This window comes from Rana temporaria, chromosome 3 (genome assembly GCF_905171775.1).
Source record: "Rana temporaria chromosome 3, aRanTem1.1, whole genome shotgun sequence".
Classification (NCBI taxonomy): Eukaryota; Metazoa; Chordata; class Amphibia; order Anura; family Ranidae; genus Rana; species Rana temporaria.
The window spans coordinates 71,365,751-71,617,000 of NC_053491.1; the positions used below are offsets into that span (position 1 = coordinate 71,365,751).

Consider the following 251,250-nt stretch of genomic DNA (forward strand, 5'->3'; position numbering starts at 1 on the left):
TTCTTCACAGTAAGAGCTGTGAAAATGTGGAACAGACTCCCACCAGAGGTGGCTCTGGTCAGCTCAGTCGATTGCTTTAAGAAAGGCCTGGATTATTTCCTTTATTTATTTTTATGGTTGAACTAGATGGACTTGTCTCTTTTTTCATTTTTTTTATTTAAGCATCATCAAAATCACTGTTCCAGGAAAAACGACAGTTTTTAAAACTTTTTTTCCATTGATACATGTTCCCTGGGGCAAGACCCGGGTTCTCAAAGACGTTTTCACAGGCGTACTATAGACACCCAGCAAGTACGATATTTAAAGGAATTTTTCATTTTTTTATTTTATTATTTAAGCATCATTAAAATCACTGCTCCAGAAAAAACGACCGTTTTTAAAACTTTTTTTTCCATTGATACATGTTCCCTGGGGCAAGACCCGGGTTCTCAAAGACGTTTTACGACAATAACTTGCATATTAGGCTTTAAAATGAGCACTTTTGAATTCGAACGTTCGAGTCCCATAGACGTCAATGGGGTTCTAAATGTTTGCGCGGTCGGTCCGTTCGAAGGTTCTGGTGCGAACCAAACGGGGGGGGTGTTCGGCTCATCCCTAATGTACAGTAAAAGCAAACATAAAAACACATTGCCATGCATTGATTACAAAATATTGAATTTATTTTTAAATATTGCTTGCGCAAGCAGAACAAATCTGTCTTTAAATGAGCTTTCCACATTGCCCTGACAGCAGGCCTAGCAAAAGAACAGCCAGCAATGTGAGAAAATCAGCCACTACAGCAATGCACACTGCTGACAATCTAACAATAGCAACTTGTTTCCAAGAATAGGAGAGCACAGGGTGGACCTGTTGTAACAGGAAGGGACGTAATGTGGGGTGTTCTGCTTTGAATGAATGAATGAATGAATGACTTGTATAGCGCAACTCATGCGAACTGAATCGCCTCTGGGCGCTTTTTCCAGCCAGAGTCTGCTTGGCTGGTGCAGTCATTTTACCCCGTAGGATCGTGACACGCATTAAACAAGATGTGAAAAAAATATATATACATAATGGCCCAGATTCACGTAGCACTTACGCCGATGTATCTACAGATACGCCGCGTAAGTGTAAATGTGCGCCGTCGTATCTATGCGCCGTGCCCATAGAACTAGATATGCCTGAAAATAGGCTTCCTCCGACCGATGTAACTTTCCTACGCCGGCGTATCTTGGGCTCATATTTACGCTGGCCGACCTCATTGCAAATATGCAAATGAGTGAGATACGCCGATTAACGAACGTACTTGCGCCCGGCGTATTAATATACGTGGTTTACGTAAGGCTTATGTCCGGCGTAAAGTTAAGCCTCATAAAGCAGGGGTAAGTCATGTTAAGGTATGGACCAGGAAACAGCCATCGTATTTTACGTCGTTTACGTAGTAGTACGTGAATAGGGCTGGGCGTAGGTTACTTTCACGTCGTAGGCAGTGATTCGACGTATCTTAGGGAGTATTTCCAACGTGATTCTGAGCATACGCACTGGGATGCGTCCACGGCCCATCATTTGCATGGGGTCACGCTTCATTTAAATGGATCACGCCCACTTCCACCTACTTTGAATTAGGCCGGCTTACGCCGAAGAAGTTATGTTATGCTGGCGCAACGTTGGGAGCAAGTGCTTTGTGAATACTGTGCTCGCCGCGCTGCGCTATGTCGGCAATGTGTATATTCGATACACTACGCCGGCATAACTATGCGCAGAGGTACGAGAATCCGGGCCATTATACACACACACACACAAATTACACATTTAGTGGAAGCTCCCTATTGTGTAGATTTCCATAAATTAGGTATATAAGTACCCAACTAGCAAAAATAAAGTATATAGTTCCTTTTAAAGCATAACATCTCTGATATAGCACAGTCATGTAATATATGAAGAAGCAAGTAGCACATGCAGTTGGCTAACTGTAAGAATGACCTGTGTTTTTTTTTGCCTTCCTCTGGATCAACTGTGGGTATGGAGCTGGGTGTATGGGATTGTATTGTGTTTTTTTTTTTTTTTTTGTGGTTGAACTAGATGGACTTGTGTCTTTTTTCAACCTGACTAACTATGTAACTATGAAGTAATAATAATAACGCAAACAGCAAAAACACACATGTACAATCTGGTCAGAGTGTAATATTTTGTGTGTAACCAGCAGGTGCATGGAGCACAGTCAAATCTCTAGAACAAAAATATACAGATATTCTGCTTTGTGCTATCCTTCCAGGGTAAACCACTTGTACCTTGTAGCAACTATTGATTTTGTTTTCATTAGGCATATCGGATTATAATAACTGCTACAACTATAGGCAAAACTTTTTTTTCCATTTTTTTAAAAAAATAAACACATTTTTTCCCCATTTTGGATAGAGTAAGGGAGGGTTATAACCCCTGTAAGTTTAATTTTTTACCATCTTTGTCCCATTGGGGACATTTCCCTTCACTTCCTGTCCCATAGCCAAAACCGAAAGAGAAGAGGAAATTCCTGTTAATTAATGGAATTTCTTGTGGACCCTCATCCACTCCACGCTGTAAGAACAGCAAAATCCGGGACACCACGTATGTACGGGGGTGCCATTTCATCTCTTCACACATAGAGATGTAGGCCTTCCACGTACGATGGTAAATCCTTTGTGAAGTAGACTTCCGTGCACGCAGCATGGTAGAGACCACCGAGCCTGACAGGCCCCGATCCTTCAGTACCTGGCTCTCAACAGCCACGCCGTTAAAGCCAGCGACTGTAAAGCAAGATGGAAGATCGGACTCTGCGACAGAAGAACTTCTCTCAGGGGTAGACGCCAAGGGGCGTCTGCCACCAGACGCACCAGGTCTGCGTACCAGGAGTGGCGCGGCCAATCTGGGGCGATCAGGATTGTTGGAATCCCTTCGGCTTCCACTCTGCGCAGCAGGCGAGGAAGAAGCTTCAGAGGAGGGAAGGCGTAAATTAGGCGATAGTGACCCCAAGGTGCCAGCAGCGCGTCTGACGCGTCGGCCCACGGGTCCTTCGACCTTCCAATTGAGAAGGGACGCTAGAAGGTCCACGTCTGGAGTGCCCCACTTTTGGCACAGATCTCTGAAACACCTCCGAGTGGAGTGACCACTCTCCTTGGTCCAGTGTTTGGCAACTTAGGTAGTCGGCTTTCCAGTTCAGTACCCCCGGAATGTACACGGCCGACAGAGCCGGAACGGTCCTTTCGGCCCACCGAAGGATATACGCGACCTCTATCGATGCAGCTGAGCTCCGTGTGCCTCCCTGATGATTGATGTACGCCATGGCCATGGCGTTGTCGGACTGAATCCTGACCGGTCAGTCCTGCAGCTCCAGGGACCACCTGGCAAGGCACAACTTGATTGCTCTGAGCTCCAGTACATTGATTGGAAGGTGGGACTCCTCCTGAGTCCAGCGCCCCTGGGCCGAGTTCCCCAAACGCCCCCCAACCAGAGAGGCTGGCATCCGTCGTGACCACTGTCCAATGGCACGGCAGAAACGACTTCCCGGTCCGAAGCACCGGAGACATCAGCCACCACACCAGGGAGGACTTGACCAGTTGACTCAACTGAATCTGGTAATCCAGAGATGAAGGGAGCTTGTCCCAACATGACAGAATTTCCTTCTGCAGCACCTGGGTGTGGAATTGGGCATACGGAACTGCCTCGAAAGAGGCCACCATCAGACCCAGAACCCTCATGCAGAATCAAAGAGATGACTTCTGGGTCGACAACTGCTGCACCACAGATTGCAGTGTCTGAAGTTTCTCTTTTGGGAGAAAAACTCTCACCTCCGCGGAATCCAGGACTAACCCCAGGTATTCCAGTCGCTGAGACGGAACCAACACTGACTTCTGGATATTCAGAAGCCAGCCGAACTCTCGCAGAGTCTGACACGTGATAGACACTTCCTCTTCTAATTCTGAGCTTGAGGAAGCTCTCAGGAGAAGGTCGTCCAGATATCCTACGATAGCGATACCGCGCTGCCTCAGCGGGGCTAGGATCAGGGCGAGCACCTTGGTGAAAACCTGTGGTGCCGAGGCCAGGCCGAACGGGAGGGCCACAAATTGAAAATGGTCCTCTCCGATCGCAAAGCGCAGAAACCTCTGGTGCTTTGTGCATATGGGAACATGTAGGTATGCGTCCATGATATCCAAGGACGCCATAAAGTCCCCCTGATGCCACTACCGAGTGAATTGACTCCATCCTGAATTTTTGCACTTTGACAAAACAATTGAGGGCTTTGAGGTCCAGGATTGGACGGACCCCTTCCTTCTTGGGAACTACAAACAGATTGGAGTAAAACCCCTGAAACCGTTCCATCGAGGGAACCGGCACAATCCCTCCCCTGACCAGAAGATCCTGGACAGCCCCTGACAGATCCTTCCGGCGATCTGGAGGAAGCTGGAGGTTGGAAGGAAAAAATCAGTTTGAGAGAGAAACTCTATCTTGCACCCGAGGAAACTACTTCGTAAACCCAACGGTCGGAAAGAAGAGACCTCCACCAAGCCGCAAATTCGCGAAGCCGGCCCCCCACTCGAGACACGGGCGGAGCAGACCTTCATGCAGAAGCAGGTTTGTCTGCAGGCTTGTTAGGCTTGCGGTACCAGGGGCGCTTTTGCCCTGCAGCAGGGTCTTAGCACCTTGAAAACTTTTTCCTGCCGCACTGGGCGGGCGAAAAAAACGCTTGGGGGTAGTAAAGGAGGGCCCTTGCTTATGGCGAGGCTCTTCCCAGACTGTGGGAGCAGTGTGCTCTTACCACCTGTGGCATCCTTTATGATGTCATCCAGGGACGCCCCAAAAAGCCGTTTACCCTTAAAGGGTAAATCCACCAAGGCCTTCTTTGAGGACTGGTCCGCAGACCAAAACTTCAGCCACACAAGGCGACATAGTACCACCGCGTAGGCGGAGGCCCTGGAGAGCAAAGGGAGCGTATCCAGGGCCGACTCACAGAAAAACTTCAGACCCTGAACTAACTGTTCAGCCAGGTCCACACAGGTCTTGGAAGCACTCTGCGCCTCCAGCTTATGTAGCAAGAACTTTGCCCATTCGGTAAGTGTCTGCGACACCAGAGTCCCGGCCAAAACCGGTCTAACTGCCGAACCCACAACTGTGAACATGGAGCGGGCCACAGCCTCCACTCTCCTGTCTGCGGGGTCCTTAAAGGCGGGAGCCTCTTCCACAGGCAACGTGGTGGCTTTGCTCAATCTGGACACGGGAGGGTCCACTGACGGAAGAGAGACGCACTTTTTTTAAAAAGTCCTCCTCAAAGGGATAACGGGTCGCAAAGTATTTAGGAACAGCAAAAACTTTCTGCGGCGTATCCCATTCCTTGTATAACAATTTGTCCAAATATGGAACACACGGAAACACTCTTGCGGTGCGGGGTGGCTTGTGGAACCCAAAAGGGACCGGCACATCCGATGCCTCCGCCGAATCGAGGCAAACGACTCCAGAGTAGGGGTGCCATGCTGTGGAATGCCCTCTCCTTGGAACTTAAGATGACACCTAACCTGCTCCTCTTCAGAAAAAAACTAAAGACGGAGCTGTTCGTCCAGGCCTATGGATAAATGTATATTCTTTTCTCTCTCACAGTCCGCCCCCTCATTGAAGGGGCCACTTGCCTCTCTAATAACTATGATGTCTTCTACCCCATCCTCTAGTGTCCCCACTGTTCCTTTTTTCTTTTATATTTTTTCTCATACACTTCACGGCTCTTTCCTCTTGCTCCCCTAAGGGCTGGATACCCTTTCCTTTCACTGCCCTCTCTTCCCTTTTCTCTCTCTTCCTCACCACGGATTGATTGAAAGTTACATCTAACCAGCGACGCTCACTTCACAGTGGGCATTTGGCGCCTAATTAAGCTCAAAAATCAATCAATCAATCAAATCCTCAAGTTTCTGAGTATCCCGCACCGCAGAGATAAGAGCTCCAACAAATTCCTTATCATGCACCGACCCTGAAGCAGAGTCATCCTCACTGTCCGTGTGGGATAAGCCTGCATCATCTGACATGACAGAACCAGAGCCAGACGCAATAGCAGGGCCTGATTCTGTGTCAGAGACATCCCCAGAAGCAGGCTCAGGGAGGGGGCGCTTTTTTCACCCCCTACTGGCCACTTGTCGCTTCAATCCTGGCGAGAAACGCCTCAAGGACTGCCGTCATAGCCTGTACAGAGGTGGCAGGGGCATTAAGGGTTAACTCAGGCATTGCTGGGGTAGAAGCTCCTGGTTCAGGCTCCATGTTGCCCCCACCGCTATGCCTCCCTAGCACTGCAAGGCAGAAAAACCCACCAGTCACCTCCCGGCTGCAAAACAGAAGGCAGGGGACCCCCAGGGAACTCACCACCCACCCGGATGCAGTGTGAGCTGCGCTGTCCCTCAGGAAGTGATTTGCGGGCTTTTGCTGCGCTATTTCAGGCACTAGAGGCCAAGACTTTTCCAAGATGGCCGTCGTCTGAGGTAAAAAAAAACACCATGTGGGCTACAAGAAAATGTCTGCCGAACTATGCAAGCCACGTCCGTGGCAAAATGGCGGCCATGCGCAGTTTAAAAACACAGTGACACTGAAAAAACACACGGCCAGCACACACAGCAACTCCTCAAACACAAAAAAATCACAGCACCCCACAGCACACGGTCCCCGGGAAGCGATAGAACCCCAGGAGAGCTCCCCCCCTTACAGCCGCCACCCAGTATGGGGAAGGAGGGAGAGGAAGGGAGAGAGGAAAGCAGGGTGGACCCTCATTCGACCTCCCCACCAGCCATACCACCTTGCCAGGGCAAGGGGCCTACTTACCCGTCCTGTGACCACCGGCTGAAGGCATTCCGGACAGAACCAACGTCCGCTAAACGGCATGGCTGTCGGCCAGACACACTGTGACAAGGTCATAGAGACCGGTCATGTGTGCCCTGGAACACGTAGTTCCCCGGCCACCCCTGGAGCAATGGGGCATGTCATGGATGACCCAGAGCTGAGGGCCGGCACACACTCGATGGCCAAACATGGGGGGACTACAAGAGTCAAGACCAAGCCTGTCACCCAGTCGGCAGTTGATAGAATCTCAGGATTCAAAAATGCAGGAACAAAACAAACAAAAATAAAAGCGAAAAAAATCTCAAAAAAAATCCAGAGTACAGGGACTCTAGAAGGCCATGTCTCTCCTGACGTTAGGCAGAAAAAAACTGGAGCTGCTGAGGCAGAGTGTGGGTTATACCCAGGGGACCACGACCCCTGGGAGGAGCTGTACTGAGGAAAATGTTTTAACACTTAAAAGTGCTGTTTTCTGCCTAATCTCTCATGGAAGGAAAGGAATATATACCCTAAGGTCAAAGGCTGCTGTGTCCGTCCATGAACGGAAGAGAAAATAAGATTTTTTAACTCACTGTAAAATTGTTTGCTTGGAGTCCATTGGGGGATGCTTAAAGCTAGCATCAGTTGAGACTGAAAGCTCCACCGGTTAGGAAAAATTTAAGAACAGGGGACTGTGTGGCATGATCTATTTGAAAAACCAAGGCTTAATGTGGAAAGATCAAGAAACACTCACATAATCAGTGAATTAGGTCTTGAGGGGGAAGCTGGCTTACCTGAGGCACCCCAAAATGAAGAAAAAGTGATAAAATAGATTAGTCTTTTTTTCAGTAGAGGTAAAAAAAAGATGACCATCATCCTAGGACACCTTCCTAGAACACTAGGTTTTCTTTGGCTGGCCTAGAGTTTTTGTTCATCAGTGTCCAATACTCTTGTAGGCAGCAGTACAACTGAAGGTGAACAACTTTCTATGTCCCTCAATGAACAATAACATTTAAATCTTGTTTTTGGGTTAAGAGGCACTTTATTAAAAAAAATAAAAAATTACAAGGATGCATCTATCATGGAATCATTTACCCAGCACGATATAAGAAGTGTCCATACCAAGAGGGGACTATCTGTGGAAGTCTGCTGGAAAGAGATCTGATCCAACTCCAACTAAATGCTGGAATGGGGATTCCTCTGAGGTGTGAGATAGTTCTGAAGAACATGAGATCCAGAAATATGTGCAGTTTGTGTAGGCAGTATACAGCACATAAGCAGAGACAGCTATCCTGACACCCAATGTCATCATTACTTCAGTATTGAAGAACAAAGTCATTTTCTACGCACGCTTACTAAACCCAGCAGCTGAGCAGGCAGGAATTACAGCAATGCTGTGGGATGCTGACATACATATCAAATTACCACCTCGTAAGGGCTCTTTTTATATCTAAGGATGATGGACAGCATAGATATGAATGCAACAAGTCTACAGTATATAAGCATGTATTCAATAGCATTGGTATCAAAGCGCAATTGTACCCCAAACATATACTACACGTTTGTATGTTTGCTGGCAAGTTGAATTACATGCTGGCTTCTTATTATCATGGCCAAAAGTATGTTAACATCCCCCTAAACAAGTTCAGATGTTTGCAGTGAATGATACTTTTAATGCTGCAGTCAGGGCCGCTGATGGAGAGTACCACCGGCCCCTATTAGGGGGCCCGGGTTGCAGAGGGATCGGTGCTGTGGGACGGGAGAACAATAACAGAAAACATGCACTGTCTCTCTCCCTCCAACAGCTGAAAGCTGGTTCCCACCCCCACCCCTCCCTGACACTGGCTTTCAGCTGATGGAGGGAGAGATACAGACACCGTGCATTGTCCTCCCGTCCTGTCGCATCGATCCCTCTCCATGTGGCCAGGACCCCACTCGTCCCCTCACAGCGCTGCCTGCTACCCTCTCCCACTGGCTGCTGCGCGCACCCAGACAGATGAAGAGTGAGGGGAGGGGCCAGTAAATATGTAATTTACCAACCCCTTCCTTTTCTGAATTGGACAGAGTAAGTGATCGCTACGGTGTCCATTCATAACTGAGCATAGTAAACGGTGTTGTAACGGTCACCACCGTTTACGACCTTCCATCCCATCCACGACAGCTCATCGACACTCCACAATCAGGCAAACGAACACGACCCATAAGAATTCCCCCCAGACACGAGACACACAGCTCTGTGCTTATGGTTTCAAATGTAATGACACTTTAATGGTTTCTTCTCAGCTTTTTTATGCAGTTACAATCATGTGACAGTATTCAAAGGGACAATGAGATCTCCACCCCCCTAATCACACACCAAGGCTAATTACTAACCATTCTAGACGTGTCGGCGCCAGCCTATAATTATCATGATCTCATCACTGCACATTCCTTCATTAACAGCATAACAAACAAAACACCATCACACACTGAGTTCCCTAGGCAGACGTTCCGTCTCCGCATACAGCTTGACACCTATTCACACCTCTGAGCATCAATAGGCTTTAGACAGTGTTATCACACATTTAAAGGCCTTTCCAGAGCCAGCCTTATTTAACATGTTAACAGTCTTCACAGAGAGATGAGTCACTATTGACTGGTTGGGTCACAATTAACCAACTTGCAATCGCTCAAGATCCTGCAATATGAACTATTATTGATGTCCCATCTCATGTAATATATGAATTATGATTAGCCACCCTATGCCCAAAAGGGGCACAGGGTAAACCTAGACCCAAGAGTTCTTAGGGCCGCTGGAACAGGAGTATCCCCCATCCCTCAAAAGTCTCTGGGTGTCACGGGTCATCCTGTTACATCTCTCCACTTTCGGTGGGAGACTGACACAGGAGGAGACCCCAGACGGGTTGACTCCGAAGTCAGTCAGTAGATCCAGTCCCTCAATGCTGGTACCCATACAGTACCCCAAATAAATTGCTCCAAACAGAGCATTACTCACCCTGCCAACCTCTGTCTCTCTCAGAGAACCTGCCTGCCGCTGGGGAGAGGCCTGGACTGGCCCTTCTCCCTGGAGTCCTTTCAGCCGCTGGAGAGAAGACAGGGTGACTGGGCTCAGTCCATCATGTTGTTGGGGATCTGGGCCGACTGTAGTCCCATCCACTGGTAGGTGAAAATCCCCCGATGCTTGCAAAGCCAAGCCGACATCCTCCTGTCTCAGTGACGCACCATTTTCTGGGGTTGTGTCAGCGGAGACCACAGTCCCATCCACTGCCCCAGGAACTCCCTTTCCTGCTAGGTGAGAGCAGAGGCTTGTGGCACTCTGCTCTGTTGCCAGCTCTTCTGCTGGGTCGCTTTGAGTGGAGACCACAGTCCCATCCACTCCCACAGGAACTCCCTCTCCTGCTAGTTGAGAGCAGAGACTTGTGGCACTCTGCTCCATTGCCAGCCCTTCTGCTGGGTCGCTTTGAGGGGAGACCACAGTCCCATCCCCCGATGTCAGCTCAAGCTGCAGTTGTGTGCAGCAGCCAGTAGCATCCTGCCCTGCCGCCAGATTCAGCTGGGAGTAAAAAAATTTTACCACCACAGCTTGTTGCTGGGGAGAGGGGCCAATTGCCCCGGCTCCCTGGAACTCCACTTTCATGGTGACTAGCATCTGTGCCTCTCCCCTCTCTTCAGTTGGTGCTGCTGTGACTTCTGCTGCTGCAGCACCTCTTTGCTGTAGCCAAGTGGCATCCACAGCCGCTATAACCGGGTCTATGATCTCCGGTGGAGGATTAGGTCCATACTGTGCCAGTCCACGTCTAACAGCGCGGTCAAAAAACTCTTCATCGGGTGACCTGTCTGTTATGCTGGGCCTTTTAGCTCTATCCATTTGGACAAGCTCTGTAATAATGTCCCTTCTCTTACGATTGCAGGCCGATCTGCCCGGCTCTCCAGTAAGTCCTTGAGGGAAGAGAGCTTCAGCCGTTCATACAGCGTCTCCATTGTCCTGTGTCCTTGTAGCCGTCCTTCTGCCGATGGAATTATCCCACTGCTGTGCCACCAATTGTAATGGTCACCACCGTTTACAACGTTCCATCCCATCCACGACAGCTCATCTGACACTCCAACAGACATCAGACATCCCATTTGCCCAGAATCAAGACGAGACACAGCTCTGTACTTGTTCCAAATGTAATGATACTTTAATGGTTTCTTCTCAGCTTTTTATGCAGTTACAATCATGTGACAGTATTCAAAGGGACAATGAGATCTCCACCCCCCTAATCACACACCAAGGCTAATTACTAACCATTCTAGATGTGTCGGCGCCGGCCTATAATTATCATGATCTCATCACTGCACATTCCTTCATTAACAGCATAACAAACAAAACACCATCACACACTGAGTTCCCTAGGCAGACGTTCCGTCTCCGCATACAGCTTGACACCTATTCACACCTCTGAGCATCAATAGGCTTTAGACAGTGTTATCACACAATTAAAGGCCTTTCAAGAGCCAGCCTTATTTAACATGTTAACAGTCTTCACAGAGAGATGAGTCACTATTGACTGGTTGGGTCACAATTAACCAACAACTTGCAATCTCTCAAGATCCTGCAATATGAACTATTATTAATGTCCTCTCATGTAATACATGAATTATGATTAGCCACCCTATGCCCAAAAGGGGCACAGGGTGAACTTAGACCCAAGAGTTCTTAGGGCCGCTGGAACAGGAGTATCCCCCATCCCTCAAAAGTCTCTGGGTGTCACGGGTCATCCTGTTACAGGTGTTTACTATGCTTCAGTTTATGAATGAACAGGAGCATCTGTCTCATGTTTATTGTTCTTCAGTGCAACTGAGAAAGCATCTAAAGACTGTGTCCTCAATACCTTACTCTGTCTTTAAAGGTGAGATGTCAGGTATCTGTTCAGACCTCTGATATTTCATGACATTTTTGAAATTCGGTGGGCTGTCAGGTAGGCTGTATGGGGCCCCATGAATAATATACAGAAAAATACCTCGCTGCCCTATAGGTAAGCCGCTAACACTACAAATAGACAAAGAGCAAAAAAACTTGAAAACAAAAAAGTGTAGCGCTAATTAAGTTAGGTTGGCATAAAACTTTAAATTACAAATATGACAATAAAAGTGAAGTGAAAATGTCCACATAAATAAATGTCCATATGTGAAAAACACGAATAGTGTAAAAATACAAATCTGACTATAGAATAGTCCAGCAATAATATTGGTGAATTCCAAAGCCTGGTGATAACTTCAAAGAGGTGCAGGAGCGTTGAAATTAATTAACGTGAAGAGAAACCACCACCGATAGGTAAGGGGCTTACCAGAGAGTTTGAACCTAGGAGAACCTACGTTTAGATGGGTCAAACAGAGCTTTGTGTGGTAAAACCACGATGCAACCTGGGCAATCCTGTATGTGTCTCCAATGGCTGTAGCAAGAGTGACCAAATGGCAGAGGAATGGAGTTTACCACAGACGAAGATCGCTGGTTACCCGATGGTCTCACTGGACATGATGGTCCAAAAAAATCCCGGATGTGGATGGAAGGGTGTGTACCAGATGATGTCCTTGGGACGAAAAGCATCGGGAGGACCCCATTGTTGCTACTACTTTGCACAAAGCGCTTGTACATCCATCTAAATGTAAGTGTTCTTGCTACATTACATTTTCAACATTCAACACAGTTATGCTATGTGGATGTTTTTTTCTTCCTAATCTATGGTACACACCCTTCCATCCACATCCAGATTTTTTTGGACCATCATGTCCTGTGAGACCATCGGGTAACCAGCTATCTTCGTCTGTGGTATGCTCCATTCCTCTGCCATTTGGTCACTCTTGCTACAACCATTGGAGACACATACAGGATTGCCCAGGTTCCATCGTGGTTTAACCACACAAAGCTCTGTTTGACCCATCTGAACGTAGGTTCTCCTGGGTTCAAACTCTTTGGTAAGCCCCTTACCTATCGGTGGTGGTTTCTCTCACGTTAATTCATTTCAACGCTCCTTCAACTCTAGCACCTCTTTGAAGTTATCACCAGGCTTTGGAATTCACCAATATTATTGCTGGACTATTCTAGTCAGATTTGTATTTTTACACCATTCGTGTTTTTCACATATGGACACTTATTTATGTATTTATGTGGACATTTTCACTTCACTTTTATTGTCATATTTGTAATTTGAAGTTTTATGCCAACCTAACTTAATCAGCGCTACACTTTTTTGTTTTCATGTATGGGGCCCCATGATTTCTAACGGCTGCCCTTGATGCAGCATACAAAGACATTTTGAATGATTGTACACTTCCAACCTTGTGGCGACAGTTTGGGGAAGGACATGTTATTATGCACATGAGATAAGAAGCAACAACAAATATTGCAGGAAAACTATCTTGAGAAATACCAAAGTAGTAATTGGTAGCAATCCAATACCATATGTTTTGTGTGGAGGGGTGTGTGAAGCCTAAGGCCGGCCATCAACACATGGTGTGTGAAGCCTGAGGCTGGTCATCAACACACACAATGTTGACAGGGAAATCAGAAAAATTGCCTTCTCCCGGGGGGGAAGGGTGTGTGGGGGAACCCATTCCTGCCAGATGAATATAATGCTATAGCCACTAGCGATAATCGCAAGAGAATCCATCAGACTTGTTGCACCCAAGCTGATTGATCAATCGAGGCTGCCCATTAAGGAACCATTCAGCAGGAACTGTCCAAGAATCGAATCGTGTATGGCCGGCAGCAAGAGCTCTGTTCTCCTATTGCTGCATATGGCCCAGAACTCTCATGACATCAGTTGTGTTCTGGAAAATCTATTTCATCATAAAAGCCACTTTATCTCAGTTATCTTCCATGATAAACAACAAATTGAATCAGTCCATTTACACTTTCCTTTTTCACCAACAGAATATACTGTAATCAACATACATAAATAAAAGCAGACAAGAAAAACTTTAACAATAAATCTATTTATTTACTGTTTAAAGGATTATTACTATGTGTTAGCATTTCAGATTAGAAATTATTAAACAAATATGCCAACATTTGAAATTATACTTTTGCTTCTCTATGTCAATGCCATTGTACAAAATATCTCATCGTTTTGTAAAACAATTATCTTGATACAAATTATTTACAAAGTAACACTTTTAAGGAATAAAGTTGCAGCCATATACATCAACATATTCAATGGGATATTACAAAAATCGTTCAAGAAAAATTCTGTTTTCTGTGCCTTTTATCAGGACATAAGGTGCTTCACCCCCTTGTTGAGCATATGCTCCACTTTGTATTGCTGTAAATATGTTGCAGGCTCCTAGAACAGCAGTGCTGCTAGAAGTAGCAATACAATATACAGTCACCAAACAATAAGCAGCTGGGTTCATCTCACTGGTCATTAGTCAGAAAAGCCATACTGGTGGAAAGTTAGATAGTCAACATCTCCTTTCCATGTTACTGCAGTAGTCCCTATGTACTGATTTTATTTTTGAAAACCAAAGTCCAGTGATCATCACTGCATTGTGTAAATGACAATTGCATATTTTTTTTTTTTTTTTTACTGCATAGTAACATATCAGCCCCAATTCAAGATTGCATAAATACATCAGGACACAATATACAATCACAAGCACAAGCTTGTATATAGGATATCAAAAGGTAAAGTGTCTTAAGCTCCTGAAGTGTTACGTTGGACCTGCCACCTGCACTTAAGAGAGAAAGCCAGTTTGTAGTTTGTAAATATTTAATCTGCAAGACATGCAAAGGAGATATCAGAATAGAGATATTTTGAATCTGTCACATGCTAAGAAATCGATCCGCTGGAATCCAGTCCAACGGATTGATCCGCTGGTCTGTACAGACTCACCGGATCAATCCGTCCGAATCCATCCCCCGCATGCGTCGTAATGATTCGACGCATGCGTGGAAGTCCTTATATCACAGCGTCGTGCACGTCGCCGCGTCATCATCGCGGCGACACGTCACCGCGGACGGAATTCCGCGGGGATTTTGATCTCATGGTTAGTACAACCATGAGATCAAAATCCGCCAGAGGATTTATCCGCGGAAACTGACCTCCGGACCGTTTCCGCGGATCGATCCTCTTGTGTGTACTAGGCCTTAGTCTTACACATTGGGGTTGATTTACTAAAGCTGGAGAGGGTAAAATCTGGAGCAGCTCCGCATAATAGCCAAGCCGCTTTAAACTTCAGCTTGTTCGATTAAAGCGGACCTTCAGTAATGTTTTCAACTTTCCATCTATTAAATCTTCTGCCCTTGTTGTTTTAACTTTGGATAGTAAAACTTTTTTTTTTCTGCCAGTAAATACCTTATACAGCCCACTTCCTGTTTCTTGTCTGGTAAAAAGCCTAGGCTTATGACATCATGCACAGCTCTCTTTCTATCACTCTCGTGAGAGTTTGCCAGGAAGGGAGGTCTGCCTCTGTGTGTCTGTGTAAATCCAGGAAGTTAACAGGCAGCAGCTTCAGCTGCCCACAGTTAAAATGGTTTCAGCCAGACTCAGTATAGGGAGATTTGCAGATCTGTAGCATATTTGGAAAGTACAGAATCTCAGTGTATATATATATATATTTTAAATATGCAAAGTGGTTGGAGGAAAGCGGCAGAATGGCAAAGCTGTTTTTATTACAAATCATGTGAGCAGACTGCAGTTCCTCTTTAAGGTTTGACGACAACATGCAAGCTGATTGGTTTCTATGCAGAGCTGCACCAGGATTTTGCACTCTCCAGTTTTAGAAAATAAACCCCACTGTCTTGGGTGTTAGTGAGCGAGACCGGGTAGTCCACAAGCACTGTTCTGACAGTCCAGGTATGACGTCTGACCCAGCAAAGGCATTTGAAGCTAAAAAATGTAAATCCTTCATGGGCAAGGCTACATAGTAAGGCTCGATTCACACCTATGTAGTTTGCTTTTGGTCGTCTCTGCAGTGCTTTTTGCTGTGCGTTTTTGCACATCCAATTTTACAGCAATTTTGCTGCAATTTGCGTTTTTATATGCTTTATTGACAATTCGTTGTTGGGCAGATAAAAAACACAAAGCGCAAATCACGGAAAAAAACACACTACATGCCTTTCTGCAGCTTCTGCGTTAAGTCTATTGAACCAAAAAAAGCACAGTTTTGCATTTTAAAAAGTCCCAAACCCTTTCCAAAAAATGCAGTGGCTGAAAAAAGCATAGATGTGAACGTGCCCCATAGGAAACCATGTTAAATGAACTGTGGTGCAATTCTACAAAAAGCACCAAAAAACACATAGGTGTAAACCGAGCCTTACACAAATTAACAATTATTATTTACATTTTAAGGTGCTGTCCCAACTGGGCTAGTCTAAGGCCACTGACCAGGTGGATGACTGGTCTGTGTCTGGTCCGCTCTGCTCTATGGACGCCTGACCATTTACACCCACCTGCCATCCAATCCGATCGACGAAAGGAAAACTGATGCCCGTCCGTCTGTTTTTAGAGGATCAGATCTCATTGGATATCAGCGAATGAAAACAGACACACATCCGTTCACAACTATTGTTCCACAGACTAGAATGGAGGGTCTGATTGGGTCTGCCTTAAAAACTGTCAGGCGTACCTGATCAGTCCACTTGTGTGAAAGGGGCTGAGGACCAAATTTTTGGGTCTAAAGCCTTCTAGAGTGTCACAAGGAAGAACAATTAGGAAGTTTATTCTACATCAGACATGGTATGATTAGCTTATTACAAATTGTTGCAGCAAACACACAGGGCGGTTATTGTGTGAACATGTTAGAACTTTGTTGTACAAAGCTCTCTATCTGTACGGCCAGATTTAATTACAGTAGTAAGTATGATCACACACGAAGCTACTGTCATCTTTCTCGAAAGTACTTGTTGAACTGACAAAATGGCTTTCTCTATAGTATAGGCACAGTCCAAAAAAAATAAAATCAGTGAAGATTTAAAGTTTAACAAAAAAAAAATGGAAATTGTATTGAGGTTAACAAAGGAAAAACAAATTGTAAGGTTCCACAAAGTAAAATAACTTAAGTGTAGAAAAAGAACACCAACACACCGAGCGACAAAGTGAACATAGACTACTCACATTACAAAATTACTTTGGTTACTTGGTATTATAACACATTATTTGGTAACTAGGCTAAAGACTGAGTATGTACATGTATATATAAATATATATACACATATACATACGCGAACTAGATTAACTGTAAACTTATAAAAAGTCTGTAAACAAATCTATACCGTAAAACTGTGCAAGGTTGCAAGATTTCATGTACACGCTAAGTAAGCGGTCTACATACTAACACATCTTGCTCCTCGTTACCTAGAACACAGATTTAATTTACATTTGTGTGAACATATTTTATACAACATAGGAAAAAATATAACAGCTTTCTAGCCTGAGAAAATTTCATTCTAGGTTCCAACAAACACAGGACACAATTCTAACAAAAACAGAAATAGAGAAGAAAATAGGAATAATGTGTTGTGGGGCAGCACTGCTTATGAAATAAAAGAAATGTGACAATAGTAATACTTGGGGAGGGAGACTAAAATTAAAAGGAATATATATGGGATGTTTGTAATAAATGGAAAAAAAATGACAAATTATACACAAGAATGTTAGAGAACTGCATTTAGAGTAATATAAAAATATCCTAAAAATATATATATTTCGTTTCTTTTTTTTTTCTTTAAACACAATCAATGGAGTTTTTGGGGTACCAGTTTTGCACAGCATCTGCTGTTTACATGGATGTTTTACCCCCCTGTGGTTCAAAAGAATGATGTAGTTATGTGTTAAGGAGGGAGATCCCAACTCTAGACTTTTTTAGTTTGTCAATGCAAGGTAGTGCTCCTTGCTGCAAAGACAGCATGAATGTACACACTCTTGGGGTTAAATGTAAACTGGCAATCAGTTGGAAAACAGACTTCAGACATTAATGCAGTAATTTGGTAAAAAAAATAATAAAGCACATTCATTGTATTTCATGGCTACGTGCAAATACAGGACCTCTCCTAAACCATATTCACAAATTTGACACCAAAATAGGTACCAAATCATGGACTGGTCAGATGAGCTTGTGCATTCTTACATGTGAAAGGCTTTTTTAAAAGTGTTAACTTTTTTATTAACTTCAGGACCTCTGGACGTGTGCATATCTTTTGATTTGTTAGCCTAAATGGAGATCTGACTCCCACAACTAATCAGGTTTGGGCTACTTTTGCAGCCACAGTGATCACTATCAACCCTTTTTACAAGTGTGAAATTCAGAAGAAAAGGATGTGTGTCATTTTGACAACATCCCATAAGCACGCCATACCCTTTTCAGACAATTTTAAACACTTTTCGTCTACTGAGAATTGCACATATGATTGCAAGTAATCGCTAAAAGGATAAGTAATCTCGCACTCCCAAGTTTGGGCGATCACCAGATACCAGTCAACTGTTTCAACAACAGTTCACTGAAAGTAACTGGATTTTTTCCCGCAAGGTTAGATTGGAGAAATTGTAATCCCATCTCCACGCTAATGATTAAGGCCACCATTTTATGTCAGATTGGGAGACAAATGTCTCACAATTGTGACTATGCATTCACACCATGCCAGACAGACACCCGGTTGGGACTACTATTGAAATATAATTAAAATGAATGAAAAAAGAAGATTATTATGAAGAAAATACAATGGGATTTGTTACTAGTAGACAGTTCTTTAACTGTTATATTAGTACATCTACTGTAGTAAGTGTATTTATTTTTTCTCTTATGCATTCAATATTACAATAGCTGTTTAAATAATGTACATATTTCAATTGAATGTGAATTTTGGGCAGTTATAACATTTTAAGTGCTAAAAATGTTTTTGGTTTTGTTGATCAGAAAAATAATTTTCGAAATGAATATTTGGCAGGTTTGTTTGGGGTACATACCTTTTACATTAGTTGTGAGGTAATCTGCAAAATTTTAAACTTTACGTTGTGTTAAATAAACATGATAGCTAAGAGATGTTTACATATTATTTCTAACGATCACAAGCCATATGTATACAAAAAACTCAAATTCAAATGATATCCGGCAAAAATGAAAAAAGTTGGCCAAACGATTGCAGCAATTGCATATACCAATGTGGTCCTCAAGTGGCTAAAATATCTCTGGTCAAATAGAATGGATAAAAAGGTTCTCTCTATGGCTGGATCTCATGCAGAAGGGGACAGACACAAATTCATTAACCAATCACATGTTTTAAACACTTTTCACAGCTTTTTACTTCAGTAGTTTTGTGATGGTGTAAGTTGTCTACCCTAAGAGGTAACAGTTAAATTAAACCAATGTCACTATAAGGTGAAACACAGGAGGGGTTCAGTGTGGATCTTGCTGTGTTAAATTACAGCAGTACATTTTTCTGGTTGTATTCTTCAATAAACTGAATTTCCAAACAGAATTGCAAAATAACTCTACAGAGGTTCCCCAGGAAAAAAAACAATATTCTCAGCTGTAAACATAGAAATTTTTAACACTTCTCCTTGCAGGCGCAGTCATCCTCAATCCACCCCATCGAAACCTTGAGTATTTTCAATTGCTATGTGTAACTTATCCCACAAGTCCTCAAAAGTCTCATAAGGAGGTAAATCCAATCGGTTAAAGCTAAGAAAACAAAAAGAAATGATCAGGAAAATGTCTGCTGCTCAAATATTTCAAGACAGCAAAGAAACAGAAAACTTACCATGTGTGTGCTCTGGGAAGCTTTTCTGGGGTGCCCCATTTTTCAACTGTAAACAACTGTGGTCCATTTGAGCCTAAAATCAAACGTAATAGGATTTATTAATGACAGACACATTTTCACTGACTACTCTTTAAACCTTAAATGAAGAGAAATAACTAGTATATATTGCAGTTGTATGCAACACCTAGTTCACAATAAGTACTAGACAGTAGTTACTAAATGACCAAACTGTATTTGCTTTGAGAGTATAAAATAGTATAAAAGTTAAAGTGGTTGTAAACCTCAGTCATGAAATCTGAGCAAAGCACATATATCAGTAGTGTTTACTTATCTCTCCCCAAAGCTCTAAGGCCCCGTACACACGACCGAGTTTCTCGGCAGAATTCAGCCAGAAACTCGGTCGGAGCTGAATTCTGCTGAGAAACCCGGCCGTGTGTACACTTTTCAGCGAGGAAGCCGACGAGGAACTCGTCGGGCCGAAAAGAGAACTCGGCAGCTTCCACACTGAACTCGACGAGGAACTCGATGTGTTTGGCACGTCGAGTTCCTCGGACGTGTGTACGGGGCCTTAGTGTTGTTTCTTTCTGGTGCTTCTTTCCTCTGTTATCAACATGAGTCACTTCTGAGAAGTTTTCCGACACAAGATAACATTTGTGCCAGGGAGGGAGCTCAGCACTTAGCAGGTCTATTCACAACACAGTTTTTCTGCAATCAGCTCTTACACACTTTAACTGCAGCTCTCCCCCCTCCTCTGTGATACGAATAGATGCAGAAGAATTTTAATGCAATTCTTCCCTTTTGAAGGGGTGTAGGGAAGAGAGGCTGAAAATAAACAAGTAAAACCTGAAAGATGGCTGTCTTCCTTGTGTATGGATTAAATTAAACTTTAGAGAGGAACTGAATTCTGAAAGCCGCTCAGTAAAAATGTGCATTTTTTACAACAATAATTTTTGAGTATTTATAAAAGGGTAAAACCAACGGCATTTTAACAACTATGTTTGAGTTAAAAAGAAACCAGAAGCAATCATACAAGAGATCAAGTTTAATACAAGAACGACATTTAGGGCACAATACTTGGTAGGCCAGGCTAAAGGGGATAGGAAGGAACAAGGGATCAAGTCATACATATATAATATATAACATTTGGCAACATAAGGTAGTAGAAATAATTTTGTGTCACAAGGATGACCATTGGACCCAAGGGTTCCATGCTCATTGGAATTTAAATGGGATCCAGTGTGCATATAAAGAGCTTTTTCGTATTCATAGATACGTTTTAGAATAGGTGGTGTAATTTTAGGGGCATTGTGTGCTAAATTATTTCTCCATAATCTGGAAGTGACTCAGCAGCCAAGAGTATAAGGACTACAACAGTGCAAAATTCCTTGGGGAAGTTCTCTATACTCAAATACAATAAGGCAAAAGCTGGATCAGGCCTAGTGAACACATCAAATATTTGAAAAAAAAACTGCTGAAAGGTTTTATCCCAGAAACTGGTTGATCAGAAGATGTGGATGATGGTGCCAGTATGTCCACAACCTCTCCAGCCCACAATGGATGACATATATGCGAATATCATATCGCTAAGATCCACTAATCATCAGTGAATGGGTGCTGAATGTCAGATTCCCATTGGATCATGGGAGTTTTGTGAAAAGTAAAAAAATGTGCATTTGATAAAGATGTGTGCCAACGTGTGACATAAAACATTGCAACCACCACCATTTTATTCTTGGCGCTGCTGTGCTTCTCCTCCTCCTTTATGACAGGAGTAGTGAGTGACGCTGCTGTCACATCTCTTGTCAGTCTATAGTGGCAGAGCCAAATGCAAGTTTATCATGGGGCCCCCATGCACCTGGGGCCCCTGGGCAGTGCCTAAGGGTGTTCATGCATTAAGACAGCCCTGTGGTCAGAGGAACACATAAGACACATATAGCCTACGGCCACTTTAACTCATTATATATTTTCTGGATTTGACCTGTTTACGAGTTCAGAAGATCTAGCTGAACTCTTTTGTATTTATTGATACAAATGTCTCTCTGATTCCACCCTGTAAAAAGCTGTAATTGGGCTGCATAGAAATAGGTCTGAGCATGAGGAACAGCCATTCCCCCCTGATCCTTAGGGTATTGCAGGGTGGTAAGTTTTATCCTGGCCACCCGGTTGTTCCAAATAAGGGACCTAAATTGGGAGTCAATACGCTGAAACCAGTGCTTTGGAATCCACACCGGGGCGTTATGCAAGATATACAGCAGTTGTGGGGCCCAAATCATCTTAATCAAGTTTACTCGTCCCGTAACAAATGTCTCTCTATGAACCTATTTTTACAGGGCGCAATAGGAATGTATTTTTATCTACTCTTGAAATGTACTGTCAAATGTATTAGTCGCTTAAATTTGTGTATTGTAACCAAGGAAGAGCCACTTAAACCAACCTATCGGTAATCTAATAAGCAAAAAAAACCTTTTTTTTTTCAGACATAGTTTACTTAAATGAGTAATGCCGCATACACACGATCAGTCCATCCGATGAGAACGGACCGATGGGCCATTTTCATTGGTTAACCGATGAAGCTGACTGATGGTCCGTCGCACCTACACACCATTGGTTAAAAAAACGATCGTGTCAGAACACGGTGACGTAAAACACAACAACGTGCTGAAAAAACGAAGTTCAATGCTTCCAAGCATGCGTCGACTTGATTCTGAGCATGCGTGGATTTTTAACCGATGGTCGTGCCTACTAACGATCGGTTTTGTCCTATCGGTTAGGAATCCATCGGTTAAATTTAAAACAAGTTGGCTTTTTTTTAACCGATGGTTAAATAACCTATGGGGCCCACACACGATCGGTTTTGACCGATGAAAACGGTCCATCAGACCGTTGTCCTCTGGTTAACCATTCGTGTGTACCATGCCTAACACAATAATGTATGTAAAAAGGATTCATATTAAAACAATATTGATGATTTTTATGTATTTGTGAATACACCAAGGATCAACCCATTTGATCTCTAAATTTGAAATACCTACCATAAAGCTCAGCAAATCCATTCATAGGTACCCTGGAGGTACCAGTGACAAACTGAAGCAATCGAATTCTCTTCTCAGCATCCATCATTAGCACTGCCTGCAAAGAACAACCCCATAAACAATTAGACAGCTGTGACCATGAACGCAAGACAACATTGCAGGAAAACCAATAATCTGCAGCTCATGATGGAATAAATGTATCTAACTTAAAAAAAATTGAAGTCTTCTTGTACAAGCGTTATGAAAAACCACAAGGTTAGAATTATTGGCTCATAGCATGCTGTAACCGGTTCTCCACCCCTGTCAGATCTTTAGGCACAAAATTTTTTATTCTAGGCTAGCATAATTAAAATTTTAGGAGATCAAACGGAGGAGCACAATGGAATCCTCAACAACAATGTGACACAGTAGGAAATTCCAAATAGACTCCTGCCAAGTGCTTATTTTTCTTACGATATCTCATTCCCCTTGATTCTGTTTGGAAATCTTACCCAATCCTTCTCTAAAAAAGAACAGCCCTTTTTCAAGATGAGTCTGTCTGTATTATTCATATCACGTTATGGAAGATCTGTTTCAGCTCTGTTTGTTTCTCAGAAAAGAGTCCCAGCGGGTCATACTTTGTGTCCTCTATTGAACATGATCGTAGGGCATTCTTATGCTGATCATTTTATGATAATACAAATATTTTGGTTTCTATGCCAGACATCTGCACAGCATCAGGCGCTTAGAGGATAGCTATGTATTTGGTCAAAAATTATTACAATGTTTAACAGCAGACTTTTAGCATTATCCTGCAAGGATCAAAGAGTGCTGCATGAACACTCTGTACCCAAGGAAGGTGTAGTACAATATATCTCAGTCATGGCCATTCAAACAAAGCATTTACTCCCTAATTCTTCCTGATCATTTTGAGTGTCAACATTTAAATGTTAGTACACCCTTAAAAGAGAAATTTTGACTTACCTGTAAATGCCATATCTTGCAGTACAGTACAGAACACAAGCAGAGTATTTAAATACCAAGGATTATGGGCATGTATCTTCAAGTGATTGGACATTGGCAAAGCTTTGAAAGATGCACACTAGGGCATCTTCCCATAACTCTACCCCACTCTGAATTCTCAGTTTTGCAGCAAGCAATGGAGAGTAAACCAAGAAATAAAAGGGAGAGTTGCCTCTGTACTGGACCCCAAGATATGCATTTTACAGGTACATTGGGCCAGATTCACAGAGCAAATACGCCGGCGTATCTACTGATACGCCGGCGTACTTTCAAATTTCCTGCGTCGTATCTTTAGTTTGAATCCTCAAACCAAGATACGACGGCTTCTGGGTTCGATCTGACAGGCGTACGGCTTTGTACGCCTTCGGATCGTAGGTGCAATACTTCGGCGCCCGCTGGGTGGAGTTCGCGTCGTTTTCCGCATCGGGTATGCAAATTAGCGATTTACGACGATCCACGAACATACGCGCGGCCGTCGCATTTTCTAACGTCGTCTGTAGTCAGCTTTTTCCGGCGTATAGTTAAAGCTGGTATTTTGTGGCCTATAGATAGACTTGCCATGTTAAAGTATGGCCGTCGTTCCCGCGTCGAAATTTGAATTTTTTTTTTTTGCGTAAGTCGTCCGTGAATAGGGATGGACGTAAGTCACGTCGAAGTTCAAAAAATGACATTGTTGCGACGTCATTTCGCGCAAAGCACGGCGGGAAATTTCGAAACGGAGCATGCGCAGTTCAATCGGCGCGGGGACGCGACTCATTTAAATGAATCACGCCCCCTACCTGCCGATTTGAATTCCGCCGCCAGAAATACACTACGCCGCCGTAACTTACGGCGCAAATTCTTCCTGGATTCGACTTTAAGCCAGGTAAGATACGGCGGCGTAGCGCATCTCTGATACGCTGCGCCTGTCCATTTGTATGTGAATCTGGCCCATTGCTCTTATCTTAATTGTCTAGTACAGGACACAGGTAGAGTATGCATACACAACGGGCCATCCCCAAGAAATGAACAGGAAGGCTTGGCAACAATGAGACAAATGCAACTGTATCAACAGGCCCAACAAGTCAGAAGACCCAACCTCAGAGAGCCTCTGCAGAAGATTAGATGACCACCTGGTAGAACTTTGAATACGTATGAACAGAAGACCAGGTGGTGGCCTTAAACAACTGGGCTACAGAGGCTTGGTGCCGAAATGCCCAGGAAACTTCCACCAAATGGGTGCAGGAGGAGATTTCTCTTTGAGAATGTAAGCACTTGAAATCAGATTTTGTATCCATCCTCCAATGGTGGACTTTGAAGCAGGGAGGTCCAGAGAGAACAGGTCAAACATGTAGATGAGCATCTTGGATGTTCACAGATGCCATGTATTCACCTGGTCTCAGAAAGGCAATTACCGTATTTTTCGCCGTATAAGATGCACCTGACCATAAGACGCACCTAGGTTTTAAAGGAGAAAAACAAGGAAAAAAAATATTCTGAACCAAATGGTGTACTAATATATTTTATATTATACTACTACTACTATAGGTGGGTAGTGGACACACAGCAATACCACTCCACCTATTAAATCAGCTCAGCTACACTATATCTGGTGGTGGTGGTGGTGGACACAGCAACCTCCCCCCCTTCCCAGATCAGCTCAGGGTGGCAGGGCAGACAAAAACACACCATAAGCCTCTATCACATTAGCTCAGGTGATGAGCAATGGATACCATGCCAGCTCATACCTCCCACCCCCATTATCAACAGCTCACCTCAGGCAGTGGAGGACACTGTCATTATAATCCCCTCTGGCTGGCTGCCTGGCTCTCAGATGTACCCAGGATGCAGCTAGAAATTAGTGGTGGGGACATAGTTCACACAGCAGCAGCTGCGGGGGAAGGAGCAGGAAGTCAGACAGGACTAGACCACGGCGCCGAAAGGTGGGGGGGTTTGGCTGAAAAAAAACCCCAGCAAAGGCTCTCACTGCCTTTGGCATGGTGTCATCTCTGGCGGGTGACACCCGATCTGGGTGCGGAGCGCACCCCCATAGCACTGCTACTGACATCCCCCATGTTTTGACACCCGGGTGCAAAACGTCTCCCCCCACTCCCTCATGGTATGCCCCTGCTGGGAATGCATCACATGTCCTGTCTTCTCTCCTATGAGAGAGGGATTCTGACAGGGCGGCGAAGTGACTGGTCAGCATTCACACTATAAGACGCAGGGACATTTCACTCAGTTTTTTGGCGTAGTAAAACTGTGTCTTATACGGCGAAAAATACGGTACTGACCTTTTAGATTCCATGCAAAATTCTGGAATTTCAAGGCACTCGTTGAAAGATTTTAAATCCAGGATAGGACAATACCCCAATTGGCCTTTGGTAACGCGAACATGCTTAAGTAGAATCTTTTGAACCTGTCTTAAGGTGGTATTGGCAAAAAGGATCCCTGGAACAAGAGGTGGTTCAGGGCATTCGGCAAATATATCTGACCTTGAGCAGTTTTGCTTCATTTGAAAGAAAGTGGTGATGTGGCAGTTTTGAACTGTATTTTGTGTCCTTTTAGGCTGGGTTCACATATGTGCGAATTGGATGCGGGTTTCACCACAGCACAGCATGACATGCGAGTGTGCCCGGCTCGCAATGGAGGTGGTTCACCCACGTCCAGGGCGGCCACTGTCTGCATTCCAAAAGGGTCCTGTGCGCCTTTAGGTCCAATTCAGGTATAAATTCAGGCAGAAATTCAGACCCGATTCGCACCAGAACTAGTGAACAGGGATGAACTGGACCTCATGCTGTAAACCACAGGCGCACATATGTCAACCCGGCCTATAATCAGTGATTGAACCCACAAGTCTGGGACATCTGTAACCTAGAAAGAGGCAAACTGCAATAGACTTCTCCCCCACTAATAGGAGTGAGGGTGCCCTATCTTTGTGAAGAGGGCTATGGTTGCTTCGGTTGTCCAAGCCTTTAGCCATAACATTCTGCAAATTTGTCTTGTGACATGTTCTATGGCAGCTACACAGAAAAGCAGAGCATAAAGCAATTTCTGTAATTGCTGTGTAACAGCTAGATTCTGAAATACAGGGTTATGTTGGTTGTTCATTGTGCTAGTCCAGTTAGCTGCAGTTTGATATACTGAAATTGCAGCAAGAGCTGGCTGCAGCGCTGGGCTTGCAAGGTAAGAGAGAGCTTTTAGGAGTGTCTCAAAGTTTTCATCTGCTGAATCTTTGAAGGAAGGAACATCTTCAGTAGGAAAAGCACATTTTTTCTATTCATGAACAGTGAATACTTTGCAAGGTTTTGCAGGTGGGAAGAGGGGAGTCAGGCTGAACAATACCAAGATGATTACCTTATAATGGCTCTAGGTGGAAAGCATGCAGCCAGTGGTGTGATGAAACACCTAGTCATCCACCTGAAAACTGAGTTCCAAGTTTAGCGCTTCATTTTCGAATTTAAGTTTGAAAAGTTTATACTGCGTGGTAAATGCAATTCAATCATAACCCCCGTTATTTACAGTAATGGCCAGAGATACAGGGTGACTCCGTCTTACCTGTTCACAATGCTGGACTGTAGATAAAGTCCAGGCTTTGCCTGTCATAGAAGGCATAGCCCTTGAGACTGGTTTTATAGAGATGGACCAGGGCCCTGGATCTGTATAGCACTCTTTGGCTATCAGAATACACTGCATCAAAAGCCAAGGTGAGTGTCCATGCAGGATCCAGTGCCTGAAGCAACATTACAGGCTGTCCCCACAGCAAGGAGTCTGGGTACAACTCCCAAAGTGGATACATTTCTATGCTGGAATTAGAAGACAGCGAGGGCTTGACAGAAGAATCAAAAGAATAATAATAATAAGGAAAAATGATAAACTACTTAAACTAACAGTGATTTTCTCCGTGAAGGAGAAAAGGTCCATTACCCCAGACACTAGCACAAAAATGCAGACTCATGGAGTGGGGTAGGGTTACAGGAGAGGTGCCAAGGGGCATGCCCTCTAGAGCTTTGCCATTGTGCAATCACCTGAAAGTATACGTCTTTAGTCCATGGTGTATGAATACTCTCCCTGTAACCTGTAACGTACAGATAAGATGTAATATTTCAGTTTCAGTAAACGCTAGAAACCTAAACCACCATATGGTTAATTTAATCTTGAATACTTTGGTGGTAAGGTTTTTAAACTTGGATTTGGAAGACATGCCACAGAAGCAGTGGATTCACCAATCATCCCCGTCAGACTTGATGAATGATTTTACTTGATATATTGGTTCTATGTAATCATGTTTATCCACTTGAAGACCAAGCCTTTTTCTGGCATTTTTTGTATACGAGTTTAAAATCTGTACTATTTGCAAGGAAATTTTACTTATAACCCCCAAACATCATATATATATATATATATTTTTTTTTAAAAGAGACCCTAGGGAATAAAATGGCAATTGTTGAAATTGTTCATGTCACATGGTATTTCAAATACAATTTCTTTGGAAAAAATACACTAACAAATAAAAAAAACAAACAAAAACAAAACACAATAACCAACCCATTTTTTTTGCAAAATATGACAGATGATGTTACACTGAGTAAATAGATACCTAACATATCACGCTTTAAAATTGCACACATTTGTAGAATGGCGACAAACTACTTACTTAATCTCTGTAGGCGACAATTTTTTTTTTTTACAGGTTATCAGTTTAGAGTTTCAGAGGAGGTCTAGTGCTAGCATTATTGTGCTCGCTCTGTTTGCCGCGATACCTCACATGTATGGTGCGGTGCGTGTGACTTTCGTATGCGCTTGCTTCTGCGCGCAAGCATGGAGGGATGGGGGGTGCTTTAAAAAAAAATCTAATTTTATTTTTACACTGTCTCTTTAATATTTTTTTTTAGCACTTTTATTCCAATTACAAGTAATGTAAACATCCCTTGTAATAGAAATAAGGATGACAGGTCCTCTTTATGGAAAGATCTGTATGTAGCACCGTGGCCCTGTGAGATACGACATTTTGTTCTACTGTATGTCCTCACGTGTAGCAGAATGACAATAAAGCTTGACTTGAAAAAGACCCCCAAACCTCTCCTTTACCATTAAAACCAAAAGATAAAAAAAAAAAAAAAAGTTTGATATTTTGCATTACATTTTTTTTTTGCCTTTGACCAGCAGGCCGCACCGTTGGATTGTTTCTCAGACTCGCCTGTGAAAACGGTAAGCCTGTGAAACGCCGGTGAGTGGCAGGGGACGTTCCCTCCCACCACTTTTGAAAACGATCCAATGGCTAATGAGCCGCATAAACAGCTTTCATGAGAAAGCCAGCCGCCAGTTTCATCCATAACCCCAGTAAACCACTTGCAAACCGCAACAGAGTATCTTACAAAAGTGAGTACACCCCTCACATTTTTGCAAATATTTTATTATAGCTTTTCATGTGACAACACTGAAGAAATTACACTTTGCTGCAATGTAAAGTAGTGAGTGTACAGCTTGTATAACAGTGTAAATTTGCTGTCCCCTCAAAATGACTCAACACACAGCCATTAATGTCTAAACCGCTGGAAACAAAAGTGAGTACTCCCCTAATGGCTGTGTGTTGAGTTATGTTGAGGGGACAGCAAATTTACACAGCTATAAAACCTGTACATTCACTACTTTACATTGTAGCAATGTGTTATTTCTTCATACTGTATAAATTCGTATTGTGATTGGCAAGTGGTTATACAATAAAAATGTATGTAATAACTCTATATATTTTTTGCTTTCATGTGGAACCTTGAAAAAGTCCCAACCAATTTTTGAACCCTTTGTATTTGTTTAGGGATGTGGCTGGCACCTTCTTAATCTAGATGTATGGCACTGACGCATGTGTACATCCCTGCGAGAATCACCCCACAAGAAAAAAACACTTGAGGAGGTCAGGAGGAGGCTGAGATGTATTCATCAGTATCTGTTCTGTTCTACTGAACCACCTGCTGATGCTATACCAAATTTATAAAAATGAAAGCTTATTCTCTACAAAACTGTGTTTGCTCTGGAAACTTATTTATCTTACTTATTTTTTATTTTTATAGGGGTGGAGAAGTGCAAGAAAGAAATATCACATCAGTGACATCTGACAAGCTGTGAAGGGAGTATGTAAGTAAAGCTGTACTCCATTTTACATTCTTAAAGTAAGAAACTTTCTGAATTTATAGCTTAGACTTGTGAACTGCATTCCACAGTCCAATGAGCTTGCTTTAATGGCCACTGAGAGCAGTTCTCTTGGAGAAAGTGAAACTATATCAGAGGTTCATAAAAAAAGTTCTTCTGGCCAATAAAGGTTAAATCAGGCAGTGTCTACTCTAAGGAAATATTTTCACTTTTAGAAGTTAAAAATGGGTAATAGACTCACTTTAATTACTTGCCTATCAGGCACTTTCACCCCCTTCCTGCTCAAGCCAATTTTCAGCTTTCAGCACTGTCACACTTTGATTGACAACTGCGCAGTCATGACATATGACATGTTTGTTTATCATTTCACACAAATAGAGCTTTCTAGTGGTATTTAATCACAATTGGATTTTCTGCTAAACAAATGAAAAAATACCACAAAATGTGAAAAAAAAAAAAATATTTTTTTTTCATACTTTCTTAAAAAATTTAGCAAACAGGTAATTTTTCTCCTTCACTGATGTGCCCGGATAAGGCTGCACTGATAGGTGACACTGATGAGGAGACACTAATTGCCAGCACTGGTGGACACTGTTGGGACTGCACTGATAATCAGGACACAAATAATCAGTGCCCTGATTATCAGTGTAGATGTCCCTTTAACACAAGCTGGTTATCGGCTCTCTTCTGCCTTACTCATGCTGCCATTGTGAGGAAAGGAAAGCTGTCTACATCCGTGATCAGCTGCCATTGGACACAGCTGATCATGTGATAAAGGATCATGAAGGACTCAGTGACACCCATCCATGGACACCCTCTCGGCAAAGTAAGACCCGCACTGTAGCCGTCTTTAGGCTATAGTGTGGACAGGAAGGGGTTAAAATTTATTTTCTATGCAAATGCAGAAGATCACACAAAACTGTGAAAAACATGAAGTTAGGTTTTTTTTTAATACTATGCTACCATCTTCTATGTAATCTAAAGAATTGGAGAAGTGGAGACCCCTCAATTCCCTTGCCTGGCTTGCCCTCCATGGACCCATGCAAGTAATTTTAGCTATTTCAGCTTCACTATCCTTCCACTTGTATTTGTCCCCACATCCGCTGTAGAGGAATATTGGCAGTGTTTTAACTCCAGCTGTATGTGGGTCCATTGATATTATTCTCCTGATGAAGCGGTAAAGTCCTGTGAAACATGTTGAGGAATACATGACTTGTGAGGATCCACTATACCTCTATCCTCCTTCATGGAGTACATCAAGTAATAGTGAGACACGTGTATTGTTAGGATGTTAATTTTCTGGCATGTAATTGTTAAGTATATTGTGATACCCAATTGTGTTATATTTTAAATGTTGTATAAATAAAATCTTATTTTTTATAACCACTCTGTGTATTTTGTCCAAACTGGTACCGAGATAGTCCATCCTTTTCTGTGCATGGATGACCTGTTGGGGACTTCTCCAATTCCTTCAATACTTCATGGATGATGGTACCTTTGAAGATTTCTATATAGTACATCAGATGTGAGGCCAACCTGTTTTATTTTTTTATACGTTATCTAATAATACACTATGAGTTTCATGAGCACCAGAACACTTCCTCTGTACTGGTGATGCTAATAAGATGGCATATCCTACAAAAGATATCTTTTTAAAATATGCTGCCTAAACGAACATAACACACCTTCCAAAACCACTGTATAACTTGATGTCCAGCAGAGTAACTATTCTTATACTTTGTATTTTCTCTCCAATTGTTGACATCCACATCTCCCAGTCCACACATGAGGAGCTGAAAAACAGGAAGTTAATTAATCAGACACAATCACTTAAAAAGGAATTATAAATGTATATGTACCAGACAAGTACTATACCTCCAATTCATTCTCATCAAAAATTTTAATGAGATCCTGAGGAATCAGTTCAAAAAAGCCCTTTGGGGAAAAAAGAAAACATTTTATGAATTTAGTTTCTTGAAAGTAACAAAAAAAGAGAAAAACAACATCTTTTAAAATTAGGGGTGCACCGAATGGAATTTTTGGTGCCGAAAGCAAAAATGCAGGATGCACTTAGCCAAAAACCGAAAATCACAGTAAAAAAAAAAAAAAAAAAAAAAAAAATTATTATATATATATATATATATATATATATACACACACACACAATTTAATTATATTCAACTTTTTAATTAATATCATCAATTTAAATTAATATGAACTTATTGTTGCCAATTATTGGCACTTTTAGTGCAAGAAAAGCGAAAGAAAAATGCAGTCTGCAGTCTCTAACCATCTCTTGTATCATGTCTGCAGTCTCTAACCATCTCTTGTATCATGTCTGCAGTCTCTAACCATCTCTTGTATCATTTCTGCAGTCTCTAACCATCTCTTGTATCATGTCTGCAGTCTCTAACCATCTCTTGTATCATGTCTGCAGTCTCCAACCATCTCTTGTATCATGTCTGCAGTCTCTAACCATCTCTTGTATCATGTTTTCAATCTCTTACTTAAACACACTAATAGTATTAGCAAAATTTTAATTCTGTGCCTCTAGCAGACATGATTCAGGAGATGGTCAGAGACTGCAGACATGATACAAGAGATCAATGCAGGCTCACCAGTGCCCGTCAGATGCAGCCTCACCAGTGCCCGCTAGATGCAGCCTCACCAGTACCCGCCAGATGCAGCTTGCCTGTCAGATGCAGCCTCGCCAGTGGCCCGGATAGGAGTGGCGATCTCCTGCTGTGGCATGGAGCTGTATTTGAGTTTCCTGGGCCGGACGGCCACAGTAACAATGTCTTTTTGCACTGATCAACTCTGATGAAGCTACACTGATATGCAGAGCCTTTTTGAATTTTACTGTGAAGACATGGACCCTCTCCCCCCCAACCTGTCTAAAATGTATGCCTTGCTCAGACGATTTTATCATACCAAGTTTTGGCGAAAGGGATCTCGACAGGACCCTGACGGCTGTCCAGCATCAAATCATCCACCTTTGGCTGAAATCATCCATCTGTACGCGTACGCAGGAATCCAACTATAAATTATTGATGCGCTGGTATCTCACTCTGTCAAGACTTGAGTAAATGTTTTCCGGAGCATTGCTGGAGATGTGGAGACGAGAAGGGAACTCTCCTTCACGTCTTCTGGTCCTGTTCAAAGCTTCAACAGTACTGGTTGGAGGTACAGAGGATATCCCAACAATTTACGGACTTCCCTAGCTCGAGAGATCCAGCCTTCTTCCTGCTCCACTGCTCGCAGATGCCGATCCGGACATACAAAAATTAAAAATCAATCCTTCGCCACTTGACCAACGCTGCCAAAGCCTGTGTCACGCTGTGTTGGAAAGACTGCAATACTCCTTCCATCGCCATGTGGCTCAATAAGGTCAGGAGTGTCAATACCCTGGAAGATCTGGCACTTACCGCACAAAACAATAGAGAAATATATACGAAAACATGGGCATACTGGAACATGTCCGTGAATTCGGATGAAGGCGAGTCCCTCCTAGAGAGCTGTTCTGGGGACCTCCTGTCAATTATACTGTAGCATCTATGCATCCTATAACCCTGGTTTTCCCCCCCCCCCACCCCCCTCTTCCTTTTTCTTTTCTCCCTTTTTCCAGCCCTCTTCTCTTCACTTGTTGTCTCGGCACCCTTCTGGCTGACCCTACGGTTAAACCATCTAGCTTCCTTCTATCCTAAAATGTGAAGTGTTCATTCATGCAACTCAACACGAGCAGAATGCATATGGTCACCACCTCCTGAGTTTCTTTTTTTTTACATTGGAGGCACGTCTGTGCGGCCGACTTGCTTCCAAGCATCTCCACATTTGACTGTATTACCCTGGACTGTAACTATGTTTGATGTGCCATGGCACCTTTGGTGCCTTTGTTATATTGTTTTTTGATGGATACTTTATTTTTCCTTCCAAAAAAAGAATTTGAAAAAAAAAGTTGTTGTTAACCACTTAAGGACCAGCCCATGTACATATACGTCCACAATATGGCACGTACAGGCACATGGGCGTATAGGTACGTCCTCGCCTATTAGCGGGTGGGGGGTCCGATCGGGACCCCCCCCCACTACATGCGGAGGTCGGGTCCGCTCGGGGAGCGATCCGGGACCACGGCGCGGCTATTTGTTTATAGCCGCTCCGTCGCGATCGCTCCCCGGAGCTGAAGAACGAGGAGAGCCGTGTGTAAACACGGCTTCCCCGTCCTTCACTATGGCGGCGCATCGATCGCGTCATTCCCTTTATAGGGAAGACACGATCGATGACGTCATTCCTACAGCCACACCCCCAAACAGTTGTAAACACATACTAGGTGCACCCTAACTCCTACAGCGCCACCTGTGGTTAACTCCCAAACTGCAACTGTCATTTTCACAATAAAGAATGCAATTTAAATGCATTTTTTGCTGTGAAAATGACAATGGTCCCAAAAATGTGTCAAAATTGTCCGAAGTGTCCGCCATAATGTCGCAGTCACGAAAAAAATTGCTGATCGCCGCCATTAGTAGTAAAAAAAAAATAAAAAAAAAAAATGCAATAAAACTATCCCCTATTTTGTAAACACTATAAATTTTGCGCAAACCAATCGATAAACGCTTATTGCGATTTTTTTTACTAAAAATAGGTAGAAGAATACGTATCGGCCTAAACTGAGGAAAAAAAATGTTTTTATATATGTTTTTGGGGGATATTTATTACAGCAAAAAGTAAAAAATATTGCTTTTTTTTCAAAATTGTCGCTCTATTTTTGTTTATAGCGCAAAAACTAAAAACCGCAGATGTGATCAAATACCACCAAAAGAAAGCTCTATTTGTGGGGAAAAAAGGACGCCAATTTTGTTTGGGAGCCACGTCGCACGACCGCGCAATTGTCTGTTAAAGCGACGCAGTCCCGAACTGTAAAAACACCTTGGGTCTTTAGGCTGCATATTGGTCCGGGGCTTAAGTGGTTAATATATATTTATTTTTGTAAATTCTGCATAAAACATTTAACAGTGTAATTTCATGAACTAATTTATGAGTGTTTAAGGGCGGAATTAGGGACGGGGCAGGGTAGGGGTTGAGTGGGGCAACTGGTGACAAGTAACTTTTAAGGTTTGGCTAGTAGCTCAGGACTTGAAATTTTGATCCCTGTTTACTTTATTGCAGATTGTCTTCCTACTTCTGCTGGAAATATATTCCAAACATACACTACTTTTTCAGCAAAATAATACTTCATAAAGTTACTCTTGAACTATGTTCTGAATCTCAACCTCATATTGAAAATACCACCCTCCTGAACTTTATTCACAAAATACATTTAAAGGTTTCAGTCCTGGTCCTCCTTTCTTTTCTTTCCTGCTGTACGTATTAAATTCCTTCAAGTTCTCCCAATATATTTTATTTTTAAATAAGGTCTCTCCCTTTATGGTCACCACTGTCTCCTATATAGTACTGTAAATCCAGCGTACAATAATTTTCATTGTCAGTAAGGCAATGTAATTGCCCGAGTGTTCTAATACAGTGTTTCTCCTTAGGGGTTCCAATACTGGCCACTGCTGCAGCAGATTTATATCTGCTCAGCAGTGGCTCATTATTTTCCTTATGCTTTTTACTGAGTAGTGCCAGGCGGACTGATATCTGCCTGACAGTACCCTTACAGTTTTGGGTCCTGGCATCACCACTATGAGTGATGTAGGATGGAAAAAGTGGTTCCCATTGAGCTAGATGAGAAAGAATGCCTCATGTCTACTAGGTACTTACCAGTAGATGCTAGATCTTTTGGTGGTTGGTGTGTTGCTATGGCTATTTTAGTGGTTTTTCACAAGACCATGTATTGTTTAGACGCTAACATTTCCCTTATTCATATGCGAACTGGAATGGTGTTACAAATAGTAGGGAAAGGGGAAAAAGACGACTTGAACAAAGCATGTGCGGAGAAACAAAAACTACTGAGAATGCTGGAGGACTCTGGAAAGAAAAGAAGGAAGAAAGGAACAGTAAGAAGACTCCATCACCAGGAAAACCCAAGTTAAGGAGGAACTATACTCACCTTGGAACCAGTGATGCGATGTCACAGAGCTCCAAGTTGGCCACTGACATCTTTGGGCAGTCGGCTTCCAGCTGCTTTCATTGGCTGGGCGGGGATGCCGTCACTCCCACGCACCAAGCAGGCGCAGGAGAGCAGTCAGGTTCGGCATTGCCGAATTTGTACAGTGAGCCACACATGCACAGCTCACTGCATAGCGGCGAATAGGCAAGTAGGCAACTTAAATGCAGAAAAGACAAAGCATGTCTCTTCTGCAATAAAAATACTGCCTGTTTGCCCCTTTTTAATATGGTAGCCTAGTTTCACTTTAAGAAGCGGTTTAGGATATTTATTACATACACTGTCTGTGCTAATTTAATGGGAAGGAGAGAGAGTTTGGGCATGTATATATTGTACAGATATTTTGTAATACTCTGCAGGTCGTGTAATGATTTCCTAAAATTGGAATAGTTTGTATGGACAGCATTTTGTTTAGTAAAAGCATATTAATACACTACAGAGGTAATTACTTCCTTGCTGATACCACAAAGACCTTTAAAAGATACAAAGCAAAACAGTTAGGAACGAGTTATGTAATCTGCATAAATGGACTTTAAAGCGATTGTATTTCCCCCCACTTGGACATTTTAAACCTACAGGTAAGCCTATAACAAGGCTTACCTGTAGGTAAAAAGAATCCTAAACCTGCACAGTTTAGGGAGATACGGACCCTGCATGCAGCCGCTGACATCAGCGGTGCATGCGCTCTGCTGGTCCGACGTATCCTGCCAGAACTTGCTGGACCCGGGGGCTCCTAAATGCATGCGCGGGAGCGACGCCATCGTGGCTCCGGCCACTCACAGTTCCGGAGCCAGCGATCCCAGAAGAAACGCAGAGGGAACATGTCAGCTCCTACAGCGGTGACCGAGCGCTGCTGCAGGGCTTCGTTCTAAGGTAAGTGTTTCATAATGTATGCGTTACATTATGCTATTGTCTTGCAAGTTTTTTTTTTTGGCGTGGTTTACTACCGTCTTAATGGATATTGGACTTTATATACCTCTCCAGGAACTGCTTAAAGGGCATTTTTTTTAGTGGGCAGATGTTGCAACAGCTAAACACTAATAATAATAGTTCAAAGAGAGCGCCAAATGAAAAAATACTTAGGAGTCCAAGATCTTTATTGTTCCACCGATTACAACAACAAGCAGAACATTGTTATGTATGCTCTGGTCACAGCGTTTTGGAAGGAATTAGGAGCAGTGCAATGCAAAGTTAATGTTGTTAAAATTTGTGTTATCACCGAGAACCAATGGAAAGCAAAACAAAATTATGCTATATTGCCAGTGGTAGAATGTACAGGGTTTTATTAAACAAGAAAAATAACTATTTTGTAATCATATAAGCACACACTTAATGCAATACCTCTTTAAAGGAAGTCATCTGCTTCTGCACCCTGTTCACGAATCTCCACTGGATGACCAGACTGAAAAAAAAAAAAGGAAAAAGAAATGTATGAAACCTTATACTGAGCATATACTAAGCAACACCATTATTGATCACAGTGCTGCAGAACATGACTGTGACCATACATTTTACAAATCGAATTGTCCAATCTCTTTTACATCTATCACCAACTATGTAATGTAAGGGTCTATTGTATGCAATAAATATCATCTGAATGTATACATTTGTCATCATATAACATTTGTTAACATAAAAAAGATTGCACAACTGAATTGTAATGTGTGCAGTACTCTAAGGCCCCTGTCACACAATCGGTCTGATTGGGTCCGCCTGTCCATTTTTTAGGTGGACCCAATCGGACCCCTTCATTTCACTCTATGGGCAGTCAGGTGTAAACAGAATTGTGGCTTTTTACACCTGGCTACCTCCAATCTGAGCTGGCAAAAATAAGTGGTTGGCGAGCCGTTCCCCTCTGCCTGACTGGATCAGAATGGAGGGCAGTTGGATGTAAGCGGACATCCGGTCCATTTACATTCGACTGCCCATAGAATGGAGTGGGCTGTCCCCTGCACCATTTGATTTTCTGCAGATTTTTGTCTTCAGATTTACCAAAACCATGTTGTACAAGGGCCTGCCTGATTGCATACAAATTGAAACTCTTAAGCTTTGACATCATATTATATGGTTTTGGTAAATCTGAAGACAAAACTATAATAGTGTGTATGGGGCTTAACAGTATTCTACAGAGACATTTAGTAGATAAACGACTGGTCTAATTTCATGTAAAACTATGCAGTGATTCTACACTGACTAGGTTCTCTACAATCCTAATCTCAGCACCTGTTAAACAAACACATCTCAGGTTTAGGTCTAAAAAAGGTATGCTGGCCACACACACACACACAGACATTTTAAAAGGATTTTAACCAGCTTCCAGCTGCAAGAACAGCTAACCAAGCCATCCCCCCACTAACACCTTAGATGATTTTAGTGTTTTTGATAAAAACTGCCTGTAAAATGTGTGTAGAAGCAATAATGTTGCTTGGATCACTCAGCTACTCACTGTATATATTCTCTCTTGTTTTTGTTGTTGACTACAATCTCGGATCCACTAGGCTTAAGATCATGTTGACGAGTCTAGAAAAAGATTAAATATCATCACATAAAATGTAAATCACATACATTTTTAAAACATTTAACCATATAAAATACATGGATTCCAGTCTACAAATTTATATTGCATAATAAAAAGTGTTATAATTTATTACCTGTCCAAAAAGTTCCTCATCTACAGTGAACCGTAGGTCTAATTCAGTGGGGTCATTTTCTAGTATCCACTGGAGAGAATTGTAATACTCACTGTCCTATGGAAGTAACAGCCAATTATTAAAGTAGAACTCCATTTAAGTATAAAGAAAAAAAAACAAAAAACGTATTTTAAAATTCTGGCATAGACTTATTTTTTTGCTGAAATGTATCTGTATATTATCTCTCTACAAACCCTTGCATGTCAGAAACCAGACAAAGGGGAGATTATTTACTGTGAGGCCCAAGGGTACAAGCACCTTGGCATGAGGTGTTAAAGCAGTTTTGAGTTAAAGAGATATTGCTAGATTGCAAAAGAAAAAAGAACAAAAAGGAGCTGAAAGTTCATTGCAAGAGAAAGTTATTAGAGAAAAAGAAGAAAGGGCTGCACATCCAAAGTTTACAAAAGTGCCCTTTATTGCAGACGGTCAAAATACACCAGGTGTTAGTCACATAGACGCGTTTCACACATCTGATCTGTGCTTTATCATTACCATGGGCCGGGCCGGGCTAGCACTCCTACTTGGTTCCAATCAAGGTATTGCGCACACACCTCGAGCAGCAGATTACCTCTTCAGTGGCAAGTGTTCTACAATCCCTCTGTTCCAGAAATGCAACCTTTTCCAGTCTCTTCAGCATTTAACACTTCATGGAGAATCAAATACCTGTGTTCCCCTGTTCTGCACTGTGGCTCCATCCTCCTATCTCTATGTCACTGCTGATTCCTGTAGTGACTTGGGGTTTGGAAGAAGTAACCACATCAAGCAGCAGTGGACATAGGCATCTGAAATTCATGGAAGTATACCGTGGGAGATTTACTTAAACTGGAGAACTCAAAATCTGGTGCAGCTGTGCATGGTAGTCAATCAGCTTACAACTTCAGCTTGTTCAAAAAAGCTTTGACAACAAAACCTGGAAGCTGATTGGTTTCTATGCAGAGTTGCGTCAGATTTTGCACTCTCCAGTTTTAGGAAATGCCCCCCCAAATATTTTGGCAGGTAAAATTGTTCACACATGTATTTTCTAAATGTGTACTTAGCTGCTTGATTAAGTTTTGACCTAAAGTAACTGGGGGAAATGTGAATGAACTCAGAATATTAATCCACACAGCATAGGTTGTGTACTAGAGAAGTGGAATGTGTGTGGTGATAAAGCGACATCATGTTTTTTTAAACCTGACTGCTTGTAAGATAAAATAAAACACTGTATAGTCATCATCTGAAATTCTTGTTAAGGAATGATCTTGTACATGTGACTATCAAGAAAGTCAACAGCAGATGCCAAGTGCATGTGCTGTCTTTTCCACTTGACAGTCAACAAGAGGCCATCTGGCTGTATAGAGTTGATGGCCTAGAAATAAGCTAAATATTAAGAGGGACAAGGACCACCTTTAATAAGGCTCCATGCACACCGGCTTAAAAAAAGTTGCTTTTACAGGAGTTTTGTGTTCTGTCTGTAGAAGTAGCTCAATGTTATCCTAAACTCGTCTAAACTTTCTACAAAAAATGCGCTATATGAGCGTTTTTTTTTTTCTCCCGAGAGAACAGACGTTTTTTTTAGCACAGTGTGCATGGAGCCTTATACTGCAATATTAATGCTGTGCGCAAAAACAAAATGTAAAACTGGCAATGTACTGGTCTCATTTACCAACGAGAGCAACAGAAGAACAGAACTATAACTTTCTTCTATTTATCTAGACCTCTGAATGCCTGTAGTTTATTCTTTGTCAATGCTGGAAAAAAGGTGTAGTCTTAAGAGGGCCATACATGGATCAACATTAAGCCGATTGAGCCACATTTTGATCCATGTATGGGCACTGTGGTTGTACAGAAGACAATCTACCGATCAACATCTGTACATCCACCCCGTTGGGTTTTCCCCCACTCGATCAGCGCCACAGGCTGTAGCAAGCAATGCTGATTAAGGATGGGCTCAGGCATGTTCGCAACTCCACGTGCCTGTGCCCGCCAGGAATCCGACACTCCACGGCAGGCACGGGCATGTGGAGTTGCGAACACGCCTGAGCCCATCCTAAGTGCTAAATAGTGTATTCTGATGGTGGGGAGGATTCCCCCCAACCACATTGAGTGTTTGGATGACGGAATTGGATCTGTTTTTTCATTCAACCTTGGGTTGAATAAAAAAAAAACTGGCCCATGCCTTAGGTAAAGCTGTGATTGAGAAAACATCAAGAAAGAATTGACAAATTATTAAAATGCCACCGTTATAATAATTATTGGACAATATGCATTTGGTCCAAAATCTGGTGTAGCTGTGCATGGTAGCCAATTAGCTTCTAACTTCAGCTTGTTCAATTAAGCTTTGACAGAAAAAAATGCAAGCAGATTGGCTACCAACCACAGTTGCACCAGATTTTGCATTCTCCAATTTTAGTAAATCAACCCAAGTGTCTCCCTCTATTATTTTACTACTACTACTACTGTATCTAAGTAATGGTGGCCACACATGCTACAATTTTACAATCTGTTCAATGTGCGATTCAAAAAATCAAGTCATGGAAATCAGGTCATTACGACTTGAATTAGATCTGATTTGATTAAATGGAGTAGCTCGACCAGGACAGAAAGTTATGACATGTAATTGGTGTATGACATGAATACCTAGAAACATCATCATCTGAATTTGTACACTCTTGCCATCAGATTTACATTTAAATACAGAAGCACAGTCCAAACATACAGTATATTGAAAAGATTGTTTATAACTGGTGCTACAAAATGTACATAAAATGATGGAATACAGTATGTTGCTTGAATCTACAAGAATATCAATTAATTGGTGATTAATGTTAAAGTCTTGTTTTTTCCCCTATAAAAATAACAAAAATGCTATACCTACCTGCTCTGTTGCAGTGGATTCGCACAGAGCAGCCCAGATCCTCCTCTTCTCGGGCCCCTCTTCTGTGCTCCTGGCCCCTTCCTCCTGTTCATTGCCCCAACAGCAAGCAGCTTGCTATGGGGGCACCCGAGCCGAGTCACAGCTCCCTGTGTCCATTCAGGACCCCTGACCCAGCCCTTCTCTCTTCTGATTGGCTAGCAGACTTAGATTGACAGCAGCGACAGCCAATGGCGCTGCTGCTGTGTCTTAGCCAATCAGGAGGGAGAATCTCAGACAGCTGAGACTAGGGTTGCCACCTCATCCCTTTAAAAAGGAACACATATTAATTACACAGGTTCTGTGGCTAATTAAGGAGGTAATTAGACTCATTTGGTGCCTTTCCTGCATTAAATTAACCTCAGAACCTGTGTAATTCATATGTGTTCCTTTTTAAAGGGATGAGGTGGCAACTCTAGCTGAGACACTCATGGACATTGCTGGACAGAGAGGGACCTCAGGTAAGCGTTAGGGGGGCTGCTGTACAGAAGGCTTTTTATCTTTTTTATTCCTTGTTATTATTTTATTTAAGATGTTATACAGGAAAAAAAGGGGGTCAGAAATAAACAAAGAAGAAATAAAACAAAGAAATAACTAAATTAGTCACCCTCTTTCGCATTTTATAAAAGACAATATCATTAAGCAGTGAGCAGTATCGATCCTATCTTAGACTAGTAAACCAATAAGGGTCCTCCTTAGTCCTGGATAATCGATCCCAGTGGACACCCCCCTTATCTTGAAATGGAAGTGGCAGGAGGGCCCCTTTAATATCAAACACTAAAAAGGCTTTTTATCTTAATGCATAGAATGCATTAAGATAAAAAAAAACTTCTGACTTTACAAGTCCTTTAAGAAAATAGTATAGAATAAAGAGTTCAAAGGGTCAGGGGGTAATTACAGATAAGGGGGGTAGGGAGAGGTGGAAGCAGGTCTGGTTTGTTCAAAAGTTTTGGGCAGGTGTGAAGAAATGCTGTAAACTAGGAATATTTTCAAAAATACATATTTTAATAGTTTTTTGGTAACAATTTACAAAAAGCAAAATGAGTAAACAGAAGAAACATCTAAAGCAAATCAATATTTTATGTGACTACCCTTTGGCTTTAAACCAGCATCAGTTTTTACAATTTCACAAGTCGGGGATTTTGTAGGATTAGCCCTGGTTCACATTAATGCTACTTTGAAATTGTGCTACTTCACGTGAAGTAGCACGATTACAAAGTAGCAATGGTCAGCACGATTTAAGGTGCTACTTGATGGACATCTGTGTGGCTTAATGCACAGATGTCTATTGAAGTCGCACCTGAAATCGGAAAAGTAGTGCAGGAACTACTTTTTCAAACCGGTGCGGCCCCCGAAAATCGGTGTCGCACCAATTGGAACAGTGCCATGGCCTCTAATAGGCTGCGACTAGTCATGCGATTTGATGTCTCAAATCGCATGACAAATCACTCCAATGTGAACCCAGGCTTAGAGTCAGATGTATGATTAGCCAATTATAACAATCAGGTGTTAAAGAGGAAGTAAACTTCCTCTGCAAACTTTTACCTATAAGCCTGTAATAAGGCTTACCTATTAGATATTGCAAATATCTCCTAAACCTGTACACTTTAGGAGATATTTCCAGTGCATGCAGCTAGTGACATCACTGGCGCATGCACGCTGAAGGAATGGCCAACGTGTGTCGTTTCTTCCGAGCCTGTGCTGTGAACAGCGACTTATGCGTGCATGCGTGGGAGTGACGTAATTGCGGCTCTGGCCAATCACAGCGATGAAGCCCGGGAACCTGGAAGAAGCTCTGGGATGTCGGCCCTAAAAGACTACTGCAACAGCTTTGTTTTAAGGTAAGCATTTCATAATGAGCTAGTATGTGATGCAAACTAGCTCATTATGCCTTTGTCTTTTTTTGGGGGGGGGGGGGGGGTTACAACCTCTTTAATTATCATCAATTTCATATGTAGGTTGAAAGACAGTCATTAACTGAGACAGAAACATTTGTGTTGGAGGATTAAAACTAGGTGAAGAACAGCCAAACTCTTCTACTAAGGTGAGGTTATGGAAGACCGTTTCATGGCACAGGTCATATACCATGGCAAGACTGAACACAGCAAAAAGAGACAAGGTAATAATTATACTGCATCAGCAAGGTCTCTCCTAGGCAAAGATTTCAAAGCAGACTGGGGTTTCAAGATGTACTGTTGAAGCTATTTTGAAGAAGCACAAAAAATGGGCAACGTCGAGGACCGTAGACGCAGTGATCGGCCAACAAAACCTAATGCAGCAGATGAAAGACACATCATGCTTACTTGCCCCATCAGATGATGTCCAGCAATACCATCAGCATAGAACTGGCGGAAACCAGTGGGACCCAGGTACACTAAAATACAGTTTGGAGAAGTCTGGCCAGAAGTGGTCTTCATGGAAGAATTGTGGGCAAAAAGCCATACCTGGAAACAAGGCTAAGCGACTCAACTATGCATAAAAACATAGGAACTGGGGTGCAGAAAAATAGCAACAGGTGCTCTGGACTGATGAGTTCAAATTTGAAACATGTGGCTGTAGCAGGAGGCAGTTTGTTCCCTGAAGGGCTGGAGAGTGGTACAATAATGAGTGTCTGCAGGCAACAGTGAAGCATGCTAGAGGTTCCTTGCAAGTTTGGGGCTGCATTTCTGAAAATTGAGTTGGAGGTTTTGTCAGGATCAACCTGTCCTCAATGCTGAGAAATACTGTACAGGCAGACACATATCCATCATGCCATACTATCAGGGAGATGTGAATGTATTCTGCAGCAGGACAATGACCCCAAACCTATAGCCAATATAATTTCAGCATAAAGAACAAGGAGTCCTGGAAGTGATGGTTTGGCCCCCACAGAGCCCTGATCTCAACATTATCAAGTCTGTCTGGGTTTACATGATTTGAGGCAGCCTACATCCACAGACGATCTATGGTTAGTTCTGTGCAACTGTGTGCAAATGAACTTAGGATTGAAGCTGTTTAAAGGGTGGTCACACATCCCCTATTTCGTCTTCCACTAAATGGGTTGGTTTAGCCATGGCCACCCCGTGCCTTCTTTTGGTAGGATCCAAATTCTTTGGCCTGCCTGAAGTTATAGTAGATGTATAAACTTACTGTTTTTCTAGCTCTGAGTGGCACCCCTGCACTTATTAGCCTCTCTCCTCGCTTCTTCCTGGCCTTGGGCGCAGCAGGCTCCCAAGGGGGCGCCCAGGTCGGAAGAGGTGCTTGTTAGTGGTTGAACAATGAATAGCAGGGACTCTTGAATAAATGTTCTTGTTACATTTCGAAGTTTGTTTGTACTGAATTTTATGACGTGGAATGTTTCTGCTTAAAATGTTGACAACCGGCCTGCCCGTTGTTGGGTGACCGGCCTATGTTTTCTATTCTTTTACTTCTGTCAAAAAATTCTTAATAAAAATCTTATTGAACCTTAAAGGGTGGTCACACCAAATACTGTTTTGTATTTATCTTCTGTTCATTTACTTTCCATTATATTAATTGATAAAAATAAACTATTAACACTTCTATTTCTGAAATCCTTCTTAATTTATGTGTAATCTGTTTTCATTAAGTTTTATACATTTTCACATGAAGAGAAAAAAAAAAGAGAACAATAAAGCTGCACATATACACGGGCTACCATCATCATAGCAATAGATAGCATAGATATAAAGTTAATAATGATTAATATGGCAAAAAAAAAAAACTGCATTCGTTTGTTGCACAGAACAATCAATCAATATCGGTCACCCATGTGGGTAGGTAAGGCAATACCAGTATACAGAAATATCAAGGGTCAAGGGTGGTATAAGAACATTAACATCTATAAAGCCATCCATTACTATTTAGTGATCATTTAACCATCAAATGGTAGCAACATAGCTACGATATAAAGGTAACCACTGATCAAAAAATATATATGGTAAGGAGAAAAGAGAAGAAATATTAGATAATAAAACAGAGTGTGGAGGGGAGAATAAAAAAGGGGGGGGGGGGGGAAAGGGCCTGAACACCATCACCATCATTCAAGCAAACTGTATTTTCACTTTCACAGAGCTTAAAGCGGTTGTAAACCGCATAAACTTTTTTTTTTTCCCCCAAACCTGCAATGCAAAAGGCATAATAGGCTAGTATGCACCGCATACTAGCCTATTATGAAATACTTACCTCGGAACGAGGTGTGTACCACTTACCTGGTCCACGCCGAGCAGGATGTCATCTTGCTCCGGCGTGTCTTCCGGGTATCGCCGCTCCAGCGCTGTGATTGGCTGGAGCGGCGATGACGTCACTCCCGCGCGTGCGCGCGGGAGATTTAAAATCGGCAGGGTCCGGCGATGCCGGTCCTTCAGCCGTGGATTCCCCCCTGCGCATGCGCCGCCCGCATTGCGGGGGTAATATCTCCTAAACCGTGCAGGTTTAGGAGATATTCCCCTTACCTACAGGTAAGCCTTGTTGTAGGCTTACCTGTAGGTAAAAGTCCAAATAGTGGGTTTACAACCACTTTAAGGTAATGGTCTTCCAAGCTTTTTAAATACTACTACTGCACAGTTGCAGTGAAAATACAGCAGGTAAAATAAGTATGCTTTTAAAGGTGCTATTGACAACAAATTTTCACCACATGTCTGTAACAACCCATGCAATCCATACATACAAAGAAACAAACAAATAAGTTAATTGTTATGTGTAATAAAATGGAATGACACAGGGAAAAAGTATTGAACACGCTAACTTACTACTTCGTACAAAAATCCAAAACACCTCCTCTATGGAGAAACTAGTCGAATGCATTGCTTAAATGTGATTTTGGCCCATTCTTCCACACAGTCTACAAAAATATGGAAGGTTCCATGGGCCTCTTCTATGAGCTCTGATCTTTAGTTCTTTCTATAGATTTGCGATTGGATTCAAGTCAGGTGATTGGCTGGGCCATTCTAGCAGCTTTATTTTCTTTCTTTGAAACCAATTGAGAGTTTCTTTGGCTTTGTGTTCATCTTCATTCCCTTGGTAGATGGCAGGAGATTTTATAAAGAATGTCTTCGTACATTTTTCCATTCATCCTTCCTTCAAAGAAATGAAGTTTGCTAGTGCCGTATGCTGAACACAGCCCCACACCATTATGTTCACACCTCCAAACTTCACTGTTGGTATGAGGGTGTTTTGGGGCGATGTGCAGTGCTATTTGACCTCCAAACATGGTGTGTAATATGGTATCCAAAGATTTCACTTTTGGTCTTATCCGACCAGACTATATTCTCCCAGTATTTCACAGGCTTGTCTAAATGCTGTGCAGCAAACTTTATAAACGAGCTTCAACATACTTTTTCTTCAGCAATGGAGTCTTGCATAGTAATAGTAATAGTAAGTATTGTTTTCTTTGAAAGAATTGTACCTGCTAATTCCAGGTCTTTCTGAAGCTCTCCACAAGTGGTCTTTCGCTCTTGAACAACTCTTCTGATAATTCTTTTCACTCCTCTGTCAGAAATCTTGCGAGGAGAACCTGGCCGTGGCCAGTTTATGGCAAAATTATGTTCTTGCCACTTCCAGGTTATGGCCCCAACAGTGCTCACTGGAACATTCAGAAGTTTGAAATTCTTCTGTAACCAATGCCATCAGTATGTTTTGCAACACTAAGGTTGCAAAGGTCTTGAGAGAGTTTTTTGCTTTTAGCCATCATGAGATGAGATGTTTCTTGTGTAACCCCTTGGTAATGAGATACCTTTTTATAGGCCATCAGTTGAGACTGAACCAGAAGATAATAATTTGCACTGACAAGGGACAGGATTGCTTTCTAATAACTGATAGATCTCAGCTGGTATCCAAAGTTTTCGTCCCTTTTTTGCACCTCTTTTTCTTCATGTGTTTAATACTTTTTCCCTGTGTCATTCCATTTTATTACACATAACTTAATTTCTGAACTTATTTGTTTTGGCTTTGTATGTATGGATTGTTACCAACATGAGGTGGAAATTTCATGCCAATAGCACCTTTAGAAATATATTTACCTAGAAAAATGGCGACGTGTTCAATACTTATTTTACCTGCTGTGTGCATATATATGGAGCTTGGTTATCAAGAGTTAGCCAATATGTCAAACATAAGCCTTAAATAATTATATGAACTGCAGTACGAGACACGCTAATACTTGCATTACAATTATCGATACATACCACAGATTCCATGTCAGTCAGTGTTATTGCCTTCTGAAGCATCATTTTATAAAATGGTCGGATGAAGAATCCTGCAAAAAGAATATAGATTTTTAGAAAAATTCATAAACTAAACTGGCAAAAAACAGAAATGTTGCCTTACCTGTAAATTCCATATCTTGGAGTGCAGTACAGGACACAAAGGGCCAGATCCACAAAGCAGTTACACTGGCGTATCTATTGATACGCCGCGTAATTTAGGTTGCTCCGGCGTATCTTTGTTTTGTATCCACAAAACAAAATGCGCCTGAAGCTGGGCTAGATCCGACTGGCGTACGTCTTAGTACACTGTCGGATCTAAGGTGCATATTTACGATGGCCGCTAGGTGGCGCTTCCGTCAATTTCCACGTCGAGTATGCAAATTAGCTAGATACGCTAATCCACAAACATCCGGCCGGTGCATTTTTTTACGTCGTTTCCGTAAGGCTTTTTCCGGCGTAAAGTTACCCCTGCTATATGAGGCGTAGCCAATGTTAAGTATGGACGTCGGGCAACCGTCAAATTTTCCGTTGTTTGCGTAAAACGTTCGCGAATAGGGCTTTGCGTAGAATTACGTTCACGTCGAAAGCATTGGCTTGTTGCGGGTTAATTTGGAGCATGCGCACTGGGATACCCCCACGGACGCCGCATGCGCCGTTAAAAAAAAACGTCATTTACATGGGGTCAAGACGTATTAACATAAAACATGCCCACAACTTAGTGATTTGAATTGCGCGCCCTTACGTCGACACATTTACACTACGCTGCCGTAACTTACGGCGCAAATTCTTTGTGGATACGGGAAATACGATGTAAGTTACGGCAGCGTAGTGTATCTGAGATACACTATGCCAGACTTACAAATGCGCCGCGCTACGTGGATCTGGGCCAAAGTATTCATAGACCCCTGGGTTATAGGCTCGTACTGATTGGACACTGGCAAACTCTTAAGGACACGTCCCCTTTGAGGCATCTCCCCTATAACCCTGACTCAGTTTTTTTAGTGTATGTGTGTGTATGTTTTTTTGTGGGGGGGGGGGGGGGTGTTTACCTATATCTTGCACTGTACTCCAAGATATGGAATTTACAGGTAAGTCAAAATCTTTCTGATCTTCATCAGACAGTACAGGACACAGGCAAAGTATTCACAGACCATGGGATGTTCCCAAGCAATGAATTGGAGGGTGGAAAAAAACAAGGTAACAGGTGCCCACCAAAAAGGGTTGATCAATTCTGCTTAGTGAAGCTGCAATCAGAGTAAACTGAAGCCACTATTGCCCAAAATTGGGGAAATCTCACCAGGCGCCGTATAGAGCCAACTAGCAGATCTGCATGTTCGGCTTCTTTCGGAAACGCCGTGACTCGGACGCGCCTACGCAATACGGGGGGCGGGGCCTTATCCGCAGGGGGGAACTTTTGCTGAAAAGATGTCAATCATCTGGGCAACCTCCCAGATGACATGCCTCCTCAGCTTGGAAACGCCTACTCCCGCGGGGAGAAGTACCCGGAAGCCGGAATGAAAAGATACCGTAGATTATAAGGTATGTACAGCGTAAAAAAAAGAAAAAATTTGCGGACTGTACATGTTAGAAGTCTAAAGAAGTTGTTCTGCGAAAAATGTTATTTGGGTGAACCTCAGCTTTAATAACCAATTCCATTAAGGCAAATCTAAAATAAAACAGGTTCCAAGTCAGAAAAACCCTGCAAAATGCACACTCACAGTTTGTTAAAAATAAATTATATGTATACAGGACTTGTCCATTCTAAGTTCCTGCCCGCTTTATAACCTGCAAAACAACTTCTGCTCACTGAAGCATATCACGTGTCACCTACTAAGTGAACATACATACATATCAGTCCTTGTCTAAGGAAGAAAGAACGTGTCCCTATGTTACCCAATACTGTGGTTATGGAAAGTTATATAAAGCATAAACCAACCATCTAGCAGCTTTCCATGATAGACTGCCATCCCAGCCACACGACCAATAAATTTGAAATAGGAAAGATGGTCTTCATTGCACAGGCCAGAGTTTGGATTTATCTGCAATGTATAATTATCACTGTAAAGAAAATCAGAAGTCAGTGTCAGCATTCTCCCACATGAAAATTCACTTACGTATTTAAATGCAAATGTTGCTAATGTAATCATTAAGACAGTGCTCATATTGTATGTTATTTCTAAGTACCATTTACATGGAAGATGTACATTACTTGCTGACCTACTTTGAATTGCAAAAAGTGATATAATGGTGCCCACAAAATTGCAGGGTATTAGCATATTTTCCAGAACAATTTGAGCTAATCTTTTAGTTAAAGTTTATCAGGAAAAAACATTTTATTTTGCAGTGAAATGGGCACTTGTTAACAACTACTTTATTGATGGGACATGCTTACGAAGATTATATGGTGTTATGCATCAGAACATGTCTGAGATTAACCACTTGAGCTCCAGGCCTTTTTCTGACACTTTTGTTTATATGTAAATATCAGTATTTTTTGCGCGAAGATTAGTTAGAACCCCCAAACACACACACTATATATATGTATAATTATCACTGTAAAGAAAATCAGAAGTCAAAATATATATATTTTTTTTTTTAAAGCAGAGGCCCTAGAGAATAAAAAAGGTTGGTTTTGCAATTTATGTCACGCGCTACTTGCTACTTTCAAGTGTAATTTGTTTGAGAAAAAAAATACACTTTTTCACATTTTAATGTAAAAAAACAAACAAACATGATGCATAACACAAGATGTTACGCCAAGTAAATAGATACCAAACATGTCATGCTTTAAAAATGCACACACCTGTGCAACAGGCGACAAACGACATTAAGGTACAGGCATACCTTACTTTTAGGTACACAATGGAGTTTATTTACCATCGCTGGAAAGTGCAAAATCAGGCTCACTTCTGCATATAAACCAATGAGCTTCCAGGTTTTATTACCAGGCTTAATTGAACAAGCTGGGGTTAGAAGCGCATTGGTTCCTATGCAGAAGTGAGCCTGGTTTTGCACTCTCTAGCGATAGTAAATAAACCCCATTGTGTACTTAAAAGTGGGGCATGTACTCTTTATGCAGAGATCTGGGGTCTATAAGATCCCGGATCCCTCCGCTAAGCTTAAAACCATTCAAAACACCAAGATCGTGTTTTTGAGTGCTGTAGACTGATTTTTTAAGTTGCGTCTCTGACATCCTGGTAAACCAGAAGCAATGTCAAGTCATTGCTTCCAGGATACTATAGCGGAATGCCGATCAAAGCCGATCCTGGCTTTGTTCGGCAGCATGGCTGTTGTGCCGGCTGGCATCATCCCGGTATAATTGCTTGAAGTCCAGCGGCATACGGCAAGTGGTTAAAGAAAGGTTTGCAAGCACATAAAAACTGAATGTACAATTTTTGTATAGAAAAGGCTATTTTTCACTGCGCCTTTGTACTTCAGAGCTTCCCTGACAACTGAAGACATACTTACGTTGCTGAATACTCAAAGAGGCCATAATAAGGATTGAACATTTCTTTGGAAATAAGGAAGAACCATTCTCTGGCAACTCCTCCATAATCCAAGCCTTTCTCATTGTCAAATTCAATCCAGAGTCGTGCTTTAAGGAACTCAGGTCTTTTCACCGCTATTATCTTTCTGTAGGAGTCTTCAAAAATGGCTGTACGACGCAACTTCATTTCAAACCTATTAGGAATATCAAGCTAAAACAAACATCCTGATCAGTTATCTAGCTCTCACCAGTGTTTAGCTAGTTCATTTTTACATGAATTATAAGCACCCTTGTGGGAGAAATACAGGTGTATCTCGCTTCTACTAGATGCTGGCTGCCTGGCAGTTATGCAGTGCCACTTTTGCAGTTTGAGTTAGGTACTTATGTATATACATTAGGAAAGACAGGAGTCCTTACTTATTCCAGATGAGCAGATCAAAATACTTAAAATGGTTGTAAACCCTCACATACAGCGCATCCAGAAAGTATTCACAGCGATTCACTTTTAACACATTTTGTTATGTTACAGCCTTAATCCAAAATTGATTAAATTCGTTATTTTCTTCATAATTCAACAAACAATACCCCATAATGACAACGTGAAAGAAGTTTTTTTGAAATCTTTGCAAATTTAAAAAAATCTCATGTACATAAGTATTACCAGCCTTTGCCATGACACTCAAAATTGAGCTCAGGTGCATTTTGTTTCCACAACTTGATTGGAGTCCACCTATATAAAATTCAGTTGATTGGACATGATTTGGAAAGGCACACACCTGTCTATATCATGTCCCACAATTAACAGTGCATGTCAGAGCACAAAGCAGGCCATGAAGTCCAATAAATTGTCTGTAGACCTCTAAAACAGGATTTTATCGAGGCACAGATCTAGGGAAGGGTACAGAAAATCTCTGCAGCATTGAAGGTCCCAATGAGCACAGTGGCCTCCATCATCTGTAAATAGAAGAAGTTTGGAACCACTGGGACTCTTCCTAGAGCGGCCGCCTGGCCAAACTGAACAATCCGGGGAGAAGGGCCTTAGTAAGGGAGGTGACCAAGAACCCGATGGTCGCTCTGACAGAGCTCCAGCGTTTCTCTGTGAAGAGAGGAGAACCTTCGAGAAGAACATCCATCTCTGCAGAGCTTCACCAATCAGGCCTGTATGGTAGAGTGGCCAGACAGAAGCCACTCCTCAGGCACCTGAAAGACTCTCAGACCATGAGAAACAAAATTCTCTGGTCTGATGAAACCAAGATTAAACTCCATGGCGTGAATGGCAAGCATCATGTCTGGAGGAAACCAGCCACTGCTCATCACCTGGCTTATACCATTCCTACAGTGAAGCATGGTGGTGGCAGCATCATGCTGTGTGGATGTTATTCAGTGTCAGGAACTGGAAACTAGTCAGGAACGAGGGAATGATAAATGCAGCCATGTACAGAGACATCCTTGATGAAAACCTTCTCCAGAGTGCAAAGGTTCATCTTTCAACAGGACAACGAGCCTAAGCACACAGCAAATATAACAAATGAGGGGCTATGGGACAACTCTGTGAATGTCCTCGAGTGGCCCAGCCAGAGCCCAGACTTAAACCTGATATAACATCTCTGGAGAGATCTGAAAAATGCTGTGCATCCAACCTGATGGAACTTGAGAGGTCCTGCAAAGTAGTATGGGGGAACCTGACCAAAAATAGGTGTGCCAAGCTTGTAGCATCATACTCAAAGACTTTGGGCTGTATTTGGTGCCAAAGGTGTTTCAACAAAAGTATTGAGCAAAGGCTGTGAATACTTATGTATGTGGGATTTTTTTTATTTTTAATACATTTGCAAAGATTTCAAACAAACTTCTTTCACAGTGTCATTAAGGGGTAGTGTTTGTAGAATTTTAAGGAATAAGCAATTTAAAGCGGGAGTTCACCCATTTATTAATTTTTTTACCTTTTCCCCTTAGATTCCTGCTCGTTTTGTCTAGGGGAATCGGCTGGTTGTTTTAAAATATGAGCAGTACTTACCCGTTTTCGAGATGCATCTTCTCCGTCGCTTCCGGGTATGGGTCTTCCGGAGCGAGCGTTCCTTCTTGATTGACAGTCTTCCGAGAGGCTTCCGACGGTCGCATCCATCGCGTCACTCATAGCCGAAAGAAGCCGAACGTCGGTGCGGCTCTATACTGCGCCTGCGCACCGACGTTCGGCTTCTTTCGGAAAATCGTGACGTGATGGATGCGACCGTCGGAAGCCTCTCGGAAGACTGTCAATCAAGAAGGAACGCCCAGTCCCGCAGCCCATACCCGGAAGCGGCGGAGAAGATACTCGTAAACGGTAAGTACAGGTCATATTTTAAAACAACTAGCCGATTCCCCTAGACAAAACGAGCATTCATCTAAGGGGAAAATGTGTTCTCTATGGGTGAACCTCCGCTTTAAATCTATTTTGGAATAAGGCTGTAATGTAACATGTGGAAAAAGTGAAGCGCTGTAAATACTTTTTGGATGAACTGTATACCCAGTGAAGTGACTGGCCTCAGGTGACACACAGATATAAAACAAATCCTCCTACATAAGCTATACCTGTAGTCTTCTTTTCTCTACAGCTGTTCAAAGTCCCACATTTATAAAGCTTGTCTGAGCTATTTGGAAAAAGGGGTGGAGAGCTGACGTTACACTCTGCAGAGCTCAGTGAGGAGAGCTCTGTGGGCTGATTGGAGGGGAGGGAACATATCCCCCTCCACACAGGAACAGAGCCGAGGCTGTCAATCAGCTGGAGATCCCTCCCCCGGCATCTTTTTTCTCTTGGTGTCAGGAAAACTTGTCAGAAGTGATTAATGCTGATAGGAAAATAATGAAACAGTGGGAAGAAATGAAACTCAGTGCTCTTAATTGAGACACTATCAAGGCATATGCTTTGCTCATATTTCATGTCTGAGGTTTACAGCCACTTTAAGCAGAGTGGCAACAGACAGCCAGCATTTTAAAAACTAACCATTAGCAACTGCCTCCTCCATGATGTTAACATGACAGGAGGTTTTGCTGTACAAAATACTACATAATTAATCTGTATACTCTAGAAGTAGAAAATTGACACTTAAAATTAAACTGTCACAGCAAAGTAAATGAGTGAAATAACAGAACTCAATAAATAGAAGTCAGAAGATATGAACACACATTTTTGATTAAATGACTGGTCTAACCATACATGTGCATGCATATCTGTTGAGTAAGCATATTTTTGCACAGTGGTGCCATGCCCTATTTGTGTTGAGTAATAATGATCAAATAGAAAATTCAACCAGGGCAATCGATTTTTGTCACAATACCCAACAGACAAGCAGAACGCTCCCATACACATAATCAGACAGATTAGTACCCACTTTCCTTCTTTAGGGTGCAAACAGAATCAGCTCCTAAACAGACTGTAACTAACGAACAGGCAACAATCAATAAGCAGGAAGAAAGAAATGATAGAGGCTCTCTACTCTCCACACTCTGAGTGATGAACCCAACAATAAACCAATATAAACTATAGTGAAGCTGCCCCTTTAAGAGTAATTATATGCACTTTTAAGTAATGTAACAAACAAAAAGCAGGCGCTTGACTCTAAATCACCTTTTTAAATGACACACAAAAATTCTAATTAAAAATTGTGAAACAATTAAGTCCCAAATAAAAGAAAAATCATATTTGTATTAAGTCCACATATCAAAACATTTATGTCCCCACACCACATATATCTTATTCTTATTTTCACATCCTTGTGCTTCTCAAACACAAACCGTGCAAGCCAATGCAGGAATGAAGTGCAATTCACCACGTGATGGTAAAAATACACACTCACCAAAAGATATTGGCCCGGATTCTCAAACGAGTTACGCTGTTGTATCTCCAGATACGCCGTCGTAACTCTGAGTCCGAGCCGTTGTATCTATGCGCCTGATTCTTAGAATCAGTTACGCATAGATTTGTATTAGATCCGACCGGCGTAAGTCTATTACGCCGTCGAATCTTTACTGCATATTTACGCTGGCCTGGGGGCGTGTACGCTGATTTACGCCTAGAAATATGTAAATCAGCTAGATACGCGAATTCACGAACGTACGCCCGGCTGACGCAGTACAGATACGCCATTTACGTTAGGCTTTTTCCGGCGTAAAGTTACCCCTGCTATATGAAGCGTACATGCGGCGTAGCAATGTTAAGTATGGACGTCATTCCCGCGTTGAATTTTGAATATTTTACGTCGTTTGCGTAAGTTGTCCGTGAATGGGGCTGGACGTAATTTACGTTCACGTCGAAACCAATACGTCCTTGCGGCGTACTTTGGAGCAATGCACACTGGAATATGTCCACGGACGGCGCATGCGCCGTTCGTAAAAGGCATCATTTACATGGGGTCACATAACATTTACATAACACACGCCCACATCTTCCACATTTGAATTAGGCAGGCTTACGCCAGCCTATTTACGCTACGCCGCCGCAACTTACGGAGCAAGTGCTTTGAGAATACTGCACTTGCCCATCTAAGTTGCGGAGGCGTAACGTAAATAGGATACGTTACGCCCGCTCAAAGATACGCCGATCTACGTGAATCTGGGCCATTGTATTTAGTCAAGGTGGTCAATACATGTTTTTGCAGACTCAGGCAATATGTATTCCTCTGTAGCCCAGGCATCCAGTCTCCCAGGAAGCCTCTATGGGAACCACATATTCTGCTCTCTTCCAAAAACATTTTGGATTTTTTGAAAATATGGAACTTGTTTCACAATTTTTTTATTTACATTTTTTGTGAGTATTTAAGAAGGTGATTCAGTGTCATGTGTCTGGTTTTTGTTTAGCAAACGATCAATCTGTGCCAAAGGCCATCTTAAACTGAAAACAGAGTTTAACAGAAAATAACTATTTTAAATGCCATATTTAGAATGAAAATTATACAATAAAATAGTAAAAAGTGTCTAATTTAACCAAGACACTAGTAATTATGTCAGTAAATTTGGAACTTGAGTAGTTTGAGGCTTCTGAGAGTATTCCTGATTAAGTGACAGGTGCATTTTGATCTGCTGTTGACCTCCATCTAGCCTGTTCTTGACTAGCTTTAAGCAGGCTATAATTATGCTAAAATTGCATAGGGATGCAAAACCCACCTGCTGCAAACAAAAACCTTTTAACACAGGCCCTAACTCTACATTTGCCACTTAAAACGAACAAAATCACATCTACCCCAACCGTGTTTAGGTGAAATTTACCTGCTTCTTTAACTTTTTCCGGAAATACTCATATTTTCTTTTGTAATCCCGTGAATAAGGCACAGCCTTCAAAGCAAAAAAGAAAAAGTATTGAAATTTTATTATAACACTTAGGAAACGGAGTGTAATCACTGATGTAAAATATTTTTTTTTAAGTTAACTGCATTTGTGTTTTTAGTGTGAAGCATCCCGTCTGTGCACAAAGGTTAACTTAAAGTGATATTAAAGCTTTGGATTTTTTACATTAAAATAGCAAACATGTTAAGCTTACCTGCTCTGTGCGCAAGGCAGCCCATAGCCTCCTCTTCTCGGGTCCCCTGAGAAGGGATCCACCGGCCCCTCCCTCCTGCCCCCAGAGCAGGCAGGCTCTCTCCTGAACCGCTGCCCTGTGTGTCCATTCACACACAATGACAATGGCTCCCGCGGCTTTCTGAGCCAATCGGGAGGGAGAGTCCCTAGAGAGCCGAGACTCCTGTGCACAGCGCTGGACAGAGAAGGTTTTTTACCGTCATGCATCATAAAATGCATGAAGGTAAAAAACCTTGAGCCTTTAGAACCACTTTAAGTTCCACCTTGTTCAAAAAATAAATAACCCCACATATATATGCTACAATTTTATTTTTATTATTCTCACTTCAAAATATTTTTTTATTGTATTTTTCAAAGGAAACAAAAAAAAAAAAAATTCAGTTTCTCAGTCATACATCGTTATCACATAAGTGCCTGGGTAGGCAGCGAACTATCAACATACTTAACGACAATACTATAGGACATGTGTCAATAATATAGGACATGCTACAATTTTTTTTATTATTGGTTGAACTCAATGAGAAACTATGTTACTATGTGGACTAACCAGCTGTTTTAATTAATAATGCAGGCAAAAAACAAAGCTTGGTTCCAAAAATATATATTACTGGTTATACCATGGTGGCAGTCATAAAGAACAAGGTATAAAAAAAGAAGCAAATTATTCCAGCTATAATATAAAACTGATCACAGTGATTCAAAAAGATCACAAAGACAAAATGCAAAAACTTACTGGCCCAGCTATTGCTGCAGTCTGTAATCGTGGATCTTCCCACTGTGTTTTCTTTGTGTCTGAAATGAACAAGAATGAGCATTAAAACACATTAAAATCATTATTCTAACAATCGGTATATTAACTTTACCCAACATGATGCCTTATGCTAGGGATATACTCTGGTGGCTCTAATTTGTGGCTGCCACTGTGCATGTCAGCTATGACATCATCTGTCTGCTTAATACTGTAATTGTCAGACACATTTATGGTATTAAAAATAATAATAATAAAATAGTTAAAAAACTAATTAGAAAAAAAAATAATGTTTCAGCCTATACAATAAGACAAAAACAGATTGTGGCTTACTGTGGTCAATATAAAAGACTCTGCCATCTGAATGTGTTCGCTCTTCCCAGCCAGGCTGAAAGAGAAATAAAATAACAATATATAGTTGCAAAGACATTATAAATCCTAAATATAAAAGTGTAATGTAACAGTCCTGTGCATGCAGTCTGGGGGCTGAACGTCGATGCCCCGGACTTTCAGGAAATAGGTTGAATGACACTTGGTATCATTCAATCTAAAGGAGCTGCACAATATCACTGAATTACTGAGCCAGAGCTGAGCCAAAAGGGCACAACACTGGTGGTCAAATAAGCATGACAACTGGAGCTGCTTTTTTATTTTTCACTTCTCCCGAGGACTGACATTGGATTTTTTTTTTGCTCAAGCTGGAGTAAGGCTTTTCATATTTGTTGTTGAAAGGGCACTTTGTGGTAACTTTAAATCAGAGATTTGTGGAAAAATACGGGAAGAGATATGCAACAATCATATGAAAATTTGCTTATATAAAAGGTATGGAAAGAAAGTGATAATAATAAACAGAACAAAGGAATTACTTGCATCTCTATTTAGTTTTGCTTTTTTTCACTCACTGATAGTGGTCCCAGGTCTAAGAGATCGATGGGTGGCTTTGGCCTTAGCTGAACTGGATTTCTCAACCTTGGATCTTCCTATAATAAATCATAAATCTTGTTATGGAAGAGATAAGCCGTGATCTATTATATCAGTAGAGCCTAACAAAAACGCAATGAAAAGATAAGAAGAACATAATTCCCCATCTCCTCTTTACTTCCTCGTCAATTTGAAGGGAATCAAAATGCTTGGAACTGAGGGGGATACAGGCTTGCCTGTGAGCAGTAAAAGGAGTTGAGTTCATCTAACAGTTTGCAGTTTGTCAAGAATGTATTATAACTGCTCAGAATAATGTATATCCTGTGACTCTTTCTTCTGTACTGTACTGTATGATAGATACCAACCACCCCAGGTAAATGGTATTGCACCAAACTAGTTGCGTGCAGAATTGGGACGGAGATCGTTTGGGTTTTATCAAGACTGGATCAATTCCATGAGGGTGCAGAGATCCAGGGTTTCATAGATTTAGTAAAATGTATTTAGGAAAGTTTTTTTTTTATGCTGAACCTGCACTCTATTCCATATAAAACTAAATGTGCAAGAGCTGGCAGAACAAGCGATTAGGACTTTTTTCCCCAGAACCCATGCTCTGTACCCTATCTGAGACAGGGTTTAAATAACTGTGGAATCCTTGACTTGTGACCTACAGTCTTTGAGACACTAAAGCTGGCCATACAGGGATCTTCAGATCATCATCTGTTCAACCACCCTGCTAGTATACTCTCGCTCGATCAGTGCCGCAGAAAATAGACTGCAGTGCTGATCTATGTATTCTGATGGCAGGGGAATGTTCCTCTGCCAGAACATGACATAGTGTGAGGATTCCTCTATCCACATCGTGTGTGGATAGGGGAAACAGGTCAGTTTTTTTCATTCAATCCATAGTTGAACGTAAAAAAACTGACCCATGTTTGGCCAGCAAAAGTCACACACCATCAGGTCACCCACATATTCATAATTCCCTTTTAGCTAGCAATATTTATTTAGAAGTCTTTTCTTCTGACTAGATGAACTAGGTTACTGCACTTTCACTTATTGAATAGGACTGTATGTGTAGCTCAGAAAAAGATCTGCGTACACTTAGGAGGACATTTACTATTATGTGAACAAGATAAGAACGCTACCATATACTAATACATCACCAAATAAATCATAAAAACTCATATCAAATGTAAAATAACAATATATAAAGTCCATAAATTCCAGTGAATAAATAAATATATAAAGTTCATGTGAATCCAAGAAGGTTTTTCCAGTGCAACTTCAACTTAATCAGATGTGTAGTATAAAGTGCCAAGACAAACATCAGTGCAAAATTCATGCTCCCCTCTGTGTGCCCTCTCGGATGCGCTTTAAGAGGGTGGCTTGGCTTAGAAGTCCCATTGGCTGTATCACTGCGGCTTGCATTGTCCTCACTGAGCCATCAGAAATCCCGGGACCACAGATCCCAGCAGTCTTCATAACATTTGCAAACTTATAAATGGGATTCCGGGATTTCTAATGGCTCAGTGAGGACAACGCAAGCCACAGTGATACAGCCAGTGGGGCTACTAAGCCCAGCCACCCTCTCAAAGCCCATCTGACTTCTGTTATGGGAGTCCTGGATCTCTGGTTAATGAGAGGGCACACAGAGGGAGCACGAATTTTGCACTGTTTGTCTTGCCACTTGAAGTTGCACTGGAAAAACCTCCTTGGATTCACATGAACTTTATATATTTATTTGTTCACTGGAATTTATATATTGTTATTTTACATTTCATATGAGTTTTTATGATTTATTTGGTGATGTATTAGTATAGTATATAGTAGCGCTCTTGTCTTGTTTACATTTTTTAAAGGCTCATGCACTTTGAGAACAGCAAACTTGAATGTTAGTAATTACTTTATTTTATATAATTTTATTCTTATTACTAATTATTCTTTTTATAATCACCTATAATCACTTGTTTAGCGCAGGAATTCACGGTGTTAGACTATTTACTATTATGTTTTCCATAATTAAAAATAGAGCAGAAACCTATGGGGGCTAATTCACACATAGTGTGGTGACAGACATTTTACTGCAATGTAAAACACACGTCACCGCAATTACACACAACTTTTTTTTCTGTGTGTCCCATTCACACTGCAATACAGCCTGGAACTATGCTACATTTTATCGCAATGCACGGTACAGAACCATATGGCACTGTGAAGCAGTGCAGCAAAATGCGCTCCTGAACAGCACCATAAATGAAGTTTGTACAAAAAATAAATAAAGGAAACTGTGAAGAGCTAAATTGCACACATCAATGCCCCCTACTGCAGTCGGGAATGAACAGTGAGGTAAAAGTGCTCCGGAATGGTGAGGTAAAAGTGCTCCGGAAGCTGTCCTTATAGTGTGAATTCAGCCCAAAAACCATACAACATATTTTTTATATAAATACTTTGTATATGTTGATAATCATCTGTCATATTTAGGTAGTATATTAAAACCATTTATTAATACTACATAATTTGGAGCATCATTTGAATGTAAACAAAATACCCATGTAGTAGTTTTGGTGACATGATTTATGAAGAAAGGCCTTCCATTCGGTGCATGCCGCACTTCCCAGCCTTTGGGGAGGAAGCCCAGATCCCGGTCCACCGACAGTTTTGAAGATTCGTTTGCTGGTATATGAAGCTGATGACTGGTGGGGATGCTCTGTACTGATGGTGGCTGTGCCATTTCCACTGGTGCCTGTTGTAGAGATTCAGTGTTTAAGACCCTTTGAGGGTACCTTTCAACTCTTCAGAGTTTACATTTTTAAAGTTCCCTGGAGGCTTCTTATATCATACTATAAGCAAAGGCAGCAATTACATGCAGGTGATAATAATGAGGGTAGCATATAAGTGCTCTACACTTACCTTATGACTGGTGTTGTTTCTACACAACCATATTTAGCGATCGACTTTCCACTGGTTTGTTGGAAAATTTACAGTCAATCAGTGCATGCAGCCAATGCGGTTGGCTGGCAGAACAAACAAAAATGGAGTAATATATGACCAGGCTAACACAATAGAAAAAGACTGTCTCCAATATTTCTAGGTTTATCTAGAAAGGACAATCTCCACGAGGCAATGATGGCTGCAACCAATTAACAATGAGCTCAATGGTTCTGAGCAACAATAACAACACGACTTAAGAGTTTGCTCTTTGAACTGACTGTCCCTGTTTTACGAATGCACTTATGACGTCTACTTTCTATTACTAGCATATTTGGTCGGGTTATTTTCAGGTTGTAATACCCGAGTAAAGTTTCATTGTATATACAGATGCTAGAGGTTTAGTGAGAAGGATAACAGTACTGCATGTATACTATACTCTGTAACAGAACAGCAGAGCACAAATGTTCCTTTACCCTTAAAATGTATCCAAATTCAGGTTTTACATTTTAAAAGACAGCAAATGTTTTTAATAACAAATGTTCTAACCAGGAAACTACTGCATAATTATCCTTTACTTTACTCCCACATCTCAAAGGTCTAAAGCTGGCAATACTGTAGATGATTTTCTAACTTTTGTATAAACATTTGTAGGAAAATTCTCGGTACATTTAATGTATGTTGTTTTGCCTTTACCATTCGATTTTGGAATGAATGTAATTTCACAAATGAAAACCACACACACTGTTTGAAATTGTTCTGCTTCTTGTAACTGTGGTCAAAAAAGAACGTCAATTTGACCCCACTAATGATTAGAATTTGGAACAAACAGTCTTAAAACAAACATTTCAAAAGGGAAACTCTACTAGTGTATGGCCAGCTTTGTACTTACTGTACCTGTCACACTCTTGAGAGATACAGACTAGGTGGTCCCTGAAGGGGCACACACCCACCACTTTGGCTGGTGTCTCAAATACTGTAATTTCCTATAGAGAGGTTGGATATCATTGGGACACAGTAGATGGCCTCTCTGTTGGAAATAACTGGGATTTTCTGTGCACACACACAAGATTTAAGGGACTAGCTGGAGAATTTGCCATGACAGCTGTGTGTCTCCCTATGGAATGCACAGTGTGGATCTGTCAGAAGCATGGACAGATAAGCATTAGGTGTTTAGAGAGTTATGAGGGGGAAGAGTTAAAGGATAATGATAGAGAAAAAAGTATAGTTAACCTTTAAGTTATGATGATGTTTTACCTCAATGTTTATAAGTAAATTGTAGATAATTTATGTTTATTAGTGTACAAGTAAAGAAAATTATTATGGTAAGAGCCGGTTCACACAGGGGCAACGACTTCAGGGACGACTCGGCAAGGCGTCCTGAAGGCGACTTCAGAGGCGACTTGCAAAATGACTTCTGTATAGAAGTTAATGCAAGTCGCCCGAGTCGCCCCCAAAGTAGTACAAGAACTTGCGTCGCTCCTATTAGAACGGTTCTATTGAATAGAATGGGACACGACTTGTCAGGCGGCTGAGTCGCCTGACGAGTGTGAACCGGCTCTAAAGGTTACATAATCTGCAAAATACAGAAAAGGCAGACAACACATTTTCATAAATAAAAAGTAATTGTTATAATCTGTATTCAAACTGTGTTTTAGTGGAAAAAATATGTTTTTTTAGGTCCCAATTCTGCTTTTCTAAAGACCAAAATGACTGATCAATGAAGGCTTTTGCCATGTTATCAAGTGTTAAAGCAGTATTAAATTCAAAACCAAAGATTTAATATATCCAATTATTAGATGTGGTGGCAGCACATCGTTTTTTTTTTTTAAAGACTCCCCCCCCTCGATTTTCACCTGGCGATCTTACAGTAACACACCTCCTGTATTCCTCTGGTATAGCTTGAATGATAATTGGACAAACAGCCTTTTTCTACTGAGCAGAAACTTGTCACAGTGCCTGTAAAAGAAAGCCACGTCTTCCCAAAGCAGGTGCTGTGTCAAGCTTCCTTTTCAACTGCTGAAGACCAGCAAGAACTAGCCAGACAAGAAAAACTAAAAGTTGTTCTCCGCTGATAAAAGGAAATTCTACTTTAAGTCGGAACGAATAGTATATCTGTAAATATAATCCGTATTTAATAACGTAAGCTTCATTTTAATAAAAGGTAACTTACAACCCAATGCCAAAAACTTTAACTGTAAAATTTACACAGAATGCAGTGATTTGCAAATTTCACAAGCCTGTCATATTTTATTCACAATAGAAAACATTCAAATGGTTATAATGAGAAAATGTACAATTTTAAGAAAAAAAAGATACACACATTCTTAAAAAGATGGCAGCAGCAAAGCTTAAAGTTTTTGGGACAGGGCAACAAAAAGCTGGCAAAGTAAGTGGTACCAACGAGAAAGAGATGGAGGAAGATTTTTGCAACTAATTAGGTTAATTGGCAACAGATCAGTAACATGATTGGGTATAAGAGAGCATCTTAGAGAGTTAGTGTCTCAGGTAAAGATGGGAAGAGGTTCACCAATCTGTGAAAAGCTGCATCTAAAAATTGTCGAACAATTTCAGAATAATGTTCCTCAGCATAAAATTATAAAGACTTTAAATATATCATCATCTACAGTTCATAATATCATCAAAAGGTTCAAAAAGTCTCAACCTTTCTAGTGCCGTGACCCCTTGATAACATTTTCCAAGTTGTGGGGACCCCCAACAGTAAAATTATTTTCGTAGCGTGGGTTGTCAGCACCTAAGACAAGACAAGTAATTTGCACCCCTAACCCACAGATATTTAGCGCTCCCTGAGTCCCTTCCACTCGTACAGTGTTAAACCCTTGTGGTACATTTTAGGATGTACCACTCCCTTTTTTTTCTCCTTTCTTTCCCTTTTATCTCTCTCTATCGTAATTTCTTGTTTTTTCCCCCCCATCCCTCTCTCTAGCTATTTTTTTTTTATTCTCTCTTATTCTTTCTCTCCCCTTTTCTTTGTTCCTCCCCCTTCCATGTATTTTCTATTTTTATTCATTTTCTTACTCCTTGGTGGGGGGAATGAATGACTGGCAGTGCTGGTGGGGAGTTGAGATGAGTGGCAGTGCTGGTGGGGGGGGGGGGATCAGTGGCAATGCTGGGGGGAGTTCTGATCAGTCAACTTAGGTGCTCTTGATCAAGGTCATCTGTTGATCTGAGAACTGTAATGGGGACTTTTAATGGCAACTATAATCACAGGAAGTGTTACTCACTGTGTCTCTGGCTTCACTATGTCTCCAGCTCTGTGGTGTCTCGCAGAAGTGACACCTATGCTGCAATCAGGACATTGGGTCTCCTCCAGCCCCTTCCACTTCACATTCCTCACCAGTCAGCTGACCTCTAGTCTCTGCCCCCCACCCATGCCGTGAACTGAATGGGTGGCTTCAAAAAGGCTGAGTGGGCGGCCATGGGCTCCAGAAACAGCCCAGCTAGGCGGCAACAGGCTCCAGGGACAGCCCTGTTGGGTGGCTACGAAAAGGCTGGGAGAGCAGTGCGGGCTTCAGGAACAGCCCAGGATTTGGTGACCCCTGGCAAATCGTCATTCGACCCCCAGGTTGAGAACCACTGGTCTAGAGAAACCTCTGTGCACAAGGGACAAGGCTGAAACACAAGACTGGAGGCCTGTGATCTTCAGGCCCACAGACGGCACTGCATTAAAAACAGGTATGATTTTGTGATGAACATCACTGCATGGGCTCAGGAATACTTCGCTGACTGTGAACACAATTTGACGCAACATCTAAAAACGCAGCCGTCTTCTCTGGGCCAAAGCTCAGTTAAAATGGTCTGTTGAAAACTATTCTGTGGTCAGGCAAATCAAAATGTGACATTCTTTTTGGCAATTATGGGTGCCACGTCTTCTGGATTAAAGAGGAGAGGGACCGTCTGGCTTGTTATGACACTCAGTTCAAAAGCCTGAATCTCTGACGGTATTTGGGGAAGGGGGGGTATTAGTGCATATGGAAAGGGCAGCTTGCACATCTGGAAAAGCACCATCAATGCTGATGGACATATCCAGGATTTAGAGTAGCAATGCTCAGACAATAGTGGGACAACATTCTTCTCCTAAAGCTCCAGCAACTGGTCTCGGTTCCCAGATATTTACAGAGAAGAGAGGATACTACACCAAAACTTTTTGGGAATTGGGGTTTTAGTTATTTGTCTGTTTTGGAAATATAAGATATGATTATATACAATGGCAGCAAAATTATCAGAAAAAGAAAGTAAAGTACTGGGGAATTTAGCAGTGCTGTATTGTGTCCTGGTACCTGTACTGTGGGCCTCTCCCACGTAGTTGTTCTTGTGTTGTGATCTATGAAATACGATCTTCCTTTGTCATCTTGTTTTTCCTCCCAACCAGGGGGTAATCCAGAAGAGGTAGGCAATAACTGTTGAAAAGAGATTTGATATTTACAAAGTATAGAAACCTTATGCATTTTTAAGAAAATCAAAATCTTGCAAACATGATCTGTTTTCTGAGGGGACACTGCCTAGAAAACTGTGTTTTAAACTTCTACTCAGTAGACATTCTTGGTAGGTATTGGCTGGGAAGCACAAGATCCGGTGTCTATCTACAGCTGAACCCTTGCACTGTCAAATGTGATTGGGTTTTATATGAAAGTAGCAAATTTTAGTTTGTGCTATAAACATGTTACAGCAACAGGAACTAACAATAAATTGAATAACTCATAAGGCCAGGAACTGGAAATTACACTGTTTTTAAGGGTCAATGTTGCAGTTTGGTGGCAGTTTTAGTAAGAAACTAAAACCATAAAGAAAGGTTAAAGTCTGGTACACACTATCATTTTTTTTTTTGTTCAACCCAGCGGGCTGAACTAAAAAATACAGAGGAACTCACTGTACTCTCTGATGTTGGTACAGCGATCTCCCCCCTGAGCTATTGTGTTCTGACAAGGGGAATGCCCCCCTTTCCCGCCAGAACACACCAGTAAGCGCTCACAGCCATTGGATGCTAGTTTTTCAGCATGTGCGTTCATCCAGCATTTGTCGGACAGGCTGATGTACACACAAGCCAAATGTCAGCCGTTTTCTGTTGAACTGCCTGACATTTGGCCCGTGTGTACAAGGCTTACGAAAAAGTATGTGCCTTTGTCTTCAGTGTTTTACAGTTATGAGCATCTTTAGGATTTATTTTTAGCAAAATGTCCTGCTGCTTTTAAATAACATTCTCTGAACTGGATGCATACTCTTAGTTTTCATTGGCCTACTACACAAATTATAAGAGGGGGGGGGTTTGGGACATTAAATGAGGCACATATGTAGTGCACCTCCATCCCTGGTTCAGTATTTGAAAAACAGGGGGAAATATTGGGACTACACAAATTATAAACAAAATGCACAATAACCTGAAGCAAACCAGAAGCACAATGCATGCAAACCTAAAGCACAATGCATGCAAACCAGAAGAAAAATGCAGGTATTATTTAAACACAATTGACTGGCCCAACTCCAGTAAATTCTAAATATTTTATGTTTAAACTGACTGGAACAAGGCTTACTCGTTAAGCAGCTCTAATGTTTACCCTGTTTTGCATCTTTAAAGAGTGTGTACACCCACACATTTCTTTTCCCGATATGTGCCCGCTGTACCATGTACTTGTATGAAAAAGTATCCTGTTCTCTTTGTATTTTGTGTGGAATCCCTGATTTTCCTGCCAGTCCCTCTGCTTAAGGCCCCTTTCACACATGCGGAACGTATGTCGGCTTTTTCATCCATCCGTTTACGAATGAAAAAGGGACATACATTGATCCCTATGAGATTGCGGGTGTCAGCGGATGAACATCCGCTGACACCCAATCTCATCCGGGTGCGCAATCCTCCGATTCTGCAGACGGAGGAAAACCCTATTTTTCTTCCCGTCTGTGGATCAGGTGAACACGGACAGACAGTCCTTGTTCATCCGATCCCCCCATAGGGGAAAGCGGAGATCTGCGGGGACCACCCTGTCATCCGCTAGATCAGCGGAGCGACCCCCGCTGAGCAAGCGGAGGTTCAAGGAGCGGATCATCACGGATCCGTCCCGTGTGAAAAGGCCCTTAAAAACTGACCACACTAAGTAGGCAAGCACACCATCGTCAGTTTTCTAGCAGTGCTGGGAACTCAGTGTGCTGTTCTCCAATGATCAGACTTGTCCTGACATGCCCCACTGCATGGTCTTTCGCTGGAAAGACCAGTGCACTGTTGCTTCTCCTCCCCCACCTCTTATGCAGCTGAAAACAGAGGGAATGTGATCACTTTAAAAAAAATATATATATATATTTATAATGATTTTTTCCTATTTATACACAAATGTTTTGTCTTTTTTTTTTATTTAATACTGAATGGGTTGTTTTTCAACATAATTGTTGACAATCACATTAAGCAGTTTGCTGCCTTGCAAGCTAAATCAAAACTCTAATAATGAATGTGCAAAACATAAAATGGGGGAGATTTACTAAGACGGGAGCACACTAAATCTGGAGCAGCAGTGCACAGTAAACATAAAGCTGATAACCACAGCTTATTCAGTTAAAGTGGTTGCATTAAGATGAAAAACATTGAGGGTTTACAACCCCTTGAAGATAAAAAACCTGTGTGCAGCGGCCCTCCTCAGCCCCCCCAATACTTACCTGAGCCCTCCTCTATCCAGCGATGTTGCACGAAACTCGGCTGCCCGAGACTCTCCTCCTCATTGGCTGAGACAGCAGCAGAACACATTGGCTTCTGCTGCTGTCAAAGTTAATGAGCCAATGAGGAGAGAGAGAGGTGGCAGGGCCTAGCCGGGGGTTTGTGTCTGAATGGACACACAAAGCTGTTGCTCCGTTCGGGTGCCCCCATAGCAAGCTCATAGGGGCACTCGTCAGGAGGGAGGGGCCAGGAGAGCTGAATAGGTACTAAGGACAGGACAAAGATGTAATACTTTTTCCTGATCAAAGCTATTGCTTTGAGGTAAACTCGATTTACTATGTGCAGGCAATGAAAAGAGATTTTCTTTTGATGTTTTGAAAAAGGGCATAAGGATGTCCTCATTGAGGTGGAAAACTGATACCACCTTAGGCGGAAGGGAGGGTCTTGGGCATAAGACTACATTGTCATTGTAAAGTATGAGAAAAGGCTTCTTTGAAAAGAAAGCGGCAAGGTCGCAGACACTTCTAAAAAGACATGATAGCAACCAAAAAAGGTTGCTTTGCAGGAGAGGTCATCAAAAGGGAATGTCCTTGGTGGGTTCAAAAGGTGGATTCTGTGGGGCAGAGAGAATCAAATTAAGATCCCATTGTAGCCTAGGGTGCTGCAAGAGGAAACTGGTGGAAGACAAACCTTGAATAAAGGTTAATTTACAAAGGAGTGTGAAGCTAAAGAATGAACAAGGCCAAAACCTGACTTTTCAGAGTGCATAAGGCCAAATTCTGGTCAAGACCTGGTTGTAGGAATGTCAGAATATAAGGCACAGAGTGCTCTCTGGGATTTAATTTTGTGCGCTTACTCCAGGCAAAAAAATAATAATTCCAGGTACACTGACTGCAAGGCAAGAATAACATACTCTGAGATCTCTCAAGACCTGAGAGATATTTAAAGCCATACCGTTAAAGCCATAGACTAAGAAGCAGGAAGGAATAGAAGGCCCTGAGACAGTATATCTGACCTGTGGGAGGGAAACCAGGTGTCAATTGCCAGAGTATGTCTTTGTCAGGCTTTTTCAGGCCATTTTGGTGCAAGAAAGAAATTTCTTCTCTGGAATAAATCCTTTGTACGGGATGTGTCCAGGATCAGACCCAAGTATTCCAGGCAAACAAAAGGTTGGAGATCAGGTTTTTGGAAATTGTTCACACAACTGGAGGCCTAGAGCATCTCCTCCATTGTCCTGTGGATGTTTGCAGACAGCTATAAGGCCCCTTACACATTAAGCGGACTCCGTCTCAGCGGAGTCTGTCGGCTCAGCGGGAGATCTCTTTGCAGAGCCTGCAGATGACAAGTCCCTCTCTGCTCACTGAGCGGGGAGGGGCTTGCTGCATCGCTGCTGATTCCTAAGGAGAGATCTGATGAAAATGGAAAGCATGTCCGTTTTCATCAGATCTCACCCGATCCGCCATGGACGGATGGGGACATATCGCCATCCGTCTGATTTTGGTGGATCGGATGTCAGCGGACACGTCTCCGCTGACATCCGACGCTTCATAGGCATGCATGGAGCGGCCATTCAGGTCCGCCGTCAAAACTGACAGGGGCCTAAGGGGTGAGGCTTTTAAGAGAAGTTCAGCTAGATAACCTGTGACTTGAATGTTCTGAGAAATACAAAAGTAAAGGTGTTAGAACCTTTGTGAATAGCAAAGCACAGATGAGGTGGATGAATGGGAATATGAAGACAGATCTTGGATGTCTATGGATGCCAGGTTTTCTACTGTCACAGGGAGCAATTACCGACCTTGTGGATTCCATGCCGTGACTGCTGCCCCTTCTCTGACAATCTCTTCACCTACTTTCTCTACCCCACCATTAAAAATACAAAATACGAAGCACAACATACAAGGCCATTCACAACATCGCTCCCAGCTACATCACCAACCTCATCTACAGATATCACCTGAATCTTCCTCTCCACTCCTCCCAAGACCCCCCCTGCTCTCTAGCTCCCTTGTTACCCCCTCCCACACTCGCCTCCAGGATTTCTCCAGAGCCTACCCCATCCTCTGGAACTCCCTGCCCCAGTAGGTCCAGTCAGCTCCTACCCTGTCTGTCTTTAGGTGATCCTTGAAAACTAATTTATTCAGGGAAGCCTACCCCACCGTCACCTAAAAACTGTACTTGAGTCACCTCCATCAGATCACCTCCTGCAGCTATTACCTTTTGCACCATCTCCCCTTTCCATTAGATTATACGCTCCATGAGCAGGGCGCCCTCCTATTACTTTGGGTTTGAACTGTATTGTAATTATACTGTCCCCCTTTACATTGTAAAGTGCTGCCTAAACTATTGGCGCTACACAAATTCTGTATAATAATAATATATTGAAGGAAGTGGTATTTCCATTCGCTTCTGAGAAGCTCATGTTAATTTTTTAGGGATACTGACTGTATTAGAGCATATTTGACCTACCTATAACTTGGAGGTTAGACTTCCGTGCGAGTGTTATTCCCATTGGTGGTGAGTTCACAAGCTATCTCTTCATGGAAGATTTCCAACAGGTCACGTGGCAATTATTGAAAACTTTTTTGACACTTGTTCATGAGCTTTCTTCTAGCATTTCATTTTATTCATAGCTAATTAAGTTTGTAGTGATTTTACAGCTGCCTTTATTTGTGTGTGTTTTTGGAGTTTTCATTTTATTTTGGGTACCTGTTTATTAGTAGTTTGTTTTGGAATATACAGTCTTTGGGATGTGCCCGAATCTGCAGCAACTAATATGATATCTTCTTATATCTACCACATACAGCCTCAATTGAGCATATTAATCTTCATTGTTGGCAATTGTAGAAATATTACTCTCAGGCGCATGAATCAGCAGGTTTTCAAATAGTTTATCTGCACTGTGGACATCGACTGACTAATATTGGTCAGAGTAAGCCTGTTCCATGATACATTAAAATATATGTTTTAAACACAGCATTAAACAGGCCAAACACCATTAAACACAGCCATTTGATCATGCATTGGGAGACAACAGAAAATCTTACAACTGGTAACGTAGGTAGTTCTTCCTGTGTATATGATTGCAAGCTCCCTCTTCTGCTGGAATTCACCTTTACAAAATACATTTAAAATGTGATGAAAATGAAAGATGAAAATCTATGAAAAAAATCTAAGCATGGGTGTAATATTTCTGAAATAAAATTCTGTGTCTAGAAAGTTCTATACTTCCTAAAGAGAAAGTACAATAAATTGTATTTTATATGCAAAATATACTTTAATTTCTGAGGTCCTTCGCCAGAAGTCGCTGGGAAATTTCAGCTCTCAGGTGGTTCACACACTGCCTGCACATGTCCATCCCATGTGCTGTGCCCTGCGTATTTGAAAAACCCCACTAGTCTTCTACTGTCCAACTATATCAAATCATGAAATGAACAGCAGGGTGATGCAAATGCAAGCATGTGGCCAGTAGATGAACAGCATGGATTACTATGGTTTTGGAGCAGCATGTCTAGAAAATAACATATAATCTTAACTACACTAGGTTCCTGGGGTCTCTCTAACTACTTTGCTCTGACATCTGTACACCTCTATGGACCAATGCATTATATACATTCTATTGTTTATTCTGCAATAACTTTGCCATTACTAAGACAACAAAGTTATAAATATACTGTATATTTTTTAAGGACAAGCAAGGATTTGTTTTCATAATTTTTTTTGTAAACCTTAGACAAAAAAACAAAAAAAAACTAAAATCAAAAATGTTTCTATTTTGACCAATGTTAGTTTAAACAAAATAAGATCACTGTTCATAAATAGCGTACATTTTATTCTATAGCTTGTATGTTTTTTTAGGACCGGTTTACACCATACCTGCACATAAATCACACAGGAACGAGCTGAGCGTTTCTGTGTGATTCAGACCACATGCAAAATGCACTCCATTTGTGGTTTGCCACGGGTGTCAATAGAAAGTGAACAACACCCCAAATGCAGTGCGATTGCATGCACTGGATCACATGGTACTTTTGTACCATGCAATCTGGTTATAGTGCATCTTAACAATTAGTGCATGCACTACTTTGGTGCGACGCGGTTTTAGCCCATTCATAATAAATGGGCTGAAACCCCAGCACAAATAACCGCATGGGAATCGCACAGAAACACACAGCGCTTTCCTGTGCGCACATGATATGAATCGGCCCTAGAAGTCAGGTACTGTCAGCGAGGAGGGAGGCAGCAGGACAGAAGGACAGGCTGTGCTACATACATTATGTGTACTTTGATGAAGATTTTTGGGGCATGCTTAGCATGTCCAATGTCCTCAACTGGTTAATTAAGTATTCTTTAAAAGAAAGTCCTGTTAAGTGAGAACTTTTGTAAGAATTTACATTTAACAGACATGCTTCTTAAAGCGGAATTCAACCCAAAAATGAAACTTTCGCTTTTCCGTTTCCTCCCTACCTCCGGTGTCACATTTGGCACCTTTTTGTGGGGGGGGGGGGGGGGGGGGCAGATACCTGTCTAATACAGGCATTTGCTCCCACTTACGGCGATAGATCACAACAGATTCTGCAGCGATCTACACCATGTCTGGCCCCTCCCCTCCCTCGCTGTTTTCTGGGAGACACACAGGTCCTGGAAGACAGCAGGGACCAGTGAGTACGCTCAGAGCAACTCGCGCATGCGCAGTAGGGAACCAGGCTCTGAAGCCTCAAGGCTTCACTTCCTGATGTCTTTACTGAAATTGCCAGGGCCTGCACCCAGGAGCCGAGGGACAGCTCAGCTTCAGGTAATGACATCGTGGGCGCCCTGGACAGGTAAAAGTCCTAATATTAAAAGTCAGCAGCTGCAGTATTTGTAGCTGCTGGCTTTTAATATTTTATTTTTATTTTTTTTAAATAAAAAATTATTCGGCAGAACTCCACTTAAAGAATCATTTTTTTTTACATTCAGTTAAAGTCATTTTCTGCATTGCTATCAGCTATTACCATACCACATAAAAGGGTAAAATTTACAGATGCTTGAAAGATAAATCCACTAATAGCTCTTAGATTTCTTAGGAAATCAATGAGCTCTCAAACTTACAATGATTTGCTTTACCTGCTGCATTTTTAGTTTGGCTTAAACACAGTGCAAGGCTGTGTCATGGAGAACTAACTGGTGAAGTCACCAAGAGATACAGGGAGCCAGCGGGTGATTCAGAATGCCAGGCTTAAACTATAAATACGATATCAAATTTGAGTGAAAAAAAAAAGTGCTAGAAATCGGAAAAACATAACCAGTTTGTGGAGCTTGAAGAAAGGTTTAGGAAATAATAGAAGTTCTGGTGTAATATAGTGAGAGCAACAACCGGAGTGCCGATCATCCTTCCTACAGTAATATAGCGAATAGTAGGATCTTTCCATCATTAAAGCGGAGCTCCACCCTAAAGTGGAAATTCCGCTCATCGGATTCCTCCCCCCTCCGGTGCCACAATTGGCACCTTTCGGGGGGAGGGGGACAGGGTACCTGTCTTTGACAGGTATCCTTTCCCACTTCCGGGAGTCCGGCCGCGGCCATGACGCGGCAGTAACGTCACCGTGGGGCTCCCTCCTCCTCCTCCCCTGGCCGCCGGGCTAATAGGAGAGAGGAGCAGGGCCTCGCACATGCGCAGTAGGGTTCCCGGCGTGAAGCCGAAAAGGCTACCCTTACCAGCAATGGTGGCGGCAGTGTAGCCTTTTGACTTCACGCTGGGAACCTTACTGCCGACATCGAGGGACAGCAGGACAGGTAAGTGTCCATTTAATAAAAGCCAGCAGCTGCAGTATGTGTAGCTGCTGGCTTTTAATGTGTTTTTTTTCCCGGACCTCCTCTTTAAAGCGGAGCTCCACCCTCCACCTCCACTCCCGCTCATCAGAACCCTCCCCCCCTCTGGTGTCACATTTGACAACTTTCAGGGGGGAGGGGGGTGCAGATACCTGTCTAAAGACAGGTATTTGCACCCACTTCCGGCCACACAGTCTGCGGGTAGACTGCAAGCAGGATGTCCGATCACCCCCCCCCCCCCCATTGTGTTCTGGGAAACACTCGGCTCCCAGAACACAGCGGGAACCAGTCAGCACGGCGCAGCGCGACTCGCGCATGCGCCGTAGGGAACTGGGCAGTGAAGCCGGAGCGCTTCACTTCCTGGTTCCCTCACCGAGGATGGCGGTGGGGGCAGCAGAGTGACGAGCGGTCGCTCGTCCTCTGCTGCGGACGGCGCTGGACTCCAGGACAGGTAAGTGTGCTAATATTAAAAGTCAGCAGCTGCAGTATTTGTAACTGCTGGCTTTAAAAAAAAAATTTCAGGGGACATCTGCTTTAAGCTCTTTACTCTTCTCAGCTGATGGCTGTAGCAATATTTTTCTATACATTTTTACAAACGTTGAACATCAAACAAAAAAGTGAATACATATTTACATGATGTGAACAAATCGCATGTTTGTGATGAATACAGGAAGTTTTGAGATTAGGTTTTTGGCTTGGTGGATCCTCACAGAGGTCATAAGGTTTTGTCATGAGGCTTGTTAATGTTTCATTTATAAATGATAATACCAATACAAAAATATCTTACAATGCTTGAGCTGTGCCTGCCACTGGCAGTATTCCCAGATATGTGAAGCCTTGCATTGAGCTCATCAGCAACTTGTATTTGGATGTCACTGCTAGATAATGAGTGTGGTTGAGTACTGTGGTTGCTGTATACAGTGGAATCATCCTCGGTTATAATTTCCCAACTCTGTTAAGAAAGTGACAACATACAATTACTAAATGTATAAGACATCTATTCAATATCATTACAAGATGGAACATTTAGGTGGTCATCATACATTTGAAAGATCTGATTTTCAGTGCGGTTATGTAGTGTGCGCTTTTTTGAGGTTTTTCATGCTTTTTTGCAGAAGGAGACTGGATTTTATACAAGCAAATCTCTGCGAAAAAACACAGTATGAATGCATGTACATGCTTTGTACACGCATGTTTAGTGCATTTCCATTGAAGTCCATGGGGCCAAAATCACGCTGCACCAGTACCAAAATAGCAACTGTACCTTTTCAAAAAACACACTGCAGCCGCACACTATTGATGTAAACAGGCACCATAGAGAATCGTGTGATTTTCTCTGTCATGTGGTGGTGAGCGACAGCAGCTGCATCAGAAATGGCACTAGTGTGAATGGGGGCTTACTGCACATTGAGCGGAACCAGGCAGATCAGATAACTGATAGTTTTCAGGCAGGCGAGAATGATGGGTATCATGAATTCTGTCTGCCGCAGAAGGGACATTTTATGTAGAGATGGTGCAACTTATGAAAGTGAGGCATACTTCAAAAAGGTACCAGACCCGGATTCTGATATCTGGAAGCAAAAATGATAATTAACCATTTAAGGACCTTGCCTGTTTTTCAGATTTGGTGTTTACAAGATAAACATTTTTTTGCTAGAAAATTACTTAAAACCCCCAAACATTATATATATATATATATATATATATATATATTTTCCTAACACCCTAGAGAATAAAATGCCGGTCATTGCAATACTTTTTGTCACACCGTATTTGGGCAGCGGTCTTACAAGCGCACTTTTTTGGGGGTAAAAAAAAACTTTTTTGAATTAAAAAATAAGACAACAGTAAAGTAAGCCCAATTTTTTTTTTATATTGTGAAAGATAATGTTCCGCCAAGTAAAATGATACCCAACATGTCACGCTTCAAAATTGCGCCCGCTCGTGGAATGGCGTCAAACTTTTACCCTTAAAAATCTCCATTGGCGACATTTAAAAAATTCTATAGGTTGCATCTTTTAAGTTAAAGAGGAGGTCTAGTGCTAGAATGATTGCTCTCGCTCTAACGATCGCGGTGATACCTCACTTGTGTGGTTTGAACACCGTTTTCATATGCGGGCGCTGCTCACGTATGCGCTCGCTTCTGCGCGCGAGCTCGTCGGGACGGGGCGCTTTAAAAACATTTTTTTTTTGTTTTCCTATGTATGTTTATTTATTTTATTAATTAAAAAAAAAAAAATGGGTCACTTTTATTCCTATTGCAAGGTATGTAAACATCCCTTGTAATAGAAAAAAGCATGACAGGTCCTCTTAAATATGAGATCTGGGGTCAAAAAGACCTCAGATCTCATATTTAGACTAAAATGCCAAAAAAAAAATTTTAGGGAAAAAATTACAACAATAAAATATGCCTTTAAGAAGCATGGGCGGAAGTGACGTTTCGACGTCGCCATCTTGTCCTCACTCGTATCTCAGCCGAGCAGGAGGAAAGACCCGATTGCCTCCGCCACTGCCAACGGCTCCGGTAAGCGGCAGAGGGCGCGGGAGAGGGGGGCCCGTCTCCTGCCGCCGATAACGGTGATCTTGCGGCGAATCCGCCGCGGAGACCACCGTTATCGTTTAAAGGACCGCTCACTGAAAAAATGGATATCTCGGTTGTGGCAGCGGCCGTTACCGAGATATCCATCTTTAAAAAAATGACGTATATATACAGTGAGCGGTCCTTAAGTGGTTAAATATGTTTACAAGATGGTTTGTAATCTCCATATGACTAACCTAGACGGTATAAAACCTTCATAAATGTTTGACTTTATGGAGAAGGAGATGTAGATATGCAAAACTGAAGATATGTTTGACCTTTCTAGTCCACAAATAGTGTGGATATTGTGCCGTTTTGTGTTCATAATTGTTTTACCTCTGGAGAATCTCTCACTTCTGGACCTTCTGTTTCCTCAGAGATTTGCCTTCTAGTTTTAAATACACGTTGTGCTTCCAACTGCACACTGCCACTTTCTGGACCAGCAGTGCCATCCCTGGAAAGACATTAAACTATAATTATATCTTAAAACAAGTAATCTTATTTACTGCTTATTTTGGAAGTGTGCAACAAAATAAGAAAACTATATTAATGGTTCAAATTGGACACTCAATAAAGTGTAATTAAATCCCCATCAGAAAAACTATCATTACATGCTGTTCACTCAGTAACTATGAGATTCATTTTTTTATTCTGCAAACAACCTGGTTGATCCTGCTGTTCTTCATCTTCCCCTTCTGTCCTTGTCCCCAATGCAGTTGGGGATTTTGCAGAGCAGTATTGGCAGCTTTGCACATGCTCAGTTTTCAGTCAGTTTCTATGCTGAGCATTTCTTCCCCATCACATTTGAGCAGCCCATGTGACTGAAGTATATATAGGAGTATAAAATCTGGTAAATGACAACCCACTCTCTCCCTCCTCCACGCCCACAGCTAAACACAATGGGGGTGGTAGAATATTACATGTAGATTGATGGAGGTGTCACCTCCCTCTTATTCTAAGACACAGGCTGGTGGGGAGTGACACAACCTGTGACTGGCAAAAATCTTTATTATTTTTTAAATAATAAAGATTTGATTTCAAATATATATTTGTGTGCCAATTTAAAACAGTTTATTGATATTAATTTATTTGTACTCTGTATTCCAAAGCCTGTTTTTTTTTTTTTTAAACATGCGATATATATTGTTTGTGTTTATACCACTTAATTGCAGCCTTCTGGGTCATCATTTCCTAGTTCGTTTATATTCTGAGTTAGCGCAGTTTTTCTTGTACCATATTAAATAAATTGTACTTGTACCAGTTTATGGTTAATATTTTTACTAAATATAAAACAGTTTAAAGTGCCCATCAATGCAGCCACACCAGTGCCCATCACTGCAGCCACACCAGTGCCCATTAATGCAACCTGATCAGTGCCCATCAGCGCAGCCACGCCAGTTCCCATTAATGCAGCTAGATCAGTGCCCATTAATGCAGCCACACCATAGCCCGTTAATGTAGCCTGATCAGTGCCCATCAGCGTAGCCACACTAGTGCCCATTAATGCAGCCACACCAGTGGCCATTAAAGCAGCCACACTAGTGCCCATCAATGTTGGTCCCTCCTAGTACCTGGTCTACACAGCTTCTTCTACCTAGGTCCTGGGTGCAGTGTTTTTCCTGCAGGTGGGGTCCTCTGGAGCTGGAAACCAGGATCAGCTGTGCACTGCTGTTACATCTGGTCCTCTCCCTTCCTCCTGGGCACCACAGAGCTGGAAAACTAGGGCTGGAGGAAACTTTAGGGAGGGTCAAGGTGAGCGGGCGAGGACTCCCAAATCCTGTCCACCAATTGGCTAATCTCCCGCATCCCACTGTGTAGCCGTTTAGGAAAAAAACGTCTCCCGGTCTCCCCTGTGTTCAGCGGGGGCCAGGGGACAAAGAGCAGACTATTTCATCACGTTCGGCTTTAAGGGGATTAATCCGCAGCAGCGCTCCCGGCTGGCTCCAGTGTGCTGATATAGCACAGGCCTGCCTCCAACTTTGTAGTGCAGATTAATCAACCCAAAGCCAAAAGTGATGAAATAGTCAGTTTTCTGTCCCCCGACCCCCACTTAACACAGGGTGCACAGGGGAGATCAGCTTATTGGTGGAGAGGGTTTGGAAGTCCCAGCCTGCTCTACCTCCGCTGTCACTGAAACAGGCCCACTGAGCCATCGGCCCACTGGGAAACTCCCGAGATCCCCATCCAAATTTTACTTGAGCCTTTTGATTTATATTTATGTTACTGGGGTTAATACGTTTTTTTGTGATTTGAAAAACACACCTTAATGATTATGAACAGCTACAATGATTTAGGACACCATTGTTCACTGCGATATTGGTTTAAATCACTTACTGAATAGTAGGCCTTTGCCACTGTGTCCTTTTAAATTGATGGCTGATATAATACGTTCTACCAAGGATATCTTGTCTCTCTTCCCAGCCTAGAGGTAGTGGAGAATCCTGCTGTTGTGGTTGGCAAAGAACATCTGGTTGGTCCAAGATAATCCAGCCGGGCTATAAGACAAACAGGCATTGTTACTCGTGGAAAAAGTGGTTCCGTATTTGGTTTTATAATCAAAAGTGAGGGAAATGTTGCAATGTGAGCTGCATAAAACATCGCCATAAACAATACCACATTCATAAAGAGTTTCAGTAAGAAGAACTTTTTGAAGACATTGCAGGAATTAGCCCAGGTTAAGCACAAAATAAACAGGCCAATTAGCAAGCAATTTTAAAGATGAATTCCAGGTACTGTATAATTTAACATAATGTTGTCCAGTTTGGACAATAGCAACTATGCATATACTATACCTGGCCGATGTCCCTGGAAGCTGGAAACATCTTGGGGCAGATTCAGAAAGATCGGCGTAATTTTCGGCGGGCGTAGCACATCTCATATGCGCTACGCCGCCGTAACTTAGAGAGGCGAGTACCGTATTCAGAAAGAACTTGCGCTCTAAGTTACGGCGGCGTAGTGTAAATGGGCCGGCGTAAGCCCGCCTAATTCAAATTATCAAGGCAGTGGGCGTGTTGTATTACAATGAGCCATGACCTCATGTAAATGAGGGGCCGAACGAACGGCGCATGCTCAGAGTCACGTCGCAAATACTCCCTAAGATACGTCGGCTCAATGCTTTGTCGACGTGAACGTAACCTACGCCCATCCCCATTCGACTTACGCAAACAACGTAAAATACGACGCTGTTTTGACGTTCATACCTTAACATGACTTACCCCTGCTTTATGAAGGGTAAACTTACGCCGGACATACGCCTTACGTAAACGGCGTAGCTAAATCCGACGGGCGCAAGTACGTTTCTGAATCAGCGTATCTTGCTCATTTGCATATTCGACGCGTAAATCAACAGAAGCGCCCCTAGCGGCCAGCGTAAATATGCACCTAAGATACGACGCCGTAAGAGACTTACATCAGTCGTATCTTGGACAAATTCTGGCGTATCTGATTCTTTGAATCAGGCGCATAGATACGACGCCTCACATTCGGACTTACGTCGGCGTATCTGGAGATACGCCGTCGTAAATCCTTTGTGAATCCGGGCCCTTAAGTAGATACTGCTACTCCAGGTACATCCATTCTGAATGAATACAAACTGTTCTCCGATTGAATATAAGGTGGAGTGTGTGACATCCCCGCCCACCTGTCCACCTCTTCCAATCAGAGAACGCTTTGCATTCATCCAGGAAGTGCAAAGCATTCTCTGAATGGTGTCCAAACCCAGCGGCCAACCTCCTGTATTTAGATTGCATCATGCCAGCCACTCAGCACCGGACTAGTAAGTGGAGATCACTCAAGTAGCAGTGTCTATTCCAGCGATTTACAGCTTTCAGATGCATCAGCTAGGTATGGTGTGTGTGTGTGTGTGTGTGTGTGTTAGATATATATATATATATATATATATATATATCTATCTATCTATCTATCAGGGGTTGACAAATTTGCTTGGAATCTAGGAGCCAGCTAAAAAAGTTAGGAGCCAGAAAACGCACCCCGTCCCGACGAGCTTGCGCGCAGAAGCGAACACATACGTGAGCAGCGCCCGCATATGTAAACGGTGTTCAAACCACACATGTGAGGTATCGCCGCGATTGGTAGAGCGAGAGCAATAATTCTAGCCCTAGACCTCCTCTGTAACTCAAAACATGCAACCTGTAGATTTTTTTAAACGTTGCCTATGGAGATTTTAAAGGGTAAAAGTTTGTCTGCATTCCACGCAATTTTGAAGCGTGACATGTTGGGTATGAATTTACTCGGCGTAACATTATCTTTCATAATATTAAAAAAAATGGGGATAACTTTACTGTTGTCTTATTTTTTTTATATATATATTTTTTATATATATATATATTTTACACTGTTCAAAGCTTGACCACTGTAACTATGTAAAAATATACCATACCTGTAATTAATCTATAACCCCGCCTTACACTTGCTATGTAGCTATATTTTGTACTGACCTTTTTCAAAAATAAAAAACTGTTATTTGAAAAAAAAAAAAAAGTCTAAATCAGCAATTCTCTTAACAATTCTCTCTGAACTTCTTCCGACACACGATTATAATTGCTGTATGATTTATCTTGAATGATGGCAACAACATATAAACTTCTAGAAGTTACAGTAGAACTCAGTGGTGGTTATGTTGGAATGGTTGATCTCAGGAATCAGGCTCGGTTCACTGACTCTGTTCCAGTGCGGGTTCCCGCATCGCACAGTGGTTCACACTGAGATCTGCGAACTGCTGGGGGTGTCAATGTAAAGTTAACACCCTCAGATTGGTTCGCAGATCCCAGTGTGAACTGTAAAATGGTGCAGGAATCGGATCGCATAGGTGTGAACATCCATGCGATCCGATTCCAGTGTGGACCAAAAAAAGTGTCCTGCAGCATTTGGATGCAATTTCATCCAGTTCGTATGGCTGAAATCACATCGCACAGACATCACATGTGATCTGTACAGCAATGTGGTGCAAATCACATTGCACTAGTGTGAACCAGGTCTTGAGAGATTTACATTTGCACGGCTGAAAATCACTTCAAATGGTTTCCGTTTTTTTTTGTTTTTTTTAAGGCGTATCTATTACACACAAAGACACGCTGTAAGGGCAGCAAAGTGCATGTCTACTTGCTGGGTAAAAATAGATTGTTCCAAATATCAGACCTTTAGGTACTGTCATTAAAAATTGCCAAAAGGAGAATTGCAGGCTACATCATGTTGATTTTAACCACCTCAGGAGCAAAGCCCCCCCCCCCCCCCCCCATATCACAGTAACATTTTGCATTTCATTTTGGCTATATGGGGGTTTATTTACTAAAGCTAGAGAGGGCAAAATTAGACACATTTCTTCAGAGAAACCAATCAGCTTCTAACCTCGTTTAATTAAGTATTTAACCATAAAACATGGAAGCCGATGGGTTTCTCTACAGAATTGTGACTATTTTTGCCTTCTCTAGCTGTAGGGAATGAACTCCATGGTGTTTTTCTAATATAGTCATTATGTTGTAATCTATGCTACCATACAGTGCATAGTATTTTAAAGCTGTATATTAGAGGTGCACCGAATATAAATTTTGGTGCCAAAACCGAAAACCAAAACTGAAAATTACAGTTTTTCAAAAATATTTATATTTTTATATACAATTGTATTATATTCGACTATTTAATTAATATTATCAATTTAAATTAATTTATTGTCGGCCATTATTGGCACCTTAAGCGCAAGAAAAACTCCCCTTTAAATTCTATGTATGTCTGCACACTGGTCTGTTGGGCTTCCATTGTGGAATGCAGAAGGAACGCATCATTAACGCACCTGTGTTACGGTTTTGATGTGGTTTTTGAATCATGGTAAAATGGTTGCAAAATCACGATAAAACCGCTGCAAATTCACAGTAAAATTGCGAATTTGCCACAAAACGCATGCATTTTCGTGCCATTGTCAGCACCTTTTTCTCCCAGGCTCGGTTCACAACAGTGCACTGTGCGAGATCGCATGTGATTTGCACTGTCACATGCAATGTCTGTGAGATACGATTTCAGCCATACAGATAGTATGGCTGAATTTTCATCGCATTTGGACCAAACTCGCACAGGACCCTTTTTTTGGTCAACACCAGAAAGCTAATTTTTAGCCACCTCAATAAAGTTATGATTTATTTTCCAATACCTAGTTATGTTTTAATTAGGGTTGTCCCGATACCAGTATCAGTATCGGGACCGATACCGAGTATTAGCGTGAGTACTAGTACTCCCGCTAATACCGCCGATACTAGAATAGAATACTTCCCCCCCCCCCGCCGCCGCTACAACGTTAATCACCGCGGCGCGGGGAACATTACAGACAACTTTCGTTTGAATAGCTGTTTTCCCCGCCGCGCATAGACACTCCCCCTTGGACGGATCTGTCCAATCGCGAGCAAGGGGGAGTGTCTATGCGCGGCGGGGAAAACAGCTGTTCAAACTAACGCTGTCTGTAATGTTCCCCGCGCCGCGGTGATTAACAGTAGGTACGGGGTACATGGCTGCATATACGGGGGACAGGGCTGTACATACAGGGGACATGGCTGTACATACAGGGGACATGGCTGGACATACAGGGGACATGGCTGGACATACAGGGGACATGGCTGGACATACAGGGGACATGGCTGGACATACAGGGGACATGGCTGGACATACAGGGGACACGGGTGGACATACAGGGGACATGGGTGGACATACAGGGGACATGGGTGGACATACAGGGGACATGGCTGCATATACAGGGGACATGGCTGGACATACAGGGGACATGGCTGGACATACAGGGGACATGGCTGGACATACCGGGGACATGGCTGGACATACAGGGGACATGGCTGGACATACAGGGGACATGGCTGGACATGCAGGGGACATGGCTGGACATGCAGGGGACATGGCTGCATATACAGGGTCACACACTCGACCTAATTTTCAGACAAAATCTGAAAATAAGCATTTTAGAAAATGAACCATTGCCATGGACAGACCACCATGCAATTAATTTCATAATCTCCAAAATTCCCCCAGTGATAAAAGCACCCAAGCCGGTGACAATACACTGGGCTAGATCTCAGAAGAAGCTCCATTCGGAACTCTTCAAATCTACCTTGGGAAACAGAATCAAAACAATCCATCCACATCAAACAGCCGCAGATACACTGGATGCCATAAACGCAGCCCTGCTACAGTCAGCCGATTTAGTAGCACCGAAACGCAAAGCCTGCATCCGAAAAAGAAAGTCCGGCTGGTTCAACAACCAGCTGTCGCTTCTGAAGCAAGAGCGCAGAAGGGCGGAAGCCGCCTGGAAAAGAAGTCCTGCAGAGGATAACCTCATCATCTACAAGGCAATAACAACACGATATCATAAAGAAATCTTCAAAGCCAAGAAACACCATTTTTCTATGGCGATTAACAGCGCCCTAAACCGCCCCCGCGAACTCTTCAAGATGGTCACCCAGACCATGAATCCAGGATGTCTTGAAGTCCCCAACTCAGACACCCAAGAGTTCTGTAATGAACTATCGGATTTCTTCATCAACAAAATTGAAAGAATCCGGGAAAGCATCATGCAAAACAATACCCCCCTCAACCCCACCGTCAATCAACCACAAAACACCCACAGAAACGCTCTACAATCAACAAAGTTCACTCTGGAACCGATCTCCATCGATACCACAAAAAATATCATTGGTGCTTTGCGGAACAGCACATCGCCCAATGATATCATCCCCACCAAACTGCTGAAGGAATGTGCCGACATCCTGGCACCACCCATCACACAGCTTATAAACCAGTCATTTAAGGAAGGCACAGTGCCATCCCTGTTGAAAGAGGGCACAATCCAGCCCATCTTGAAAAAACCTAACCTGGATCCCAAGGACCCAACTCACCGCCGTCCCATAACAGGCCTAAATGTTCTCTCCAAGATAATGGAGAAAGTAGTGGTACAACAGCTGCAACAGCATCTAGATACCCACAATCTACTGGATCCATTACAATCAGGCTTCCGTCCCGGACACGGGACAGAAACGGCCTTACTCAAAATATGGGACGATGCCCTCGAGGCCGCAGACGAAGGAGAATCTTGTCTCCTGGTTCTGCTGGACCTAAGCGCAGCCTTTGACACGGTAGACCACAAACTGTTACTGATGCGACTAGCCAAGGTAGCAGAAGTCGCAGAAGGTGATTTACCATGGTTTTCTTCCTTTCTTGAAAACCGATCACAAACAGTTAAATTGGGTTGTTTCACGTCGGAAAAGCGCACGGTGTCATGTGGAGTCCCCCAAGGATCCCCCCTGTCACCGGTGCTTTTCAACATCTATCTTCGCCCTCTCTTTGATATTATCAGTAGCCAAGAACTACTCTATCACTCTTATGCAGACGATACGCAACTGTATTTTCGCATCTGCAACAAAAAGGATCATCATCTCAGTTTAGAGAAATGTCTCTCTTTGATAGAAAACTGGATGACTAAGAGTTATCTCAAACTCAACAGTTCTAAAACAGAACTCCTTATGTTTCACGCCAGCCGAAAGAGTCAACTGGCAACAACCTGGACACCCCCGCCCATTCTGGGCCAAATCATCACCCCTAGCTCCAAAGTCAAAAGTCTCGGGGTCATCTTCGACACCTTCATGACAATGGACGCACAAATAGGGTCAGTAGTCAGCGGAGCGCACCATCTGTTGCGCCTACTACGCAGACTTATTCCATTTATCCCCAAAGAAGACGTAGCAGTCGTGGTGGGAACAATCGTGAATTCCAGACTGGACTATGCTAACGCCCTGTACCTCGGACTCCCAAAGTACCAAATCTCCCGTCTGCAAGTCGTTCAGAATACGGCCGCCAGACTTGTGACTGGGAAAAAAAAATGGGAATCAATCTCACCTTCGTTGAGAACCCTTCACTGGCTGCCAGTAAAAGACAGAATTGCATTTAAAGCACTCTGCCTGACACATAAGTGCATCCATGGGAAGGCTCCGCAATATCTTTGCGACAAGATAGAACCTCACAATTCAAATCGCGTTCTGCGATCCACCGACCAAAATCTGGTCAGGGTACCAAAAACCAAATACAAGTCCAAAGGAGAAAGAAGGTTTGCTTTTCAGGGTCCTAGACTATGGAACGCTTTACCAACCAGCATTCGGTTGGAGGAAAACCATCTGACTTTCAGAAGACGGATCAAAACTCTGCTCTTTTGATGTCATGAGACACGAACAACTAGCGCCCAGAAGCGATTCAGTTCGCATGCGCCGCGCTTTATAAGTTTTTCATTCATTCATTCATTCATTCATTCACATGGCTGGACATACAGGGGACATGGCTGGACATACAGGGGACATGGCTGGACATACAGGGGACATGGCTGGACATACAGGGGACATGGCTGGACATACAGGGGACATGGCTGCATATACAGGGGACATGGCTGGACATACAGGGGACATGGCTGGACATACAGGGGACATGGCTGGACATACAGGGGACATGGCTGGACATACAGGGGACATGGCTGGACATACAGGGGACATGGCTGGACATACAGGGGACATGGCTGGATATACAGGGGACATGGCTGGATATACAGGGGACATGGCTGTATATACAGGGGACATGGCTGGATATACAGGGGACATGGCTGGATATACAGGGGACATGGCTGGATATACAGGGGACATGGCTGGATATACAGGGGACATGTCTGTATATACAGGGGACATGGCTGTATATACAGGGGACATGGCTGGACATACAGGGGACATGGCTGCATTTGGGGACACATTTAAAAAAAGTATCGGTATTCGGTATCGGCGAGTACATAAAAAAAAGTATCGGTACTTGTACTCAGTCCTAAAAAAGTGGTATCGGGACAACCCTAGTTTTAATAATTTAATACCAAGAATTCTGAGACTGTGTACAGTATTTGAAATCACGTGCATCTTTCTCTGCTGATAACATATGCAAGGCAGGTGGGGAACATCTGTAACCACTGTGTGGAGAAGCCCCTGTGTGTCAGAACAAGGCAGCTACCATCACGCCTTCAGATGGAACCTGGATATAATTTTATATTCACCTTTTTCTCCTCAGGGGGCTGAATCAAGCTATGCAGAAGCATTGTAATTACACTGTCTTACAGAGTGCTCTAATAGTGGTATCAGAAGCCCAGACGCTGATTGATTAATCAATTGGACTGTGCATTAGACCCCGTCTGTCACTGACAGGCACCAGTTCTCAGATGTACACAAGCTGGTACAGCTTAAAAGAGCACTGACTGGAAAACAGTAATTAAAGGTAAATTTAGACAAATATCTAAATAAACAGAATATATACAAGACCCCTTTCACACTGAAGTTGGTTTTCAGGTGTTTTAGCACTAGAAATAGTGCCTATAAAGCACCTGAAAACTGCCTCTCATGCCTCCCCAGTGTGAAAGCCTGAGTGCCTTCACACTGGGGTGGTGCACTTGCAGGCAGAAAAAAATAAATAAAAAAGTACTACAAGCAGCATCTTTGGGGCGGTTTGTATACAGCGCTACTACACCAACCCTGCCCATTGGAACGAATGGGCAGCGCTTGCAAAGCGCCTGAAAAGGGTTTCGGCAGTACCGCAACAGGGGCAACCCTTTTTAAACGACGGTAAATCGGTGCTTTACCGCCACCGCGGCTACAATGTGTAAGTAGCCTAAGGGAACTGTTTTACCTGTGAAATGATTTGCATTTCTTGCCTATTCAGTCAAATCTACACAGGCGTGCCAGACAGCAGTCAGGAAGATGAGAACACTATTAGAAATAAAGAATGCAGTGGTACGGGTGTGTAGCTGAATTCTAGGATTGCGGCAGCTCCCATTCACACATCTGACTGGGCATCTCGTACTGCCTGATCTGTCTACAGTACACTGTGTCCACAATCCTCCCTTGCACATGCCCTGCCGCCATGTTTGTGAAAACTAACCAACTGGCAGACAAGCTGGTGGGGTTTGCCAAGGACCAGAGGCAAGGTGCCAATTCTGCCATTTTCCCAGATGGTTTCCTGCTACAGACACAGTGTCAGAGATATCAATGTTGTCCCAGATAATGCATGCTATTGAGAAATGTCAAACCACACAGACTTAAAAAATTGAGGCAGTAAAAATTAATATCTTCATTTCAGAAATTGGGTTGGGGAGAATAAACAGAGACTAGAGGATTTAGATCAGGGGTAGGCCACATTAAAGAGATGGAGATCTACCTTTGCGATCTACTGCGTGCGATAATACATTGTTAACCCAAAACGTAGATCGTAAGCACAAAGGGGTTGGTTTACCAACGGCAAGTAGACTGTGCATTTCACAAAGTGCAGTTGCTCCACATCTTAGTAAATGAGGTAAACTTCACTTTTGCAAATACCACCCAATCACGTGCAAGAAAAATTTTACGTTTATTAACCACTTAAAGACCCGCCTATTGTAAATGTACGTCCTCTTTTTAAACATGGATATCTCAGTAACGGCAGCAGCTGCTGCCACAACTGAGATATCCATGTTTTCAGCGGGCGGCCGTGTAAACGATAACGGCAGTCTCCGCGGCGGATTTGCCGCGAGATCGCCGTTATCGGTGGCGGGAGAGGGCCCCCCCTCCCGCCGCTTTTCCGCGCCCTCCGCCGCTTACCGGAGCCGTCGGTAGCGGCGGAGGAGATCCGATGCTGCCGCCTGGAGAGTGAGGACTTGAGTGAGGGCAAGATGGCCCCCACCCGTCCTCATAGCTCTGCTGGGCGGAAGTGACGTCAAAACGTCAGTCCCGCCCAGCCTCTTAAAGAGACAATTTTTTTTTTGTCATTTTTTTAAATGACAAATTTTCCTTTTTTTTTTTTTTTTTTGCATTTAAGCCTAAATTTGAGATCTGAGGTCTTTTTGACCCCAGATCTCATATTTAAGAGGACCTGTCATGCTTTTTTCTATTACAAGGGATGTTTACATTCCTTGTAATAGGAATAAAAGTGATCATTTTTTTTTTTATATGTTTTAGTGTAAAAAATAATAAAATCAATAAAATTAAATAAGAAAACAAAAAAAAATTTTTTAAAGCGCCCAGTCCTGACGAGCTCGCGCGCAGAAGCGAACGCATACGCGAGTAGCACCGCCATATGAAAACGGTGTTCAAATCACACAAGTGAGGTATCGCCGCGATCATTAGAGCGAGAGCAATAATTATAGCCCTAGAGCTACTCTGTAGCTCAAAAAAATGCAACTTATAGAATTTTTTAAACGTCGCCTATCTAGATTTTTAAGGGTAAAAGTTTGACGCCATGCCACGAGCGGGCGCAATTTTAAAGCGTGACATGTTGGGTATCATTTTACTCGGCGTAACATTATCTTTCACAATATATAAAAAAATTGGGCCAAATTTATTGTTGTCTTATTTTTTAATTCAAAAAAGTTAATTTTTTCCCAAAAAAGTGCGCTTGTAAGACTGCTGCGCAAATACGGTGTGACAAAAAGTATTGCGATGACCGCCATTTTATTCTCTAGGGTGTTAGAAAAAAAATATATATAATGTTTGGGGGTTTTAAGTAATTTTCTAGCAGAAAAAACTGTTTTAGTCTTGCAAACACCAAATCTGAAAAACACCTAAGGTCTTTAAGTGGTTAAATAAAATTGTTGGGACTTTATATGAGACAACGACTGCTACAGAGTTTGTATGTCTCCATCCCTGAATCATATAGAAAAAAAGAGGGGAAAGTGGAATGGGGGGACTTTATATGAAGCGCAACACCAGAACCAAATGAATCAATTAGTAGATACCATTCAATGGTGCACATGGATGCACGTGGGACAGTAAATAACATAAATACATATATGTTATTTTAGTTACTATGTTACTACTGTATTTGGTATTTATATTTTATTACAGACATACCTATATCGCATTTGCTCCTGACTAGTGGAAGTTATCCACGAAACATGCGTAGAGCTAAATATCGATGTATTGTCACAGCACCATGCGTCTACTATGAGACTACCTTGAAGAAATTTGAATCAATTTACATTATCAGCACACAAATAAAATAAGTATTACAAGAGAGTGCATGGATTAGGAGTGCATCATGCTCAGAAGGCAGGGTCCAGCAGTGCGTCGCGCTCAGAATGCAGGGCTCCGCGGTGCGTCGCGCTCAGAATGCAGGGCTCCGCGGTGCGTCGCGCTCAGAATGCAGGGCTCCGCGGTGCGTCGCGCTCAGAATGCAGGGCTCCGCGGTGCGTCGCGCTCAGAATGCAGGGCTCCGCGGTGCGTCACACCTCAGAATGCAGGGCTCCGCGGTGCGTCGCGCTCAGAATGCAGGGCTCCGCTGTGCGTCACGCTCAGAATGCAGGGCTCCGCGGTGTGTCGCAATCAGAATGCAGGTCTCTGCAGTGCATCGTGCTCAGAATGCAGGGCTCTGCAGTGCATCGCGCTCAGAATGCAGGGCTCCGCAGTGCGTCGCGCTCAGAATGCAGGGCTCCGCAGTGCGTCGCGCTCAGAATGCAGGGCTCCGCAGTGCGTCGCGCTCAGAATGCAGGGCTCCGCAGTGCGTCGCGCTCAGAATGCAGGGCTCCGCAGTGCGTCGCGCTCAGAATGCAGGGCTCTGCAGTGCGTCGCGCTCAGAATGCAGGGCTCCGCAGCGCGTCGCGCTCAGAATGCAGGGCTCCGCAGCGTGTCACGCTCAGAATGCAGGGCTCCACAGTGCGTTGTGCTCACAATGCAGGGCTCCACAGTGCGTTACGCTCAGAATGGAAAAGATCCAAGAGAAGCAAAGGATTGCAGGGTGTATGCACGTTTGATAATGTACATACACCCAGCAATCCTTTGCGGGCAAGAAGACATTTAAGGCCTTGGAATTGATCTTGTTAACACACAGACCAGAGGGTCAGTCAATATTGGTTTAAGATATTGAGGAGAGGCCAACAGTTGGGCTAATGTAAAAAGGGAATCAATGGCAAATAAGCACATTTTTGGTGGTATCCTGCCACTTCAATCCCTTGCAGGTCCCTGTGTTGGTGGATAGTCTAAGTCAGGGGTTCTATTAAATAAGCAAATAGGCTTGGGGACAGGGGGCTTAAAAACCAAAATATCTAATGTGGGCCTGCGGAGAACTAAATAAGACCCTGATCCAGGTAGAAAACTGTTTTATAGCACAAACTGCAGGTAATCACCGTAGAGGGAATCAAATTTTATTTTTGATGTCCAAGTTACATTAGGGGAAGCTAAAGAACAGGAAGTGACCTATTAGTACCCAAAACACAGCAGAGGCATGCCTCCATCCCTAAAAATATGCAAAAAAGAAATGGATGCGGGGCTTTAAATGAAGCATGTATTAAATACGCTATTATTAATTATGGGTTTCTCTATATACCTTATGCATTTTATATTATTCACTATATATCATATGTATTTATCAAAGAATTACTAATCAAATTTAATTAATCATAAGGACTACCCACCGGGGATGTTAATATATCTATTATTACCAACAGAGACATGCCTCATTTAAAGTCCTGCATCCATTCCTTTCTTGTAGGAGCATTAGGGGCTCTCCGTTTAATGCTGTATATGGAGAAGAAAGGAGATCCTTTATGTGATATCGGCTGCCTGTTTGCCTGGAATGAACCTTACCTCGCCTTTTGAAATGCGATCTGTAGCAGAAAATCTACTGTGGCTGCTAGCACCTTGGACAATAGTTTGATGTTTATATTTATGAACTAAAATAGGACAATAACCTAAGAGGTACGGTCTGTACCTGGTTTAGGAATCAGACAGTTGATAGTAGGGAATCAGGGCTAAGAGAAGATCCCTTCCAAAGTTCTATAATAGATACAGCGAGAAGGTTGGTGAATTTTTGGTACTACAATTTTATATACTTAATCTATCTCCCTAGTTTAAATCCTTAAGACTATCAACTTGTATTTCAAACAATCCGAACCCGCTCATAGTATCAATAACTTTAAGACAACAATCAAGCTTCAACCCTTTTGCTGCCACTCACTAAGTTTTTACACACACATACTCCCAGCCCAGACTGTGTTTACATTTGTGAAGCCGACTGTTGGCTTTATGGTGGAAGTGATCTGAGCTGCTGTAAAGCCGAGGATTTTGTAGCTGGTGATGGAAAAGATTTTTCTCTGACTGCTGCAACGTCTTCCTAAGCTAGTGTCACACATGTCAAGTGAGCAGTATTTTAGTCTGTTTTTCAGAGTAAAAGAATACGATTTATTGCTCGGTTATCAGCGCATAGGCGGCAGGGGACAGATGCAGCCCTAGGCAAGTATGATAGTACTTATTTTTTAATCAAAACATATGCATGCTGTAACACCAAATTGGGGTTGGGCAGTTGTGTATGTAGTGTAATGTTAACTAATTTTTCTTTTGTTATTTTGGTTTCAATAAAATAAAAGAATGAAAACTGAGAAAGAATGATATAACCACAGAATTATATCTCAGGTGTACAGCCTAGGTTCTGAAAACCAAAGTGGGAACCATGAATGACATCTTGGGTTCCTAAATAGTTAGACATATTTATTATACTGGGATGAATTACTGAGAAGGTGGGTATGGAACACAGCAAGCTGAGAATAGGTGTTCTCTGAAATTGCATACTATTCTCTGAAGCGCAGCGCAGCTCTTACTTTGACCATTATTATTAGTGTTGAATAAAATTTTTAGTTGCCGCTTTACCATTTATCGAATCAGCGCAGTATACCCCTCTTTTTCATACCTACCATATTAGCAACATATGTAACCTACTTTTCCAATACTAAGACGTTTGAACTACAGTTTGCTGGAACCAGGGCTGGACTGGGACAAAAATTTGGCCCTGGACTTCATCCAGACTGGCCCACTTTGACAGGTCTCTCCCATGGCGGCCGGACAACTCCCACACCCCCCCTGCCACCCAAGCCCCCTCTTCCCCTTCACTAGCCGTTCTAATTTATTAGAGTAGAACGGCTGGTACTGGTTCTCTTATAGGCAGTACCAGTGTGGAAGCTAGACATTATTTCTCCCGGGGCAAAGAATCAGTTTGGTGCCCCCCCCTTATGGGACAAGATTAGGCAGAAGTGAGAAGCTCCCAGACCATAGCTGTTGAGTCAGCTGTCTATCTCCTCCCCCATGCTCCCGTCGTCCCCCATGCTCCTCTGTCATCCCCCCTGCTCCTCTGGTCCTCCCCCTGCTTCTCTGTCACCCCCAGGTGAGCGCTGCGGGGGGGGAGAGGAGGTGAGCACTGCGGGAAGGGAGAGACAGAGGAGCAAAGGGAGGCGGCGGTCCGCTGTCACTGAAGCCGGCCCACTTCTAACATTTTTTGTGTACAATAAAGTGGATTGACATATGCCTTGACTATAAGAAATGTTTGAGAAATGTATGTGATTGTCACCGGCGCAAAAAACAGGTTATATTATATTGACCTGCTGCGGTACTGTGTAAACCTCCAAAAAGGTTTATAAGTGAAAGCAAAGGAATGTGGTTACTGCGCTGGTCTAAATGTGCGATGACACAAAATGGTAAATTAAATCTTACTTTATTGTATTAGATTTAATTTACCATTTTTTGTCATCGCACATTTAGACCAGCGCAGTAACCACATTCCTTTGCGTATAAGAAATGTTTGCATACATACATACTAGAGCTGCACAATTAATCGTTAAAAAATCGTGATCTCAATTCAACCCCCCTGACGATCTCCAATGCAGAGTTTGACAATTGTTTCATATAACAAGTGGAGGGACTTATCTGCTCACTGTCAAAAGAAAATAACCGGGCAGTCTGCCAAGTTCTTAAGAGGAAACATTGTAACTAATGCTTCCTTCTTGAAACAAAGGGATAAACTTATTTGTGTAAAGAAAATAAAAAATCTGGGCAGTCTGCCAAGTTTGTAACAACATGAAACATTGTAACCAACTTCCTTCTTAGAACAAATCTGTGTGTAAATGCAGGAATTTTAACCATTTAAAGTCCAAATCTTTTTCCGATACTTGTTTCTTAAAGCGGAGGTTCTGCCAATTTTTTTTTTAAAAGCCAGCAGCTACAAATACTGCAGCTGCTGACTTTTAAAAAATGGACACTTACCTGTCCAGCACGCCCTTGATGTCGAGCAATCGCTCGTCCCTCGGCAGCACCCGCCGACATCCTCGGTTAGGGAATCGGGAAGTAAAGCGGTGCGGCTTCACTGCCTGGTTCCCTACTGCGCATGCGTGAGTAGCGAGCCGCACCATCACTGGTCCTCGCTCTCTCCTGGGAACAGTGTATTCCCCAGGAGACAGCAAGGGGGGGGGTGCGGGTAGGGGTGTGTCTGTCGCACGCGTTGTTTCCGGAAGTGGGTGCAAATACCTGTCTTAGACAGGTATCTGCACCCCCCTCCCCTGAAAGGTGCCAAATGTGACACCGGAGGGGGGGACAGTTCCGAAAAGCGGAAGCTCCATTTTTGGGTGGAGCTCCACTTTAAGTTAAAATCAATATTTTTTGCTAGAAAATTACTTGGACCCCCAAACATTATATATATTTTATCAGAGACCCTAGGGAATAAAATGGCAATTGCTGCAATATTTTATGTCACACTGTATTTGCCCAGCAGTCTTTCGAATGCAATTTTACGAAACAGTAAAGTTAGCCCAATTGTTTTTATTTTAATGTGAAAGATGATGTTACGCCGTGAAAATCGTGATCTATCCTCTAAGCAAGAGAATCGCGATTCTCATTTTAGCCAGAATCGTGCAGCTCAAATACATACATATAGATTGGAGTCCCTTTCCAGATCTGGTTGAGTCCATAAACTAGTATTGTAGATTTTGGTGTTTTATGTTAAAGGACAATGTTTCAGCCCAATTACTGGGGAGACAATACTGGAGAAAGTCTTCCTCCTGCTTGCAACAGACTTATGACATCTTCTCAGCTTTAGACAAAGTCACTGACTTCAGCTCAAGGACAGGTTTTTAATAATAACAACAGGTGGAGCTTTACTGAAAAATGATTCTGTTGCTGTATATTGCCAAGATTTTATCCATGCACACTTGTAAACTTACTCCACTTTCAGCAACTGCTTTAGAGAATAAATTCATATGTTGTTACATTTTTTTGCTAGTTTCCAAGTACCAAATATTTCTAAGTACTATGCAGTCATGAATCATTCAAAAGGACAAGAATTTATGTGTGCTATAAATAAATTCCAGTTTTACTAAATATATGTGTGTTAAAGTAAAGATTTCATAATATATATTAACAGCCCGCTGCAATCATAACAGAAAAGCCATGATCACAGAAATGTGTTTCAAAAAGCAAGTGAATCTAATTTTAATAGCTCTATATCATAAATGATCAAATATACAGATGCAAATAAAATAATAAAGCTATAAAACCAACCTCAATCTCTTCACCTTGCTCCGCATTTTCTTCTTCTGATCCACTGCTTTTCGGTAAGTAACTCATTTTTAACCTAAGATTTCCCTTGACTTTAGATTTATGACTGTTAAAAAGAAAACAGACATTACTCATTATATAAGACATGTTTATACTAACACCTCTATAATAACAAGTAATAGAAAGCTACAGTGTATAACCATTTTATAAACAAAGTGTCACAAAGACATCATTAAACGTAGTACTAGCCAGTGTGTACTGTGCTTCTCTGTCTGAAAAATGTGGCCAGGCAAAAAGGAGAGTCTTCAGGAAAATCACTTAACAGTTGTGTCATGGTCTGTCATTGCTAATAAGCCATCACAGTAATAAGCATGAAGTATTTCAGGTCACGTTCCCATCTTTAGAATGCAGTATGCAATTAAAGTGATATGGGTTAGTTTTTATTTTTCTAAAATAATTAACTTTTTACTTACTGCATCTAAGAGTTTTGTTTACCTTAATGCAGAGACTGCATCACAGTAAAAAAAAGAAAAAACTTTAGCCCTTAGCACCACTTTCAATTTCACCTTTCAGTTAGCAGTAATCTTGTCAAACAAGAGGGTAAAATTGGTCAAAAACTGATCAAAATTTCAATCCATCTACGAGCTGGCTGGTTGTACTAAAGTCGTATCAATTGATTTCAGTACAACCAGCCTGCTGGGTTTTCTTTTCCTACGATCGCTACCGCTGACTATTGCCGGCGGCAGTGATCAGTGTATCTTGACTGCAGGGAAACCTTACACTGTCAGAATACAATAGCATAGCAGGGGGGAAGGAAAAAAAAATGCATAATGTATGGCCATTCTAAAGAAAATAGATACCTTACTTTCTACCAAAGTGGACATATATATAAAAGTGAAATACTCAGCCTGCAGTCTATGAGGAACCGCAGCCAAAGAAAAAGAAATTGAAAAAAAAACAAAAACCTGCAGCAGCTGGAAATATTGTTGGCGAGACTTAGGGAGTTCATTTTTTAACAAGAAGCTGTATTTGTTATGGAAAGATTCATTAGTACAGCACTCACATGTGCTGTGTTGGCAGCCATTTTAAGTATGGGCAGATGAAGCTAGCACCTGTATCTTACAGGATATGGATGACAGACACACACCCTTGCAAGCAGATGTGCCATTCTAATCCTTCTCACTGTGCCCTGTGGATGCTAATCACTGGATTAAAGTCCAAGCTCACTCTTCCAACCATTTACAGGAGCCTGTGGACACGCCCTTCTGCCCTCCTCCTTCACTCTCTCAATCACACCAGCACAGATCCCCAGCCTCTGGACATGCCTCTCCACATATGCGCCCCCCCCCCCCCAACAGCGCCGATTAAAAAAATGCAGATTTTAGGGCATTTTGAATACTTTGCAGTGCAGAGAAGGGGTTTGGGGTCTTTAAAGTGGTTGTACACCCTGTACAACCACTTTCACCTAGAGGTAAGCCTAGATTAAGGCTTACCTTTAGGTGCTGGAAATATCTCCTAAACCTACACGTTTTAGGAGATATTTACAATTCCCCGTACAATGATTTCTTCCGCGCATGCACACTTTAGAAAGGGCATGCAGTGCCGTTTCTAGATGGGGTCATGCTGTGACTGGCAGCTCCCACGCGCACGTGCCCCCGGCCAGTCACAGAGCCGGAAGTCCGCGGCCCCAGAAGGAAGAGGGCTGAAGATGGACGCTTCCAGCCAGCGGGGACATCCCAGGCTTCGGTTTCAGGTAAGTAAAACATAATGGGCTACTATGCGATGCATAGTAGCCCATTATGCTTTACCTTTGCAGGGAAACAAGAGGAAGTAAAACCCATCAGGGTTTACTTCTTCTTTAAGACCCAAGATTCCTCCATAAAGAGTATGGGCCCTTTCATACGTGCGGACCGTACATTAGATCCGTTCAGTCACGTTTTTTTTATCATCAGTTGTTGTCAGTAAACATCAGTTTTCATCCTTTTTCACTTCCGTTTTTTATCCGTTTTTTTTTTTTTAGAACTTTAATCAGTTTTTCATGAATTTTGATGAAAAACGGATGTCAGCGGATCGGATGTTAACGGATCGTTCGCTAACATCCGTTTTTCGTCCGTTCCGTTTTTTTTACGGAAGAATAGGGTTTTCTTCCGTTCAAAAAAACAGAGCTCAACAGAATCGGATGTTAACGGGCGTTAGCGGATACTCATCCGCTAACGTCCGCTATCCCATAGGAAAGCATTGCAGTCCGTTTTAATCCGTAAACGGACGTATGAAAAAAACGGACGAACGGTCCGCACGTGTGAAAGGGCCCTATCTGTCACTGCATATTATTGTCACAAGGGATGTTTTATTTTAAAAAGGAACAGTGTAAAAATAATAAAAAATAATATGCGAGGTATCACAGCGATCTGTGGAGCGAGAGGAATTATTCTAGCAAAATAACTCCTCTGTAACTCTAAATGTCGCCTATGGAGATTTTTTAAGTATCGTAGTTTGTGCAATTTTAAAGTGTAAGATGTTAGGTATGTATTTACTCGACGCAACATCATCTTTCACAATATACAAAAAAAATCTGGGCTGACTTTTTTTTTTTATTCCGTAAAGTGTACCCAAAAAAATGCGTTTGAAGGATCGCTGGCCAAACAACGTGTGACCAAAAATATGACCGCCATGTTATTCTCTAGGGTCTTTGCTAAAAAAAATTGTATAGAATGTTTGGCGGTTCTAAGTAATTATCCAGCAAAAAATACTGATTTTAAAAAAGCTTGGTCTTGAAGTGGTTAAGGCTTTAGAGTCATGTTTAAAAGCTGCTTGATAACCTTGGCTAAATGCTGTCATAGCACATGCTAGAAAGCTAGGTTCCGGTGATCACAAGGGAGCAAGGACAAAGAATGATTGAAAATACTTTCATCAGTTTTCTTTTTGTGGGTTGAAAGCTTTTCAGCTACCACTGGGCTCCATTGCTGGTTTCACATAACATCTCACAGCTGAATCTCCTAGTTGTAAAAGTAAATCAACCTTTAGTATCACTTTAATGCCATACTAAAAGGTAGACTTTCTAACTGAAGGTGAATGCAACATGCATTCACTTTATAATTTATTTATTTTTAAAACACAACCCATGCATACTTTATATCATCGTCTTGCCCTTCCTCACTTTAAACTCAAATTGTCTGCTGTCAATAATAACTGGTAATATTTTAAAACCTTCACAAATATTTCTAAAGCTTCACTTTTTCTACTGCAAAGGTTAATATCTACAAATTAGAACTCTTCTGTAAGCCAGAAAAAATACACTGGTGCAAAGGAGAATGCCTTTATAGAGTTTACCTGCTGCACATGTCCATTACTTTATATAGCCAATTGTAAAAGAAAAAGCCAAATGCAAACAGAAATTAAATGAAAACAAAATTAAACAGTAAGGGAATTAAGCAAATGTTTTTCAGACTTCTGCAGAATTGGTCAGAAAGTATGCAAAGAAATTCCATCTCTGTGCCCAGTAAAAACCAGAATTATGAAACACTGGAAGCTTTGCCTGAAATAAAGAACACTGTGTTATGGATTTAAACCCTGGCAAAAAGGTCCGCTACATAAAATGAACAGAGGTAAAATCGTTAGGCTGTTTGATTGATAACCGAGAAAGAAACATTTCTCTATTAAAAAAAAAAAAAAACACACCATAACACCATTGCAATTCAATGCAGCTAAATATTAAAGATATTTATATGAAAGTTACAACTACAATTTCTACTATTAAAACAGGGTTAACAGAGGGTATTTGCTTACTCTTGCAAAAACAATGTTGGGAACAGAATGTATTATTTATCATTGCCTGAGATAATAGGAGAATTCAGTGAAGCAGGTGGCACTTTATTGCAGATTCGCATTCTTCTGGACTTTTCTGGAACTGAATCCCTTAACTCTTTAATAGTCTACATAGTTTTGGAAATTGCAAGGTAAACCATGAGAACTAAACCCAGCAAGGCTGCACAGCTGTACTAGGAGCATAAAATATTCCTCTTTAAGCTCAGAATTTGAAGTAAAAATTTAGCATTTTATCAGGCTGGAACCGCTATTGCAAGAAAAATCAGCACATGAGTAATGGTTAGGTTCTTAAAATCCTTAAAAACATTTATTGGGCAGCCAATCGATGCCTTTGCCTAACACAGAATCCATCATTAGCCACACTGAAGTAATAGAAATGTCAGGGAACCAGCAGCGGTTTATAGAAACGAGAAAACCAGTGGTCCAAATGGGGGAGTAAAGCTAGCCATACATTAACCACTTGCTTACTGGGCACATAAACCCCCTTCGTTCCCAGGCGAAATTTCAGCTTCCGGCACTGTGTCGCTTTAACTGACATTTGCGCGGTCGTGCGACGTGGCTCCCAAACAAAATTGACGTCCTTTTTTCCCCACAAATAGAGCTTTATTTTGGTGGTATTTTATCACCTCTGCGGTTTTTATTTTTTGCGCAATAAACAAAAAAAGAGCGACAATTTAAAAAATATATATATTTTTTTTACTTGTTGCTATAATAAATATCCCAATTTTTTTTTTAAAAAACTTTTTTTCTCAGTTAAGGCCGATACATATTTTTCGACGAATTTTTGTAAAAAAAATAAATAAATCGCAATAAGCGACTGGTTTGCGCAAAAGTTATAGCGCCTACAAAATGGGGAACAAAATTATGATTTTTTTTTATTATTTTTTTTTTACTAGTAATGGCGGCGATCTGCAATTTTTATTGGGACTGCGATATTGCGGCGGACGTATCGGACACTTTCAACACAAATTTGGGACCATTCACATTTATACAGCAATCAGTGCTATAAAAATGCACTAATTACTGTATAAATGTGACTGGCAGGGAAGGGGTTAACACTAGGGGGTGAGGAAGGGGTTAACACTAGGGGGTGAGGAAGGGGTTAAATGTGTAACCTGGGTGTGTTCTAACTGTGGGGGGGGAGGGGGGTGACTGGGGGAGGTGACCGATGCTGTGTCCCTATGTACAAGGGACACAGATCGGTCTCCTCTCCTCTAACAGCACGTGGAGCTCTGTGTTTACACACAGAGCTCCACGTCCCTGCTGTTACTGGCTGTGTCACCGACGATCGCGTGTACCCGGCGGACATCGCGGCCACCAGGTACACGCATCGGGTCCCCAGCGATGCGGCGGCACAGTGTTTACCCGCTGCGCGCCTCCCAGAGGCGCGCGCGGGTAATGCTTTTAAAAAGACGTCCAGTTGGCACCTGAGAGCCGCGCTGTTGACGTCTTTTGTCAATAGCGCGGGTCTCAAGTGGTTAAAAGACTTGTGAAACCACTTCAATACCGGTCACTTATCTCCTTCCTGCCCAGGCCAATTTTCAGCTTTCAGCGCGGTCACACTGTGTGGCCATATGAAATTATAATTTTTATTTATTTTTTACAAATAGAGCTTTCTTTTGGTGGTATTTAATCCCCCACTGGCTTTTAAAAATGTTTGCTAAATAAATGGAAAAGACTGAAATTTTTTGAAAAAGAATTAATGTTTTTCTTTTTTGTTATAATATTTTACAAATAATCGTTTTTTATAAATTTAGGCAAAAAGGTATTCTGCTACATTTCTTTGGTGAAAATAACCCAAATCGGTGTTTATTATTTAGTCTGTAGGAAAGTTAGAGTTCACAAACTATGGTGTATATATAAATCTGAAAATCGATCAGTTTTGACGTACTGATGGCCCATCTCATTTCTCGAGGCTCAAAAATGCCAGGACAGCACAAATATGATCAAATTACCCCCTTCTGGAAATCAGACTTTGGTATTAAGATTCATGGTGAGTTTTTTGAAGTTGTAATTTGTCACAATTTTTGTGAAAATTAGTTTACATACTGTTAAATTAAATGTTTTTTTTTTCACATACTGTCACCATTACAGTACAGCATCATCATATAACTGGTGTCAAGGTGATCGGGGACACTGACTGGTGATAGTATGTAAAAAAGAAAAACAAATGTAACAATTAAAAGAAAAAAAGTTAATCAAAGCCTTTCATTGTGTACAACTGTCATGAAATCTGCTGTCATTGGCCACAGCGATCACATGATACAGTGATCTGTCATTGGCCGTGTCCGGTGCACACAGCATGAAGAATGTTTGTTTTGTTTTCTAATTGTTAGTGGGGTCAAATCAATGTTCAACTGCAGTGAATAGAAAATTCAAAAAGAGCAGGCTGGAAATGTTTTGTTTCAAACAGACGAGTTTCTAATAGTAAATGTGTTTTCGTTAAGGAAATTATATTCGTTGCAAAATCAAATGTTAAAAGCACACTGAATTTTCTTACGAATGCTCGTTCATAAAAAAGTTTTCACGTATGGTCAGCTTTAGCCCACAACTAGACCTGCACGATTAATATTTAAAAAAATGTGATTTTGATTCAACTATCCCACATGATCTTAAAGCGGGGGGTTCACCCTTAGAGGGCACTTTTTCCCCTTAGATTCCTGCTCGTTTTCTCTAGGGGAATTGGCTATTTGTTTTAAAATATGTGCAGTACTTACCCGTTTACGAGATGCATCCTCTCCGTCGCTTCCGGGTATGGGCTGCGGGAATGGGCGTTCCTTCTTGATTGACAGTCTTCCGAGAGGCTTCCGACGGTCGCATCCATCGCGTCACGATTTTCCGAAAGAAGCCGAACGTCGGTGCGCAGGCGCAGTATAGAGCCGCACCGACGTTCGGCTTCTTTCGGCTACGAGTGACGCGATGGATGCGACCGTCGGAAGCCTCTCGGAAGACTGTCAATCAAGAAGGAACGCCCGCTCCCGAAGACCCATACCCGGAAGCGACGGAAGAAGATGCAGCTCGAAAACGGGTAAGTACTGCTCATATTTTAATACAAATAGCCGATTCCCCTAGACCGAACGAGCAGGAATCTAAGGGGAGAAAAAAAAATTTAATACATGGGTGAACTCCCGCTTTAATCTAACATTCCCACAATTCATGTAAAGCAATTTCCCTGCTCACAGCCGTCAAAAAACTAAACAAAAAAGAGGTAAAAAGAAACATTGTATCTTTCTGTTCATTTACAGATCAAAGGAATGAACTTGGGTCTGCAAATGAGGTTAGTTAAACCATTTAACGACTAAGGGGCAGATCCACAAAGAAAGTACGCCGGCGTATCTATTGATACGCCGGCGTAATTTCAAAATTCCCGCGTCGTATCTTTGTTTTGAATCCTCAAAACAAGATACGACGGCATCTGGGTTAGATCCGACAGGCGTACGTCTTCGTACGCCTTCGGATCTTAGATGCTATTTTTCGACGTCCGCTAGGTGGCGTTCCCGTCGTAATCCGCGTTGAGTATGCAAATTAGCTATTTCCGACGATCCATGAACGTACGAGCGTCCGTCGCATTTTGTTTTGTCGTTTCCGATCGGCTTTTTCCGGCGTATAGTTAAAGCTGCTATCTGGTAGCGTACTCAATGTTAAGTATGGCCGTCGTTCCCGCGTATAATTTTGAAAATGTTACGTCGTTTGCGCAACTCATCCGTGAATGGGGCTGGACGTCGAAAACAATGACGTCCTTGCGACGTCATTTGAAGCAATGCACCCTGGGAGTTTTGACAGACGGGGCATGCGTAGTTCGTTCGGCGCGGGGACGCGCTTCATTTAAATGAAGCACGCCCCCTACTCGCCACATTTGAATTCCGCGCCCTTACGCCGCGAGAGATACACTACGCCGCCGTAACTTCCGGCGCAAATTCTTTCGGGATTCAAACCCAAGCCAAGTAAGTTACGGCGGCATAGCGTATCTCATATACGCTGCGCCGGTGCAGATCTTTGTGGATCTGCCCCTAAGCCTTTTTCTTACACTTGTTGCCAACAAGTTAAAATCAGTATTTTTTGCTAGAAAATAAAATGGCGGTCTTTGCAATATTTTGTCACACTGCATTTGCGCAGCGGTCTTTCAAACGTAATATCTTGGGAAAAAATACACTTCAATGAATTAAAAACATAAAATAAACAGTAAAGTTAGCCCAATTTTTTTGTATAATGTGAAAGACGATGTTATGCTGAGAATCGTGAGAGAATTGTGATCTTTATTCTAAGCAAAAAAATTGTGATTCTCTTTTTATCCAGAATCATACAGCTCTAGTCAACACCAGTAAGGGGGACCAGTAAAACTAAAGTACATTTTAGACCTTAGGCCTAACTTTAAGGCTGCTTTCACACTGTAGCGGCGCTTTACCGTTGTTTTTTGCAGAGGTATTCGGCCGCTAGCAGGGCGCTTTTAACCCCCACTAGCGGCCTGAAGAGGGTCAAAACCACCCGCAAACCCACGCTGCCCATTCATTTCAATGGGGAGAACCGGTTTACACATGCTCCTTCACCGCTCCAAAGATGCTGCTTGCAGGAGTTTTTTTTAACATCCTGCCAGTGCATCGCTTCAGTGTCAAAGCCCTCGTAAAGGGCAAAAATTTCTGTATTTGTATGTTCAATAGGGATTGAGGCGTGCCACGGGGTACACCAGGTTACACATTATTGTTCTTAGAGTTAGTTTACCCTTTCACAAAAAATGTAAACTAACTCACAACACCCTTCAGTCCCAGCGACATACAACCTTATATGCTCTCCATCGTTCCCTGCCCTCTCCTGATGGTATGGAAATGGAATCTCAGCTTTGTTCTAATATGCCTCACTGGAATGCATACTCAAGGCTCCTTTAGCCTCAAATAGATTCTCACTAGTCAGTGCAGTCATGTAGGCACTTCTGACCAATGAGTGCTCACCAATGCTTGTATTATGCCGTGTGGGGGTGTTTTAATGTGACAGACTGTTATACTAACTGAAGATTGCTAAAATATCAGGGAGCTGTGGTATTTGCCAAAAATAAAGCCATTATCACAATGTACAAGGGTGGTTTTAAACACTAACCAGTAGGCAGAAAAATATACTAGACAGCTGCACAATAACAACAAAACTTAATGGTGAGGCAAGAAGGGTTGCACACAGCTCTGCTGCTTACCTTCGGGGATGAAGAATAAAATCTTTAAATGTATATGGTCGCTCCAACCGGGGATTTTCTGTCTGGATAAAGCAGTAATAACTGGTAAGACCATATAAAACATACATACAAAAAAAGGAAAACATTAGGTACCAGGTAACTAATTTTCTACGTGTCTTCCAGGGCAGCATCTGAGAGATAGGCTCCCTCCTACCTAAAACAAGAAACACATCATCTATAAAAAGAAAGTACCATGTACCTTTGTGCCTCTTTATAACAATATAATATAATCCTGGACCCCTGGGATACACTAACGTTATATAAAAAATATTCTGTCTATGTTAGTGTCAGGTATTTGTGCTGCCTTGGAAGACTCCTAGAAAATTAGTTATAAGGAACGTAACTTTTTTTTCTCAAGTTGTCTTCCAGGTCAGCATCTGAGAGGATTGGCAAAAAAACAGTTGCTTAGGGGAGGTCAACAGCCTTAAGGACCTTTCTACCAAAAGATTGGTCTTGGGTGGACAGTAGTAGAGGCCGGACGATATTTGGCCTTTTTAAGAAATCGGCATTGGACGATTTTTGTGCAAATTCGGCCGATTACCTCCCTTCCCCACACTGCACTGACAGTTTCACAGACTGAGCGGCTCAGTTTTTTTCCCAAACATTCATCTATAGGTTCAAATCGAGTTTTAGGGAATACTTGAAGGACTATAGATAGGTCCCAGGATAGAAAGTTTTTGGATAGGGGAGGTCTTGCTCTGGCTATGAAGCAAAGACATTTTTTGACCAAACAGTCTTGGGCTAGTTTGATGTCCAAGAAGTAAGACAGTGTAAATATCACAATCTTTAGATTGCTGTGTGACCATTGCTTGTCTGCCCCCTCTAGTAGAAATTCCAGTATAGTAGGAATGATTGGTCTCTCTTCTTGGTTGTGTTCTTTGTGCCAGGATTCACATTTCTTTCGGACTTTTTCGTAGATTGCAAATGTGACCTTCCTGCTAGAAAGAAGTGCATTCATAATTCTATCTGACAAGACTTTGCTTCAAAATCACCCTCTCCGTAGCCAAGCTGAAAGCTTTAGGATTCTGATGCGAAAATGCATGGCCGGCTCCTGTGTCAGGTGATTTGTTTTGAGTGGTAGCAGGATGTGTGGCTGTATGCTCATACTTTTCAAGTGAATAAACCATACTGTTTGTGGCCAATAGGGCGATATCAGGATGACTGTTGTTTTCTCTTCCTTGATGTTCTGGATTACTCTTGAGATCAAGTTTGTTGGGGGAAAAGTGTAAGCGAGACCAGCTCTGGGCTAATGTTTTCATCGCATTTCCATTGTTTGGTGTTTGCAAGAAGAACTTTGGAGACTTTGTGTTTGTTCTTACTGTGAAGAGGTCTACTGCTGGGATCCCCATCATTTGTGTGACCCAGTTAAAAGTTGCCTGATCCAGAGACCATTCTGTTTGTTTTAAGGTCTCCCTGCTGAGAAAATCTGCCAATATGTTTTGAACCCGATTCAGATAGATGGTCGACAGAGAAAATAGGTTTAGGTGTTTGCTAGGGTCATCAGCTGGTGAGACTTGGTACCTCCTTGTCTGTTGATATTAACACAACAGCTATGACGTTGTCTGACTGAATTTTAACATGTTTGACCCTGATCTGGAGTTGGGAGGATAAGAAAGCTTGTTGTACTGCCTTCATCTCCCTTAGGTTGGATGATTACTTTGCCCAAGGTTGGTTCCATCTACCCTGTTCTAGTTGGTCCTCTTGGTGTGCACTCCATCCTCCAGTAGGATATAATCCTGATAACCTCTGTTTGAGACAATAGTTCTGTAGGGGACTTGTGTGTAGTTGGGCCCATGTGACCGCGGAAATTGATGCTGTCATTAGGCCCAAAATCCTTATCCCATTCCTTATGGTGGTTGAGGTTGATAGAGGGAAGGTATCTATTTCATAATTTTATGTTCTTTTTCTTTTGAGAGGCAAATTTTTGTCTCCTTAACATTCATGACATAACTTAAGTAATTTACTGTCTGGTTGGAAGTTAGGTGTGGCTTTTCTTTGTTTATTAACCACCCTAGAAGATACTGGATGCTAGTGTGCAGGTTGTGTTCTAACATTTCCTTTGTGTTGGCGAAGAAAAGCAGGTCGCCTAAGTAGGCTAGAACGCCAATGCCATGCAGTTGTAGTTTTGTGAGGGCTTCTGTCAATAATTTCATAAATATTCTAGGAGCCAATGAGAGGTTAAATGACAGGGAGGTGTATTGTATGTGCACAGTGGTGTGTGGTCCCTTGCAAATCTCAACCAATGGTAGTCCTTTCTGATCAGGATATGTGAATAAGTATCCTTGAGATCTAAAATAGCCATGCATGCTTTTGGCGGGAGGATATTCCTAATGGAATATATAGATTCCAACTGGAACATTTTGTATTTTACTGCTTTGTTTAAGGGTTTAGGATTAGTCTGAATTTTCATGAGGGTTTACTCTTGGCAAAGATGTGAAAGTGAAACCCTTTCCCATCCTTGCCAGAGAAGACAAATGCAACATTTTTTTGTGCTAGGAGTTCATTTTTTGATGACAGCAGCCCTGCTGCTTTTTCTTTGTCTCTTGGGAGACATGCGTTTGCCATATGCCTTGAATATGCAGCTAGGTGTGTTAACCCCCCACAGGTAGGCAGTCATTGCTTCTTGGTATTGATAAGCAGGGGGTTTGAGGATGAACTTTTGTTTTGTTTCTCCTTGGGAAGAACCTCTTTTTCCTATCCTCTGACCTGTCCAGTACCGATTCCAGTTCGGGTCTGCATAGCAGCTTTCCTGAGAATGTGACTCCAGTCCAGGCTTTAAGCCATCGTGCCTTACAGATTGAGTTGATGAGGGCCATTGTTTGAGCTGTAGATGGAGAGGTGTCTGACTCAGTCAACTTGAAAATGGCCCTCCACATGATGCACTTAAAGCTTCCTGCCCGCCCTTGCTCTGGCACCACCTTCAGCCACCCCACCGATATGCATAGGTGGAATAGTACATACCGTCTGTGGTGCTTCTCCCCCAAGTGCCACAATGTGGAGTCATGGTCTTTTCTTGTTCCTGGTGTCCCCATGAGGATCAGGGAACCACAGTTGCCAAAACCGGAAATGATGGCCAAGGCCAAAAAGAATGTCCAATGGATGCCTCAACAATGGAAGTGCTCCACCAGAAGTGATACGAGCGCTCATGATACTCTTGAGACCCATGCTGATGTCCTGGAAATGATGCCTGCAAGAAGCGCATCACCTGAAGTGACATAAAAGGTGTCATGAGGGGACTCTCCCCCCCCCCCCACACTTGTTGGCACCATTTTACTGTCCTTGGGGTCCGATGCCAGATCACATTATCACATGAGGTACTATGGGCAGGAAGAGATTATGAGCTACAGTAGAAGCACAGGGGAAGCTGTTCAGAAAAGCCTGTGGCTGAGGAGATGGTTGCATACTCCCCGGTGGAGGTGAAACCTGGGGCTGAAATGGAGATGGTGAGGGAGGAAACCCTGAAAGCCCTGGCTGGGCATGACTTGTCTCTGCTGAGGCCGTAAAAAAAAAAAGTCAAGCAGGCAGCCAGACAGGAAGGCTCCTGCAACAAGCAAGACAGCTTGGGCATTAGAAAATAAGAACTGAGGCATAGAGGTACCAGGCACTTTTTTTATAAGGGTTGATGATGTGTTTCTCGTTTCAGGGGGAAGCAGCTCTATCTTTTAGATGATGGCATGCAAAACGACTCGAGAAAAAAAGAAAAAACTTCTAGTCATTACAAAAAAATAATTAAATTAAGAACTGAGAACAATGATAAATAAGAAAATACTAAAGAGCACAGGAAGTTATTAGCTGACAATATTTCTGGCGTAATCAACACTTTTAATTGTATACTTAAAAGACCAAAAGGGAACAAGGAAATAAACATTATTTGCTATGGTTTACTTACACTATCTGTAGACTGAACTTCTTTCTTAGTTTTGGTTACAACCCCCAATCAAATTGTTGTTTTTTTGTGGCCCATCAGGAACATTTTGAAACCCTTCCTAAATCTAGTCCTGGTGATATTACAGGAAGTGATTGGAAATCTCTCTAAACAGCAAATCCCACCACAGTCATTACTAGAATAGGTATTACATTTCTATTCCTCTATCCCTGTTCCAATGACAACTTTAAAATTTAGAAGGTCATATAATTTTCCTTTAACAAACCTAAACCTCCAAAGACGAACTACAGTACAAACATCATCCACAGTTAAATACATTATATAGCAAACTGCAAAGAAGAAACGTGGAAAGCTTATCGCTCCTGTAAATACCAACACAGCATAGAAGATAACCAAGGCTGCTATCTAATCTTAATTTGTACAAATAATATTGTTTATACTCCAGTAAACCTACTGTATATGCACCAACTCATTGGAGGACATTTCACCTACTTTTCTATGTCGCACCTCTGATATTCTAGAATCAATATATTAGCTCACAACTGGTGTCTTCAAAAAGTGACAAACTTTAGGATAGGCAATATATTTTGGTCTTATCACACCCCTGTAGAGATCTGTGTCACAGAACACAACCTCCATATCCTACACAAACTATGGAGGCTTAACTCCTTCTTCATGGCACAGCCCACATACAGTGCATCCGGAATGTATTCACAGCGCTTCACTTTTCCACATTTTGTTAGGTTACAGCCTTATTCCAAAATTAATTAAATTCATGTTTTTCCTAAAGATTCTACAATACCCCATAATGACAACATGAAAGAAGTTTGTTTAAAATCTTTGCAAATTTATTAAAAACTTACCTAGGTATGTATACATCTTAAAAAAAAAAAAAAGAAGACAAAAAAATACTTCTGTTCCCTTAAAGCATGTTATACAACACAGTGTATAACATGTTTTAAGGCAACAGAAGTCTTTTTTTGTCTTCTTTTTTTTTCTTTTTTTAAGATTTATACTTACCTAGGTAAGTTTTTAATACATTTGCAAAGATTTCAAACAAACTTCTTTTCATGTTGTGCTGTGTAATTTGGCCCTATCACCTGAAATACCTGGCTGATCCTGTCTGCTTCTGCCCTCCCCTCTGTAAACTGACCATAGTTTATCATGGCTGCTGAGTTCTGACACTGTGGTCAGTTTACGAGCATCCATCATCCGCAACTCTATGTCTTCCTCTGTCCTCCTCCCCTCCCTGCCTGACAGCTCTGCCCACTCCACGATTCTTCCATCCTATTGCTTTCATAATACAACAAGTTTGCAACAATGTCTCCAGTGCATTTTTTTTTAAACTGCCACTGTGTACCTGATTTCAGAGCGCCAATCGGTACTCACATGACCTCACGCCTCTCTCCTCCTCCTGGCTGACGTCAGTTGTGGTTTCTGAGCTCCACCCGCTTTGCTGTCAGCTCGAGAGAGGAGAGCGATGTCCAGTCATGTGAGCACCGAAGGGTGCTCTGAAATCAGGTACACTTTGGCAGTTTTAAAAAAACAAACACAAGGCCTTTATTTAACATAACAGAGGGGAGTGTTGCAAGGTTGTTGCATGGCTAGACAACCTCTTTAATGTGTTTACTGCTTGTTTATAACTTTCATACTAACTCTAACATTCCTAAACAGAAAATGACAACACTCTGACCCTTACATAAACCCTGTTAATTGTATTCACACTTTGCAAAATATACACCACAGAATTTAATGTTATGAGGGTTATCTATTGCCATATTAATGCATTCCTTAATAAAATGTATGCAAAGTTTAATTTCTTCTTTAAATTATAAATGAAAAAAAAAATGAAGACTAAGGCCTCATGCACACAGGGCTTTAAAAATGCCTATTTTACAGGCATTTTAGCCTATAAAAGCACCTCTATGTTAACCTTATGTTAACGTACACATTGGCATTTAATTACATTCAGGAGAGGAGCTGAAGAGCAGAAAAAATTATAAATGCACCTAGTATAACGTTTATGCATGCACCTAGACGGGTCTAACGGTTATGCATTCCAATGCCCTGTGTGCATGAGGCTTAAATTAAAGTAGTGACTTACAGTCTTGAAACATTGCTAACAATGGAAAAGTTGGCATTAAACTGTTTTTATATATAGGTCAGTATAATGCAATCTACAAGATTTTGTAAAAAGTTTAATCTAAAAATAAAGTAATGTACTCAAGAAAAAAAGCTTTAGCAAATGTGGTCATTCTATATGGGCATCTTATATTGGTGCTTGCAGTTAAAATGCTCAAAAATGTAACCGCTACAATGGTTACATTAGCCAGCTATGACTAAGCATCTATCCATGTTGTGAAACATGTTGGCTTTTTTGTCCCCTATGTCCACTTTCTACCATTGATTGCAGTGTTGAATGAATTTTTTGGTTGTTATACAGCTTTGGATTTTATCCTTTGTTGATTTTGTTTCAATAAATCGCCTATCAGAGTGCGGCAGTCCAGGAACATTTATTTTTTCCACGGATCATCGCAGAGTCTGCACCTGTCAGTACTACAGGGCGGGAGCACAGCATAGGTCGCAGGGCTTGGAGCGGTACTCTTTTCCACTACAATGGTTGCTCTGATGTAAAGTAAAGAGACATTCAAATTATCCATGAGAGCGATTGGTTTCTAAATGGAAATTACTTTACATTTGCAGCATTTTCTACCATACTAAAGAATTAATTGAAATTAACCCTGTAACTAGAGTCTTAAATAAATGTATTGCATTGCTAGTAAAACTAGGGGGACAGGTAGCCTGCCACATAAACTCAAGAGAATCTGGAATTGCACATGCAAGAATAGTTGTGAAAGTTACTGTTTTCACCAATTAAATTAGAGCATTGTATATTTCAAGTTCCCAAGGCCCTCAATCCTGTCCTAAGTGTTGGACTCTTAAAGGTCTTCACATGAGATGGAGCCCAGAAGCGCTGGGAAATTGAATAAATAGATACGTTGTGGTTAACTACAGAATGTATCTCACTGCCTCTTTAAGGCGGTTTTTCAGTAAATGCCTCCTTAATAAATGTTGCTGACACTTAATTGTACCAACCAACAGTCTAAAAACAAGGACCTGACAACACTAAAATGTAATGCCTTCCGTTTGTTAGAACACAATAATAAATCTCATATATTGTATCAACTCTTACTGTGCCACATTCTGAAAACAATCTGAAAACTGCTGAAACCGTTACAAAATTTTCAAAGTGCTTGATAAGTCACTTAACTGTATAGGCTTATGGGTGAACCAACCTAGGATGCCTGCTATAAAACATAGATTGTAACACAGTCAGAGTCATAAACACTCTGAGAAACGCCTGTCTGGCAGCACATCCAGTCTGCATCTCTTACTGTAAGTTAACCACTTCAACACGTGGAGGAGAGGCAGCCGTCTGCAAAACAATGTAGCGTGTTTGCCATTTTCCAAAATACTAAGCTTAGATAAAGTTCATAATTTTCATATTTACAAACCCTGATATTCTCTTACATCCCAAAGGCTGTGTTGTTGTTCTAGTCTTAAAGGTAAGAGCTTCAGTCCTGACAGGCTAGATTTGTATTTGAACTAGGCACACATATCCGCTTTATTGGTCTTGCATACAGTAAATGAATAAAAACACAAGGTTTTGATCTGCAGATTGTTTACAAAAGGTATAGAGCAAAACATTAGGGTGTTCATACATATCTTTACAGTACATACCGGCAACTGGTAAAGAGGAATATCCACTTGACCAAGAAAGTCATCTCTGGTCTACAAATGAAAAATAACAGTCATTAGAAATCATCAGAACTGGGCTGTATCACATGGCACTACAACATTATTTAACCACTTGTTGCACCCCCTTCCAGTACAGGCCATTTTTCAGTGTGGTCACACCTTGAATGACAATTACTCAGCCAGGCAACAATGTGCCCACATGAATTTTGAGACAGAGCTTTCTTTTGGGTTTTTATTCTATAAGGCTGGATTCACACCTATGCATTGTTAGTGCTTTTTGCATTTTGCAGATTGGCACTACAGAACTTGTTCCATTGGAAACCATGTTTAATGGACTGTGGTGAAAATCTGAAAAATGCAAAAAGCACTAAAACTGCATAGGTTTAAATCCAGCCTAAAGGGGAAAAAAAGACCAAACATTTTGAAGAAAAACATATTTATTTTTTCTTAGTTTCTGTTATAAACCTTTAATAAATAATCTTTCTTCATACATTTAGTCCAGAATCTATTCTGCTAGATTTGTTTGGTTATATAAAAAAAAAAAAAAAAACACAAATCAGTATAGTATTTATTCTGTGTGAAAGAGTTAAAGTTTACAACTATGGTACATATTTAAATATGTATAAATTCTGGTCAGTTCTTGAGGCCCCTAAAATGCCAGGACCGTACAAAATGACCCCTTATTGGAAAGTCCAAGGCATTGCGTAAGAAGCATGGTGATTTATTTTTTTAAGTTATACAAAATTACATTTTAGAAAGCAAACACCCAAAGTTACCTCCTTTTGGAAAATTAAAATGTATTCTCCTAAGTACAGTGTTACCACGTGTGAGACCTTATTACAACCTAGCCACACAGAGGCCCCAAATCTAAGGAGAACCTTCAGGCTTTCTAGGGGCATTAATTAGGCATCTAACTTCCTGACTACCAATCACATTTCTGGCTGCACTACTCAAGCTGGTCAACACATAAGGTTGGAAGGCAGTAAAACCCTGCGTTGAGCTGCAGAGGCAGCAGAGCCATGGCTGTGATGCTTTGCTACGTAGCTGTAGCAAGTATTACACCGCATGACCTTTTCGGCTAGCGCAACGCCAGACGATCAAAACCTATTCAAGTGAATGAGGGTGCTCGTGTGAGGTCCATGGGGTTAAAGCAGGTGGCAAGGAGACTGCACACGAGGTGCATAAGTGTTAAGAAAGTATGGGAAGTATGTCCACCCAAATCAGAGAAGCTCCTGTCTGGCCATGACATATAAATGGCAGGTTAAAGCCTAACTCTAGGTAAACAACTATATACACAAATTAACCACTTCCTGGACCACCCACTGTGGATATAAGTCGCTACTTTGACATTAATTACTGTTATGGCAGCAGCCTTGAGGACTGGAGTTGAAAAACACTGCTCTAGAGGACCAGTTTTGTGCCTTCAGCAACAGTATACAACCAGGTGCATTGTCCATGTCATCTTGACTACAAAGAGTGTGTAAGGAGCCCTGCTGTTTGAGTGTTCATACTCTTTGTTATCTAGGTAATTTTACGGTTTTTATTTACCTAACTTGTACGAAAAAGGTCTACTATTTAGAACATTTAAGCAGATTTCACTTTTTATTCTTTCCTATTTTATGCCCTTTTACAAAACGTGAAAATGTGCACCGCCGAGACTTCAGCTTAATTCATACACCTCAAGAGATTGTTCATACAAGTTCAATGTGAAAACTCCTAAACCAATTATTGCAGTATTTAAACAATACAGGAAATCTGTGTTTCTCAGGCCAGTCCTTTAAGAACAAAATTTTCAGATATGTTTTAAGCGGAGTTCCACTCAAAAGTGGAACTTCCGCTTATCCATCTCCTCCCCCCTCTGGGACACAGTTGGCACCTTTCAGGGGGGAGGGGGGACTGGGCACCTGTTTTTGACAGGTATCCATACCCCACTTCCGGGAAACGGGGTCGGGGCCCCGTCTCTTGGACGTTTGGCCCCCTCCTTCCTCCGCTGCCGGACCAAATTAGAAAGCACAGCGTGCTTTGTCCATGCGCAGTAGGAATACGGCTGTGAAGCCGAAAGGCTTCACTGCCTGGTGCCCTTACTAGGGATGGCGTTGGCAGCACCCAACAGCCGATCCAAAGATCGACTGGGGTGCTGAAATTGCAGGCTCCCTGGACAGGTGAGTGTCCAAAAATTAAAAGTCTGCAGCTGCAGTATTTGTAGCCGCTGACTTTTAATTTTTCGTGGGGGTCTGGACCTCCTCTTTAAGTAATTTGTTAAATGATTAAGATTTTTTTTTAAACTCTTGACTAACACAGCTGTGCAAGTGCCTGGATATCTGGTATGCATTGAGGTCTAGATATGAAACACACTGCAGTGGATCATGCCAAACGCATTGGCTTTATGACTTTTGTATAATTTAACACTGTTGAATTTGCTGGTAGTATTAACTATACAAATCAGCTTAAAGTGGTATAAAACTGTATCACTAACATTTGTAGTCAATGCCACATGGTGAATGCATTAACAATGAATACAAATTCATAGTCTGGTTTATAAAAATATTTCAGCAAAACTCAGATAGATACTACAGCTGTAATAAAATGTAGTGAGGACATTTGTTATTACAGTCATATAAAGGAAAAGCTGCAAGACAATAAAGATTGATTTGACATGAAGCATGAAGCAATTTTTACAGGTTAGATAGGAACATTAGGCAGAGTTTCAAATGTGCAAAAGATGAAGCTGTTGACTTTACCTTATATAGTTTAAAGGCTAGAAAGCATCTCTTGAATGATGTACTCTATGTCTAGTGTTATAAACAGGAAATTTATTATAGAACTATATAGGATATGATCCTGGTATACCCATTAGAAATTAACTATTATAAAGCTCCTAAAAATGTCCTAGTCCTGCGCAAATTTACTATAGTTCATGAAAATGATGGCTGCCGGTGTTCTATCAAATACTGCCTCCCGTTGAAAAATGCATCCGATGAGTCTGCGCGTGCGCAGTACGCAACGTCACTCCAGCTGATATGTTGGTCGTCTGGCATGACGTAAACACAGATCATCAGAGGCAGTATCCGACGATCTAAGCGCCAAAGGAGAATGTAATTGTCAGATTCAGCCTCCCTATTGCGGGGCAGGTTGTGGCTGTTTAACACACTGAACCCGCCGTGCAACAGACAGAAACCATGACGGTCAATACAACCAAAACCCACCCCGCAACAGTGAGGCAGAATTTGACAAGCACGTTCTCCCTCCGCTGTTTGCATAGCTTCGGATAATGCTTCCGACGATCTGCGCATGCACTGTGTTTACGTCACGCCAGCTGATCATCATATCAGGTGGAGTGACTTTTGATACTGCGCATGCGCAGACCCATCTGAGGCATTTTTCGTCAGGAGGCATTTGTCGATAGAACACCGTTAATGACATGTAGAACTAACCTGTAATATCACTACTTCAAAAAGTTTTATATATAATAGTTAGTGTTTGTCGCAAAGAAAGGGCAGAAGTCCTAAAACTTGGGGTTAAAATTTTTTCCATGCCTGAGAAAACAGATATTGCTGGATATAGGCTTTACAAAAAATAAAAACAAGTAAAAAAAGATCGCTTTCTCCACTTCCCTAACCTCCACTATTACAGACATAACCAGAACACTCTAGTGACCACCAGTACCTCACATTATAGCCCCCTTTCTCAAACATAAAAACTGCCCACAAAAGTATATACACCAAATACCTAAAATATAAACATCTATATTTCTTGAAGACAAAACACATCAAGATTGTATCTATGTTCAGCACATAATACTCTCCAGCTGAGAGGCAAATTACACAGTGTTACTGGCCAAAATGGCTTGGTTTCTTTGCGAGTTGGCCTAGATGCTGAAGCTCACAGAAGTAGAAACCATAATAACATAATTATTATCCTATTAGAGGACATGTTACTTTGTGTCTTCTGCATATTCATTCTTTCCAACTGCAAGCCACATGGAAAAGGATCACAACCCACAGGTTTAGAATATATGCCATGAAGGTATGATACTACAATTGAAGTGCTATATCAGAAGATGAGTCTCTAATATGACAAATAGTCTCTCTCCATTCCTATCCAGACCATCTGTAATAGTTTAACAAAAAAGAAAAAGTTGAAGTAAAAAAAGTCCCAGTGACCAAGACTAAACAATCTAGTTTTACTTCAATTAGTTAAGGAAATAGAGAGAAATAAGACAATGATGGTGTAGACCTTTAGTTCCCAGGCCAACACAGCTGCCAAAGCAATTAAAAGGAAAAGAACACAACTGGAAGAGTGGGAATCATGTAGGGTACGAACACCCAAAACCACAAAGAAACAGAGAAAAGATCTCAAGCCCTCTGCTACAGTAACTACTTACAACTGAAATATTACTTTATGTTGCACTGAACCTTTATGCCGCATACACACGACCATTTTTCATGACGAGAAAAATGCCATTTTTTTAATTGGTCATTAAAAACGGTCGTGTGTAGGCTCCAGAGCATTTTTCTTGACGAAAAAAATTGCCTATTAAAAATGTAGAACCTGCTTCATTTTTCTTGTCATCGTTTTTCACGTCGTCATTTTTCTCGTCATGAAAAACGGCTGTGTGTAGGCTTTAACGACGGGGGAAAAAACGTGCATGCTCAAAAGAAAGTTATGAGAAGGGAAATTTGTATAATCAGACCAAAGGGTGGCGCCATTGGAATGGAACTTCCCCTTTATAGTGCCGTCGTACGTGTTGCAAGTCACCGTGCTTTTCTTGAGCATTTTTTATCACAATCGTGTGTATGCAAAGCAGGCTTGAGAGGAATCATGTCGAGAAAAACATAGTTTTTTTCCATAACATGAAAAACGGTCGTGTGTACGTGGCATTAGAGTACTATCTATCAGAGGAAAACTTGTGGGATGCCACTCTTGGGCTCCTTCTCAAAGTGCTAGCTGCAAGACTGGCTTCTAAAATGTCAGAGTCATAGGTCCTGAACATGCATGCAGTAAAAGTCATGTTAAAGTTACAATTCCTTTATTTACATGTCAGTGACTCAAAAGTATTAAAACCAGCTGCATAATAGCCAAGCAACCAGCATCTTCATATACACTGTGTGCACAATTATTAAGCAAGTGAGTATTTTGGCCAAATCATAATTTTTATGCATATTGTCCAACTCCAAGCTGTATAAACTTGAATGCTTATTGGATTTAAGCATATCAGGATATGTGCATTTGTATAATGAGGGAGGGTGTGTCCTAAGGAGATCAACATCTTATATCAAGGTGTGCATAATTATTAGGCAGCTTACTTTCCTCAGGCAAAATGGGCCACAAAAGATATAACGGACTCTGAAAAGTCAAACATTTTAAAAAGTCTTTCAGAGGGATGCAGCACTGTTGAAATTGCTAAGATATTGGAGTGTGATCACAGAACCAAAGTTTTGTTTGAAATAGTCAACAGGGTGGCAAGAAACATGTTGAGAAAAAAAAAAAAGATGCAAATGAACTGCCAAAGGTTTGAGAAGAACAGGAACACATTATTCTCCAGTGCTGTCATATTCCAGAACTTCAACCTACCTGGCGTGCCCAGAAGTAGAAGGCGTTTAGTGCTCAGAGACACGGCCAAGGTAAGGAAGGTTGAAACACAACCATCACTGAACAAGACACATAGGTTGAAATGTCAAGAATGGGCCAAGAAACAGATTGTGCAAAGGTTTTATGGACTGATGAGATGAGAGTGACTTTTGACAGAATAAATGGATGGGCATGTGGCTGGATCAGTATCGGGCACAGAGCTCTACTTCGACTCAGACACCAGCAAGGTGGAGGTGGGGTACTGGTATGGGCTGGTATTATTAAAGATGAGCTAGTTCGACATTTTCAGGTTGAAGATGGACTCAAAATCAACTCCCAAAACAGCAGCGGTACAGGAAAAAGTCTGCATCTTTCAAGAAGACCATGAAATTTATGTAGGACAATGCTCCATCGCATGCATCAAAATACTGCGTGGCTAGCCAGTAAAGGCCTCAAAGATGAAAGAATGATGACATGACCCATTTCCTCAACTGACCTAAACCCTATTGAGAACTTGTGGGACCTTCTTAAACAAGAGAGTTACAGTGAAGGAAAACAATACACCTCTCTGAACAGTGTCTGGGAGGCTGTGGTTGCTGCTGCAAAAATGTTGAACCCCAAGAGATCAAGAAACCGACAGACTTCAAGAATGGAAAACTTAAGACTGTTATTGAAAAAAAGGGGTGCTATATTGGTCACTGATTTTATTTTTTTATTTGTAAATAGATTTTTTTTATTATTCTCACTTTAACAGACAAAAACAAACAAGTGAGATGGGAAAACTTTCGTTTTTCATTTAGTCGCATTATAATTGTGAACACTAATAGTTGCCCAATAATTCTGCACACATAGATTTTCTCCTAAGAAAGCTAAAACCTCACTTTTACTTTCTAAAATATTCAGGTTTGAGGTTTATTAACATTTTGGATTGAATGAGAGCACTGTAGTTGTTCAATAATGAAATGAATCCTCAAAAATACAACTTGCCTAATAATTTTGCACACTGTAGAAAGGTCGACAATTGCGGACTAAATATTTTTCTCCAGATAGATTTCCCAACCACTTAACAACCACCCTATAGCAGATTTACTGCTACATGGTGGCCGCTCTGTGTATATATATATATATATATATATATATATATATATATATATATATATATATATATATATATATACATACATACATACACAGATGTGATAATGCACTTTCATGTAGGGGGCATGCCGCTTCTGCTTTGATTAGTCACAGCAGAAGCTGATGAGTGGGTGCCGGTCAATGGATGTCTGCCAGCACTCGCCAATTATCTGGAAGACACACAGGACGGAGCCCTACCTATGTAAACAGGGCAGAGCTCCATTCTGAAAGGGGGATGTGCAAAGCAGGGAAAGAAAATCCATCACATCCCTTAGTAAAAGTATCTCACACAATACACACAAAAACACTGGCTAGGCACACATTTACAAAAAAAGGTCACTACCCCCACCTAAAACTGGTCTTCACATCAAGCAGCACTGGAAGGGCAAACGCATGTTAAATAAAACCAAGGAATTTTCCAGCTCAATTTACCAACCAGCCTGCGACAAACCAAATTGGCCTGTCTAACAGTATGCATTAAAAACAGGGGTTTAGTTGCACACATTTGCAAAATACAGGCCCCGGCAAGGCACCCTGTATCCTACAAACCTTACCTCTAACCTTTAATAGTCTTCACAGTGGGAGTACATGTATTCTGATGGATAGATGAAGGGCAGATGACTGGAGGGAGCCCACCCCTCAAAGGTGTCAGTGCGTTGTATGTGCATGTGTTTGCAAATGTGTGCAACTAAACCCCTGTTTTTAACGCATACTGTTAGACAGGTCAATTTAGTTGGTCGCAGGCTGGTTGGTAAGTTGAGCTTGGAAATTCCATGCTTTTATTTGATAGGCACACATTTAACCCGTTGATTGCCCTAAATGTTTAACCCCTTCCCGGCCAGTGTCATTAGTACAGTGCATGTTTTTAACACTGATCACTGTATTAGTGTCATTGTTCCCACAAAGTGTCAAAAGTGTCAGTTATTGTCCAATTGTCTGCCGCAATATCACAGTCCCGCTATAAGTCACTGATCGCTGCCATTACTAGTATAAAAAAAAATAAAATAAAATCCAGCATATATACCATAGTTTGTAGACGCTATGGGGCAGATCCACGTACATCGGCGTATATATACACCGGCGTAGCGCATCTCCTTTCCGTTACGCCGGCTCAACTTTGAGAGGCAAGTACCGTATCCTCATAGTATTTGCGCCCAAATTTGCGTCGGCGCGACGTAAATTCCGAGGTGTAAGCCGGCGTAATTGAAAGTGGGAAGGACGTGGGCGTGTTCCATTGAAATGAGCCGTGACCCCATGCAAATGAAGGGCCGGCCGGACTACACATGCGCACAACGCTGACTATGGTCAGCGCCTCTCTGCGCATGCTCAGAACTCAGCCCGGCGTAATCAGTGAGATAGGAACTAGGCCCGGCGTACTTAGTGAGATACGCCCAGGGCATAAATAGGCCCAGACATACGCCCTTCCATTGCAAAAGTACATCCATTTGTTTCCCCCCCTGAAGCAAGGTGCTTTTGTTCTGTTGTCTGTTGCCGTTTGTTGGTTTGTATCGTGTCGGTGTGTTTTTTGTATCGTGTGGTTTTTGGAGAGTGTTTTTTAAAAGATGACAGAGAGGAAGAGGAAGTTGAACTTTTCTCTGCGGGAGAAGATCATCGTGAGCGCCATTACCCAATTTGGTCGTTTTCTGCATGGGCCCGAGAGTGCCAACACCACCCCGGCCAGGAGGAGGCAGATCCTGCAAGACATTGCAGATGATGTCAATGCGTTGGGGGGTGAGACCAGGACCCGCAGTGGGATCCAAAAAAAGATCAATGATCTCAGGCGCGTGGTCTGTGGGAAGCTGGCAAAAATTTCAGCTCATGCCAGGGGCACCGGAGGGGGACCTGCATGCAATATCAGGCTCACTGCTGAGGAGCGTGCAGTGGCCCAGTGCTTCCACAGGCAGCAAGTGGAGGGGCTGTCTGGCTTTGACTCCATTGAGGAGGTCTTGAGGACAGGTAAGTGGTTTTTTTTTCTATCTGGTGTGTAGCATGTGTGTGGGGGTGGGGGGAAAGGGAATATGTGACAAGTGTGTGGATCCTCCAACCTGTGTATGTTTTGTGTCATCCACAGATGTGCAGGAGGGTGCTGGGCCATCTGGCCAGTCCGCAGCCTCCACCAGACATGAGTATGAGGAAGTCCCCCAGGAAAGCCCGGAGTCCTCTGTGCAGGGGAGTGGCCCCAGCTCACCTCATGAGGAGGTTGAGGAGGAATTTTATTTGGGTACAGAGTCACACGACCACGCAACTGTCAGTTAAAATAAAGCAGTGCCGTATGGCAAAATAATTGCCTGGACATTAAAGGGGTAAAACCTTCCGGGGCTGAAGTGGTTAAACGATGATTGTTCGTTCTGTTCCAGTATGAGAAAAATGTTGGGGTTGGTCCCTTTGGTAATTTTTGTACGAAAATTCCTCGGACACATTTTTTTCCCCAATTTTCTTATAGTGTGTACAAGCCTTAACTGCGAACTGTAGAGCACCTTCTTTTCTTTAAAGACTGGAAAGAAAAACAGAAAGCGTACACACCTGGGCCAGCTAATTACCAAAGTGTTATTCCAAGGTGTTACGGGCAAGGTCATTCTGCGCACTGAAATATTTTCATTCCCAACTTTCCTTATTAAAATGAATGACATTTTTTCAATAAATGTGCTATTTCTACGTACCGAAATGAATCTGCCCATATGGTTTGCTTATTTTAAGGCTTTGCTGGTCTTCACACAGAAGTCTATAGTTGCAGAGAAGAACTCCATTTTTATTGGAGGGCATAAAAATAACATCACGCACAGCAAAAAATAAACAAAGATGCGGACTATTGCTCCTGCTTATAAAAATACAGACTCAATAGATGTCTTTTATAGGCCAACATTCTTTCTGCTAAAACATCCCAGACATAACTGTACATTCTGGGCTTCTACGGCATAAATGGCTTCTCAGAAGACACAGTAGGAGTGACCATCAAGCAGTTATTTTAATCAACACAGAATGTTTCTCTGCTCCCTCTAAAAATAAATCTGGCTGTCACAATTTCACACATCGCACTACTTTGAATATATCAATATTTGGCACAGTTGACTTACAGGTGTTGCACAGATTAAAATGTCACTAAAGGAAAACATTTTTTTTTTTTTTTAAATAACAAACATGTTATACTTACCTCCACTGTGCAGTTCGTTTTGCACAGAGTGGCCCCGATACACGTCTTTTGGGGTCCCCCGGCAGCTGTCTCTGGTCTTCACCGCAAGAACTCATTAAATTCATGCAAGAGAGCTCGCATGGTGATGAGTACTTGCGGGCGCGCTCCCGTGATACAGCGAGCTGCCATAGCTGCTCACTATATCACTCGGCCCTGTCCCTCGGCGTGCCGCGTCACTGGATGTGATTGACAGCAGCGCCAGCCAATGGCTCCGCTGCTCTCAATGCATCCGCTTTAGCCAATCAGCGGCCAGGCTGAGCGGCGAAGAGGATCTCAGGACCGAGCGCAGGACTTTCGAGGGGTCAGGTAAGTAAAACGGGGGCTCGGGGGGAGGGGGGCGGCCTCAACAGATTTTTCACCTTAATGCATAGATTGCATTAAGGTGACATTTTTCTTTTCTTTACAACTCCTTTAAGCCTCCCATAGCACACTTAGATACTTGTTTAATTAAACAGTGCATAGAGCACGTACGTAGCAAATCATAGCAATTAGATATCAACTAGAAATGTTGTAGCACAGGGTACACTACGAATTTCCAATACCTGCATACATTTAGGTTAGAATTAGAAAACTATAATCCAGTGAGGGTAAAGCATAAGACTTTTCAAAGCTCAAAATTCTGACCCTATTAAAGTAGAAGTATACGTTAAACTTGTTTTATCACCTTAGATAGAGTAATGCCCCGTAAACACGATTCCGTATATCAGACGACTGATCGTCCGACTATTTTCGCTTAATAGTAGCAAGTAGAAACTGAATAGGTTACTAAAGTCACGAAAATTCTCGTACGACAGAAAAAAAATTAAAATAATTGGAAGCGATGCCATGTGTTGTAATGTATTTTCGGACAACAACTATACTGACTTAATGAAAATCGTACGCTCGAATAATATCAGATGAATTGTTGCGGTCGCCTCTCGAAGGCTCTGCACCAACGATCCAATTATTGTACGATTCTTCCTCCGATTTCCGGATCGTGTGTATGTTATAACCCCCTTAATTTTATTTTTTTGTCATCTGTAGAGGAATTTGTGGGGGAAAACCAAACTGTGGGATTTTCTTTTTCTTTCACTTTCAATGATAATGGTTAACACGGCAAAACTCCCTAACAGGGTCAGTGGTAACAAAAACCTGACAGGTATTTGAATCTATCTCCACTATATCCAAAAAATAAAAAAAGTTTTGCCTTTAATTATACTTTAAGCATTTTCACACACGGCTTATCTAAAAGGGTAGAGAACAATCAGTCATGATGTGCACATTGCAATACTATAAAGCAACCAATATGTTTTCCCTCTACTGTAGGCAGACCATTATATTTGGTTGCTATAATATTGCACATTCTTTGCTCTACAATACAATGGATTTAGTTATGTTTCGCACACACCTTTAGGGCCAGTTCACATCATAGAAACGCAGTCCGAATGCGTTCCAGATGCTTTTCTGCATGTGTGTTTTTGATGCGTTCCAGTGCGTGTTTGATGCAGTCCAGTGAATTTTTTCCCCCTTCTTTTTTCTTAATCTTAAATAAGGACATGTGTGTTCCAGTGTGATTTTGATGTGTTCCAATTTTTTGCGTTTAACAGCGTTCCAGTACAATCCAAGACAGAAAAAATGCAGCATGTTCTACTTTTTCACTGAAACTGGAACGCCCTGGAACGCACTGGTGTGAACTTTGCCATTGAAAACCATATAACCTTTCCATGCGGTTTTGATGCAGGAAAAAAACGTACTGGACTGCATGTAGTGTAAACTGGCCCTTAAAGCGGAGGTTCCGCGGCCAACGTTTGGTGTTTTCAAATGTCCCCTGTCCGTTTTTGTCTAAACCTTGACCTTTTAAAATCCGTGTTTGGCAGTTTCCATTTAACTTGTGGGCATTGTGAAGCCCACAAGCAATGACTTCCTGGAAGCATTGACCCCAGCATTCACCGCTGTTACTTGCGCATTCGTGGTGTTTACGAGTAGCGCCGTCAACTTCCTTGTTGCCATCACAACGGGCAGTGCCATTGATAGTTCACGCCCCATTGTGATGGTATTTCGCTGGACGGCGTAGAGCAATGTCTCCTGGGAAGCATGACGCTGTGCTCCCAGGAGAACTCCCAGATCACATTGCGGCGCCGGGGAAAGGAGTAGCAACGCCTACTCCCGCGGGAGTGAAAACCCGGAAGTCGCAATTCAACCAGCTGTACTACGGTAATTACAACATGAAAAAAATAATTATGTGGCTATTGAACATGTCTGTACAGTAAGGAATGTGAGTTATTATTTTGGGTGAACCTCTGCTTTAAGGAGCTTTTATAGGGTAAACTCCATTTGTCATACTTAAACAAGCATTTCCAGTAAGATGATTTTACAGATATGGATGGGGTTTGTGTACTGATATGGCCACTGACTATTTCTTATTATACCAATCCAATAGTGCACCAGGAGAGTCTTTTTTTTCTTTTTTAATTAGCATGTATAAAAAAAATTAAAAAAATAAGACGCTTAGGCAAGTTTTACAAGGGTGGTCTAATCAGGTCCGCCTGTCAGTTTTTTAGTCGGACCTGATCGGACCAGCTATTGTTCTCTATGGAGTGGCCTGAATGCTGACACACGTTAGCATCTGATACAATCCTGTTTGCCAAAAACAGACGGATGGGGGATCTATTCCCCATTCGTCGAGCGGATTGGGTGAGTCAGATGGAAATGGACAGATGGTCCTTTTCCATCTGACCGCCTCATAGAGAACAGCGGGGCTGTGTCCACTCTCCATAGCAGAGCGGATACAGACCTGTCATCCACCTGCTCAGCAGAGCGATCCCCGCTGAACAGGCAAATGCACATTACAGGGTTCGTCCCGTATAAAAAGGGGCTTAATGGCCATTTAGGTATAAACATATATTGGTGGAGAAAATATTAAGTAATAGAGCTGCTTGGGGATGAATGTTGTCTTGAAAATAATAATACCAAAATAATTGTGTTTTACTGACTGAATGCTTCTGGCCTGGACAGTGTTAGATGTGACGTGGCTGGCTACCAATACCACCAGGGGTCAAAGGTAATCAGTATCCATGTACTTTTATTCACAATGCATACCATTCATTTGCTCACTTTTGAATAAAGGCAAGCATATAGGGAAACAGGAAGCATAGGCATGAGACAAAAGCAAAAGCATAGTAAAGTTGCCCATAAACAAGAAATAAGTCGCCAGATACAACATTTTATTTTGGCTTTCTTCACCCACAACCCTAATTTATGGGTACCCTGTAGATGCAATAAAATTTAAAGTGTAGCGCTGTGAATGTGAATAGATGAATTATAGAATCAACATAGGTGAAAATACGGATAGATATAATGTGATGTGACAAAAAGCGTGTAAAATATTGTATGTCAAAAAGGTGAAATCAACACAGAAAATAGCAATCAAAAATACAGTTGAAATATATTCAAGATGCAAAACAACACCAGAGGCTGTATTGATTTGATTGCTATTTTCTGTGTTGATTTCACTTTTTTGACATACAATATTTTACACGCTTTTTGTCACATCACATTATATCTATCCACTTCCATGGTTATAGGTATTGTCTATATGCGTAATAACCTATAGGATATCACATCCTCACAATTTGTTACTTTCACATATGGAATTGTTTTATTCCATATTTTCACCTATGTTGATTCTATAATTGATGGATTGTTTCATCTATTCACATTCACAGCGCTACACTTTAAATTTTATTGCACTATTACAATTTTTGTCTGACTGTTGTGTTTAGCAGCTATTTCTTCTGTTTGGCGCAATTTTTGATATTTTAATTTTGATTGTTACCCTGTAGATGACCATAGTTGTCATTATTAAAATTTTCAGTGTGGCAAATTTAAACATTACTGACAAGATCAGGCACCTTAAAGGTAACAAATGTGTGGCAATTACTGCTAACAGCAATAGTCAGAAATGGTCCCTAATGCACGTTGATTTCTTGAAAACCTCTAAGAGACCTAGAACTGATCATTACCTTTTCTATGGAAAAAGGTAACAAAGTTTTCACTGTGCGTATGTTATGTTCCGCTGCCAAGCTAGGAAGAAAACTGCAGTAGGTTCCCGTGGCATGTGAGTCATTTGAGGACGGGCAGATGTTTCACTGCCTGTAACCTTCTCTGACAGACATGCACCCATTTGTGACCAAATTAAAAAACATTATTTTTTTGTGTGGAAACTTAGAAAATATAAAGTACACAAATATAGATACACTGAATTTCCATAATGTATAAGTGAAAGGGAATATGTAAAAGTAAATAATATATTTTAACACCCGTGCACAAAGACAGTTTTACATCTTCTATAGTAAATTTTCTCAAATGTTCTGCTAAATGCTTACATTTTTTTCGTTAGTAATTTGGATTAAAAAAACATTTTTGAAAAAAATGGATATACTCACAAACTAAACTGAGTGAAAAACAGTTAAACATGGGGCAGAAACCAACTTCAATAACCACTTCGAACAGTACTCAAGGCGGATGTAGAGGACATCATGACAGAAACAGAAGCTATCGAGGGTTATACCTTCCCCAGACTTGAGCGCGGAAAATGTTTATTAGGTTAATGTTTTTGTTGTTGGGTTTAGTTGTGCTTTAAGCTGGCTGCTCACATTACAATCAGACTGTACATTTCTGACTGCAGCGGTCAGCGTAATACTTTTATCAAGATAACTTAAAGTGGAGCTCCACCCAAAAGGGTTTGCTCCTCCCTCCCTCTGCTGTCATATTTGGCACTTTTCAGGGGGAGTTGATACCTGTTTTTGACAGGTACCGGTCCCCACTTCCAGGAGACATTGCCGCGGCGAGGCACCCTGGAATTTCGGCCCCCCTCCTCCTTCCACTGCCGTCGGGCCATTCAAAAAGCGCAGCGTGCATGCGCAGTAGGGAACAGGCTGTGGCCGCAAGACTTCACTGCTTGTTTCCCTTACAAAGAATGGTGGTGGCAACACCCCAGAGCCGATTGAAAAATTGTCTGGGGTGCCAACATTGCAGGATCCCTGGTGAATCGAGAAAACACATGAGAGATACTCCAGGTTACAATAGCGGAGACATGATTAAAGCCGATGCCGGCTTTCCTCGGGTCTCCGACGTGGGACGGCAGAGCCTGAGCGAGCCACCGACGGTGCGCCACCTCCCGCTGCTTGTAATAACTGCGTGGATGTTTAGCCACTCCTGTTATTACAAGAGAGCAGATAGTCGGCCCAAAAAAACGGTACTGGAGTGATGCCTGCAGCTCACCTCGGTACAACCACTTGAAGTCAAATGACGTACCAGGTATGTGATTTGGGGGCAAGTGATCTGGCCAGTAACACACCTCCTGTATTAGAGGGCCCACACTCTGGATGAAGAAACACAGAGGGCACCTTTGGACAGCAGCATTGTCTGTCTGGGAGGAGGGTAATGACATGTGAAATCCCTAGGAGAGCCGATACTACACATGTCCAGCTGACTTTGGAAAAGGTTTCTGCACTACTTTGGTTCAACTTTGCTACAATGCGCAGAGTGTAAAAAGTCACATCAGTCGTAGCAAAGTTGTGTTAATATCATATTCCAACATTGCACTCAAAGTCACGCGATTTTGGAGTCGGGCTAGTGTGAACCAAGCCTAAAGGTTTTGCATAAATAAAAGCTGATCATTGTAAGCACCCATGTCAGTATTAAATGGTTTGTCTCATCTCTGTAACTGATACATTTGCTGGAGAACTTGTTCTTTTGACAAACAGACTTACTGGCCGAATCATCAGATGAAAATACACAAAGCCTAAAAAAGTAAACTAATGCAGCTATCACATCGATAAGCTGCAATATAATAAATAATTGCTTTTGGGTTTACTACCACTTTAAAGCTCCTATATGAAGAGTAAGCCCCCATTCACACTGAGCGTTTTGTAGCTCAAAGCTCCAAAATGCCCAACAAGCCAAATCACATGCTTCTCAATTGTCCCATTAACTCCTTCAGATCCACGCTATAGCCGAATGACGGCTACAGCCCGGAACTACTTTGCCAGGAGGCCGTGAATAGACATCCTACACTTTGCACGCTCCCCACGCACCCCCTGCAGGGCGTGTGCTGTGATCACAGAGTCAATGAGACTCAGGCAATCACAAATCCGATCCCGGCCCCTTATCATGTGATCAGCTGTCAGCCAATGACAGCTGATCACATGATGGAAACAGAAGCCCGCTAAAGTTTTTATTTTTCACCGGCTTCTGTGCAAGGGACACCGGTCCCGAAGAGGGACAAACACCGCCTGCCGGTGCCACCTACCAGTGCCATGAATCGGTGCCCACCAGTGCATAACAGTGCCACTTATTAATGTCCACGAGGGCCACCTATCAATGCCCACCAGTGGTGCCAATCAGTGCCACTTCTCAGTGCCCACCAGTGCCACCTATCAATGCCCCTGAGTGCCACCCATCAGTGCAATCTCTGTGCCCACCAGTGAAGCCTATCAGAGCCAATCAGTTCCCATCGGTGCAGCCTATCGGTGCCCATCAGTGCAGCTTCATCAGCATACATCAATGAAGGAGAGAAATTACCTGTTTGCAAAATTTTATAACAAAATATAAAACGGTTTATTATTTTATTTTTTTATACAGTCTTTTTTTATTTTTTGAACAAAGAATAAAAACAGCAGAGGTGATCAAATACCACCAAAAGAAGGCTCTATTTGGGGGAAAAATTAGAAATTCATTTGGGTACAGTGTTGTTTGACTGTGCAATTGTCGCTCAAAGAGTGACAGCGCTGAAAGCTGAAAATTGGTCTGGGCAGGAGAGGGGTTTAAGTGCCCAGTAAGCAAGTGGTTAACATTTGAGCATTCAGGCACTTGTAGCTCGAAAATGTGCATGAGCAAAAAGCAGCACTGCATATACCATAATTATTTTTCAACTCAAAATATTTTACCTGAGAAAATTGCTAAAATCATAACCACAATATAAAGCTGTCTTACTACTCCAAAACAGGAAGGATAGACATACAATGGAATGGTACTGGTGCAAGCTTGTGATCACTGATAATGGGCGGACCATCAGTCTATGGGTAGGCAGTTTATGGTAATGGACAGGGGGGAAAAAAATCTGATATAATGATAAGGCAGATGATGATCCTGCAGTGGTGGTGAACAGTTTAGAAATAAGGTTCAAGCCTCTCCGGGGTAGCAGAAGCAAAGTTCAGGAGACAGTAAAACTGTGTAGCATTTATTAAAACAAAGTATAAAAACTCATCATGCTTAAAAAAGGAGCAGGCATGTCACTAACCGTCAGAGTGCATGCTCGGAAATCACGTTGCAGTAATTTCCGGTGTCATCACACGCCTGCCGCTGTGGTCCACGTGCGTTTCAGCCCTCCATCCTGTTTCAGTCTACACACTGAGCCGATCATCGGCATCCATGGGAGACCAGGCAGAACAAAGCACTCACAGCAGTATACCACAGAGCATGGAGACTCACCATCACAGAATTCTTGGATGTGCCTTTCTTCACTTACTAAGATGTAAGTATTTTTATACATTGTTTTGAATGCTACAGTCTTACTTTAAAAACAGGAAGGATAGCCTACTTGGGTTAGCAGTATGTTTGTATAAAATAAGTCACTGGTTAGTATGCACATTAGTAAACTTGAATGTGTTTCTATCATCTTTCCCTTAGGTCCCGTACAGACGAGCGGACAGTCCGATGAAAACGGTCCGCCGGACCGTTTTCATCGGACATGTCCGCTGGGAGATTTCGGTCCGCTGGCTGTACACACCATCAAACCGAAATCCGCGCGGACAGAGAACACGGTGACGTAGACGACACCGACGTTCTCTATCGCGCGAGTTCAATGCTTCCACGCATGCGTCAAATCAATTTGACGCATGCGCGGGATTTCTGTCCGCTGGTTAGACGTACTAACCAGCGGACATGTCCGCCGGACAGCTTCCCAGCGGACATGTTTCTTAGCATGCTAAAAAACATTTGTCCGCTGGAAATCTGTCCGCTAGCCTGTACACACGATCGGATCTGTCCGCTGACACTGGTCGGCGGACCAGTTTCAGCGGACATGTCCGGTCGTGTGTACGAGGCCTAAGACAAATTCAATTCACCCGCTGCCATTATTCATTTAAAATTACATGTTCTTCTAGACTTCTTCATAATGTAACAACCATCTGAGAGGTTCTGTAAGCTTCTGTACAGATAAGAGGTGGATAGCTGTCCCCTCACCAGCCCTCAAAGGGATGGTTCAGACTGGTCTACCTCTGAATTAGCAGGTGGCCAAAGTCATCCAATATTGGAGGCACCAGACTGTCTGCTGCATATTATTGAAGAATGTAAGTTTCATCTCCAACAAAGTCCAAAATATTAGTCACACAGAGATAAAATGCCTTCCAATAGTACATATTATGGGCTATGCACAATATTATATCTTTCCTTCTTAGATCAGGAATAGTAGCCATTTTTTATATTTGTGAATATTTCTGTATAATTGAATTTCCCCCCTTAAATGGTTCGCCAGCGATTATTGGACTAATGCATTTACATCAGGCCAAAAATTGGTAGTATAGATTCCCTCTATTCCAGGATATGTAGCAACTCTTAAGCCTCGTACACACGATCGGATTTTCCGCAGACAAAGCTATTGTCCGATGGGCGTGTGTCTGGATGTTGTCTTTCATACAATCGGCACACAATTGTCGGCCAAACGACACACAATTGTCGGCCAACAAACACGAACGTAGTGATGTACTAGACGTACTATGTGGTTTTTCAGCTCTTGAGCGCCACCCTTTGGGCACCTTCTGCTAATGTCGTGTTTGAGGAGCATTGATTCTGAGCATGCGTATTTGTACTTTTGTACACACAATAGGAACAATCTGACGACAGACCACTGTCCGTGGAAAATTTATAAGCCTGCCATCCAACATTTGTCGGTGAAAAGTCTGACAACAATTGTCTGATGGAGCGTACAAAACGGTCAGATTTAAGGCCAACAGTCTGTCATCACACAATTCCCATCGGAAAATCCAATCGCGTGTACAAGACTTAAAGCGGATGTGTCACAAAAAAAAGTGAGGGAACCAGGAAGTGAAGCGCTCCGGCTTCACTACCCGGTTCCTTAAGGCGCATGCGCGAGTTTCTCTGCGCTGCTGATTGGCTCCCGCTGTGCTCTGGGAGCCGAGTGTTCCCAGAGCACAACGGGAGGTGACGTCATGCCCGGAGAAAACCCGAAGCTCTGTGGCCGGAAGTGGGTGCAAATACCTGTATTTAGACAGGTATCTGCACCCCCTCCCCCCTGAAAGGTGTCAAATGTGACACCGGAGGGGGGGAGGGTTCCGATCAGCGTGAGTTCCACTTTAGGGTGGAGCTCCGCTTTAAGGCTGCATTTACACCTGAGCATTTCAAAGCGCGTTTTTACCACAATTTTGCCGTGATTTTGTTCAGGTCAGCAATGTAAAAGGCAGAAAAATGCCTGTAATCTGCCCCAAAGAAGCTCATGTTCTTTTTTTGAGCTTAGGGCATTTTTCAGGCATTTTGTTTCAGGTGACAAAACGCTCAGATGTGAACAAGTGCGATTGAAATTAATGGGATTTTGCTTGTTGGGCGTTTTTCGGGCGTTTTATGAGCTGAAAACACTCAGGTGTGAATGCAGCCAAAATTAAATATTACTATTATTGTCTTTGATAATTAGAGTTTTTTCGTGTTGTGTACATTTGCAGAGACCTCTGCTGACGTCACGCAGCGGTATCCGGTTTGGCGGATTGTTTTTATTGGATGTCTGATCTATGCTGCAGCATTTTATGTTACTTTTACCAACCAATAATATACTAAACTATATATGGATTCCTGTGGCTCCATTTGGTGAGCTTATTTATTACAGCACATCAGATTGTATGGGGAAGTTACCAATTGGAGTTAGTGGAAATGGGGGTGGTTCTGGTGCAAACTGTAGTCAGAGAACCCGAGTCTGTGTTATTGTAATGGGTGTGGATCAAGGGAGAGCACAAACAATGCAAGATGGTGATATCCAGGGTTGAAGAAGGAACAGTCCGAAAACTCAGGGCAGGCCTCTTCAGGATAGCAGAAGCACGCTCAAAAACATGTAGAAAAAGGGTAAAGAAAAAGGCGCCTTCTAAGTATGAAGTGTAAAAATTTTTAGTACAGTAAGAAAAAAAAACAAGACAAAGAAGTGCGCCTGTCCATTCCACTGACAGTGGTTCAGAAACGGCATTGCCAACACTTCCGGAGACGTCAGACGCCGCTGCAGTCCACGAGCACCTCAGACCTCTCCTCTGTATTACCATCTGAGCCACAGAGTGTACAGAGTCGGCAGGCGGCTTTCTATAGGTTCCTGAGTGACATAGCCTGTCGAACCAGTGTCGAACCATACATTATACTTTAGTGCTGCACTTTCTGTTTATTTTTCAGTACATATTATGGTCTATGCACAGATATGAAACATTATGCCCTAGCTATACAGAACCTCTTAAGAATCAACAAAATGGTTATTTGGGGCCTGCTCACGACAGCCATGTGGTGCTTGGATTTGCGATCGGGCTGATGTCAGAAATCCTAGCCCTGACCTGGCCATCAGAACCTTCTGACCAATTTACAAGACAGAAACTTCCCTACCAGCAGGTGAGGTAACTGCTCCAATGGTGTTTGACAAGTCAGTACCCCATATTTACTCTCTAAATTTAGTAGTCTGAAAAATGAACATTGTATTTGGCCGAGATAGTGTATTCAAAAAGAAGGCATTTAACACATTTTGGCCTTCTCCTGAAAAGAAGGCATTTAACACATTTTGGCCTTCTCCTGCCCACAGTATAAAACAATACTCCCAATACAATACTTTATTGCACGTAGCCACAATTCTGTATGTTCTTTTTTACCTTGTACATATTTGTATGCACTGCCTGTCCTAGAGATATTAAGTTATAAAATAAATAAGGGGCCCTTTTTGGGTTCTTGTGTCAATCTGCCAGTTGATTTCGGAGTACATGTGACGGACAGCAATATCCATCCATCATAAACACCATATATGTCAGCTAACTTGGTCACTTCTTTCAGCTTCCCAAGAACTTCCTACAGAAATGCTGCATGAGACTCCTAAAATCTGGGGGACATCGTAAAATCTGGCCTGAAAAACCTTTCCACGTTGTGTGTCCCTTTTCCCATAAAGCACATGGCAGCATGCAGTTATATAAAAAAAAAAAAGTGCAGCTGCAATGTGTTAAAATAGTTGGTGGCACAGTTTAGCTGAATGTTGCAATATGTCCAGCACAGATCTGTAAACAAAATGGTACATGACTCTGCAAAAACTATTCTTGCACATGAATAATTTCCAGTATGCTAGTGATAGTCTGTGAGTAATTTTCACTACAGATATGTAGCAGAAATTAGTGTTAACCCTGTTCATAAAGTTTAAATGGGTTTTATATCCTTGTGTTTTCACCTTTAAAGGGGTTGTAAAGGTAAAAAAAAAATCCCTAAATAGCTTCCTTCACCTTAGTGCAGTCGTCCTTCACTTACCTCACCCTTCGATTTTGCTTTTAAATGTCCTTATTTCTTCTGAGAAATCCTCACTTCCTGTTCTTCTGTCTGTTACTCACCACCGTAATGCAAGGCTTTCTCCCTGGTGTGGAGAAAGCCGCTTGAGGGGGGAGGGGGCGATAACACACAGCTCCTTTCTCTATCTGCAAAGTAGAGAGTGTCCTGACACTCCTGCTCGCCCCCTCAAGAGGCTTTCTTCACACCAGGGAGAAAGCCTTGAATTATGGTGTGTAGATACAGACAGAAGAACAGGAAGTGAGGATTTCTCAGAAGAAATAAGGACATTTAAAAGCAAAATCGAAGGATGAGGTAAGTGAAGGGGGACTGCACTAAGTTAAAGGAAGCTATTTAGGGAAAACAATGTTTACCTTTACAACCCCTTTAATGCACCCTATGCTGTCTATGTCAACAGACGCAGAAGCAGATCTCGGGAGTATGCCTGCACAGGTGTTTCGAAGAAGAGCACTTCCCTGACAGGGCACTCGAGAAGAGGAGGAGCCACAAGTGCCACTGAGGGACAACAGAAAAGGAGGATTGGGGTCACTCTGTGAAAAACCAACTGTACAGAGGGGGTAAGTATGACATGTTTGTTATTTAAAATAAAATAAGAAAAGAGGGTTTAGTAACCCTTTAATTGTCCAAATAATGACTCATGGTCCTGCTCTTAGACCAAGGCCCCTTTCCCACTTTTTTTTGCCGCAATTTTGACAAGACAGTCATAAGACTGTAGATCCGACTTGAATTATGACTTCAGTGACCAGGGACGCGACTTTGATTCCCCAATAATTAGGGGGAACTCCACCTCAATTTAAAAGAAAACGGCATAGGTTCCCCCTTCATGAGCATACCGGACCTTTCGGCCCCTCAAAATCCATACCAGACCCTTATCTGAGCACGCAGCCCTGTCGGTCAGGGATGGGGAAGAGCGAGCGCCCCCTCCTGAACCATACCAGGCCGCATGCCCTCAACATGGGGGGTTGGTGCTTTGGTGCAGGGGCGCCCTGCGCCCCCCACCTTAAAGCACCTTGTCCCCATATTGATGAGGACAATGGCCCCTTCCCGACAACCCTGGCCGTTGGGGTCTGCGGGCAGGGGACTTATCAGAATCTGGCAGCCCCCTTTTAATAAGGGAACGCCCAGATCCCAGCTCCCCACCCCCACATTGTACCCATTCACCTGGGGGAAAAAAGTGTCAATAAAAAAAAAACACACTACAAAGATTTTCAAAATAATTTATTAGGCAGCTCCGGGGGTCTCTTATGACTTCTTCGATATCTCCGGTTCTTCTCCCGATGTCCAGAGTATTTTCCCGGGCTTCTCCGCTATCTTCTGCTCTTTTGCCTGCTCTTTTGCTAGCGGTTGCCCGGTCGTCTCCGTCGTCTTCTTCCCTCCGTTCTTCTTCCGATGTTGACTCGACGCTCTCTCCTGCTGTAAGGTGTGCGCAACGACTTATATAGGCATGGGGCGGGTTTTACCGGGTGATGTCATCTGGTGACCCTGCCCATTATGACGTCACCATCCTATCATGCCCCGGGTGGTGACAACATAAAGGGCGGGGTCACCGGGTGACACCACCCTGTGCCTATATAAGTCGCTGAGCACCGCTCACACGGCATTACAGCGGGAGAGAGCAGCGAGTCAACATCGGAAGAGCGGAGGGAACAAGACAGAGAAGACTGGGAAACCGCTAGCAAAAGAGCATAAGATAGTGGAGGAGCCCGGCAGAAGACACCGGACAGGGGGAGAAGAACTGGAGAGCGCGGAGAAGAGGCCGGAGAGAGCAGAGATGCCTAATAAATTATTTTAAAAACCTTTTTAGTGTGTTTTTTTTATTCACACTTTTTCCCCAGGTAAATGGGTAGGGGTACAATGTACCCCATACTCATTCACATAGGGTGGGGGGCCGGGATTTGGGGGTCCCCTTAGTAAAGTGGGATCCCAGATTCTGATAGGCCCCCCGCCCACAGACCCCGACGGGGTTGTCGGGAAGGGGCCCTTGTCCTCATCAACATGGGGACAAAGTGCTTTGGGGTGGGGGGGCGCAGGGTGCCCCTGCCCCAAAGCACCAACCTCCCATGTTGAGGGCATGCGGCCCGGTACGGTTCAGGAAGAGCGCTTGCTCATCCCCACCCCCTTTCCTGACCGACCGGGCTGCGTGTTCGGATAAGGGTCTGATATGGATTTTGAGGGGACCCCCATGCCAGACCAAAAGGTACGGTATTGCTCATGAAGGGGGAACCAATGCTGTGTTTTTTTTTTTTTAATTGGTGTGGAGTTCCCCTTCATGCGCAAGTCACATGCCAAAGTCGGATCCGTAAATACAGGATCCGACTTCGAAAAAAAGTAGTGCAGGAACTACTTTGAAGTCGGCATGACTTAAAGTGGTGCCAATATGAATGGTAGTCATTGAAAATCATGGGGAATGACTTGTCATGCGATTTTGCAGTCCAAAATTGTGGCACAAGTTGTAAAAGTGTTAAAGGGGCCTAAAGGTGTTATTTTAACCACTTCCCTACCCGCCTACTGTCAAATGACGTCCACAAGGTGGCTCTGCCAACCTGGGTGGACGTCATATGACGTCCTCGGGCCTCCCGAGGCGCGTCGATGCGCGTGCCTGGCAACTGCAATGTCCGCCAGGTTCCCGCCATCGGCAGTTACAGACAGGGATCCACGTCCTGTCAGGGAGAGGAGACCGATGGTGTGTGCCTTGTACTTAGGGACACTGGTCGGTCACCTCCCCCAGTCAGTCCCCTCCCCCTATAGTTAGAATCACTCCCTAGGGAACACATTTAACCCCTTGATCGCCCCCTAGTGTTAACCCCTTCCCTGCCAGTCACATTTAAACAGTTATCAGTGCATATTTATAGCACTGTTCACTGTATAAATGTGAACGGTCCCAAAATAGTGTCAAAAGTGTCCGATCTGTCCACCGCAATATTGCAGTCCTGACAAAAATTGACAAAAATAACTTTTGCGCAAAAAAAATATATATACGCTTATTGCGATTTTTTTTGACCAAAAATATGTAGAAGAATACGTATCGGCCTAAACTGAGGGGAAAAAACTGGATTTTTATTATAGCAAAAAAGTTAAAAATATATATATTTTTTTTCAAAATTGTCAGTCTTATTTTCTTTATAGCGCAAAAAATAAAAACCGCAGAGATGATCAAATACCACCAAAAGAAAGCTCTATTTATGGGGAAAAAAGGACGTCAATTTTGTTTGGGAGCCATGTCGCACGACCGCGCAATTGTCATTCAAAGCGTGACAGTGCTGAAAGCTGAAAATTGGCCTGGGCAGGAAGGGGGTGAAAACGCCCGGTATTGAAGTGATTAAAAAAGAAAAATTAATGTAATTTTGTAACATGAATCAAGATTGTACTCTGAAATGTTCCATGCTTAGATCAAATAGTCACTTAGGCCTGGTTCACACCTATGTGCTTTTTGGTGAAGAAATGCACTACAGTTCATTTAACTAGGTTTCCTATGGAACACATTCACATCTATGCTTTTTTCAGCCACTGTGTTTTGTTGGCAGGGTTCAGGGACTTTAAAACCTCTAAGTACCTTATTCCTGAAGTGTTGTTGTGTGATCACATGATCTCTCCCTGTTCTTTGGCTCCTGCAGGAAAAGAGGCTTCTAATACTTTGCTGTATACGCTCGCTCTACAGTGTGAGTCTGTGTCTAGCCAGACCTGATTGGTGCTGCACCAGTCACATGACTAAAAAAAACACAATTCAAATAAAATTATAAATATCAAAAAAAGTTTTAAGGCTCCCTATAAATCTTTATTCAACATCAGATGTATATATATTTTTTTTGTGCATCAATATAGTGTAGCAGAGTCAAAGATGATTGATACTAGCTTTCATTTTGGTCAGATTCTGCATTCAAAGTGCTTTTTTTTTTTTTAATTTACAGGTATTAGCAATTCCATTTGATATATTTAATACTGACTTTATGTTAAAAGTAAGCTTTTGCTCTTTTGGGCGTCTCTTCTTGGCTGTATTAAATCATCATATTATATCCTGCCCCCATAGTGTTTTAGTAATAGGACGTAGAGGAGGGAGAAAGGGGAGTGTATTTTATCACTGTATACACCCACATGTGTGACTCTGTAGTCATGAGGGCTGCACAGATAAGAAAAAGGAGGAATTGAAGCGTAGAAGGGAAGTGAAATAGGAGCATGCTCCATAGAGGACACCAGATGTTCTACACAATCTCAACCTGTAATGGGGACCCTCGGTGTGCCCTTTACTGCTCTGAAAAAAGATTGGCAAGGGGTCAAGTCTAAACCCACTTTAGGCAAGAACGGGGGAGGATAAGATCAGGCAAGGTTTTTAAATCTGCCCAATCATTTTTCACCCTGAGGAAAAAGTATCCAGGGTCTGCTGCTACTATAGACAAAATGCACTGGGTGACCATTTCCTCATGTCTACAGCCAGCTTTAGGAATCACTCAGAATGTATCTCTATGTGCTACCGTGTTTTTATGTGAAGGAGGTAAACAGCAGAAGCTTACATGACACTGCGTTTTGTTTGCGGACCATCAATAAATGATCTGCCTTATTAAGTCCATGACATGAGATGACTTCTTGTGAACTATATCTCCAGAGAATGTAGCTGGTAATCCAACAGGGAACCCGTCAGTGAGGCTCTCTTGTGGTTAAAGCGGTTCTCCACCCTAAAGTGGAGTCCCGCTGATCGGAACCCTCCCCCCCTCCGGTGTCACATTTGACACCTTTCAGGGGGAGGGGGGTGCAGATACCTGTCCAAAGACAGGTATTTGCACCCACTTCCGGCCCGGCATTCACGGGCAAAAGACGGGCATTCCGTCACATCCCGTCACCCCCCCCCCCCCCCCCCCCCCCCCCGTTGTGTGCCGGGAACACTCGGCTCCCAGCATACAGCGGGAGCCAATCCGTGGGTGCGGCGCGACTCGCGCATGCGCCGTAGGGAACCGGGCAGTGAAGCCGCAGCGCTTCACTTCCTGGTTCCCTCAGCGTGGATGGCGGGGGGAGCAGCAGAGAGACGAGCGATCGCTCGTCCTCTGCTGCGATCGGCGCTGGACTCCAGGACAGGTAAGTGTCCTAATATTAAAAGTCAGCAGCTGCAGTATTTGTAGCTGCTGGCTTTTAATATTTTTTTCCCATGGCACATCCGCTTTAAGTCAAACTAGTGATCCTGCCATTGGCAACAATGACAAGCCAGGGTGACATGATCAAAAAGATAGCATGGTTCTACAGAAGCACTCCCTTGCTGGCTAAATCAGAGAGGTGGTGTTCTATCACTGCTACCTCACTGGCAAGAACAATTCTGCAGCATTCAGACCAGTGAGGAATAAAAACCATAGAAGTAGGTAAGTGCTCTCCTTAGCAATTGTGTTGCTGGCATGTAGCAGTGAGTGGCAAGATTGTTAATGTGTCAAGGCCCTTAGGCCAACATATCAGCTGTCTCTTAGCTCACAGTGCTCTCTGCTTACAATGAAAACCATGGAAAGTGCAATAAAGTAGATCCCCAATATACACAAATATGTAAGGGGGCTAACAATTAAAAAATGACCCAGAACTATTAATTTCAGTGCACCTAAATAGAACAGGGTACAGAGCTGTATTTTTAGTCACGAAAAAAAAAATAAGTAATCCTCAAAAACAAGAACTTTTAGTAAAAGAGAGTAACTAAAAGTCTTTAAAATAAAAGTACCAAGGTTGAAATACTTTTATAGATATACAAGTTCTGATGTGGTCACAGTACCGATAGCCCCTCAAAGCACATTGATGCTAAGCAATTTATGTATTTGCATGTCTAAACAAGCCTGTCAGTAGACAATCAATCTATGGCCTTACGTAAAACATCCCCAAACCACACGCCCTGTTCTGTTACAGATTACAATTAAGCAATTTTATAACCAGTAAAAACAAATTCCAGTATTGAAGTAACTTTGGTCAAAGGAAAGAATTTCTGTGGTTACAAATATTGCTCGATGATCTTAGGATCAACTACTATTTTCCTATTATTTTTCTTAATTTTGCCATTAAATTGAGGCTTTGTCTCATAAAATTTCAAACAATACTGCAGATCTTTGCTCCAAAATCTGCATTAAAAGATGAACAGTATGAGCTTTCTTTTATAAATATCAACATGATTAGCCGGCTATTAGTAACAGCACATTTTCTTTGTCATTTAAGAAAAACCATGGTTTTCAGTCAATTTTATTATAGTTTTTATTGTAAATTGAGGTTTTAAAACCATTAAATATCAGCTTTTTACCATAAAGCTACAATCTTTTTTTTACAATCAATCAATCACTCCTCGGAAGCTCACTGGTCTTTTTTAACAACTGATCTATCCTTTCAGTGGTATGGGATCTCCGGACTGTAGTAGTTCTAAGCCCCACCACCACAACTCTGCGATAACAACACACTTTTTTGAGCATTTAGGCCCTGTTTACACTTGTGTGGGTTGCATTCTGCAGGTAGGACAGCCCATTAATTTCAATGGCTTGCCGTACCCGCAAAAACACAGGAAAAGACGTCCCAGATATTTTTGAGAAACTGCACCATATGAAACTGCGGCATGGTGGTGTTTCACACGGGCTCAATTATCACTTCAATTATGCTGATGACACTAAGATATACATCCACACTAAACAAGATTCTACTTTGGCTGCTTCTCTCCTAACTGCATTTGTGATATATATATATTGTGATGGCCAATAATTTCCTTCAATTAAAACTGTGACAAGACTGAAGTCATGCTTATTGGCACCCCCCCATAAATGACATAAGGCCAGTCCTAATAACTTATCTATAGATGGCACCGTACTTGAGCTTCAGTCTAAACTGAAAAATCTATGGGTAATATTTGTTTTAAAAAAAAATTGGATTTTCCCGGTACAGTTAAGACATTACAACAGCATACATTTTAAGATAAAGTTTATTTACATAACATCAACATGCCTGTTAATCAAAATTAATATTGAGAGACACTTCCACTCTGAGTGGTCATACCCCTTCTGCTAGGTTTCCACCCAGAATGAAAATGTCCTCAATTCATATTACATATATAAAATTAATCTTCCATCAACCATGTGGGGTCAAGCTCCCAACATGTTTCGATATTACCTGCTTCTTCAGGAGAGTGCAGGTGGAAGAGTAGAGAAACTCTACTATGGCATTTTTATTATTATTTTTACTAGCAATAGCGATCTGCAGACAGATCAGACACTTTTGACACATTTTTGGGACCATTGACAATTATACTATAAAAATACACTGATTACTGTATAAATGTCATTGGCAGGAAAGGGGTTAACGCTAGGGGGCGATCAAGGGGTTAACTGTGGGGGGGATGGGACTGACTAGAGGAGTTGAGAGATCGGTGTTCATACTTAGTATGAACACCGAATCTGTCTCCACTCCACTGCGAGAACCGGGATCTGTGCGTTTACACACACAGATCCCAGTTCTCGCTCTGTCACGAGCGATCGCAGGTGCCCAGCGGTCATCGCGCCCTCCGGGCACTCGGAACAAAGCCCAGGGAAACTGCGGCGGCGGTCAAGTATGTCAGGTGACCTGAAATTGGACAGTTGTGGTCATGCAAACCGCAGGACTTCACACATGGTTTCCAAGCTCCTGATCCACAGTGACATTTTTTTCAAGGGGGAGGTCTACTACAGCTAATTGTAGGAACCCTCGCTAGGGTCCTTGAACCTAATCGGAGTGTGGGTGCATTAGCAAGTGTGACTGCACCATTAAGAGAATGTAAACATCTATTGGGCTATGTAATTTGACATTCCAAATCAAGTAGAGATCAGCAAAGACTCAAGCTGAGGAGCCAGTCTCCGGCTAAGCAGAAAAATAAATACCTTTTACATTTACAGAAGAACTAAAGGCAAAACGTAATAGTTTGGAGATTAGAACACCTGTCAGTCTTTATCCCTGTCTGTGCCCCCATTAGGGAGATTGATCCCTTTTATCTGCCCTGTTTATCATTGTCATCAAAACTGAAAGTAAAAGAAAATCCCAAATGTTGATTGACACCAGAGGGGACACTAGTTCTGGTGACACTCCTGTTTCGGCTATGGTATTAGAATTGCAGGGACACAGATGCCACAAAAAAAAAAACCTGAAAGAGGTTATAACCCTCCCTTACTCCAAAATGAAAAGTTTTGTCGTTAGCTCTACTTTAACCGCTTAAGGACCGCCCACTGCATATATACTGCAGCAGGGTGGCTCTATTGCGCGAAGCAACATACAACGTATCGCACAAAAGTGAGTATACCTCCTCACATTTTTGAAAATATTTTATTATATATCTTTTCATGTGACAAATGGCACCCACTGCATGGAGGAGGAGGAGCCAATGCGTGTTTCAGGCGGACATCGCGATCGCTTCACAGAGATGCAAAACGGGGATCTGTCTATGTAAACAAGGCAGATGTCCGTTCTGACAGGGGAGAACATGGAGGTAATCTGTTCCTAGTAATCAGGAACAGCGATCTCTGTGTTCTTCCTGTCAGTACTTCCCCCACACAGAAACAAAGCAGGAAACACATTTAACCCTTAGATCGCCCCTGATGTTAACCCCTTCCCTGGCAGTGTTATTTATACAGTGACAGACAATTTTTTTTTTTTTTTAGCACTCATCACTGTATTGTGTCACTGGTCCTCAAAAGTGTCACTTAGGGTCAGATTTTTATCCGCTGCAATGTTGCAGTCCCTCTAAAAATCGATGATCGCCGCAATTACCAGTAAAATCAATGAAAAAAAAATAAAAGCCCATTAAGCTATCCCGTAGTTTGTAAACACTATAACTTTTGTGCAAACCAATCATTACACACTCATTGGGCTTTTTTTTTTTTTTTTTAACAAAAATATGTAGCAGAATACATATTTACCTAAATTGAAGAAATTCGTTTTTTACATTTTTTTGGGATATGTATTATAGCAGAAAGTTAAAAATCTGTTTTCTTTTTCAAAATTGTCGGCCTACTTTTGTTTATAGAGCAAAAAATGAAAACCGCAGTGGTGATCAAATACCACCAAAAGAAAGGTCTATTTATGGGGAAAAAAAGGATATCAATTTTATTTGGGTACAGCGTCGCACACCCGCGCAATTGTCAGCTAAAATAAAGCAGTGCTGTATCGCAAAAATTGCCTGGTCATTAAGGGGGAAAATCCTTTTGAAGCTGAAGTGGTTAAAGTGGATGTAAACCCAAACAATGAACTTTATTTAATTATTTTTGGGCTGTTAAAGACACAATTACAGTTTTTTTTTTAATTTTTTATATTTGTTTAATAAATTCAAAAAATACCTGCTCATCTTGCCAGAAATCTTGTGAGCCGATACCTTTTTGTGCTCTGCCCCAACTACAATTAATTACATTGTTATCTATAAGGCCTACAGAACCAAGTTCTCTATGTTAATGAGGAGAACAAGAAAGGGGCGGGGTTCTGTAGTGAGTGAGCAAGCATCATCCTAAGAACCAAAAGTATGCAACTAGCAGATTTACTGGGTGAAAATAAAGGATCACAAGTCTGGAAAGAAAAAAAAACTAAAGCAACCGCATATCTAATGACTGCTAAGCTGCAAATGTATTTTTTTACTTTTAGGTGTACATACACTTTAAGCTAGTTACATGGCTAATGTCCTTGGTACACCACACCTCCCACTTTTCCCCTCCCCCCAGCAAGAAAATCATTTAAAAAAAAAAAGTAGGTTAGCAACATTCTTAGCTATATAAATTTTTAGTATAGTATCTAGTGTGCTTAATAACATTATTTTTTATTCTTCCAGTAGAAACATGTTTAACCGCAAAGGGAAAATCTGCATTAACTAGCTAATATTCAGGACATTACCATGTTTACAAGGAGTAAGTTAGCTGAACTGTAAGCATTGTGGATTTTTAAGATCTTCACTTTATTCTGTTAACTACATTTAAAAAGTATTACTTGTAGTCATGTAAACATTTTATATTTGATTTTCCCTTTACAAATAATGGTGAAGCTACCATATACAGTAACAGGTCACATTTCACGCTGAATTTCAGAAAGCCGCCCTTAACAAGCTGTTGATTATTGAAGCGGGGGAAATTGATATGATGCTACTAGAGGCTTAAACCTGGGCACACAAGTGGAGAACGAACAGACCTTTCAGTAAGAGCAGGCACTGACCAAAGCACTGATTTAATTTCATGACTGCTGGGTACAGATAGCTAGCATTACTAAATGCTGCTCTAATATCAACTTGTTAAATTTGAACCCACCCTCAGAATATCAGTATACATGGCCAGACTAACTGGAGTCAAGAGAAATATTTTGGGAGCTGTTTATTTTTAACTGAGCTACAATGCTGTGCTAGAGCTGGACTGAACAAAATGACAGTCATTATATTATATATATATATATATATATATACATACATATACACCTATATTTAACAGATGTTAAGCAAACTAAAAATAAACTACATAAAGAAAATGTAAAAAAAAGAGCAAAATATGTAATAACTTTGGTACTATGGATTTTAATAAATCCTATGAGATATGGGTAAACAATGATTGGAAAAATCATAGCTATGATCATTTGAAATTAACACAGAAAAGTAGGACTTGCACAAATAAAAAAACAAAATTGAAAAAAAAAATTGCATACGTTTTTTTAAAACGAGGATATATACAATATATCCCTTTTCATTTCATGTTGAAAAAAAAAATGCTAATTTGCTTCCTATTTTTGAAGCAGCTTAACACACATTTTATTAGGTCTATACACGTGTAATAAAAAAATCAAATCACTCATTGTAAGAACAGAAAGTACCTACCTTGTGGCATTTCACAGATGGCTTACCAGGCACATTTGTGGAAGGGTTTTTAATAAACTGTCTTTTAAAGCTACTTATCCTACTTTCACTTCCAGGTGCAAACTGAATGTGCAAATGGGATGAACCCAATTTTGGACAATTATACTTAAGACTAGAAGAAGAATATTTAGGAGGCGGCCCTTCAGATATACTTCTTTGGAAAATGTGATTCGATTTATTGCTGGGTATACTTTTGTGTCTCCGGTCTCCATGCATTTTAATTTGACGTTCTGTTACTTTACTTGAAGGAGAACAAGCAGAACTACTGCGCAACAGGCGTATATGGCGTTGTGAATGGGCTCTTCTGCTGGGCCGGACCGCCTCCTCATGGATGTTCGGTATGGTATGGTCGCTGAGAGATTCATTAGCGGCTGACTGTTTCTGGTGAGAAACATGTACTGAAATAAAAGACAATCCGTCCTCTGAAGTGTCAGTTCTTTGAAGATCATCGGATGGACAGGGATTCTCTTGTAATGAGTCATTCAAGTAAAGTGGTTTAACATCTCTAACTTCACCAATAGTGCAAGTATTTTTGGAAAGTCGAACTCCATTAACTGCTGTTAAAAGAGAACCCTTAGATGATGCCTGTTCCTCATTTTGCGGAAGCTCATTAGAACAAAGCATTAACTGATATGATGTTTGATAAGGGCCTCTATTGGATGGAGGGCACGGACTAGTCGGAGAGGTCGGTGGCGTCTCAGAAGGGCTGCGAGGAAAGATGACCAATGAAGAACAGCGCCTCAGAGGAAGTTTGGTTTTCCTTCTTGATGGAAGGTTTGCCATGTTCACCTCCTTGACCAACTCATCCTGATCAAATGGAAATGTACTTTTGCATCTAGCTAATACCTGTCGAACCCTATTGCTTTTGGTAGGAATTGTTTCTGCATTCATACAGGATGCATTGCTACCAAGCATATTACTAACATAACTGGCATCACTTAAAGAATGTGTGCAGCTACTAGTGTCACTTAGAACACTGTTGGTGCATGAACCAGTGTCACTTGCAGTACTTGTGCACGATCCATAATCACTACTATTGCTACTAAATGATCCATTGTCACTGGTTGCATGGCTACACAAACTGCAGTTCTCAGTGGAGGTGCTGTTTGGCAAACTGCTGTCACTTACGACTGGGTGACAGCTATAATTCTTGCTCGCATTATAACTACAATTAATCCCATCCTGGGAAGCACTGACGAAAGAAATGTCTTCCGTAGAAAGGTCTGTGTTGTCAGATTGATGACATCTACTATTTCTGCTGGGCTGTAAAGATATCTGCAGCGATGTGCTCTTCTTGCTAGGTGGTGAAACAGAATTACCTTGATGTGACTGAACGATTTCTGGTGAAGATGACAGTTGTATCGTTTGTCGTGGAGAAAGTCTCATCTGGATCACACTTGGTGCGGACGAGTGAGAAAATCTTCTAAAGCACATGTGAATATTGCTGTCCAGGCCATTTTCTGAGCTTTCTGGCAGAGGATCGGTGTTGCTTCTTCGGGTGGCAAAGTGAAGTCTTAACCGACGTGCCATTTGTTCTTTCTGAACATATTATTAATTCAGAGGTGCAATTCTTCTTTTCTGCAGCAGCACACAAAAAACAGCAGAAAAACATGTAGAATGTTTGCAATACACGACAGGGAAGCGCAGAAAACTGCCTCATGTGTCCCAGTCAAACGCAGGAAAATGATGAGCCACGGGGTAAAGCAAAGCACGTCATGAAACAAACAAACCATTCCTGACTCCAGGGTTTCCAAATCGTCTTGGATTGCTTGTACTCCAACTGCATTCACTTACCAAGCACTTGATTTCTAACGACCTTTAAGCTCAGCTCTGCTGTTGCAACTGGCTGAAACGCTGCCAAGATTGATTTAATTATACCTTCTCCAATATGCATGAATGAGTCCTTCCCAAAAACAACACCATTCCTGTACTTCAAACCTAACTGTTCCTTCTTGCTCGAGTCTCCCAGGCTGAACACATGTCCTAGCTGAATTGATGTGTCTGAACTTCCCAGTGCAGTGCACAGCCTCTAATATTTTTACCCATACATATAGTGTTACAGGAAGTTGCAGGGAAAGGAGTTCCACATAATTGAGTATCAAAGTTGGGATTAAATTACCAAAAACTATCCATAATAGGAAACTATTGAAGATTCTGCTATGCAAGAAACCACTGGTATTCATTTGAATTTCAGATTCCAGCATAAAGGCTAAAAATCATGCCTGCTGTTTAAGTTTAATACAATGTGCATGTTTAATTACAATGCAATATTCGCAGCAGAGTTGAATGTACTCCTGGAAAGCAGTCATTTACATTTTACAAGTGTGAAGCACAAATAGTAAAGAATTCTTAATTCAGAAATATATCATTCCTTACGTTAACATTCAAATTATTTTAGTTGGTTTGTAGTAATCTTGCCTAATATTTATTACAACACCATATAACAACACCATATAACAAGCATAATGTTCTCCCTAATGTGTTAATTGTTTTATTCTTTTTTATGCTCTAAAATACATTTTTCAGTTTACTAAGGGTGATACTGCATGGATCCGATGAATATACCGCATGCATGTTATATTTATCACACACGTTTTTTTTTTTTTATCATTTTTAAAAGTATTTATTAATTAAAGGTCAATTAACAAAGACTCGCATGTCTCAACTCTGGTCTCTAATAACTGTGGCGTTTTGTGAGTGCAAAATCAGGCTCACTTCTGCATAGAAACCAATCAGCTTCCAGATATTGCTGGTAGGTTATATAGGGTTAGAAGCCGATTGGCTTCTAAGCAGAAGTGAGCCTGAATTTTCCTTCTCCAGCTTTAGTAAACAAACCCCAGTGACTCTTTGGTGGTGAGTTTCAAAGAAGCAGTAATAGGGGCCATTTAAAGCGGGGTTCCACCCGCAATTTTTTTTTTTTAAGTCAGCAGCTACAAACACTGTAGCTGCTGACTTTTATAAGGACACTTACCTGTCCTAGGCGCCCGCGATGTCGGCCCCCCGAGGCCAATCCCTTGATCCTGGCAGGTCCCGGTGCCGCCATCCTCACTAAGGGAAAAAAAAGCAGTGGAGCCTTGTGGCTTCACGGCGCCTTTCCTAATGCCAATGCGCGAGTCCCCCGGCGCTTTGTGAATGGTTGGCTGCTTTCTAGCATACACACAGTTTCCAGAAGGCAGCGCGCCACATTCCCCAGCAGACAACGCTAGGAGGACGAGAAAGAAGACCTGCCGCGGACTAGGAAGAGGCAGATTAGGAAGATCTGCATAGCAACCGCAATTTCTGGTAAGTAAAATTAGATTTTTTTTTCTATTTTTTTGCAGGATTTTGGTGCAATTTATTTTTTTAGGGTGGACCTCCACTTTAAGATAGCGATACAAAAACACTTTGGGACAAAAAGGGGCGTTCGATAGTTAAATACACATTTTTTGTTTTTTAATTAACAAGAGAAAATAATGAAGGATTAAAATAAATAATCTATCCTAATAAACAGAACTATATGTAATACAGCCAAGTGGCATCTACCTTAGGTAGTACAAAATTGCTAAAAACAATATAAAAAAATAATAATTTTCAGCTGATGTGCTTTTTTTTTTTTTTTAACATTGCACCAGTCACAGTATAAAAATAATTGGAGTCAGAATGCACACTTGCTATAAAATGAAACTAGGGAGACATCTAGTGGTAGAACAAGGATACAGTCAGAATCAGCATACATTTCTTACAAAGGAATAAGTCCTTAAAGTGGATCTTCACCCTCAAAGTACATTATCCCTCTTCTACACCCCCTCCTCTGTATGAATAGAAGTTTTTTCTTCTTTATTTACTTTGTTTTCCCCCCTTAAATTGTCCAGCACCAGCCCTCAGTGCACTTCATTCACCTATGAATGATGACGTGCACTGTCCTCCTTTGCCTCCTGGAATATGCATGCTACATATGCCAGGAGGCAAAGCATTTCATTCAGTAGAGGAGGAACAGGGGGGGCCTAGCGGCGCTTCATTGAGAGGTGCACAGGCTGAACCCAGAACAGCCGGCAGCCTCCCGATGACATAACACCAAAACATGGCGGCACGGGACTGCTGGATCTTCTGGTAGAGGAGTCTGAAATGTACAGAACTCACCACCAGGTAGATAGGGGTTAAATTGGGGGGGGGGGGGGGTATCTGCTTTAAAGCGGAGTTCCAGCCACAATTTCACTTTTTAAATATAAATACCCCTGTATTACACAAGCTTAATGTATTCTAGTAAAGTTAGTCTGTAAACTAAGGTCCGTTTTGTTAGGTTGTTACAGCATTTAGACACTTTATAAAATAGAAATTGACTGGGGCCATCTTAAGTGTGGGAATCATGAAGCCAGACTGTATGACTTCCTGGGTTTCAGCCTTGCAGATCTCGCACATGCTCAGTGCTGCACAAGCAATGTAATAGTTTTCAGATCAGGTTTCAGCACCTGTGCTGTCCAAGTCACATGATTCTTCGAGACTGGGGAGTGCACAGACTCCTGGAAAGTTACACCCACTACATTCCCAGGAGTCTGTGCCGTGAAGCTTAAGCACCTAGGTGCAGGAAGAGGGAAGATTAACGATTCTGCCTAGCAACAACACTTTGAAGGCATCTAAAAAAAAAAAAAAAAAAAAAAAAAAATTCTTAAAGGACTAATGACATTTTTTTTAAAACTACTGATGTAATGTTATATTTATGGGTGGAACTCCACTTTAAATTATTAAACTGTACAGTTATTAATAACTGTATTAAGCTGTTAACATTTCTAAAGTTAAATAAATACAACTTTGTGAAAGGGCACCTTAGTCTAGGACTGGATATCAATAGAGCTCTCCCTTATATGCCAGCCTGCTCTATGCATAAAGCTTGATTGGCTTACAATGTTGCCCCTCCTTCCTGTTCTAGCCTGAATCTTGCTGAGCAGGGGAATATAAGCAGAACATAAATATAAACTAAAGGGTAATATAAAGAAATGGCACTTTTTAAAAGAAAAATTCACCTTTTTCAGAAATGTATTTCCTGTAACCACATTAAAGTGGTTCTAATAGCAAAAGGTGTTTTACTTTATTTTTATTTTTTTTGTTATTTTTTTACCACCTCAGCTAGTACCAAGTTCAAGAGACCAGCTCATGATTTGATGCTTCTTACGTCTCTGTTTGTGGGTTGCATCATGTGTGGTATATATTTTCTGGGCTTTTTTTTTTTTTTTTGAACAGTGGTCATGTGCGCTAAAAAGCAAAATATAAGTGTCGCTTTCCCGCTGGGGTTCGCTAGTGACCAGTTACAACTTTTATCCCCCCCCCCTCCCCACTCCCCTCATAGCTCCCATCATGGCTCCCGGGGATCTCACTCTCTTTACCTAAGAGAATATAGTTTTAGGTTTTTGGAAAGAGGTAAATACCACATAAACAGGATCTGGGGATGACGGTCGGAGTGATGGGTGTTATTCCATTCTGCTTGGTTATACGCTAACTCTAGTGCCCCCTGACCTTCTCCGCATAGCTCCATGTTTTTTTATATTCCTTCCATTTTTCCCATTTCTCCCCAAACTCCCTGTGCGTCTCTGAGAGGCTTTCCTTTAACTCTTCTAACCTAAATGTTTCCTCTACTGCGTCTATCCAATTCCAGACCTGAGGGCTTTCAGTCTCCTGCCACTTTTTTGGTATGAGTCTCTTGGCTGCATTTAACAAGTGGGGGAGTAAGGACTGCTTATAATTTCTCACCCCCCCTTGGCAACAGTGAAAGAGCACTACCCAGGGGTCCTTCTTTAGTTCGTCACCAGTGTTTGACTTAATATTACCTCCCAATAAGTTTGAATTTTCGGGCATAGCCACCATAGATGGGCCATCGTACCTCTTTCTCGGCAACCCCGCCAACACTCTGCGGTCTGTTCTGCTTTATATTTGTTTTCTTTATCCGGGGTGATATACCACCCAGAGATACACTTATAATTTGCTTCGGCGGTTCGTATGTCTATTGCTGATGAATGGGTTAATTGCATGATCCTCTGGAAAGTATTTGTCCCTCTCGGAATTCCAAGCTCCCTTTCCCATTTTTCCAGAAAGGGTACTTCTCCCCGTGATCCTATCTTAACCAGTATACCGTATAATTTAGTGATAGTGCCCTTTGAATTTTTATTTATACATATCTTCTCAAGTGGAGTTAACTCCTCCTTCGTCCGTAATGGGTGGTGGAGGTGCCGTGCAAAGTGGTGCAGCTGTGAATAATGCCACCTATCAAGATTCCAGTAATCCGTTCTGGATTTCAAATCATCATAGGACATTATCTCTCCTTCTTTTACAATATCGCCCAAGTGTACAGTGTCACCCCTAATCCATTTTCCCCCAATTTTATATTCCCCTGGTGCAAAAAAGGGATTTTCTTTCAAATTCATTAGAGGGGAGTTAAATTTCCCGTCTAATTGTGACTGCGTCCTGTCCCACATTCGTAAGGTATATCGTGTTATATCGTGTACTTTGTGATCAAGTGCTCTATAGTGTGCAGGGATCCAAATGATATTATTCAAGTGTTTGCTTATTTGAGCTTGTTCAATTTGTACCCATCTTTTGTCAGGCCTGCCCCGGGCCCATTCTACAGCTCGAGACAGAACCGCCGCCTTGTGGTAGCTTTTAATGTCCGGGACTGCCAGGCCGCCGAGTGGCTTTCTTTGTTTAAGGATAGAGAGGGATATTCTATGCTTTTTATTTTTCCAAACGTAATTTAATAGGAGGGAATTCAGAATTCTAAGAAATTGCTGAGGAAGAGCAATTGGGATTAATAAAAATTTGTATAGTATTTTTGGGACTATTACCATCTTCAGCATATTGATGCGCCCTATCCATGATATGGGTTTGTTTACCGTTTTTTTTAGTTCATTTTTAATATCATTTAATAGAGGTACAAAATTTATTTTGTACATCTTCTGCACCGTGTTGGCCAGTTTAATACCTAGATACTTTAGTTCTTTAGTCCAGGGAAACGCACAAATTCCCTTGACCAGACCTACCTCTCTTTTATTTAGGTTGATGTTCAAGATTTCTGATTTAGTTACATTGATTTTGAAGTTTGAAATAGCGCCATATTGTTGCAATACTTTGGAGAGCTTTGGGATGGATTTAGCCGGATTGGTTACGTAAAATAACACATCGTCGGCGAAGGCCGACAATTTGTGTTCCTCCTCTTCTACTCTGACCCCATTGATATCTGGGTCTTTTCGAATAGTAGCCAATAAAGGCTCTAAGGATAGAATAAAAAGAAGGGGGGACAGGGGGCACCCCTGTCTTGTCCCATTTTTCATCTCGAAAGACTCCGATAACATACCGTTGATTTTAATTTTTGCGGTGGGGTGGTGGTAGAGTGTTTTGATCCAGCGGGCCATCCTGTTCCCTATCCCCATGGTGGTAAGGGTCTTCATCATGAGCCCCCAGTCTACCCTGTCGAACGCTTTTTCAGCATCAACCGACAGGAATAGACCTGGGGGCGCATTCTGCCTTATGGTCTGGAGCAGGAGGATTGCCCTTAGGCTATTGTCTTTGCCCTCTCTGTTGGGGACGAAACCTACCTGGTCAGGGTGCACTAAAAGGTGCATAACCCCTTTCAGGCGTTCCGCAAGAATTTTAGCAAAAAGCTTAATGTCAGTATTAAGCAGGGAGATTGGTCTGTATCCCGAGCAGATTGAACGATCCTTCCCCTCTTTCAAAATTATTGCAACCGTGGCGGCTATTGCTTCCTTGCTAGTTTTGAATTCGGACCCAAGCCCGTTGAAATATTTGCACATCCTCGGTATCAGAATGTCGCTAAATCTTTTATAGTACATGACGGAAAAACCGTCCGGGCCGGGGCTCTTCCCGCCCGACGTGTTTTTCAATGAGTTTTTTATTTCTTCTTCAGTTATTGGACGGTCCATGTTAAAACTTTCTATCTCCTCTATTCTGGGTAATCCTGCTTTGTCCAAGAAATCTCGGGTCTTAGCATCTCTTTCCCCTGTCTGCCAGGCTGGGTGTTTTATTGTATATAATTCCTCGTAGTAATTTTTAAATGTATCCGCGATTTCTCTGGTTGAATAAGCAAAATTCCCATCTTTCCTTTTGATTTTTTCAATGTAATTTCTGGTTTTCTTTTTTTGGGCCATTTTAGCTAGGAGCTTGCTGGGTTTATTACCCCAGATATACCTCTCTCTCGTAATACAGTTAAGTTTGTTCCGAGCTTCTTGCTCCATAATCTCCTTGAGTGCATCTCTCTTTAAAATTAGGTTATGGTAAGTCTCTTTGGAGCCCTGAGCTTTATGTTTCCGTTCTAAGGTCTCTATATCTTTTATCAAAGCATTAGTTTTGCATTTTCTCTCTTTTTTTTTTTTTTTGCAGCCTCAGCAATCAGGATTCCTCTTATGTATGCTTTGTGTGTCTCCCAAAGGGTGGCGCTAGAGACTCCCTCTGTATCATTAAAGAGAAAATATTGTTTGAGTTCGGCTTCTACCCTACTTGCCCCTCCTTCGTCCCGAATCAAGTTGTCGTCTAGACGCCACTCAGGCCGTTGACTCTTTTGTATAGATGATTTAATTTTCATAGTTATTGGGGCATGGTCTGAGACGGTCATAATTCCAATGTCCGTCTCTATGATAAAATCCAGCAACCTATGATCGACCAAGATGTAGTCAATTCTGGAGTACGTTCCGTGGGGGGGGAGAGAAAAATGTGTAATTTTGTACATTAGGATGGAAAATCCTCCAAGCATCCACTAGTTGACTGTCGTGGATCTTATGCTTTATTTTTTGTAGGTAGGCATTTATTGTCTCCCTCCCCCGGAACGTACTATCTTCCTTCGGATTCATAGCAAAATTCAAGTCTCCCATCAAGACTATATAACCTTCTGAGAAATTTTTCAACTTCCCCAGGATTTTTCCTAGATATTGGGTTGAGTGTATGTTTGGGGCATAGATGTTTGCTAGCGTATAGACCGTGTTATCTAGTTTTCCTTTTAAAAACAAGAATCTCCCTTCGGGGTCTGTCATCCTTGCCTCCAAAATAAAACCAAGCTCTCTTGTGAACCCAATTGCTACTCCCCTTGACCGTTTAGAGATGGCGTCTCCATAAAACCAAATTGGGTATCTTGGGGAGTACAACTTGATGTTTGAGTCTAAGGTCAGGTGAGTTTCCTGAATATACACTATGTCCGCTCTATATTGTTCAATCTCTGCTAAGATCTTCAGTCTTTTAACGGCTGAGTTTAATCCCTTCACATTGTAAGATAAAAATTTTACTTCTGCCATTTCCTATTCCTGTGACACCTCCTCCATCTTTCTGAGAGATCCCCTGAGAGCCAGATTTCCTATTCCCTCCCTTCCCTCGCCCCTTCCACCTCCCTCCCCACCCCCCCATCTAGGCCTAAGCATCGCCTCTGAACCGTAGAGATCCTCGGTCTCCCCTACTCGTCGGTTCTCGTAAATGAGGTGGGCCTCCCGACACCCCGCCCTCCCATGTTCCCCCCAGGATAGTCTTCTGGGGGTTGATCTTCTATGGGTAGGGTTGCGGATCTGCCTCCTTGCTCCCCTTTCCAGTCCCCCCCCCCTTCCCCCTCCCATCCCCCCCTGACGCCCCAAGTCTAACTTCTCTTAAGCTACTAGAGGAACCCGTTAATGCCATACGACTATTCAACCCAGCCGGGGATCTCCAGCACAGGCATATTTAGTTTGCGACAGAACCCCTCCAAGTCCTCAGGGAATATCAGCTTAGCCGAGACCCCCTCTTTGCGGCCTACCAGGCATGCCGGGATCCCCCATTGATAGTTTATATTGAGCAGGCGCATCTGTTCCAAGAGGGGTTTCAGGGTCCTTCTTCTGGCCAGGGTCTCCCAAGCTAGGTCAGTAAAAATCTGGATTTCAGTTCCGTCGTAGCTTAAAGGGGGCTTTCTTCTCAGTTTTGTCCAGATCTCATCTTTGTCTTCGAAATATCTAAACCTCACGATGATATCCCTGTACCATTTGCCTCCTCCCTCCCTGATCTTCCCTACGCGGTGTACCCGTTCTATTTTGAGGGGGCCCTCCATGCAATTATCTAGAAGGGGGAGAAACAGGTCATTGAGAATTTTTCTCAAATCTTCGCCTTTCTCCTCCTTTATGTTTCGTATTCTTAGATTCTGTCTTCTGTCCCGGTTCTCCTGGTCCTCTAAGCGGTATTGCAACCACCTCTGGTTTTGTTTCATAGTCTGATGTTGTTTTTTTAGATCATTTAATTCTAGATCCTGCTTTTCCATTCTTTTTTCAACTTCCTCAACCCGTTCCAACATATGGAATAAGTCCTTTCTCAACGAGCTAATCTCTTCTCTTATCACATTTTCCAGTCTCTTTAGCATCCCATCTAATTCCCCCTTTGTAGGGATATGAGTGTCCGGTCTGGGGTCATCCGTTTGACTAATTTCATACTCACATTCTATTGATGTGTCCGCAATTGGGGTGACCGCCCCCCCTGCTCCCTTCTTAGTTGTCCCGGTTTTTTCCGCTTTTTTTGACAGACCTGGGCTTTTAGAGCTCCCGTCGGGCGTCATATAGTGTCTGATTGTACTAGTGGGGGGGTAAGTAGAGGGGGAAGTTCACCCACACTCTGTTTTCAGAATGCTATCTGTCTGAGCCTTCTAAGTATGACTCCCGGGGTACCAAGGGAGCTCTGGAACCCAGTCTCCGGAAAACCCACAAGTAAAAGAGTGCCACCCCTTGGGGTTATTTATACTGTCTTCTCACTCTTGGTTTTTGTATCCCCACCAGGAGAAGCACTCTGCTGAAAATAGCCTAGCGGACTTAGTTCCGTTGCCCCTTGGGCTCAGCTCTGGGAGGTCAGCAATGCCCCTTTTGACGTTGGTGATCACCCGGGTAACCGCCCGGGTTAAAGGAACTGAGGGGAGCTTCGGTAACTGTTTACAATGGTTGAAAATAAATCGGTAGTGATTTGTATATAAGTGAGTAGGTGCATATGTTTACGTGTCTTTCCAAGATTTGCACCAGCAGGGACGGCCCAAAGATCACCGCTCTCTCCTCTAACCACATCTCTCACCCCGTCAACCATCCATCCGACTCCGCCACCCCTCGGACTGGATAAGAGGTCTATATGTAGTGACCTAGGGTGGATGAGGTAATCCTCGTGACGTCCAGCCTTGGATGGTCTGACCCTATCCCGCTGTGATTTCTCAGGGAAAAACAAAACATGCGACTCTAGGAATAAATGCCTCGCTGATTTAGACTGCGCATAAGAAACTTGAGGGGGGGTCAGACAACAAATCCCCAGGTATATTTCACCTGGCAATACCACCCTTCACTGTGCAGGACCGTCAAAAATTGTAGCAGGATTCCCTGTAGTCAGCTGTCCATTGATATGACAGAGAAATTCATGTAGAAAAAAGTTGTAACTTAGCTCAAACAGTTATCGACTTAATACTTGAGTAATTAAAGGCTTATTCTATATTCTTACAGTCACATATGGCATTCTGGTATGAGGAACAAAAAAGGGGTGATATGCTGTAATATACTGCAGATCTTACCGATCCCTCGGTTTCAAGGTTGACCTCTTACTCAGTTTGCCTATTTCAGGCTACATCTGCGATGCATTAAATGCTAAAGGAAAGGTATTACCTGAGTGCTGATCAGGGCTTATGGCAGCCGGGAGAAGCGTTGAGGTCAGCAGGGGGGCCAAGGACCAGGAGCGCCCACCTCCATTTACAACTCCTGCTCCCTCCTCCCTACACCGCTCGTTCCGGCGTCTCCCTCGAGGGAACCGAGGGGACAGGAGAGAGGGGGGGGTCTCAGCTGGGCAGCGGGGGAGAGCGGTTCGGACGGTCGGCGGTCTAGCGGCTCAGCAGACTCCCACTCTGCGTCGTGGCCGCCGCCGCTGATGCGTCCTCGGGTCTTCCGGCTTCGTCCATCCCCCGTGAGCGGGACAGGTCAGGTCCGGTCCGTGGCGCGGGCTGCTCCTCCCTCGGCGTGCGTGCCTCACGTGCACCACGTCATCCTAGGGGGTGTTTTACTTTAAAGCGTTTGTTAAACTAAAAAAATAAAAAAATGGATCCTGTCACTTTAAAGCATGTTATTCAGCACAGTGTTTGTGCTGTGTAATTTGGCCCTCTCTATAACCTGGAATACCCAGTTGATCCTGTCTGGCTATACCCTCCCTCCTGTAAACTGACCACGGTATATCATGGCTGCTGTGCCCTGCCAGTTTAAGGGCATCCGTCATACGCAGTTTCTCCTCTACCCCCTCCCCTCTCTGCCTGTCAGCTACTGACAGTGCCCCCCTTCCGCTGCTGGAATAACATCTACATCTTTATACTATCAGTGCCATCTCCTAATCCTGTGTGCCCTTGTGTGTGTGATTTATAATAAAAATGCAGTATATAACCGATTTCTGAGTGCCACTCGGCGCTCACGTGACCGGCCGGCTCTCTCCTTCTTCACTACCGAACAGTGTTAATTTCGTCGACGAAAACATTTTAGTCGACTAAATGTATACTACTTTAGTTGACTAAAATACAACTAAAACAACTGAGATGACTAAAATACGACTAAAACTAAAATGTAATTTTAGCCAAAAGACTAAGATGAAAACTAAATTTAAATTTGACTTCAAAATCAACACTGGTCTGTAGTGCATGTTCATACCTCAATACCATAAATAACATATTTGATTTTTCCCCCCAGCAGTATATAATGAGTTTGGAAACTGTAGAGAAATGTTAAAGCGGGGGTTCACCCTATTAATAAAAACAATATATATTTTTTTTCCTCTAGCATACAATGAGGCATAGTAGCGCGAGCTACAGTATGCCTGTATTTATTTTTTTAGTCCGGTACTCACTGTGCAATCCTAGCGAGACGATTCCGACTCCTGGGCGTTCCTATCCAGAGGCAGCATGATTGACGGCCGGCTATGGCGCATCACGCTTCTCCACAAATAGCCGAAATAGGACTTGGCGCTTCACGGCGCCTGCGCATAGTCTGTGCGCAGGCGCCGTGAAGAGCCGAGACCTACTCCGGCTATCTTCGGGGAGCGTGACGTGCCATAGCCAGCCGTCAATCATGCTCCCTCTGGATAGGAACGCCCATTCCCCGCAGGGAGTCGAAATCGTCTCGCTAGGATTGCACAGTGAGTACCGGACTAAAAAAATAAATACAGGCATACTGTAGCTCGCGCTACTATGCCTAATTTAATGATGGAAAGTTGTCGATAAGGGTGAACCACCGCTTTAACTAATGCATTACAATTTAATTACACCCATTCGATTTTAGACGACTAAAATGTACTGGAGATTTAGTCGACTAAATATGACTAAAACAATTGCAGAAGACTAAAATGGGACTAAAACTAAAATGCCATTTTAGTCCCAAGACTAAAACTAAATCGAAATTTGCTGCCAAAGTTAACACTGCTCCCGAATTACCGGTATGTCAGCGGTCCCGCTCGCTGCAGCCGTCAGATCGAGAGAGGAGAGAGGCCGCCAGTCATGTGAGCGCTGAGTGGTGCTCAGAAATCAGTCACATACCGATATATATTTTTTATAAATCACACACACAAGGGCACACAGGCTTAGGAGAAAGCATGGCTATAAAGATGTAAGAGTGGCTTAACAACCACTTTAATGCATTCTCTGTATTTCTGGATATGACATGGTTCACTGAGAGCAGAGGGAGCCATTAAGGAGGGGCCAAGCCGTGTTTTCTGTGTCTATGGATACACACAGCCCAGTGGGGGAGCACTCAGAGAAGAGGATACATGGACAGCGCAGGAGACTCCAGAAGAGGAAGATCGGGACTTCTCTGTGCAATACGACTGCACAGTGCAGGTAAGTATAGCATAATTTTTATATGAATCTGAAAAAAATATATTGCTTTGGGGATTTCAGTTTATAACCATATCATTTAAAAAAGGTGCATTTTTTTGCACAGGATCCTTCATTGTTAACATTCCAGCCCCAAGTCCACATGGAGGTACAGTCCTTCTGTTATGAGGGATGGAGGAAGTGCAGAATGGACTACATGTGCGGTGGGTGACGTCACCACACTTGTGTTTCATTGCCAGCTCAATTCACTCTGCCACAGTGAAAGATGGGACTTGTAGTCTTTCCATTCACAGATCCCTGTGAATGGGTGTGTGAATGGATGACATGGCTGTGCGGGAACAGTCATGCACAGCTGTGTGTAAAGAAAAAAAAATCAACAAGACACTCCAAGGAGAAGTCTAGTGAGTTGGGGTAGATGTTCACAATTTGAGGGTGGGGGGACAGAGAAATATGAGCGTGTCACACTCTTAAAATTGGTTCAACATAAAACATAGTCCCAATGCTCAGCACTGCTGCATCAGGGAGAGTGCACTGCACATGCACTGCCTTTGAACGCGAAGTGCTCACTCCTGTGATGCTAGGTGGCAGGCGCTCAACATGTGCTGGGTGCTACAGGTATAGTATTACATTAAGCAACATTTTCGCATGCTGCAGTCCATTTTATTCAAAAGGTGAATTTAGCCATTAAAAGTGTTACTAAACCCACAGCAGTAAAATCTGTCTGTATGTGCAGCATAGCATGCTTGTTATACTCACTGTGGAAGTTAAGGGGTTAATCCACTGTGTTGTGTAAAAAGACCCTTTGATCCTATATGCACAGATCATCCCCCTTCTGCAGGGACTCTCTTGGCAAGGCCAGATAAGACAAAGTGATGGTAGTACTGCTGCACACGCTCAGTTTGGTCTCTATTGCTGGAGAGAACATTTCCTTGTTGATCAGAGATAGCCATGTCACATGATATTGACATCACACATGTGGGCATGTATACAGATCCTAAATGACAGCCCAGTCCCTCCCTTCTCCACGCCCAGTAACAAAAAAAAGAACACAGTTGGTGGGATGTCACATCTTGATTGATGGGGAATCTGCCTCCCATAACAGCATGAGGGACACCGGCTATAGTGTAAATCTCCTCCTACCTGAACGCTCAGCACTCAGGCAGACCCTGCAGTTTATCATGTGACCATGGTATACAGAACAGCCAAAAAGATATATAGTGGTAGTATTTTAATGTAAAAAGAGGATTGCTGTGGGCACTGTGGGGGGAGGGGGCAGATTAACTATTTTCATATTACTGAGTTTAGTAACACGAAGTTCACCGCACACATGTTCCAAAATCATTGTACAGGGCGTGGCCGGCGGCGAATCTGCATGGACGCTCATTGCTAGAGCTCCGTGCTAGACTGACTCCCTACAGAGACTAATGGCGACGGATAGAGCGCCCGAGGACAGATTATAAAACCGGAGAGAACGGGGATCACGACCGGCGGTATGGAGAAACGAAACCCCCGCAAGAAACCCCGCAAATTGGGGTTGTTTGTCAGCCCGGCCGAATCCCCTGGGAAACAAAATGGCGCGGGTCCCTCCTCCCTCACACACACACAGGCAAACCGTCAGGCAGCGCTGTGAGGAGAGGGACACAAACACTGAAGCTGCAGCAGCCTGAAGAGGAGAATCAGGATGATTTTGAATCAGATTTCACTAGCCCAGCTAAACAAAAGAGGAGAGTGTCAGCTGTGGATAAAGTGACATTGAGATTGACTGTGATTCTGAGACTGGAATTAACCCCTATGAGGAAAAACTTGATTCTTTCCCCACCTCTGGTAAAGCAATGCTTGACACTGATATGAAAGAGATGCTCAAATCCTTACATGGTGCAATCCAGCATGATATGAGAGCATTTATGCAAAAATCTAAAGTAGAAATAGAAGACCTGGGTGAAAGAGTTGACTATATTAAAAACAAAATGACCGACTTCACTGACGCCCATAATGAGCTGGTTGATGACCACTTTGCGCTTGAGGAAGAAGTCAGGAAACTAAAACTTAAAGTCTCAGATCTCGAAGATAGGTCTAGGAGAAATAATATTAAATTCCGTGGCATCCCTGAAAATGTTAAAAATAATGACCTGAAAACTTTTCTGCAAAAAATGATCGTTGATCTAATCCCCACACTGCAAAATCATTGTACAATCTTCTTTAGATCTATCAACAAGTATGCAGTGCAAGAACCTGCCTGATTGGATAGATTAGGCCAGCCCTCATATATCACTGTTTTGGTATATTGACTGCAAAGATTTTGGGGGCATATTGCAACATGTATGGTGAACTTTAAACCAACCAACCCGCTTGCTATGAGGACACTTGTGTGGGCTTGCTCCTGAGCCGGATTTCTGTGTCCTTAAAGTGATTGTAAACGATCACCTTGTAAAACAACCCATTCAGTTTAAAATTGAATGAAAGGCAAACATTTTAATATAGATATATAAAAAAAAAGACCAAACATTATAAATAACTTTTTTCCCTTTGTTATAAGTGATTACATTCCCTCTGTTCTCAGCTGCATAAGAGCTGGGGGGAGGAGAAACAGCAATACACTGATCTTCTCAGTGAATGGCTGTGCGGTGGGGGCATGTCAGGACAAGTCTGATCATTGGAGAGAGCAGGCCGAGTTCCCAGCACAGCTAGAGAACTGACCACTGTGTGCTCCCCTGCCTAGTGTGGTCAGTTTTTAACAGGAAAGCAGAGGGACTGGAAGGAACACCAGGGATTTCACACAAAAGGAAGCACTACAAAGAGAACAGGATACTTTCTCATACATGGTACAGCAGGGCACATATCAGAAATTTGAAATACAGGGGTAAAACACTTTAAGAGACAGAGAGTATGGCTCAGCCCCGCCCCTACTCAGTGGCTGTGATTGACAGCAGAGTGACACACATCACTGAATCGAGATCAGGCTTAGGTAAGTATTAGAGGGGGCTGAGAGGGAGATGCACGCTGAAGGTTTCAGCCCCACCCCTGCTCCTCACTCACTGGCTGTGACTGACAGCAGCGGGAGCCAATGGCTCCTGCTGCGGCAACTCAGCCAATGAGGATGTAGAGACCCACCCAGGAAAGATGTTACTCTCGTGCACATCTCTAGATCAAGATCGGGCTTAGGTAAATATTAGAGGGGGCTGAGCGGGCACGTTGCACACTGAAGGTTTTTTACCCTAATGCTGAAAATGCATGAAGGTAAAAAACCTTCAGTCTTTACAACCACTTTAAGCTGGCCATACACTAACCAAGTTTTGCTCAGAGGATGGCGCTGCTCCATTTGGCAAAAGTCTATTGTTATATTAATTTTTGTTGAAGGACTCTGCTGCAATACGTTCAGCCCAACAAGGGCTACATCGGTCAGATGCAGCCAAAGTTTGGGTATTCTGCTAGCTACCAGCTAAATGAAAGATATCTAAGTGTTTGGCCAGCTATAGACTTCCCTATGGATAGATCATAAGACAGATATGCAGTGCATAAACTTACATTTTTGCCTGATTGGGGAAAAAAAAACGTCAGCAGTGAATATTAATATATTTTCTTAAATCCGCCACATAAGAGCACACATGATTATGGAAAACACTTGGGGGTTTAAACAGTAAGCACATAGTCAAAACAACTCTATAATAGGAAATCATAAAAAGGCATACCAAACGGTTTTCATCAAATACTTCAAAGAGTAGTCTGTGTTTTTTTGGATACACCTGGAAAAGAAAATAAGGTGTGTGCACAGGATTTATTACACCACAAAATGTTATAAAAACATTCAGAATTATAAAAAGATGCAAAAGATTAGACACACGCACGCCTACAAGTTGAATATATATTTTGTAAAATTTAGTGCAGTTTTTTTTACAGTTAAGCAATTCACTGAAGGTTTCAACAGAGAGAACAGCTTCTAGGTTGAGTGCACTGCCTGCTACAACTTGTTTACTTTTATATTGTTGACTTTTCTTAGCACTATTCACATTAGATAAACTAATCTAAGATCTCTGCCATATCGCCATGTTAGCTGAGATGGAGGACAATAAGTAATGGGTATACAGTGGGTATAGAAAAGAATCACCCCCCTTCAAAATTATCAGATGTTGTTGCTTTTCAGCCTGAAATGAAGACAGACCCAGTTTTAATTTTATCTAGTTGCATTTAACTCGGCACAACTTATAACATCCAAGTGAAAGATATAACAGTAACATGTCGGAAAATAATGCAAAAATAGAAATCACTGAGTTGGAAAAAGGATCACTCCCTTGTGTCAGTATTTTGTTTCACCACTTTTTGCTTTAATTACAGCCTTAAGGCCTCTTTCACAAGGGGCGGATCAGTAATGATCCGCCCCGTGCACCTCCACTTGCTCCGTTGATCCCCGCTGAGCTGTGCAGGGACCGCCCTGTCTTTTCTCCGCTCCCCCCTATGGGGGGGGATCGGATGAACACTGACCGTATGTGTTCCACTGACACTAAAGATGGACATGATTTCTCCCCCTGACACCAGCGATCTGTCACTCTTCCTCCCACAGACACCATCGAAAAGGCCCTATTCCTCTTTTTCTGATCGTGTGTACGGGGATTAGGGGAGGATTATAACCCATCAGAATTTTTTTTTTTTTTTTTTTGCCATCTGTTTCACATTGGGGAGATTTCTCTTCACTTCCTGTCCCATATCCAAAACAGGAAGTGAGAGGAAATGTTTTTAAAGTAAGGGAATCCAGGTGTATCACCAAAACTAGTGTCCCCATTGAAAGATTTCCCCTCTCTTACTCTTCCAGGAACAACCCAAAATTTGGGATTTTCTTTTACTTTCATTTTTGATAAAAAGGGTAAACATGACAAATAGAAAAGGTGAATCTCGCTAAAAGGGGCACAGACAGCAATAAACTCTGACAGGGGCTCTAATCCCTCTCTAAAAAGTTTGGTCCTTAGTTATACTCTTAAAGCGCTACAAACACTGTAGCTGATGACTTTTAATAAATACACTTACCTGTGTCCAGGGTGCCTGCGATGTCGGCAGACGAAGCCGAGCAATCGCTTAGGTCTCGGCTGCCCCGCCGCCATCCTCGTGAGGGAATCAGGAAGTGAAGCGTTGCGGCTTCACTTCCCGGTTCCCTACTGCGCATGCGCGAGTCGCGCAGCACTATGTGAATGGGCGGATGTCATCTGGGAGACACACAAGGTCCCAGAAGACATCGCTCCCCATTTCCCAGGAGGCAGCAAGAGGAGGAGAAGAATGAAGACCACCGTGGATGAGGAAGTTTCAGATTAGGACGATCTGCCTAGTAACAGCCACTTCTGGTAAGTATAACAATTTTTTATTATTTTATTCAAATTTTTTGTAACCTTTTTGGCATTTTTTTTTTTTTTTTTAGGGTGGACCTCCGCTTTAAGTCCAACTCTGGGTAAAAAAAAAAAAAAAAAAATGTTCATATGCAGTGGCGCGGTTTGTCCAGATGTAGAGGAGAAAGCTCTATACTCACACGATCCTCTGCTCCACCAGTAAACAACGCTCCCCCGCGATCCAGCAATAGACTGCTTCTGACGTCCTCATGTCCAGAGTGGATCTATGTGCATACAGGGATGGACTGGCCATTGGGACTACAGGGAGTTTCCCGGTGGGCCGATGGCTCAGTGGGCCGGCTTCAGTGACAGCGGCCTGGGAGTTTCTCACTTCTGCCTAATCTTGTCCCATAAGGGGGGCACCAAACTGATTCTTTGCCCTGGGAGAAATAATGTCTAGCTTCCCCGCTGGTACTGCCTATAAGAGTACCAGTACCAGCCGTTCTACTCTAATAAAGTAAAATTGCTAGTGGCTATTGAAGGGGAGAGGGGGCTTGGGTGGCCGGGGGGGGGGGGGGGTACGGGAGTTGTCCGGCTGCTGTGGGAGAGACCTGTCAAAGTGGGCCAGTCTGGATGAAGTCCAGGGCCAAATTTTTGTCCCAGTCCAGCCCTGTGTGCATATGATGACATACCGACAGACTATGGCAGGGGGGGAGCAGAAGCCACAGGGACCAGTCATATGTGGGAAGGATCAGAGGATTAGGCAAGTGTATCTCTGTTCTCCAATCCTCTAGACAAAAATTAACAGTTCTCATTGCATGGAAAAAAATAATTTTGCCCAGAGTTGGGCTTAAGTATCACAAGCAATACAACCAATTCAGGCATTGCTTACAATAATTAAAATGGGTAGACATTCAAACCAGGCAACTACAATTGATATCAAACATCAGCAGTGCTTCTTAGTGCGCTAACACATTTTGCAACGTGTTGGAAAGTGTCTGTAAACAATCAAGTCAGCAGATTGGAGCATAAACCAGATTTTGAAGTTGCCATGCAAGTCCTGGATGGTGTAATAATCTCTGTTGTTCCTGGACAGGAAAACATTGTTAATAGTTGAGGGACAATACATTTTAATGGATTGAGACATCCTCTATTTCAACCATTTATTTCAGGCTGTTCAGAGATTAAATTAGTTTTTCTCACAATAAAGGAATAAGTGTCTGAAATTCCAGAAGCCAAGTTTGTGATGTGCTGGTGGAATAGAAGCGTGATCATGAATAAAGCAAATAGTTTATCCAGGATTAGTTGATAACTCAATTTATAAAAGTATATACGGTACTTGGAGGATTTCTCATGTATGCTTCAAAAACAAACACTTTTCAACCTCAGCAAAGTCAAGAAGGGGATATTTATTGTCAGCTATAACAACATCCACATGGAGCAATTAATAATAATAAATAGCTAATCGTCTTTGCACCACTCTAGTTTCTAAAACCTGGAGCTTTGTTCTGGAGGTCAAACATACATTTCTCAGATTGTCAGAGAGTGTTTTTTTCTCATACATAAATTAACATAAAAGTGTCCAAGAGTGCCCACAACAGAGGAGTGCATTGTTTTGTTTTTTTTATTGTGAAGCAAACGACAAATAGGACAAAATAACAGAAAAAGTCAATGAGCATAACTATTCACCCCCTTAAAGTCAATACTTTGTAGAGCCACCTTTTGCAGATCACAGCTCCAAGTCGTTTTGGATAAGTCTCTATATGAGCTTGACACATCTTACCATTGGGATTTTTGCCAATTCCTCCTTGCAAAACTGCTCCAGCTCATTCAAGTTCGATGGTTTGCGCTTGTGAACAGCAATCTTTAAGTCTGACCACATATTTTCTATTGGATTGAGGTCTGGACTTTGACTAGGCCATTCCAATACAATTACATGTTTTCCCTTAAACCACTCAAGTGTTGCTTTAGCATTGTGTTTGGGGTCATTGTCCTGCTGGAAGGTGAACCTCTGTCGTGGCCTCAAATCACACACAGAGTTGTACAGGTTTTGCTCAAGAATATCCCTGTATTTAGCACCATCCATCTTTCCCTCAACTCTGACCAGTTTCCCAGTTCTGACTGCTGAAAATGGGTATGGTGTTCTTTGGATGATGTGATGTGTTGGGTTTGTGCCAGACATTTTCTTTGATGGCCAAAAAGTTCAATTTTAGTCTCATCACACCAGAGAACCTTCCTCTATACATTTTGGGAGTCTCCCACATGCCTTTTCGCAAACTCAAAATGTGCCATTTAGTTTTTTTGGCTTTCTTTTGGCCACTTTGCCATAAAGCCCAACTTTATGGAGCGTACGGCTTATTGCCGTTCTATGTACAGATACTCCAGTCTCTGCTGTGGAACTCTGCAGCTCCTCCAGGGTTACCTTGGGTCTCTGTGCTTCCTCTCTGATTAATGCCCTCCTCGCACGGTCCATGAGCTTTGGTATCCCCCCATCTCTTGGAAGGTTGGCTGTTGTGCCATATTCTTTCAATTTGGTTATGATAGATTGATGGTGCTACTAGGGATCATCAAAGATTTTGATTTTGATAACCCAGACTTGATCTTCTCAACAAAATTGTCCCTTACTTGTTTGGAGAGTTCCTTGGTCTTCATGGCAGTGTTTGGTTAGTGGTGCCTCTTGCTTAGGCGTTGCAGCCTCTGGGGCCTTTCAAAAAGGTGTGTATATGTAATGACAGATCATCTGACACTTAGATTGCACACAGGTGGACATCATTTCACTAATTATGTGACTTCTGAAGGTAATTGGTTGCACCAGAGCTTTTTATGGGCTTCATACATACGCACATGGCAATTATCAGTTTTTTTATTTCTGAAAAATTGTTTTATGTATATATTTTTATAATTTTACTTCACCAACTTAGACTATTGTGTTCTGATCCATCACATATAATTCAGATTAAAAAAACATTGAATTAATGTAAGGTAAAAGGCCAAGGGGGGTGAATACTTTTGCAAGGCATGGTAGATGTAGCAATGTTCGCTTTAAATGGAAAGGGTGGAACCTTATCCTTAAGCCTGTAAAATTGAACAAGGATTTGCCTGAGATACCAAACAATTGTAAAACAGGAAGCAGGCCAAACCTTGCAGGGACCTTTTGGAATGACAAGAGTATATCAGTTTGAGAGAAGACACAGTTAAGAGGAAGGCATGAACAGCTCTAACCACATTATTATTATTATACAGGATTTATATAGCGCCAACAGTTACGCAGCGCTTTACATCAGGGAAGACAGTACAGTCACAATACAATTCAATACAGGAGGTATCAGAGGGCCCTGCTCGTTAGAGCTTACAATCTAGAATTCATCCAAGCAATGTCTACTTAGGATGAACTGGAACATAACAGAGATGGCAGAACAATGTCCTGGTTAAAGTAAGGTAAAGACCACAGGCAGAAGAAATTGAAGCTCTGGGCCTTGAGACAATTCCACAACAAGGCTTGGACACTCACCTAGCAGAAGTGGTGGCAATGAAGAAAGATACTTTATGATGAAGAGTGAACAATGGAATATCTCTGATAGAGTTTTTTGAAAAGTGGGGAGAACTAGGTTAACATCCCTCAGCTGATATACAGTATCTCACAAAAGTGAGTACCCCCCTCACATTTTTGTAAATATTTTATTATATCTTTTCATGTTACAACACTGAAGAAATTAGTAGTGAGTATACAGCTTGTATAACAGTGTAAATTTGCTGTCCCCGCAAAATGTCATGAATGTCTAAGCCATTCGCAACAAAAATGAGTACACCCCAAGTGAAAAATGCCATGAATGTCTAAGCCATTCGCAACAAAAATGAGTACACCCCTAAGTGAAAATTTCCAAATTGGGCCCAATTTGCCATTTTCCCTCTCCCCGGTGTCATGCGATTTGTTAGTGTTACAAGGTCTCAGGTGGGAAAGGGGAGCAGGTGTTAAATTTTGTTTTATCACTCTCACTCTATCATACTGGCCACTGGAAGTTCAACATGGCACCTCATGACAAAGAACTCTCTGAAGATCTGAAAAACATAATTGTTGCTCTACATAAGGATGGCCTAGGCTACATGAAGATCATAAAGGCCCTGATCAGTGCTAAAAAAAAAAAATACTATGTCACTGTATAAATGACACTGGCAGGGAAGGGGTTAACATTAGGGGCGATCCAAGGGCTAAAATGTGTTCCCTGTTTGTGCTTGCCGCACACTGCATCAAATTGGTCAGCATGGCTGTCGTCTCAGAAGGAATCCTCTTCTAAAGATGAGGCACAAGAAAGCCCTGAAGACAAGCAGAGTAAGGACATTGCTGGAACCATGTCCTGTGGCCTGATGAGACCAAGATAAACGTATTTGGTTCAGATCATGTCAAGCATGTGTGGCAGCAACCATGTGAGGCATACAAAGACAAGTGTGTCTTGCCTACAGTCAAACATGGTGGTGGGAGTGTCATTGTCTATGGCTGCATGAGTGCTGCCGACACTGGAGAGCTACAGTTCATTGAGGGAACCATGAATGCCAACATGCACTGTGACATACTGAAGCAGAGCATGATCCCCTCCTTTTGGAGACTGCGCCACAGGGCAGTATTCCAACATAACAACCCCAAACAGACCTCCAAGGTGACCACCGTCTTGCTAAAGAAGCTGGGGTAAAGGTGATGGACTGGCCAAGTATGTCTCCAGACCTAAACCCTATTGAGCATCTGTGGGGCATCCTCAAAAGAAAGGTGAATGAGCGCAAGGTCGGTAACATCCACCAGCTCCATGTTGTCATAAAGGAGTGGAAGAGGACGAGGACTCCAGTGGCAACCTGTGAAGCTCTGGTGAACTCCATGCCCAAGAGGGTTAAGGCAGCACTGAAAAATGATGGTGACCACACAAAATATTGACACTTTGGGCCCAATTTGGTAATTTTCTATTTGGAAAATACTACCTTTTTTGCCAGTTGTTTAGACATTAATGGGTGTGTGGTAAGTTATTTTGAAGGGACAGCAAATTTACACCGTTATACAAGCTGTATACCCATTTTTTCAGTGTTGTCACATAAAAAGATGTAATAAAATATTTACAAAAATGTGAGGGGTGTACTCAGATTTGTATGTGTACGTACATTCATGGGAAAAATTACAAAAAAAACTGTGAAACTTGCCAGCTTCTCTTTCGTAGCTCTATACCCTTTCTCCTTCTCAATGATCTCCATCAGGAGCCTAAAACCCATTGCAACCTTTTGTGGTTTGGAAAGGTAAATAAGCCTTAAGATTAACATCCTTCCATGCCTTTTGTATGTTATGCAAGGCATCCCAATAAAACTACCATCTGCTTTTTTTTGCCCCGATAAAAAAAATGTGTTTAGCTCCTTCCTTTGGAAAAATGCCACCCAAGAATGAGCCTTTCCCACCTAACCTTACTTGGGCATAGATCTAAGCCTCAACTCATCATCTGACGAGTGGGATCATTCTACAATCCATAAGGGCTCCCTGAATGTCAAAATGCAATACCATGGCTACAACGTATATAAAAGGACTCTCTCTCCTTATTGAATACACATTTCCCCACATACAACTGATCGTTACTGGAGATGTACAAACAAGAAAGAGACTATGCTTCACATCTGGTGGTAGTGCCTGAGATACAATCATATTGGTTCAATGTATAATTGAACAAGTCTGTTATCTGTATTTTAGCTGATGGGTCCCCTATTCTCCATAGGATCACCCTCACAACAGCTTCTATGCTTCCGCTGTTTGTAACGTGCTCCATGTCTGGACAAAAACGAAAGCATCATGGGAATGGGGAGTGTTAAACTTAGTTGATCAATGGCTTTTTTGATTGCAAGTGTCCAAATCCTTCTAGGCAGCAGTACAACCCAATGTTCCTAAATTCTACTGGTCCTGTGTCTCTTGATGAACGATTAAGAATATAAAAATGTTCTTCTTAGATATAGATGAGTGTTTTTCAACCTTTTTTTCAGTCAGGGCGCTCTTGAAAATGATTTTCAGTCTCGAAGCACCCCAGTCTAAGGCTTGTTTCACATTACTGCGTGTCGGGAACGTGCATAAAATCACACACATTCCTGACATGCAGACAAACGTGCTGATATTTAGTAGACGTGCTAGGCTCTCGATAATGCTTAACGCTAGTCTCAAGCATTGGCAAACGTGTCATGTGCCAAATCAGTGCGCCTTTTTAAAAAAAAAAAGGGTCTGGGACTTCTTTTCCTGCATTTCTGCGGATAGGACAGCCCTTGGAAATTAATGGCCTGACCTACACGCAACCGCACAGATGTGAACTAAGGCACGTTCACACATGAGGCTGGGAGATGGTAAAGCCATGATGCAAATCTGCATTTTTACAACCCCAACTGCTCCCGCTTTAGCTGCAGCGGTAGCAGCCAGGGTCATATACATATTGTGTCAGTGGCAGGAAGTATACCCCCAGATGAATGGGGCCGCTTTGCAACCATGTGCATTGCACGTGGTTGAGGCATTGTGGTGCTGCATTTAAGGGATTAAAACAGGAATTGAGGAGGCGACATATTGCCTCTTCACACTGTCAAATGCATGGATCGCTTTTCAGAGGAGCGGCAGTTCTGATTGTATGGGATTAGGGAACGAGATTAAAATCAACATGCATGTTAATATACATAGACACACACCTAATCTCATAGAAGATCACATACATAATGTACATACATACGCGGCCAATTAAAAAAAATTGCAGTACTGTACCTTTACTGCACTTCACAGTACTGAACTGTAGGAGGAGGCGGAGAGCTTAGGATTTGGTAAAACACTTTAGTGTCTTTATTGAGCTTGGTCTGATCTTTAAATGTCCTTCTAAAACAAAACGCCATTGGAACCCCTGGCAACCTCTGATGGCACCCGGTTGGAAAAGGGTGGTTTAGATACACTTTAATGTTCAGTACTGTGGTCCTTTTTTTTTTTTTTTTAGCTAAAAGGATATAAGCAGATGATCACTAAATGCACAACAGATAAAGGACGTGCATGTTGGTGAAGGGAGGATCACTAAAGGATTCTACAGTTCATTTCTATTCAGATTCTAAACAGATCTCTTCTTGTATAGCCAAATAAGAGAATATCCAAAAGATGACAAAAGTGAAAAAAGGACTACAGAAGCAGCGTTTTAAAAATAAACAATAAATACACTACTTACTCTGAGTAATATTTCCTCATTCCATTTTGGATGCAAGCTCTATAATAAAAAATAAAAAAAATAAAGTAAAAAAAAAAAGTCTTTTTTTTTTTTATTCAAAAATTATATTTAAACCATGTGATGCAATCATTATATAACCCTCAGGGAGAACTACATATGCCCAATTATTGGGTAAAAAGAAAACTAGCTGTTTGAGCTGCAGTACAGTAAAGAATGTAACGTTAAAAATTAACATCATTCTTCAATAGTGACATAAAGGATTCTGGTTATATAAGCCTTTAGACTAAGGCTCAACTCACACTTGTATTACTCCAAAAGCTGGTGACTTTGGAGTGCAACTTTGATGCAACTTTGGATAGGTGCGACTTGTATGTGATATGTTGTCCCACTGTTGCATGTAACAACACATTCAGGTACAACTTTCATGCCACTTTTGGGAGTTAACATTGAAGTCTACGGCGATCAAGTTGCATGAAAGGCGGACTACTTTGACGTCATGAACTACTTTGAAGTCACTATGACTAAGTCACACATATATGAATGGTTATCAGTGGAAAACATGGGGTACAACTTGTCATGCGACCTTGATGTCCAAAGCCGTATAAAAAGTCGTACAAGTGTGAATGGGATGTAAACCTTTTTTAGATGTTGTTATTCTCTGAATTAGTTATGATATACAGTGAGAAAAAAAAGTATTTTATCTCCTGCTGATTTTGCACGTTTGCCCACTGACAAAGAAAAGATCAGTCTATAATTTTGATGGGAGGTTTCTTTTAACAGTGAGAGACAGAATTACAACAAAAATATCCAGAAAAACGCATTTCAAAAATGTTATACATTGATTTGCATTATGAAATAAGTATTTGATCCCCTACCAATCAGCGAGATTTCTGTCTCCCATGTGTCTTCTATACTGGTAATGAGCTGAGATTATAGCAGCACTCTCTTAGGCCTGGTTCACGCCTATGCATTTTTTTTTGTGCGTTTTCAGTTTCGCAAAAACACACTACAGTCCATTTAACATGGTTTCCTATGGATGTAGTTCACATCTGTGAATTTTATGGAAAGGGTCAGGGACTTGTTTCTGGTTTTTGGTTCCATAGACTTCAATGGATCAAAAGCGTGTATTGAAAAACAGAAAATTCTCCTGCAATATGTAAACTGCAACCTGTATAGGTGTGAATTAGGCCTTAAAGTGAGTGCTGCTAATCTCAGCTTGTTACCTGTATAAAAGACACCTGTCCACAGAAGCAATCAATCAATCAGATTCCAATCTCTCCACGATTGCCAAGACCAAAGAGCTGTCCAAGGATGTCGGGGACAAGATTGTAGACCTACACAAAGCTGGAATGGGCTACAAGACCATCGCCAAGCAGCTTGGTGAGAGGGTGACAACAGTTGGGTTGGATTATTCGCAAATGGAAGAAACACAAATAACTGACAATCTCCCTTGGTGTGGGGCTCTGTGCAAGATCTCGCCTCGTGGAGTTTCAATGATCATGAGAACGGTGAGGAATCAGCCCAGAATTACACAGGAGAATCTTGTCAATGATCTCAAGGCATATATAGGTCAGTGTTATGAGAGCAGGGGGAGGGGCGGCTCACACAGAGAGGGGAGGGGGGCAAAGAAGGGGAGGGGGACAAAGGAGCAGAGAGGAGAGCAGATAGCAGGCTGATGATGACAGAGATGTGTAAACTGACCACAATGTCTGGTCTCAGCAGTAATGATACACCGTGGTCAGTTTACAGAGGGGTGCGCTTCCTCTGGAGAGTAGCTCATTGCGCAGGGATGTTTGGCCAGAATTATCATCAGTGGCTGCAAAGATTCTGGAGAAGAGCAGCAGCATTCACATATAAAGAAAATAACAACTTACTGACCGCCCCACAACAGATTTACTGCTACAGGGCGACCCTCCTGTGCTGAATCATGTATGTATATATATATATATATATATATATATATATATATATGTATATATATATATATATATATATGTATATATATATATATATATATATATATATATATATATATATATATATACACACACACACACACATATATACACACATATACACACGTGGTTCTGCACTTCCGCCTACAGGGGATGCACGGGCCGCTTCTGCTAGGATTCTTTACAGCAGAAGCTGATCTGCGGGTTTTGGGCCCTGGATGTCCGCTGACACACGCCAATCATTGGACAGAGACACAGAATGGAGCTCTGCCTATGTAAACAAGGCAGAGCTCTGTTCTGACAGGGGATAAGGGATGGGTGTTTGTGTACCTGCAAAAGCAAGTAATAAATCCATCACTTCCCTGAGTAAAATCAGCACATACAGTACACCAAAACACTGGTTAGGAACACAGTTAACCCTTTGATCGCCCTAGATGTTTAACCCCTTCCCAACCACTGTCATTAGTACAGTGACAGTGCATATTTTTAATTGTATTATATTTAATCACAAAATTCCCTCTCTACATTAGAGTCCACAGAGTTTCGCTTTACATCTGAATACGCAGTTTCCCTTACACTGTAAAAGGGGGGGGGGGGTGCAGACTGTGATATAAAGGAGAACTCTGGGGACTTTGATTTAACCACTTGCCTACAGGGCATTTACACCCCCTTCCTGTCCAGGTAATTTTTCAGCTTTTAGCGCTGTCGCACTTTGAATAACAATTGCGCGGTCGTGCTACACTGTACCCCAATTTTTTTATCATTTTCTTCACACAAATAGAGCTTTATTTTTGTTGCCATTTAATCACTGCTGTTTTTTTTAAAAAAAAAAAAAAAAAAAAAAGAACAAAAAATGTGAAAGATAATTTTTGTCAGTAAATTTTGTAACCAAATAATTTTTCACCTTCACTGATGTGCACTGATGAGGCGGCACTTATGGGCACTGATAGGCTGAACTGGTGGGCATTGATGAGGTGGCACTGATAAAACGGCACTTATGGGCACTGATTAGGTGGCACTTATAAGCACTGATAGGCAGCACTGATGGGCACTAATAGGCAGCACTGGTGGGCATTGATCGACAGCAGTGATGGGCATTGATGAACTGCACTGACACTGGGCACTGATTGGTGGCACTTGTGGGCACTGATTGCTGGCACTATATTGCTATACTGTAATCAGGGCACTGATGATCACCACTCATTATTTTGTATTGGGGGCAGGTGGAAACAGACGTGTCCATTTACACCTGCCTGCATCCAATCCAATGAAAACAGACGGATGGGGATCCATTCACCATCCGTCTAGCGGATTGGATGACAGTCAGACCGGCCCATAGAGAACAATGAGCTGTGTCTGATCTGCAAAAGTGGTACAGACACAGACCTGTAATCAGCCTGCTCAGTGAGGATCAGCGGAGAGATCCCCTGTTGAGCAGGTGGATCCACTTGGCAGAGTCTGCCCTGTGTAAAGGGGCCCTAAGGGGAAGCTCTGTGGATTGTATTGTAAAGGGGAACTCTGATGTAAGGGGTGCTCTGGGAATCCTGATGTAAGGGGGTCTCTGCACATCAAAGCCCCCACTTATATCAAAATCCTCCTATTACATTACAGCCCACAGAGCTCTGCCTTAGTGTGCTCAGAGGCTGGCAAGAAAAGAGAGGAAGGGAGGGAAGCTTTACTCAACATAGATGGAGGCTTGGGCCCTAGCCTGTGCTGTACATGCACATGAGCAGGTAGAGCATGCTGGGGCTTGTAGTGCACCACACCTGGGAAACCCAAGCGTGTTGGTGTGTTAGTAGAGGGGCTCTGGAGGTGACAACACACTCTCACTTCAGTCACCTCAATGACTGTCTGACACACTTGTGTGTTGCTTTGTTTTCAATCACTGAGATGTTTAATTAGGAAGGAAAGCTGTCCTGAAAGCGGACAAGGGGTTAGAAAAGCATTCATGGAGGGGGACAGTAAAACACAGGAGGCCCCAACCAATCAAGCCGGTGTATCTAGCAAAAGGAAGAACTTACACATCTAGTTCATGCTCCCAGAAAATATACACAATCTAATATCAGGTCTGGAAAATAGTTAAAAGCAAAGGATAGAACGCTTCTGTGGATGTCATTTATGATACTGATCGTGTGTGTCGGGTGGGCGGGGTGCATCCACATGGGGACCCCCCTATGACAGGATGCGGAGGACCAGGGGGCTGCAGCTAATCTGCCCTAATTAGGGATATATTTAGGGAGATCCAGCTGCCTCAGTCCTCAGAGACTGGTGAGGCAGACTGGATCCATGGCAAAGTATTATTAATAAGGTATGTGAAGAGACTTTATACCCCTAGGTTTCTATAGCCTTTTAGCATTTGATTTATTACAATATGCTGCTGTGAGATCTCTACACTTTGTTTTACTGTGATAGAATATGCTTGTTTTTTTGTTATTTCCTCATTTGATTGGCACATTTAAAGCCCCTTTTTCGTGTGGTCTTAGAAGTTTCCATTCCTTAATATTGGATGTGCTCCTCTTCTCCACTGGATGAATTATATGGTTATAATAGGCTTATAATAAAGCTTGCCTGTAGGTTAAATGAATCGCTCCTAAACGTGCACCGTTTAATCACTTAAGACCCGGACCTTTAGGCAGCTAAAGGACCCGGCCAGGTTTTGCGATTCGGCACTGTGTCGCTTTAACAGACAATTGCGCGGTCGTGCGACGTGGCTCCCAAACAAAATTGGCGCCTTTTTTTCCCACAAATAGAGCTTTCTTTTGGTGGTATTTGATCACCTCTGCGGTTTTTATTTTTTGCGCTATAAACAAAAATAGAGCGACAATTTTGAATTTTTTTTTATATTTTTTAATTTTTGCTCTAATAAATACCCCCAAAATATATAAAAAACATATTTTTTCCTCAGTTTAGGCCGATATGTATTCTTCTACCTATTTTTGGTAAAAAAAAAAAAATCGCAATAAGCATTTATCGGTTGGTTTGCGCTAAATTTATAGTGTTTACAAAATAGGGGATAGTTTTATTGCATTTTTATAAAAAACATTTTTTTACTACTAATGGCGGCGATCAGCGATTTTTTTCGTGACTGCGACATTATGGCGGACACTTCGGACAATTTTGACACATTTTTGGGACCATTGTCATTTTCACAGCAAAACATGCATTTAAAATGCATTGTGTACTGTGAAAATTACAATTGCAGTTTGGGAGTTAACCACAGGGGGCGCTGATGGGGTTATGTGTGACCTCATGTGTGTTTACAACTGTAGGGGGGTGTGGCGTCATCGATTGTGTATCCCCATAAAAGGGATCACACGATCGATGACGCCACCACAGTGAAGAACGGGGAAGCTGTGTTTAAACACAGCTCTCCCCGTTCTTCAGCTCCGGGGACCGATCGCGGGACTCCAGCGGCGATCGGGTCCACGGGTCCCGGAGCTTCGGACAAGGTCGCGGGCGCCATGGCTGGGTACTAGCAGAGGACGTACCTGTACGTGCATGTGCCCAGCCGTGCCATTCTGCCGACGTAAATGTGGATGGGGGGGTTCTTAAATAGTTAAAAGATCTAGTGAGCAGCAGCCGGTAACGTCACCGGCGCATGCGCTCTGAAGGAACAGCATACCCATGCCATTCTTCAGGGCCCTGTGCCTTGGCTCCCGCGTACATGCGTGAGAGTGACGTCGGCCATTCACGCGAACCCGGAAGGGTGAAGATGGAAGCCTCTTCAGCGGGGATAGGGCACTGCTGAAGGGCTTAGTTTTAAGGTAAGAATTTCATAATGTGCCAGTATGCAATGCATACTAGCATATTATGCCTTTGCCTTGCAGGAAAAAAAAATTTTACTTTAACATTTACTACAGCTATAAGCCTGGGTTCACACTTGTGCGAACACAGACATCGCATGTGATGTCTGTGCAATGCGAGTTCAGCCATACAGTTGTATAGCTGAACTTGCATTAGATTCGGAGGAAAATAGTACAGGGACTTTTTTTCCCCCCGCACCGGAATCTGATCACATGGGTGTTCTCACCCATGCAATCCGATTCCTGTGCGAGTTCACAGTTCGCACTGCGATCTGTAAACCGATCTTGGAGTGTCATTAACATTGAATTGACACACGGAGCGGTTCGCAGAGGGCATTGTGTGAACCTCCGCTAAAACTTGAAATTTCAAATACTGGTTGGTATCTGCTGATGATAATTTTAAGAATTGTAAAGTGATCATGTAAAAAAGTGGTCGGCACCCAGGATTACCTCTCCAACTGCCTTCTACTGTATGCAAAGTCTTACTCAATCTTTATTTTTGACAGGAATTCTGATAGAAAGAGCTCTTCAGGGAATCTGGATAATAAAATAACACGTGTGCTTACCTTCTTTACAGTTTTTGTTTGAACACTGGTCAATATTCCATTTTCTGGATCATAAAGTGTCAATTTCACATATGGGTCACTGGAAGACAATTTTATAAATGGATTATTAAAAACAAAAAACACAAATAAAAAAAGATTCTTTCACTTTGAGTATTTAAAGTTTTAATCCTCTATTAGCCAAGATCTTTCTTCTCAAGTTATCCTGTCTTTACAGCTTTGTATACAAAAAAGTCCAGTCCTGAAAAAAAAAAAAAACCTTTACTTACCTTTCTGGTGTCCATGAAGTCATTTCAGTGTTGCCCGCCTACTGCAGGTATCCCACCCTTCCAGTTGTGTGACTACCTTCATATATATATATATATATATATATATATATATATATATATATATATATATATATATATATATATATATAATGTAAAGTGCTTACCTTGTATAACAAATTACTGTATTTATTGGCATATAACACTCACTTTTTCACCATGCAAATCGGTTGCAAATAGTGTGTGCGTGTTATACGCCGATACTGCAATTTGGGCTGCCTCGGAGAGAAAAGGGGAGGGGGGGGCGGGACGAGCACCGTCAGATTATATACAGTGAGAATCTCCTGTTTACTAGCGGCCTCTGTAATAGGAAGTCCCATCTCCTGGGCCGGCATTGGACCAGTGTTCTGTCTATCATAGAAGCCGGTCCAGGAGGCAGGACTTTGTATTAAAGAGGCTGCTGAGTAAACAGGAGATTCTTGCTGTATGTAATCTGACGGTGCTCATCTCACCCCCCTCCCTGAGATGGGCATTGATCAGGCTGCATTCATGGCAATGGGGAGTCTGCAGATGGTCATTAATCAAGCTACATTGATGGGCAATTGTGAGGCTACAAATAGGCATTGGTGAGGCTGCAGATGGGCATTGGTGAGGCTGCAGATGGGCATTGATCTAGATGCACTGATGGGCAATTGTGAGGCTGCGGATGGGCACTGACCCTTATTTTGTTTCAAAGTTCTTTTTTTTTATTTTATTTTTTTTCCTGAAACACCCCTCTTAAAATGAAGGTGCATGTTATACACCTGCACGTGTTATATGCCGATAAATATGGTAAATAGTAAATTGTATCCCCACTATGTAGCTTTGTACGAATGCTAGATAAATAATGATTGGGCAAACAATATATATGCTCAAAAAATAAACTGTGTAAAGCTGCCCATAGACGGAGCACTATCCTTTGCTGCAACCACAGTCAGTGTTAATGGGGGAACTCCTCCCGCAGAGCCATCCCCGACGAGAGAACACAGTAATTATTGTTAGTGCCTTGTGACGGTATTAAAATAATATCCCCGTCAAGCATTCCCTTCTCCCCATACAAGAACATCCTCTCCTGGAATCGCCATAATAAGCCACACATGCCAAGGCTTAATGCTGGAACAAGAGACTTTAATGACACAAAAACTCAGCTTATATGTGGTAACAACCTGTTCGGAACGCCCCCCCTCACACAGTGGGGTTTCCCATACAGATTATAGGAGACAAGTCGGAGCCGACCATGCAGACACATTTCTTTAGATAAAGACATCAGTGGAGTTAATTACCACACTGAAGCAATCAGAATAATTAACATACCACTTCTCTAATCATTTAGCCTGATGATACAATACACATCTTTTAAGGGTAAACACAGATCTTCTTCACACAACACAATAGATCAATTAACGTTTAGAATAGTGAGGGGACATTAGCACTTCAATAACCTGTTAGAGGAATGAATCACACATGAAATTCCTTTCTACCTCTACAGACATGGCTAGCAGGGAGTATTAAACTGAGACATATAGGCAAATGCATCACAATGGCCCCCCTTTTTCTCCCTGCTCCGGCAAACCCGGTTGGACCTCTCCTGGTCCAGTAGGGTTGACGGGTTCAGAGCTTTCAGTCCGAGGTTAACTCCGTTTGGCGTGACTGACCTCCCTTGGCAACTGCTTCCGACTCAGGTATGCCACCGGGTCGTCAGATCACACGCCGGTCAGTCCCCAAGTCTTTGTGCGATCTGCAGAGTCACCAGAAGTCAGTGTGAAGACGGCGAATGGGTCTGTGCGCCGCCATCTAGGTGTCCCGCTATGGGAAGGGGCAGGTTATGGCTCTGAAGTGACAATCACAGGAGATTCATAAAAAGAAAAAGTTATATTTGTTGAAATGCTGTAGCACTGGTGCTCAGAGTCCGGGGGGGGGGGATCAGTGCCCCATAGGGTCAGCCACCCCCTGCTCCCTCCACAGCCGCCGGTTCTCCTCTTTGAGCTTCTCCAGCTCCATCTCCAGTTCATGGAGCCTGGGGGGGTCAGCCTGCTGTGACCTCAGGTGGTTGTTCTCCTCCTCCATGCGGCTTATGCACTCCTCCAGCTCTATGTACTCACGGATCAGCTTCTGCTTGCTCATGTCCTGCAGGCTCTCCACGTGGTCCTTCATCATCAGGAACTGGGTGGTGGTGTAAGGGGCCACCGGTGGGCCCTTGGCGAACATCTTGGCCCGCATCTGGGACGCCCGCTGCGACTCTCTCTCCTCCAGTCGCTTCTTCTCCTCCCAGGTCAGCTTGTTATACGGCTTCCAGGACCTCTTCTTCTTGGAGGGTGGCCGGCGGTGCCTCTTTCTGCCCAGCTCCCTCCAGGGACCCTCCGGCTCATGGCTGTCGCCCATGACCAGCTGACAATGGTGTTCCCTGTTGTCCGTAATACCAGATTGTACCGTGAGGACTTCGTAAATGGTGTCCAATGGTTCTTCCGGACCCAGCTCCTGGAGATCCCAAGCCGAGTCTACACAATGGGCTGCTGCTGGTGGGCGGTACCCAGGTTGAGACCAATTTGACCTGGTGTTGTCGTTCATGGGGCAATTCTGCTTGAAGTGACCCAGCTGTTTGCACCGGAAGCAGCGTTGTTCGTTGTCCTCCTGGCGTGGATAGCGAGGGCTAGATGTCACCGGTCTGTTAGGAGGTTGGTATCTAGCGGCTGGTGGGTGTGAGGGCACCGTTGGTCGTGGAGGTTGTACCTGTGGTGTGACCTGGTTTGTCTTGCGAGTATCCGCATATTCATCCGCCAACTTCGCGGCCTCTGGTAGAGTCATGGGCCTGCGATCTCTCACCCAATCTTTGACATCCGTCTGGATGTGATTGTAAAATTGCTCCAGGAGCATTAGTTGCAAAATGTCCTCTGCGGTGGTGGCCTGGCTGCTGTTAACCCAGTTAGAGGCCGACAGGGACAACTGGCATGGCCATTCCGCGTAAGAGTCTTTCGTGGTTTTGCGTGAGTCCCTGAACTTCTGTCGGTGGGACTCTGGGGTTACTGCATAACGAGCCAGGAGCGCTTCTTTAACCCGGGCGTAGCTATGGATTTCCTGATCTGGCACGGTCCGGAAAGCATCAGAAGCTTTGCCTGACAGTTTGCCTGACAATATTGCAACCCACTCTCTTCTAGCTATTCGGTGCAGGTTACATTGTCTCTCAAAATCTGCCAGGTAGTTATCAATCTCACAGTCCTTTTCATCAAAAGCTTTAAAAGCGCTAAACGGAATCTTCCTTGTGTCTGCTGTGCTGTACTCACTGTTTGGAGAATATGCGGCTGCTTGTTGGACTGCTGCCAGTTTTAACTGTAGTTCTGCATCTCTTATTTATTTATCCTTCTGTAGTTCTGCGTTTACTAACAGGTCCATCACTTTCAGCACCACATCCGGCGTTGGGTTCGGACCGAACCATGCTAGCTTCTCTCTCATTAGCTTGTTGGTTGGTGACTCCTCCTGAATCACTGGTCTCTCCATCTCTTGTACTGCTGGCGTTGCTGCAATCCCGTCCTCCTGGTCTAGCTCCATTAATTCTGCTATGATGACCCGCTTGGTTTTGTTGCTAGCAATCCTTCCACGAACTTCCAGTAGTTCTTCCAGTGTCTGCTTAGAATCCGGGTGTAAAGGGGAATAGAAGGGAAAATCCCGCTGCTTCCAACCATTTGTGACGGTATTAAAATGATATCCCCGTCAAGCATTCCCTTCTCCCCATACAAGAACATCCCCTCCTGGAATCGCCATAATAAGCCACACATGCCAAGGCTTAATGCTGGAACAAGAGACTTTAATGACACAAAAACTCAGCTTATATGTGGTTACAACCTGTTCGGAACGCCCCCCCTCACACAGTGGGGTTTCCCATACAGATTATAGGAGACAAGTCGGAGCCGACCATGCAGACACATTTCTTTAGATAAAGACATCAGTGGAGTTAATTACCACACTGAAGCAATCAGAATAATTAACATACCACTTCTCTAATCATTTAGCCTGATGATACAATACACATCTTTTAAGGGTAAACACAGATCTTCTTCACACAACACAATAGATCAATTAACGTTTAGAATAGTGAGGGGACATTAGCACTTCAATAACCTGTTAGAGGAATAAATCACACATGAAATTCCTTTCTACCTCTACAGACATGGCTAGCAGGGAGCATTAAACTGAGACATATAGGCAAATGCATCACATGCCTATTAACTGTACTAGCAATAATCACATGTAAAATCCAGCAGGCTGGTTGTACCCAAGTTGATCGATCAATCAACATGGGTACAGCCAGCTTACCCATACACGGTTCTAATCTCAGCCTGTTCCTGCTGAATTATAATTGTTTGCTTTGTTTAGATGTTGTAGTCTATATTGGGATGCACAGCTATTGATGAAGAGGATACATACCAGAAAACATATTGAGCAGCATCTATACATAAATACCGGACTCCAATATAGAAGGAAAATGAATCCTCCTGGAATATATATATATATATTGAAGGAACGGATTACAATTTCAATATTACATGAGGATAGTTTTGGAGTATTTTAACCATTGTGATGAAATAAAATTATGCTTTAACAAATATTTTGGGTTGTGCCTCAAAAATCCCATCCAAGATTTTTTTTTATTTTTTTCTCTCAATACTATATATTGGGATGTGGCACTTTTTGGCCAGTCCTTATAACCATCACATCTAAGAATTGGTAAGCTACAATATACTAAATGTTTGCTTTGCTGTTTAATTTTGCTTTTATTGCTGCACAGTGGAGATACAATTCACCATTTCATTTGTTGAACATGGTTAGCGCAGGAGTTGGAAACATCCCTCAGTGATTTTGGTCAATATTGACATGATAGCATCACACAGTTGTTGCAGATTTGTTGGCTGCACATGATGCCAATGGAGGTCATTGGAGTACAGTGATCTCATTGTCATGTTAAAGAAACCAGTGGTGAGATGATTTCAGCTTTGTGACATGGCGCATTATCCTTCTGGAAGGAGCCATCAGAAAACGGGTAAACTGTTGTCATAAAGGGATGAACATGGTCATTAACAATACTCGGGTAGGTTGTGGCATTTAACCACTTTAGCCCCGGGCCTGTTTTTCAGAGTCGGTGTTTACCAGACAAAACCATTTTTTTTTGCTAGAAAATTACTTAAAACCCCCAAACATTATATTTTTTTTTCTAACACCCTAGAGAATAAAATGGCAGTCATTGCAATACTTTTTGTCACACCGTATTTGCGCAGCGGTCTTACAAGCGCACTTTTTTTGGAAAAAAATCACTTTTTTAAATAAAAAAATAAGACAACAATAAATTTGGCCCAATTTTTTTATATATTGTGAAAGATAATGTTACGCCGAGTAAAATGATACCCAACATGTCACGCTTAAAAATTGCGCCCGCTCGTGGCATGGCGTCAAACTTTTACCCTTAAAAATCTTGATAGGCGACGTTTAAAAAATTCTACAGGTTGCATTTTTTCAGTTACAGAGTAGGCCTAAGGCTAGAATTATTGCTCTCGCTCTAACGATCGCGGCGATACCTCACTTGTGTGGTTTGAATACCGTTTTCATATGTCGGCGTATACGTTCGCTTCTATGCGCGAGCTCGTCGGGACGGGGCGCTTTAAAAAAAAGTTTTTTTGCTTTTCGCATTTATTTTTATTTATTTTAGAATTTTTAACACTGAAAAAAAAAAAATTATCACTTTTATTCCTATTACAAGGAATGTAAACATCCCTTGTAATAGAAAAAAGCATGACAGGTCCTCTTAAATACTTAAATATGAGATCTGGGGTCAAAAAGACCTCAGATCTCATATTTGGGCTTAAATGCAAAAAAAAAAAAAAATGTTTCTTTAAGAAGCTGGGCGGGACTGACGTTTTGACGTCACTTCCGCCCAGCAGAGCTATGGGGACGGGCGAAGGAGATTTTTCCTTCAGTCTCGTCCCCGCTCAGCTGCCGGATGGTCGCGATCTCCTCCGCCGCTACCGACGGCTACGGTAAGCGGCGGAGGGCGCGGGAGAGCGGCGGGAGGGGGGGCCCCTCTCCCGCCACCGATAACGGCGATCTCGCGGCGAATCCGCCGCGGAGACCGCCATTATCGTTAACACGACCGCCCACAGAAGAGATGAATATCTCGATTGTGGCAGCAGCTGCTGCCGTTACCGAGATATTCATCTCTAAAGTGAGGACGTATAACGACGGTGGGCGGTCGGCAAGTAGTTAAAATGATGCTCAATTGGTACTAAGGGGCCCAATGTGGGCCAAGAAATTTTCCCCCAACACCGTTACACCACCAGCCTGAACCATTGATACAAGGCAGGATGGATCCATGCTTTCATGTTGTTTATGTCAAATTCTGACCCTACCATCTGAATGTCGCAGCTGAAATCGAGACTCATCAGACCAGGCAACCTTATTCCATCCTTCTATTGTCCAATTTTGGTGAGCCTGTGCGAATTGTAGCCTCAGTTTCCTGTTCTTATCTGACAGGAGCGTCACCCGGTGTGGTCTTTTGCTGCTGTAGCTCATATGCTACAACTTTAATGTATTGTGCGTTCAGAGATGGCATTCAGCATACCTTGGTTTTAACGAGTGGCTATGTTACTCTTGCCTTTCTATCATCTTGAACCGATATGGCCATTCTCCTTTGACCTCTGATCAATAGAACATTTTCCTTCACACAACTGCCGCTCACTAGATATTTTCTCTTTTTCGGACTTCATCAGGGGACCGAGTCGTAGGGTATGTGAGTACTTGACGCAACGTCTACCTACACTTTTCAATAAATTACCCCGCATTTTTAGCAGTACTTCACCATTGGAGCATCCGTTTTTTCTCTTTCTCTCTCCCTTATGCTCTCATTGAGCATTTATTTAGATCTGCCACACATTTTGGGATCAGAGTCAGCCTAGCGGCAAGAGATTAGTAGAGGGGACATCATTGGGAAACATCTTGGTGCTCATCCCTGGATACGCTCACACTCATGCTACATGCCCATGTTTCACTACATCAAGGTGAGAGTTCTGGGATACCCCTTCATCTGTATTGTGATCCATTTACAGCCATCTTTTGAAAATCATCCATTGATGACCAGTATCGGATACCTAGATTAAAGGACATCTTCTCCTTATTTAGGACTTTGCACACCCCCATTCCATCCATTGGTTCACCTGTTTTTTCACAGTTTTGGATATATTCATGTATTGTTTCACAATCTATATTTTGTTCCACTAGCTTTTCATTTGTTTATATGTTATGAGACACTTTATTACGAGTTATTGCCTATTTACTAGTTGTTGCTAGCTTGATAGGCTGTTGTGGTTGTTATTAGTTTCACCACAGTGTGTAGCACTAATCACACCTTTCCTATAGTTTTTTAAAATACTCAAAACAGCCCGTCTGGCACCAACAACCATGCAAGTCGTCTTCACCACAGCTAAATGACCAAATGCTGTGATTGGCGAATTAGCAATCAGTGTTAACAAGCATTTTAACAGGTGTACCCAATGCATTGGTTAAAGTAATGGATTGGCGTTTACTCCCACTTTAAATGTAGCTGCCATGTTTGTGTTCCTGGCTGAACAGAGTTGCAATTCTTTTGGCTGATAAATCACTTCACATGTACAGTTGTATGGAAAAGTTTAGGAACCCCTGATAATTTCCATGATTGTCATTTATAAATATTTGGGTGTTTGGATCAGCAATTTCATTTTAATCTATCAAATAACTGAAGGACACAGTAATATTTCAGTAGTGAAATGAGGTTTATTGGATTAACAGAAAATGTGCAATATGGATCAAAACAAAATTAGACAGGTGCAAAAATGTGGGCACCCTTGTCATTTTGTTGATTTGAATACCTGTAACTACTTGGCACTGATTAATTGGAACATACAATTGGTTTGGTGAGCTCATTAACCTTGAACTTTATAGAAAGGTGCATCCAATCATGAGAAAAGGTATTTAAGGTGGCCAATTGCAAGTTGTTGTTCTTTGACTCTCCTCTGATGAGTGGCAACATGGGGGCCTCAAAACAACTCTCAAATGAACTGAAAACAAAGATTGTTCTACAATATGGTTTAGGGGAAGGCTACAAAAAGTTATTGCAGTGATATAAGGGGTCAGTGTCCACTGTGAGGAACATAGTGAGGAAATGGAAGACCACAGACACAGTTCATGTTGAGGCCAGAAGTGGCAGGCCACATAAAATATTGGAGAGGCAAAGGCGAAGGATGGTGAGAATGGTCAAAAGCAGCCCACGGACTACCTCCAAAGACCTACAACATCAGTTTTCTGCAGATGGTGTCACTGTGCATCCTTCAACTATTCAGCGCACTTTGCACAAGGAGAAGCTGTATGGGAGAGTGATGCGAAAAAAGCCTTTTCTGCACACACGCCACAAACGGAGTCGCTTGAGGTATGCAAACGCACATTTGGACAAGCCAGCTTTTTGGAATAAGGTGCTGTGAACTGATGAAACAAAGATTAAGTTATTTGGTCATAACAAGGGGTGTTATGCATGGTGGCAAAAGAACATAGCATTCCAAGAAAAACACTTGCTACCCACAGTAAAATTTGGTGGAGGTTCCATCATGCTGTATGCATGGCGGCAAAAGAACATAGCATTCCAAGAAAAACACTTGCTACCCACAGTAAAATTTGGTAGAGGTTCCATCATGCTGTATGCATGGCGGCAAAAGAACATAGCATTCCAAGAAAAACACTTGCTACCCACAGTAAAATTTGGTGGAGGTTCCATCATGCTGTGTGGCCAGTGCCGGTACTATGAATCTGGTTAAAGTTGAGGGTCGCATGGATTCCACTCAATATCAGCAGATTCTTGAGAATAATGTTGAGGAATCAGTCACAAAGCTGAAGTTACGCCGGGGCTGGATATTTTAACAAGACAACGACCCAAAACATGGCTTAAAATCTACAAAAAGGTACAATGTTCTGGAATGGCCATCCCAGTCCCCAGACCTGAATATCATTGAACATCTGTGGGGTGATTTGAAGCGGGGCTGTCCATGTTCGGCTACCATCAAACCTTACTGAACTGGAGATGTTTTGTAAGGAGGAATGGTCCAAAATACATTCATCCAGAATCCAGACACTCATTACAGGTTATAGGAAGCATCTAGAGGCTGTTATTTCTGCTAAAGGAGGCTCTACTAAATATTGATGTGATTTTTCTGTTGGGGTGCCCAAATTTATGCACCATTTTCTATTAATCCAATAAACCTCATTTCACTACTAAAATATTACTTCCGTTATTTGATTGGATCAGCAATTTCATTTTGATCTAACACCCAAATATTTATAAATGACAATCATGGAAATTGTCAGGGGTTCCTAAACTTTTGCATACAACTGTATGTATTTCTAATGTGTGTTTACCTGTGTCTGTAGTTCAAATTTCTAGCCATAAAATCAAAAGGGCATTTTAAAACAGGACCACAGGTGAACATATACATACATGTACAGTATGTCAACAGCTTTATCTGTCAAATGATTTGTAACCTTTCCAGCCAATCTACACAATCTGTGCCAAGCAGATTACATAATGCTAAGGTTTAAGGTAAGGGAAGGTCTACAGGATTGGATATATCAGTTTGTAAATGGATAGAAAACTGTCTGAAAGACAGAATTCTGAGAGTCGTGGTTTATGATTCTTACTCTGAATGGTCTAAGGTTATCAGTGGTGTACCCCAAGGTTCAGTGCTGGGACCCTAACTTTTTAATATATTTATAAATTATATTGGGTCTGAGATTAAAAGTAACATTTCTGTCTTTGCAGATGACACCAAGCTATGCAGTGGAATAACGTCCTTGCAGGATGTCTCCAATTTACAAGCCAACCTCAATGCTCTGTCTAATTGGGCGACTAAGTGTCAGATGAGGTTTAATGTAGATAAATGTAAAGTTATGCACTTAGGGACTAAGAATATGCATGCATCATACATACTAGGGGGAGTACAACTGGGGGGGATCTGTAGTGAAGAAGGATCTGGGGGTTTTAGTTGATCATAAGCTCAAAAATGGCATGCAATGCCAAGCTGTGGTTTCCAAAGCGAGCAAAGTCAATTCTTGTATTAAGAGGGGTATGGACTCCAGAGACAGAGATATACATGTTCCCCTGTACAAATCATTAGTAAGACCTCATCTGGAATATGCAGTTGAGTTTTGGGCACCAGTTCTCAAAAAGGATATCAGGGAACTGGAGAAAGTGCAGAGAAGGGCAACCAAACTGATAAGAGGCATGGAGGAGCTCAGCTAAGAGGAAAGATTAGAATAACTAAATCTATTCACTCTTGAGAAGAGGAGAATTAGGGGGGATATGATCAACATGTACAAATATATAAAAGAGGTCCATACAGTGTACTTGGTGTTGAGTTATTCACTTTACAGTCAACACTGAGGACAAGGGGGCACTCTGTACGTCTAGAGGAAAAGAGATTTCACCTCCAAATACGGAAAAGTTTTTTCACAGTAAGAGCTGTGAAAATGTGGAACAGACTCCCTCCAGAGGTGGTTCTGGTCAGCTCAGTAGATTGCTTTAAGAAACGCCTGGATTATTTCCTAAATGTACAGAATATAACTGAGTACTAAGATTTGTAGGTAAAGTTGATCCAGGGTAAATCCGATTGCCTCTCGGGGGATCAGGGAGGAATTTTTTCCCCTGCTGTAGAAAATTGGATCATGCTCTGCTGGGTTTTTTTGCCTTCCTCTGGATCAACTGTGGGTATGGAGTTTGGTGTATGGGATTGTACTGTGTTTTTTATTTTGTTTGTTTATTTTTTTGTGGTTGAACTGGATGGACTTGTGTCTTTTTTCAACCTGACTAACTAATGTAACTATGTAACTATGTAACTATGCTCTCAATAGTTTTAGATCACTGGAATTTGTTCCAGGATAAATGACAGAATTTTCCGACAGAAACTGAAATATTTTGCTTCAAGTCTAAGCCAGACCACTCTGGTTATACTGACTGATGTACTAATAATAACAAGATTATCTAAAGCACTTGTTGCGAGAAATTTAAACGGATTACAGGAAATGCATACAATAAAATGGTTAAAAAGTACCCTTTTTCCCCCCAAATACTCTGACCACATTTCAAAACCTCAATGTTTTTTTAATACCCTATAAAATTTCTAGACATAAACAATCACTGCCTATGGGGTCACGTGTCCCAGGAAATAATACAAGTGTGAAAGAATTTAAAAAAAAAGTGGGTTGCTATGGGGGCACACAGAGAAGAGGAGGAGCCAGGACCCCAGAAGAGAAGGTGGACACGCTCCATGGTTTACAGAGCAAGTGAATAGAATAGGTTTATTATTTAAAAACAAAAATTAAATTGCCATTAGTACCACTTTAATTATTCTGGCACTAATCCATGTCACTTCCCACTGAATTTCTGTCAATTTGCAGTTCAATTCCATGGGTGAGACATAAAACCCAGGAAGGTCAGGGGTAATCTTGACTAGGACATTAGTGGAACCTACATGTGCAGCTTGGATCTAGGGGGGCTAAACAGGGAAAATAAATGGATTTGAGCACTTACACGGGTACCCCTAGACACTAAAGGGCTACTAACCTGTTGCAGAGTTCTTCCCAAAAGTGGAACTTCCGCTCATCGGATTCCCCCCCCCGGTGTCACAATTGGATCCTTTCAGGGGGAGGGGGGACAGGATACCTGTCTTTGAATTCCGTGACATCAGCGCAGAGCTTCTCCTCCTCCCTCCCCCAGCCACCGGGCCAGGAGGAGAGAGGAGTGGCCCTTGTGCATGCTCAGTAGGGATCCCAGCGTGAAGCCGAAAGGCTACACTGCCGTGTACCCTTACCCGCATTGGCGGCACCAGACAGCTGATGGAAACATCAACTGCGAGTGCTGACATCGCTGGACTCCAGGACAGGTAAGTGTCCAATTTTTTTTCTGGAATCTCTCTCTATTAAATGTTTTTGCTTTACATATAACATTTTACTAAAACTTACTGACAAAGACAAATCCGTAATACATTCCTATAATAGGTGGTGATCTCTTCGATTCCTCCTCAGCGAAAGAGAGGGGGTAAAGGGTATAATAATACAAAAAAAAAAAGGAAAAAAGAAAGGGAGGAGGAAGGGGGTTTAGAGAGAGGGGGAAGCTGGAGGGCAAGTGATTCTAGGGGGATATATTAGTGTATTTTCTTGTGCTGTGTGAGTGTGAGTGTGATATTTCCCTCTTTTAATATGTGTTTTTCTCTATATTTCTTTGTATTGTATTTCAGATTTACCTCCCTTTACTTTTATATATAGTAGGAAAGGCAAGTGTCCATTTATTAAGAGCCAGCAGCTGCAGTATGTGTAGCTGCTGGCTTTTAATGTTTTTTTTTTTTTTTGTGTGAGCTGGTGCCATCTGGTGGTGAGCCGTTGGTATTACAAGTTATTACCACCAGATGTGAGCTGGCGGCATCTGGTGGTGGCCGTTGGTATTACAAGTTAAGCATTACAAGTTAAACAGCAATTCTAATGTAATTTTTCACTATTTTCACTGCCATCTTCTTCCCTCTAATTAGAACCCCCAAACATTATATATATTTTTTATCCTAACACCCTAGAGAATAAAATGGCGATCGTTGCAATACTTTGTCACGCCGTATTTGCGCATCGGTCTTACAAGCGCACTTTTTTGGGAAAAAATTACACTTTTTTTAATTAAAAAATAAGACAACGGTAAAGTTATCCCCATTTTTTTTAATATTATGAAAGATAATGTTACGCAGAGTAAATTCATACCCAACATGTCATGCTTCAAAATTGCGTTTGAACACCGTTTACATATGCGGGCGCTGCTCACGTATGTGTTCGCTTCTGCGCGCAAACTCGTCGGGACGGGGTGCGTTTTCTGGCTCCTAACTTTTTTAGCTGGCTCCTAGATTCCAAGCAAATTTGTCAACCCCTGCTTTTAACTATAGCTTCATATCATAACACTATGTTCTGTTCTTTTGTTACTCCCACCTCTATCCTAACTGTGAGGAATCAGAACAAAATAAAATGAAACTCAAGACACAAAAACTGAATATTTTTACAGAAAAGATTAATTTACCTTGCTCCCAAAAGGTCTTTCTTTGCCAATCCAATCCCTGCAATGACTTTCACACGAAGAACACGCGAGTCTTCCTAGAAGAAGCAGATACATAAAAATGAGTGTTGCTACAAAATGTAAGTATCTATAAGACTCACCATGATTAATGTTAATTGACAGCCCACAGACTTTTGCAGAGACTTGGCTATGACTGCTTTCTACGGAAATAGCTAAAAAGAACAATGCTTCAAGCCATCGACGCACCTCTTCTATTCCTCTTTTCTACAACATTTCAAAGGGGTATCATGCTGAGCTCTGTTCCCTATTCTGGACCTGCTCTATTGCTCAGTATCTGGTGGTTAATAGGATAGCAGGCAGCATTTACACCTGGGCATTTTGAATAACGGGCAGATTTGCTACAATTCTGCCCGTGATTTAAAATTGCCCAGGTATGAATGACAAATTGCAGAACGCACATTTGAGATGCCATTCACTTGATCACTAATTTTGAATTTGGCGAGTCTGAGATCCTGATAGAGGGCTACTTTTATACCAAACATTTTCTATGGCTTACGCTGTTCCATTCATCTCTATAGAGACTGTATTTGCACCCGCACACTGCAGCACAGGTGTCAGGGGGAAATCAGATATAAACCTTCATCCGAGAAACCCATGCACGGATTTTAGTATAAAGGACTCCTCTAGTGACCAAATCTCATCTAGATCCTCGGTGACCTAGATGTTCATCTAGGGCAAACTAAAGCTACGTGGGTTGTCTTACTAAATTTGTATTTTGTAACTTCAGTTACCAATTTGAGCCAGAGACCCCAAAACCCAGAGCTTTCTAAGCATTTCAGGTGGATATAGTTTAGAGCGAGGGTGCTCAACTCATGGCCTGTGGAGCCCTCTGATGTGGCCCGCGACCTCAAACCTGCCCATGCTCCAGGATATCTAGTTGGAAAGCCCAGATCGAGATCAACGGATTGCCGACCCACCATACCAGAACATCTCACTTTCATGTTAATTTTCAATTTCTAAAGAAACCATGTGTCCCATGGTACCTTGCTGCATGCAAGCAATGATCCCTGAACTGACTCCGCCTCCTGAAACTCCTCCTCTCAGCAACAGGCACTGTGAATTCTATGAGACAGCAGTGCTTTTTCACAGGCTATATAGGCGTCACAAAATTCAAGGAAGTAAATGTGTGGGGATCTTCACAACTTAAGTTTAGCAACATCATGCATTCATTCATATTAATAGGAGTAACTCAAATATAATATAGGAATACATACAGTATCTCACAAAAGTGAGTACACCCCCACATTTTTGTAAATATTTTATTATCTCTTTTCATGTGACAACACTGAAAAATGTACACTTTGCTACAATGTAAAGTAGTGAGTGTACAGCTTGTATAACAGTGTAAATGTTCTGTCCCCTCAAAATAACAACACACAGCCATTAATGTCTAAGCTGCTGGCAACAAAAGTGAGTACACCCCTAAGTGAAAATGTCCAAATTGGGTCCAAAGTTTCAATATTTTGTGTGGCCACCATTATTTTCCAGCACTGCCTTAACACTCTTAGGCATGGAGTTCACCAGAGTGTCACAGGTTGCCGCTGGAGTCCTATTCCCCTCCTCCATGATGACATCACAGAGCTGGTGGATGTTGGAGACCTTGTGCTGCTCCACCTTCTGTTTGAGGATGCGTCAAAGATGCTCAATAGGGTTTAGGTGTGGAGACATTCTTGGCCAGTCCATCTCTTTTACCCTCAGCTTCTTTAGCAAGGCAGTGGTCATCTTGGATGTGTGTTTGGGGTCGTTATGTTGGAATACTGCCTTGCGGCCCAGTCTCCATAGGGAGAGGATGATGCTCTGCTTTAGTATGTTACAGTACATGTTGGCATTCATGGTTCCCTCAATGAACTGCAGCTCCCCAGTGCCGACAGCACTCATGGAGATCCAGACCATGATATTCCCACCACCATGCTTGACTGTAGGCAAGACACACTTGTCTTTGTACTCCTCACCTGGTTGTCGCCACACACACTTGACACCATCTGAACCAAATAAGTTTATCTTGGTCTCATCAGACCACACAGGACATGGTTCCAGTAATCCGTGTCCTTAGTCTGCTTGTCTTCAGCAAACTGTTTGCAGGCTTTCTTGCGAATCATCTTTAGAAGTGGCGTCCTTTTGGGACGGCAGCCATGCTGACCAATTTGATGCAGTTTGTGGAGTATAGGCTGAGCACTGACAGGCTGACCCCACCCCCCACCCCTGCAACCTCTGCAGCAAGGCTGGCAGCACTCATACGTCTATTTCCCAAAGACAACCTCTGGATATGACGCTGAGCACGTGCACTCAACTTCTTTGGTCGACCATAGCGAACCCTGTTCTGAGTGGAACCTGTCCTGTTAAACAGCTGTATGGTCTTTGCCACCGTGCTGCAGCTCAGTTTCAGGGTCTTGGCAATCTTATAGCCTAAGCCATATTTATGTAGAGCAACAAATCTTTTTTTCAGATCTTCAGAGAGTTCTTTGCCATGAGGTGCCATGTTGAGCTTCCAGTGACCAGTATGAGAGAGTGATAGCGACAACACCAAATTTAAAACACCTGCTCCCCATTCACACCTGAGACCTTGTAACACTATCGCGCTACTTAAAATTGCACCTATGACATTGCTAAAGAAAAACATTAGAAGTGACTTCAGGTGTGGGATTTGTAAATCGCATGTTGCACCGGTGTGAATGGGGGCTTAGGAGGGCTAGTTCTAGTGAACTCCACTGATTGCTTAAAAATAAGGCTGAATGTGTTTCTAAATGCACAAACTATATTTTTATAAGAAATAACACGGTAAAAACGGGGTTGGCAACACTTTCCATATTGAAATCCACAAGCATTAGACAACCAGCATGACAGTAAACAATAACTACCGTATTTAATCGGCATATACCGCGCACTTTTTTGCCCTGAAAATCAGGGCAAAATCGTGGGTGCGCGGTATACGCCGATACCCGCTTTCCCGCGCCGAGTTTGAATACTGCGCCGACATATACCGAGCGCAGTACACTCGGGTATAGTCGGGCAGTCTCGACTCCTTCCGCGCTCACGTCCTGGACGTACAGGACGTCAGCGCGAGAGTTGCCGAGCCTGCCCGACAACACACGAGTGTACTGCGCTCTGTATATGTCGGCGCAGTATTCAAACTCGGCGTGGGAAACTAGCGGGGAGGACGCGAGGACGCCGCAGAAGGACGCCGGACCCGACGAAGAGGACACCCGAAGCCGCAGACGGACGCCGAACACGACGAGGCCGCCGAGGGACGGCGCGCAAGACACCAAAACTGTAAGTACAAAAAAAGAAATTGCACAGGATTCGGGGCAACATTAGGGGTGCGCGGTATACGCGGGAGCGCGTTATACCGTGATAAATACGGTATATAGTTTATTTCCAATTTTGCTTCTCATAGTTGTACTGCTAATGGCAAGTTAAAGTCAATGATGTCCCTGTGTTTCACCTCTGAGTTGTGCCATGTATGGCCCATAGGAAGTTAAAGTGGTTGTAAAGTCAAAAAAGGTTACTGCCAGCCCCTGTTCTACCAAGCTATACTACACTGTGTACATGTTTGAGAGTGGCCGGAGGTCATGTGATCGACCAGAAAATATCTAAAAGAAGGTATTTAGAGGCATAATTTTATACAAACATGTACAGAGATCGCTCTTAGCCTCACACACACACACACAGTAGCTGACAGGCAGGGAGGGGGAGAGAGCAGAGCAGTGGGATGATGGAGGCACGTTAACTGACCACGGTATCATGAATCAGCAGCCATGATTACCGTGGTCAGGGTTACATAGGTGGACACAGGAACAGGCAGGATTAACCAGTCCTTTTACAACATAGAAAGGGACAGATTAGACAGCACAAGCACTGTGCTGTTTAACAGGCCATAAGGAAACCGTTTTTGTTTTTTTTAGGGTTACAACCTCTTTAATTTTAGCTGCACACATGCTAGTTAGCTATCTGCTATAAGATGGCTTCAGCTGGACTAAACACAGTCTTCAGGTGTGAAAATAGCTCTTCAGATAAATAGGTGGATCAAAACACAGACATTAAATGTAAAGGCCACCTTTTTGTAAACAAGAATTTTTCTGGTAAACACAATATACTACTGAGTTAATATTATTTAGCAAACTTCAGTATGAGAATCTGTGCTGGCAATTGCTTATGATATTGTTTTCTAGCAAATACCCTTGTATTTGGTCCTTTAATAAACCCTCAAATAACTTCCCTGCTATAAAAGTAAAGCTGAACTTTACGTATTGGTGTCAGACATAGACCCCTTTCACATGTGCGGATCCGTTTTTAGACATCCGCTTGCTCAGTGGGGATCGCTTCGTTGATCCCCGCTGAGCCGGCGGATGACTAGTCCCTCTCTGCACACTGTGCAGAAACAGACCTGTTAGACCTCCGCTTTTCCTCTATGGGGGAATCAGGTTAAAAACAGAAAAATAGGGTTTGTATCCGTCTGGATTTAGCAGAGCGGATTGGGGCAGATCGGATGTTAGCAGACATGTCACTGCTGACATCCGTCACTCCATAGAGATGTATGGAGCGTCTGTTCAGGTCTGCCTGAAAAAACTGACAGGCAGATCTGAAGAGTCCGCACGTGTGAAAGGGGCCTTAAGGTCCATGTGTGTATTCACCTTTATTTTGTACGTTCCTGAATAATATACATTTTTTGTCATTGTGGTAAATTTGAAATTGTGTTTATACTATCCTCATTTTGTACATGAGCTCCACTGCCTTCTTTTATATCAGGGGTCTCCAAACTGCGGCCCGAGGGCCGGATGTGGCCCTTTGCTAGCCTTCATCCGGCCCTTGGGGCAGTATTGCTCCCAATGATATGAGGCACTATTTCTTAGACTAATTGCAATGATGGAGTACTATTACTCCTCCTACTGCCCACCAACACTGGGGCCATGTTTATTCTCACTGATGCTCGGCCCTGGGCATTTTCTACCCCAACTGGTCAGAATCTGGCCCCCCTGAAGTCGGAAAGACCGTAAACTGGCCCTTTGCTTTAAAAGTATGGAGACCCCTGTTTTATATGAACAGAGATAAAGAAAGTGTGTGATTTTCTCTCTTTTTACTGTATTACCCACCATAACCCTCCGAACATCATTTATCTTTTCACCCTCATCTAGGGCCTGACCCATCTTTCTCTTTATTTTCCAACTCTCCCCCTTCCTATAAACTTCTTCCCTAGCACAATGGACCACTTTCAATGCAAGTGTAAATTATCAGCATATATGTTGGACACCAATGATAAATCACCAATCAGCACCACAATATCTAGGTAAACTACTCTACTAGATGTTACTGCTTCCCACCTGGGAAGCAGTAACATCTAGGGCTGCCAACTCTAGGTTTGTCTTTCCTACAACCTTACTTAAAATATCAGTATTCCTTAATTAGGAAAAGTTATTAACTGTGAAATGTTCACACGTGACTGTTTGCTGTTCTGTTATAGGTCTAATGTATGTTTTTAATTAGCTTGTGATCCTGTCAGTTCCACAGAGTCTCCAATGCAGAGATCCCTAGTCTTCACTGTTGTCACTCTGCACATGCTCAGATTGCTATCAGGAAGCTGTGATCGCATGCAACATTATACCCCACTTGGAGCCCCTTGGCCTTTACTACTTTTTTCAACCGATTGAACACAATTGTATTAGGCATACATTGTAAGCACATTTACAAGCAAAAAAAAAAGTTCCTTTTACTGTATATATTTGTGCACTGAAGCCAGCAGGTTTGAAAAAAATATTGCTAGCTAGCATATGGACTGGGAAAATGGCACTCTTTAGCTTCATGTACATGGGATGTTTTTACAACTTCTTCTGAATGATTTAATGTGACAAATAGTAACCCACGTTTAAAATGTCCGTTTTGCTGCGATTACATTTATTTTATTTTTTAATGGTGGACAAAAACGCCTATAAACTAAACTTTTGAGGCACAGTAAACAATGAAGGTTCGAGGAAAAAAATACAATATTTATTGAAAAAAATACAAGGTATATAAAAAGCATTGGTGAGAGTTAAAAAACATATTTATTATAATACATGATATATAGTGAGCCCTTGTGCGTCAATGCTTTTGTGCGTCAACATGTTTCGCTGTTAAGCTTCGTCAGGACTCATTCAAGGTTCGTTGCTAGCAAGAGAGAGAACGGGTCTCACTATCTTGCAGGAGAATCATAGCCTTGTTCACAAGACTGCAAAAACGCTAGCTCTAGTGCTGTATCGAAAGATAATCATAAGGGCCAGTGGCTCATATATATAACAGGTATCCTCGCACAATATGTTCCAAACAAGTTGAAATGAAGAACATAATTGTCGAAAACAGGGGGGAGAGGAGATGGATATGGACAAGTAGTGGTGAAACGGATCACAATTGATCCGTGATCCCAACGGGTCACCCCCTTTGGATCGGCACACTATGTGATCCGCGGATTGCCACCGCGGCCATAGCATTAGGAAAGGCCGCGGCTTCGGCCTAGCTCCGGAGCCGCGGCCATCTTGGTACACCCAGCGGTGGCCCTCCTCTTTGTTTACACACACAGAAGAGGAGGAGCCCGCACTGGTGGTACACACACACCGCTGTCTGTAAGGGGGACTGGGGGTCTGCACTGAGGGGTTACTGTCTGTACTACTGGAGGGGTGGCTGTACTGAGAGGGGGGGAGGGGTGGCTGTACTGAGAGGGGGGAGGGGTGGCTGTACTGAGAGGGGGGGAGGGGTGGCTGTACTGAGAGGGGGGGAGGGGTGGCTGTACTGAGAGGGGGAGGGGTGGCTGTACTGAGAGGGGGGGGAGGGGTGGCTGTACTGAGAGGGGGGGGAGGGGTGGCTGTACTGAGAGGGGGGGGGAGGGGTGGCTGTACTGAGAGGGGGGGGAGGGGTGGCTGTACTGAGAGGGGGGGGAGGGGTGGCTGTACTGAGAGGGGGGGGAGGGGTGGCTGTACTGAGAGGGGGGGGGGGGGGGGCTGTACTGAGAGGGGGGGGAGGGGTGGCTGTACTGAGAGGGGGGGAGGGGTGGCTGTACTGAGAGGGGGGGGAGGGGTGTCTGTACTGAGAGGGGGGGAGGGGTGGCTGTACTGAGAGGGGGGGAGGGGTGGCTGTACTGAGAGGGGGGGAGGGGTGGCTGTACTGAGAGGGGGGGAGGGGTGGCTGTACTGAGAGGGGGGAGGGGTGGCTGTACTGAGAGGGGGGGAGGGGTGTCTGTACTGAGAGGGGGGGAGGGGTGTCTGTACTGAGGGGGGGGGAGGGGTGTCTGTACTGAGAGGGGGGGAGGGGTGTCTGTACTGAGAGGGGGGGAGGGGTGTCTGTACTGAGAGGGGGGGAGGGGTGTCTGTACTGAGAGGGGGGGGGGGGTGTCTGTACTGAGAGGGGGGGGAGGGGTGTCTGTACTGAGAGGGGGGAGGGGTGTCTGTACTGAGAGGGGGGGGGGGGGTGTCTGTACTGAGAGGGGGGGAGGGGTGTCTGTACTGAGAGGGGGGGGGGGGGGGCTGTACTGAGGGGGGGGGAGGGGTGTCTGTACTGAGAGGGGGGGAGGGGTGTCTGTACTGAGAGGGGGGGAGGGGTGTCTGTACTGAGAGGGGGGGAGGGGTGTCTGTACTGAGAGGGGGGGAGGGGTGTCTGTACTGAGAGGGGGGAGGGGTGTCTGTACTGAGAGGGGGGGAGGGGTGTCTGTACTGAGAGGGGGGGAGGGGTGTCTGTACTGAGAGGGGTGGCTGTACTGAGAGGGGGGGAGGGGTGTCTGTACTGAGAGGGGGGGAGGGGTGTCTGTACTGAGAGGGGGGAGGGGTGTCTGTACTGAGAGGGGGGGAGGGGTGTCTGTACTGAGAGGGGGGGAGGGGTGTCTGCACTGAGGGGGGGGAGGGGTGTCTGTACTGAGAGGGGGGGAGGGGTGTCTGTACTGAGAGGGGGGAGGGGTGTCTGTACTGAGAGGGGGGAGGGGTGGCTGTACTGAGAGGGGGGGAGGGGTGGCTGTACTGAGAGGGGGGGAGGGGTGGCTGTACTGAGAGGGGGGGAGGGGTGGCTGTACTGAGAGGGGGGGAGGGGTGGCTGTACTGAGAGGGGGGGGAGGGGTGGCTGTACTGAGAGGGGGGGGAGGGGTGGCTGTACTGAGAGGGGGGGGAGGGGTGGCTGTACTGAGAGGGGGGGGAGGGGTGGCTGTACTGAGAGGGGGGGAGGGGTGGCTGTACTGAGAGGGGGGGGAGGGGTGGCTGTACTGAGAGGGGGGGGAGGGGTGGCTGTACTGAGAGGGGGGGGAGGGGTGGCTGTACTGAGAGGGGGGGGAGGGGTGGCTGTACTGAGAGGGGGGGGGGGGTGGCTGTACTGAGAGGGGGGGGAGGGGTGTCTGTACTGAGAGGGGGGGAGGGGTGGCTGTACTGAGAGGGGGGGAGGGGTGGCTGTACTGAGAGGGGGGGAGGGGTGGCTGTACTGAGAGGGGGGGAGGGGTGGCTGTACTGAGGGGGGGGGGGGGGTGGCTGTACTGAGAGGGGGGAGGGGTGGCTGTACTGAGAGGGGGGGAGGGGTGTCTGTACTGAGAGGGGGGGAGGGGTGTCTGTACTGAGAGGGGGGGGGGGGTGTCTGTACTGAGAGGGGGGGAGGGGTGTCTGTACTGAGAGGGGGGGAGGGGTGTCTGTACTGAGAGGGGGGAGGGGTGTCTGTACTGAGAGGGGGGGAGGGGTGTCTGTACTGAGGGGGGGGGAGGGGGGTCTGTACTGAGGGGGGGGGGGGGGTGTCTGTACTGAGAGGGGGGGAGGGGTGTCTGTACTGAGAGGGGGGGAGGGGTGTCTGTACTGAGAGGGGGGGAGGGGTGTCTGTACTGAGAGGGGGGGAGGGGTGTCTGTACTGAGAGGGGGGAGGGGTGTCTGTACTGAGAGGGGGGAGGGGTGTCTGTACTGAGAGGGGGGAGGGGTGTCTGTACTGAGAGGGGGGAGGGGTGTCTGTACTGAGAGGGGGGGAGGGGTGTCTGTACTGAGAGGGGGGGAGGGGTGTCTGTACTGAGAGGGGGGGAGGGGTGTCTGTACTGAGAGGGGTGGCTGTACTGAGAGGGGGGGAGGGGTGTCTGTACTGAGAGGGGGGGAGGGGTGTCTGTACTGAGGGGGGGGAGGGGTGTCTGTACTGAGAGGGGGGGAGGGGTGTCTGTACTGAGAGGGGGGAGGGGTGTCTGTACTGAGAGGGGGGAGGGGTGTCTGTACTGAGAGGGGGGGAGGGGTGTCTGTACTGAGAGGGGGGGAGGGGTGGCTGTACTGAGAGGGGGGGAGGGGTGTCTGTACTGAGAGGGGGGGAGGGGTGTCTGTACTGAGAGGGGGGAGGGGTGTCTGTACTGAGAGGGGGGGAGGGGTGTCTGTACTGAGAGGGGGGAGGGTGTCTGTACTGAGAGGGGGAGGGTGTCTGTACTGAGAGGGGGAGGGTGTCTGTACTGAGAGGGGGAGGGTGTCTGTACTGAGAGGGGGGGGTGTCTGTACTGAGAGGGGGGGTGTCTGTACTGAGAGGGGGGGTGTCTGTACTGAGAGGGGGGGTGTCTGTACTGAGAGAGGGGGTATTACAGTGGGAGATGTGGATATTACAGTGGGGGGGAGGTGGATATTACAGTGGGAAGGGGAGATGAATATTACAGTGGGGGGGGGGAGATGTGGATATTACAGTGGGGGGGAGGGAGATGTGGATATTACAGTGGGGGAGAAATGATCCGTGACTCTGATCCGAGGAACGATCTGAACCGTGAGTTTTTTGATCTGTTGCACCCCTATTGACAAGTGACCGGAATATAGATTAATATATTCCTTAGGTCCAGAGTATATCAAAGACTATGTAGCCTTAAAGTGGATGTAAACCCACTGTCATCAATTCGAAACCATTAGCACAGTTAATATATACAGTTGCAAGAAAAAGTATGTGAACCCTTTTGGAACGCGATGGATTTCTGCAAAAATTGGTCAGTGGCTTCCTCTGTGGTATCCTCCGGTGAAATCCATTCTTGTTTAGTGTTTTACGTATCGTAGATTCGCTAACAGGGATGTTGGCATATGCCAGAGACTTTTGTAAGTCTTTAGCTGACACTCTAGGATTCTTCTTCACCTCATTGAGCGGTCTGCACTGTGCTCTTGCAGTCATCTTTTACAGGACGGCCACTCCTAGGGAGAGTAACAGCAGTGCTGAACTTTCTCCATTTTAGACAATTTGTCTTACCGTGGACTGATGGAACAGCAAGGCTTTTGGAGATACTTTTATAACCCTTTCCAGCTTTATGCAAGTCAACAATTCTTAATCGTAGGTCTTCTGAGAGCTCTTTTGTGTGAGGCATCATTCACATCAGGCAATTTTTCTTGTGAGTGTGTGTTTTTTTTTATATGGCAGGGACGCTGTAACCAACACCTCCAATCTCATCTCATTGATTGGACTCCAGTTGGCTGACACCTCACTCCAATTAGCTCTTGGAGATGTCATTAGTCTAGGGGTTCACATACTTTTTCCACCTGCACTGTGAATGTTTACATGGTGTGTTCAATATAAACATGGTAACATTTAATTCTCTGTGTGTTATTAGTTTAACAACTTAAGCCCCGGACCATTTTGTTGCTAAATAAATGCCCAGGCCAGGTTTTGCGATTCAGCACTGCGTCGCTTTAATAGACAATTGCGCGGTCGTGCGACGTGGTTCCCACACAAAATTGGCGTCCTTTTTCCCCCACAAATAGAGCTTTCTTTTGGTGGTATTTGATCACCTCTGCGGTTTTTATTTTTTGCGCTATAAACAAAAATAGAGCGACAATTTTGAAAAAAATTCAATATTTTTTACTTTTTGCTATAATAAATATCCCCAAAAACACATATTATATATATATATATATATATATATATATATATATATATATATATATATAAAATCCTCAGTTTAGGCCAATACGTATTCTTCTACCTATTTTTGGTATAAAAAAAAATCACAATAAGCGTTTATCGATTGGTTTGCGCAAAATTTATAGCGTTTACAAAATAGGGGATAGTTTTATTGCATTTTTATAAATTTTTTTTTTAACTACTAAGGCCTTGTACACACGACCGGACAGTCCGCTGGAAGGTCAATGCGACGTGCGCGACGCAGGAAGGTCAATGCTTCCACGCGTGCGTCAAAGTCATTCGACGCATGTGAGGGATGGCGGCCGCTCGGACATGTACGGTAGGTCTGTACAGAAGACCGAACATGTCCGACGGACAGGATTCCAGCGGGCTGTTTCTAAACAAGTTTGGAAATATTTGCCCGCTGGAAAAAGGCCCGGCGGGCAAATGTATGCTGGAATCCTGTCCACTTGGCTGTACAGACGACCGAACATGTCTGCTGAAACTGGTCCGCGGACCAGTTTCAGCAGACATGTTCGGTCGTCTGTACGGGGCCTAATGGCGGCGAACATCGATTTTTTTCGTGACTGCGACATTATGGCGGACACTTCGGACAATTTTGACACATTTTTGGGACCATTGTCATTTTCACAGCAAAAAATGCATTTAAATTGCATTGTTTATTGTGAAAATGACAGTTGCACTTTGGGAGTTAAACACAGGGGGCGCTGTAGGAGTTAGGGTTCACCTAGTGTGTGTTTACAACTGTAGGGGGGTGTGGCTGTAGGACTGACATCATCGATCGAGTCTCCCTATAAAAGGGATCGATGCAGCCGCCAAGTGAAGCACGATCGGACCCCCGACCTGCGGAAAGGCAGGGACGTACATGTACGCCCATATGCCGGTACGTGCCATTCTGTGGACGTACATGTACATGCGGTGGTCGGCAACCGGTTAAGCAGACTGTGATTGTCTATTGTTGTGACTTAGATGAAGATCAGATCACATTTTATGACCAATTTATGCAGAAATCCATATCATTCCAAAAGAGTTCACATACTTTTTATGGAAACTGTATAAGGCTTTACATACCTCCCTTGTGTATCCTTATATTTTAATAGTCACCAGCTCACCTGCTAGGAGCCCCGTAATCTTCCCAAATCCGTGGCCGTTTTCTTTCTCGGCGCTCGGTGGGCGGAGTCGTGATGTCAGAGGACTCCGCCCACCACTACACCCCCACAGCCAGCCAGGACGAGCCTCACGCCTGGTGAGACTGGCGTGCATGTGCAGGAGTGACAGAGCGCGTTCTGTGAAGAAGCAGAGAGTGCTCATGTCACTCCTGCGCATGTTTAATACTGGAATCACAAGGAGGATTATCGAGAGGCAGATAGGCAGACAAGCAGAGAGACAGAGAACAAAAAGGATTATCGAAAAGCAGAGAGGCAGAGCAGCAAGAAGGATTATCGAAAAGCAGAGAGGCAGAGAAGCAGAATGCCCAGCTCTCAGTAGATAAACCTCCCCTGGATCAGTTGTCTTTGTGTCATTTCTGCTGACATCTTGGGAGCTGCAACATGTACATTTCACCTGTGTATATATTACACTGAACTTCTGCTACGATCTGTAATATTCAGTGAAAAGACAGGAAAGTAACCACATGACTTCATGCCTGTCTTAGGCTAGTGCACGAGATATGTAAATCACCTGTCACTCACACCAAGGGGGAGGATTTAACAAAAAAGTTTTCTCTCTTTGTCAAGATTTATCTCACTGAACAAAGAAAAGAGGATTGCTCAGAGCTGGATTAAAGTGGAAGTAAACCCTTCAATTTCATAGTTACAAAAACAGTTAATATTCCCGGAATGCCGGAAATGCTAGCTGTCACATTTGTTTGTGCTCTCAGCCAAACTGCCAAACCATCCAATGGCTGGTTTCATAACAGGTCACATGTACAGCATCATGGCAGTTGCAGATTAAACAGAGGTCAAGATGGCCGCTTCCTTGGCTGAAAACGATAGGAGGGTTTACTTCCACTTTAACTCTTTTTGGCAAGACTGGGCACAGATGATAGGAAATCTTAATACTCTACATTGTGACATGGGTGCTGTAATGTAGTCCAAACATATAAATCCCCTTGAGATCATTATCAATGAAAGAATGTCTCAATAGACCCCTGGAGAAAAGCCATATGCTACTCACAGTGGCTGAAAACCATTTATAATTTTCTTTCCGTACAATTATGTGCCACTTTGTGTTGGTCTATCACATAAAATACATTTACGTTTTTGGTTGTAACACGATAATATGTGGAAAATTTCAAGGGGTATGAATACTTTTTCAAGGCACTGTAAATGCAGAAACCTCATGCACTGACTGGGACTAAACTTCAAGTGTGCATGGGGCCTTACATCTTTGTTCCTGTCAGTCTTCCCACACATTTGCATCCCCATCAGAATCTCCTCGCAAAATAGCATCCCAATTAGGGTTCCCCCATACATTTGTGTCCATATCAGAGCCCCCCCTTCATAGACCCCCCTTACACACACACACACAGGCAGGGATGGACTGGCCATTGGGACAACAGGGAGTTTCCCGGTGGGCCGATGGCTCAGTGGGCCGGCTTCAGTGACAGGGGACTGCCGCCCCCCCCCTTCCGCTCCTCTGTCTCTCCCTCACTGCAGTGCTCACCTCCTCTCCCTCCCCGCAACGCTCACCTGGGGGGAACAGAGAAGCAGGGGGAGGACCAGAGGAGCAGGGGGAGGACCAGAGGAGCATGGGGGAGGGGACAGACAGCTGACTCAACAGCTATGGCCTGGGAGATTCTCACTTCTGCCCAATCTTGTCCCATAAGGGGGGCACCAAACTGATTCTTTGCCCCCCGGTGAAATAATGTCTAGCTTCCCCACTGGTACTGCCTATAAGAGTACCAGTACCAGCCGCTCTACTCTAATAAAGTAGAACGGCTAGTGAAGGGGGAGAGGCGGCTTGGATGGCCGGGGGGGGGGGGGGGGCGGTCGTTGTCCGGCCGCCATGGGAGAGACCTGTCAAAGTGGGCCAGTCTGGATGAAGTCCAGGGCCAAATTTTTGTCCCAGTCCAGCCCTGCACACAGGTGAAACTCCAAAAATGTGAATATCGTGCAAAAAGTTCATTTATTTCACTAATGCAACTTAAAAGGGGAAAATAATATATGAGATAGAATCATTACATGCAAAGCAGGATAGTTCAAGCCGTGACTTGTCATAATTGTGATAGCATTTATTTTTCCTTATCCAGGAAGTTGTGTCACGTCAGATATTTTTAGAAAGGCAGAGAAGCAATTGGTACAGTAGAAGATCTTGTCAGGGGTCACTTATTCACAGAAAGTACAAATAATTTGGCTGCCATGTGAGTTGCATAGGGTAGTGATAATCAATGCAGAGAAAAGGAGTTATAAAGAGCAGAAGACTTGAGATTTGAGCAAAAGAATGCAATATAGAAAATAAGATTACTAGTGAAACAAGCAGTTGCATCAGAAAACAAAAAAACATGCAGTGCTCCTATGTCTCTTGGATTAATAAGCTTAATAAAAATTAAAAAAATGTGTTAAAAGTGGGTAGAAAATAAACCAAACTGGGTGGCTCCTGTATATTTGATAAGTTTAACAGCTACAGGTTAAAATAATTCACAGTGCTTATCATTAGAATTTATATTCCCCATGACTCCAAAGAGCGCCTGCCAAATCACCTTATTTCAAGGAGAAGTTCACTTTTACAAAAAATATATAATTTTTTTGAGGTAAAAAACATGTCTTTTTTTTATTTTAGGGACCTGTAAAGCATGGCACCCATGATCAGCAGATTGTGGGTGTAATGCCATGGTCCATGTATCTGGGGATTGTAGAATGGGTGTGGTGCTGCTTACGTGCGTTACAATATGTGCCTCAGCAAGAATGTGCAAAAAACAAAAACAAAAGGAAATGTGAACATGTGGCCAGTCCTGCTTGGTCTGGTTATTACACACAAATATGTGCTGTTGAAATGATATGAAAGGTATTGTTTATATGAACTCAATACCAGCAGTAACTTCAATAAACAGGCATGCGGTGGGTCAGTGTCTCTATACGTGTCCCCCCCCCCCCCCCCCCCCCCCCTTTAGCTGTACTTACCAGAAAACTCCCCACCAGGGGGGTGACCAGCGTTCACATCAACACTTGGCTGTAGTACTTGAAGTACTTCAAGTAGAGAGGAGATATTGCTGGAAGTGGAAGCTGAGGAGCTTATACATGAGACTGCTGGAAAAAAGGAGTAACAACCATCCACTGGATTTGGAATTCACATACAGTGAGAGAAAAAAGTATTTGATCCCCTGCTTATTGTGTACATTTGCCCACTGACAAAGAAATTATCAGTTTATCATTTTAATTGGTAGGTTTATTTTAACAGTGAGAGACAGAATAACCAAAAAATCCAGAAAAAAAGCATTTAAAAAATGGATTACGGGCATAATCCTTTCCAGGAGAATGCTCGTAATCCAAAGTACTCACATATCAAATCGAGTATCCCCATTGAAGTCAATGGACACGAAAATAATTCCTTCCTCATTGACTTCAATAGGATGCAATACTGCATGCAGGCAGAGGCAGGGGGTGCTGGAGAGCCTTGGAACCGCCCGAAAAAGGCCCGAAGACACTTCGGCTGACCTCAGCAAATCTCGGAAAGACTTCCTACCTGAGATTTGCCAAGGTCAGCCGTGCTGTCCTCGGGCCTTTCTGTGCATTTCCGAACGGCACCGATCGGCGATGTCCGACTCTTCTCGGCGCCCCTCCCACCTCAGGCAAAAAGTGGTACTGCACAACGCTTTGGCCTGAATTGTGCTAGTTTTGCAAGACAACAAGCGCAAACCGAGTCACGATTTTTTAAAATACAGTGCTCGTTTTGCGAAACACTCGTTAACCACGTTACTCGCAATCCGAGGTTCCACTGTAAATTAATTTGCATTTAAATGAATGAAATAAGTATTTGACCCCTTCAAAAAACACTACTCGGTGGCAATCACAGAGGTCAGACATTTCTTGTAGTTGGCTTTCAAGGTTTCAAAGCTGACGTTTGGTAATGCAAACCTTCAGCTCCTTCCACATATTTTTTATGGGAATAAGGTCTGGAAACTAGTTAGGCCACTCCATGGCCTTACTGTGCTTCTTCTTGAGCCACTCCTTTGTTGCCTTGGCCGTGTGTTTTGGGTCATTGTCATGCTGTAATACTCATCCACGACCCATTGTCAATGCCCTGACTGAGCTAAAGGAGGATCTCACCCAAAATTTGACGGTACATGGCCCTGTCTATCGTCCCTTCGATGCAGTGAAGTGGTCCTGTCCCCTTAGCAGAAAAACACCCACAAAGCATAATGTTTCCACCTCCATGTTTGACGGTGGGGATGGCGTTCTTGGGGTCAGCATTCCTCCTCCAAACACGGCGAGTGGAATTTGGTCTCATCTGATCACAACACTTTCACCTAGCTCTCCTCTGAATCATTCAGATGTTCATTAGCAAACTTCAGAAGGCCTGTACATGTGCTTTCTTAAGAAGGGGACCCCTTGCTGGCACTGCAGGGTTTTAGTCCTTCACAGTGTAGTGTGTTACCAATTATTTTCTTGGTGACTATGGTCCCAGCTACCTTGAGATCATTGACAAGATTCTCCACCGTTGTGATGATTATTGAAACTCCACGAGCATAGAGCCCCAGACAGAGGGAGATTGACAGTTATTTGTGTTTCTTCCATTTGCGAATAATCACACCAACTGTTGTCACCCTCTCACCAAGCTGCTTGGCGATGGTCTTGTAGCCCATTCCAGCTTTGTGTAGGTCTACAATCTTGTCCCCGACATCCTTGGATAGCTCTTTGGTCTTGACCATGGTGAAGAGATTGGAATCTGATTGCTTCTGTGGACAGGTGTCTTTTATACAGATAACAAGCTGAGATTAGGAGCACTCCCTTTAATAGAGTGCTCCTAATCTCAGTTTGTTACCTGTATAGAAGACACCTGGGAGCCAGAAATCTTGCTGATTCATAGGAGATTAAATACTTATTTCACACATTAAAATGCAAATGAATTTATAACTTTTTTGAAATGCATTTTTTCTAGATATTTTTTGTTGTTATTCTGCATCTCACTGTTAAAATAAACCGACCATTAAAATTATGGACTGAACATTTCTTTGTCAGTGGGCAAACATAAAAATACATTTTTCCCTCACTGTACAGCCAAGTTGTGCTGTGAACGTTGGTTAGTCCATAGACACAATAGAGAAGAAAGGAACTGTCGCTCCAGGTGAGTGCACTGTGCAATCAGTGTCCTCTCAGAAGCGTGGGTGCAGGCAATGCATGAAGCAAAACTTAGAAGAAAAAAGATTGGACAGCCGCACTTCCAAAAAAATCCTTAAAAAGGTTGCCTTTAATGGTAAAAGAAACAGCACTACAAATCACAGCAGACAGTGGGGTGTATAGCTGACGCGTTTCGCACTAATGTCAATGCTTAGTCAAAAGCACTATGACTAAGCACTGACATTACAGTGCGAAACGCGTCAGCTATACACCCCACTGTCTGCTGTGATTTGTAGTGCTGTTTCTTTTACCATTAAAGGCGACCTTTTTAAGGTTTTTTTGGAAGTGCGGCTGTCCAATCTTTTTTCTTCTAAGTGAACGTTGGTTACCCCTTGGTGGGACGCTTTCTGGTAAATGCAGCAAAAGAGGAGAAGCACGTGTGGAGACACCAGCAAACCGCATGGTTTTTGGTGATTTTTTGCAGCAGTGATCCCTTGCAGCGCCATATCAAGGAATAATAACCTTTTACACATGTCAATTTTTGCAGAATCACACCACATGTAGTCCAGTGCTTTTTTTCTCTGCATTAAAAATGCATGGAAAGTAGCTTATATGATCTTCAATGGAATAGTTCACACCAGTGCTTGCAGTTACAGAAAAAAAAAAAAAGGTAGAACATGCTGCATTTTCCCTGCACTGGACTGTACTGAAACGCTGTAAAACACACCAAAAACGCACTGGAACACACATGTCCTTATGTAAGGTTAAGAAAAAAAAAGGAAAGAATGCATTGGAATGCATTTCTATGGTGTGAACTGGCCCTAATGGATTTATGAATTACAACACTTGTCACTTTAATGTTTTATGCACTTCTATATGAATTTAATCTTTATTTAATATTTAGTCTACGGCACATTTGCTTTATTGCATCACGAGTGTTTATTGAAGTTACAGCTGGTATTGAGTTCATATATACAATACCTTTCATATCATTTCAGCAGCACATATTTTTGTTTAATAACCAGACCAAGCAGGACTGGTCACATGTTTACATTTTCTATGTGTTTTTCACATTCCGAGGCAAATATTGTAGCGCACATAAGTACATTTTTTATCATAAGCAGCGCCACACCCACGCTACAATCCCTACTTGATTCTGACTCTACCTCTGTAGTTGTAGAAGTTGAGTCAGACACTATATAAATAAATATTGCTTTGTCCATAGTGGAACCACTCATATATTGTCTGTGTAGCTGTCTGGCTGTACCTCCGATAAGGCCAGACTGTTATGCTGGCCATACACGGGTCGAATTTCGAAAGAACTTTCTTTTGAAAATCTTATCTAAGAATTTTCGTTCGTATTTCGCACCTTTAGTGAGCTGCAGCAACAGCCGATTTTCGGGCGGCCATTGAATTTTTAACAATCCAATATGTTGGATATTTTTTGAAAAAACAAACGATTTTCTAATCAATGATGGGAGGATCATGCGAGAAATGTAATAAAAAAAGAAATGCGCATGTGCAGGAAAAGAAAATTCCCGGAAAGAAACAAAAAGGTTCCTGGAAAGAAAAGAAGGTTCCCAGACACGAAAATGTAATTCTGTAGGAAGGAGGTGAAATTGAAGGTTTGGTCGGTCGAATTTCGAAATCAATGGTGGCACCATCGGATCACAAAACGCACAAATTTTCGGATTTTTCAAAAGAAAGTTCTTTCGAAATTCAACCCATGTATGGTCAGCATTACACTATGACAGGAAGCTCAATGAACTACCAAGAGTGAACAACAGTGCCCTGGTAGTTCATTGAAAAAGACAAACCAACAGCTGCAGAGGCTGTCAGTACTTCTAGTTTTTGCATTCACCGAACACGGTTTTCTCAGCCAATGGCTGAGAGCCCTGACCGAAGAGTTCTCCTGTCAGAACAGCAGAGGAGATCGCTTTACTAACCTCGGATTCCCTGATTTCTCTGTCAATATCAACAGCTCAACTATCAACTTGTCCCCCCACGCCAAGGTCCTAGGTGTAATCCTGCACTCCCAACAAATCTTTCAACCTACCGCTATCCAAAATTTGCCACCTCAACCTCCGCAAGATCGCCAAGATACGCCCCTTCCTAACCATTGACACAACAAAGCTTCTAATCCACTCCCTGGTTATCTCTCGCCTCGACTACTACAAGTCCCTCCTCATTGGCTTACCTTTAAATAGGTTTTCCCCAATTCAGTCCATCATAAACGCCGCTGCCAGGCTCATCCACCTTACAAACCGCTCAGCATCTGCTATACCCCTTTGCCAATCGCTCCATTGGCTGCCACTCAACCAACAAACTTAATTCAAGATACTAACAATAACTTACAAAGCCATCCACAACTCTGCCCCCAGCTACATCACTAACGTAATCTCAAAATACCAACCTAATCGTTCCCTTCGCTCCTCCCAAGACCTCCTGCTCTCCAACTCCCTTGTCACCTCATCCCATGCTCACCTCCAGGACTTCTCCAGAGCCTCTCCCATCCTCAGGAATGCTCTACCCCAATCTGTCTGACTTTCTCCTACTTTGTCCACTTTCCGATGTTCCCTGAAAATTCATCTCTTCAGAAAAGCCTACCTGGCCCCCACCTAACAACTGTACATTCCCTCTTAGATTGTAAGTTCTAAGGAGCAGGACCCTCTGATTCCTTGTGTATTGTATTTGTACTGTCTACCCTCAAGTTGTAAAGCGCTGTGTAAACTGTTGGCACCATATAAAATCAAGTATAATAATAATACAGCGGCTCCTCCTGAGCTGTCAGTTGTCACTCCTCGCCCCCTGACATGCCACATTTGGCATGTAATTTTTTTTTTTGAGGGGGGTGTGTACCTACTTTACAGAGGGGGACTTACTGTCCCACTTCCTCTTTCCTCCCCCTCTCCCCCTAGGCGGCCCCTCCCTCTAAGCAATCTTCTGGGACACGTGATAAGTCCCAGAAGATTACCTGGCCACTAGCAGAGCAACTTGCGCATGCGCGCGGCCGTGAAACCGGAAGCTGTCATGGCCGAGTGCCCACAGACAGCTTCCGGTGTCTGTGGGCGCCGGTGGAGAGGAGCATCACTGGACTGAGGGACAGCTGAGTGTGCATTTAGTAATAGTCAGCAACTACAATTTTTGTAGCTGCTGACTTTTAATAAACGAAAAAACTTGTGGAACTCCGCTTTGGTTCAAATTTTTAAAGAGCAACTATCTTCTCTGTCCTGCAGTTAACTCACCGACAGTCCCATTCACTTTATTGGGATGGCTGGTGATGCGGCAGTAACGCAACAAGGTGGGGGATGTGGCGGAAGGTGAGTGGATGTCCGCTCTGCCATAATGGATCTGAAATGACAGGCGCTCTTTAAATGTAAGGATGCCATCTTGCTGGTAGATGGAATCTTTAATATTTGCAAACAAAATGAAGGTTTCCTATTTAGAATAATAAGCTGTCAGGTAAAAAAGCGATATCAGAACCGATTCAATCATACAGTTTATAGTGTACATAGATTTGCAAAACAATGGGATAAAGAAATAAGGAATACTCCTGAACTTTGTTTTATCTCATGGTTACTGTGAAATGCAGTGTGACTGCATCAATGCAGTGCATGTTATCTCAGCTTGCAGAGCTTGGATTCATTGAATGAGTTTACAAAAAATGTAAATATTGTAGAATATACAGCCTCACGCTACATAACTAAGCTCCATTTCATGCTGAATAAAAACAATATTAATGTATCTTTAATAGAAATCTTTAGAAAGCATTTTATTAAAATACATGTGATAAAAATAAAAATCCATTTAAATCTCAATTTTGTATTTTACTTATCGTTTTTTATCCACCCTGCCTATAGGAAAGTCTTATTCTAGACTTAACTATAGGTACACATCATACAAGAGGGTATACAACAACCTCTTTAACCACTTAACCCCCGGACCATATTGCTGGTCAAAGACCAGAGCACTTTTTGCGATTCAGCACTGCGTCGCTTTAACTGACAATTGCGCGGTCGTGCGACGTGGCTCCCAAACAAAATTGGTGTTCTTTTTTTTCCCCACAAACAGAGCTTTCTTTTGGTGGTATTTGATCACCTCTGCGGTTTTTAGTTCTTGCGCTATAAACAAAAATAGAGCGACAATTTTGAAAAAAAAATGAATATTTTTTACTTTTTGCTATAATAAATATCCCCCAAAAATATATAAAAAAAAAAAATGTTTCCTCAGTTTAGGCCGATACGTATTCTTCTACATATTTTGTGTAAAAATAAAAAAAATAAAAAATCGCAATAAGCGTTTATTGATTGGTTTGCGCAAAAGTTATAGCGCTTACAAAATAGGGGGTATTTTTATGAATATAAATTTTTTTACTAGTAATGGCGGCGATCAGCGATTTTTTTTCGGTACTGCGACATTATGGCGGACACTTCTGACACATTTTTGGGACCATTGGCATTTTTATAGCGATCAGTGCTATAGAAATGCATTGGATTACTATAAAAATGCCACTGGCAGTGAAGGGGTTAACACTAGGGGGCGGGGAAGGGGTTAAGTATGTTCCCTGGGTGTGTTCTAACTGTAGGGGGGAGGTGGACTGACTTGGGGAAATTACTGATCTTCTGTTCATACATTGTATGAACAGAAGATCAGCATTTCTCTCCCTGACAGGACCAGGAGCTGTGTGTTTACACACACAGCTCTGTAACGAGCGATCGCGCCTGCCGGGCACACGCAAAGGAGTCGGGGCGAGCGCGCCCCTATTGGCTGCTGGGCGAGGTGACGTATAGCTACGTGCTCTCGCCCAGCAGAGCCGACCTGCCGCCGTATAACTGCGACAGCTGGTCGGCAAGCAGTTAAAGGAAAATTTGAAAATGTAAAATGAGAGATCTGAGGTCTTTCCAATCCCAGATCTCACAATAAAGAGGACCTGTCATGCTTATTTTTATTACAAGACATGTTAACATTCCTTGTAATAGGAATAAAAGTGATTAAAGTCCCGCCCACATATGTAAACAGTGTTCAAACCACACATGTAAGATATCACCGCGATCGTTAGAGCGAGATAAAGAATTCAAGCACTAGACCTTTTCTGTAACTCTAAACAGGTAACCTGTAATGTTTAACCACTTCCCGCCCGGCCCATTGTAAAATGACGTCCACAACGGACCTCTACCGATCCGGGTGGACGTCATATGACGTCCTGGGCTTTGTGGGGGGGATATCTGAATGATGCCTGCAGCTAGAGGCATCATTCAGATATCCTTCTCTTGTGCCGGCGATTCTGCACAACGTAAGAACGATCATAGCGGCGGTTCCGCCGCTAGATCGTTCTTACAGGCGGCGGGAGGGGACATCCCCCCCTCCCGCCGCCATCCGGTGCTTCTCCGGGCTCTCCCGTGCCATCGGGGCCCGGAGAACGAATCGTCCGTCGCTGGCAGGAAGCATAGAGATGACTGGTGACCAGATGGTCACCAGTCATCTCTATGACCGTCGGAGGACCCGGGCGCGATGTGATGACATCACGCCCGGGTCCCCGTAAGTAAACAAAGCCGCAATTGCGGCTGCTAAGCAACAGTAAGCATGAGATCGGTGAATTTTTTTTTCACCGATTTCATGCTTTCCAGCCTGGAGGAGAGATGTGGGGTCTTATTGACCCCGCATCTCTCCATAAAGAGTACCTGTCACACACATTCCTATTACAAGGGATGTTTACATTCCTTGTAATAGGAATAAAAGTGATAATAAAAAAAATAAAATAAAAAAAAAGTGTAAAAAAATAAATAAATATGTAAAAAAAAAAAAAAAGAACTAAAAAATATTTTTTTTAACGCCCCTGTCCCCAGTAGCTCGCGCGCAGAAGTGAACGCACACGCAAGTCCCGCCGACATATGTAAACGCCGTTTAAACCACATATGTGAGGTATCGCTGCGTGTGTTAAGAGTGCCAGCAACAATTCTAGCACTAGATCTCCTCTGTAAATCTAAACTGGTAACCTGTAAAAAATTTCAAAGCGTTGCCTATGAAGATTTTTAAGTACCGAAGTTTGGCGCCATTCCATGAGTGTGCGCAATTTTGAAGCGTGACATGTTAGGTATCTATTTACTCGGTGTAACATAATCTTTCATATTTTACAAAAAAAATTGGGCTAACTTTACTGTTTTGTTATTTTTTTAATTCATGAAACAATTTTTTTCCAAAAAAAAGGCGTTTGAAAAATTATTGCGTAAATACCGTGCAAGATAAAACGTTTCAATGACCGTTGTTTTATTCCCTAGGGTGTCTGCTAAAAAAACATATATAATGTTTGGGGGTTCTGTGTAATTTTCTAGCAAAAAAATTATGATTTGTACATGTAGGAGAGAAGTGCCAGAATAGGCCTGGTAGGGATGTGTGTATAACAGCCCGGTATGGAAGCGGTTAAAGAGTTCTTTTAAGTACTGTCGTTTTTCGCCATTCCACAAGCGTTCGCAATTTTAAAGCATGTTAGGCATCTATTCACTCGAACTTTAATGGACTATTTTAAGGGCTTTAGTCCCATATGATTTTTTGCAGAGATCTGCACCCTTTTTAAATATTGCACTGTCCTCTGAGCGATATACCTCATAAGATTGGGAAGCCAGGAGGAAGAGACATACAGGATTATTCACAAACTCGGCCTTATCACATAAGACTGTGTCATCTTTTTATCACATTTGAGTATCACTTGTATTACGTTTGATTGTTTGTTCATATTTGTTTTACTGATTGAAGCAATCACCCATTGTGTCTTAAAATATTTTTATTGCCTTTAGTGTGTAGTTCACATAGTCACTTACAGTTTTAATGGGCCACCTGTCACACTGGTTTTGTTTGTTTAGTTATACAGCGCAGCCACCATTACTTATTTATTTACTCGGCATAACATCATCTTTGACATTATAGAACAAAATTGGGGTAAGTTTCCTGGTTTTGTTTTTTTAATCCATTAAAGTGCATTTAAAAAAAAAAAGTTGCATTTGAAAGACCGCTGCGCAAATACAGTGTGACATAAAATATTGACCGCCATTTCAATGTTTGGAGTCTCAGCTAAAAAAAAAATATATATATATATATATATATATATATATATATATATATATATATATATATATATATATATATATATATATATATATATATATACACAATTTTTGGGGGTTCCAAGTCAATTTCTAGCAAAAAACAGACTTTTTTTTGTAAACAACAAATGTGAAAAAAGTTCTAGTCTTGAAGTGGTTAAAGAGTATGTAAACCCAACATTTATATTCCAGATATTTGCCTGCTGTACCATGTACTACCACACTCAGTTCTCTAACTATGGGAACTTCTTCAATGGTCAGACTTGTCCTGACACTGCCCCGCTGCACAGCCATTCACTGGGAAGATCAGTTTTCTGCTGTTTCTCCTCCCCCAGCTCATATGCAACTGAGAACAGAGAATATATGTGATCACTTATAAAAGATAAACAAGGCATTTATGTTTTCTTTTTATACAAAAACATTTTGCCTTTCGTTATAATTTTAAAGCATAAGTTCACATTTACAAAAAATAAATAAAAAATACACCTCGTTTTGCAGGTAAAAGAAAATGTGCATTGATTTTTTTTTTTTGTTAGGAATCTGTAAAGCATTGCACCCACGATCAGTGGATTGTGGGTGTAATGGCACAGGCCTGCAGACTGTCTGTCTGTACCCCTGATATGGGCAGTTACTGAATGACAAGAAGCTCAACAGTGCCCTGGTACTTCATTGAGAACTACAAGCCGACAGCCGCAAAGAAGGTTGGTACTTGTAGTTTTCACATATACAGAACACGGTAAATGAATGTCGCAGCCGGGCAGGGGGAGACGATCCCTAGCTCGCTGTCAAAACATGTTACATGTTAAACCTGAAATATGGGTACAACATGTTACAAAATGTAAACTTTAACCACTTCAAAACCGGGCACTTTCACCCCCTTCCTGCCCAATTTTCAGCATTTAGCGCTATCACACTTTGAATGACAATTGCGCGGTCATGCAACACTGTACCCACATGACATTTTTATCATTTTTTGAGACAGACAGAGCTTTTTTGGTGGTATTTAATCTCTGCTGGGATTTTTAGTTCTTTGCAAAACAAACGGAAAAAAAAATACAAAAAAATTTGGAAATATTTTTTTTTTGCAGTTTCTGAAAGACCAGACCGGGTGCCACGCCTGTCAGCTGAGAACAGGAAACAGAGTACAATTTGCACACGCTCACCAAAATTGGCACACTTTGGGCCCTTTAGTACCAATTGAGCATCGTTTACGCCGTGGCCCACGTGAGTATTGTTGCTGACCATGTCCATCCCTTTATGACTACACTGTACCCATCTTCTGATGGCTCCTTCCAGCAGGATAATGCTCCAATCATCTCACCACTGGACATTGAGGTCACTGTACTACAATGGCCTCCACAGTCACCAGATCTCAATCCAATAGAGCACCTTTGGGATGTGGTAGAATGGGAGATTCGCATCCGGGATGAGCAGCCAACAAATCATGTCAATATGGACCAAAATCTCTGAGGAATGGTTCCAACACCTTGTTGAATCTATGCCACGAAGACTAAAGACAAAAGGGGGTCCAACCCGGTGTTCTGCCGAATAAGTTCCCCCCCGGCGGATAAAGACCCCCCTGTGGTGCGGCACTTGCGCAGTGCGAACTCAACTGAGCCTCCAAAAATAGCCGAAGATGTAGAGCTCAGAGTCGGCTCTACACGGCGCCTGCACACTGACTATGGCACATGCCGCACGCTCCCGATGCCAGTGCTACTCTGCAAGGGGCGGGGGTGATTTTAGCAATAAAGTACATGATGTGCCCCGCGAGCGTGCGGCATGTGCCATAGTCAGTGCGCAGGCGCCGCGTAGAGCCGACTCTTAGCTCTTCATCTATTGAGTTCGACCTGCGCAGTACAGGGGGGTCCTTATCCGCCAGGGGAACATTTTCAGCAGGACACCAGTACTACCAGGATGTACACAACATGGCCAGTGAGTGTATTTCTATATAAATAACAACTTCCAAAACCGTCCTGTAAACTGCGGAACACTCCTGTCCTCCCCCAAACTCCATGATGGAAAGATTGGCAGTGTGATGGGCAGTTGCCATGAGAAGTATATATCCAGCAGCCACAGGTTGCCCCATAACCCAATAATGACATCACACTCCTCATTAGTAATGATCAGCACAGAGCAGAACACAGTGACCTATGACCCCATCCTCTCACACACATTATACAACTCAGGTCAGTGACAGGCACAGAGCGGTCACCCCAGGCCAGTCACACCACTCCCCGCCCCTCACTCCGTTGTTTCCGCCCTCACCTCCTCCTCCGGTACACCGAACACCTCCATAGAGGAGGCCATGCTGTGTGGGCCGCACACCGGCCCGGGAGACGTCTGACACACTCCGGAGTTTCCGTTCACAACTCGCTCCGCGCTCGTTCACGAGGCACCCCCCCCTAGTCACGCGCCGTTCCCAGCGTGCGCGCGCCTCCGACAGACGTCTTGTGTCATCCCCGGGCGCAGAGCGGCTGTGTGTGTGTGTGTGTGTGTGTGAGAGGTGGTGGGCGCTACTGCCTATGTCGGACCACACATTCCCCAATCCCCACACCTTCTACACAGGACACATTCCTGACAGACAGGGATACTAAAGCCTGCTGTACAGTAATATGTATTCTGTACAATTGAAATAAAGGCAAAACCTACCCCCTGTCAGATTTTTTTTTTGTTGTTTATTTTATTTTTTTGCCGTGAGATTTCACTTCCTGTCCCATAGACAAAACAGGAAGTGAGAGGAAATCCCTCCAAAGGGAGTGGAAATCCCTCCAAAGTGAGAGGAGATCCCTCCAACGGGAGAGGAAATCCCTCCAAAGTGAGAGGAATTCCCTCCAATGTGAGAGGAAATCTATCCAATTTGAGAGGAATTCCCTCCAATGTGAGAAGAAATCTATCCAATGTGAGAGGAATTCCCTCCAATATGAGAGGAAATCTATCCAATGTGAAAGGAAATCCCTCCAAAGTGAGAGGAGATCCCTCCAACGGGAGAGGAGATCCCTCCAAAGTGAGAGGAATTCCCTCCAATGTGAGAGGAAATCTATCCAATGTGAGAGGAATTCCCTCCAATGTGAGAGGAAATCTATCCAATGTGAGAGGAAATCTATCCAATTTGAGAGGAATTCCCTCCAATGTGAGAAGAAATCTATCCAATGTGAGAGGAATTCCCTCCAATATGAGAGGAAATCTATCCAATGTGAAAGGAAATCCCTCCAAAGTGAGAGGAGATCCCTCCAACGGGAGAGGAAATCCCTCCAAAGTGAGAGGAGATCCCTCCAACGGGAGAGGAAATCCCTCCAAAGTGAGAGGAATTCCCTCCAATGTGAGAGGAAATCTATCCAATGTGAGAGGAATTCCCTCCAATATGAGAGGAAATCTATCCAATGTGAAAGGAAATCCCTCCAAAGTGAGAGGAGATCCCTCCAACGGGAGAGGAGATCCCTCCAACGGGAGAGGAATTCCCTCAAATGTGAGGGGAAATCTCTCCAAAGTGAGAGAAAATCCCTCCAAAGTGAGAGGAAATCCCTCAAAGTGAGAGAAAATCCCTCCAATGGGAGAGGAAATCCCTCCAAGTGAGAGGAAATCCCTCCAAAGTGAGAGACAATCCCTCCAATGGGAGAGGAAATCTCTCCAACGTGAGAGGAAATCCCCGGTCATCGCCAGACCTAGTGACCCCACCAGAAGATTTCCCTTCTATTGTTGTTTAGTGACAACCCAACATTTAGCATTTTCTTTTACTTTCACTTTCTGGGCCCATTCACACCTCAGTGTTTTGTAACTTGAAGCTCCAATATGTTGGAGGAGAAAAATTAATAAAAATTAATTATTCTCCATGGAAATGGTTCACATCTCAACTCAAAAAAGTGTCCGAAGTTCAAAAAGGTTCTGGAGCTTTATTGTTTTTATTATTTTTTAGCTCGAATCCGGGGCAGATTTGAGTGTTTTTGGCACATTTTTAGTCCCATAGAAATCTATCATTTGCTTGTATTTTTGCATTTTGTTGTGCGTTTTTAGCATGATTTTCTGCTCAAATGAAAAAATAAAATGGTAATACCATATGAATAAATAAATGTAAAAATAAATACACAAATAACTAAAAATCATCATAAATACATTTTATAAATATAAAACATTAACCCATAACTTTAAAAAATACTAAATTAACTATTGTTCATAATAAACACCCAAACCCAAACAAAAAAATAATAATAATTATTAATATTATTTATTTATTTTGTGTTAGGGTAAAGTGTTAGTTATTTTTGTATTACTTATTTATTTATTTATTGAATTTATTTATTTATGATTATTTTTATTTATTTGTGTATTTTACATTTATTTATTCATGTATTATTAGTAGAAGTATTAACACCCTAACAAAAATAAATAATTAACCCCAATCCTAACCTAACCTTAAAGGGTCACTAAAGGAATTTTTTTTTTCAGCTAAATAGCTTCCTTTACCTTACTGCAGTCCTGGTTTCATGTCCTCATTGTTCGTTTTTGCTTTGATGTTGCTGTAATTCCTCTCTGTTCTGGACACTTCCTGGTTGTCTGTTTCCTGATCACCACAGTACTGGGAGATTTCTCACTGTGGTGACTAATCAAGGAGGTGTGATTAAAACCCCTCAGCACCAATCCAGTTTTGTTTTACAAAGCCTTCACTGCCATCTATTGGCTCTCTGGCTCTGTTCATCAGAGAACCAGGAAACAGCAGCAAAAACGAAACTAAACTGCAGGTACATTATATGATTGGTTTTTATCTATTTTTGATCATTTTTAAAAGGAATCAGTTAACTATTATGTCTCTATACCCTGTAAACAGTCATTTCAGCAAAACATTTTTTTTTCCTTTAGTGACCCTTTAACTCTAACCCCTTACCCAAACAAAAAATAATAATAATAATAATAATAAGTTGCGGGTGGCTGTCTGGTGGGCAGGTTCAGGATCACTGGGGAGCGTGGCGATGATGTCAGCAAGAACAGTTTGGCTACGCCCATTGTTTGTCACAGTGCACATATAGCGCCCCATTACTACTCTTCTTGGGGCACCCAGAGGTGCCCCAGGTGTTTTAGAATCCTATAGTGTATTGGCCCTGTGCCGTTAAAGTGCTTCGGGTTTGGCTTGAAGAAAAGGTGGCAACCCTAGGAGGGGTGCCTAGTGTCTAAAAAGGGGAGAGAATGAAGAAAAGTAAGAGCGAGAAAGAAAGTACAAAAAAAAAAGAAATGGGGAAGGAGGAGTAAGGGAAAGAAGGGGAACCTCAGTAGGTTTGATGGCATAAGGAACTGAGCTCCCAGTTAGTTAAGAATATGTTAAGTATTCATCCAAAAAATACTTCTCGTTCTAGGAAGCCTCCCCTTTGGGTGTAGACCGGCCAGGCCGCATTTCACTCCTAGTTGCAGACGCTGCCAGCATCTTCAAGTCTTCAGACCGCTGTTTCAGGTAGTAAGTGGCTCCAGACAGGTGTACCTACCCTGCCAGGCCTTATTGAGTTGTGTTGAACCTTTCTTAAATATAACTCTGTTGCCTAACTTGGACTCTGTGGGGTTGATTTGCTAGAACCGGAGAGTGCAAAATCTGGTGCAGCTATACATGGTAGGCAGTTTCTTCAGCTCGTTCAAATAAGCTTTGAAAAAAATCCTGGAAGCTGATTGGTTTCTATGCAGAGCTGCACCAGATTTTGCACTCTCCAGTTTTAGTAAATCTACCCCAGTGTGTGTTCACTATTTACCTACTTTAAAGGGGTTGTAAAGGATTATTTTATTTTATTTTTTAAATAACAAACATGTCATACTTACCTCCACTGTGCAGCTCGTTTGGCATAGAGTTGCCCCAATCCTCTGCTATCAATCATCCAATGAGGAGCCGAGAAGCAAGCACATTCACGACACAGGGTTTTCGAGGGCTCAGGTAAGTAAACGGGGGGCTGGGGGGGCCTGTAAGCATCAGATGTTTTTTCACCTTAATGAATAACATGCATAGGTGTGCGCAGCCTATTGCATCAGGGTGTGCACCCCAAAGTTCAAACACACATGAATGCCACCTAGATATGTGCAATTCGTTTAGTTCCGAATTTGTTTTTTAAATAATTTTGTCAAAATTCTTTAATTCCGAATTTTCAAATTTCCGAATTATCAAATTTTTGAATTTCCGGATCTTCAAATTTTCGAATTTTGTAAATTCAAGATTTTGGAAATTCTAAATCAGAAATGTGAAAATTAAAAAATTTCCGAAAAAAAGCTAAAAAACAAATGAAACGAAAACAAAAATTAACACATTTTTCGGCAGTGCACATGTCTAATGCCACCTGCCGTCACAGGAAGGGGGCTCTGGTGGTGGGAGACAGTTGATTGGAAGCATATTACAGTACACCCTAAATACCTTGAACCTAGACTTTAATATAATGGGGGCATTTACACTGGCCACTGGCACCCCCAACCACCCACCTGGTGCTGCTCCCGGATAATGCTAATGAGGTGATTAGGGTGTGCCCAGGCACACCTGGCACACCTATGATAAGATGCATTAAGGTGAAATAACGCAAAGCTTTACAACCCCTTTAAAGAAGAACTTCATTAATATCAGCAGCTGTTGTGACAATTAATACTTTGGCCAGGACTATGAGAAAGGGAGGAAGAGAGAGAGAGAGAAGGAGAGAGAGGCAAAGGGGAGGAAGATTATGGTGGTGGGAAGATGGGGAGGGAGGGGGGATGAGAAAGAGAAAATGAGGGACGAAGACAGAGAAGAGGGGGAGAGAGGGGCCAGTTGATTCTTCTTGTCCATGATGGATGGGATGAGTCTTGACAACTCTGTGACGATGGTAGATGATGCTTTTCTACGGGAGAGAAGGAAATAAATGTTTTCATTCCTTATATATATATGCAGGTTCTGTGGACAATTAAATGCATTATCTTTTTTACATGTAAGTGAAGGTCAGCTGTATTACAAAAAATTAGCTTAAGATTCCCAGGCCAGGGAAGGGTTAAGGGTTTGCCATCGGTTTCCCAGGCTTTTCTGGGTCTTGCCTTTCATCCCGGGTGATAAACATACAGGGAAAAGGCCGAGCTTAAGGGTCTTTTTACTGAGCAGGACCGCATGGGAGGCGGAAGAAGTAGGAATGTAATCTTCGCCTGTCATCCCCTAGGGACCCACCAGTATTTTCAGGTATGCCTGGGCAGCCACAAGATAGTTAGTCTGAAGTTATTCAAAGGGGTGCATGGTGGTGTATGGTGTATCAGAAGATACACTACGAAAGGTTGACTAAGCGTGAGAGTTGGAGAGCAGTTGCTACGGGTAACCAGGAACTGGTGGAAAGTGTATAGCAGTCGGTCAATAAGTGTTGCACCTGGGTGGGTGACAGGTCCGCAGGTAGCAAGGGGGTCAGTTTGTTGGCTCCCTCACTAGTGGTTGGTTCCCCCAAAGTATACCCGCAGTATGAAGACTCCATGTACCTGGCCGCATGGTACAGAAGAGAGGAAAAGTTAATTCTGAGCATGCAGAAGGTCCCCGCTAGTGCTCCCTCCTAGATGCATTATACATCGAGGAAAGTGTGTAGTAACAGCACATTTTATAGAGGGACTCTACACTTAACTTCTGCACACAGTGTATGGTTCATCTCTAAGCTGGGGTATTGCCATAATGTTTGATTTCCACATGAACCTGGGCATTGATGAGCATGTGTACAAGAAAGGTACCTTCACGTGCAGGGCAAGTAGGCCCCAGCCACACATGGACAATAAGGTCGTTTTCGGCCCCAGGAGTCCATGTTCAGTCCATGGCTTCTATGCAGTCCTAACACATTATTTCTGCACTAATAGTTTGGTGCCAAACACAACTGATACAAGGAGGAAGTCATATTGGATCACTATCTATGCAGTTTTCACTTCCTGCTTAGTGGTCTTTACAGTACATTTCCTCCCTCTCATTGCAAATACATAGAGTAATCTGTGCAGCAAACTTGGCTGCTCATAATCCTGGATTTCCCATTGCTTTCTGACCTGGTGACAGCAGTCAAATCGAGCGGTTGAATTTCCTTAATGGGGAACACAAGAAGCGTTAAAAATTTGACTGGGGTTCTAAACTTTCTGTGCTGTATCCACTGACCCCATAATATAAATATTAGGGTGACATACTGAATATTGTCCTACAGTGCCCTGCATTATACTACTTAACCATGGTGTCTTCTCAGATTTTTGAGTGATGATGGCACATCTTGTGTAGAATTTACTTCAGTTTTTAGGTCCCTCGCTCAGCAGTACAACAGGCTCCTCTTGGTTGGTGTTTGGAAAATCCTGCACCTTACAAACCATTTTTCCAATGCCTACCCCTTTGAGGGGCAGATGCTTTGAGCGGTCTAATGATCTGGCAATTCTCTAACAAAGGTCTGGCTCTCCATAGAGCAACACGTTCCTCTTTGTTGGTGTTAAGATGATTCTGCAGTTACATACCAATATCCGATAATCAGAAAATGAAGACCAAAACAAATCCATTGAGCCTTCTCTTGGGTCAGTTGGGCCTTCTCTTGGATTTCAAATGATCAAAAATGGGAATTTTATCCTGTGTTTTGTGTACAGGTATAAGGTGGGCACACAGTTGGCAGCATGTGGACCCTAGAACTGCTCTGCTTCTTCTTATACCGCGTACACACGACCGTTTTTCATGACGAGAAAAATGCAATTTTTTAAATTGGTCGTGAAAAACGGCCGCGTGTATGCTCCAGAGCATTTTTCTCGACAAGAAAAATGGGCTAAAAAAAATTCTATTTTTTCTCGTTGCTTTTCACGTCGTGAAAAACGGTCGTGTGTATGCTTTTACGAGGGAGAAAAAAACGCGCATGCTCAGAAACAAGTTATGAAACAAGGAAATTAGCAAAAGCAGCCCAAAGGGTGGCGCCATTCAAATAGAAAGATTCCCTTTTATAGTGCCGTCGTACGTGTTGTAAGTCACCACGCTTTGCTTAAGCATTTTTTTTCACGTACGTGTGTATGCAAGGCAGGCTTGAGAGGAATCACGACAAATCACGTTGAGAAAAACGTAGTTTTTTTGCATGACATGAATAATGGTCGTGTGTACGTGGCATAACACGGGACAGCCAACCACCTGTTGTTTTAGAGAAACTCTGCCATATTGTGTTACCTTTTCCATGCCTGAAGCCTGCTCTCACACATATTCCAAGCCTGAGCCCTGTTACCCGGAATAAACAAAGATACGGACAAGTTTTCACTGCTTTACTGCATAAATGTCATTTTAGCACAGTTCTTCATTTACAGGAACATTACAGCTCATTGTTGGTTCGGGCTGATACCAGGTCACAAGTGCAGAATACCTAATGGTCTCCTAAATCGGAAAAAGCCATCTTCCCTAGATGTTACTCATGCAGGGTGTCCATGCTCACACAGAAAGGAGGTCCTCCATAGACCCAAGGGCCACTCTAAACCACGCCACAGGACCTGCAAGACGAGGGATGGGAGGGACAAGGTTTTTCGGTCAATCCTGAATGTGTCCTCACTCACCAGCCTGTGCACTGGGTCGCACCCACAGCTGGCATATAAATGGCCAATTTCTCCACCCATTACATCACTACAGGTGGGGCAACAATTAAAGGGCCAACACACTGTTTAATGATTCAAATCAAGACAATTTCCCTTCCAAAGGAGGCAAAGCCTACATTTATCAATGGGGTTCATCTAACACTTGGGCTTTTTATATTGGAATATTATTGGCAATTTTTTTTCTAATAAAATAAATATGGAACATTTTTTTTCTTCATGTTTTCTTCATGTTTTTTGTATCTAGCACATAATAAAACCATTTTATTCATGTCTATAGTCTTTAGGAAATGAGAAATAGGGACGTATATAGACAGAGAGCTAACACTTTAACCACTTAAGGACCGGACCAATATGCAGCTAAATGACCCAAGGGGTTTTTACAATTCGGCACTGCGTCGCTTTAACAGACAATTGCGCGGTCGTGCGACTTGGCTCCCAAACAAAATTGGCGTCCTTTTTTCCCCACAAATAGAGCTTTCTTTTGGTGGTATTTGATCACCTCTGCGGTTTTTATTTTTTGCGCTATAAACAAAAATAGAGCGACAATTTTGAAAAAAATACAATATTTTTTACTTTTTGCTATAATAAATATCCCCCAAAAACATATCTAAACATTTTTTTTTTCCTCAGGCCGATACGTATTCTTCTACCTATTTTTGGTAAAAAAAAATCGCAATAAGCGTTTATCGATTGGTTTGCGCAAAATTTATAGCGTTTACAAAATAGGGGATAGTTTTTTCTCAAATAACGTTTTATTGAATAGATGAAGAAAAAATAGGTTGCATACAGTATACAGGAGTATATGTCACAGCATGAGGGTAAACAATAATATAAGGCCCGCGTCTGCCTGTATGGTAAGAATTTAAGTGATAGGTGACACAGGTCTTTTTCATGAGTCTAGGCAATAGCTAACACAAAGCTGAAGGCGAAAATACCATAACATATCAATATGCCTACATGTACTGCAAAACGTCGAGCATGGAAGGGGCCTCAGGGGTACCCCCAGAAGAGAGGAAGAAGAAAAGAAATGGTGGAGAAGAAATAGAGGGGGGGTAGAGGTAAGAAGAGGGAGGGGTCATCGAGTTAGCTCATTCACCTGATCACGGTGGGTCCTCCCGGAGACGCCAAGGTGCCCAGACCATGTCATGGGCTTCCAACCTGTCCTGTATCCGGGCCGTCATTCTCTCCATCAGCTCCACATCTTTAATTCTAGCGTACAGGGCTCCCGGGTCAGGGGGAGAGCATTTTTTCCAATTTAGAGCTACAAGGCATCGGGCAGCTGTGAGGATATTAGGTGTTAGCTTTCTGCAAGGCAGCGAGGTTCTCAGGGGAGACAGGCCCAGGAGGAAGAATTTGGGGGACATGGGGATTTGTGTGTCCAGGAGGCGGCCCAACAGTTGTTGCACCTCAGTCCAGTAGGGGACAATCAGCGGGCAGTTCCAGTAAATATGGAAAAGGGAGCCTCTGTCTCCCCGACACCTCCAACACCGGTCGGAGCTAGCAGGGTATATAGAATGAAGCACATCGGGGGTCATATACCAAAACAGGAGAACCTTATATGTATTTTCCTTGTATAATGTGCACAGTGAACTCTTTGCTGCCTGAGACCAAATAGTCCGCCATTGCTCTATGGGTATTACCTCGTCGAGGGCCTTTTCTCATCGGGTCATATAAGAGTGTTTACCCAGGGATTCCAGGGGATAAGCATTCAATATTTTGTAAATATCTGAGATTAAGCCTTTTTGGGCCGATCCGGCCAGGACTATCCTTTCAAAGGGAGTTGGAGGAGAGAATTGCAAGGTGGGTGCTATGGACAGGGCGTAGTGGCGGATCTGCAAGTAACTATAGAATACCTGCCGGGGGATGTCAAATTTAGATTGTAAGCTGGCGAAGGGCAATAGCTTACGCGACAGGGGATCCACCAAATTCCCAAAGTGGAATAGGTTGCGGGACGTCCATGGATAAGACATTTGGCGGGTGAGGCTATCTGGCACCTTGGGGTTGTACATGAACGAGGTCAAGAGCGAGCGTTCCGAGGACAGACCACAGGGTCGTGACAGCCGGCGCCATAGTCGTCGAAGCTGAGACATGGAGCCCAGCATGCGGTCAGGGGGGACCTCCACATTCGCATTCCACAGCAGGTTGTTAGGGTGGGTCGGGGCCAACCACAGTTTCTCAATCTCCGTCCACTTGTTGTAGAACCGCTGGGTAAACCAGGAGGGTATTGCCCGGAGCTGGGTGGCCTGATAGTACTTAACAAGGCTGGGGAACGCAAGTCCCCCGTCCGAACGCGCCGCCGCTAGCACCGTCTGAGGGACTCTATGTCTCTTGTAATTCCAAGTTAATTTGAGTAGGTCGGATTGAAGTTTCCTCAAGTGTTTATAAGGGACAGGGATGGGTAACGTTTGGATTGAAGTTTCCTCAAGTGTTTATAAGGGACAGGGATGGGTAACGTTTGGAAAAGATAAAGAAGCTTTGGGAGTATCGTCATTTTAATCGAGGCGATCCGGCCGAGCAGCGAAATATGGTATTTTTTCCATTGTATCAGTGAGGATCTTATTATAGGGGATAGTTTTATTGCATTTTTATTCATTATTATTTTTTTACTACTAATGGCGGCGATCAGCGATTTTTTTCATGACTGCGACATTATGGCGGACACTTCGGACAATTTTGACACATTTTTGGGACCATTGTAATTTTCACAGCAAAAAATGCATTTAAATTGCATTGTTTATTGTGAAAATGACAGTTGCAGTTTGGGAGTTAACCACAGGGGGCGCTGTAGGAGTTAGGGTTCACCTAGTGTGTGTTTACAACTGTAGGGGGGTGTGGCTGTAGGACTGATGTCATTGATCGAGTCTCCCTATAAAAGGGATCACTCGATCGATGCAGCGCCACAGTGAAGCACGGGGAAGCCGTGTTTACATACGGCTCTCCCCGTTCTTCAGCTCCGGGGAGCGATCGCGACGGGGCGGCTATAAATGAATAGCCGCGCCGTCGTCCCGGTTAGCTCCCCGCGGGAATCCGACCACCGCATGTAGCGGGGAGGGTCCCGATCGGACCCCCGACCCACGTCTAGGCAGGCACGTACAGGTACGTTGATGTGCCTGTCCGTGCCATTCTGCCGACGTATATCCACATGCGGCGGTCGGGAAGTGGTTAAAGGGTCACTAAAGGAAAAAAAAAATTTGCCTAAAATTAATGTCTGCAAGGTAGACAGACAGAATAGTGTAATGATTCTGTTAAAAAACGAGTAAATACCTATTAAATTCCTTCATCTATATCACCTCCGGCATTCTAGTTTCTGTTCTCTCATTCACTTCCTGGTTTGCATCGTTTGTTCATGTAAGAACTACATTTCCCAGTATGAATTGCGGCACGCCCAGTAATTCACACCTCCTTGAAGTCTAACACGTAGAGAGCGTCCTGCCGCACAAATGTAGTTCCCAGGAGGGGGTGAGCACGTTACTGACCACCGCAGTAAAGCCTCCCATCACGGTGGTCAGTAAAATCAGACAAGCAGGAAGTGAACATAACAGAGAAGAAATAGAGCAACTTCTGAGCAAAAACGAACAATGAGGAAGTGAAAAGAGGAATGTCTGCTGGTAAAGGATGCTTATTATGAAAAAAAATGTTTTCCTTTACAACCCCTTTAAGCTTTAGTATAAGGATCTTTATTTCTGCCATGTGACAGTGAATTTTACATTTCAGTGGATTCAACTGACAATAAATGCCATCTTTTATGTTAAGGTTCCTTATGCTGATGTGTTAGCTTTTTAAAAAGTGTGGCCTTACTCTGGTCTATTTCCGTTCTAGCATGACTATGATCCAGTGTACAAACCTAGCTCTATAAAGATATGATTTGACCTGTTTGGTGTGGAGGTACCTGAGTGACCTGGACACAGCCCTTCCCTAATTGCTACTGAACACCATTGAATTGAATTGAGATTAAAGCAGGGCTTTCCTTTCCTTTACCTTTCCTTCAATGGTCTGATTCCCCTTATCAGTGCTGCCATCTTCATCCACGTGCCAAGCTGCACCCATCTTTATTGGCCTTTTTTCAATAGATTAGGTATTTTTCCCTCAAAAAGACCAAACGGAATATCAAGATTTGTTCCTATAGCCTTTAATGAAGTTACGATTTTCAGGATTTTAAGGAAGTTTCCTAAAACTGTATACAAACTCGGACAGATCTGATTATCCCCATTTCTGGCCTTTTCAGGAAAAAAAGAAAAAAAAGTTTCCAACTGATGAAATTGGTATGAACAGGCATTTCTCTAAATCAGTGATATGCAATTAGCGGAGCTCCAGCTGTTGCAAAACTACAAGTCCCATCGTGCCTCTGCCTCTGGGTGTCATTCTTGTGGCTGTCAGAGTCTTGCTATGCCTTATGGGATTTGTAGTTCTGCAACAGCTGGAGGTACGCTAATTACATATCCCTGCTCTAAATGATTCTCACTTTAAGCTAAAATATGGCTTAAATGAGTAGAGAAATGTTACACAGCAGCTTTCAATAGTAAAGGTATGCAGCGCTGAATATTACTGGTCAGCGAGGACTTTAAGAAAAACGTTATTTATCATGGAGCAGTTCGTCAGGAAAATTGGAGCAACGGCATGGTGGGAACCAAGGAAGGGCACTGAGCTCAAACCTACATTTATGAAGACATATGAAGATGTCTTCATAAATCGAGGCTAGAGACGACCCCAATCCAGGCTTCAATCTCCTCGATGGGCAAAGGGGTCTTCAGAGACACCGACTGATGAGCCACTGCCCCAGATGACCACACATCTTCTTCCAGGCAGGGTATAAGTATGGCCCCACAAGGCTCAGCCAAAAGTAAACCATTCCAGAAAGCTACAGAAGAATAATAGCTTTGGAGCAGGTATACTGAAGTGATGGCATCCATCGCCTAATTACGCTTGCTGGGAGACAGAAGGGGCCAGATTCATGTAGATCAGCAGATCTTTAGATCCGCTAGATCTACGTGTTTTGCGATCCGCCGGTGCAATTTAGCGAGGCTAGTGCAGTATTCACAAAGCACTTACCTCGCAAATTGCACCGTCGGATTGTAACTCCCCCCGGCGGAATGCAAATTCCGCGGCTAGGGGGAGTGTACAATTCAAATCAGGCGCGTTCCCGCGCCGATTTAACTGCGAATGCGCCGCCGGCAAAATATCCCAGTGCGCATGCTCCAAATGACGTCGCTAGGACGTCATTGTTAGCGGCGGGTACGTCAATTGCGGCCATCGGTATTCCCGATCGACTTACGCAAACGACGTAAAACTTTTGAATCTCGGCGCGGGAACGACAGCCATACTTAACATTAGCTACCCCTCATATAGCAGGGGTAGCTATCCGCCGGAAAAAGCCGAACGCAAACGACGTTAAAAAAAAGCGACAGGCGGGCGTACGGACTTGAATCGGCGGTTCTCTTCATTTGCATATCCGACGCGTAAAAAAAAGCGACGACACCTAGCGGCCGGCGGTAGATTGCAGCCTAAGATTCGACTGGTGTAAGTCACTTACACCAGTCGGATCTAAGGGAGATCTATGCGGAATCTGATTCTATGAATCAGTCGCATAGATTCGACTGTGGGATCTCAGAGTTACGACAGCGGATCAGGAGATCCGCCGTCGTATACCCTTGATGAATCTGCCCCAAGGATTATAAGGGGTATGTGCCTGCATGCTTTTTTTTTTTGTTTGACAGTGTACAATCACCTGAAGGCAGTTGCACGTAGCCCATAGTTAGGACTACAAATCCTGTGTTCTGTACTGTATAAATAAAAAACTACATTTACATTTCAGCAACTATTGATTTTTTTTAAAGCTTTAAAATAATTCAAATGACACTTCCTTTTATTATGCCAAGCTGTCAGTATTATATATAAAATTTGGTTCAGAAATATAATTTACCTGCAGGTGTGACTAGCTTACTGTTCTGCCCAGAAGAATGAAAGAGCAGGAAATCAAGTTAATGCATACCCTGCAATGGAAGTTTCATTCTTTCTGGGATACTTTCAAAGACTTCACAACTAAACAGATGCAGATGGTGCCCTTTTTCTAATTACACAATGAAATTTCTCAGGTGGTGCTGATTAACACTGAAATGAGAATTTCAAGAATACCAATCTAATTGAATTTTCAAACTGAAATGCACTGAAATCAATGGGGAACCATTTTTCATGGTTAAATCGGAGTTTCACCCAAAAATGGAACTTCTGCTTTTCAGAACCCCCCCCCCCCTCCGGTGTCACATTTGGCACCTTTCAGGGGGGAGGGGGTTGCAGATACATGTATAATACAGGTATTTGCACCCACTTCCGGGAGAGACTGCCACGGGAGTCACTCCACTTGCCGACCCCCCCCCCCCTTGCTGCCTTCTGGGAAACACACAGGTCCCAGGAGACACTGGGGACCACTGGAAACGAGACACGCTACTCATCTTCTGCTGCAGACATCGCGGGCACACTGGACAGGTAAGTGTTCATTTATTAAAAGTCAGCAGCTGCAGTATTTGTAGCTGCTGGCCTTTAATATTTTTTTTTCTCGCAGAACCTCTAATTTAAGTTGTATAGTAGGGGGGAGATCATACAAAATTCCTTTAAATCGCAGGGTTGACTTAAACCATCATGGATTTCAGGGATAACATCAGGGACAGCGTATTTGGCTGTGAAATTGTATTATTTGTTTTTCAAATTAGCTTTGCTTGCAGAGAGCAGCAGCACCTCAAATTAATTTTAATTGTTAACTTCAGTCAAAACTGCTTTTCTCCAGGGATGGACTGGCCATTGGGACTACAGGGAGTTTCCCGGTGGGCCGATGGCTCAGTGGGCCGGCTTCAGTGACAGTGGACTGCCGCCCCCCTCCACTCCTCTGTCTCTCCCTCCCCACAGAGCTCACCTCCTGTCCCTCCCCGCAGCGCTCACCTGGGGGAACAGAGAATCAGGGGGAGGACCAGAGGAGCATGGGGGAGGGGACAGACAGTTGACTCAACAGCTATGGCCTGGGAGTTTCTCACTTCTTTCTAATCTTGTCCCATAAGGGGGGGGCACGGAACTGATTCTTTGCCCTGGGTGAAATAATGTCTAGCTTCCCCACTGGTACTGCCTATAAGAGTACCAGTACCAACTGTTCTACTCTAATAAAGTAGAACGGCTAGTGGCTAGTGAAGGAGGAGAGGGGGCTTGGGTGGCCGGGGGGGGGGGTGCGGGAGTTGTCCGGCCGCCATAGGAGAGACATGTCAAAGTGGGCCAGTCTAGATGAAGTCCAGGGCCAAATTTTTGTCCCAGTCCAGCCCTGCTTTTCTCTGGTAGCTTTAACATCGATCAGTGTCTTTTTATCAAGCGGTATTACAGCTACTTTAAACCAGATGAAGTCTAAAATAAATCCTAATTTTTAATGCAAGAAATAAAGAATTGTTAGTATTCACCATAAAATACTTCTCTGTGTTCATTGGAAGACAGAGCTCTGCTTTAGATTATCAACACTTTTGTATAAAGAGGTCTTTAGGATTAAAGGATCACTGAACAAAATTTTTTTTGGGCTAAATAGCTTGCTTTACCTTATAGCAGTCTTGATTTCATGTCCTCATTGTCCGTTTTTGCTTTGAAGCAGCTGTAATCCTTTGCTGAAATCCTCACTTCCTGGTTCTCTGGCTCCATAGCAAATTTCTCATGGGAGCTTCTCACTGTGGTCTAAGCTGTGTGTCTAAAACTCCTCAGAACCAATCAGATTAATTTTAAAAACAAAACACTGCCCTGGATTTGTTTGTTTTTGTTCTGTGTGTCTCTTTACTTCACATAAACATGAAATCAGTTTAAAAGCGAAAGTAAAACTAGAGGCACATTATATGATAGAATTTAATCTATTTTTCATCATTTTTAAAAGGAATCAGTTAACTTTTATGGGCAGCCCGGAGTTGGCCCCTGATGGAGACCAAAACCCTCATATTGTGGAACAAGCACAATTAACCACCTGCCAATAAATATACTGCAAGCGGGTTGGCAGGTGCAGGCATGATTACGTACCTGTATGTCAGCTCTTTCTTTTGGGTTTAATGGAGCACATGCACGCCCCTGCTGACCCGTGCTGTGATTGGACACAGCACAAGTTCGGCAGCTGATTTCAGCCAATGATTTAGGCTGGAGTCAGCTAATCAGCTGTATCAAATTACAAAGTTCTGTGTTTACAAAAAAGGGAATCGTGATCTGGCTGTTTCTTCTCCCTGCAAAGCAGTGCTACAACAGGACAGGCAGCGATAAAACAGAAAACCTGACTATGGCTAAGTTTATATGTGCAGCTAAATTGCTATGCCTCTGAAATGAGATCTACATTCAGATGGCTTTTCAGAGGTATTTGACAGGTGGTGAGGTGGCATTTTAACCTCATAAATGGCTCAGTACTGTGCTGCATCCTCGTGCATTGCGCTGCTTGAAATGGGGCATGTTCTCCCGCAGTACTGCCTGCTGAATGTGACAGGGGAATACATTTTGCTTTTGTAGCTTAAGGGGGGCAGTAAAATGTGCTTCAGCTGTGTGTTTTTACTGTCTCCCAATTGCAAGTCTAAACAAGCCCTTGCTGTCTTGAAAGAAAGCGATACAGGACAGGTCAGACTGCTGCTTGCAAAATTTTATATCCAAAACTGGCGATAGCTTATGCTGCCACATCCACCTTGTAAAACTTGACAAACCTATGAACTGAGGGCCACTATTCTTGTCCACTATTCTTAGCGGGGGATCTGCTGATCCCCACTAAGAAGGCAGATGACAGGTCCGTCTCTGCTCACTGTGCTGAGACGGACCTGCCAAGAGTCCCGCTCAACTCTATGGGAAGATCGGATGAAAACGGACCACCTGTCTGTTTTCATCCGATCCGCCAGACGGATGGAAAATAGGGTCTCCATCTGAATTTCACAGACAGGATCGGATTGGATAGCAGCAGAAATGTCACCACTGACATCCGCCACTCCATAGGGGTGAATGGAGCGTCCGATCAGGTCCGCCTGAAAAATGAACAGACGGACCTGATCGAAAAACCCATGTGAAATGGGGCCTTACTGCTCGCTGTAACTGGAAATGGTTGTTCTCAGTAGGTGATAGCATACACTTGGGACAGTTTGCCTGTTCAAACATGAGACTTGCAAAGTAATGCTACCAGCATAGACATTCTATGTGCCGAAGTAATAGCTAATGAAAATGCCACTTTCTTAGAGTGTTAGCTGCGAGATTTCCCCAGAAAATTGTGATTTGCAACACCAACAATACCAGGTTAGGTTCCACCACGATAATGGTTGCCTGACTGGTGGAGCACCGCCCTGAACACAGGTGCCGACAAGCAGCAGCAACACCAGAAGATGCCGATATCAGACCACCAAAGCAGACACGCGATCCTTAAATGTGATTAAAGTGGAGCTCCAGTCCTCATAATCAATTTTTTTTATTTGTAAATACTCCCTTGTGATTGTTAAAACTGTAAATTTAAGACTTGAATAATGTTATTAAGGTGTTCCTTCTCTTTTTTAAATCAATAAAATCTTACCTGATCAGGCAGGGTCCATGGAGGTTGTGGACATCTGAAGCCCACTTGTGTTCAATTCCAGGATTCAGTGTAGTTGGCTACCCAGCATGCACCTCCTGATCTTGCGCCTGCAATGCAGTAATGGCACAGTTTCTTCACAACAGGTTTCTATAGCAATGGTGTCAGTGGAAGTTCCCACCTCATTGTTGTGGCACCCTGTCAATCAATTCAGCATTAGGTGATTTCCATGGACTCCTGAGATAGATGACACTGATATACCAGACCTCCTAGGAAATCGCCTTAGAAAGACATCACCTGGGCAGCCGGACCATAAATGCCACATACACAGCTCTAAATAAGGTATTTAGACATTAAAAAATATATATACCTGTGATACATTTGCCTATAGGTCTCAGTTTACTGCTCCCTGCTAGCCAGGTTATTGATGTGCTAATGTCCCCTCACTATTTCTAAAGGTTAATTGATCTATTGTGTTGTGTGAAGGAGAGCTGGGTTTAAGTGGCTTGGGTTAATTATTCTGATTGCTTCATTGTGGTAATTATCTCTCTATATGCGGGGTCGAGCGGTCTGGTTGATGTATTCAGTACAGCTAGTGCTCAGCGTCATTGATGTCATTGTCTAAAGAAAATGTGTTTCAGCATCGGCCCCGTCGTGTCTACCTACTCGTCTGTATGGAAGCCCCAGTGTGAGGGGGGCGGAGATTTGTCATTGTAACAGTTTTGGAAATGACATATAAGCTGTGTGATATAACATTAAAGTCTGTGTTGTTCAAGCAGTAAGCTGGTCTCATGTGTGGCTTTCTGGGCGATTCCAGGGATATCCCTCCTCGTGGAATATTGGGGTGATTTTCGTTATGGGAAGAAGGGAACGTTGACGGGGATATCATACCGATACCGTCACAATTGGTTGGTAGCAGTGGGATTTTTCCCTTCTATTCCCCTTCACACCCGGATTCCAAGCAGACACTGGAAGAACTACTGGAAGTTCGTGGAAGGATTGCTAGCAACAAAACCAAGCGGGTCATCATAGCAGAATCAATGGAGCTAGACCAGGAGGACGGGATTGCAGCAACGCCAGCAGTACAAGAGATGGAGACACCAGTGATTCAGGAGGAGGAATCGCCAGCCAACAAGCTAATGAGAGAGAAGCTAGCGTGGTTCGGCCCGAACCCAACGCCAGATGTGGTACTGAAAGTGATGGACATGTTAGTAAACGCAGAGCTACAGAAGGATAAACAAATAAGGGACGCAGAACTACAGAAGGATAAACAAATAAGGGACGCAGAGCTACAGTTAAAACTGGCAGCAGTCCAACAAGCAGCCGCACCTTCTACGAACAGTGAGTACAGCACAGCAGACGCAAGGAAGATTCCGTTTAGCGCTTTTAAAGCTTTTGATGAAAAGGACTGTGAGATTGATAACTTCCTGGCGGATTTTGAGCGACAATGTAACCTGCACCGAATAGCTAGAGGAGACTGGGTTGCAATATTGTCAGGCAAACTGTCAGGCAAAGCTTCTGATGCTTTCCGGACCGTGCCAGATCAGGATATTCATAGCTACGCCCGGGTTAAAGAAGTGCTCCTGGCTCGTTATGCAGTAACCCCAGAGTCCCATCGACAGAAGTTCAGGGACTCACGCAAAACCACGAAAGACTCTTATGCGGAATGGGCATGCCAATTGTCCCGGTCGGCCTCTAACTGGGCTAACAGCAGCCAGGCCACCACCGCAGAGGACATTTTGCAACTAATGCTCCTGGAGCAATTTTACAATCACATCCAGACGGACGTCAAGGATTGGGTGAGAGATCGCAGGCCCATGACTCTACCAGAGGCCGCGAAGTTGGCGGATGAATATGCAGATACTCGCAAGACGAACCAGGTCACACCACAGGAACAACCTCCACCACAAACGGTGCCCTCACACCCACCAACCGCTAGATACCAACCTCCTAACAGACCGGTGACATCTAGCCCTCGCTATCATCGCCAGGAGGGCAACGAACAACGCTGCTTCCGGTGCAAACAGCTGGGTCACTTCAAGCAGAATTGCCCCATGAATGACAACACCAGGTCAAATTGGTCTCAACCTGGGTACCGCCCACCAGCAGCAGCCCATTGTGTAGACTCGGCTTGGGATCCAAAGGAGCTGGGTCAGGAAGAACCATTGGGCACCCCTTACGAAGCCCTCATGGTACAATCTGTTATTACGGACAACAGGGAACACCATTGTCAGCTGGTCATGGGCGACAGCCCTGAGCCGGAGGGGCCCTGGAGGGAGCTGGGCAGAAAGAGGCACCGCCGGCCACCCTTCAAGAAGAAGAGGTCCTGGAAGCCGTATAACAAGCTGACCTGGGAGGAGAAGAAGCGACTGGAGGAGAGGGAGTCGCAGCGGGCGTCCCAGATGCGTGCCGAGATGTTCGCCAAGGGCCCACCGGTGGCCCCTTACACCACCACCCAGTTCCTGATGATGAAGGACCACGTGGAGAGCCTGCAGGACATGAGCAAGCAGGAGCTGATCCGTGAGTACATAGAGCTGGAGGAGTGCATAAGCCGCATGGAGGAGGAGAACAACCACCTGAGGTCACAGCAGCATGAACTGGAGATGGAGCTGGAGAAGCTCCAAGAGGAGAACCGGCGGCTGCGGAGGGAGCAGGAGGTGGCTGACCTTATGGGGCTCTGATTCCCCTCCCCCCCCGGACTCTGAGCACCAGTGCTACAGCATTTCAACAAATATAACTTTTTCCTTTTTATGAATCTCCTGGGATTGTCACTTCAGAGCCATAACCTGCCCCCTCCCATAGCGGGACACCTAGACGGCGGCGCACAGACCCATTCGCTGTCTTCACACTGACTTCTGGTGACTTTGCAGATCGCACAAAGACTTGGGGACTGACCGGCGTGTGATCTGACGACCCGGTGACATACCTGAGTCTGAAGCAGTTGCCAAGGGAGGTCAGTCATGCCAAACGGAGTTAACCTCTGACTAATAGCTCTGAACCCGTCAACCCTACTGGACCAGGGAAGGTCCAACCGGGTTTGCCGGAGCAGGGAGCAAAAGGGGGGCCATTGTGATACATTTGCCTATAGGTCTCAGTTTACTGCTCCCTGCTAGCCAGGTTATTGATGTGCTAATGTCCCCTCACTATTTCTAAAGGTTAATTGATCTATTGTGTTGTGTGAAGGAGAGCTGGGTTTAAGTGGCTTGGGTTAATTATTCTGATTGCTTCATTGTGGTAATTATCTCTCTATATGCGGGGTCGAGCGGTCTGGTTGATGTATTCAGTACAGCTAGTGCTCAGCGTCATTGATGTCATTGTCTAAAGAAAATGTGTTTCAGCATCGGCCCCGTCGTGTCTACCTACTCGTCTGTATGGAAGCCCCAGTGTGAGGGGGGCGGAGATTTGTCATTGTAACAGTTTTGGAAATGACATATAAGCTGTGTGATATAACATTAAAGTCTGTGTTGTTCAAGCAGTAAGCTGGTCTCATGTGTGGCTTTCTGGGCGATTCCAGGGATATCCCTCCTCGTGGAATATTGGGGTGATTTTCGTTATGGGAAGAAGGGAACGTTGACGGGGATATCATACCGATACCGTCACAATACCCATTTAGAAATGCACTGCAGATAGCGATGAAGATGAAAGTAAATTGTAAAAATGGGTGGAACTCCACTTTAACCACTTCCTGCCCAGCATATAACAAGATGATGGCTAGGCGGGCCTCATGTCGATCTTGGTGGACGTCATATGACACAGCCAATGACTGATCAGTGTACTGGCTCACTAAAGGTACCATGTGACCGCTGTGACCAATCACAGCAGGTCACATGACAGATGTAAACAATGAATCCCTCCTTTCATGCCATCCATTGGGTACAATTGTGTTGCTACCTGTCATTGGTCAGTCTGATCACATGGTACATAGTTCTTAAGGTTGAATAAAGACAACAATTTATCCAGTTCAACCTGTGGTGTGTGTGTGTGTGTGTGAGTGAGTTTACGTCAATATTAAATCCCATATCCCTATATGTTGCAATCGTTCAGATGCCCATCCAAACAATTTTTTAAACTAGCGACACTCCCTGCTGATACCACTGCTTGTGGAAGAGAGTTCTGAATCCTCACCGCTCTGACAGTAAAAAAACCCTCTACGCAGTTCAAGGTTAAACCTCTTCTCCTCCAGTTAGTGGCAGTGTGACTTTTTAAACTCCCTTCCACTGAAACATTTTTTTTCCTATGCTGGGGTCACCTGTAAGATACTTGTATATCACTATCATATCCCCTCTCAAGCGTCTCTTCTCCAGAGAATACGTTTAGTGCTTGTAGTCGTTCCCCATAACTGAGGTTTTCCAGTCCCTTTATTAGCTTTGTTGCCCTTCTCTGGACTCTCTCCACTTTCAGCACATTCCTCCTTGACCCATATTGGCACAGATACTCATTGATGGCCCTCTGCTGCGTGGGCAACCGCTGCAGCATGTCCAACGTAGAGTTCCACCTGGTGGGCATGTCACAGATTAGGCGGTTCTTTGGCAGGTTGTATTCCCTTTGGAGGTCTGCCAGCCGAGCACTGGCATTATATGACCGTCGGAAATGCACACAGACTCTCCTGACCTGCTTCAGGACATCCTGTAAGCCCAGGTACCTGCCCAAGAACCGCTGCACCACCAAATTAAGGACATGAGCAAAACATGGCACATCAACTGTTTTGGAACGCATGAAGATGCACGTTGGTGCTATGTGAATGCAACAGGTCACACGTGAGTACAATTACAGTCTATTTAAGCGCAGGGGAAATGGGGGTCCAGCTGTATGCCCCCCGTAGAAGTCTTTCTCAGATGAAACCGGTCGGGTACACTGGTCCTTACCATTTCCTCACTGCGCAACATTTATGACAGCTTCCATTCATGTAACCTGCTTCTGGGAGACCGTTTGGTTTTAATTTTTTGCTGATGTGGATTTGGTTGCGATTTGTGTTGGATTCCAGTGTGTATTTTGAAAGTTTTTTAAAATAAATTTTTACATTTTTACACTATGAGATGCTCTCTTCTCTTTTTTTCCCCTTGTTTGAACCATTGCGATGAATCATTACCGTTTATTGAATCCGGTTTGGAGTTGGAGATCTGGTCGCGGATATACCCTGATTGATTCTGATCGAATCGGATGCACACCACGTATGGTGCAACCAGTCAAGTGGACCGCCGTACGGTGAGTTGTGGGTCAACACCATCCGGTAAGGGTACCTTCACCTTATACTAATTCCGGGGATTGTATCTTTGAAAACACACTTCATCTTTCGCCTACCTATGGGACTGCTTCCTTATCACTTTCACATTGTATGGATTGTTTCCTCATAGATTTGGAGTACATACATGAGATGCACCTTTGAACTTTTTGCTATGTTTAGTTATTTATATTGTTTTGTTTGTTGAATACCTTTCACAGGGATTTTTATATCAAGTTTTTGATTCTGCTTTCACCCAGTCTTGTGGAGTGTTATAGAATTGGAGGAGTATTTTTGCTCCCGATCACATACATTGGTACACTTATATAAATATTTTTGGTTTATGCGTGAATCCCTACCATCCAGGGGGGGTTTTTCACATTGGCACTGCACTTTTTTCTTTATTCTGTCACAAATTTTCCTTTGTTGTGTTGGCTGCCTTTTTTGGTTGTTTATTACAAAGTAGCGCAATATATTTATTATATATTTTTTAGGGCACATGGGTCAGTTGTCCCTGTCGCAGGGCAGAGAGGAGGTTGGTGCCATTGTCGCAAACCACCATTCCTGGCTTAAGCTGGCGTGGCGTCAACCACCTCTGAGCCTGCCCCTGCAGAGCTGACAGAACCTCTGGCCCAGTGTGGCTCTTGTCCCCTAAGCACACCAGCTCAAGCACCGTATGGCATCTCTTTGCCTGCGTAGCCCCTTGAATGCTTACGGAGCACCGCTGGTTCCGAGGACACATCAGCACAGGAAGAGGCCACAGAGAAAGAAGAGGAGGGGGTGGAGGAGAGAGGTGTGTCACAACCAGTAGTAGCATTTTGGAGGCGTGGTGGCGGAACAACCTCAAACACTACTGTACCTTGTCCTGCGTGCTTCCGAGCTGCCAGCAGAGTCACCCAATGCGACATGAAAGATAGGTAACGTCCCTGTCCATGCCTGCTGGACCATGAGTTAGCGGTAATATGCACCTTACCACTGACCGCCCTGTCCAGCGAGGCATGGAGATTGCCTTCCACATGCCGGTAGAGAGCCGGAATCGCCTTCCGTGAGAAAAGGTGTTTGGGAACTTTCCACTGAGGTACCGCACATTCCACAAACTCACGGAAGGGGGCAGAATCTACCAACTGAAAAGGCAGCAGTTGAAGTGCTAGCAATTTAGCTAAGCTAGCATTCAACCGCTGGGCATGTGGATGGCTGGGAGAGAACTTCTTTCAGCGCTGCAGCAGCTGGGGCAGGGAAATTTGCCTGGTACAATCTGCCATCGGTGTACCGATAGTAGATTGCCCGTATGTACTAGGCTGTGACACACCTAATTCTACACCTTCAGTCCTATCAGTGCAGGCTTCAGAGAGGACTGAGGGTATAGTGGGGTTGGAGATGCCAGCTGATGAGGGGCAAGGGGAGGTCCGCTTTGTTCTTTAATGTGGGTCTTTGAGGTACACTTGCCAACGAATTGCATGGCAGATCGACATATGTCTGGTCAAGCATGTGGTGCCCAAGCGGGTGATGTTTTGGTCACGCGAGATACGCTTGAGACATATGTTGCAAATAGCAGCGGTGCGATCTGATGCACTCGTCTCAAAAAAGGCCCACACCAAAAAACTTTTGGAATAACGCTGAGACACAGCAGTGCCCTGCACATGCGTAGCTCTGCGTTGTGATGCAGTCGGTGTGCTGCCCTTAAGCTGGCCCCTGGAGGGCATCCTGCCTCGGAGATGTGCCTGTGCCTCCTCCTATCAGGCACCCATGTAGAGTCAGTGACCTCATCATCCCCTCCCTCCTCATCACTGTAGAAAACCTGGCAGTATGCTGCAGCTGGGGGAACATGACTGCCAGATTGCTGTCCTTCTTGGGCACCCCCTCTCTCTGGGCTCACGTTACTGCCTTCCTCTAGTGGGCTGCATTGATTGGCATTTAAATGTAAGTTTTTATCCTTAAACTTCCCTCCTAAAAGTTTTTTTCCTTAAAATCCCCTTCTAAACTTGGACGCGTGTTATACGCCGATAAATACGGTAAGTACATTGACATATTTTATATAATAAAGTTGGAGTTAAAACTTTATCACATTATCTAGCCTATTTTTTATATATATGATCCGGGGACAACTATATGGAAGTGCCTGAGGATACAGAGTCCATTAACCTTGAGCCCAATGATGGTTCTACTGCTTGTCTGACCAAACCTAACTGTGCAGTCGTAATCCCGAGGTGAGCGCAATCACACAGGGGGAAGCACATGTGAAAAGTCACCAAGAGTTTAATTCTGAAGCACTATCACAAGTCAAAGTCACTAAGGAAATTGTCTATGAAAGCACTATATATATATATCAATCGATCATTTAAGGATTACTTTTTTTTTATGTGTAAACTTGTTCGCATTGATTTATAGCACTGGAATATTTATAGCACATATTTAAATATTCTATATTTTTATATATTCTTTTGTATTTGCACCATATGAATTGGAATCGTTTTATATTCATTGTGTTATATTGAAGTAGATTAATTTACGTAGTGGGACACAACATTTATTTATTTTTGCATTTGCACTTTATGGATTGATGGCATGTTTGAATATTTAGTTTGCAGTATTATGTAGAGATATTTACACAGTGCGGCACAATATTTATATATATTCACTTTCTTACTGTTAATATATATAAAAAATGAATTGGGATTTTTTTACTTTCCTCAGATATGTGCCTTTCGTGGTTTATTTTAGCAGCCCTGATTGCACTTACACTTTATATGCAGTTTTACATTACAATTTGGCCAACCAGTTTTAATTTAAGCTCTTTTATATTTGTTACCTATTGGAATGCACTGGCCAATACCTTTGTTTAAAATGTTAAAAAAATAATTTGGACTGTATATTTTCCAAAGGAGGGGGTATTTGTACTGTCTGGACGTTTGGGCCTCAAGAAATGAGATAGGCCATCAGTACATCAGGATTGCTCAATTTTCAAATATACATCATAGGTTGTGGACTTCAAAACTTTAACACAATCTAAATAATATACAATGATTTGGGTTATTTTCACCAAATAAATGTAGCAGAGTACACTTTGGCCTCAATTTATGAAGAACAAGGGTATAAAAGTGACTGGTATTGAAGTGGTTAAGGCCAACTGTTGATCCAAAACCAAGGTAATGAGCGAAGGAAAAAAAGCAAGGGTGTAGGTCTGGGGTCTCAAACTAGCAGCCCTCCAGCTGTTGCAAAACTACAAGTCCCATCATGCCTCTGCCTGTGGGAGTTATGCTTGTAACTGTCAGACTTGCAATGCCTCATGGGACTTGCAACAGCTGGAGGTCCACCAGTTTGAGATCCCTGGTGTAGGTAGTCTCAACATACAAAATATATATTTTAAGTATGATAATTTTACAAGATGTTGCCTTGCAAGTCTTACAAATTATGTGGATGACTGCACCCGATAACTCTCTGTCCCTCAAGTGCTTGGCTTTCAATGGCCAACTTTCCATTGAATGGAGAAGCTAAAAGATCAACAGCTAGACCTTGTTGACTGAGATAATCGGCTTACCAATTTTCTTCCCCTGGTATATGTTTTAACGCAGACTGTTGGACAGGTTAATCTGGTTGGTCAGAAGACTGGTTGGTGAGTTGAGCTATGGAATGTTCTGTTTTTGTCTTTTATGCATTTGCCTTTCCATGTGCTCCTTGCTGTGAAGACCAGTTATAGGTGGGGGCCATTTGTTTGTTACTGGTTTAAATGTGGTCTGGGGACACACTGGGCACCTTTGCTACCACTGTGCTACTGCTGGGTGTCCAGTGTGCTCCTGTTGCTTTTATAGGGATCGGGCTGCCTCCAGGCCCACTTGCCCCTCATCTATCCATTGAATGCATGTGCTCCCACTGTGGAGACACTCAAATTCAGTAGCGTTTAGGACTGCAAGCATACACAGGGTCCCGTGAAGAGGCCTTGCAGCTTACGCATGTGTTTGCAAATGCGTGCTAACTTTTTAATGCAGACTGTTGGACAGGTTAATCTGGTTTGTTAGCAGACTGGTTGGTGAGTTGAGCTATAGAATTTTTTTCCATTTTTTTCTTTTATGGTCTGACTCTCTACCTAAAAAGATGTGATATATTTCCACCGCTGCCATTGTGTTCTTGGTCTCCCTTGTTAATTTATAGAAGTCTCTGACATTATGTGACTGCACCTGCACATGGTGAAGGTACATCCACCAAAGCAATGCCAATCTGATCATTTTAAGTTCTAGAATGCTGATGGGAAGCAGGGACTACTCCAGGCTCGAAGAACCCTGGGTGGATCAGGGACCCAGTACCCCTCCCCAGTTGTGCAGGCTGGCGTCTATCATTACTATGTTCCAGTGCAGAGAAACAACTTCACAAGCTAACAGCAGAGGAGAACAGAGCCACCAAACTAAATGTAGCACCCTTAACGTAAACAGGGCTGCTAGTAAATTTAGGTTTGCTGGGTTGTAGGTAACCTGGCTAATTTGTAGTCGAAGGCAAAAGGTGTAGCTGCTGATTTAATAAACAGACGCTCGCATGTCCCATGGCCCCGCAATGCGGCCACCCAAAGCCTTGCACCTCTCCCCCTCATTTCTGCGGCGCTGGCATTGCAAGAGTGGGTGTCCGACTGTGGCTTCACAGCCAGGTACGCACTGCATGTTATGAATGGCCAGGCAATCTTCTGGGACCTGTGACGTGTCCCAGAAGATTGTAGGGAGGGGGAGAGGTGAATTTCCTTACAACGCCACCGGCGCCAGGAGAGGAAGTAGAAGCTGGGTACCTGTGAAAACTAGGTACCCGCTCCCCTCCCAAAAAAATGACATGCCAAATGTGGCATGTCAGGGGGTCATAAGTACTTAAAGCCGAAGTTGTATTTTTGGGTGTAACTCCGCTTTAAGGTAAAAAAATGTTTAGGCTTTACAACCACTTTAAGTGAGCAAATCCAGCTAAACTCCTCTAGAGTTCTAATGGTAATGGAAAAGGTAAACTCCACTTCTGCTGCATGCTACAGAAGGTGATCCAGGTACCTCACAATCTGAATCTCCTTGACTTCAACTGGCTAACACTGTAGCCAGTGCTTTGGTAAACACTGAGAAGCAGTAGCTAGGCTGACGGGTAATGTTGCAAACTGGTAAAGCTCTTCTGGTACTGTGAGGAGAAAGATCCGCTGGTGTCACTGGTAATTGGCATATGGAGGTATGCATACGCCATATCTATGGATGCCAGAAAGTCCCCCTGATGCATGGACGTCAGTACCAAATAGATCAACTCTTACTTGAAATTACAGATTTTGACAAAAACTTTGAGATCCAATAGGTCATGCTGCACTCTTCTTGGGGACTGTGAAGAGGTTTGAGAAAATAAATAACTACATTCCAGAGCTAGAACTGAAATCATCACCCCCTGGGCCAGGAATACTGTTATATCCTCTGTGTTGTGAGAGACACAAGACTCTGGTCTGGAACAATGGATGTTTATTTCAGGTCATCTGTACACTGCAACATGCATCTCAGGACAGTACATCTTATCAGCTTCATTCATGTGCTCTTCCAAGATGGCTACTATGCCCCTTGACCCTTGTCATCACTGCTGGGTGGAGCCAGCCTTAAAGTGACAGTACATGTGGAACCCTTCAGGTATAACACCTTCAATCCATCCCTAAACAAAAAAAAATTAAATAAATAACAGGCACAAAACATTAACTGATAACTGTCCAATAACAGTCCTCCAAACACAGGAGAATTACAGGACTTCTCCCGCATCCAGATGGGAGACCAAGCTTCCAGGGACAGTTGCGGGGTTAATATGTCATCGGATCACTTCCGTCGGCCCCGTCGAAAGTCTCGTAATCACTCTTGCAACTGAAACTGGTCAGGAGGGCGACAGTGTCGTTGACGGGCATCCAGCAATTCCGGACCGGAGGAAACAGGGCTGGCCGGAATGGGCACCGGCGGGGCCAAGAAGGGATCCCCCAGCTCAGAGGGTAAACAGACCTCCAGACTGGAGCTGGAGGGCTCTGTTGGAGCTGAGATCAAAAGTTCAGAGTCCCCCCCATACATCAATCTCCGTGCATCCTGATTCGCTGGGAGCAGATGTGCCTTGAGACACTGGTGGTTCAGCCGGGATCAGGGATTCGGGCAGTTGAGAACGAGGATGCAGTTGGTCTGCATGATGTCTGCAAATGGAACCATCTTCCAGGTGGACCTTGTACATCTTGGGTCCCAAAGTCTCTGCAATGACAGCAGGAAGCCAACGGGTGTTGGAAGCCCCATAAGATCGGGCCCATACCTTTTGTTGGGCTGTGAATCTGGGGAGCTCATTGTGTTTGACCATCTTCCTTTTGTTGGGCTGTGAATCTGGGGAGCTCATTGTGTTTGACCATCTTGTCTTGGGACTGCAGTACATGTTCCTGGACTGTTTGAGGGCGGAGCATAGCCAAAACAGTCCATGGCTGCCACCCCAGAAGGAGTTCCGCTGGAGTTTTCCCAGTGGATGCATGTGGTGTGTTTCTGTAAGCAGAAAGGAAGGAGTCCAGCTGCTGGGGTGACAGGGACTGCTTACTTGCAGCCACTGTAGCTTTAAAATAGCGTTTGAAAGTCTGCACAAACCGCTCTGCTTGACCATTTGTAGCCGGGTGGTAAGGTGCGGTCAACTTGTGCTTGATGTTATGGGCAGTCAGGAAATGCTGAAACTCCTGACTGGTGAATTGTGCTCCGTTGTCTGTGACGATTTCTCTGGGGTATCCAAACGTAGCAGTGAGATGTAACAGTATGGAAACCGTTGCCTTAGTCGAGTAACAGGAATGACCTCAGGCCACTTTGAATGGGCGTCCACTATGATCAAGAAGGTGTGTCCTCTGATCGGGCCGGCAAAGTCCAAGTGTAGGCTAAACCAAGGAACCGTGGGCCAAGTCCAGGGCTGGACGCACCCTCGAGGAGGGTCTTATGCCATTTGTGCACATCCAGCACAAGCATTCACATATGTTGTGATATCTGAGTCTAGGTTTGGCCACCACACATAGCCTCTGACCTTTTGTTTCATACGTGTGCCCCCCGAATGACCAGTATGTAGCAAGTCCAGAATGTGTCTCCGGAGGGTCTGTGGAATGATCACTCTGTCTCCCCATATAACACAGTTGCCAGCCACAGTTAATTCCATACGCCTATGGAAATAAGGTTCATACTCCTGTGTGATGGTTGCAGGCCAACCGTACCGTACCCAGGAGAGTAATGTTTTCAGAAAGGTATCCTTGGTTGTATGGGCTGCTATCTCCCCAGAAGACAAGAAGGACAGGCTGGTGTAACGACAACTCTTGACCTGTGGAGAAGAGTCCATGGACCTCCCTGTCAGTCGGGACATTGCATCCGCATTAGCATCATGACCACGATACTGGATTTTGTAGCTGTATGCCCCCAAGAATAGGGCATAGCGTTGGAGGCGAGCCGCAGTAGTCTGGGAGATGCCTTTGTCAGGGCTAAAGATCTGAAGGAGTGGTTTATGGTCCGTCAGTATGGTGAATTCCCTACCATACAGGTAAAGATGAAACTTCTTAATTGCCCATATCAGCGCAAGAGCCTCTGTCAATGTGTGAGTAATTGCTTTCTGCTTTTGTCAAAGACCTGGAGGCAAATGTCACTGTTTTTTCTGACCCATCCGGTAAGATGTGAGATAGTACTGCCCCCAGACCATAGGGTGAGGCATCACAAGCCAATGTGAGAGGCTTCTGGAGGTCATAGTGCATGAGTATGCGTGACGCCAACAGTTTCCGCTTAGAAACTTTAAAAGCACGTTGGCATGCAGCCGACCAGTCCCATCTGGAGTGTTTCTCCAAAAGCTTGTTCAACAGAAACAAGGTTTGTGCCAGATCTGGCAGGAATTTGTGGTAATAGTTCAGCAAGCCAAGGTATGATCGCAGCTGCTGGACGTTGGTTGGGTCTGGAGCTTTGACTAAAGCATCAACCTTGGCTTCTGTGGTGTGTATACCATCTGCATCCACAAGGTGGCCACAAAACTCCAATTTAGGCACCACATTCTGCTTGTGTTCCTGGTCGGTCCGTACCGTGATGAGCATGTCATCTAGTAGGCACTGCGTGAAAGGAATGTCTGCCAAAATCTTGTCCACTTTTCGTTGCCAAATGGCTGGGGCGGAAGCTACCCCAAACACCATCCGATTGTATTCATACAGTCCCTTGTAGGTGTTGATGGTCAGAAACTTGCAGGAAGACGGATGGACCTCAAACTGTAAATATGTTTGTTTGAGATCAAGCTTGGTGAACTTTTGACCCCCTGCAAGAGAGGCAAAAATGTCATCTACTCTGGGTAGAGGATACTGGTCTATTTCCAGTTCAGTGCCATGCGGAAATTGCCACAAATGCGCAAGTCCCCATTCGCTTTCTTTACTGGTACAACTGGTGATGCCCACTCGCTGTGCTCTACCTTTGAGATGACTCCTTGTTCTTCCAGCCAACTTAGTTCAGCTTCCACACCTGCTTGGAGTGCGAAAGGTACTGTGCGAGCTTTGAAGAACTTAGGTTGAGTGTTGGGTTTCAGCTTTAGTCTCACACAGTCATGCTTTATTTTTCCTAACTGGTCATCAAAAACCTTTGGGAACCGCTGCATCACCCATCCCTCATTATCTCCTAATGGAATTGTAACGGTGTTACAGGGATTTATCGCGATGTCTGGCATACCAAAGTGAGCAATCCAGTCTCTCCCAAAGAGAGGGGGTCCCCCATTTTCTTGTCTGACCCTTGTACAATACATTTACTTTTGCGTAACCCAGTGGGTGGAGTATCTGCTTTGAGTATGTCTGGAGTTTGATTGGTGTTGGGCGGACAGTTGCTCGGGTCTGAAGTTGTCTCCATTGTTTCTGGGTGATAACTGAAACTGCTGCTCCTGTGTCTACATCCATCTTGAGTTTCTTTCCCTCAACGGTTACATCTACAGTCATTGCGGAGGGTGCTGAATGCTTATGATGTATGTCTAATCTGTGGAGCACTTCCTCATCCTCTGACTCAGATGATGATGTATATCTTCCCACCATATATGTCTTTGTCTTGGGGTTCAGAGGTTGTTTATCTCACACCTTCTTGCTACGGCAAACACGTTTCAGATGGCCTGTCCTACCACAATTATGACAGGTCTGATCCTTAAACCGGCAGACCTTGTGGTCATGGTCTGTATTCCCACAATGGTAGCAAGCTGACTCCCGGCTTGGTGGGGGGTCTGTATTTCCAGTTTGCGGCAGTTGGCTTGACTGCTGTGCTGAAAACTTCCTGCTTCACCTCTTCCCTTCTGCTCTGAGTGTTCAATTCCTCTGTATCTTTCACAGCCATTTCCATCACTGAAGCTATCTCAATTGCCTTTGTAAGCGTAAGGTCTTTCTCTGTTAACAGTCTCTTTTGGCTAGCCTCACAATTCAGTCCCATGACAAACGTATCTTTCAGTGCAGTAGGTAGGTACTCCCCAAAAGAACAGATAGAGGCTAGTCTGCGAAGGGTGAGCACATAAGCTTTAATCTCTTCACCCGTCTGCTGCTGCCTCTGATAGAAGCAAAATCTTTCTGCAATCTCTAGTGGTTTAGGCTGGAAGTGATCCTTTAGTAGTGTCAGCAGCTCTGCCAATGTCTTAGTTGCTGGTTTTACAGGGGAAAGGAGATCTCTAAGAGTGTCATATGTCTTAGCACCAACCACTGTCAGAAATGTTGCTACTTGCCTGTTGTTTGGGATGGCATTTGCACTGAAATACTGTTCCAGTCTCTCAACCCAGGAACTCCAGGATGTCTGTTCTCCATCAAACTCACTTAATGTCCCGATTAATGAATTTTCCTGCTGGAATCTGTGATTGCTTTTATCCAGGTGACAATCCACAATGTCTGTCTCTCTCTCTCTCTCTCTGACTGATAGACACTTTGTAAATCCCATCCTCGTCGCCACTGTTATAAATACCTCAACGACCAAGCATAAATAATGGCTGAGGTGCAGGTTTTGGGTGTGTGAATCTTGATATTGTAGCCCCAGGCTATCAATTTGTAAATCCATTTGTTCGACACACGGGGTAGCCAATAGTGTGCAAATTCTAGAAAGTCATTCCCCCCATCTTAAGCTGAATAATTGGGGGCAAAGAGAGGAGGGCATGGACTGCCAAGGACACTTACCCCCTTGTGGAGGTAGAGTGTTTAGAAGACAGTACCTTTATCCAAAACTCCTTAGACAAAAAAGTACTTACGAGCTGAAAAAGTAAGATGATTTGCAATGAAAATCCTTGCTCTCCCCCTTGGTGAGTTTCTTAATAATCTCATCCACCGTCATACAGAGTTCATCCCCTGTGAATGATAGATCCAGAAGAGCCTTCTTAGAGGTGTGATAAGCTGACCCAACACTTCAGTCACAGCAACCTGTGGATGATTACAGCTGAAGGTGGCAGCCAAGAGACCAAGCAGAAAACATACTTCAAACCCTGTAACAGTTGCTCCACCAAATCCACATATACATGAAACTTGTCCTTCCACTAGACCAGGGGTAGCCAACTTCGGCCCTCCAGCTGTGTTGAAACTACAAATCCCATCATGCCTCTGCATCTAGGAGTCCTGCCTGCGATTGTTAGGGTCTTGCAATGTCTCATGGGATTTGTAGTTTCAAAACAGCTGGAGGGCCGGGCTTGCCTACCCCTGCACTAGACCCTTGCTTATGAGTTTTTCTCATTATATCAATGTTTTTTTTTAAACACTTGCCGCCCGTCCACTGTCAAATGATGGCTCGGCGGTGCGGCTCTCATTCTAGGTGGACGTCATATGACGACTGCTCAGAACGACAGCTGTCACGTGCAACGCGGCCACGTCGTGTTGCTAGGACACAGCGCGACCCCGATCTGTGTAGCCTTGGTAAATGGGACTCTGGTGTTTAGCTGCAGGCGGAGGGCACAGGTTCCCCTATTACAGCCCTGTTGCCAGCAGCCGGTCAAGCTCTATGAGAAGTATGTGCCCAAGAATGAAAGCTTGAAACATGAAAAAAAAGCATGCATTCTCCAAAACCATCACAATGCTAGGCGGCCTGTCCAAATGCAGAAGCTGTCATTCACTTAAAACTTGACAGGCTGCTGTCAGGGGGGATGGACAGGACACCAATGCCCACTGCCAGCAGCTTAACACCAGAGTTTAGTGCACCAGGGCTAAATGGCCAGTGTGCACAGGGCCTTAAGAGGAAATCATCCAAGACAAAATTGTGGCCTTGTGTATTAAAAAAACTGGAGGATTCACCACAGGTTGAGACAAGCCTTCTTTTTTAGTAAACTCCTCAAAGGTGTAGTGCTTCTAAAAGTGGCATGGCAAGACAAACAGCCAAGTTAGTTGCTTCAACTCTTTACAGTTAAAATCGTCAAGAAATGAGTGGTAGGAAAAAAAACCTTAGTGGAACACTTTGCTTCGTCTTTCCGAAAGGTAATGGCTCATTGGGTGGCACAGTGGGAATCTACAAACTTAAGTGTATCCCTAAGTGACTTACTGTAAAAGCTTCATTGCTGCTCCCCAAGGAGGTTAACACTGCATGGTTGCTGAGACTGCACCCACTGCCTAGGAAGACTCCTCTTTTTGGAACTGATGAAGAAGGAATACCCCTAAAAACACTTAACAGATCCAGGTGGTGTTTTCCCAAGCGAAGGAACATGTGTAGTAGATCAAGCAATATTGTCTTTTTTTTTTTTTTTGACAGTAAAGAAGCAATATTGTCTTTAATGATTCTTTATTTGATTTATTGATAACCCATGAATAAATGTAGGTAATGCGCTAGGCTGGAGCGTCCTCTCGTTTTTCTAGTATTGCTTTTTGAATACCTGAGGCTGGCAGTGAGCAAAAAGAGGATTGGAGGGATGCTGCCAGTAATGGGTTACAGACATTGCAAAATGAATACCCTGCACTTACTTACCGTTAGTCAGTCAGAGGAAGGAAACCTTGTCCTGTGAGCCCTCAATGCTAGGTCTGTAACAGTCTGGGACAATGGACCAACAAAAGGATCCACCTACCGCCTTTCCTCCCCAGTCACAGCAGCTGACCCAGTACCTTGCTGGCTGTCTGGCCTCCCGCACTGGCTCCATTCCCTGCGTGTGCATTTGCAAGGGAAGGACCACCCCTTTCACCCAGTTGGTGCCACTGAAATGTGTCTGCAGCTGCCATTAACACAGCAGCAGATGTTCCAGTCGCAGCCAGGCAGTTCTCAATGATCCCCTAAAAGAGAGAAAGTGTGGTTCCCAGAGGAAACATAAGCAATTTCTGCATTCTAATTTCCCCATGTGGTGGAGGCCATCATGCAGGCTGCAGCCAAGAGATCTTGCTCCCCACCAGGCCTCTTAAAGGTAATAGCAGCATGCAACAAGTGTCGAGGGATTTGGCTAGTAAACATAGCCCCCAGACTATTCCCCCCAGAAGGGAAAAGGTGTAAGGGAGAAGGGGAAAAATGTTGCCCTCAGCTTACTATATTACTGCCCAGGCTAGGATCATGAGGGGCTGCTGCGAGGAGTAGGAGTCTACCTGCCGTAGCTGGGGCATTGCATGAATGACTGTAACAGGACAGCCCAAGGATAACCAGTCATATGCTTTCCCCGCAGTGAAACTCCACAGGCTGCCCTAGCCACGGATGTCACAGGCGAACGTGCACAGAGCAATGGCTGAAACTAGGGAGACTACCAGGATGTGGATTATCCTGCCTGTCACCAAAACTATGACTTAAATAAATAACTAAACCCTGCCATCCTCTACAGTCAGAGAAGCTGCCATCTTAGCCTCGGTTTCATCTCCAGTTTCATGGCATGCCTTGTATACAACGGTTTTGGAAAACAGCCAAATGGATGTTACATAGTTACAGTAGGTGAGGTTCAAAAAAGACACAAGTCCATCAAGTCCAACCTATGTGTGTGATTATA

At 43.1% G+C, this 251,250-nt stretch overlaps 1 protein-coding gene across 4 annotated transcripts; it reads right to left on the reverse strand.

The window, feature by feature from the left end:
- Positions 1-16,600: 16,600 nt before the first annotated feature.
- Positions 16,601-216,455, reverse strand: NEDD4 (NEDD4 E3 ubiquitin protein ligase). Of its 4 annotated transcripts, XM_040342736.1 has the most exons (29): positions 216,299-216,455; positions 189,745-189,818; positions 176,326-176,404; positions 170,002-170,040; positions 161,171-161,224; positions 111,327-111,377; positions 103,661-103,722; positions 94,657-94,759; positions 78,611-78,771; positions 76,613-76,730; positions 74,486-74,650; positions 70,935-71,000; positions 65,531-65,650; positions 60,850-61,044; positions 58,283-58,360; positions 57,714-57,768; positions 57,366-57,424; positions 56,324-56,389; positions 51,064-51,293; positions 49,532-49,653; positions 47,575-47,645; positions 38,461-38,556; positions 38,256-38,329; positions 37,151-37,211; positions 31,582-31,641; positions 31,392-31,499; positions 22,576-22,672; positions 19,544-19,616; positions 16,601-19,464 (listed from the first exon to the last, which is right to left on the reverse strand). In XM_040342736.1, the coding sequence occupies exons 1-29, from the start codon at positions 216,338-216,340 to the stop codon at positions 19,362-19,364; spliced, it is 2,682 nt and encodes an 893-aa protein (XP_040198670.1). In that variant the 5' UTR covers positions 216,341-216,455; the 3' UTR covers positions 16,601-19,361. The 4 variants fall into 4 exon arrangements, with proteins under 4 accessions (XP_040198670.1, XP_040198667.1, XP_040198668.1 ...); XM_040342733.1 differs by lacking the exons at positions 161,171-161,224; positions 170,002-170,040; positions 176,326-176,404; positions 189,745-189,818; positions 216,299-216,455 and adding an exon at positions 143,621-146,593; XM_040342734.1 differs by lacking the exons at positions 70,935-71,000; positions 161,171-161,224; positions 170,002-170,040; ... (1 more) ...; positions 189,745-189,818; positions 216,299-216,455 and adding an exon at positions 143,621-146,593.
- Between the last annotated feature and the right edge of the window lie 34,795 nt (positions 216,456-251,250).

What these genes read in the sequence shown, in the direction of transcription:
- NEDD4 (XM_040342733.1), bottom strand. Translation starts at nt 145,189, where the DNA reads ATGGCACGTCGGTTAAGACTTCACTTTGCCACCCGAAGAAGCAACACC. An exon ending in TTGATGAGAATGAATTGGAG is followed by an intron (nt 31,500 to 31,581) that starts GTATAGTACTTG and finishes CCTGTTTTTCAG; the next exon opens with CTCCTCATGTGTGGACTGGG. An exon ending in TGGATTTGCTGAGCTTTATG is followed by an intron (nt 19,617 to 22,575) that starts GTAGGTATTTCA and finishes GTTTGATTTTAG; the next exon opens with GCTCAAATGGACCACAGTTG.